The sequence below is a fragment of the Culex pipiens genome, chromosome 2 (genome assembly GCF_016801865.2).
Source record: "Culex pipiens pallens isolate TS chromosome 2, TS_CPP_V2, whole genome shotgun sequence".
NCBI lineage: Eukaryota > Metazoa > Arthropoda > Insecta > Diptera > Culicidae > Culex > Culex pipiens.
The window spans coordinates 183,084,373-183,349,653 of record NC_068938.1 but is presented as its reverse complement, the minus strand read 5'-3'; the positions used below and the strand labels follow the sequence as shown (position 1 = coordinate 183,349,653).

Genomic DNA, 265,281 nt, shown 5'->3' with positions numbered 1-265,281 from the left:
TAAATTCTTAAATTCTTAAATTCTTAAATTCTTAAATTCTTAAATTCTTAAATTCTTAAATTCTTAAATTCTTAAATTCTTAAATTCTTAAATTCTTAAATTCTTAAATTCTTAAATTCTTAAATTCTTAAATTCTTAAATTCTTAAATTCTTAAATTCTTAAATTCTTAAATTCTTAAATTCTTAAATTCTTAAATTCTTAAATTCTTAAATTCTTAAATTCTTAAATTCTTAAATTCTTAAATTCTTAAATTCTTAAATTCTTAAATTCTTAAATTCTTAAATTCTTAAATTCTTAAATTCTTAAATTCTTAAATTCTTAAATTCTTAAATTCTTAAATTCTTAAATTCTTAAATTCTTAAATTCTTAAATTCTTAAATTCTTAAATTCTTAAATTCTTAAATTCTTAAATTCTTAAATTCTTAAATTCTTAAATTCTTAAATTCTTAAATTCTTAAATTCTTAAATTCTTAAATTCTTAAATTCTTAAATTCTTAAATTCTTAAATTCTTAAATTCTTAAATTCTTAAATTCTTAAATTCTTAAATTCTTAAATTCTTAAATTCTTAAATTCTTAAATTCTTAAATTCTTAAATTCTTAAATTCTTAAATTCTTAAATTCTTAAATTCTTAAATTCTTAAATTCTTAAATTCTTAAATTCTTAAATTCTTAAATTCTTAAATTCTTAAATTCTTAAATTCTTAAATTCTTAAATTCTTAAATTCTTAAATTCTTAAATTCTTAAATTCTTAAATTCTTAAATTCTTAAATTCTTAAATTCTTAAATTCTTAAATTCTTAAATTCTTAAATTCTTAAATTCTTAAATTCTTAAATTCTTAAATTCTTAAATTCTTAAATTCTTAAATTCTTAAATTCTTAAATTCTTAAATTCTTAAATTCTTAAATTCTTAAATTCTTAAATTCTTAAATTCTTAAATTCTTAAATTCTTAAATTCTTAAATTCTTAAATTCTTAAATTCTTAAATTCTTAAATTCTTAAATTCTTAAATTCTTAAATTCTTAAATTCTTAAATTCTTAAATTCTTAAATTCTTAAATTCTTAAATTCTTAAATTCTTAAATTCTTAAATTCTTAAATTCTTAAATTCTTAAATTCTTAAATTCTTAAATTCTTAAATTCTTAAATTCTTAAATTCTTAAATTCTTAAATTCTTAAATTCTTAAATTCTTAAATTCTTAAATTCTTAAATTCTTAAATTCTTAAATTCTTAAATTCTTAAATTCTTAAATTCTTAAATTCTTAAATTCTTAAATTCTTAAATTCTTAAATTCTTAAATTCTTAAATTCTTAAATTCTTAAATTCTTAAATTCTTAAATTCTTAAATTCTTAAATTCTTAAATTCTTAAATTCTTAAATTCTTAAATTCTTAAATTCTTAAATTCTTAAATTCTTAAATTCTTAAATTCTTAAATTCTTAAATTCTTAAATTCTTAAATTCTTAAATTCTTAAATTCTTAAATTCTTAAATTCTTAAATTCTTAAATTCTTAAATTCTTAAATTCTTAAATTCTTAAATTCTTAAATTCTTAAATTCTTAAATTCTTAAATTCTTAAATTCTTAAATTCTTAAATTCTTAAATTCTTAAATTCTTAAATTCTTAAATTCTTAAATTCTTAAATTCTTAAATTCTTAAATTCTTAAATTCTTAAATTCTTAAATTCTTAAATTCTTAAATTCTTAAATTCTTAAATTCTTAAATTCTTAAATTCTTAAATTCTTAAATTCTTAAATTCTTAAATTCTTAAATTCTTAAATTCTTAAATTCTTAAATTCTTAAATTCTTAAATTCTTAAATTCTTAAATTCTTAAATTCTTAAATTCTTAAATTCTTAAATTCTTAAATTCTTAAATTCTTAAATTCTTAAATTCTTAAATTCTTAAATTCTTAAATTCTTAAATTCTTAAATTCTTAAATTCTTAAATTCTTAAATTCTTAAATTCTTAAATTCTTAAATTCTTAAATTCTTAAATTCTTAAATTCTTAAATTCTTAAATTCTTAAATTCTTAAATTCTTAAATTCTTAAATTCTTAAATTCTTAAATTCTTAAATTCTTAAATTCTTAAATTCTTAAATTCTTAAATTCTTAAATTCTTAAATTCTTAAATTCTTAAATTCTTAAATTCTTAAATTCTTAAATTCTTAAATTCTTAAATTCTTAAATTCTTAAATTCTTAAATTCTTAAATTCTTAAATTCTTAAATTCTTAAATTCTTAAATTCTTAAATTCTTAAATTCTTAAATTCTTAAATTCTTAAATTCTTAAATTCTTAAATTCTTAAATTCTTAAATTCTTAAATTCTTAAATTCTTAAATTCTTAAATTCTTAAATTCTTAAATTCTTAAATTCTTAAATTCTTAAATTCTTAAATTCTTAAATTCTTAAATTCTTAAATTCTTAAATTCTTAAATTCTTAAATTCTTAAATTCTTAAATTCTTAAATTCTTAAATTCTTAAATTCTTAAATTCTTTAATTCTTAAATTCTTAAATTCTTAAATTCTTAAATTCTTAAATTCTTTAATTCTTAAATTCTTAAATTCTTAAATTCTTAAATTCTTAAATTCTTAAATTCTTAAATTCTTAAATTCTTAAATTCTTAAATTCTTAAATTCTTAAATTCTTAAATTCTTAAATTCTTAAATTCTTAAATTCTTAAATTCTTAAATTCTTAAATTCTTAAATTCTTAAATTCTTAAATTCTTAAATTCTTAAATTCTTAAATTCTTAAATTCTTAAATTCTTAAATTCTTAAATTCTTAAATTCTTAAATTCTTAAATTCTTAAATTCTTAAATTCTTAAATTCTTAAATTCTTAAATTCTTAAATTCTTAAATTCTTAAATTCTTAAATTCTTAAATTCTTAAATTTTTAAATTCTTAAATTCTTAAATTCTTAAATTCTTAAATTCTTAAATTCTTAAATTCTTAAATTCTTAAATTCTTAAATTCTTAAATTCTTTAATTCTTAAATTCTTAAATTCTTAAATTCTTAAATTCTTAAATTCTTAAATTTTTAAATTCTTAAATTCTTAAATTCTTAAATTCTTAAATTCTTAAATTCTTAAATTCTTAAATTCTTAAATTCTTAAATTCTTAAATTCTTAAATTCTTAAATTCTTAAATTCTTAAATTCTTAAATTCTTAAATTCTTAAATTCTTAAATTCTTAAATTCTTAAATTCTTAAATTCTTAAATTCTTAAATTCTTAAATTCTTAAATTCTTAAATTCTTAAATTCTTAAATTCTTAAATTCTTAAATTCTTAAATTCTTAAATTCTTAAATTCTTAAATTCTTAAATTCTTAAATTCTTAAATTCTTAAATTCTTAAATTCTTAAATTCTTAAATTCTTAAATTCTTAAATTCTTAAATTCTTAAATTCTTAAATTCTTAAATTCTTAAATTCTTAAATTCTTAAATTCTTAAATTCTTAAATTCTTAAATTCTTAAATTCTTAAATTCTTAAATTCTTAAATTCTTAAATTCTTAAATTCTTAAATTCTTAAATTCTTAAATTCTTAAATTCTTAAATTCTTTAATTCTTTAATTCTTTAATTCTTTAATTCTTAAATTCTTAAATTCTTAAATTCTTAAATTCTTAAATTCTTAAATTCTTAAATTCTTAAATTCTTAAATTCTTAAATTCTTAAATTCTTTAATTCTTTAATTCTTTAATTCTTTAATTCTTAAATTCTTAAATTCTTAAATTCTTAAATTCTTAAATTCTTAAATTCTTAAATTCTTAAATTCTTAAATTCTTAAATTCTTAAATTCTTAAATTCTTAAATTCTTAAATTCTTAAATTCTTAAATTCTTAAATTCTTAAATTCTTAAATTCTTAAATTCTTAAATTCTTAAATTCTTAAATTCTTAAATTCTTCAATTCTTAAATTCTTAAATTCTTAAATTCTTAAATTCTTCAATTCTTAAATTCTTAAATTCTTAAATTCTTAAATTTAACCTGCGGCCTTTTCTATACAGATCATCAAATAGTATAAGAAAATTGATTTTTAGGGGAAAAACGGCAAAATAGACCTGTTCCCGTGGTCTCCGGTGGATGGGATCATCACCATTCGATTCATCAGGCTTTTTTACGTATAGAACACTATTTTTGAGGTCAAAAAACCCGCGGCCTTTTTCTGTACAGATCAAATAGTATAAGAAAATTGATTTTTAGGGGAAAAGGGGCAAAATAGACCTGTTCCCGTGGTCTCCGGTGGATGGGGTCATCACCATTCGATTCATCAGGCTTTTTTACGTATAGAACACTATTTTTGAGGATAAAAAACCTGCGGCCTTTTTTCGTACAAATCAAATAGTACAAGAAAATTGATTTTTAGGGGAAACGGGGCAAAATATACCTGTTCCCGTGGTCTCCGGTGGATGGGATCATCACTATTCGATTCATCAGGCTTTTTTACGTATAGAACACTATTTTTGAGGTCAAAAAACCTGCGGCCTTTTTCTGTACAGATCAAATAGTATAAGAAAATTGATTTTTAGGGGAAAAGGGGCAAAATAGACCTGTTCCCGTGGTCTCCGGTGGATGGGGTCATCACCATTCGATTCATCAGGCTTTTTTACGTATAGAACACTATTTTTGAGGTTAAAAAACCTGCGGCCTTTTTTCGTACAAATCAAATAGTACAAGAAAATTGATTTTCAGGGGAAAAGGGGCAAAATAGACCTGTTCCCGTGGTCTCCGGTGGATGGGGTCTTCACCATTCGATTCAACAGGCTTTTTTACGTATAGAACACTATTTTTGAGGTTAAAAAACCTGCGGCCTTTTTTCGTACAAATCAAATAGTACAAGAAAATTGATTTTTAGGGGAAACGGGGCAAAATATACCTGTTCCCGTGGTCTCCGGTGGATGGGATCATCACTATTCGATTCATCAGGCTTTTTTACGTATAGAACACTATTTTTGAGGTCAAAAAACCTGCGGCCTTTTTCTGTACAGATCAAATAGTATAAGAAAATTGATTTTTAGGGGAAAAGGGGCAAAATAGACCTGTTCCCGTGGTCTCCGGTGGATGGGGTCATCACCATTCGATTCATCAGGCTTTTTTACGTATAGAACACTATTTTTGAGGTTAAAAAACCTGCGGCCTTTTTTCGTACAAATCAAATAGTACAAGAAAATTGATTTTTAGGGGAAACGGGGCAAAATATACCTGTTCCCGTGGTCTCCGGTGGATGGGGTCATCACCATTCGATTCATCAGGCTTTTTTACGTATAGAACACTATTTTTGAGGTCAAAAAACCTGCGGCCTTTTTCTGTACAGATCAAATAGTATAAGAAAATTGATTTTTAGGGGGAAAAGGGGCAAAATGGACCTGTTCCCGTGGTCTCCGGTGGATGGGGTCATCACCATTCGATTTATCAGGTTTTTTTACATAAAGATCACTTTTTTTGGGATCTAAAAACCTGCGGCCTTTCTCGTAATCAATTTCATGGGATTAGCAGCGGGTTTGGCCCCACTGTGCAGCGGCTTAAAGAAAAAGAAACACGAAAATTGAAGTTTTCTAAGTCTCACCCAAACAGCCCACCATTTTCTAATGACGATATCTCAGCAATTAATGGTCCGATTTTCAATGTTAATACATGAAACATTCGTGAAATTTTCCGATCTTTTCGAAAAAAATATTTTGAAAAATAATAAATCAAGACTAACATTTTAAAAGGGTCAAACATTGAATATTATGCCCACTAAAAATGCTAGTATTGATTTAATTTTTTTCAAAACATTTTTTTCGAAAAGATCGAAAAATTTCACGAATGTTTCATGTATTAACATTGAAAATCGAACCATTAATTGCTGAGATATCGTCATTAGAAAATGGTGGGCTGTTTGGTTGAGACTTAAAAAACTTCAATTTTCGTGTTTCTTTTTCTTTAAGCCGCTGTATCTCAACAACCAGAGGTCCAATCTTCAATGTCTCTTAGACAATTTTATAGCAAATTTTCTGAACTTTTCAAAAAATATATTTTTAGAAATGGTCACTCATGGTCACTATTTTTAAAAATCGAAAAACTGCAAATATTTCGCTGAAATCAAACTTTCGGTGGCTATATCTTGAAAACGGGGCCCTTTATCAAAAAATCTGTAAAGTAATTTTCGATTGCAAATTCAATTTTGCATAAAAAAATGAGGTCAAAAAAAATTTATGTATGAAATTTCGATTTTTTCCAGAAATCACCAGTTTTTCAAAAAATCATAACTCGGCGGCAGATTTTTTGACCATATTTCTCTATAGCTCAAAAGTTGCGGATTTTTGTCCCCAAAAACATATCAAAAAATCTCAAAAATCAAAAAATACGTATTTTGGGAATTTGAGTTTTTGTGAAAAACAAGTTAATAAAAAAATCGGGAAATTTTTTTTCCGTGTACCTATTTTTTTCTAAATAGTCCTTAACAATACCTACAACTTTGCTTAAGACACCAAATTGATCAAAAAATTCCTTCAAAAGTTACACACAGCAAAAAATCCGATGGTAAAATCGCATGCAAAAGCATGCACATCACCTTCGTCAAAATAAACACTTAATATTACACGCTGCATGTACAATTTTTGTAAACACAAAAAAAAGTTGCAGCCGACGGGATCCAAACCCAGCACCAATAGTAAGGACTGGCGCCTTAGCCCACTCGGCCATCAGACCGATGCAAAGCTGTAAGGATAATCGCATATATAAGCTTGATATTTCGGTCAAGTAGGTTTCCCATATTGATGGGCTAAATATTTCAGGGTGTAAAATCACATAAAATTGCATAAAATAATGCAATATTTATTTTACACCCAGGCCTTTTACACGCAGCTGGATTGCTACTTTTTTAGCTGTGCAGATTTTCGAATATTTACGTACCATTTTTGTATGAACAGCTGCCAAATTTGTATGGAAATTTATATGGACAAACTAATGATGCAAAATGGCTTCTTTGGTCATAGGGAAGGCCCCCACAAAGTTTGAGCCAAATCAAAAAATACAAATAAAATCCATTTCCGGTTTTGGTAGAGAATTGCTCACATATAAAACAATCGAAAATTAAAGAAAAGTTGAAAAGTTAAGTCGAAAGGAATCCCATATCTCTATTTTGTATTTAAATACCACAATTTGTAGACCAATTAATACCAATACTAAACAAAATTGAATTGAAAAAAATACAAAGAAAAGACGGTTTGCAAAATCGTTGAGATCCACTCAGCTATACCCAGCATAGACAATAATATTTAGTAGTGTTGCCATAATCATCATAATTTTGTTAAACGTCAAAAACACATCATTTTTATATAATCCATAAAGTTCTTAAAAGGTGCATAGTTAAAAAAAACTACACAAAGTTTGATATTTCCAGAAAAGCCAAGTCTGATAATTTTTTTTAATCAATCTCTTTTTTTATTATAACCCAATTTTTATATGTCAATTTATCAGCAACTATTAATCACCAAATAGCATTGAATAACCACAACAAAATTTCAAGAAAATGCTCTTTTCGATTTGAACAAATTCAGTAATTAGAATGTTTGAATCCATCTACAAATTTGAAGCTTAAAAGAGTCTTAAAAACGATTTCCCTATTCAGGCTGAAGTCCTGCTTTCCTCCCAGTTTACGGCAACCAATTTTGACCTATAAAATTACTCTTCATTACTGATGCCCGTTGTCAAACCAGCGACTCTTCCCTGTACGACGCGTTACACGTTAATAAAGCGTGAATGATTTCAACGATGATAGAGCGATTATCCGGGTGCAGGAATAATTGTTCCTGTTGCGCAAAAAGAAAAAAAAAAGATAAAACAGAATAAAAAGTTCGGCGGGAAACAACAAAGCAGCGTTCGCAAGAGCGAACGTGGAATCGGATGCCACAATTTAGAGACACTCGAGGGCACTTTTGACAGAGGAGGGACGCTCCCGAGAGGATCGTTCAGCGTGTGGGAAAGCTAATTACCGACGAGTGCACTTGAGTTATGATAGCCGATTGTTGGCCGATGGAAGGGCATCAAACAGGAGTTGGCCGTTATCGGGATATGGTGCTTTGACAGTGTAACAGTTTTGGGAACAAAGCGGGGATCATTGAGAGTTATTCGAGGACTATCAACTGTTACATCTTCTACTGTTTAATTGGGTGAAGGACCGTTTGGATTTGAATCACTTTAGCAGGGACACTTGGTTGGAGAACTCCTGGCACAGCTGACCGAACTCTTTGACATCAGTTTCCGCATCACATTTGGTCTTCTCAGTACTATTCGGCAATTCCATCGAGCTCGGACGATTATACAGCCTCGTTTTCTCTGAAAACATAACCTCAAACTTACAATCTCTTAAGCTTTTTACCCCCAAAAATCTACCTTACCGACTCTCCTGTCCCGCGGGGGATTGATCCGTTCCAACTTCCGGTGCATCCGGTGCACGTCCAGCCCGCAAACCGGAGGCGAAGGAATTCGGTCGTAGCGGTTCTGCTCGACGACCCGCAGTGCCACCAGATCCGGGTTGGACTTGAAGCGACGCAACGGGAACGTTCCCTTGAAGTGGACCGTGTCCGGTTGGGTCTCGCGAAGCGGCTGGATGAGGTCCGTTGAGCGAAGGTGCGGCACCACGGGGACGCGATCGGTCATGGCAGTGGATGGTATTTTGACGTTTGAAACGGTTGATGAATCGATGTCATGGCATTCTTCGAAAATCGAAGTTTTTGCCAAGTTTGAGACAGAAATTTTAATTCAAAAATTAAACCTGAAATTCAGCTTTCATCCACATGTATCACTCTAAAATACTAAATTAATCATATCCACCGCAAAAGTAACAACAACAGGCAGAAATCTCACCACTATGGTTCAGTAACCGCAACAATCTATCTAGTTGCAACCAAAACCGAGAATAGTCCAAAGCATTATCTCTTCCCTTTCAAATTCAAGGGGTCTAATGATCACTCTTGTTCGCCTTGTGACCGCCGCCCGTCCCTCCCAACGTTGAACTATCATCCTCACTCACACGCAAACCTAGGTGCTGTGGCACCAAACAAGTATTTGTTTATCCATTCTTATGCAAATCATCATCCACCATGAGGAGACGAGCCTGGAGAGGTGAAGAAGAAAAAAAATCAAATAAAATTATTTAAATACACGCTCTAGGTTATGTTTAAAGGTTGCGCGCATCCTAACCCTATTTTTTACTTGCACGAAACTACGGATAACTGGACTGTTCCGAGGAGGAGTTCCACCGGTGATAAAAACAAATTACCATATGTTTGTAAAGTCTTTGGTTTCACAAAAGGGAAAACAGCTTGGAAGGCACCGCCGCACTGAAGAGATACACATAGAGGTGATGAGCACAGGATTATGATTATTAAATTGTGAATCGTTAAAAACGAAAGGATGTCAAGGATTAAGCGTTATGTATGCGCTCATCAAAAATCAATTAAAGGATGCTGCTGAGGGGTGACCTGAAACCAGTTGATTCTTTAACGATATAATGGATTGGGTTTTAATAAGCGTCTTTCAGCACTCGATTGGAAAAATACCACAAAAGTGTGTAAAGTGTGCAAAGAACGTTAAACAATCGTCCTGAATGGTACAATTCACGAGAAAAGCTAACCTGAAACAAGTGAGGTTCACACATAACCGTCTAGCGCAAAGTAATTAAAACGGATAAAAGCTGTTTGACGACGACACTTTTGTTTGGAGGCAGGTTGCCCCAACCGTCAGTCAAGTGCGACCAAGAACTGAACATCCGCAGCAGAGTCACAGAGAGGTAGCAGGTACTGTTTCATTAGGTCATCGATATGGATTCTGCGAAATCGTTGCCTTGGGAGACGCCAATGATATACGTTGAACCTCCGGTGGTTAGTCACTTTTTCGTTTGACACTTTTTAGATTGTACACCGTTGGTTTGACAAATTCAACTCCGTGTAGAGGCTTAAACTAAAAACGGACCCCGATGTTTTAAAAACAATCTAATCTAATCTAATCTAATCTAATCTAATCTAATCTAATCTAATCTAATCTAATCTAATCTAATCTAATCTAATCTAATCTAATCTAATCTAATCTAATCTAATCTAATCTAATCTAATCTAATCTAATCTAATCTAATCTAATCTAATCTAATCTAATCTAATCTAATCTAATCTAATCTAATCTAATCTAATCTAATCTAATCTAATCTAATCTAATCTAATCTAATCTAATCTAATCTAATCTAATCTAATCTAATCTAATCTAATCTAATCTAATCTAATCTAATCTAATCTAATCTAATCTAATCTAATCTAATCTAATCTAATCTAATCTAATCTAATCTAATCTAATCTAAATCTAATCTAATCTAATCTAATCTAATCTAATCTAATCTAATCTAAAGCGGCCAGGTCTACTGCGTTACATTAACCGCAGAGGCAGATTCTGAGAACGGATCACATTTAACAGAATCAACAGGGGAGGAACGATGCGTGGACATACCGTGGAATTTGCCAACGAGAGAAATAACTCTAAACCGAAGAAAAACGTCAAATTTCCAGCACCCGGACTCCGACCACGACTCCGACGGTTTGACAACAATCGATGTTAAACTATAGGGGTTTCAGTGTAGTTGCAGGCATAGCACAGATTAATTTGTAAAAACATCAAAGACCGTGGAAACTTTTCAATCAGGACTTTACAAGTTATACGGGATTTACACATTTTATTGATCATTTAATTCTTATGATTTTAACAAATTGGCTTCCATTATCCGAAGTTCGATTATCCGAAGGTTTGTATGGGATTCCGGATAATTGAATCACGAACAAACAATTTTTTTTCGTTATTTAAAATTTTCTTGCTTTAAGCATCAAATTCGAATTCTGCGACCCCGTTTTAGTAAAATTTGAATGTTTGATTGCCTTGAAAATTACAAAATGCATTTTTTCATTTTTTCATCACTGCCATTTTGGCCGCCATTTTGGATTTAATAATTCTAAATCACTTTAGAGTAGTTTAGAGGCTTAAGCTCAACAATCAAAAATAAGACAAAGAATAGAGAAATTTCGTGATTCGATTATCCGAATTGAAAATTTTCTGAGGCCTTCAAATAATCGAGTCTGGACTGTATATGAATTTCTTTGATAAAATTCAACATCAATTTTTAGCTTCTAAAATTTTATCTTTGCAAGTGTTTTTGACAAAAACTAAATTCAAATATGTTGATCGAAAAAAAAAAGAAATTCCAAGAAATTGAGCTGAATAATTTCATGAATTCAATTCAATTTATTTTATTAGTAAATAATCAATTAACAATTCCGTATTTCTTATAACCTAATAGAGTTTTGGAGTTCCTTTCAACTATGATTTGACTATAATTCATTTTGATGTAATTGGATATTCTAACAATGGGTTTGGCAAGAGAAGGAAAAATTAAAAAAAAACCTTCTAGATTTACTAAGGAAAAGGATAGAAATAGAAAAGCTTAAAACTAAATCACAGTATGTTTTGTCTATTGACGTCGAAAAACTTCGCTGCACAAGGCAGCTTATCCGTTGTAGATGTACTTTCATCATCAGCTCACTGAGAGCTTGGAATTGTTCTGCCTTGTTCCGGCAGGCACGGAAGCGCGTGAGCATCTCTCCAGCAAGAGCGAAAAACTCGGGAAGCGTGAAGAGGTCATCTCCGGTGACGTCTGCTTGTCCCGGTGAAGTACCGCTCCCAGAAGCGGCTACTCTAGCGTACGAACCTCCCCAACCGGGAGGGAACGCTGGGTTGGTCGATGGAACCGCTCCGTCGCCAGCTGCTGCAGCGTTCGAGCTCGAAGTCTTCGGAGGTTGGCGGGACGCTGGCGCTTTCTTCCTCTTGTCCTGCTCCTCGAGGTACTTTTTCCGCGCGGCACAGCCACGGAAATTCGCCGTGTGGTTACCACCACAGTTCGCACACTTGACGCGCGCTTTGTGCTGCTGGGGGTTTTCCCCCAGCTGGTCTTTCCGCGGAAGATTGCACCTTTCGGTGAAGTGGGTCTCACCGCACTTTACGCACCGGGGTGGAAGATTGCATTTTCTGGAACCGTGTCCGAATTTCTGACAGCGGTGGCATTGGGCTGCGTCGGCCGGATTCTTCGTATAGAATCGCCACGTCACAAAGAAGCCGTCCAGTGCTTTGATCTGCCGTAGGTCCTGCATTTTGACGGACCCGCGATCGAAGTACAGGAGGTACAAGGTGTACGTACCTGTCACCGTAGTCGATTTTGAGAGCACCTTTATCTCTCGAGGCTTTACCTTGACGCCCGTCAGGTGTTCTTCCAGGTCGGAGATCGGGCGGTCCAGATATCCCTGAAGGACGATCTTCACTGGGACCTTCTCTGCAGGGTCAAATGTAAAGAATTTGAAGTTTCGCAACTTCAACTTCTTCACCACCAAGTCGAAATGCAGCTTCTTGTGGGTAATCACCTGCACAGAAGTTTTGCTAATTTTGAGACAATATTGGAGTCCCTCAAGCAACTCGTCAACATCATCCGCCAACGTATCCAAAACAAAAATTGGAGGTGGTCGTCGTTCCTTCGGAGAGTTACCGTTTTTCTGCTTTCCTTGCTTGCGCGCAAGTTCATCATCATCATCGTCGTCGCCAGCATTGCTGCTGTCACTGTCGGTGTTGTTTTCATCTCCACTCAGCATCTCAAATTCGTTGCTGGTGGGAACGTTGGAAGTGGTGGTTGTCGTAGTGCTGGTGGACTGCTGCTGCTGCTGCTGCCCGGAAGTGCTTCCGGATGCCCTAGTCGATTGTCTCGTCCGTACTGGGGACTCACGTGGACGGTATGACACGTGTAAAAATGAAGGATCGGTGACGTCACCGGGCACGCTCCCGTGCGCGATGGCGGTCGATGCGGCGTTGGTATGTTTACCTTTCTGCACTCTGCCGGTAGATGAACTTCGCGGGTTTTTCGAGGCCGCACTCGAACTGCCTCGGCCACGGCCGGCCCTTGGCATGCTGGAGGAGCAAACTCGCGGGTAATCACAGTTAAATACGGCGTAAAAATCGAAAAGTTTGAAGAGCTCCGAACACTTGACTGTTGCTGGCTGGTGTTGCCAGTCCCGATCGAATTTCATGAATTAAAATAGCAGTAATTGTTGAATAATAATTAATTATTTTTTTAAGTTTATGCATTCTCTTATATATGAGCAGGTTGTGAAAAACGGGGTTTCTTGAATAAATTTCTGTGAATTTCCACATTATTTTACGTATGAGCAAAAGATCAATAATAATGACATGTAATTTTTTTTAATGTTCAAATGTTCATGTTCATGTTGATTCTTTTTAGGTTTGGGTATTTTTATGAAAATTACATTTTAATTCTTTGAAAAATTGTGCATCTTTTGAAAACATATTTTTGAGAACTTAAAAAAAATCTCAAATCTCATTTTTTTAATGCGTCTAATGAGGGAATGGATCAATAATGATTGAGAACCACTGGATCAGCAGAACGTACAATATGTTCTCTCACATACTTATTGAGGTTTAATTCTCAACCGCTGCTGTAGTAAATTTTAATTATTCTATGTAAGGAATGAGCAGGCTACCAATTAGATGAGATTTGAGCCGTGAATTTGCCATTTGAAACTTACAAAAAAATGTACTGAATACATTAAATATTACATTTCAATTACAGAAACTTTAACTAAAATTGATTAAAAAACGCACGTGTTGTTTCGGTTATAGCCAATTACATTCTCCAAAAAACCCATATCCCAATTATTCCTCAGTAGCACTTCATCCAGTCAGTACGCACAACAGTGCGAAGTGGCTGCAAACATCTGTCTAATTATAATGTGATTCCAGTCGCCGATAAGCTTCTGCATGGATCAGCAAATCTCACCTCAAATCTTGGCGTTATTACCTGATTTTGCTACTTGAAGCTGCCATTCCGGGGATTAATCGTTACTGCTGCTGCTGCTGGTGAATGAATCAACAACATCTCCCAGAGACAATCGGACCCCACTCACGTCCACTGAAGGAGCTGTTAAATCTTGACGTTCTTCAAAATGGGTGAAAATTATTGTTGCCAGCAAGACAATGAACGGCCACTCGACCTCCAGAAATACACAGTTCTCAAGTATTCCCCCCACCGTCAGACTTGTACGAAACGTTGAAAGGTAATAATTAGCTTTTGTTCTCGTGTGGAGGCTGCTGCTGCTGGAGATCTTCACGCCAGATGCTACTTGAAGCCAGCCTCCTCCCCCCAGTTAGAGGAACGTTGATGATCTTGATGTGAGAATTACTCCCGGGATGGGGCAGAGCTATAGATCCACCTGTCCGATAAAGTGGACAGTAGCATCCTCGGCGATCCGAGCTCTCACCACTATTATAATGAGAGGTTGATGCTCGCGAGGAGATTGTTGTTCACTTGATGGTTTTGAGAGATGTTGTTAACTACAGCAACTATAATGGGGGTGAGCTCAGAAGTGGTAGTTTGAAACTCTGAAGCAAAATGTGATGACCTTGGGTAAGGTACTTGTGGAATTGTTGCTCTTTCGCTAAAATTTTGAGACCAAAAATATCAAAAACGTCATCTTCATGACGAGATTCTCCTATCAACCCGTGTTATTCCATCACAGATTTAAGCCCTTCAATGTGGCTTTCCATCTTCATGTGTCACGTGTGTAACTGGCAGCAGCAAAAATTTCAAACAAAAAAAATCGTTGCAAACACACAGCCTCCTTTTTCACTCCTCCTCCAAAGAGAGGCACCCCGAGTTTATAAATAACGCCCCGGGGGGTTGATTACAAAAATTTGATTGTTCATTATGTGAAATGCCGCCGCCACGTCGTTCCTTTTGGGGTCGTCATCGAGGACGTGCGCGGTCTGTCCAGTGCTGCTACCAGCACCACCATGTCACGTGTGTTCAAACGACAGCCGGGCAGCCACCGTCAACGGACTGGCCGAGCCACGACAAAAGGGCCCAATACCGAGCGGCTTTTATTTAATTTTTCACTTTCATGGTAGTGTTTTGCAACTTTTTTGTTGTTGTTTTTTTTATCATTCTCTTGATGGGGGAGGGAGACTAGCAAAAAACAAGACTTTTATTAAAAGTTATGAAAAAGTAAGGAGAAATTTCTGTTTGAAAATTCAATTTTGAAGATCATGAAACTCTGAATGATCACTTTGTGACCCTTATTCTTAACACTTAGCCTAAGCCGATTATTTACACACTGTAAAACAAATCATGGTAATATTACATCTGGGAAGGAGAACATCTTTTTTGCCAGGAAAAATGTGTAATTTTACCTTGGGGACCGGCCCGTGGCTTAATGGCTACGGCTCCCACCTCATAAGCGGAAGGTTCTGGGTTCGATTTCCGACCGGTCTCCTTGAAATTATTCGACTATAATTGAACTTTGAATATGAACAAAAAACGCATCGAATTGGGTGGGATTCGAACTCACACCTTTGGATTGGTAATCAAATGCTCTACCCACTCGGCCACCGAGGGGTTGACACCTTTGAGTGAATTAATCCGTAGTGGTGAAATAATATCACAAGGTCATTTACTATATAATACAACAATACCTCTCCCGACGATTCCCCTACACACACCACACATCGAAAAAAAAAACGAAACTATTGGCACTACGCCCCCCGGGGCATGGCCTTCCTCTAACGTGGGATTTCTGCTCCAGCGCCTCTGACGAGACAGGAGAAACCACACCACACATCATATTCTATAAATAACTCGAAGTGGTTGGTACGGTATGTCCCCACTTCTTCTTCTTCCCCTGATGATTCCATGAAATGTGGGTTCCGTTCATAGAATCTGTCTCTTGCGGTTAATGCAACGCAGTAGGTCGGGCCGCTTTAGTGAGTGTAATACATTTCGGGGGTTCTCGAAAGTACTGCAATCATTAATAATGACAAGAAAGAACTTGAGGCGTAATCTAACCATAAGTTCTTCCCGGATGCTTTCTTCGGACTGGCTGCGCTTGTGTTCGATTAGATTAGATTAGATTAGGGAAAATGTGTAATTTTACCTTAAACAATGTGTATTTTTACCACTTTTCTGGTATAATGCCACTTTTTCAGTCTGAATTGAAGTAAAATTACATCATAAAAAAGGTAACCTTCAGAAATTTAATCTTCCAACAAATTTACACTTCTGGAGTTTGTTTTGAAAAGGTCCAATAAACCAAATTTTATTTTTTTGCTTTTTGGGTGTTTTTTAATACCCCTGACTCAAGGCGGTTTTCAAAACACCCAAAAAGAAAAAAAATGGAAATTTGGTTTATTGGACCTTTTAAAAAAAAACTCCAGACTTGTTTTACTGTGCACACCCAAACGGCGGTCGCATGATTGTGATGCATGGCAGCATGAAAGTATATCAGAATCTGCATGAAATCTGTCCTCATGCATTTTTTGCGATATAGGGGTATGGCATTTTTGCCCATTACCGACAATTATCGACATTACCGACTGCTGTTTACTGGTATTGCAAAAAAAAAACTTAACATAACGAGGATTGAACCATCAACTTCTAGGTTGCTGATCCGACACGCTAACACCGCGCCATGGACGCTTGCAGAATTTTGAGGAACAGAGAACCAACATATTCTTCTCTGAAGTGTTGCTCGGGGACGCACCAGCATTATATGTGTTGGTGAGAACCGCACACGGGCAAAAATGATCTACGGGCTTGCTGCAAAAAATGTTATAAAATGTAACATTTTCTGCAGCAAATTCACTATTCCAGATTATGATGTATATTTTTCCATTGGGTGCAAAGTAAGGAAAATATCGCTTATTTTCACTGATTTATCTTCTGAACTTCTGAAAAAAAAAATAGTAAACATAAAGGTAACAAGAACTAACTAAAATTCGACTGAGAATTAAAAAAAGTTCATTATACACTCAAAGGAAAAATATAGATCATAATCTGAGCAATTCTCTACCAAAACCGGAAATGGATTTTATTTGTATTTTTTTATTTGGCTCAAACTTTGTGGAGGCCTTCCCTGTGACCAAATATGCTATTTTGTGTCATTGGTTCACCCATACAAGTCTCCATACAATTTTGGCAGCTGTCCATACAAAAATGGTATGTAAATATTCAAACAGCTGTAACTTTTGAGTGAATTTTCTGATCAATTTGGTGTCTTCGGCAAAGTTGTAGGTATTATTGAGGACTTTTGAGAAAAAAATAGGTACACGGAAAAAAAATTTGCAGATTTTTTTATCAACTTTTTTTTCACTAAAACTCAATTTACCAAAATACGTTTTTTTTATTTTCGAGATTTTTTGATATGTTTTAGGGGACAAAAATCCGCAACTTTTGAGCCATAGAAAAACATGGTCAAAAAATCTGCCGCCGAGCTATGATTTTTTGAAAAAATAGTGATTTTTGGAAAAAAAAATAAGTTTCATGCAAAAACAAGTTTGACATTGCTTTTTAATGCAAAATTGAATTTGCAATCGAAAAGTACTTTACAGATTTTTTGATAAAGGGCTTTTCAAGATATAGCCACCGAAAGTTTGATTTTAGCGAAATATTTGCAGTTTTTCGATTTTTAAAAATAGTGACCATGAGTGACCATTTCTAAAAATATTTTTTTTGAAAAGTTCAGAAAATTTGCTATAAAATTGTCTAAGAGACATTGAAGATTGGACCTCTGGTTGCTGAAATACAGTGGCTTAAAGAAAAAGAAACACGAGAATTGAAGTTTTCGAAGTCTCACCCAATCAGCCCACCATTTTCTAATGACGATATCTCAGCAATTAATGGTCCGATTTTCAATGTTAATATATGAAACATTCGTGAAATTTTCCGATCTTTTCGAAAAAAATATTTTGAAAATTTTTAAATCAAGACTAGCATTTTAAATGGGCGTAATATCCAATATTTGGCCTTTTAAAATGTAAGTCTTGATTTAAAAATTTTTGAAATATTTTTTTCGAAAAGATCGAAAAATTTTACGAATGTTTCATATATTATTATTAAAAATCGGACCATTGATTGCTGAGATATCGTCATTAAAAAAAGGTGGGTTATTTTGGTGAGATTTAGAAAACTTCAATTTTCGTGTTTCTTTTTCTTAAAGCGGCTCTATCTCAGCAACCCGAGATTCAATCTTCAATGTCTCTTAGACAATTTCATAGCAAATTTTCTGAAAAAAATATTTTTAGAAATGGTCACTCATGGTCACTATTTTTAAAAATTGAAAAACTGCAAATATTTCGCTAAAATCAAACTTTCGGTGGCTATATCTTGAAAACGGAGCCCTTTATCAAAAAATCTGTAAAGTACTTTTCGATTGCAAATTCAATTTTGCATTAAAAAGCAATGTCAAACTTGTTTTTGCATGAAACTTAAATTTTTTCCAAAAATCACTATTTTTTCAAAAAATCATAACTCGGCGGCAGATTTTTTGACCATGTTTCTCTATGGTTCAAAAGTTGCGGATTTTTGTCCCCTAAGGCCGATGCAAATATTTAAAAAAGTTTTTGTCCCTCGGCCCTGGTCGAGGTCAAGGGGGGGGGGGGGGCAAAAAAATAAAAAAAATATAAAAATTTAAATAACAAGCCATAATCTTCACATTTAAATGAAAAAAGTGTTTTAAAGTGCATTTTACACTAGTTCAATTGTTTTGCAATCATTAGTTTTCAAAAAATCTAAGATCTGACAAAAACAAAAATTGTATCGAAAAAAAAGATTTTGCATCGAAAATTTTCAAAAAATCTTAAGATTTTTCCCAAACATGCTAAAAATGATTTTAAACGCAGGAGAATGTATTTTAATTTGATTTCAGCTGGTTGCCCTTGAATTTTCATTGAAATTTTGAAGTTTATTGCAAAATTTTTTTTTTGCCCCCTGATTTTTCGGGCCAATTTTGAAGGGGGGGTGACAAAAACTTTTAAAAATATTTGTACCAGCCTAAAACATATCAAAAAATCTCGAAAATCAAAAAATACGTATTTTGGGAAATTGAGTTTTAGTGGAAAAAAAGTTGATAAAAAAATCCTCAATTTTTTTTCCGTGTACCTATTTTTTCTCAAAAGTCCTCAACAATACCTACAACTTTGCCGAAGACACCAAATTGATCAGAAAATTCACTCAAAAGTTACAGCTGTTTGAATATTTACATACCATTTTTGTATGGACAGCTGCCAAAATTGTATGGAGACTTGTGTGGGTGAACCAATGACACAAAATAGCATATTTGGTCATAGGGAAGGCCCCCACAAAGTTTGAGTCAAATAAAAAAATACAAAAAATAAAAATTGTCGAAATCGGCCGATTTCGTAGAGAGTTGCTCATCTGCAACAGTGGATTTGCTGCAGAAAAAGTTACATTTTATAACATTGTTTTGCAGCAAGCCGATCATTTTTGCCCGTGTGTACATAAGAAAGATTTCCGTGTACATAGTGAATGGATGCTTTCCAAAATGTGAATGAATTAAAATTACACCGACCAACCAAATTTCTGCGCAGACTCAACTCGAGGGGAAGCATGAACTTTGAAGTCACCAGAATCACGTGCATTTTGAATTTTTCAAAATAGTTTGTCTGGACCGAATGGTTTTTCTCCAAAGTTTGTATAGAGAATTAGTGCGGTTCGGCTCCCCAACATATTGCATGCAATTTTTGGGTTGTATGCAAGAGCGACGAACCGCCCTAATTGGGTAGTAAAGCCCTATGGAAATTTTTATGTACAACGGTAAAAAACATGATTAAAAACTATTTCTGATCACTTTTTTTCATTTTATTGCAAAAGAAAAAAAAATGACCGTACAGCATTTTTTTTATGTATCAACTATGGTCCCCTTGGAACGAGCTGTCAAGTAGGAACTTTTCTGTCAAGAAGGACCGCGAGGTTAATTTTTTTAAATTGATTTAAAAATCCATTTTAAACTCTTTGTGGTCGTACAAAGGGTCATTGTACTCAGAAAAATAAGCTTTATCGCTGTAAACAATAATATCAGCAATCTAAGCTTCATTTTAGGACCCAATTCTCCATACAAACTTTGGAGCAAAACCATTCGGCCCAGACAAACTATTTTGAAAAATTCAAAATGCGCGTAATTCTGGGGACCCCAAACTTAATGCTTCCCCTCAAGTTGAGCCTGCGCAGTTATTTTTGTCACTTTTTGTAGGTCAGTGTTATTTTTCAAAGTCACGAGGTTGATTAATTATTTTGTGTTGTAAGCGGAATAGATAGACGATGTTTATGGTGTTAAAGTCAAAATAATTTAGGAGATACGAATTTCATAACTGATGTATTGAACATTCGAGTATGGACTTCAATTATTAAACTAAATCATATGATAAGTCTATCACTTCATTCACCCGCCCCGCTGTTTCCGAGGTCAATACACCGTGACCCGTGTCGCGACCCAAGAACAATGTAACCTCCTCTGGGATTGGCCACCAGCACCGGGAGTTTTAGCCGAGGTGCCACGAGCTCGCTAATTGATGGTGTCTCGATCTCTCGTCGTGTTTGCACATTTTTATCCCGCGTCATTTCATTGTGTCAACAACCAAGTTCTGTGCCTCGAGCCAACTTTACGCACATTCCGGTAGGGTGTCCCCTATGTGATGGTGGTGGTGCCGGCCGGTCGACGCAAGACAATAGTGATTTATGTGGTGCAAATATTTACGGTTCGGCTCTCCAGTTACGAGTGCGAATGTGTGTATGTCACCCCTGTCCGGCACAACGAACACACAATGCAATTGAGAATGCAACAAACGGAGAATGAGTTACAAATCGTGTATTTATCGCAAAATATTATAGACAACGAAACGTGCGCGTTTTGCCATACGATGCAACATATCGTTCGCTCTCTAGCTCGTAAGCTCTTTTTCTTTTGTTACAAATCGATTCACTGTGGGGTGCATTGTTCGGGGATGGATTATTGAATAGCTCGAAATGCATTGTGAAGTGATTGTTAGTGTCCCGTCATTGATTGGACGCACACATAAGCTGTCTATTGTTAATGTACTATGTTGCAAATTTTGCAGTGAAAAATGAAGAAATGAATCCAGTCCATTATAATACTAAAATTCACTGTTTAAAGCTAATCGATTTGTTGAGGTAACATGTAAATTATTGAGCTCATTAAATTTCCCTTCTAATTACACAGTATATTTACGAAAAATTGACAAAGGTTCTAAGATCATTTTTGTAATTATTTCATTAAAAATGAGTTTAATCGGCCATGGCTGTAATGCCCAATTTTTTTATTCAAAAATTTGTATTTTTCCTGTGTTGAATAGGTCATTCTGAGCAACATTTGTTCCACGCAAAACTTAAACTCTCTTGTTCTATGTTTTTATTATTTCGTTTAAGTACCTACATACATATATTAATTTGCATTTATCTTTTTATGTAAAAAAAATCGAAGAGGTACATGTCATTACTTTTGCCTTTTTTTGTTTTTTCATGTTCGGACAACAACTTTTGCAATTATTTCATTGTTTTTTTTTTTCACTATATAGAACGATACCATTATCGTTTGGATTGCAAAATGCGAAACTGCAACTGTAACTGCATACTTATTTTTGCTAAAAATGCATAATAATTCTGTCAAACTCAGCCAAATTTGAACCCTGAAAAATACATTTTTAAACATATAAGAGGTCAAAATTCCAACTCCTACATTTTCTAAGCATTTGAGAGATCTTCTTTCTAATGCTTTTTTGAGATCAAAAATTGTTTAATAATAGATTTCTTTGAGATTTTGATTAGTTTAGATTGTAAATTATGGACATAACAGTCCCTTTCACATCCAATTTCAAAAGATATCGAAAAATGGACCTTGGATTCGTAAACAACAACCAAAATAAGCCCTTAACAAAAAGTTTCACGCAAACCGAATTGATGCATGAATTGGCGGAGAATAACCCATATTTAACTATTTTGAAATAATTTAATCTAATCTTACAAAATGTACAAATCGATGCCTCTGTGCTCTTTTATTCAAACTAGATAGGAATCCATCAAACTTAGTACAAGAGAGCACAGAGGCATCGACATATTGTGTGATGACTATGAAAATCAGATAAGTTTAAATATTTAAATATTGGATGCTTTTCGGATCAGTCCTTTTTTATTTTGTGGCTTGATCTTAGTCATCAGAGATGCAATCTTCAAACATTTAAATACGTTTGTATAAGGAAAATTTTATAGAGTTTGAAAATTTTCCATCACAACTACAGTAATAAATTGTGGTTTGGCTGGGAGTTTAAGCAGGCCTGAGCAGACGGAAATAACGTGGTAATAAAATTATTTGATATTTGAAAATACTAGGCCACTTACATTTTATGTTACATAACATGTATTTATACATTACATTTCATGTATTTATAACAAGTTTTGTTATTAGCCGTTGGGATTTTTTTGTTTTTGGATTGTTATTGTAATAACATACTAATAAAATGTTTAGTTATTCTTCGAACAAATCTTTATTATTATTTTTTTGTTATTTTAACAACTAATCCGATCATCACAATAACAGTTGGAATTATTTTTCCATAACAAAAAATGTTATTCCCATGTTATTTTGGCTTTCAACCAATATCGTACCAATAAAAAAAAATATTATGATAACATAAACTGTTTTTAAACTCTTATGCAAAAATGGGTTTTGCAAAAATATTCCACAACACTTTTAGTTATTTTAACACGATTTGTTATTGAAATGACATGAATTTTGTTATTACTGTCTGCCCGGGGATGCATTACTTACTAATTAAATAATTTTGGTGAGATAAATCTCAAAAACGTTTCTCATAAACTAACATTTTGCAAACAATGATATTTGTTCAATAAAAAAATATAGACAGATAAAAATGGGACAGAACGTATTTTGCCTTCTCAAGCATATAAAAAATAAAATACCGTAAACTAGAGAGATATTGTTAGTATTTCAATTTATTTTCAAACATTGTTCAACCGGTGAGCCTTTATTATTATTTTTGATGTTTTAAACATATACTGGACTGGGTCATTCAATGTACATGTACGTTTTTACAAAAAAGTTTTTTTCAGTTTCGTTGCAAATTGATATTTTCAAAACAGAGTAACTGTGATTGTCACTGTGTTTCGTACCAATTACTGCTTAAAAGTGAAAAAAATTAATTATATTTCGTCAAATTGATCATAAGTAAGGTTTCTATTAATGATTCATTTAAATAAATCAATTGATTGTTTGTTTAATTAAGTTCATTAACTTTTTATTAAATTTATATTAATTTGATGTTAGGTTGAAAAATGATATAAGTTTTCATCAAAATTCATTAGAAATTGATATTTTCATATAAATATTGATTTTTGTTGCCATCAAAGCCAATTTTGTAGCATAACATTTTACAAAGAATTCGATAATGCATTCCGTTTTCTGAATCGAGCTCAATTTCATTGAGAAAAATATGCCACTTTGAGAATATTGAGTTAACTAACTTTCGAAACTTTTCAAAAGTTGTTTAAAACTGATTCTTGAGGTACTTTTTACTTACACTTCTCTTTTCATGTGGTTCCATACTAATCTGTTTGTATTTAATTCATATTTTTGTCACCCCAGATATCAAAGTTATTCCTGTTGAGAAGGGTTTTTAATGTACAAATTTTGTTATGTTAATAAAGGGTGATTCCGGGAAAAGTGTCCATTTGGTTTAAAGATGGTCTACAGTTTTTATTTTGTTGTTGAATAAATATCAAAAACAATTTTGTATTATTTAAGATATAGAAAAATCTTGTAATCTATAAAAATTCAAGTAATTTGTAATAAAAATATGAAAATTTTCTGAAGTTAAAAACATAATCATAACCATTTTTAATCGCTGGCAAATAAAAAAATCTTAAAAGAAACAAAGTTCACCTTTAACAGTGTGAAACGCTAACGTGAAATCCTTAAACCATTTTTGAAAATTCAAGAGCACAATTCAATTCTTAAACAAACGTCTCCATTCCAACAATCCATCATACATAAACCCCAACTTGAGAGTTCATTCTCCATACAAATCGACCATAATTGAAACATTTAATAAACTCGTATTAATTTCAACTTTGACTACTGAAAAACTCCTTTCAGCATCCCGACTCACCTCAAGCACCAATTGAAAACTTTGTATACATGTTTTTTTGGCATTTTTATTTTCCAAACGCACCCTCGAAAAACACAAAACTCGAGAACCACATTGAGTTTGCCCCCAAAAAAAAACCTCCCCGAATGCAAAGCGATTTATGATCCCTTTTGAGAAAAAAAGTGGATTTAGTCCCACCTCAAGTGGTCGCTGGCTGCTCTCGTGTGTGCGAGTACTTTTACCTAGTACATATATTATGGCACATTTTGTCGAGTGTTGAAAACGGTTCTCGTTCGCGTTTGGGTTTGGCCGGAAGAACGGTTGAATTGATTCTGTGAGTTGCATTTAATATCTGGCGGAATTTTCGACCTTTTTCGCACGGCTGAAAAAAAGGTTCAATATTTGAGAGTTTGGTTAGGTTTGTTTTGCACTGTAAAAGTTTAAACTTAGTGTTCAATATTAGATGGTTTTAAATTTTGTGGTGCTATAACTCTTCTTTTGAATTCAATTTACTGAATCAATGTGAATAAATGTAAAATCACATGTATGTGATGTAAATTTACATATTTTCAGAATAACATTACATTTTTATCTGAAACCAATTTTGTCAACAATACTCATTGATGTATTGTTATGATTGTCTACTGTGTATCGAAAGGTTAACTTCAACGTGGATAAAAATAGAGCGAAAAATAATCCAGACTCTACAGATCGCTAAACTGTGAATGAACTCAACTGGATGGAAATTTTTGAACCGCGTACGTGTAATTTTCCTTTTTTTTTGGCACCGGAGTTCAACTGTATTTACTCCACTTGTGTCCAACAGCAGCAAAAACTGTACGGTTGGGTAGGTTGATTTGAGCGAGCAGTTCAACTGGAAAAATCGCGAGTTTTTGTGTTTATAAATGCAGATTGAGGTTCAAATTGATGGACATTTTTACTGGACATGACTTAAATGTTGATTTCAATTTACAAATTTGTAGTTTTCTTGATCTAGTCTTTCATCAAGTATTAACCAAAAAATTAAATTTCGATAAGAAAAATCTTTAAAAAACTGAAATCAATAGAAACGTCTTATGATTTAAGCTTCCAAGTTTCTCATTGAAAAGAATATCTTATTAGTTGTAAATTAGCCTGCCTACGCTGTTCAAGGTTCACCCTATTGAATTACCCCCTATTGTCACCCAAGACACTCAAATATTGATAATTTATTATGTTTTTCCCCATTGTTGAACCACATTTTCCCTTTCATCGTTATCGTTTGAGCCCGTTCCGCACGGCCACAAACTTTGCAAAGATCAATTCCCGAATTTCGCTGATTTCCGGTCCGGTGTCTTTCCGATGGTTTGAATTGCCATCATCATGATTCAACAATAAATGCACTACCCTCTTGAGTGAGAGGGGGTGCAATTTTCCCAACGTCCTTTGGCACAGATTTGTTTGGTGTGTGTGTGTATAAATTACACGCTTATAAATTAATAGACGACGATGTCCTGCTGCGATTGAGTTGGCTGGCTGGTTGTTAGGGACGATAAATTTTTAAACGATTGTCGGATTACGCGCGCAGAAGAGGATTAGCGAACGAACGAACGACCCCCGCTGATGGGCTGTCCATGATGTGGGACGGGATCGAAGGATTAAAAGGAATTGAATTATGGCAATTATTCAAATTTGAGCACGGTGACGAGAAGTCGTTGTTTTGGCTGGTTGTTAGTGGAAAATGTTAACAGTGTTTGTTCACATGTTTTGGAGACTTTCCAGATGAGCGGGGATGATTTGGATTTTTAAACTACAGTTATACAAAATTAATAAATAAAAAATAATTGCGCTTTGATGAGGTCTTAAAAAAAGAATAATTGAACAAAACAATTCTCATGAACGAACAATGACTCAAATATATCAAAAACCAAAAAAAAATATTTTTGTGAGGAATTAAAAAATGATAACTAATCATGTTCTTCAAGTTTGTCATAAAAATCATGCAATGTCTCTCATTTAGAATTCCATGTACTTTTTATTACTTACGAGTAAATAGTGAATTTTTAAAGAAAAATTACGGCCATCGTCTTACACAACAATTTCAAGTAAACTTATTTTTTTATTTTGTGATCGATTTGTTAACTATTTTCGGAGACGTCGAATTTTTATTTATGTATTCAATCTGGATGAATCATTATGTTGTAAAGAAGTCATTTTGCATGAGTTTGTCCATTCAATTTTGGCAGTTGTCCATACAAGAAGGTTTGAGAAGAGATTTTCTGATGTTGTTGTTGTATTGCTTATAACTGCTCAGACAAAAATAATTACATTTAAAAAAAAAATTCAACTTTACACTCCAAAAAAAGCGAACAATAATTTTTGTTATTACATCTGGGAAGGGTACATCTTTTATGTCGAAAAGCTGTGTATGTTTACCCCTCAAAATGTGTAATTTCATCACATTTTCAGTCTAAATTGAGGTAAAATAACATCATAAAAGAAGTAATATTTAACTTTCCAAATAACACCTTCAAGTTTTAAACAATTTTTTACTGTGCATAGCACAAGTTTTACAAAATTACATGGTTTTAGAAAAACATGATAAAATCAAAGATTCAATCAAATTTTGTTTTCGAATTAAAAACACCAAAATTGTTTTTGTTTATAACGTGACTTTTTGTTTCCTTTAGATTTTATAACCTACACAATGTAAGGTTAGGTTGAAAATTAAAAAAAAAATATTCGAAAAAAATACGTGAAGTACGGCAAAAAAAGTCTACATTTTTAAAAATTTTCTCTATGTTGTATTCGAAAATTATGATCATTTAAAAAATGTATTTATAGGGCTATAGCGATTTTTCACGGCCAAAAAGTTTGAATTTTGCGGCATGCCAATCATAAAACATTGGAATTTTACGGCAATTTCACGGTACTCTAAAATTTGCCCAAAAAAATCGAAGGACTATATTATTTGAGCATAATTAAGAACAGAAAGGAGTCTAGAAACCCCCTGACACAAATTTTTATTTAAAAAAAAGTTTTATTGGTTTGATTTTGTAAAGTTTCATAGAATATTCAGCAGTTGAATTCATGATTTTGCTTTTTTGATTTTACTGAAATTATATATATTTAACTTGCTTGAATATCTCCAAAACTGTTCATCAAAAGTAGCATCAGTAAACTTAATATGATAAAATTTTGTTTGTTTTCATAAATTTTATTAATAAGAAAATTTTAGTACTCAAAAAAATTAGACAAAACTTCATCATTATAGCATTTTTTTTACATTTATTGATAATTTCAGAAAATTTTAAATCATTTTATAATGATTATTAAATTTGATTTCTACATTTATTATTTTTTAACAAATTTCAATAAAAAAAACTTTATTAATAAACAAAACATTTAATTTTATGATCTAAATTTCCAAACGTTATATATACCATAGTCAATATTCATCGATATTTCGATAAAATTTGCCAAGATTTAAAAATAAATAATCTTTCTTGAGATTTCATTTGATTGAAGTGATGAATAACGTTCTTTTACATTCACTGTTGGCATTTCGTCAGCTGTGTGCTATCTTGTGACAACGACCATTTAGTACTTTTCGAGAAAATCGATTTTTAAAGTTTGAAGATAAATATTTTCAAAACTATGAATGATAGAGCCAAACTTTTTGAAGCAATCGGTTCGTATACTATCGCTTAACAAACGCTCCAAGTTTCAACTAATTTGGTTACACCAGTTAAAAGATACAGTAAATTATGTAAACAAAAATCTGAAAAGCACGTGTCACAAGTGTGTTTCGAAAGTAAAATTGTACTACGTGTCACAAGTGTGCACAGAATTCCCATACAAACTAAAATAGGCTTAAATCAATAGTTTAACCGACTTAATCAGTATATTTTCAAAAACAAAAGATTGCATTGCCTTCAGAAAATGTGTATCAACATAAATTTGTGAAAAACAAGAAAATTTTTCCAAATTTTCCAACAACATGTATGACGTGTCACAAGTGTGCACGATCATTTTGATGATAAATTGGTCTATGTCACAAGTGTGTAATGCGATATCCGGGAAACGGAAGCGAGTTTCCAAAATCGGATGAAAGCATCTTGTAGTGTTTGTTAAGCATAGTAAAACGTCATCATTAACTCATTTTCGACCAAAATGGTCTATGTCACAAGATAGCACACAGCTGACGATTTGTTAAATAAAACAAATTCGTTTGAAATGCATAATCCATGATCTACTTTTCGTAAAATATTCTCATGAACAATATCTTCAAAAAATATTTCTAAACCTGTCATGATTTTTTTTTTTTTTTTTTGTTTGGAAACTGCCTCCAGAATCCTGAAACTTTTTTTTAAGATTAAAAATCTACTAAGCTAGCCTGTAATTTTCCTTCGATCATGATACTCATTTTTTCATCATCAGCTAAAAATATTATTATAAAAATTTAGGCCTGAAAGAGTTAATTCTCTACTGCCCAATTTTTTTTCGAAAATTTCTATTTTTCCCGTGATTAGAAAGTCATTTCTACGAAAAACTTTACTTCTCTTGTTTTATGTATTTCTTGTTTAATTTTTATTATTTTAATTTGCATTTATCTTGTTTAGTTTATGTTTGTTTTTGGTAGTATTTGGCCTATTCTACCACCTCCTGTCATTACATTTTGCCTATCTAATTTTTCTTGTTTTTTTTTTAAAGTCACTTTTTCAATTTTTTGCTTGCAATAAAATGGCACCATTATCATTTAAATTGTAAATAAATGCGTAGAGGAATAGTCTGGGACACTAGAAAAATTACTGCATACTTTTTTCCACTTACAGTATAGGAAATGTTAGTAAACACAGCCAATGTTGAAACCTAAAAAAAATACATTTTTCCAATGCTTTTTAGAGATCAAAAATTGGTTGGAAAATGATTTATTTGCGATTTTTTTTTAAATCGAAGCCTATCTAAAGGCGGGGTTGGGTAGTAAAGGGTTAAGCTGACAATTTGCTGAAAACGCCAAATCGATCAGAAAATCAGTTCCAAATAAAAGAAATAAAACAATTAACTTTCAATAAAAGTTTAATCATTGGAGAAAAAATGAGTAAAGAGTAAAGAGTAAAGAGTAAAGAGTAAAGAGTAAAGAGTAAAGAGTAAAGAGTAAAGAGTAAAGAGTAAAGAGTAAAGAGTAAAGAGTAAAGAGTAAAGTGTAAAGAGTAAAGAGTAAAGAGTAAAGAGTAAAGAGTAAAGAGTAAAGAGTAAAGAGTAAAGAGTAAAGAGTAAAGAGTAAAGAGTAAAGAGTAAAGAGTAAAGAGTAAAGAGTAAAGAGTAAAGAGTAAAGAGTAAAGAGTAAAGTGTAAAGAGTAAAGAGTAAAGAGTAAAGAGTAAAGAGTAAAGAGTAAAGAGTAAAGAGTAAAGAGTAAAGAGTAAAGAGTAAAGAGTAAAGAGTAAAGAGTAAAGAGTAAAGAGTAAAGAGTAAAGAGTAAAGAGTAAAGAGTAAAGAGTAAAGAGTAAAGAGTAAAGAGTAAAGAGTAAAGAGTAAAGAGTAAAGAGTAAAGAGTAAAGAGTAAAGAGTAAAGAGTAAAGAGTAAAGAGTAAAGAGTAAAGAGTAAAGAGTAAAGAGTAAAGAGTAAAGAGTAAAGAGTAAAGAGTAAAGAGTAAAGAGTAAAGAGTAAAGAGTAAAGAGTAAAGAGTAAAGAGTAAAGAGTAAAGAGTAAAGAGTAAAGAGTAAAGAGTAAAGAGTAAAGAGTAAAGAGTAAAGAGTAAAGAGTAAAGAGTAAAGAGTAAAGAGTAAAGAGTAAAGAGTAAAGAGTAAAGAGTAAAGAGTAAAGAGTAAAGAGTAAAGAGTAAAGAGTAAAGAGTAAAGAGTAAAGAGTAAAGAGTAAAGAGTAAAGAGTAAAGAGTAATGTGTTACAGTAAAAATTTGAACATCATAAATAAGGTTCACAATTTGTCATAAAATTTGCTGCTCTTTAATATTAATATTAAATATCCACCAAAAAACATTAATCACAACCCCGTTACAAGTACTACACGCTCAAATAATCCCTCACCCTGCCGAGAGCCGTTTCCAACCTCGCAACTCATTGCAAATCCATCAAAATTCCAACTCGCCAAATCGAATCGCGTGCGCTGAGCCGCGGAAAAACGGCCCAAAATTTGAAGAGGGTGCCGCTCAACGATCCGCGAAGCATATTGTTACCATCATCATCATCCTCAGTATCTCGTTTTGGGAAAAAGGGATATCAGCAGTGTATCCTTCCCCCAGATTATTCACCACAGATTTATAACTTACTTTTTTATGAGCATGAATCCCTTTTTCTTCTATTGTTGATATTTTTCTTCTCCCACCACACCACGACCACCCCCCTCAGGGCACGCAGCGCAGACGTTTGTCATTGTGTGACAAAAGTGCGGGAAAAATAACAGCATAATAACATTATTCCCACTTTTCCTACTCCGGCACTGGCACTCCCAGCTCAAAAGGGACAAGTGGGTGGTGAAATATGCTGCAACCCTTGCATTAAAACAAGCGTCGATGATGCGTTGAGGGCAAATGGCAAATGAGGAGCAAATTCGCATTATCGGTGTGGCCCCCCAGGGGGTGGAACGGTTTGAACAAATAAGGCATAATAAGGATAGGAAGTCCGGAAGCCGGAAGTCGGAATTCACCGCCTCAAGGTCCTCCGGCGTTCGTCGTAGAAGATTGAGAGGATTAGGGCGATACTTTGCCTAACGAAAAGAATCACTCTTTTTTTTATATATTTGGCAAATATTCACCCAATTAAAAAAAAAGTTGTTCAAAAAACATTGAGACCATTTCAAAATTCCTCTCAAATATTGGTGATGCAAACAAAATTGATTTATTTTAATTCAATCCTCACTTCCCACAGAGGGCGCACTTTTTTCCGACAAAAATCCCGCTGTGGGAACGGAACCAGCACCGAAGTGGAGGGTGGCCCTCCTGCAGTGCAGTGCTCCGTCCGGAAGTACTTTATTTGTGCTGCTGCGAAAAACGACTCATTACTGGCCATTTGCGGGGCTGCTGGGAAATGATGCTTTTCGCCAGGGTCAAAGTTATAAGTGCGTTATTTGTAGGAGACGGTTTCTTTTTGTGTTATTGCCTCCTTCTCAATGGTTTTATGAACCCGATATCGATACACTGGCTTGAGTGGGTTAGGGAGGGTGCCGATAAGGGTGGTTATTGGGAGTAATTTTTTGAAAGTGTTGATTCAGAAAGCGTGGGATTTTTCTTCTGAAAAAATTTTTGAACTTATTTTTTTGTTCAAATAATTCCTATTACTTTTTGTAACTGTAACTTTTGTGTAATTCTTATAGTCTTGTTTTATTGATTCAAGAACTTATGCATCAATATTTTAATTTCACACGCTAATTTTTAAAGTTTTGGAAAATAAACAACTTTCAGCTTATTTGTATTTTTAATGGATTTTATGAACTTCCCGGGCAGACGGTAATAACAAAATTCATGCCATTTCAATAACAAATACTGTTAAAATAACAGAAAATGTTATGGAATCTTCTTGGAAAATCCAGTTTTACATCCCGGGCAGACGGTAATAACATAATTCATGCCATTTCAATAACAAATACTGTTAAAATAACAAAAAGTGTTATGGAATCTTCTTGAAAAATCCATTTCTGCATAAGGGTTTAATAACACTTTATGTTATCATAACAAAATTTGTTATTGGTCCGACATTCGTTGAAAGGCAAAACAACTTTGGAGTAACATTTTTTGTTATGGAAGAATAACTCCAACTGTTATTGGAGTGATCGGATTAGTTGTTAAAATAACAAAAAATAATAACAAAGATTTGTACGAAGAATAACTAAAAATGTTATTAATCTGTTATTACAATAACAATTCAAAAACAAAAAAAAATCATAACGAAGAATAACAATTCATGTTATAAATAACATAAAATGTTATTGGCCTGGTATTTTCCAATATCAAAAAATGTTATTCCTAAGTTATTTCCGTCTGCTCGGGTTGTTATTATTTGTTTGAAACAACATTCCGTTTGTAATGTTGTATGAAATAAATGTTTTGAAACCAAACCCTTTCCTCAAATAATTATTCCAATGACATCTTCACAGACCGCCCGCTCCATCCATATGTCCTCGATACAGAAAACCCCTAAATTGTACCATCACCCATTCGCAGGAGGACCATAAAACGCACCCTGGCCCCTTCTCTCTCCCTCACTCTCGCTTGATTAATTACGTCCTAATGAATAAATTTACGTCACTTTGCTACAATGTTATTGCCATCATCACGATTACGGCCACAATGTTTTCTGCCACATTTTTTTTTTCGTTGGTCCTTCGTTCCTAATGCCCAATTCAGGGTCCTTTCTTTCTCTGTGTTTTCTATGTATTCGACAACGACTGCCACCACACTACTCACGTTTTGTTCTCCCCCACCCCTTTCGTTCGCCCAAAAGTGGTTGAGCTTGTGTATTTGTGATGTGCACCCTCGTACTTCCCGTTTCCTGAAGGTTGCTCCGCCGTCGTCGAAAGTTCCGCGCGCGTTGTGTTACAAATGTCATAAATATGCTTTTGAATAATTGTCATTCTTTTTTGCCTTGTGCCGAGCGCTCACTCCAACAATAACAACAAAAAAAGAGGACGAAAACCATAAAAGAAGAAGAAACACAAGGCACATGTCAGCACTAAAACCACCCTCTTCCGACGACGAGAGAGGCCATTATGGCTGCACTTAGTCCTGGGCCGCGTTGGTCGTCGTTTGTTGTTTAGCAAATTTTGCCTCAATAAAAGTATTACAATTTCCATTTTTATCCCTTTATCCTTTGCGGGGCCATGTTCGGCCGGGTTGTTCGTGGCGACGGCTCTGTCCAATAACTTACCGGGCTCGGGGTTGATAATTTGATATGGATCCTTGTTTCTTTATTCAGTTTTGTTATGTTAAAATGTTTAGTTCTTTATGTCTTTATCAGGTGATTTTATAATTTATATAAACTGGAAGTCTTAACAATTCTCAAGTTTAACTTTGGTTTAACTGCTATTTTTGACTGTTAAAAATATCAAAAGTTTTTTTAAAGGTCTTATGAGCTATTGTCTTTCATATGTTTATTGGACCTTTAAAAAAACTCTAGATATTTTGTTTATGGAAACATGCTCATGTTCTGAACAGATCAGATCAATGTTAAGTTAATTGTTGGCCATATAATCACAGATCAAAACCTATAACCTATCTTGAGAATGAACAAGATGAGAAAGTGCTACTTTGCATATTCAATTGCAAAAAAAATCCAATTCAAACTTCAAACCAACACTGAGCCCACTAAACCTAAAAAAATAAGCTAAAATTTTTAGGATAGATTCTAATGAAATTCCTATTGATGCTCTAAAAATAGCTCATTTTGTCATTTTCGTATATCTGTGAACCACGAGAAATGTGAAATAATACCTATCTCTGGTATCAATACCAAATTGTTGTATTCCTGAACCTTTTAAAATTTTATAAAATTTCTTGAAACTGTTGGAATTTTTTTACCAATTTTGACAAGGTAATTAATTTTGGGCAAAAATAACGTCTCAAAGCAAATGCTTTCACTGAATACTAAAAATTACAAACTTGATTTCAACATTTTTTGATATACCTTCTAACGAAATGACTTGAAATTGTGGAAAATTTTCATAGTAGGATACCACATTTAGATTTGTTTTTGGTATTACAATATTTCATCGATATCATCAGAAACTATGGGAAAATTTTGACTAATTTTGACCAACTTTGCACTAAAGTGACTTGAAACCCAAAAATGTTAAAGTTGATAGTTATAATTTTTTATACACCCGGGCAGACGGTAATAACAAAATTCATGCCATTTCAATAACAAATACTGTTAAAATAACAAAAAGCGTTGTGGAATATTCTTGCAAAATCCATTTTCGCAAAAGAGTTTAATAACAGTTTATGTTATTATAACAAAATTTGTTATTGGTCTGATATTGGTTGAAAGCCAAACCCGGGCAGAAAGTCGCATCATGGGACGAACAAAAAAATAACTTGAGTTGTTTTTGATATCATGGCATGTTTGATATTTGTTCCAAAAACTCTTAAAATGCGCGCCGAAATCTATGTTCCTTTCTATGTTTGTAGACCTTTTATCATCAGTTGTTAAATTTTCATTTTCTCATGATATTACCGGACTTAGAAAAAAATCGAAAACCGAATTATTTTGGGACTTAGAAAAAAAATTGACCTCTTTATCATGAGATGATGTTATTTTGTTTTATCATGCTTTCACTGGACTTAGCAAAATTTCGAAAGCCAAATTATTTTGGGACTTAGAAAAAATTTCGAAATCTTTATCATGAGATGATATTATTTTGTTTTATCTTGTTTTTGCTGGACTTAGCAGAATTTCGAAAGCCAATTTATTTTGGGACTTAGAAAAAATTTCGACCTCTTCATCATGAGATGATATTTTCTAGTTTTATCTTGTTTTTGTTGGACTTAGTAAAATTTTCACTCCTTGACAAAATTTCACTTTTCCTACACTTAGAACATTTTTTAAAACCCTGGATTATGAGATGATTTATTAAGTTAATTTTTTCAAGCGGGACTTAGCTAAAATGACAGTTTTGTTAGTGGATATTTTTATTGATTTTTTTTTTCACTTTAATTTACTTTAAATGCACTAGTTAAACTAGTCACATTAAAAAGTATTTTACCGCATATACAATTTCATCGCAAAGCGCAAAAATGAGCCCACGCGCTCGCTCACTCTCTCTTTTCTCTCTTCTTTCGTTCACTGCTCGCACGCAACGCGCGAGACATGTCGTGACAGGAATCGGCAATCGGCAGACAGACAGCTTTTGCGTTCGTGGCGGGTTGGTTTGTGTACGTTTTCGCGCAGTAGTTTTCCGCGGATAAATTGTAATCCGCGAATCGCCGCGGGTTGTGAGTACGTTCTATGGCCGAGGGAGTGTGTGTTGGTTCGTTCCGTGGCATTTGGGAGCCGTGATATGTTGTGGTTAAGTGATTGTTTGTGTTTTTGTGGCGGGGGGCTGCTGTGGATTAACGAGGAAAGGATTTTGGCGGATTCGCCAGGACAAGGGACAAGGGTTTGTTTACGTTTTTGGTGCATTAGTTTTTCACTGATTAACAACAGCCTGCGAATCGCCGCGGGTTGTAAGTACGTATTTTGGCCGTGGGAATGTGCGTTCGTTGGTGTCGTTTTATGTGAGAGTTGCGAAATGTTGTAATTTATGTGAAAGTTGATGTTTCTGTGGCTCTGTGGAGAAGTTATGTTAGCGAAATCCTCCTGCTTACATGCGGCAGGTCATCGTTCCTCCTCCTCCTCCTCCTGCCGGTGCTGTTAAGACGTGGATCAACGCCGGAATGATTTTGGCGAATTTGACAGTTTTCGGTGGAGGAAAACAGCAGTGTCGATTTGTTTTGGTTTTTGTCGTCGCGTCATCAGAATCGCGATTTGTGGGGAAACCGTATTTGATCCGTGTGTTTTCGCGAGTGTGCGTGTGATTGTTTACGTTTCTGCGTTCATGGTGGTGATTGGGGACTGGACGTGAAACTGTGACATTGTTTCTATCGTTTTGGAGTGTCAGCGATAGAAGGATGAACCTTCCTCTTGTGATTCCGGAGAAGGTGGCTCGAAAGCAGTTTCACGGAGGAAGATGAGTCCACCTGAAACCCGACAAATATTTTTCGACGATTTTTAAAACTCAGATGAGTTTGGACGATTTTTGATCACCGTTATTTTTATGATTACCGAAAAATATCAATCAAAACCCGTAATCAACTCAGATGAGTATTGCTTATTTTCTTTTTCTTTGTTTACTGTTGAATTTTTAATTATTCCATAAATTTTGTTTGAGAATTGATGCTTTGTGTTTTATTTTCGCTTACAGATCTACTAAAGGGCATTTTCTGGACATTCGGCTTCTAGTATTTTGTTTAGTTTGACCAATCAGCTGCAAAAATGGATTGTGCTGCAATCATATGCTCTCTGGCTGCATTTGAAGAGGATTAACAAGGTATGTACGAGAATTATTATTTCAAAGTGAACCTATCACTTCAGTTTAGAAATTCTTTCAAACATTTCAATGTTTGTTTAGCAAAGTTTAGTTTTTCATTCTGTTATTTATGCTGATTTTGAATACACATTATTGACTTTTGACAGATTGATATAAAATTCTTAAAATAAATTATTTATTGATAAGGATTGCATATATTTTTTAGTTTCTTTCCTCTAAAGACCATATTTTTGTTTATTTTTTGTTGTTTGGGAATTTTATAAATTTAAATGTTTGTATAAGACCGAGCCACGTAGCCCAGTTGTAACGCTTCCGCCTTGACAATATTTACAAATTTCTACACTTTCAAATAGGTTTGCTAGAATTTCAGGAAAATTTTCAGCGGCCAATGCAAATAAATTAGTGCATTATTGATTTGTTTAGTTCAATTGTACATATTTTCGAAGCTTTTTTTTTGACTTGGCTTTACAAAAAGTTTGATTTGTTTTAATATTGTTAGTAGTATGCAATTTTGGATGTAATTTCTTATTGCCCCCTGATATTTCGGGCCAACTTTGAAGGGGGAGTGACAAAAACTTTAAATGTAATTTGTACCAGCCTTACTTATTCACACTAAACTTTGAATTAATTCGAATTATACGGCAAATGATACAGTCATCCCACATATTCGGAACACCCACAAATTCGGAACACTTTTGTGATAATTTGTCAAAAGCATGCCAAATGCATCTTTTCTGTGTACCCTACTATTTTTAGGACCTTTATTTGGACATTCTTTTGCTATTTCATTAATATAAGTAGTACTTTTAAAACAAAAAACTGCATTTCGAGACTATTTTATTCAAAGCAGCAAATCGCTGCTTCCAAATTGCCTGTTCCATAATTGTGGGATGTTATTGTGCCTCCCACAATTGTGGAACACCTGAATTTAACTGATATATTCACAAAAAAAAGTTAGCAGACCATTCATAAAACATTACTAAGCATGAGTTTTACTGGTTTCAGAATGTGAAGTCATTATTTTTATAAAAATATGTACCCCTGGAGCGATAAAAAAGATTGTTTACATCGTTAGAAAAAAGTGTTCCGAATTTGTAGATTTCAAGGGTCGAAGTTTTTCTTCAAAAACTTGATATAAAACGATAAAATTTGCAGTTGTTCGATACAGCATTCGAAAGATCGCAAAAACAGCTTTCAAATGAAGGTTCAGTTATCGATTTTCTATGATTTTTTGAATATTGGCCGATCTGTGAACTGTTCCTAATATGAGGGATGACTGTATACAAATATTTTTAAAAATTTAGATTGTCATTATGTTAAGTCTTCCAGCAGATTGTTTGCTATAGTTTTTAATTTTAGGCTTATTCAATAAAAATAAATTTTACTAGAAAATCACATTATATCATTAAATTTATTTGTTTTATTAAAATACAATTGAAAAACAGTCTATATGAAACTTATATCTTCTTACTGTGTATTACGCTTTCTAAAGCAACCAAATTATTACAGAAAAAAAATATCTGGAAACATCACAACTTGTTATGATACGTTTATGTTTTTGTATGATATTTTTCGCCCCATATCTTTCCAGGAAAAAAATGAACTGGTCGGGATAATTTTATGTTTATGGATGATATTTTTCCGCACCATAGCATGATAATTTGAAGTTTCCAACACGAACTTAAGTTGATAATTTTTTGATATGCGTAGAGTAAATTATGTTCGCGTTTATGTTTGCCCGGGCAGAAAGTTACATCTTCCTGAAAACTTGTCATGTTCGCAAAAACACAAACATGTCAAGTACCTGTTAACTTCCAGTTAAGAGTTAATCAAACATAAACGCGAACATAATTTACTCTACGCATATCAAAAAATTATCAACTTAAGTTCGTGTTGGAAACTTCAAATTATCATGCTATGGTGCGGAAAAATATCATCCATAAACATAAAATTATCCCGACCAGTTCATTTTTTTCCTGGAAAAATATGGGGCGAAAAATATCATACAAAAACATAAAAGTTTCATAACAAGTTGTGATGTTTCCAGATATTTTTTTCTGTAATAATTTGGTGGCTTTAGAAAGCGTAATACACAGTAAGAAAATATAAGTTTCATATAGACTGTTTTTCAATTGTATTTTAATAAAACAAATTAATTTAATGATATAATGTGATTTTCAAGTAAAATTTATTTTTATTGAATAAGCCTAAAATTAAAAACTCTAGCAAACAAACTGCTGGAAGACTAAACATAATGACTATCTAAATTTTTTTTAAATATTTGTATACAGTCATCCCTCATATTCGGAACAGTTTACAGATCGGCCAATGTTCAAAAAATCATAGAAAATCGATAATTGAACATAATGATTCGCTTTTACCTTCATTTGAAAGCTGTTTTTGCGATCTTTCGAATGCTGTATTGAACAACTGCAAATTTTAACATTTTATATCAAGTTTTTGAAGAAAAACTTTGACCCTTGAAATCCAAAAATTCGGAACACTTTTTTCTTACGATGTAAACAATCTTTTTTATCGCTCCTGGGGTACATATTTTAAAAAAAAGTGACTTCACATTCTGAAACCAATAAAACTCATGCTTAGTAATGTTTTATGAATGGTCTGCTAACTTTTTTTGTGAAAATATCAGTTAAATTCAGGTGTTCCACAATTGTGGGAGGCACAATAACATCCCACAATTATGGAACAGGCAATTTGGAAGCAGCGTTTTGCTGCTCTGAATAAAATGGTCTCGAAATGCAGTTTTTTGTTTAAAAGTTCTACTTATATTAATGAAATAGCAAAGGAATGTCCAAATAAAGGTCCTAAAAATAGTAGGGTACACAGAAAAGATGCATTTGGCATGCTTTTGACAAATTATCACAAAAGTGTTCCGAATTTGTGGGTGTTCCGAATATGTGGGATGACTGTATCATTTGCCGTATAATTCGAATTAATTCAAAGTTTAGTGTGAATAAGTAAGGCTGGTACAAATTTTATTTAAAGTTTTTGTCACTTCTCCCTTCGAAATTTGCCCGAAAAATCAGGGGGCAGCAAAAAATTACATCCAAAATTGCATACAACTAACAATATTAAAACAAATCAAACTTTTTGTAAAGCCAAGTCAAAGAAAAAGCTTCGAAAATCTGTACAATTGAACTAAACAAATCAATAATGCACTAATTTATTTGCATTGGCCGCTGAAAATTTTCCTGAAATTCTAGCAAACCTATTTGAAAGTGTAGAAATTTGTAAATATTGTCAAAGCGGAAGCGTTACAATTGGGCAACGTGGCTCGGTCTTATACAAACATTTAAATTTATAAAATTCCCGAACAAAAAAAAAATAAACAAAAATATGGTCTCTAAAGGAAAGAATCAAAAAAATATATGCAATCCTTATCAATAAATAATTTATTTTAAGAATTTTATATCAATCTGTCAAAAGTCAATAATGTGTATTCAAAATCAGCATAAATAACAGAATGAAAAACTGAACTTTGCTAAACAAACATTGAAATGTTTGAAAGAATTTCTAAACTGAAGTGATAGGTTCACTTTGAAATAATAATTCTCGTACATACCTTGTTAATCCTCATCCAATCCATCCAGAGAGCATATGATTGCAGCACAATTCATTTTTGCAGCTGATTGGTCAAAGTAAACAAAACTCTAGAAGCCGAATGTCCAGAAAATGCCCGTTAGTAGATCTGTAAGAGAAAATAAAACACAAAGCATCAATTCTCAAACAAAATTTATGGAATAATTAAAAATTCAATAGTAAACAAAGAAAAAGAAAACAAGCAATACTTATCTGAGTTTTAAAAATCGTCGAAAAATATTTGTCGGCTTGACTAGTAGAAACAACATCTGTAGCCGCTTCAGGTGGACTCATCCTCCTCCGTGAAACTGCTTTCGAGCCACTCAATTGAATCACCTCCTCCGGAATCACAAGAGGAAGGTTCATCCTTCTGTCGCTGACACTCCAAAACGAAACTATGTCACAGTGTCACGTCCAGTCCCCAATCACCACCATGATGCAGAAACGTAAACAATCACACGCACACTCTCGAAAACACACGGATCAAATACGGTTTCCCCACAAATCGCGATTCTGATGACGCGACGACAAAAACCAAAAACAAATCGACACTGCTGTTTTCCTCCACCGAAAACTGTCAAAATCGACAAAATCATTCCGGCGTTGATCCACGTCTTAACATCACCGGCAGGAGGAGGAGGAGGAACGATGGAAAGCGGCATGTAGGCAGGAGGATTTCGCTAACGTAATTTTTTTTCCACAGAGCCGCAAAAACATCAACTTTCACATAAATAACAACATTTCGCAACTCTCACATAAAACGACACCAACGAACGCACATTCCCACGGCCAAAATACGCACTTACAACCCGCGGCGATTCGCAGGCTGTTGTTAATCAGTGGAAAACTACTGCACCAAAAACGTAAACAAACCCTTGTCCTTGTCCTGGCGAATCCGCCAAAATCCTTTCCTCGTTAATCCACAGCAGCATCTTGAGCAAGAGGATTACTTTTCTGGGGCAGCGGCTTGGCCGAAACTTTCCTTGCACCCGTCAACACGGAGCGGAACTTTTTCTTCGCCCCCCAGCCACAAAAACACAAACAATCACTTAACCACAACATATCACGGTCTCGAACACCACGGAACGAACGAACACACACTACCTCGGCCACAGAACGTACTCACAACCCGCGGCGATTCGCGGACTATAATTCATCCGCGGAAAACTACTGCGCGAAAACGTAAACAAACCAGCCCGCCACGAACGCAAAAGCTGTCTGTCTGCCGATTGCCGATTCCTGTCAAGACAGGTCGCGCGCGTTGCGTGCGAGCAGTGAACGAAAGAAGAGAGAAAAGAGACAGTGAGCGAGCGCGTGGGCTCATTTTTGCGCTTTGCGATGAAATTTTATATGCGGTAAAATACTTTTCAATGTGATTAGTTTAACTAGTGTATTTAAAGTAAATTAAAGTAAAAAAAACTCAATAAAAATGTCCATTAACAAAACTGCCATTTTAGGTAAGTCCCGCCTGAAAAAAAATTAATTTTATAAATCATCTCATAATCCAGGGTTTTCAAAAATATTCTAAGTGTCGGAAAAGTGAAATTTTGTCGAGGAGTGAAAATTTTGCTAAGTCCAACAAAAACAAGATAAAACTAGAAAATATCATCTCATGATAAAGAAGTCGAAATTTTTTCTAAGTCCCAAAATAATTTGGCTTTCGAAATTCTGCTAAGTCCAGCAAAATCAAGATAAAACAAAATAATATCATCCCATGATAAAGATTTCGAAATTTTTTCTAAGTCCCAAAATAATTTGGCTTTCGAAATTTTTCTAAGTCCAGCAAAAACATGATAAAACAAAATTATATCATCTCATGATAAAGAGGTAAATTTTTTTTCTAAGTCCCAAAATAATTCGGCTTTCGATTTTTTTCTAAGTCCGGTAATATCATGAGAAAATGAAAATTTATCAACTAATGATAAAAAGTCTACAAACATAGAAAGGAACTTAAATTTCGGCGCGCATTTTAAGAGTTTTTGGAACAAATATCAAACATGCCATGATATCAAAAACAACTCAAGTTATTTTTTTGTTCGTCCCATGATGCGACTTTCTGCCCGGGGGGCAGAAAGTTACATCTTCCTGAAAACTTGTCATGTTCGCAAAAACACAAACATGTCAAGTACCTGTTAACTTCCAGTTAAGAGTTAATCAAACATAAACGCGAACATAATTTACTCTACGCATATCAAAAAATTATCAACTTAAGTTCGTGTTGGAAACTTCAAATTATCATGCTATGGTGCGGAAAAATATCATCCATAAACATAAAATTATCCCGACCAGTTCATTTTTTTCCTGGAAAGATATGGGGCGAAAAATATCATACAAAAACATAAACGTATCATAACAAGTTGTGATGTTTCCAGATATTTTTTTTCTGTAATAATTTGGTTGCTTTAGAAAGCGTAATACACAGTAAGAAGATATAAGTTTCATATAGACTGTTTTTCAATTGTATTTTAATAAAACAAATAAATTTAATGATATAATGTGATTTTCTAGTAAAATTTATTTTTATTGAATAAGCCTAAAATTAAAAACTATAGCAAACAATCTGCTGGAAGACTTAACATAATGACAATCTAAATTTTTAAAAATATTTGTATACAGTCATCCCTCATATTAGGAACAGTTCACAGATCGGCCAATATTCAAAAAATCATAGAAAATCGATAACTGAACCTTCATTTGAAAGCTGTTTTTGCGATCTTTCGAATGCTGTATCGAACAACTGCAAATTTTATCGTTTTATATCAAGTTTTTGAAGAAAAACTTCGACCCTTGAAATCTACAAATTCGGAACACTTTTTTCTAACGATGTAAACAATCTTTTTTATCGCTCCAGGGGTACATATTTTTATAAAAATAATGACTTCACATTCTGAAACCAGTAAAACTCATGCTTAGTAATGTTTTATGAATGGTCTGCTAACTTTTTTGTGTGAAAATATCAGTTAAATTCAGGTGTTCCACAATTGTGGGAGGCACAATAACATCCCACAATTATGGAACAGGCAATTTAGAAGCAGCGATTTGCTGCTCTGAATAAAATAGTCTCGAAATGCAGTTTTTTGTTTTAAAAGTACTACTTATATTAATGAAATAGCAAAAGAATGTCCAAATAAAGCTCCTAAAAATAGTAGGGTACACAGAAAAGATGCATTTGGCATGCTTTTGACAAATTATCACAAAAGTGTTCCGAATTTGTGGGTGTTCCGAATATGTGGGATGACTGTATCATTTGCCGTATAATTCGAATTAATTCAAAGTTTAGTGTGAATAAGTAAGGCTGGTACAAATTACATTTAAAGTTTTTGTCACTCCCCCTTCAAAGTTGGCCCGAAATATCAGGGGGCAATAAGAAATTACATCCAAAATTGCATACTACTAACAATATTAAAACAAATCAAACTTTTTGTAAAGCCAAGTCAAAGAAAAAGCTTCGAAAATATGTACAATTGAACTAAACAAATCAATAATGCACTTATTTATTTGCATTGGCCGCTGAAAATTTTCCTGAAATTCTAGCAAACCTATTTGAAAGTGTAGAAATTTGTAAATATTGTCAAAGCGGAAGCGTTACAACTGGGCTACGTGGCTCGGTCTTATACAAACATTTAAATTTATAAAATTCCCAAACAACAAAAAATAAACAAAAATATGGTCTTTAGAGGAAAGAAACTAAAAAATATATGCAATCCTTATCAATAAATAATTTATTTTAAGAATTTTATATCAATCTGTCAAAAGTCAATAATGTGTATTCAAAATCAGCATAAATAACAGAATGAAAAACTAAACTTTGCTAAACAAACATTGAAATGTTTGAAAGAATTTCTAAACTGAAGTGATAGGTTCACTTTGAAATAATAATTCTCGTACATACCTTGTTAATCCTCTTCAAATGCATCCAGAGAGCATATGATTGCAGCACAATCCATTTTTGCAGCTGATTGGTCAAACTAAACAAAATACTAGAAGCCGAATGTCCAGAAAATGCCCTTTAGTAGATCTGTAAGAGAAAATAAAACACAAAGCATCAATTCTCAAACAAAATTTATGGAATAATTAAAAATTCAATAGTAAACGAAGAAAAAGAAAATAAGCAATACTCATCTGAGTTTTAAAAATCGTCGAAAAATATTTGTCGGGTTTCAGGTGGACTCATCTTCCTCCGTGAAACTGCTTTCGAGCCACCTCCTCCGGAATCACAAGAGGAAGGTTCATCCTTCTATCGCTGACACTCCAAAACGATAGAAACAATGTCACAGTTTCACGTCCAGTCCCCAATCACCACCATGAACGCAGAAACGTAAACAATCACACGCACACTCGCGAAAACACACGGATCAAATACGGTTTCCCCACAAATCGCGATTCTGATGACGCGACGACAAAAACCAAAACAAATCGACACTGCTGTTTTCCTCCACCGAAAACTGTCAAATTCGCCAAAATCATTCCGGCGTTGATCCACGTCTTAACAGCACCGGCAGGAGGAGGAGGAGGAGGAACGATGACCTGCCGCATGTAAGCAGGAGGATTTCGCTAACATAACTTCTCCACAGAGCCACAGAAACATCAACTTTCACATAAATTACAACATTTCGCAACTCTCACATAAAACGACACCAACGAACGCACATTCCCACGGCCAAAATACGTACTTACAACCCGCGGCGATTCGCGGGCTGTTGTTAATCAGTGAAAAACTAATGCACCAAAAACGTAAACAAACCCTTGTCCCTTGTCCTGGCGAATCCGCCAAAATCCTTTCCTCGTTAATCCACAGCAGCCCCCCGCCACAAAAACACAAACAATCACTTAACCACAACATATCACGGCTCCCAAATGCCACGGAACGAACCAACACACACTCCCTCGGCCATAGAACGTACTCACAACCCGCGGCGATTCGCGGATTACAATTTATCCGCGGAAAACTACTGCGCGAAAACGTACACAAACCAACCCGCCACGAACGCAAAAGCTGTCTGTCTGCCGATTGCCGATTCCTGTCACGACATGTCGCGCGCGTTGCGTGCGAGCAGTGAACGAAAGAAGAGAAAAAAGAGAGAGTGAGCGAGCGCGTGGGCTCATTTTTGCGCTTTGCGATGAAATTTTATATGCGGTAAAATACTTTTTAATGTGACTAGTTTAACTAGTGCATTTAAAGTAAATTAAAATGAAAAAAAAAATTAATAAAAATATCCACTAACAAAACTGTCATTTTAGCTAAGTCCCGCTTGAAAAAATTAACTTTATAAATCATCTCATAATCCAGGGTTTTAAAAAATATTCTAAGTGTAGGAAAAGTGAAATTTTGTCGAGGAGTGAAAATTTTGCTAAGTCCAACAAAAACAAGATAAAACTAGAAAATATCATCTCATGATAAAGAGGTCGAAAGTTTTTCTAAGTCCCAAAATAAATTGGCTTTCGAAATTCTGCTAAGTCCAGCAAAAACAAGATAAAACAAAATAATATCATCTCATGATAAAGATTTCGAAATTTTTTCTAAGTCCCAAAATAATTTGGCTTTCGAAATTTTGCTAAGTCCAGTGAAAGCATGATAAAACAAAATAACATCATCTCATGATAAAGAGGTCAATTTTTTTTCTAAGTCCCAAAATAATTCGGTTTTCGATTTTTTTCTAAGTCCGGTAATATCATGAGAAAATGAAAATTTAACAACTGATGATAAAAGGTCTACAAACATAGAAAGGAACATAGATTTCGGCGCGCATTTTAAGAGTTTTTGGAACAAATATCAAACATGCCATGATATCAAAAACAACTCAAGTTATTTTTTTGTTCGTCCCATGATGCGACTTTCTGCCCGGGTAACTCTTAACTGGAAGTTAACAGGTACTTGACATGTTTGTGTTTTTGCGAACATGACAAGTTTTCAGGAAGATGTAACTTTCTGCCCGGGAAACAACTTTGGAATAACATTTTTTGTTATGGAAAACTAACTCCAAATGTTATTGGGATGATCGGATTAGTTGTTAAAATAACAAAAAAGAATAACAAAGATTTGTTCGTAACGGCGAATAACAAATCATGTTATAAATAACAAAAAATGTTACTGACCTAGTATTTTCTAATATCGAAAAATGTTATTCCCAAGTTATTTCCGTCTGCTCGGGTACCCCCTAAAAAGATTTGTAAAATCGTTGAAATTTCTCTAAGCAAGAAAAAACTTGATTAACGAGTTGAAAGTCTTGCAGATTTTTGGGGTGAATTTCATTCCAGTTTAATTTTAACAACATTTATTTTTCTATCTTGTTATTTTTCAGAAGCTTCAAAAATGTCAAGTATAAGCCGTTCATCAATGACAAATTTATTCGACGTGCCGAAGAAGCATTGTGAAATAATTTGCAACTGCAACTGCTGCACTAACAAATGGCATGAGAATACCAAATTTTGGTGTTACTTTGGCAATTAACAGTGACCAAAGTGTGCCCTTGATTGCCTAGTAATAGATGAAATCATACCAAATTCATGTGTGTGGAAAAAAACACGAATACCTAAATCTGATATTTCAGGGGCTTGGGAATTCCAAAAATATAACTATGGCAATACCAAGTTTTGATATTCAAGCAATGTAGCAAAAATTCAGAATACCTAAAATTGGTGTTGAAGGTTTTTATTTTGTGGTATTATTTTACCCTTGGAATAACATGGTTTGGTATTGTTGTGGTCTCCCACATACAAGATTTTGATATGATTTCATAGTAGTTTACCATCTATTGCTATGCAACCAATGACACATTTTGGTCCCTTTTATTTGCCAAAATAATACCAAAATTTGGTATTCCTGTGTTATTATCCCTTCTCGGGAAGTGCATCTCTTGTGATACAGTAGAGTATAACAACAAAATAGTTTTATTGGATTTTTTTTTTTGCATTATGGCATATTTAAAAAAATCCAGTTTGAAAACTATATTAAATCGAATGCACAGTGGACGCGGCTGGTTCCCTGGTATGAAAAATAGTGTTTTTTCATGTAAAAAAAAAATCCGGGAAATCCACCGCACAAAACGGCAAAGGGTCCATTTTGCCACAATTCTCCATTTTATACATTTTTTATTGAAAATCGGTCTGTATTCAGAGTGGAGGCTTTATGCGGCCATCAAAAAGCACCTAACCTATATGAAAATGTTCCAGGAATCCAGTAAAAATAACCACTTGCACCGAAAAAGTCATCTAGGGTCCAATTAAACCTAATTCCACTATAAAAGCATTTTTGGCCGTTTTCAAATGTAAGGTCAGATTTTAAAAATCTGAAAATATTTTTATTGTAATGATCAGACAATTTTACATCAGAATGACGATTTGCACTTGATAGTTTGATAACTTATTATTTATTTTATTGTTTAAAATTTTTAATTAGTGTGAACACCTCTTTGAAAAAATCAGAAGGTTGTTAAAATGATCCTAATGCAGTCGACTTTCTTCTCGATATCAATATTCCTCCAGCTGTCAATTCATTTTTCTGTCCCTTCAAGAAAACATTTCTCGATGGTTCCTCCTATATTAACAATGAGAGAGTCCACTGTATTTCCCATTTTGAACATCGTTTATCTGACCTTTCGTTTTTAAAATATAAGTTTTGCAAAAAAAAAAAACATTCATGTTTTTTAAAGTTTTAATCATTTAACCCCATTTTTTTCTTTTGCGGTATCTAGGAAATATAGGATCTTATATTTAATGTTATTTAAAACAAAGACGTAGTGAAATTTTCTCATATTTTTGTATAAAACATTTAATCTTTTTAAAGCAAGTACAGTCGACTCTCTGGATGTCAATCTTCTCGATATCAATATTGCTCCAGCAGTCAATAAAATGTTCAGTCCCTTCAAAAAGCATGCTTTTATTTTTCGTGCTATAATTTGATACCTCCCGCTCTCGACGGTCCCTTCAATATTGACAACGAGAGAGTCCACTGTATTTAATTAAAAATTCTCAAAGAATACAATTTATGCTCTTTTGCTATACGTCGTTGCCTGTACTTCAGCAATGGAAGAATGGATCAAAACTGTTTAAAGAATGCTGCTTATCTCAATCATTCAATTGTTTTTTTCACGGTGAAAAACGTTGGACTTTTACTTAATAAAAAAAAATTAAACGGTGCAGTTTGTCAAAATATCACAAGAATGTATTGATTACCATTTTTTTAATCTGTACAGTTTGGAAATTTTTTAAAATGTATTTAAACAATTTGAAAAAAAAAATCGTCAGTCAAATACTATTGATCAAAAACTGCATTAAGTTCTGTTCAACAAATTTTAAAAAAAGTGGGTAAAGTTTGAAAAAATCAGTAAATCTATGCAGTGAGTTCATCTAAAAAATTGGTACAATTCCTCAAAAGTTTAGACGAAAAAAAACATTTTTGAATTATAAGGGGTACCAGCAGTTTGTTTTAAAAAAAGCAACGGTACTTGGCCAAGAAAAACTTGAGAACCGCCGTTCTACAGGTAAAACATTAAAACTTTGAACTATTCCAACTCATTTTACATGCAATTTCTCCTTAATTTCGACTCAAAATACCCAAACTGACCGTATTCGAAAATTCTGCCGGAAAATATTATGAAACTCGGCCCACAGGTGCAGAATGGTTCTAGAAACCCCTGTCCAATCATTGGTTATTGGGTGGAAGAAACCGTGGGAGAAACTATCACCAGAGAAGAAACGCCGTCGGGAGACCAATCCTGAAGAATGCCCTAAGTGTTAGATTTTCTCAAATTTCAAATTTTCCATATAAGATAAGAGTTGATTTTGTTTTGTTTTAAGAAATGTTTTATTTTGCATACAATTGAGTTTTTTCATTTATTTTTCGTTCTCTCCATTTTCTTCACATATCAATTAATAACAAATAAAATTACTTTTCCATATAAAAGTAAGCCTAACTTAAATATCGTTAAGATCAGCTGAGTAGATTTCCTCCTTGATTTCTTTGTATAATGGAATGTTATCCTTGCTCTAAAGAAAGAAAGAAAAAATATCAACTAAACTTAGGAATGAGTCGTTTGTTGTTCAATACCTCACAGAGTGTGTTTGTTTTTCATGTATTTTGTGTGTCTGTTACAATTAGCCTACGTTTTGTTTGTTTTCTCGCTCACACGTTTTTTTCTCATTCACTCGCTCACTCTCACTCATCGCGATAAATCTCTAGCTATTTACACAGGTAAAAACATTGGTTTACTTTCGTTTGTTTTAGCTCTTTGTTTTGTAGGATTCTGGGGGACAAATAATACGCGCTACCACAAATCTACAAAAACAAAAAAACCAAAAATGTTGAGTTTTCTTCCTACTATGAGAGGGGTATCGTTCCTTTTTTTCGTGAGTTTAATTTGTTTAATTGAATAAATTAAAAGTGATCGCGAGCCTAACCTCAATTTCGCCGATATATTTACACAACAAGTTAGGTTTGACAGTTCTCGCGGAGGTTAGGATGCGATCCGGCGCCGCCGGGTTTTTTAGGAGTAACAACTACTGGACACTCAGTACAGGACCTGCACGGGCCGTCGGATCGAGTTTTCGATGTCGGGCAGGGCGCTGGAATGTTGCGAGGCGCTCGGGCTGGAACCGGGCGAGGCGGATGAGGCTGATGAGTTGTACAGGGATCCGGAGTGGGCGGCGTAGAGGGGGGCGGCCGCGGCGGCGGCGGAGATTCCGCTGTAGATGTTGGAGTAGAACGAGCTGAGGGACGTCGGGGGCATCTGCTGGGTCTTTTGGGCTTCCATGCCGGTTGGGGAGGACGATTGGTGGGACTGCTGGGACTGGTGTAATTTGGACAGGGTAATCGGGTCAAAGCCGCCGAAGTATGGGACCGAGTAGTGCTGCTCGAGCTGCTGGAGATGATGGGACGGGGCAAAGTACGGCGGGAGTTGCGGGAATGGGTAGGAGGATCCGAGGCTGGCTTTGGCGGATTGCTGCATGCCGAGCGGAAGTCCGTTGGCGGCGTTGGCCAGAGGGTTCTTGGGCTTGCGACGTGGGCGGTACTTGTAGTCGGGGTGTTCCTTCATGTGGCTAGCCCGCAGGCGTTTGGCTTCGTCGATGAACGGGCGTTTCTGAGCCTCGGAAAGTAGCTTCCACTCTGATCCGAGTCGCTTGGAGATCTCTGAGTTGTGCATTTTCGGGTTGTCCTTGGCGATCTGACGGCGCTGAAGGCGAGACCAGACCATGAAGGCGTTCATCGGACGCTTAATGTGACCTTCCTGGCCGGGTGAGGTCTGCTGGGATCCGGGTTGGGTCGGGGAATGGTGAGTCTGTCCAAATCCGGCCATCGGTCCAAAGTTCAGCCGTGGCTTAACGTCCACACTTCCCGGACTGTGGTTCGGTTGAGGTGCGAAATCTGCTGCCGGCGGCATCTCCATCTGGTGACCGCCCAGCGGAAATCCGTAATGATGGTGGGTTAAACTGGCCATGCTGTGGTTGATCATCTTCACGCTGATTCTTCCCGAATAACTTTCTTCACTGAACACGAGCACTCACTCGTTGATAGTTTCTTGCTTGCTCACGAACACGCTCAGTTCATAAGGTCACTCGGCTTAATCTCACTTTGAATGAAACCTTTTATCTTGATTCACACTGATTGCAGTCTCTCTGTTGTACTGATTGTTCTTTGCACTTCCAAGTTCAGCGCACAATAACGAAACTTGTTTCTCTTCACAAATCCCAACGATACAAAAAAGGCTCGAGAAAGTTTATTCTTTGCTGATGATGGAAAAAAGTCCGACTCAAAACCAGGTCTTTACTGCACAAGAGCCAAACTCAAACTGAATGAATGTGGTTCTACCAGTGCTGCACCTTCTCTCATCCCCTGCCCGAACGCTCGCGCACACCTTCTCGTCTCTTTACCTTGCTTTGTCCGCGCCGCACCAACACTAGCGCATTCAACTCGAGAATAAAAGAATCCCCGAAAGAAGAGAAACAAAAACGCCGAACGAGCTAAAACACTCGCTGCAGCGCGCCTCGAAACAAGAAAAGAGGGCGTGTTTTTTCCCTTTCTCGCTCGCTCCCTCTCTCCGTTCTCCCATTCGCCCATTGTTTACGCCTTTATCTCGCGCGCTGTGTTTTAGCTCACACGCACACATTGAAACCGGTTGCGCGCGAGCGAGCGAACGAGACCGAGCTATTCGCTCGCGCTCACACCACCATTCCCTCCCTTTCCGAGCGCGGCTTTATTCCCTTTTTTATCGCTCCTTTTGAGCGCGCACAATCGAATCGATTCAGAAATCATTTTCCCGTTTTGCAATAATTCGCCCGATTTGTTGGCCGATTATTCTTATTTCTGTCTCCCCGTCTCGCTCGCTCTCGCGCTCACGCATCGCATCGTGTTTTCTCACTTCCTTCCCTTTTGCCCATTCTCACTCTCGCGCGCGCTCGCTCTTTTGTTACGCTGGCATTGTGCGGTCGTCGCCGTGAGCGCACTAGTAAATTGTTAATAATAATGTGACTTGTTCTCCCTCTTTCTCTCTACCCCCATTCGTGTGTGTGTGATTGTGTGGGGAAGGGCGGCTTGAATGGTTGGGGAAAAGGCACAAAAAAGAGCACACACATTTTTCGTGCGGCAAGGATAATAAATCGTTTCGATTGAAATGGGGCGAGGGAGCAACAAATATGGTGAAGAGGGAAGGGGGTGGGGGGAGGAGAGAACATTTTTGTTCGGTTTAATTTGCTTTATGGAGCAGTTTATTTTGTCGCGCACACTTTTGGGTGTACAACTAAAAAAGGCGAACTTTTTTGTTGTTGCGATCGATTCTTTTTTTGCGAGGGAAATGGATAGTAATGGAATGTTTGTTACTGAACCGGGGGAGGACAAAACAAGCTTGGGGTTTGTGACTTTTTGTGGTTTGAAATGTTACCACATGAATGGGCTAGAGGACAGAATGGATTTGTTTGCTGAAAAATAAGAATAATTTGCCCAGCGATTGTTTCACTAATCAACTTTGTTCATGGGACTAATCACGTGATAATGGTGGTTTTGTAGCTATTCAGGCGGAAATTAGGTTTGTTTGGCATGGAATGTAAATTTAATTATAATTTATTGTAGCTTGAACACAACTGAGCAGGCCAAATAAAAAAAGCTAGTATTCAATCATGCAAAAACAATCCAAGCTTTAAACTTACATACTTTTTACCTGCATTTATTCAATATTTCAAATACTAATAAAAAAGTATGAAAATAGAAATTAGGAGAAATGGTTTCAACATTTTAATGAAAAAAGTGTTTTAAAATGCCTAATACACCTGTCCACTTGTTTTGCCATCCTTAATTTTTCGAAATATCTAAGTATTGACAAAAAAATATTTTTTTGCGAGAAATAGAAGTTATGCGATGCTGTACATTGGAATTTCATAAAAAATCAAAACATTTTTAAACAAGTCCAAACATGCTAAATATGATTATCAATGCAGAAAAATGCATTTTAGATTGTTTTCAGTTCATTAAACTGCTATTTTCATTTTTGAAGTTTTCTGGAAAAAAAATTTTTTTGCCCCCTGATTTTCAGACCAATTTTGAAGGGGAGAGGGGGGGGGGGGGCAAATAAACTTTGAAAAATATTTGCAACGGCCTAAAATGGTCTCACAGAATTCGAATTTAGTGTTAAAAGCTGTGTGGTGCGAGGTCTGTCGCCGTTTTCACACCACCTCAAACTGTCAAAAAATGCACAAGCGTTTCAAGGCTTTGAAGGCTCATGGTATGCGTGATTTTCGAATAAAAATACAGTAGTTGTTCGGTAACTGGCCGTTGTTTAACTGGGCTGCTTTTTACCGTAGCCCAGTTAAAAAGCAGACAAACGTCAAAAAACCAAAACAAACCGAAATGATCGAGGGGTTAATGGATGCCAAAAGCATGTTCAATAAAGAAAAAAAAGTTTTTCAAACTGTTTTGTAATTTAAAGTTACAATTGAAGAAATATGAAAAGTATGCATTGTAAATAAATTTGAGTAATTTTTATTTTTATACTTCACCAGGAAAATGTTATGCATCGGTTGTCCCCTCGTTATTTTTCGTTCAGCCCAGTTAGCGAACAGTATTCGGTGATTGGGCTACGTTCTTAGCCCAGTTACCGAACAACTACTGTTTTATTATTTTTTAGGGGTGAGCAAATCCGCTCTTTTTGAGGATCCACTCATTTTTGCTCGCTCATTAAAATGAGTCGCTCTTTTAAACGACTCTTTGGCTCAATTTCATGGGGGAAAACCCAAACATTACTCATGAATTTTGGAGATTTTTTTAACGAAATTGCGTTTATTTCTACTAAAATAAAACAAATCAAAGCTGTCGTGCTAACTTTTCGTACGTCGATTTTGGGCTAGATTGAGTTAAGAACGCCATTTTGTGCAGATTACAATGCCTCACCTTTTAACCTTCACAGATCCCCAAAATTCACCTTAGATATTAATAAACATCGAAAAAAAACTCTGTGCATTTTTGTCACTTTTCATATGAAGGAAGTTTCAATCTTGTCGTGCTATCTTGACACAACTTGGATATTGATGTTAGTGCGACAAAGGGATTTCAGGTCAGAACGCGTTTGACACAGAAACGAGCTCGACTAGCGTAAACATTTTCAATTCTAACTCGAAACTCCAGCATCCAAATTGGAACGGTTCTTTCAAAAGACCGGAATTTCAAAAAGAACCCCGTGAGCCATGGATCTTTGAGCTCTTTACAAAAAGTTTGTTTTTATTTTCAGAGTTTTGTTATGCACAAACAATCAAAATCATGATTCGACTAACAAAAAAGTGTGGACTTCAGATTAAAAAAATCAACTTTAATGTTAGTTTTATGTTGCTGTAAAAACAGTTTTTTTAAACATTTTTTTAAAGAATTTAAGTTTAAACTTGACCTTGAAATGTTTGTTTAAAGAGATTAAAGAAATTTCACACGATTTTCACTTTTAACATTAAAAATTGGACCAAAAGTTTTAAAGATATAAACTATATGAACTAATTTTACAAAATTTTAAAAGGTCGGATCAACAAAGTCCAAAAAATGAAATTGAACAGTATTATTTCCTCAGCTCTTAGGCTGATGCAAATATTTTTCAAAGATTTTGTCCCTCGGCTCTAGCCGTAGTCGAGAGGGGTGGAAGGGGGGGGGGAGGGGCAAAAAATAAATATAGACATAACAAGACATAGTCTCATCGTTTGCATAAAAAAAAAGTTTAATAATGCTTTTTACACTAGTTCAGTTGTTTTGCAATGACCAGATTTCAAAAAATGTAAGATTTGACGAAAACAAAAATTTTAGCGAAAAAAACCTTTCGCGGCTCTAAACATCGAACTTTTTCAAAAATTCTATGGATTTTTTAACTAACCTAAACATAGTAAACATGATTCCAAACACACGGTATTGCATTCTAAATTGATTTCAGCTGATTGCACTTAAACTTCTATTGAAATTGTGAAGATTTCAGATAAAAGATGACCTCTAATTTTTCGGGCTGACTTTCAAAGAAGGGGGGGGGGGGGGTGATGAATAGTTTAAATAAAATTTGCTGAGAAAAAAGAGTTTCCAAAATCTCGAACAAGCGATCATGAAAATGGGATCCTCGAACAAAGTGTTCAAATCCCATGGTACGATTTTGAAAAACGTACCTTGATATTTGAACACTTTGTTCGTGGTTCCCATTTTCTTGAACGCTTGTTCGAGATTTTAGGAACTCTTTTTTCTCCGTGAAAATTTCAAAAATTACGTTCCTCATGATTTTTTAACATTTGAGTAATGAAATATGACAAACTTTGAACAATATTTTTAAACATGTTTAATTAAAACTAGCTTCAAATAGCTTTTGTATAAAGGTTTTTTTTTTCGAAATCCTATTTCAAACTCATAATTGGATCGTTCCTTTATTACGTAATGCAATTGAAAAAAAATGAGTTTTTAAAAAAATTGTAAAGGATTAAAATTTTAAACAAATTTACAATATCAAAATAATGACCTTGAAAAATTTGGTCCGACATTTCTCTTATAAAACGCATAGATTTTTTTTTTTGAAAAATGCGAACGTTTGACAAATTATTAGGAACCTTGAAAATAAGCAAAAAGTTTATACGTTTAACATTTTAATTATTACTGTGCTCATTTTAATATCCATCATTAAAAACTTTTACAAACTTGTAAAAAAAATAGTAAATCAAATACTTTTTTTTTGCTTCAAAAAGAATATTTGGATAAATTGTTCTGTAATGGTCGAAGATTAAACAGGATGAAAATACTGTAATGGTTGCAAAGATTCTAGATATATGATCACTAAATCATCTTTATTCGTCCGGGGGAGAATTTAATATGAACAATGTTATATATGTTTAAATATATTGATAAAAATATTAATGATTTCCATTTGTGTTTTAATCCGCCTGAAATCTGTTTTGAAAAAAGCATGCTTTCTTACCTGCTGCATTTTTTGTAAGCTTCCTCTAAACTCGAAATTCATTCCTCTACCGTAAAAACGCTTTATTTGTCAAAACGGAGGTAAAACACAGAAAACTCACCTCTAAAAAAAATGTCCCGTTAAAACAAAGGAAAAACAAACAAATTGTTATGCGTTTTATGGTTCGCTCAGCCCCTCCCGACGTTTGCATGATGGCTCTTTTTTTGTTGTAAGCTCAGCATAAAAAACAACAACAATGTGTCACGTGCAATTGGGACGACGCGTATCCCCCGGAGCTCGCAAGGCACAGGGACTTTCCGTTTCATTAGGTTTACGATGTTTGTTTTATTTTAATTGTTTTACGAGGGGAAAACTCTTTTCTTACGCTGTCGTGTGTTAAGGTTGGGTTTAAGGGATGAATAAATTACGCATTTTTGGGTTGAAATACCAACAACATTGATCATTTGTATGCCATTTTAATTTTATTGATATTGTTATGCTACGAATATTGATTTGTTATTTTGGCAATTGTTTTTTAAATTGTAATTTAATAACGTATCACTGGACTTGTATCGAACACAGTGAAAAACTTTATCTAAAAATTATATAATTGCTTTAAAGCGTCGTTTAGTTTGCAAGCAATAACATTAAAGAGCATTAATTGTGCTTAGGCGATTCAAAGAAATTTGAATATAGCAATTATGGAGTACCTATACAAATACTTTGTTGCAAAATAATGTTCACAAGACATGTTGCAATAAAACCTCCATAAAGCAATCTACCTTTATTCTGCACAATGCCTCATCAAAGTAATTTCCAATGTTTGTTTTTGGTTTCAGTCAGAACAAAGCGACACGGACTTTGAGGCCCGACCTGGCTCGAAAAGGGCGTACCAAATTCCGACCAGAGCGTGCATTTTATGACACTTTTGAGTCAAAATAATGCTAGTTTCAGACCTTTTTCCATAAATCCGATCGATTTATGAGACCTCCTTGGAGAAACTGTGCACATCTTAGTAGACCCTGGTTGTCAACGCGTTGCCATGGCCCTACCTGAGCCACCATAAAAGTTCTGTAAAGCGACCAAAATCCGACCCCGAAGAGCAAACACAGAGGTCGATTTTGTTTGTTTTAAGCTGAACCTTCGGCAATCCAGGCAGCGAGCGTCCGCAGGTCCGCAGAAACAGTAATGACCCCCGACTAGAGGTAGAGCTTTGTTTCTGACTTAACTTTTTAATTGGAGCGAAACGCCTCTCCGTCCCCCTCCTTGGGTCCTACCTTGCCCCGAAGGTCCAGAAGTTGACCGACCGACCGTCTACCTCCTCCGGCAAAAAGTGACCCGTAAAGTGAATCCGTCATAATCTTGAGAGGATAATGGTTTGTTCAAACAATGCTGGTCAAAGAAGGCTGCGTTGTCTGCACGAGAGCTGGGTTCGTCGCTTGTGGTCACGGCAGAAAGGAAGTTAATTTTAAACAGCCCGGCGGGGCACCCAAGGGGTGGGTGGACACCCCTGGCCGTCAACGTTTGGCGAACGGATTGTTGTGGTTCTGGGGAAAACCCCTAGTCCTAGGGATAATGTGTGGAATTTCCCAGATTATCGCGTTGGAGGAACGTGCTGCGCATTAGAGGAACTCGCTCAGAAGCTTAAGCAAATATTTGATGAACCCTTTCTGGGTGGAGATGTGCTCTGGATAAAGTCGGATCAAGAATTAGGACGAAAGATCGTTACAGCAATGATTAGGTAGTCTACGAAATGTGGCTGAACTTCTTAGAGATTCCAATAATTTTATACAACCACTTTGGTATAGCAGAAGGTTCGTTCTTTGCAATTACATTCTATTCGCATTCACAGGATTAATATTGAATGAAAGTCATTTTGCTTAAAACTTAAAGCTGAAAATGTGGATAGCATTCCAGCATCCACCATCCAATGGTATGTATGCCTCATTCGTGAACTCTTATTCAAAATCCGCGCGCCATCGCCGCCGCAGTTCAGCCCAAGGTTCCTCTAATTGGCTCATTGAGCTCCGAACTCCATAGAACATCGACTCGCTCTTGTACTCTCTGTTGCGCCGGCAACAATCCACGACAATTCCACGCATGACGTGTCTCGGGAAATATTAATAAGCCTCTGAATAGCCATTGATTGCCGTTGTTGTGATCCTGAAGCTCAAGGATTCAAACAGTGAAAGGTACTCCAAAGTGCAAACAGGATTTGCGGTTGATCGGCTTCGTTTTTTTATTTTTTTGCACCGATTTGGAATGAAAGTTCTGGGGATTCAGGCAGGTAGCAATTGAAGTTGTTTCCAAACAGATGTTCTCGGGCGATCGAAAAACCCAACCCAGACAAAAAACTTGCAATTATTAACTCCAAGATCGTTAGAAGATTACCGATATCCGGTGCCAGCGGAAGATCCACTTGAGCTGAGCGCGTCTCAACCGTCAAAACTTGGTGAAAGGGTTCTCCCGAAATTACAATCAATTATACGAGTATACACGAAGCTAAAGCGAAAACATCTTTCAACGCGCCGTTTTAGGAGTACGTCAACGCATTCCAACCCCCTTGCTTTGCTGGTGGCGAACATCAGGTCAAATTCCATGTTTTACCCGGTGGAAAAGGGTGACCAAACGCAACCATCAATTTGAGGCATGACTTGCGCGATGGCTATCTCACTTTCGTCAGGGTGTGATTATTTTCAATTTTCGAGGTGCAAAGTTGGTTTGGAAATGGTGTAATTTGATGAATCAGTCATCTTTACAAATGCACCAAAAATACTCTCGTAGAAGCAAAAAAAAACTACACAAAAAAACAAAAATACCAAAATACAAAATTACAAAAATACAAAAATACAAAAATACAAAAATACAAAAATACAAAAATACAAAAATACAAAAATACAAAAATACAAAAATACAAAAATACAAAAATACAAAAATACAAAAATACAAAAATACAAAAATACAAAAATACAAAAATACAAAAATACAAAAATACAAAAATACAAAAATACAAAAATACAAAAATACAAAAATACAAAAATACAAAAATACAAAAATAAAAAAATACAAAAATACAAAAATACAAAAATACAAAAATACAAAAATACAAAAATACAAAAATACAAAAATACAAAAATACAAAAATACAAAAATACAAAAATACAAAAATACAAAAATACAAAAATACAAAAATACAAAAATACAAAAATACAAAAATACAAAAATACAAAAATACAAAAATACAAAAATACAAAAATACAAAAATACAAAAATACAAAAATACAAAAATACAAAAATACAAAAATACAAAAATACAAAAATACAAAAATACAAAAATACAAAAATACAAAAATACAAAAATACAAAAATACAAAAATACAAAAATACAAAATTACAAAAATACAAAAATACAAAAATACAAAAATACAAAAAAAAAATACAAAAATACAAAAATACAAAAATACAAAAATACAAAAATACAAAAATACAAAAATACAAAAATACAAAAATACAAAAATACAAAAATACAAAAATACAAAAATACAAAAATACAAAAATACAAAAATACAAAAATACAAAAATACAAAAATACAAAAATACAAAAATACAAAAATACAAAAATACAAAAATACAAAAATACAAAAATACAAAAATACAAAAATACAAAAATACAAAAATACAAAAATACAAAAATACAAAAATACAAAAATACAAAAATACAAAAATACAAAAATACAAAATACAAAAATACAAAAATACAAAAATACAAAAATACAAAAATACAAAAATACAAAAATACAAAAATACAAAAATACAAAAATACAAAAATACAAAAATACAAAAATACAAAAATACAAAAATACAAAAATACAAAAATACAAAAATACAAAAATACAAAAATACAAAAATACAAAAATACAAAAATACAAAAATACAAAAATACAAAAATACAAAAATACAAAAATACAAAAATACAAAAATACAAAAATACAAAAATACAAAAATACAAAAATACAAAAATACAAAAATACAAAAATACAAAAATACAAAAATACAAAAATACAAAAATACAAAAATACAAAAATACAAAAATACAAAAATACAAAAATACAAAAATACAAAAATACAAAAATACAAAAATACAAAAATACAAAAATACAAAAATACAAAAATACAAAAATACAAAAATACAAAAATACAAAAATACAAAAAATACAAAAATACAAAATACAAAAATACAAAAATACAAAAATACAAAAATACAAAAATACAAAAATACAAAAATACAAAAATACAAAAATACAAAAATACAAAAATACAAAAATACAAAAATACAAAAATACAAAAATACAAAAATACAAAAATACAAAAATACAAAAATACAAAAATACAAAAATACAAAAATACAAAAATACAAAAATACAAAAATACAAAAATACAAAAATACAAAAATACAAAAATACAAAAATACAAAAATACAAAAATACAAAAATACAAAAATACAAAAATACAAAAATACAAAAATACAAAAATACAAAAATACAAAAATACAAAAATACAAAAATACAAAAATACAAAAATACAAAAATACAAAAATACAAAAATAAAAAAATACAAAAATACAAAAATACAAAAATACAAAAATACAAAAATACAAAAATACAAAAATACAAAAATACAAAAATACAAAAATACAAAAATACAAAAATACAAAAATACAAAAATACAAAAAAACATGGCCTATTTAAGCAATTGTTGTGCTTATGGAGCCAATTGTACTCGAAAATACCATTTGAGAAGGGTGTTAGTTATTTAAGGGGTTACATACATGTAAATCGACAAAAAAGTCAAAGGTTGGTGTGAGCACACACTTAATTTTATTTAAAATCTGTTTTCAGGGCGTTAAAAACTAAATTTTTATCTATCATCAATACAAATTTGAAAAGATTTGGCTGTATCAAAATTTTGTTGAAGACTCGTTAAACTGGTCCTGTATGCATGACGAAGGCTGATTTTCAAAAAAAATATATTAAAAGAAGAAAAAAATATTTTTGTGTTTTTCATATATAAAATCGTCAGTTTTTGATTTTTGAATTTAAAAAAAAAACAAAATTTTAAAATCGGGCTTCGTCATGCACACGGGATATCGAGATATCGTGGCACCCGTAAATAAACTCGGTGTTTCGAGAAACACGTTCAGAAAGTTTGACAGTACGCTTTACGCACGGCAAAATGTTGAGCTAAAAATAGTCCAATTTCCTATAAGTTTGCCTATGACAGCTTTTCCATTGGATGTATGGGCAAACAGATATAAGCTTAAATACATTGCTCATAACTGAAAATAGAATATTTTACGAAAACGAAAATATTGGAACGAGTCAAAAAAAAAGCTGTCAAGGGCAAACTTATGGGAAATTTTGAATTTCGATATTTAAAAAATAGTTGAGTAAAAAAAATATAAACAAAAATATATATCTTTCAAGGTAATTTCCGTGTATTAAATCAAATCAGAATACAGGAAACTATTTGCATGTTATAAAACCAGGAACCCAACTTCCATCCATCTGTCCTGCCAGTTTGACCTGGCCCAGAATCAACACAAGTGTCATAATCCTCTTTTCTTACCCTTGTTAGTGCTCAATCACCCCCACCTCGTTCCTCCAGGGGCCATCGCTATGAATAGAGTTGTCTGTTAAATAAGTCCGTCTTTCAATAGCCAATAGCCACAGGGTAAAAAAGCTGATTAAAAGCTTATTGTTCACAATCACTTCTCGGTGTCGCTGTTGAGCGCTGAACCACCATAACATGATAAAGGGGGTGCAAATTGCAAATTCCACCCTCAACATTACCATAAAGGTATTCTCAGGTGGACAAAATCACCAACGGCTCATCGATGACTATAAATTTAATAATTTTAATCAGAGATTAAACTTTTCATGAAAGAGCCAGATTTCCCAATTTTTTTGCTCCAAAATCTCAACCTTGTTCCGATTATTTCTCCCCTCTTCAAATCTCTTCCATCCGATCTCGGGATGCAAATCTCATTGACATTAAACGCCCGAACAATATGCTTCACGAAGCATAAATTTCAACCTTCTCACTCATTATGCCGCCTTTTCTTCCAGCTCTCCTCACTTGACAAATCCCCATCAATCAACGCATACGGAACAATTCGGGAAAAAGGCTTTGTGACCGTCGAAAAGAAAAAAGGTAAAATAAAGAACCCGATCCCGCAGAAGAAACGTATCGTGACCACTTGATCGGGTTGCCGTGCCTGCTCCTGAAGTGTCCTTCAGGAAAAACGGAACCGGGGAGTTTTGGAACAGAAGCCCCGATTTCGTCCACACTCTATAACAGCGCGCAGAGCATAATTGCTGGCGATAAGCGATCTGAGAGTGGAGAACAAAACGAATGGAACAGTGGGAAAGAAAAGTCTGAATGTTGGTCAAAAATCAGTTCTTTCGTCAATGGAAAGGTTTGTCTGATGATGTACGTAAAATAATAATATAATTGACATTGCAGAATATTCATTGAGATTCCAAAACAAAATTTTACAATATAAATTCATAGAAATACTGAAAAAACGCAAAAAAAATAAAGCTTAAGTCTAAAAAACGACATTTGATATTAATACGCAGTGTTGCAAATGAGTGGCCGGAACCGTGGTGTAGGCGTAAGCGTGGTTGCCTCTCACCCAGTCGGCCTGGGTTTGATCCCAGAAGGTCCCGGTGGCAAATTTTGAGACGAGATTTGTCTGATCACGCCTTCCGTCGGACTAACCTAAAAAAGGTTAGGTCGTTAGCTCAGTCCAGGTGTAGGAGTCGTCTCCCTGGGTCCTGCCTCGGTGGAGTCGCTGGTAGGCAGTTGGACTCACAATCCAAAGGTCGTCAGTTCGAATCCCGGGGTGGATGGAAGCTTAGGTGTAAAAAGAGGTTTGCAATTGCCTCAACAATAAAGCCTTCGGACACCTAGTTTCGAGTAGGAATCTCGTATTCGAGAACGCCAAGGCAATGCTGTAGAGCGAATAATTTGATTTTGATTTTTGCAAATGAGTGATTAAAAAAGTTATCATTTGATTATCTCTGCACCAAAAACATCAGAGAGTATGGCGATCGTCACTATAGCTTGTGAGATCTCTTCTTGTGTTGGGTGATTCTCATCGATGTCATTCTCTCTCTATCACTCCTCCCCTTTTTCCTCGACTAAGCGCTCTCTTCGCTGAGTCTCTCAAATTCTCCGAAAGCTGTAATTAAATAACGCGAAACGGCGATTAGGAGCCGATCACGCATAACGTTCCGTAAAATTGCGCTTTCGAAATAAGTTTTGTGACGTCGTTTGTGGTTGATCGTTATTGCGTTGGGATGGTCGTGAAAGCGGGAATGAGAGTCAAAAGGAAAATGTCAAACGCGAGTGTGTAAACACATAAACGTGTTCGGGCATGAATATCAATATGGAGAGAAGAACAGTTGTATTTGGGGCCAAAGTATTCAGGCTTTATAATTGTAGTTGCTGTGACCTGATAGTTTGTTATTTAAACAACACTGTTTATACGAAAAATACAGAATTATCAATAAAAAATTAAGTGTACTGATATTAATTTAAAATATAAGGAAGTTAGACAAAAACACGAAATAATTTGACATTTACAAAACAAATCCAAGTGAATTATTTTAAATTTAAACCTATCATGAGGCAGATTTTGGATAAAAAGGATTTTGAAAATTATTCAATCGTTTTTTTTTTCAATTTAATTTCTTTTTTTAAGGCAAATGTCAAAATAAAGGCTTTTTTTGCATAGCATGGTTTGATGCAAATGGAAAATGAAATATAACTAAACAATCATTTAAAAAAATATAATAGATTTTACAAAATTCTTATCAGAAGGTACTTTATTTTCTTCATAATTCAATTTTATATAGAATAAAGATTGACAACCATTAATTTAAACATTACGAAAAAAAAATAAGCAAAAATGCTTCTTGAAATCGGCACACTTTTGATTAAATAGATTTTAATTTTAATTGGTTCTGCTGTTAAAAATTAATAAAAAAAATTATATGAATTTTTTTATTTTTTTTAATAACTTGGGAATTGCAGAAATTAAAGGTACCGTAAACCGGGGAGACATTGATGGGAATTCAATTTATTTGTCAAATTAATTCAAAACTCAGACTTGTCTCATGATTTATATTTTTAAAACATATTTTAGGGTGAGCAACACAATGTCCATCTACGTTTTAACAAAAAAAAATGATTTTTTCATTAGTGCTTAAAAACTAGTTTTGTTTAAAATTGCTATTTTAAAAACTAAGTTGACTTTGACAGTCACTGTGTTTCTTTCAATTTATTCAATGGTAAGGTTAATTTGAAATTTTTATTTGTAGTTTACAAAATTTACTGAGATTAATATTTTTTTATAACGTGTACTTCAAATTAAGGTTAAGTAAATAAAAAGTTTCAAATTTGATCAAAATTATTTAGAAATTGATTTTTTCATGAGCAATTCCATGTCAAATAGGGAATCGGTTGTGACATTTCAGAAGGGCGTAAGTATATTTAAAAAAAAATGAATTTCGTAATTTAAATATTGCTGTATCCTAAAGCCGTTGCATCGTGTCAAAAAGTGGTCAAAGACAAACTTGTATAAAATTTGACGGCCTTTCGAAAAAAAAATACACTGAAAGATAAAAAAACTCCACTTTTATGAGATTTTTTTGATTTTTAAGTTTAAAACCCAAATTTGAAGGTGAGCCCGCGATTTTTTTTTCGTTCAATTTTTTTGTGAAAATAGCCTAAGATGTTACAAAAGGACTCACGAAAAATGCAGGATGGAGCAACTCATCTAAAAAATACAAAAATATTTTACTGAAATTGTTTTTTTTAAGTGCTCTAAACATCAAAATTTTCAAAAACCGAACACAAGACTCGATTCTCCAGACAATTTTACATAAAAGTTTCTATATTGACCATTATCCTAAGTCCAATCCTTGTGAAGTTACAGCGGCTTTAAAAATAAAAATTCCCATAAGATTGTCTTTGACTACTTTTCAAAATAACTCGTTTTTTGATAATTTAAGCTAATTTACTCTTCACGTTACTACACTGAAATAAAAAAATAGTACCAAATTCCTTTATTCTAGCAATTTTGCCTCTTTTCCTAATTTAGTAATCGGGTTTTTTGGATTACTTAATAAGGAAAGGAGCCAAAATTCCTAGAATTTAGGAATTTGGTACTTTTATTATTTTTCAGTGTACACTACACTGAAAAAAATATTATGTTTTCAGTTATGAGCAATGTAATTGGCTTATATCTGTAAGCCCATACATCCAATTAAAAAGTGGTCAAAGACAATATTATGGGAAATTGGACGAGCTTTCCGGTTAAAATATTCACGGGACTGAAAAATCAAGTCTGTCATATACAAATTGAGCAGTTCTCTAGGATTTCGGTCATTCGATTTTTTTTGTATTTTTTAATCCGACTGAAACTTTTTTGGTGCCTTCGGTATGCCCAAAGAAGCCATTTTGCATCATTAGTTTGTCCATATAATTTTCCATACAAATTTGGCAGCTGTCCATACAAAAATGATGTATGAAAATTCAAAAATCTGTATCTTTTGAAGGAATTTTTTGATCGATTTGGTGTCTTCGGCAAAGTTGTAGGTATGGATACGGACTACACTAGAAAAAAATAATACACGGTAAAAAAAATTTGGTGATTTTTTTATTTAACTTTTTGTCACTAAAACTTGATTTACAAAAAAACACTATTTTTAATTTTTTTTATTTTTTGATATGTTTTAGAGGACATAAAATGCCAACTTTTCAGAAATTTCCAGGTTGTGCAAAAAATCATTGACCGAGTTATGAATTTTTTAATCAATACTGATTTTTTCAAAAAATCGAAATTTTGGTCGTAAAAATTTTTCAACTTCATTTTTCGATGTAAAATTAAATTTGCAATCAAAAAGTACTTTACTAAAATTTTGATAAAGTGCACCGTTTTCAAGTTATAGCCATATTTAAGTGACTTTTTTGAAAATAGTCGCAGTTTTTCATTTTTTTAAATTAGTGCACATGTTTGCCCAGTTTTGAAAAAAATATTTTTGAAAAGCTGAGAAAATTCTCTATATTTTGCTTATTCGGACTTTGTTGATACGACCTTTAGTTGCTGAGATATTGCAATGCAAAGGTTTAAAAACAGGAAAATTGATGATTTCTAAGTCTCACCCAAACAACCCACCATTTTCTATCGTCAATATCTTAGCAACTAATGGTCCGATTTTCAATGTTAATATATGAAACATTTGTGAAATTTTCCGATCTTTTCGAAAAAAATATTTTCAAAATTTTCAAATCAAGACTAACATTTCAAAAAGGCCAAACATTCAATATTACGCCCTTTTAAAATGTTAGTCTTGATTTGAAAATTTTGAAAATATTTTTTTCGAAAAGATCGGAAAATTTCACAAATGTTTCATATATTAACATTGAAAATCGGACCATTAGTTGCTGAGATATTGACGATAGAAAATGGTGGGTTGTTTGGGTGAAACTTAGAAAACATCAATTTTCCTGTTTTTAAACCTTTGCATTGCAATATCTCAGCAACTAAAGGTCGTATCAACAAAGTCCGAATAAGCAAAATATAGAGAATTTTCTCAGCTTTTCAAAAATATTTTTTTCAAAACTGGGCAAACATGTGCACTAATTTAAAAAAATGAAAAACTGCGACTATTTTCAAAAAAGTCACTTAAATATGGCTATAACTTGAAAACGGTGCACTTTATCAAAATTTCAATAAAGTACTTTTTGATTGCAAATTTAATTTTACATCGAAAAATGAAGTTGAAAAATTTTTACGACCAAAATTTCGATTTTTTGAAAAAATCAGTATTGATTAAAAAATTCATAACTCGGTCAATGATTTTTTGCACAACCTGGAAATTTCTGAAAAGTTGGCATTTTATGTCCTCTAAAACATATCAAAAAATAAAAAAAATTAAAAATAGTGTTTTTTTGTAAATCAAGTTTTAGTGATAAAAAGTTAAATAAAAAAATCACCAAATTTTTTTTACCGTGTATTATTTTTTTCCAGTGTAGTCCGTATCCATACCTACAACTTTGCCGAAGACACCAAATCGATCAAAAAATTCCTTCAAAAGATACAGATTTTTGAATTTTCATACATCATTTTTGTATGGACAGCTGCCAAATTTGTATGGAAAATTATATGGACAAACTAATGATGCAAAATGGCTTCTTTGGGCATACCGAAGGCACCAAAAAAGTTTCAGTCGGATTAAAAAATACAAAAATTAAAATTGAAGAAAAAAGACCGATTTCGTAGAGATTTGCTCAATTGTCAAAAACCATCAAAACCCAATTTTTTCAACATTTTTATGTTTAAAGCCACAAGGATTGGACTTAGGACAATGGCCAATATGAAGATTTTTATGTAAATTTGTCTGGAGAATCGATACCTGCATTCGGTTTTTGAAAATTTTGACGTTAAGAGCACTTTAAAAAAAACAATTTCAGTAAGTGATTTTTGTATTTTTTTAGTTGAGTTGCGCCATCCCGCATTCTTTCACAAAAATTTTGAACGAAAATAAATCGTGAGCTGACCTTCAAATTTGATTTTTAAACTTAAAAATCAAAAAATCTCTTAAAACTAGAGTGTTTTTTCAGTGTATTTTTTTCGGAAAGCCCGTCCAATTTCCTACAAGTTTGTCTTTGACCACTTTTTGATACGATGCAACGGCTTCGAGATACAGCAATATTTAAATTACAAAATAGAAAAATATTTAAAACACTTACGCCCTTCTCAAATGTCATTATCGAGTGAAACTGGCTACATATACACAAAAATGGCTTATATAAGCGTGGCTTATAACATGTCTTCAAAGTTTCATGGAAATCGGAGAGAGTCGAGAATAAAGTGCCTAAAAAATTACTGTTTTGGGCTGGAATTGCTCTCATTTAAAATCAATTTTGTAGCATGATGCACTAGTTTTCCAAATTTACTATAAAATTTGTTCTACTAATAATGGCTTTTAATTATAATATTTTTTTGAATTCTGTTTCAATAACTTTTGAAATTTGTAACTTAAAAACTGATTTCAGCAGTTTAATTAGATTACGCTTATTACGTTTTTGGCCAAAACCTTACTAACTATTTTATAAAAAGTTGAAGATTGTATGTTCAAAAAACAGGTATCGCGGTATCTCATCACTGCTTTTACAAGCCGGCTATTTTTGCACCGTAAACTCGATCCCCAGAAAAATATGACGAATTCCTTAAACCTGGTATGAATTTTGATACTCATTCTCTATAAAATTTCCGTACAGAAATCATAACAATTTACCCAAATTAACTAAAATTTCCCACTATCCAACCAAGTGGACAAACCGAGCAAACCGCTACCGTGGCCTCAAGTGCCCCAAGAACCGGTGAGTGCGACGATTCCCGCCGGGTTCGCTGGTCGCTGGCTGTTTCTGTGGCCATACAAAAACCGTGGGACCACCGCGTGAGTTCCCTTCGGTGCGGCTTCCGGAACCGAGTGAATTCACTGTTGACTTCGAAACCCTTTTCGATTTTTTTTTCCTCAGCCACAATTTTCCACAATCGTTGACTGTGTGTGATGAAGGGTTGGTTGGTTTCGTCGTCGTCGTCTTCGTCGTCCTTCTGGAGGATGCTTGAGACTAATTGAGCCTTTGGCTTGGCGCAAAAAATAAAGGGAGAAAAAATCGAGACTCGAGAAAAGCGAACTGATTAAGAAAGTGTATTGTTTCTGGACGGCAAGATTGAAAAGTTCGATTGCTTTTTCCTGGGGTTTCTTGGGAACCACGGCTGAGGAGTTATGTGAAACCAAAAGTGCGCGACCAATTATGGAAATCGATCGGTTGGTTCAAGTGTTGTAATTGAGACACATTTTGAGAACACATTTCAAGAACACCTTGAGATTGGAAAATCAATAAAGACATTTTAAGAAAAAGTTGAATCATTTAAATTTTAATTTCAAAAAGTCTAGCATTTCAGTTTTATCAAAATCTACTTAAGAACCGCGAATCTCATTTCAATTTAAGAGGATTTCATCCTTTCACACCTTAATAGAATTTCACCAAAAGAATGAAAACAGGTGAGATTACCATCCACAATTCATCCTTTCAGTCCTCTGAGAAGACTTTTTTCTTGTTCATCACAAATCAACTTGAGCTTTTCTCCCCTTCTTTTTTATCAAGATATCTTAGTAATTGAAATGGTGAAGTGTAAATTAAACACCAATCCAGCGCTCGAAGCATTTCTTTGAATGGAACATTTTAATTTCCTTTCGCAAGTGTGGAGGAACTTTCCCTTGGCAAATCTTTTTTTCTTTTTTTAGAAAAAAAAACCACGGTACACACTGTTAAGTACCACGACGACGGTGAAAACGAGCTGATAATCCAGGTGATTAAGGGTCTGACTAAGTCACGGTCTTGTTAAGGTGATTCTGTTTGTTTTGGTCGTGTGACATCCCCTTAAGAGAGAGAAGAAGAAATCGGCTCTCGATAACGAGGAATGATTATTTGACTTCTTTAAAGTAAAATCAAGTATTGTGAGAAAATATTTGCATTCGAAATTTATTCATGCTTCGAAAGTTCGGCAGCCCCACCTCGGCAGAAGATCGCAAGTGCCAACGATCGGCAGTACTACTGGACGGCGGAGAGCACCGATAAATAACCGGATTAGGTGTGATTTATTAACTGGCAGTGCAAGTTACCAATATGGAGGCTCTGTTTGTTGTTGTTACTGGAACGGTTTATTTATTCACCATAAATTAATGACGAGTGATCGATTTTCTTGGGATAGAGTGTGTTTGTAAAGGATTGTTGTTCAAGCAAAAAACACAGAAATATAAAGATGCACATAATTTTTTCAAACACTGGGAAAAACATAAGAAACAATAAAACAATTCGCTACGTTTTAACAAATTTTATTTTCATGGGTTTTTATGATTTTTTTTTCATATTCCATCGGTTACAGGCCGTAATAAAAATTTTGGATTAAAAAGTGCTTCAAAATAATCGAAAACCTTTATCTTAAGAGTGGATTTTATGATCGACAGCAAAGTTGATCAGTACAATTCAGATAAAATCTATACATGGTATGTTTCAGTGCAACTATTTTAAAGATTTTCTATCAATTTCATTGGATATTGATTGGAAATTGTTAGAAACATTTTACATACAATAGTTTTCATAATAAATTTTCAAAGATGAAAACATCAAAATAAAGCCCTAATAACTTTGACATGTAAAGAGCTAAGCATGGAGTCCCATGATACCCTTGCATTTTGTATGATAAGTTCATTATCAGAATCAGAATTCAATATCCGCTTTTTAACAATGTAAGCCGAAAGATGAGAAATTTCGTGAAATAAATAGCGCCTTTTTAAAAACATTCAGGATTAAGTTTATGTTCTCATGAAGAGCTCCACCTACCTAAATAATTGAAATGGCTTCACTCAATGAAAACTTGAATATCATATCAAAGTTTGATGACACAATCGAATAAAAAACATTTGAAGGGATTACAACATCATGAAGAAAGACTCTACTTTTAACGAAATTACGTCAGTTGAAAACAATCAGGAATGCATTTCCTGCGTTCTACATTACTTTTTCAAAACAGTCAATGCACCATGCGCCATCAATGCGTTTCCTATGTTTAGAGGACCTTTTGAAAAAGTAAGCGAGCGTTGACCATATTTGCTTGGGCTTGTTTGAAAATAATTTTATTTCTTGTATCATTCCAATCGCAATTTTTTTTTTCGCTGCAATAAATATTTCGTGATTATATAAATATTTTTAAAAACTATTGATTGCCAAACAACTTGACTGGTAATAAATGCTTTTTAAAATATTGTTTTATAAAATATTCAAGCCTGTCATTGGCCTCCTCGACTCAGAGTTGAGGGACATAAACTTGAAAAAATATTTGCATTGGCCCAAAACTGAATAAATAGAACACTTCGATGCCTATGTGCTCTCTTATGCTAACTGAATAGGAATCCCAGAAATCACAGAGGCTTCGAATTGATTTTTTTATTTGAATGATTTTAAGATCCAACAAAAAACTGCATTGTACTGCTCATTGTGTAAGTGAACATATCTTATACTAAATCTTCTAAAATGATCAGCTTATGAATTCGAACCAACTCCCCCACCCCCCCCCCCCCTTGTCGTGGACAATTTCCATACAAATAAAATCTTTTTTGTATGGAGCGTGGACAATCGCACAAAACTACTTATTTTCGAAAAAATGCTCAAAATTTCAGTTTTTTGCAACATGAGTATCAAATGATCGGGACTTTTTCATTCATTTGAAATGTAATAACAAATTTTTTGAAAATACTCAATATTTTCACAAAACTACGTATTTTCGTTAAAATACTCAAAATTTCAGTTTTTCACAATATGGGCATCAAATCATCGGATTTTTTTCATGCATGTGGAATGTAATAACAACCTTTAATGAAAAAAAAAACTCAAAATATTCACAAAACTACGTTTTTCGAAGAGAAGCACTCAAAATTTCAGTTGGGTAACAAATGATCGGAATTTTTTCAAACAATTCGAAATTTTGAAAATACGTAGTTTAACAAAAAGTATTTAAAACAAGTTGTTAAAGCTTTTGAAATTTATTAAAATATCTCAATCCAACCCATATTGTGAAAATCTGAAATTTTGAGCATTTTTTTCGAAAATACGTAGTTTTGTGAAAAATTTGAGCATTTAGAAATATAGTGTTGCAACTTTCTAAATGTATGGAAAAATCCCGATCGTTTGATATCCATATTGTAAAAAAAAAACTGAAATTGTTTGTGTTTTTTTTTAAATGCGTGGTTTTGTGTATTTTTTAATATTTTGAAACATTGTTGTTATTATATTCGAAATGTTTTTAAAAAATTCGATTATTTGATACCCATAATATCAAAAAAATAAAATTTTAAGTATTTTTTTCAAAAATACGTAGTTTTATGAAAAGTTTGAGCATTTTAAAAAAATGTATGATATTAAAATGTATGATAAAATCCCGGTCGTTTGATACCCGTATTGTAAGAAATAAATAAATTTAGAGAATTACAAAAACACGTTATTTTGTGAAATTATTCAGGCCGTTGCAAATAATTTTCAAAGTATATGTCACCCCCCCCCCCCCCCCTTCAAAAATGGTTTGAAAAATCAGGGGGCAAACATTTTTTTTTTTTTCAAAAAACATCAAAATTTTCATGGAAATATAAGTCTAATCAACTGAAAACAATCTAAAATGCATTTTTCTGCAAAAAATGTTTTGAATTTTTATGAAATTCACCACAAAAATTTTATTTTTCGCAAAAAGTAAAATTTTCGTCAATACTTAGATATTTAGGAAACCAATGATGACTAACAACTGGACAGGTGTATAATGCATTTTAAAAAAAATTGGTCATTTAACTGTTGGCTCGTAATTTCAATTTTTATACTTTTTTTTTATTTTTTTGACCCCCGCCCCCCCCCTCGACTTTGGTCAGAGTCGAGGGACATAAACTTCAAAAAATATTTGCAACGGACTTAATATTTTCAAAAAACAACTAAAACATTCGAAATGCATGAAAAATTCCGATCATTTGATACCTATATTGCAATAACAATAATTTTGAGTATATTTTCGAGAAACATTGCATTTTCAAAATACAGGAAAAATACGTATTTTGTGAAAATTTTCATGTAATTATAAGTGCAATCGATAGCTGACATCATCCCGATTCCAAAACACTATATTTTTTTGATTTTATTATGATTTTTCATACGATTATAGCCAATGTCTCCCAAATAGTCAAAATCCCATAAACTCTGTGCTTCAACTAAGGGACCATCCATAAACCACGTGGACACCTTAAAGGGGGGAGGAGGGTATGGCGATTTTCCACACTCCATACAAAAAAGTTTTTTTTTTGTATGGACAATTGTCCACGAAGGGGGGGAGGGGTTGAGATTTCCATAAAGTGTCCACGTGGTTTGTGGATGGTCCCTAATCTCAACAAATCAAAACCGGGGCAGTGTAGAACTGAGGCGTGCAAAACCATGACTGTATATCCTGCTCTAAAATAAACGTTTCACAGAAAGCTCGTTCCGATTTAAGAACTGTGTAAAGTTATGACTACTTAAGTAATGTGGATAATGTCCAGATCCATCATCCGACCCATCAATACTAAGCTAATCCAAAGACTTTTCCAAAGAGTAAAAACAATTGATGATCTGGCAACCCAGTCTCAATGTATGAACCCCTAAGTTATATTTGTGCACATTTTTAAAGCCTGATCTCCCTATTCTGTGTGTACACTTTGTCAAGATCTAACATTCGACCTATCATTTGTGACGTAATTAAATAACCTTACTAAAAAGTTTTAAAAAATCGGACCTGGCAACACTGTCCCATAAGCGTGATTCGTTTTTGAAAAAGTTTTATGAATAGACTCGATGGTCGAAATTTGAACCAATTCCATGCAAGAAAACCGATCGTCTTAGGAGATTTTTTTTGTACCATGTATGAAAATCTTAACTCAAAAGTGATAAAAATGCATTTGGGACATTTATTCGAACAGGTTGAGTGTACTTAAACATACATAAGTTTGCAAATATGGTAGAAACATAAAGTGGAATATGAAATTTCTCACTTTCACCCAAAGCCATCTTTCTCTTCATTACAGCAAACTGTGTGAGATGTCCCGCAGAGATTTAGTGGTGGTATTGTTTGACCATGAATAGCAAACACTTCCACTTTATTTGACAACCTGTAATTTTCACCCAACGCACCCCAATCTGGAAACTCTTTCCCTATTGAGCCGCCTTCTTCGATGATCGTCTATGATGACGGTATTGGAACGTATAGAGTGAAGCTTTTTTTTAATTTTTAAGTTTTAAATAGATTTGATTTTTTCCAGATATTGTTGTTGATTTGATGTTTTTTTTAAATCTGCTATCCTTTTTTTGTGTTTAATCGCATAAACTGTTTTCTGATAATTAATAAGTTTTTTATTAACATTCATAATGTACCACCAGAACGGTTAAGGTCACCACATCAAACCTGAAAGAAGAAAAAAAACCCCTTTCATCACCACACACACATACACACACACACCACTGGCGGGGGCCAAAACAGTTAACGCTAATAATTGTTATTATAATTGTTATTGTGATCGCCATTATGTGGTCCTTCTCTGTTGGGTTTCACGCCAGGACGGGGGGTTGGGCCGTCGTTTTTGAGGTGTTGAATTCATGAAAATCATCACCAGCCCGAAACAGCAGTAGCAGCAACAGCAGAAGCCAGACTTGCCAAGAAGGGAACGTCAGTTTTATCGGGTGGAAAATAGAAATCTGGGAGGGCGAAAGAGTTAAAACATGTAATTACCAAACCTGGCAGGGCATCCCCGGGCCGAGGCTGATGAATCTTGAGGGCTGGCTGTTTGTTGAGGGGTCCATTGATGGGATCGATGATTTTTTTTTTTCTAGGCGCGAACGTTGATCTTGGATGTGCTGAGGAAAGGTGCTGAATTTTGGTATTATTTTGGCACATTAACCCTTTCAGATCACAGTACGAAAAAAAATCTACAGTTTTTGCTTTTTAAATCAAACTAGTTTTTTTTCTTTTTAATAATTCTGAGCATTTACAAAAATTTTAAAGCATTACTAATTAAAAAGGCAAAAGGTTTATAAGGGTTACCCTAACCGCACCCTGCCGGGCAAAGCTTTCGATCCTTTTTGGCCGATCATGGCGCGATGGCTACCGTTGATAGAGCCCCCTCTACTGTTGGTTGGATGAAGCCGCTGGAGAAAGAACGCCACTCATGTTGGCGTTGCCCAAAGTTCGACCCACTCCGTAGAATTACCAAACCCTTTCCCCATGACATGGGAGAAATTGACCAGCAGTAGAAAGAAAGAAGAAAAACCGCGCGAACAATCGAACAAAATTACACAAAAGTGCGTTCAAACGAGCCAAAGCTACAATTTGGTATTATTTGGTACTCTTTTCACAGCTTTTTTTTGTGGAAGTTGTTCCCATCCCCGAAAAGTGCCAGGATTAATCAGCGTTCCCGTAAACGATTAAACCCATCTTGTTGGGTCTGGCCTAGCAATCACTGTTATTAGAAATAAACGAAGAAAATAACAAGTTTTTTTGAAAGCTGGCCCCAAGAATGGGGGCCCCCACAATTAACACGCTCAGCTACTGTATGATTTACTCGTTCGATTCGGAAGGTTGTTATAACCATATGGGGAGGAAAAAGCTGTTAGAATTCGTGAATGAATTTCGTTTCAAGCTTCATTTTTGTGAATGGTGGGCCCAAAATGGCTGCCACGTGATTTATTCCCCCGGCTTGGTTACTTGCAAATCATTGCTTCCAATTTGGGACCATGGGTCCTTGTTTGGTCAATGAGCATCCATTTTTCTACGAATGAGCCTTGTAATTCCGAGAATGCAAGTTACAAAAAACTACCTGTGACCAGTGACCATAAAGTGTCATACAGCAACAAAACGCAACAAAAACGGTTCGAAATCCATGAATGAATTCGTAAAATAGTCGAATTTTCTTTGTTACGCAAACATAAATTACGATCCTCATTCATCGATTCGAGACTCGACGGGATTTCTCACCAAGTGTGGACAAAAAACAGGATACACCTCGGCTAGGGACACCTTCAAGTGAAGGAGAAAAAGAAACTCATAAAAGAGCCTATTGAATGGCATTTGGGAAAAAAAGTGTTACTTCTTTTGTGAATGGCAACAACAACCTAAAATGCACCGATTTCAGAGACTAAAAGGAGCACATTAAGAAAACACACTCAGCAGGTCGATATCCTGTAGCTGGTGGGAAGGAATCTTTTCGATCCTGTTCTAGCTTCACAAAATTTCTTCGCAAATTTTACTGGACCAACATTAGATATCAACAACTAATCTTCATAAAATGATCAGCAAATTTAGCATTTTTTACCAAATTCAACTAAAATTTCAGTTAGGGCGAAAATTAACCCATTGATTGTTGGATTTAAATAAATATTCAGCTGAAAAAATGTTTAAATATTTTGACAACATTTAAGTAGTTTCAATTGATTGTGTTTAAATTTTTCACAACCCTTCATTCCCTCCTCTCAAACCATAAATTGACGAACAATCGGCACCACACGACTTCCTGCCGCCTAACTTTGCGTGTGAAATTATCCAACAATCGAAATCGATTTAGACCACATTGTATCGAACGAACAAGAATCAACCAAATTTAACCCCATCATCGAAAACTATCAAGAAGGGTCCAGGACCGAAAATCCCCTCCAACCCCCGCCGTTTCCCACTGTGGCCTAAATAAATAGCTCGGGGCGATGCTGGTGTAAACAGTCAGTGTGGCTTTGATTCCGCCGGGTCAGGACTCCCGCGTGGCCGGTCCTGCAGGGAATAGGGATGAAATTGGAGTTAAAAAAATCTGGTGGTAAACGTCACACCCCTTTGCCCTGTGGGGGTTGACCCGCCCAGACAAGAAATCTTTTTCTTGGTGGTTAGTTGGTGAACTATTTAAAAGTTGACGTTTTCTCATCGACCTTTGAGTTTTCATCATCCCGGTACGAGAATCGAACTCACGACCTCTGGATTGGAAACCCAGCACGCCGCTAGTCGAAACCCATCCCCTACCGGTCAGTATTCCCAGTGAGCATATTTACTCTTTTGAGGGATCTGACTTGAGTTTTGATTATATTTAGAAAATTGGAAGGTAGGTAATTGGAGTTCCTTAAGGACTCTGTGGACTTCGATCAACTTCCCGTGCTCCTAATCCTTGTTCCTCTTCCGATGAATGGTGGAGATGGGAGCGGCCGGCAATGGATGGCTATCATGGTGCTACCCGCCTGTTCTGGTAGTATTGGTTTCCATTCCTTCTAAGCAACCTGAGCTGGACAATTATCACACATACATGACGAAATCCAGTCTGCATCCCACTAAGTTCACCATCTTCATGGGAATGCGAACGACTTTTTGATTTCAATGTTGCATCTTAAAGTAAAGTTGACATTTTTTTCGACTTATTTTTAAATAATAATACAGTCGACTCTCTGGTTGTCAATATCCAAGGGACCGTCGAGGAAGAGAAGCATCAGTTTACAGAACGATGCAAAATGAAGACTCGATTGAAATTTGTTTTTTCTTGCTGACCAGCTAACGTCATGATTCGAAATCCGGACACTTAGTACCATATTATTTTTGTTATAGCTGGCAAAAAATCATGTAATATGTTGGAAATGTAGAAATATCATCAGGAAACAGTCAGTTTTAAGAGAGTGCATGCAAAATATGTCTTTTCTAACAATTTTTCATCAGAATTTGAAAATTAAAATGACTTGTTGTGCTTCGAATCCCGGACACTGTTAAAAGCTGATTCGAAATCCGGACACTTTTGCTTCGAATTCCGGACACTTGGTTTTGCTTATGAATCGCACAAATTTGGACTGAAATGTTAGTGAATTGCATTGAATCATGGCAACGTTCAGCAAACAAAAACAAATAAATGTCAAACACCCTTCAAAGCTTCGTTTCTCAAAGAAAAATGTCTATGCAAGCCATGAGAAAGTAAAATTATTGACAACCGGAATAGATATTTAAAGCAAATAGAATCCAAGAGACCGTCGAGGAAGAGATCCTTCAACAAGAGAAAATATCGAGGAATAAAGACAATCGAAGTATGCAGTTTGAAGGGACTGAAGAATTCATCGGTACATGGAGCATTATTGATATCGAGAAGATCGACAGCCAAAGAGTCGACAGTAATACAATTTAAAAATAAAATGGCTTTTGCCAGTGTTGCCATTTTATTTTTAATTTTTATTATGACTGTACGAAAAAGTAAAAAAAATATAACTTCACTTTAAGATGCAACAATGAAATCAAAAAGTCATTTATAGAAATTCAGTGCACCATTTTCAAGTTAAATCCACCTAAAGTTTAATTTTTGCCAACAATTTGCAATGTTTCAGCAGCCTAGTTTTTCGAAAAGTTCAGATTATTTCTTATAAATTTGTCTAAGAAACATTGAACATTTGAAAGGACATTTTGAAATCAAATCCAGTGTTGCATTAAAAATAAAATGAATATTTTTTCAAACAATCTTTCAACTTTTCCAAAAATTATGTTTTTTTTTAATTAAAATTGGCAACTATGCTAAATAGGGATGCGGCTATCCGTATATCCGGATAATGATCCGTGCGGATATTCGTTATCCGGATATCCGGATATCCGGATAATTATCCACACTATCCGTACTATCCGGATATTTTCAACAAAATTTAATAGTTGTGGAAATTTTGAATGATTTTGGATATTAACGGCATATTTAGGGAACTCGAAACTGATGTTTTGATTAAATAACAACAAAAACATTTTAATTTCAGCGATTTTTGATACTTTTTTAAAATTTCAGCTTAAATATAATGAATAAAAACTTCAAATTTTTTACCGATAAAAGATTTTGAAAAACAGTATCTCTGACTCGGAACAATTCCCCCAACAAGCTCCAGTGTGAATTAGCGAGGTTTATTTAAGTTTTATAATAATAACCTTTAGAAAAGCTGTGCGTCAATGAATTTACATTTTTGTACATATTTGGAAAAATAAAATAAATTCAATCATCTTTTTAGGCGTGGTGCGAGGTATTTTATAAGACCCTTGCCTTAATATCAGTCTAAATCCAGCACCCCTTGGCCATTAGGGTGGGTCACAAAAGCAAAAAGTTGAGCTAGACCGCATAGGTGAGCAGAATATCAGAGCTTGATGTCCACAGAAGCTCTCCTGAAAATTTCAGCCAATTTGGTCAAGAATCCGAGGTGTCCACTCGATTTCAATTTTGTATTAGATATTGGACCCGTTAGTATGGGGAAATCGACACTTTTTGCATTTTATTGTCCTGAAAATTCAAAATTGAACCAAATAACTTTCTGGGCGATCAGTTTATAGATTTTTATATGGGGAACAACTTTGTAGAACGTCACGAAACGATCTGAGCAGATCTGGCTTAGTTATAAGTGGCTTAAGCCAAAAGTTTTTCCCAGGGTCGAACTTAGGATTAAGGTATAGCCTTTTTATCTATATGGTAACTGTGATCAGAAAAAATAGCCTGACAGGTGTTGGATTTTTGTTGACAACATTTCCATTGCAAATTCCATTTTTTTTTTTTGGATTCGGATATCCGGATATCCGAATAACGAATATATCCGGCCAAAACACGCATCCCTAATGCTAAACATGTTTTGCTCTTGCTAAGTAGTGGCTTGGAAATTGTATTTTTTGATACTCTGAAGCTGGTACAAATTGTATTCAAAGTTTTTGTCCCTCGGCTCTGACTTAGATTTCATTATTTGAATGAAAACGTGTTTTAAAATGCATTTTACACGCGATAGATTTCATTATTTGGATAAAAAAGTGTTTTAAAACGCATTTTACACGCGTCCAGTTGCTTTCCAATTTATCGCGAAATAAATAACTTTTCGTGAGACTGTACATTGGTATTTCATGAAAATTTCACGGAGAAAAAAGAGTTCCCAAAATCGTGAACAAGCGTTCATGAAAATGGGAACCTCGAACCAAGTGTTCAAATCCCATGATACGTTTTTGGAAATCGTACCATGGGATTTGAACACTTTGTTCGTGGTTTTCATTTTCATGAACGCTTGTTCACGATTTTGGGTACACTTTTTTCTCCGTGTCCAAATGTTTTCAAAGGAGTTCAAACATGCTAAATATGATTAGAAACGCAGGAAAGTGAATTTTAACTGGTTTTCGGTTGATTAAACTTTAATTTTCATTAAAATTATGGAGGTTTTCGAAAAAGATGCCTCCTGATTATTCAGGCCGACTTTGAAGGGAAGGGGAAGGGGGCGACAAAAACTTTGAAAAATATTTGCAACGGCCTTACTGGGAAGTGAATGCTGCGAATACTTAAATAACAAAAATCAGTCAAAGAAGAAACAACATTCTCGCAATTTATTTTTTATAAAATTTGTCTTTTTCAACCAAAACTTTTAAAGGTTGCACAGATTTTTTTTAGCTGCATTGATTTATTTTTAGAAATCAACTTAAGACAAACCCTCATGTAAAAAAATACTCTATGATAATAGTCGTCTTTCTCTTTTCCTCCGGTCAATGATATAACCGGAGGAGCAAAAAAATAGATTGAAAAATTTTATTCAGAGTAAAGAAAAATAATCGATTGTCATTTTTTTAACTAACTGAATTTAGCAATATTTTCATTCGCCGTTATAAAAATTTAACTATTATTTAATTTAAAATATAAAAGATATAATTTTAAAAGAAATTTAAAGATTCAAGCTTGGTTTATTCAAGATTAAATAAATAGCTTTTAGCTTGAAAGTCGCATTTTAAGAACATTTCCGATTTTTTCTGAGTCCTATTTAATTTTCACGATATCTGATAATTTGGGTGGTTCCCAAAAAATGGATGGTTCCGATGGAAGTTATTTTTTTTGTTTTCTGTTCTGATTATGAGTAAAATTTTGAAGATTAAAGTTTAAATTAAAGTTTCACTAATTTGTTGATTTCTCTGGAACGAGTCTTTTAAAATGCAATTTGTAGGTTTTGTACAGATCTACAAAACGTATTTAGGAGCTTGCATAAATATTGCATGGTTAAAAAGGAATTGCCGAAATAAAAAGAGTACCGCCCCCACGTAAAAAGAGGTTTCTCTGTATAATAGTTTACGATCAATTGTTCAAGATTTTTTCCAATGAAAATTAAAATTATCAGCAATAATACTTTTACTGCCCCTTAATTTTTAAAGAAATTTTTAAGTGGGTAGACAAAACTTTAATTATAATTTTTATTGGACTGAAACATGGGTCATTCTCTGCCAACTCACACAGCAGTTGCCCCATCGAATGCTGAAAAATGAAAGGGGTTCTACCCCACCGTCACGAGATATCAAAAAAGGACATCGAATTCTAGATCAGCGATCAAAATTAACCCTTAGGACAAATTTTCACGCAAATCGAAGAGGATTCGAGGATACTTTTTCAAATTATGTGTTAGTTGGCAAAGAATTACCCGAACTCAATATTTAATTTCAAAATGGTTTGAAACCAATCTTTCATCGATTATGTCGCAGACATACCAAGCTCAAAAACCACAAACGATCTGATTTCCTACAAATCGTTTTCAAATTGTCACTTTGATTGTTCGTGGGCCATGCTTTGTGCAAGCCCATTGTTGGCTCGATGTAGGTCGTTTGATGCTGCCACCACCAGACACACCATGGTTCACCCTGGGCTCTCAATTCCCAGGCGATTCCGTGGGTTCAGTTCCGGGTTCCCGCCTCCTCCACCCAATCACGGTTCCCATTCAGTGCAGAACTCCCGTCCGCGCCACATCCCACAAGATTTCCCACTCAATGGTGACATAATCGCTTTCAAACTACAACACACAGAAGGAAGGACATTGCACAAAACATTTAAAATAATTGCAACAAGAAAAACCCACGTCACATAATGACACCTTTCAGAATGCCTATTTTGAAAACCTTTTCTTGTGTGTGAAATTTCACCGAAATCAAATTCATTCACACCATTAACATAGAAATCATTCACAAACACACACACACTCTCACAGAAGCTTTTGTTCCCGCGCAGGACCTTCTGAATCAGGAGAAAAAAGTGTCAAACGCAAAAATCGTTCGACGCCCACTTCCGCCGACGCCGACGACGTGTCCTTGCCAGGGGTTAGGATCGGGAGCACAATCAGGAAGAAAAGAAGGACTCTATTTCTAATGGGTCTTGGTGGTGGGTGCTGTTTGGTGTGTTGTTGCCTGCTGGCTGGTTGGCTGGTATTGGCAGTTTTAAATGTAGAGGAGAGTGGGGATGACTATTTAATTTGCCTTGTTTCTCCATCAGTTTAGAGAAGACCAACAAATGAAAATAGATTTAAAATTTGATTTGAACTTTTTTTGGTTGCTTCACAAGGTAGTGGGTTTTGGTCAGAAGAATTCAGAAAAAATCGCTTTTTACTTTACGATTTATTGATAAAATCATGATTTGTGCAAAATGATTAAAATTCAAGTTTGACCTTGACCAATATTCCAGACACCGTAAGACCAATCTTTAATGTATTAATAGCAAATTTATAGAAAGATTCCGATCTCGTCCAAAAAGAAATATGTAGAAATATGAGCTTGGCCATGACTTCTACAGCTAAATAAATTACTACATAATTAATCGAAAAAGAATATTTAAAAACATTAAAAAAAATGCTTTATGGCTGCATACAATCAACAAAAAAAACCATCCACATTAACGACCCCCGGGTCTTTTGTGGTCTCTTTTGCAAGTTTCTGCTCGAACCTAGGAGTCCGAAGGCTTGAATGAGGAGAGCACCCAAACCTCTTTCTACTCCAAGGAACCTTCAACCCCAGTGTTTGAACTGACGAACTTCGGATTGCGAGTCCAACCGCCGCCAACGATTCCACCGGAGTAGGCTTGGTTTGGTGTTTTGTTTGTACTTATGGCATGGAGACGACTCCTACACCTGGAATGACTTAACGGCCTAACAACCAAGGCCGGGACCGACATTTTAAAATCCGATGGAAGGTTGCAGCAGATGGGAATCGAACCCAGAATCATCCGCTTACAAAGCGGACAGCGTAACCATTCGGCCACGCACTGCCACTGCATATTTGACTTGAATTCAAAAATTGAGCTAAAAATAGTTTTGACAGTCATTTAGACATTCTTTTAAAAAACACTGTGTTTTTAAAATCACATTTTTTATACATTTTTGTCCTGAACTCGCCTTACCTAAATAAAAGACTATTTAACAATGCAACATTTAAACTCAAATTTCAGGGAAAAAATAGGTTTAAGCATTTTTTTCAAATTTTTGTTTTGATTCATAAACAGTGTTCGTATTCTCGAACTCGCGAGGAAAATTCCCCTCTTTCTTTCTTTCTCTCTTTCTCTCTCTCTCTCTCTCTCTCTCTCTCTCTTTCTCTCTTTCTCTCTCTCCTTTTTCTTCTCACTAGAATTCCAACACTATTCATAAAAAAGCAAGGTGTAAAAAAGTTAGAAAAATACATACACTAATTTTATTTTAATTCTGTTTAAAATTTCAATTTTATTAATAATTATTTTATTGTCCCACATTTTTTTAATTTTACAGAAGGGGTAAACCATTTGTTAAAATGAACAACATTTCAACGATTTTCGAATGAACTTAATTACCGAATTTCAGAAAGTTTTTACCGAATTTGGTAATTTCAGTTTACTTTGGCAAAATTTCACTTCGGAAAATCAAAACTTCGGATAACCGAATCACGAAAAACACAATTTCTTTGTTTTATTTTTGAGCTTTAGTATGATCTACTCTACAATAATTTTGAATTTTTAAATTCAAGATGGTGGCCAAAACGACGGAGAAAAAATATTTAAAAAAAAAACATTTTTTTTAGTTTACTGGCAATCTACCATTCAAATTTTTATCGATTATCTGAAGTCCCATACAAACCTTCGGATAATCGAGGCTCCGGATAATCAAGTCTGGATTGTATATGACTTCCTGAATACGGGAAAAATAAAATATTTAAGAAATAAAAAAGTTTCAAAAATTGTCACATTTTTTCAAAATAAAAAAAAATACGCTATTATTTTTAATTTTGTTTTGATTCCTAAAAGAAGCATTGTGTAAAAATATAAAACAAAATGAAAATATATTTTTTATAAATTCTCGAAAAGAATTTTGTTTAAAAAAGTCAAAATATTGCAATTGAAGAAAATGATTTGTAAAAAGATTGGCGACAACTAATTTTAGTCTGAGATATAAAGATTTGAATCTAAGAAAAAAGGTATTTATTTTAACTTCATTTTTATCGGACGATATCGTGACATCTGAAGTGATCCCGTCCGAATTTATATGTTTTCTATTTTAAAATTTTCAAAAAGATCAATATGATTTTGTAAAAAATCTAAATAACAAATATAATCGATTAAAAAATCAACTTATTTGAGAAACTCAAAATCAATTATTAGGTATTTTTGATCATTTGATGATCTCTTGTGGCTACACTCCCTATAAAACGTGTTGTAACTTGATTTCAGTTAATGCTTTTTAAAAGCAATTATGCTGGTACAAATTTCATTTAAAGTTTTCATCGATGGAAAAAAATATTAAAAAAACTTTCAAGTTTAAGTTATACAACTTTGGTATTTTCGAACATTCAATTTTCTATAAGAATCTCACATTTCTTCGTTGTCGTGCTATCATGTTTCACGTGCATTTGGGCCAAATTGAGTTAACCCTCAAGTGCCCTTTTTCGATTTTTTTTTATTTTTTCCGTGTTTAGGAGGTCCTTTTGGACAAACTTTTATTCTACGAATTCTTGACTTCTCTTGTTTTATGTTTTGCCTTCCTCACTGAGGTAAGGCTATAATCCTGCTCTAAAAATGAACTTTTTATTAAAAGCTCGAAGACCCACCTTCATATATACATATCGACTCAGAATCGAAAACTGAACAAATGTCTGTGTGTGTGTATGTGTGTGTGTGTGTATGTATGTATGTGTTCAAAAATCTTGCCAAGTTTTCTCAGCACTGGCTGAACCGATTTTGATCGAACCAGTTTCATTCGACTTGGTTTAGGGTCCCATACATCGCTATTGAATTGTTTGAAGTTTCGATAAGTAGTTCAAAAGTTATGTATAAAAATGTGTTTTCACATATATCCGGATCTCAATTATATGCATGTAAACGATGTCCGAATCCATCATCCAACCCATCGTTGATTAGATAATCAAAAAACCTTTCCAACAAGTCCACAACATCGAAGATCTGGCAACCCTGTCTCGAGTTATGACCACTTAAGTGATATTTATGTACTTTTTTGAAGCCGGATCTCACTTAAATGCATGTAAACGATGTCCGGATCCATCATCCGACCCATCATTGGTTAGGTAATCAAAAGACCTTTCCAACGAGTCCACAACATCGAAGATCTGGCAACCCTGTCTCAAGTTATGACCACTTAAGTGATATGTATGTCCTTTTTTGAAGCCGGATCTCACTTGAATGTATGTAAACGATGTCCAGAACCATCATCCGACCCATCGTTGATTAGGTAATCAAAAGACCTTTCCAACAAGTCCACAACATCGAAGATCTGGGAACTCTGTCTCGAGTTATAACCACTTAAGTGATATTTATGTACTTTTTTGAAGCCGGATCTCACTTAAATGTATGTAAACGATGTCCGGATCCATCATCCGACTCATCATTGGTTAGGTAATCGAGAGACTTTTCCAACGAGTCCACATAATTGAAGATCTGGCAACCCTGTCTCGAGTTATGACCGCTAAAGTGATATTTATGTACTTTTTTGAAGCCGGATCTCACTTAACTGTATGTAAACGATGTCCGGAACCATCATCCGACCCATCGTTGGTTAAGTAATCAAAAGACCTTTCCGACAAGTCCACAACATCGAAGATCTGGCAACCCTGTCTCGAGTTAGGACCACTAAAGTGATATTTATGTACTTTTTTGAAGCCGGATCTCACTTAAATGCATGTAAACGATGTCCGGATCCATCATCCGACTCATCATTGGTTAGGTAATCGAGAGACCTTTCCAACGAGTCCACATAATTGAAGATCTGGCAACCCTGTCTCGAGTTATGACCGCTAAAGTGATATTTATGTACTTTTTTGAAGCCGGATCTCACTTAAATGCATGTAAACGATGTCCGGATCCATCATCCGACCCATCGTTGGTTAGGTAATCAAAAGACCTTTCCAACGAGTCCACATAATTGAAAATCTGGCAACCCTGTCTCGAGTTATGACAAATTAAGTTATATCTGTGTACTTATTTTTCTGGACCTAAAAAAAATAGCTGAAATATGTGTCCAAACCACTCATATTACTCATTGTTGGTAAAAAGTGAGGAAGGCATCAACCACATAGGTGGATTAAGTTAGTTTTTTCTTTTTTTATCGTCTTTCAGGAACAAGTTAGCACCGTACTCTCTTGGGGAAAGTTGTAGAGCACATTCCACAGCAACCGAATATGAATACAGTTTTAATATAGCGTGAAACGTGGATTTTGAAAATATCAAAATCCAAAATTGAAAATTGAATTGCTTTGCGCAAAGTGAGGCCTTAACCAATCGTTCTCAAACTTTGGGGAGTTGTTTAGGACCCCAAAAAGAACTGAAAGATTGCTGTGCTCACTAACTTTGAACAACTTTTTTTTCCATACAACCATATGTAACAAGGCAAGAATGATGGCTTAGCTCAGTTGATTCAAAAGATCTTAATGCAAAGGGTCGGCATTCGCAACGTCGTCATAGATCAGGGAGGAAATTAAACACAATTTAATCATTATCGACACAGGTTTATTTGACCCACAACTACTTAAAAATCAACTTTGGGGAATCAGAACTTACCCGTCTTCACAACTGTCTTACCCGGTAAACACCGACTCGAGATCTCGATTCTCGTGCACGTGCAGCTTGACGACACGTGGCACAGGAACACCGCGTCCGCGCGGTTGATGAAAGATTGTGGTGGCTGGTGCATGCAGGACACGAGGAGTATCCACGTGGGGTTCTTCACCGTCTTGTGAAGCTGGAGAACACACAACCGCGACGCCGCGCGGCCGAGTGGGTTGCAGGGTGGTAATCTAACTTGTACAGGAACGCGCGCCGCTGTCCAGCAGCGTCGGCTGAGCCGTCCAGGCCGGGATGCCCCAATATAGGTACTCAAGATGGCGGCTTTCAGCAAGCGGTTCGGATGTGGCAAACACACCCTGGGCGCCTTCTTCTGATTGTCGAACCGGCCGTACCCAAGGTACTTCCGGCAGAAGGGAACACTCCTTGGCGAGTTAGGATACAACGATCCGAGTGTAGCTTCCTTAGCGTTGATCACCGCGCACGGTGAGAAGCTTGGGCCCTCGATTAGCTAGGAACCCGGAAGTGCGACCTCGTGACACCGCGATGCCACGGAATCGGTGCTTGCGGGAAACTCCGGCTATCGGTCCGAAATTCCACCTATTCGACACTTAAAGGTCCTAGAATTGATCGTGTAGAGAAAGACTAGTAAGTGAAAGCACACTAAGCTTCAGGTGACCACAACCCACGTGGAACGACTTCCAAGGGTAGTCATTTCCACTAATTACGCATCCGACCATTACAATTCTTGGCGTACCCCACTTTACCTGAAGCGTACGATTCGTTCGAACTCGATTTAGAATCGTTTCACAAGTCTACACTGTAGTTTTCGAACACTTGTAATATCTACAAACTGATCGTCCTATAGGATCGATCTTCGCACTTCAACGCCCAAAATGGAAAGAGACCGAGTTGGGGAGATCGTTATCCACGAAACCTGTCTCTCTTGGGAAGTCATCCTCTCTCGATATCCAGCCTCGGTTATCAGTGGTGGTTGTATTGGTTTAATTATCGCGACCTTATCGTCCGTCTGCATTCTCTTCAAGCTGGATGGGATGTGATGTTCGTTGGGGTTTAGCGTACACCCAAAAGTGGTGGTGTTATACCAGTTCAACAAATTGATCAAATTTATAAGCCATCATCCTTCGAGTTGACTACTTTGTTTTTGAATTAAGGTATTATTACATAATGATAATAAATATAAATAAACCATGCGAAGATAAGATAATAAATAACAGATATTAAACATTAATGCAAAAACACTTTAAAAACTAAAGTGCACAAAAAAACAACATTTAATTTAGTAACCTGAAAGGTTACACATATTACACCCTAATGCCTCACCTTTTGACCTTCACAGATCCCCAAAATTTGATTTTAATCCTGAGATGTTCAATAAAACCCAAAAAAACTCCATGCATTTTTGTCACCTTGACACAGCCTGAAAATTGCTGTAAAAGCGACAACTGGCCGAAGGGATTTCAGGTCAAAACGTGCTTGACACACGTACATGCCTGGCTACTGTAAAAAATGATTTATTATAACTCGGGTTTAATGCAACCAAATTCAACCAAACTTCGGGACAATGCACAGAATGGTCAACCAAACAAAACGTTCTTGTTTTTGTTTATTCAAAGTCAAACATCAAAACGCGTTTTTTTAAGGAATCGATTTGAGAATCTTCCGACAAAATCCAATCCAAATATTCGGGGCACCGTACTGTTATTTATGATTTATAAATTTCAGGCTTGTTAAACTCTACACTTTATACACAATTCACCACCCCACTCTCCCCTATAACCACGCTGGAATGGACTCTCCCGAAAAATCCCCACTATAGCTGGTGTTGACGACGACAGTTTCCGATACCTCGTCGTCCTTTATTGCTCTGGCCTGAGGTGCGTTATGTCCTGATTCTTGAAAATTCAAAACACCGACATCGTCCCAGTGTGCTGTGCCACACAAGGACTCCGCTTTCGACCGAGAAGAAAGGAGCCAAGAAAAGGAAAATATGTCGAAACTATTGTCGAGGCCATTGAGAACACACCGCCGAGAGTGTGAGGGTGCACCTTTTGTTCCACACCACGACCCGAAACGATTTCCTCGTTTTTTGAATGAAATTTTCATAAAAGTGCCATTTATTCAAGGGTGACAAAAGGATAAAACGTGTTATTTTGTTTGCACGCTAATTAGGATTTTACGCCGAGAGAATTGCTACGGGGTCCTGGGAATCGATTCCGGTTGGGTTCTGAGAAGAAGTTCGTTCATGGGTTTTCGGGAAAGGAATAAGTCATGTAAAGTTTGATATCTCGTTACTTTTTATCTCTAAAATCGTGGTCATAAAATTTTCTAAAAATGTTCCAATTAAAGTTTATTTCCGGGATTTCTTCTTTTCGTCGCTGCAAACGGAGAATTCTTCGTAAAAGTTTGAGCCAATGCGTTGTTCCTGGTTGATGTGAAGGTACGGTCCAGCGTAATCTACAATTGTATGGAAAAATGAGTCCAATTTCTTTATGAAAATCCGCAAACCTACCCTTCATCGGCTTCCACTGCACTCCAGCGAGGTCACTCGAGGGAACTCCGGTCGCGGCAAAACTGGTCCACAGATCTACCATCAGCTTGGCCACCTTGGTATCGGCTTCATTCAGCTTAGGCTCCCCAGGAGGATAAGGAAACACGTACAGCAGGTCATTCGAGTGATGAACACCTCCTTCAAAGGGATAGTGCGCAGTGTCCGCCCCATATCCGAATCGGGTCTTCTCGCCTTCGTAATCGAACGAGTACAGGAAGGTTCCTTCCGGGTTGACCCGGGAAGACGCTTGAGCTTCTCGGAGGAGAGGTGCCTTGATGAGGATGGTTCCAGCGAGCTGAAATGAGGTTACTGTAAAAAATTACTTTGGAAAGTTCAAGAGATGTTCTTACATCGTTCAGTCCATCAACCAACTCTTCAAACTTTCCACTGGCCAATTGCTCCGGAGTGAACAACGATCTAATCTGGAATCCCTCCATGGCTCCGGTAGGATCTCCAGCTCCCAAAAACTTGTTGATCATCTCGACCAGTTGATACTTCAAGTAATTCTCGTTCTCGAGTAACCCCTTCCGACTAAGAACATCATAAATCGTAGTCAACAGGAACGTTCCCTCGTGCTTAACCACTCCAGCCATCATGGGCAGGTTCCGCCGGATCTTCCCAGCCTTAATCCGGTCCCAAGGCGTTTCCGGCAAGAATCCATGATAGTCCCCAACGGTCAACCGATTACCACCAACTTCAGAATTCCCCTTCATAACCGTCGTCTCATTCTTGTGATCCAAAAAGCTTCTCAGCAGCTGCCAAACGTCCAACTCCCTCAAACATCGCTCCGCCTCCCCCAAAGGCATTATCGACCTCTCCCCAACCTTACCATGCGGATCACACCCTGCCCTCACAGCAATGTCCAACGTATGCTCCACCGGATCCTTGTCCCAAACCCACGGCGCGCTCGATCCACCCGACTGCAGAATAACCTTGTGGAAGTACCCGTCCGGAATCAACGGACTGTACATCAGTGCCGATACCGCCGCAGCCCCGGCAGATTGACCAAACACGGTCACGTTTCCCGAATCGCCTCCAAAGTGGCCAATGTTGTCCCGAACCCACTCCAAAGCTAGCTTGATGTCCAGCATTCCGGCGTTGCCGGGCATGCCCTCGGATTTGAGCGAGAGGAAGCCCAGCGGACCCAGCCGGTACTGGATCACCACCAGAACGATGTCCTTTTCCAGCAGGAACTCGGGCGTTTGGTTAGCGCCGGAGCCCTCGTAGAAGCCGCCGCCGTGGATGAAGAACATGACGGGTTTCTTGCCGGTGAGCTGGAAATGGGGAAAAAATGTTCGTAAAATTTGTTTTGTATTATGGAAATATATAAAAAAAAATTGAGAATAGCGGCATTAAAAACACAACATTATTAATTTTACATAAAGATTTGGTCCCTCGAGAATGTATGGCGGAATGATTAAAAACAATAGTGAGGAAAAGCTTTAAAATCACTCGAAAAACGAAATTCTTAATTTAACCTCCTAGACCTACCTTCATGTGTAGGAGCAGGGGGGGGGGGGGCAGAATGGCCCATGGGGGCAGAATGGGCCACCCTTGGTTTTGAGCTTTAGCATGGATTTGGACCAACTGTATGGCAAGGGTCTTATAAAGGACGTCAAATAACATCACCATACCGAAAACGACGTTTGAATTCATTTTTTTTTTCGAATTATGAGCAAAAATGTAAATTTATTGACAAAACCACACAAATGTTGTTAATTTCGAGGTTTTTAAATAAGCTTTCTGAAAAGTTGGATTGTTTGAAAAAGTTTGTTCAATAATTATAATGTTACTAGATGTTACTATGAAAGTAAACAAACAACAACGAAACCTTCAAATCATTTAGAGGCTTGATGGCAGAAGTGTTAAATTAAAATCCAGTTGGGGGCAGAATGGACCACCCTTTTCCTGCCTTATAAAATCATTAAAAAGTTACAAAATTTGAGCTAAATAGATTATTTCACTTCTGGTAGCTCCTCATATCACGTTTAATGCAACATTAGTTGATTTTTTACTGGTTTTTATGCTTATTTGTAAAAAATAGTGTCTTATTGAGTAGTGCGGTGCCTATGTGGACGCGCAGTCCTGTTTTTCGTGTTATTTTCCGTCTCTTTTGTGTCGCTGTTCGAGTGCATGGGGTGATTGGCTATTATAATTAAATAATGGCATCAGTAGCGCGGTGCCTGTGTGGACGCGCAGTCCTGTTTTTTTTTTCGTGTTATTTTCCGTCTCTTTTGTGTCGCTATTTGTGTACATGGGGTGATTGGATTTCTTCTTCTTCTTTTTTCATTTATTTTTTGTTCGCGCGTTCGTTGGCCGATGAATTTTATTTTTGTTCTCTTTACATAGTTTTCGATAGAAACGATCCGATTTTTGTTTTTGAGACAAGCAAGTCGTATTGCTGGATCAAGTCCTTTACATATCATCGAGGATCGGAAGGCACGTCGACGGATATGTTTTAAGGCTTATGATATAAAATAATGTTAATAAATGAAGCCCTTCCTACATCACCGTTGATCGGAAGGCACGCCGACGGAGAATTTCTGGAGAATCGCGGTCGAATTAATACTATATTTAAATCACTAGATAGGTATCTTTCCGCAGCCGGCTGCCTAAGATTTTTAAAATTTCAACCGATAAACAAATTGCTCATGGTCGCATCACCTACCACAGTGAATCCTGACCTCATACCCATCTTACTAAACCCTCAAAACTCATGTGATACTTTGTCGGAGACGCAGTCGATTTGGCGGTCCCATCACTCAAGTATCGGACTAACATTCCCATCCACTTCCCCGTGTCTTACCACTGGTCGTGGCCGGCATCGGTATTGATCAGCACGATAGGGACCTTTGAAAATTGCGAAGGGGTGATGATTGGTTCCTACTTTTCATCTGTGGTCCACGGAGCAATGCTTGGGGGTCCTGGTCAATAACGAAGTAGCAGCTACGGGTAGACACCAATGCTATGCTATGCTATTTGTAAAAAATAGTGTCTTATTACAACATATTAACACTTTTTTCCAAAATGTTTGTTTTGGTATGTGACGATTTTTTAAAAGTGGTCTAACTTCATGGAAACTATGTTAGAAAGGTCGCTCAAGTCACTTCTTATTTCCTTTTAACGTTGTATTAAACGAAATGGGTTGTTTTCTACAGTGGCCCATTTTGCCCCGCAGGGTGGTCTATTTTGCCCCGCACCATGGAAAAGTAGTCAAAAAACACATTTTTTTTTTAAATTACATCAAAAATAGGTTTAAGCTAAACATTTCCATCAACCAACATTGAAAGGAACATCCCAAAGCATAAGCCTACTACACTGAATTCATAAATTTGTATGTTTTTATATGGTTTTTGGCGCATTTCACTAAGGTGGGCCATTCTGCCCCCCTGCCCCTATGTGTTTATGTGTATTGCACTACAGTCATCCCACATATTCGGAACACCCACAAATTTGGAACACTTTTGTGATAGTTTGTCAATAACATGCCAAATGCATTTTTTCTGTCGACCCTTCTATTTTAAGAACCTTTATTTGGGCATTCTCTTGCTATTTCAATAGTAAAAGTAGTACTTTTAAAACAAAAAAACTGCATTTCAAGACTATTTCATTCAGTCCAGCAAAACACTGCCTCCAAATTGCATGTTTCATAATTGTGGGATGCTATTGTGTCTCCCACAATTGTGGAACACCTGATTTTTACTAATATTTTCCCAAAAAAATATCAGACCATTCATAAAACATATCTAAGCTTGAGTTTCATTGGTTGCAGAGTGTGTAGTCATTATTTTGTAAAAAATAAGTACTCCTGGAGAGAACCAAAGTTTGTTTACAACCGTAAGAAAAAAGTGTTCCGAATTTGTGGATTTGAAATCTTAATTTTTTCACATTTTTGATATTAATTTACAAGAAAAGATTTGAAAGCACTTCACAAATGAAAAAAAATACTTGGAATTAAGAAAGAAAAAGACAGTAAAGAGACAAAAGTCTTAAAAACCAATATAGATCTACAAAAATAAAAAAGAAAGCCAGGTAGAGAAAATAAACATCCTCAATAATGTATAATCTAATTCCCCTATTACGTTTTCAATCACTTTATTTGATCATCCATAGAAAACATTCGAGTGACTGAAAAAACATGCTGTTACTTGTGCTGTTACGCAGTTAATGTTAAAAGATAAATGTATAAACCTTGAACGACAAGCTGTACAGAAAACTACTAGAATTAATTTTTGATTAAAATTTTGCAGGATTAAATATTGTTTGATCATTTTCAAACTTCAAACTTTTTTTTTTTTTTGTTGAGCCTTGATACCACTGCGACCAATTAGAGGAATATTGTGGTGTGACCCTTTTTTTTATAGCAAATCAGGTTAACCCAACATCATGGAACGATGAGAGGCAGCTCCTGTTTACTGCGTGTTGTCCCAGTTAGGTACGACTTGTTTTATAAAGTCTATCACCCTACTAGGACGGAATATATTGATATTGGAGGGCTGTAAGACCCCTTTTCCGAAAAATGAAATTCTACTTTGGGTCAGGGCACCGCAATTGCAAAGCAGGTGCTCTGATGTTTCATTTTCAATATTACAAAATCTACAAATTGCGTTTGGGATTTTCCTCATATTGAATAAGTGATATTTACATGGACAGTGACCAGTTAATAAACCAGCGATCACCCTTAAATTCTTTTTGTCTAGTTTTAGTAGTTCTCGAGAAAGTTTCTCTTTTGGAAAGATAAATCTTTTTGCCTGTCTAGAAGAATCGGTAGAATTCCAAATAGATTGTATTGTTGATATTTCCCACCGTTTGAGCTCCATTTTTAGAGAACAGTCTGGAACACCAAAGAAAGGTTCTGGGCCAATGAAGTCGGCATCAGATCCTTTCCTTGCCAGGCTGTCCGCTATTTCGTTTCCTAGAATTCCACAATGCCCAGGAACCCAGTAAAGATTAACCGCGTTATTTTGGGATAATTGCCTTAGTAAATAGATTCCTTCCCATACTAGTCTTGACTGGCAGGTATACCCTTTCAGAGCATTCAGTGCTGCCAAGCTGTCAGAAAAGATACAAATATTAGCAAATCTATAATTCCTTTTAAAGCAAATGTGCAAACATTCAATTATTGCATAAACTTCGGCTTGGAAAACTGTTGGATATTGTCCCATTGAAACAAATGTTTCAATTCCTGGGCCAAAAACTCCTGCTCCCGTCTTGTTGTTCATTTTGGAACCGTCCGTGTAGAACACAACAGAGCCTGGACGAAGATTAGGCCCACCATTATCCCACTCGTAGCGACTTTTAGCGTCCACTGTGAATGGAATGTCATAGTTTGCCTTGGTCGGCATCCAGTCTACTATTGAGTTTAACGCCGGATTCAGAGTAAAGTTTTTAAGGACCTCTAAGTGCCCAGTCAATTCTTTATCCTGAATTCTTGTGGATCGATTCATTAATAAAGCACTTTTAAATGCTTCTAATTCTACAAATTTGTGAAGAGGAAGTAAATTTAACAAGGAATTTAATGCGGCAGATGAAGTGCTTTGCATAGCTCCTGTTATTGAAATGGTGGCTAATCTTTGCAGTTTAGCTAGTTTATCTTGTGATTTTTTTTCCTTAACTTTTGGCCACCAGACAAGTGAGGCGTACGTAATTCTTGGTCTTACTATACATGTATATATCCAATATATCATTTTAGGGCGAAGGCCCCATTTTTTCCCAAAAGTTTTTTTACACACCCATAGAGCATTAATTCCTTTGTTTAATACATTATTCAAATGAGTATTCCAGTTAAGTTTCCTATCCAAAGTAATACCAAGATATTTCACTTCAGTAGAAAACTCAATGGTTACTCCACGAATAAAAAGATCAGGTAATACTAATATTCTTCGTCTAGTGAACGGTATAATGACTGTTTTGGAGGGATTAATTCCAAGACCCTCGTTTTTGCACCATTTCGAAATAAAATTCAATGCCGATTGCATTCGATTGCAAAGATCACTTTCTATTTTTCCACGCACTATAATGCAGATATCATCTGCATAGCCAATCAATTCAAATCCGAGACTCGCCAACTTTTTCAAGAGGTCGTCGACTACTAATGACCAGAGCAAAGGTGATAGAACTCCACCTTGTGGACATCCCCTCCGTGGTCTGATTACTAGTCGATCTCCTCCAAGGTCAGCAGAAATCTCCCTTTCAATAAGCATTGCTTCAATCCATTTGATAATACATGATCCAAAGCCCCTCGCTTCCATTGCAGAGCACATAGAGCTGTGAGATGCATTATCAAAAGCTCCCTCAATGTCTAGAAAAGCAGCCAGAGCTACTTCCTTAGCTTTAAGGGACTTCTCAATTTTAGAAACTAAGCAATTCAAAGCAGTTATGGTTGATTTACCACTTTGGTATGCAAATTGAGCTTTATTAAGAGGAAATTTTGTCAAAAACGTCCTTTTTACAAAGTCATCAAGTATTTTTTCCATTGTTTTCAATAAAATTGAAGAAAGACTAATCGGACGAAAGGATTTGGGACTTGTTTTGTCCTTTTTCCCCGCCTTTGGGATAAATATGACCCGTACCTCTCTCCAAGCTTTTGGGATATAGCTAAGAGCGATACTGGCTCGAAATATGTTGGTTAATTTAGTATTGATAATATCTTTACCCTGCTGGAGAAGAGCAGGAAAAATTCCATCTGTCCCGGCAGACTTGAATGGTTTGAAAGAGCTCACCGCCCAGTCAACCTTGGAACGAGTAAATATTTCACAGGCTTTATTATGGGCGAGTACAGACCAATCTTTTGCCAGTCTTTCGCCCTCGGCTTGATTCATACCACTTGTTACCTTAGTTGAACCAGGAAAGTGAGATTTCATCATTAAGTCCAGTGTTTCAGAAGAATTTTTAGTAAAACTGCCGTCCGTCTTTTTAAGATTTCCTAGACCATTTGAATGATCTTTGGAAAGAGCTTTTTGTAACCTAGCGACTATTGGAGTTTCCTCGATTTTTTCACAAGAACGTCTCCAGTCACTGCGTTTTGATCGTTTTATTTCTTTATTATATTTAGTCAGGGCACTTTTATATGAGACCCAGTCTCCAGTTTTTTTTTGCTCTGTTGAACAATCTTCTAGAACCTTTCCGTAGCACAGCTAGTTTCTCATTCCACCACGATACCTCACGACTAGAGGACCTTTGTTGGACTGGGCAACTAGCCCTGTAAGAATCGGTTATAGCCAGAATTAGTTCAGACGAGGCTTTTTCTAACTGTGTAACAGTACGGATTTCATCCTCAGAATTAAAGTCGTAGTCATTTAATTGAATTTTATATGCATCCCAATTGGTTTTCTTTGGATTCCTATATTTTTCAACTATCATTTCTCCAGCGTTGTATTCGAACTCAATTTGTTTGTGATCTGAAAGAGATATTTCATCAGATACTTGCCAATTTATAACCCTTTCAGAAATAACATCACTGCAAAACGTGAGGTCCAGGACCTCTTGTCTTGTCGTTGTAACAAACGTGGGACAATTGCCGTTGTTACAAATATCAATATTATTAGTTGTTATGAAGTTAAGCAAGTTTTCGCCTCTACTGTTAATGTCAGTGCTACCCCATACTGTGTGATGAGCATTGGCGTCGCAACCAACAATAAATTGTTTATTCATTTTTTTACAGTAAGAAATAAACATTGTTACGTCAGCTGGAGGAGCTTCATCGGTATCACCGGGAAAGTACGCAGAAGCTATACACACCCAGGTACTACCTCTGACCGTAGGGACCTCCATCTGAATCGCAACAATATCTCTGGAAATAAATTCAGTGATTGGTATGAACTTTGTATTATTTTTGACCAAAATAGCTGCTCTTGGATTAGGCGAACTGTCATCATATAACAATTTCCCCATTAGAGCAGAAATTCCTTTAATTTTACCATTATTTATCCAGGGCTCTTGAATGAGACCAACGTCGATGTTATTTTTCATGAACCTTCTGCAAAGAATGGCTGACGCACCCTTCGCATGATGGAGGTTAACTTGAATAAATCTTTTCATTGCTGAGTTTTCCCACCTTTTATTTTGGGTTGGTGGCCTCCCCTATTTCTTCATTTTTTGTATCAGGTCTGGAAGAACCGCTCTCGGAACCCTGTGCGTTCAACGCCCTGGGGTCCGTCGAGCAGTCCTTACCAGATAAATCGGTTTGTGTGTTGTTTGTTTTACTAGTGGATCTACCAGCAGAACCCTGTGCGATCAACGCCCTGGGGTCCTGCTTGATGTCCCCACCAGATAACTCGGTTTGTGTATTGTTTGTTTCACTAGTGGATCCACCAGCAGAACCCTGTGCGATCAACGCCCTGGGGTCCTGCTTGATGTCCTCACCAGTAAGATTTTGTGTTAGATTGTTTAGCTTACCATCAGTAGTACCATTACCAGAAGGGCGTGACGACACACTCCCATGAGCCAGGACATCTGACGACAATCCTTCGTCGAAGATGTCCTTATCCATATCCTCATCTGAATCGTCGTCCGCCGGATGGATTTCGTTGTCCGACTGCTTCCTCCGGAACATGGTTTGACCGAATTTGTAATTCACCACAAAATTTCGTTCCTCCAGCAGCTGCATTGATGCTAAGTCGACAGTGAATAACCAAGCAACATGATCGTTCACCTTCACCGAGCGACGCAGGATCTTCCAGGCTGAAGTGTCGAGGTTGTCGTTTTGACTCTCGAGGTATCCTAGGATGGTATCGTTCTCATCGTTTTTACTCCTATAGAAAAACGCCCGAAGCACATCCCTGCGGGGGATGTCTGCCTCATTCAAGGCACTGAGCTGTGCGTTTTCCCATGGGATCATCGTGGGTACTGTCAGTTTTACCCAATCTGCAGTGCCCTTTTCTTGGCACAGCAGCATCACCAGGCCGGCCTTAGCCTTGCAGTACACAAACTTTGGTTTAAACTGCTCCCTGCGTTGTTCAAGCACTTTCTTGAGCAGCTCGTCTTTAACAACCTCTTGCTGCTCGGGTGTCAACTCAGCATCGGGATACCCCGCTGGCATAATGCCAAGCTTGATCCGGCTGACAATCTGCTCGTAAGTTGGAGCTGGGAAGTTGTCTCTCCGAATTTTTTTGTTTGAGCTTCCTCCTTCAGCCTCTCCAGTTTTCTTCTTACCTCCGCGTCCCGCTACTTCTCCAGCACCAGTACTAGCAGCACCAGCACCAGCAACTGCTCCAGCACCAGTCCCCGTACCAGTTCCCGTACCTGCACCAGCACCAGTATTAGCAGCGCCAGCATCCGCATCAGCACTAGAACCAGCCGCACCGGCACCTGTACTAGTACCGCCAGCACCAGCACCAGCACCATCATTCTTCTTTGCGTCGTCACCCTTCTTCTTCTTATTCTTCTTTTTCTTCTTTTCCGGCTTGTTTTCATCGACGGTCGAGCCGGGCAAGCCACCTTCTCCCTGAACGCCCACTTCTTTCTTTGCACTTGTAACTTGATCAGCAACCACATTCTCTTCCTTTTTCTGCGGCACCGATCCAGAACCATGCTGACCACTACCACCTTTGTCAGCGACTTCAGTTGGTGCTACTTCTGAAGACGTGGCTGAATCACACACTTTCTTGGGGACTGGCTTAATTTCGACACTGCCGTTGGGCGATTCCAACGCAGCATCCCGATTTCTCTTGGGTGTTGACGACACCACCTGAGCATGAGCAACTTCGGCGTCAATTCCGTCAACAACCATTTTTTTGATTTTTCTTCGCGCAGCTCCGGCTAGCTTTTGGCTAGCTGAGCCACCAGGAACTACTTCCTTAATCGTAACGTTAATTCCGTCGTCTTCCTCGTCCGATTCCAAAATCGACGACGAGCACGAATCAACTTGTTCGAGGGACTGGCTCTGCAGCCCGTCCTCGATACTTTCTTCGAAATCCATTTTCTCCATTGGTTAATACCCTCCTTAATATTGTTTTGGATATTCTCTTCCTTCTCACAATTCTTGCAGTACTAGAATGAACTGTCACTTTTCTTATTTCCACAGCCGACGCACACCAAACGCGAGCGATGAACGGCACTCACTACCACTAATTGCTTGTGCTCTCACTAACACACACAGCCGGGTGGAGCGGGCACCAATACCAACGGACGGCGAGCGTGATGCCGGCTCAGATTAATATTCTTCGCCTTTGCGGAAAATTTTTTCCTTCGATATTTTCCTCTAGGCAATAACTTCCGGGCCCAACTCCACTTTTCGCGGATAGACCACCGCTTAATCTTCAAATTGGTCGCAAATCTAGCACGAAATCACCACCACTTAACTAGGAAAAACTGATTGAAATTCCAGCCACGCGAAAACGCGAGAGTAGCGACGCCTGCTGCTATATGTGTTCAAACTTTAATCAGTGTAAAAAAATTAAATTTAAATAAATATTTAAAAATTCTCACTCAAAATGTTCCCACATTAAATATAACCAAGATCTTGTTTTTAGCTGTGTACATTTTATCTTAAAATTCTGAAAATGTCTATAGAGTTATCTAAGGCTGCTCTCACGCACACTAGCACACCATTTGTTTAGCTGGCGGGTACAAAATTTTACCTCAATCTTTTTCGTGTACGCACACGCAATACATGCCCACTTAGGTAACTCTATTGCTTGTCGGGCACACATAATTCGGATATAAAAAAAAATTACGCAGTAAAAAAAGATTATTAAGAAAGATTGAATTTTGATGGTAAAATATTGAAACTTTTGCGTTGCGTTGGAAAGACTTCAAAAACTAATTAAAAAAAAACACTGAACAAAATATGCAGCGAACTACTGAACAGTTAAAGTTGAATTATAAAACAACTTCCTCTCTCTTACACCAAACATATTAGAAAAAAAAGTATGAGAGGCCATGCATAAACCACGTGGATACTTTATGGCGTTTATGGAAAATGGATGGTCCATAAATGGCAATTCCTTAACCACAGGAACAATAAACCATTCACCGTTATTAATTGATTACAGTTCATTTGGTAATACTACAAAGTCTATTTTTTTTTTTTGAATTTTTAAAATGTATGATAAGGTTCTACCTTATTTTTAGGTTACTTTACCTATATTCATGTAAAAAATTTGCTATCACACATAAAAAGATGTTCATTTTTAATTTTTAATTCATTTTTGACATGAAATCTGTCCACTTTCCCAGATTTTGTATAACAATGATTATTTGTTTCTGTGTAGAAATCTACAGTGAAATAAGATAAATTTACGTAACAACCTTAAAAAGTAGCTCATAAAATAATTTGACTATAATTCGTGTGAAGAATCAAAACAACTGATCCAGTAGTTCCAATAAGAAATACTCCAGCCGAAATCATAAATCTTACAAGAACACCATTCCCATAAAGAAAACAGCAAAATATAAGTCCAATTGGATTTTACAAGCATCATTTTGATCTTGCATAAAAGTTTGCATGCAACTTTCCGGGTGAATAATATTTCATGTCTCATTTTTTCAAAGCTGCAAATTTAGATGTTGATCCTTTTATATGTTTCCTAATTCAATAACAAATGTATTTTAAATTTTATGTATTATCTGTGAGCATCTTTCAAGATTTGGAAAAAAAACATTTTAATGGTTCAATGGTGATTTTACAATTCTACTTGACATTGTTACTTGAACAACATAAAAAAAACACAATTATTTGATTTATTAGGCCGATGCAAATATTTTTAAAAGTTTTTGTACCTCGGCTCTGGCCGGAGTCGAGGGGGGGGGGGCAAAAAATTAAAAAAATATAAATATTAAAATAACATGCCATAGTTTCAACATTTGCATGGAAAAAGTGTTTTAAAATGTATTTTACACTAGTTCAGTTGTTTTGCAATAAATGTTTTCAAAAAATGTAAAATTTGACGAAAACAAAAATTTTAGCGAAAAAAATACTTTAGCGATAGTAGACATCGAAAATTTTCAAAAATTCAAAAGATTTTTAAATCAACCCAAACATGCTTAAAAATGATTCTAAACGCAGGGGAATTCATTTTAAATTGATTTTATTTAATTGCACTTAAATTTTCATAAAAATATTGAAGTTTTTTGAAAAAATATTTTTTCCCCCTGATTTTTCGGGCCAACATTGAAGGGGGGGGGACAAAAACTTTAAATAAAATTTGTACCAGCCTTACCAAAAACATAATTTTAAAAATGCTAAATATTTTAAAGATGCTTCTTTTACAAATCCATTAAAAGTCGACTTTAAGAAAAAAAATCATTAATTTTGTCGGAAATAATAACTCTTGAAAATTTTTGAATACTGGCTTGAGGATAATGGAGTACTATTTGAAAAGATCCTACAAACATAGAGAATCTCGTAGCTTATAGGACCCGTTCAAAAAACACTAGAATTGCTGTTTGATAGCCACCATGCGTCTCCACTGCACCTTATTCTAACACGTGTGCAGCTTCAGAACAGTTATCAAGGATTATATACAATTAAATTAGATCCAATGTTGTTTTTTTGGCCATACCAGTCTATATTGGGTATTCCAATAAAGATTCTTCAATGATAAAAATAAATCGTCAAACAGTTGCCAAGGGAGACAAAGAACAAACTCAATCTACTAAAATAGCTAAATCAATTGTATCACAGTCCATCGGTCATCAACTCACCTCATTTGTATACACCGACAATGTCAGACAGTCCTCAATATCGGGCGCAAACTGCTTGGCGGAGAACTCCGCAATCCGTTTCAACTGGGGACAGGGCAGTCCATACCGGGACACATCCCGTACTCCCTCCCAGGGCAGCGCCTTCCTGGGTGCCTAAAACAAAAGATTTTCATCCATCATCCAACTAGACTAACTCTCGAGTCACTTACCTTAAACCGATGCTCGCCGGCCGTCGTTTCGCCATACTTGACGCTGAGAAACTGCAAGATCTTCCGTCCACTGAACGCCGAGACCGTGGTCGTGCCTTGCAGGGTGCCCAAGTTGGGAATCGTCACCAGAGGGGAGTCTTCGTTCTCCGGAAGAGGCATTGCGTGGCCTGGATTTGGCACCGTCCAAAGAGCTAGTAATGCTAGCAAATATAGATAAGCTACCGTCATTTTGCGGCTTGTCTAGGCGCGCGCACACACACACGATCACACAAAATCACACCACTTCTTTTGGAAAATGGAAAGTCATCGGATTAAAAATTGAACCACTTCTTTACCGTTTTGATGCGAGCGTTGAACTGATCCAACGATGGGTGTGCTGCTTGAGCCGGCTCCTAGAACGAACTCACGAGATTCTAGCTGAGAGAGAGTTCTTTAGAGCTGTTTTGTTCTGCTAAAAAAGATTCAGCAAAGAAATAAACTTGTAAACTCGACGAGAATACAAATCCAAATGTTGCTTTTCTCTCTCAAGTCGGTTGAGCATGAGTCGCGAGTTCTCTCTGTTATCAACCCAAACAAACCGGTTCAGCTGACCGGCCGGCCGGCCGGTTTAACTCGCGATTAGATGAACCTCAAAGAGAGAGGTACCGCTGGTTGTACGGTATCTTTGTTCAATGTTTGAAAAAAAAAAACAAAAATAGAAGGAGTTTATGAAAAACGACCCATATACAATTAATTGAAAGAAATTTAAATAGCATGTATGTTTTAAAAAAACAGGAAACTTTCCAAACAAATATCATAAAATATATGTAACATTTCAAACTTGGGCGAAAACAACTGGCTCAAAATCATTGTTGTCAAAGTCAATTTTATTCAACGATCGGAAAATTTCACATGTGTTAATTTTTTATACATTTAAAATCGCACCTTTAGTTGCTGAAATATTGGCAGTTGAAATAAAGTGTTATTTGGGTGAGACTTTAAAAACTTTAATTTTTCTGTTTTTTTTTTCTAGAGGCTGCTTTATCTCAGAAACCAAAGGTCCAATCCGCAATGTCTCTTAGACATTTAAAAAAGAAAAAAAATCAAACTGAACTATTCAAAAATAAAAGTTTTAGAAATGGTCACTCATGGTCACTATTTTTAAAAATCTAAAAACTGCAAATATTTCGCTAAATTCAAACTTGCGGTGGCAATATCTTAAAAACTATCTTAATCCACCTATGTGGTTGATACCTTCCTCACTTTTTACCAAAAATGGGTATATGAGTGGTTTCATCATTTTTTTAGATCCAGAAAAAAGAACACAATGTATAACTTATGTGGTCATAACTCGAGACAGGGTTGCCAGATCTTCAATGTCTTGTACTCATTGGAAAGGCCTTTCAATTACCTTACCAACGATGGGTCGGATGATGGATCCGGACATAGTTTACATACATTTAAGTGAGATCCACACACACAGACATTTGTTCAGTTTTCGATTCTGAGTAGATATGTATACATGAAGGTGGGTCTAGGAGCTTTTAATAGAAAGTTCATTTTTAGAGCAGGATTATAGCCTTACCTCAGTGAGGAAGGCAAAACGGGGCCCTTTATCAGACAATCTGTTCTTTTTGATTGCAAATTCAATTTTACATAAAAAATAGGTCGAACAACTTTTATGTACACGCAGAAAAATAAGGCATATTTGAATCAACAAAACGTTTTGTTGATTCGAAAATCAAGATTTTTGTTGAATCAACGCTAACTTTATCAAAACAACAAAAGATGTTTTGTGGAATTAATAAAATCAAGGTTTGTTTCAACGCAAAATTGGCGTTGATTATATTCAACAAAATTTTTGTTGAATCAAACCTCGTGCAGGCTGATTCTACAAAATATTTTTCTGCGTGTATGAAACTTGGATTTTTGCCAAAAAATCACTATTTTGCGGAAATTCGTAACTCGGTGGCAGAATTTTTGACCATACTTCTCTATGGCTCAAAATTTTTTGTGTCCTAAAACATACCAAAAAAAATCGAAAATCAAAAAATACGGACTTTGGGAAACATAGATTTTGTAAAAAAAAATAAATAAAAAATCTGCATTTTTTTTGTGTACCTATTTTTTCTGGATATTCCTCAACAATACCTACAACTTTGCCCAAGACACAAAATTGTTCAGAAAATTATTTCAAAAGTTACAGATTTTCAAAAATTGACTTACCATTTTTTGTATGAACAGCAGCCAAAATTGTACAGAGACTTGTATGGATGAACCACACAGTGGGCGAAATGGAACCCAAAATCGGACTTAATTGAACACAACTAGTCCCCTGGTAGTAAAAAAAATTTCTTATGGAAAAAATCCGGGAAATCGATTGGTGATGGTTTCATCCACTGCACGACACGGCAAAGGGTCCATTTTGCCCCCCAATTCCTCATTTTTTACATTTTTTCATGATAAGGCTGGTACAAATATTTTCAAAAGTTTTTGTCACCCCCCCCCTTCAAAATTGGCCCGAAAAATCAGGGGGCAAAAAAAATATTTTTACGATAAACTTCAAAATTTCAATGAAAATTCAAGTGCAACCAGCTGAAATCAAATTAAAATACATTCTCCTGCGTTTAAAATCATTTTTAGCATGTTTGGGTTTATTAAAAAATCTTAAGATTTTTTGAAAATTTTCGATGCAAAATCTTTTTTTTCGATACAATTTTTGTTTTTGTCAGATCTTAGATTTTTTGAAAACTAATGATTGCAAAACAACTGAACTAGTGTAAAATGCATTTTAAAACACTTTTGCCTTCCTCACTGAGGTAAGGCTATAATCCTGCTCTAAAAATGAACTTTTTATTAAAAGCTCGAAGACCCACCTTCATATATACATATCGACTCAGAATCGAAAACTGAACAAATGTCTGTGTGTGTGTATGTGTGTGTGTGTGTATGTATGTATGTGTTCAAAAATCTTGCCAAGTTTTCTCAGCACTGGCTGAACCGATTTTGATCGAACCAGTTTCATTCGACTTGGTTTAGGGTCCCATACATCGCTATTGAATTGTTTGAAGTTTCGATAAGTAGTTCAAAAGTTATGTATAAAAATGTGTTTTCACATATATCCGGATCTCAATTATATGCATGTAAACGATGTCCGAATCCATCATCCAACCCATCGTTGATTAGATAATCAAAAAACCTTTCCAACAAGTCCACAACATCGAAGATCTGGCAACCCTGTCTCGAGTTATGACCACTTAAGTGATATTTATGTACTTTTTTGAAGCCGGATCTCACTTAAATGCATGTAAACGATGTCCGGATCCATCATCCGACCCATCATTGGTTAGGTAATCAAAAGACCTTTCCAACGAGTCCACAACATCGAAGATCTGGCAACCCTGTCTCAAGTTATGACCACTTAAGTGATATGTATGTCCTTTTTTGAAGCCGGATCTCACTTGAATGTATGTAAACGATGTCCAGAACCATCATCCGACCCATCGTTGATTAGGTAATCAAAAGACCTTTCCAACAAGTCCACAACATCGAAGATCTGGGAACTCTGTCTCGAGTTATAACCACTTAAGTGATATTTATGTACTTTTTTGAAGCCGGATCTCACTTAAATGTATGTAAACGATGTCCGGATCCATCATCCGACTCATCATTGGTTAGGTAATCGAGAGACTTTTCCAACGAGTCCACATAATTGAAGATCTGGCAACCCTGTCTCGAGTTATGACCGCTAAAGTGATATTTATGTACTTTTTTGAAGCCGGATCTCACTTAACTGTATGTAAACGATGTCCGGAACCATCATCCGACCCATCGTTGGTTAAGTAATCAAAAGACCTTTCCGACAAGTCCACAACATCGAAGATCTGGCAACCCTGTCTCGAGTTAGGACCACTAAAGTGATATTTATGTACTTTTTTGAAGCCGGATCTCACTTAAATGCATGTAAACGATGTCCGGATCCATCATCCGACTCATCATTGGTTAGGTAATCGAGAGACCTTTCCAACGAGTCCACATAATTGAAGATCTGGCAACCCTGTCTCGAGTTATGACCGCTAAAGTGATATTTATGTACTTTTTTGAAGCCGGATCTCACTTAAATGCATGTAAACGATGTCCGGATCCATCATCCGACCCATCGTTGGTTAGGTAATCAAAAGACCTTTCCAACGAGTCCACATAATTGAAAATCTGGCAACCCTGTCTCGAGTTATGACAAATTAAGTTATATCTGTGTACTTATTTTTCTGGACCTAAAAAAAATAGCTGAAATATGTGTCCAAACCACTCATATTACTCATTGTTGGTAAAAAGTGAGGAAGGCATCAACCACATAGGTGGATTAAGTTAGTTTTTTCATTTAAATGTGAAGACTATGGCTTGTTATTTAATTTTTTTATTTTTTTTTATTTTTTGCCCCCCCCCTTGACCTCGGCCTGGGCCGAGGGACAAAAACTTATTTAAATATTTGCATCGGCCTAATCAGTCTGTAATTAGAGCAGAGGCTTTATGCGGCCATCTAAAATGCACTTAACTTATATGAAAATGTTCCAGGAATCCAGTAAAAATAACAACTTGCACCGCAAAAATCATCTAGGGTCCATTTAACCGCAATTCCGGTATAAAAGCATTTTTGGCCGTTTTCAAATGTTAGGTCCGATTTTAAAAATCTGAAAATATTTTTATCGTAAAGATTAGATTAGGCAGTTGATTCTGCGTTTGGGAAAATTGGTACAAAACTGATTCTTCAATCTTTTTATTTGGTTTTAACATAAATGTTTATTTGGTTTCAACATAAATGTGACAAACTATCAAGTGCAACTCGTAATTGTTATGTAAAATTTACTGATCTTTACGATGAAAATATTTTCAGATTTTTAATATCTGACCTAACAATTGAAAACGGCCAAAAATGCTTTTGTAACGGAATTGGGGTTAAATGGACCTTGTAAAAAAAATCACCAATCGATTCCCTGGATTTTTTTACACAAGAAACGCTATTTTTCATACCAGAGAACCAGCCGCGTTCAATTAAGTCCGATTTTGGGTTCCATTTCGCCTACTGTGCAATGACAAAAAATAGCTTCTTTGGTTATAGAGAAGGCCAACACAAAGTTTGAGCCAAATACAAAAATACAAATAAAATCTATTTCCGTTTTTGCAACAGAATTGAAATATTTCGAAAGTGTCTAAATTTTTCTGAGAATAAAAAAATATTAAAAGAAAATTTCTTTAATGAACATAAATAAACACAATTCAATATAATAGAAAAATGCTTATTTTTAAATAAAAACTTTCATTGCAAATTTAACTTCAGTTTCGAAGAATTATTTCTGTTAAAAATATTCAGTACATTTCGCATAAATTTCGAAAACATCAAAAATGATGCCAAATAAAAAATTTCACGGGGACCATAAGTCCAAAACACCAAATTTCACTAAATTTCCAGGGAACGTAAAAAGGTGAAAATAACCTTGAGAATCCAACGTTAAAATTACATCATGTACTATTTATACTTTAATTTATACTATTTTTTAATGAGCTAAAAAATTTCTTCACCAATCTTTTCGAGCTTTCTTTGATCTTTTTAGTAAGGTAAATATGAATGTTCTTAACAAGAAATTATTTACCAACAAGAACAAAAGCAAAGATTTGGAGTAAAAATTATAGTAGGAGGCTTTGCAAAACAAGTTTTCTACCTTCACTAAAAAAAATCATTAAGCAAAAATATAATCTATAACAAAATCATTAATTTAAAAAAAGTTAATGGATTTCCAAATTCAAAATAAATCTAACTTAGTGAAATTTTTTACGGTACCCAGGAAAAATCAAATGAATTATAAAAGTGCATGATTATGCAAAAAATATACTTTAAAAATACATTTTCTTATTATTTTTTTGTAATTCTGCTTCCAAAATAAAATGAAAGAAACATTTTTATTATTGGGAATTAAAATATGATTTAATCAAGCAATGCTCCAAACAGCGATCTCTGATTAATTTATTCAGGGTAAATTTTGTAACAATTTTGTTTAAGATTATGTTTCCCTTTTTTCAATTCACGGATTTCAGATAATATAATAAAAGTTATAAAGGCATTTTGGATGTAATGTCTGTTAAATTTATTAAAGAAAAATTGTTAAACTTCACGAAATTTTACGGAAATTAAAAAGATTTCAGTAATTTTTAGTTTACCGAACTGTTCAGTAGTTTAAAATTTAGTAAACTTTAACAAATTCGGTAAAAAAAACTAAGTGTGTAGTTATAATACATCTGGAAATTGGTAAATTTCTCTTTTGGGAAAAGGTGTAATTTTTCGTGATATTTTTAGAATAACTTGCACTTTTTTCAACATAAAATATGATAACATAAGGTACAACCATCAAAATTACATTTTTTTGCAGTTTATCATTTTTATTTATTACGAGCAAATATCTCTCACAATAATTTTTTTTGAAGATTTTTTGAAGGAAAACTAATTGAAAAAAATGGCATTAATCTTTCCTGATTACAAATCGATCTCCTCGCGATCAAACAGCTTCGCCGCTCCACCATCGCTCCGCTTGCACTCATTTGACCGGAGAAACTTCTCCGAAGTCGCCCGAAACTCGGCCAGATAGCAGTTGCGCTGCTCGCTGACTTCGCCGATTCGAAGGTACGGCCCGTAAAGTTCTGATATTCATTAAAAAAGAAACTTATTTTTCAATTTTTAAACATGTTGAAGGGAGCCTTACTATTAACGGGTCGCCAGTAAGGGATGCTATCCGCACGTGGCACTCCTGAACGGGTGAACGAGCCCCACAGCTGGACCATCGTTTTCGCCATCTTGGTTTCCCGCTCGTTCATCTGCCTCCACGGAAACAGGTAGGGAAGAATTTCGATGTGATCAACTGCGCCCGTGTACGGGAACGGAAAGCTGAGGTTCTCCTGGGGCCGTCCGTTGTAAAAGTCAAAGCTGTACAGGTAGACTGGGTTGTCCGGATTGGCGGCAAATACGGCGTGGGCATCGAGGAGTGCTGGTCCTTTTAAGCCGTAGTTGCCGCAGATCTTGAAGGTATGATTACGGTTTGAGTAAGTCGATGGAATATGGTTTGGCTTGTTACATCTATGAATCCTGGAACAACGTCTTTCCACTGGGGCTGGTCGATATCGGAGCGGATGTAGTTTTCTAAGATTTGGTATCCTTCCAGAGCGCCATCCAGCTTTGTGTGACCGAACTTTTCTTGTAGAAGTCTAAGAAACTGGAGCAATCCATGGGGGGTCAAATCGCTAGGATACGCTTCCGGCTGTAGCCTGAACAACAAATCCAGAAGGAACATTCCATCCTGTGATACTGTTCCGACCATGACGGATGCATCTCTAGGAGCGTTGTCCAGGTAGTTTCGCGGATGCTTTGGAAGCAATCCGGACGGTCCACCGACAACAATACATGCCCCTGCAACACTAGGGAATCCCTCGCTTCTAATTACATGTCTAAAATGAACAAGAAATCCCTGAAAAAGTTTATCCAACGAGACCTGCTGGAGACACTGCTCAACAGTTGCTTCGTCGGTGCAGCCCGCATTTCTGGCAATATCCATGCTGCCCTGAACCGGCGTTTCGCACACTGCAAACGTAGAGAAGATCGATCCGGACTGAAGAATCATTCGCTTGAATAGTGGCACTGCCCGGTTCTTCACCAACGGACTGTGCAGCATTGCCGATGTGATTGCCGCTCCGGCAGATGCTCCATTCACGGTCACGTCCATGGGATTACCGCCAAAGTGTCCGATGTACTGCTGCACCCACTCCAAAGCCATGATCGCATCCAAGACCCCGGCGTTTCCGGGCACTGCATCGTTCAGCAGCGACAGGAATCCCAGCGGTCCCAACCGGTACTGGATCACCACCAGGACAATGTCGGCTTCGAGGAGGTAGCTCGGTTGGTACAGGCTGGCACCCCCAAAGAAGAAATATCCCCCGTGGATCCAAACCAACACCGGACGATCCGCGTTGAGCTGCGTAAAGTTCAGTGATCAATGCGACGATTTGCGGATATTCTAAAGGCAACTCACATCACTGGAGTAAACTGACACCGTCAGACAATCCTCGTTCGCTACGTTGACATATTCGTCCGAGATTTGAGGGCAACGAGTGCCTGGCTGGGAAGCGTCCAAGGTTCCACCCCACCCGGCGCGTTTCACTGGAGGCTGCAAGAGGGAGATCTTCAGTAGTTACAAAACCAACAACAAGACATGCCGAATTCACCTGAAACCTCAAGGCACCGGTCGGAGCTTCGGCGAACGGGATCCCCTGGAACTGGTAGATGGTCCGGTTTGTCCACGCGGTGTACCCGATAGAACCCTGAACGGAACCCAATCCGGTGATTTTGACGATCGGTGGAAAGGGTTGTGACACGGTTGAGTGCAGTAGATTGCAGCAGATTGTTATGGCGGCGAACAGCCACATTGTTCTGTTCACTGAACAACTGGTTTTTGAAGAAGACCTCTCACTAGACTTTTATTATCCCACGCTGTTAGCCGTTGAGCATACTCCATCAGATTGGCACGTTTTGTCTCGGTTTGGGGTTGTAGAGGTGTTGGATAATAGAGCTATCTAAGCCCGATCTCACACACACTAGCACACCATTTGTTTTGCTGGCGGGTACAAAATTTAACCTCACTTTTTTTCGTGTACGTACACGCAATACATGCGCACGTAGATAACTCTATAAACGAGACCGTTGATCGCAAAATGTGGTGATGACGTTGAACTACGTTTCTTGGAAACTTTTTTTTGTAAACAACCCAATTTACCTTTAGCTATGTTTTCAATATTGCTTCCGAACAACTCTAGTGCCATCATTCATTCAATATTACTGATAAGATAAAATGATAAGAAAGTGTTCGCAAAGATAGCAATATCGCTGACTAACTTACATTCATTCAGTAAGCTTGGTACGGTTAAGACCGCTAACTTGATAACTCGCCACAATGTGGCTCCTCATCGTAGCTTCAATCTGTTGGAATCTTCCGCTTCCCAGCAACGCGCAACATTCCACACCGATCGTCAATATCCAAGGATTGGGATCCGTTCAAGGCTCAATAGGCCACACTACGTGGACAAGTCGGACCATCTACCAGTTTCAAGGGATTCCTTACGCTCAGTCACCGGTTGGAACTCTGCGGTTTCAGGTAATTTTAGTTCGAATTTTGGTAGCTAGTGTACTAAAGATCTTCTCTGAAGCCTCCAGTGAAACGTCCCGGATGGACCGGAACCCTAGACGTATCCCAACCAAGCGTACACTGTCCACAAATTACGGACCAGTACACCAACGTTGAGAACGAAGACTGTCTGACGTTATCAGTTTACTCAAACAACGTGAGTTATCTACAAGCGTTAGTGCTGTCTCATCAATAACTGTCCTAAACTCCCCAAACAGCTCGACGAGGTCCGTCCGGTGATGGTTTGGATCCACGGAGGATGGTTCTTCGCAGGAGGTGCCAACGAGTACCACCCAAACTACCTCCTCGAGGCCGACATAGTCCTGGTGGTCATCCAATACCGGTTGGGACCGCTGGGATTTCTGTCACTGCTGAACGATCGAATCCCCGGTAACGTTGGTATTCTGGATGCGATCATGGCTTTGGAGTGGGTGCAGCAACATATCGGACATTTTGGCGGCAACGCCAAGCAGGTGACCGTGTTTGGAGAATCCGCCGGATCGGCTGCGGTATCCGCGCTGCTGCACAGTCCACTGGTTCAGAATCGACCAGAGCCGCTGTTCCAGCGGGCGATCCTACAATCCGGATCGGTTTTCTCACCGTGGGCCATGTGCGATTCCCCGGTTCAGGGAAGCATGGACATAGCTAGGAGAACCGGCTGCACCGACGAAACCACCGTTGAACAGTGTCTTCAGCAAGCTCCGTTGATCAACCTGCTTCAAGCATTCGAAAATCACCGAACGGACACCATCAAGAGCGATGGCTACCCAAGCGTCGCTGGAACGTGTGTAATTGTCGGTGGACCGTCCGGACTCTTCCCACAGCATCCGAAACACTACCTCGGAAGTGCTCCAAAAAACATTACGATCATGGCTGGAACTACCTCCCAGGACGGAATGTTCCTTCTGGATGAAATTTCCAAACTACAGCCGGAATCACTTCACACGGCAAAGACTTCATACGGGTTGATGCAATTCATTAGATTGCTCCAGGAAAAATTCGGCCAAACCAAGTTGGACGGAACCCTCGAGACTTATCAGATCATGGGAAGCTTCCTCAAGTCCGAGGTTGATCAAGCTCAGTGGAAGGATGTCGTCCCCGGTTTGATCGATGTAAGTAACTCCACCCAATCCTTCAACCCACACCAACTAACCAAAAGCTAACATCCCACCCCAAAGATCTGCGGCAACCACGGCATCAAGGGCCCGGTGCTGACGGACGTCCACGCCGTATCGGCCGTCAACCCGGAGAATGTGTACCTGTATAGCTTTGACTTTTACAGCGAGCGACCCAGGGCGGACCCGAGCTTCCCCTTTCCGCACGAGGGAGTGGTTGAGCATGCCGAGGATCTGTACTACCTGTTTCCGCGGACGGAGCTGAACGAGCGGGAAACCAAGATGGCCAAAACTATGGTGCGGCTGTGGAGTTCGTTCGCCACGGTGGGCATTCCCGCCGCGAGGGACGTGCCGTACTGGCCGACGGCGGATCGTGAGTTGTTTGGGGAAGTTGTGGGAATTTTCTAATAATGCAGCGGTTTTATCTTGCAGGACTTTATGGGCCATATTTGAAGATCAATGAAGTTTGTGAGCAGCGCAATTATTATTTGAACGAATTTTTCGCCACTTCGGAAAAATTTCGAGTGTACGGAAGAGGCAGCAGTCAATGCGGGATTTCAGTTATTACTGTTGTACTGTTGATTTTGATCAGTAGATTGCTCTAATAAAATAAAATTTCAATAAACTAGCTGATTAAAAATCGTTTCAAAACAAAAACTGTTTTTTCAAGATAGATTTGGATTCTTGATTAAATTTGAGAAAAATATTGGTTTGTGTTTTCATATCCCAATATCAATTAGGCCATTTAAAATTACATTCAAACAATTTTCCAAGCCCAATTCGAGATGTTCTCCATAAACCGAGGGGCAATTTTTTTTTGCAATTCACCCTCCACAACCTAACCCCGCCTTTAGGCGGCCTTCGATCTAAAAATTCTCCAAAAAAATATTTTTAACAAAACATGCTCTAAAAGTATTTGAAAGAAGAACTCTTTAAATTTAAAAAAAATTGGAGTTGGAAGTTTGATTTGTTTAATGTGACTTTGACAATATTAATAAAAATGACATTTTTAAGGGGTCATTTTTTTCTGTATTTTACTAACATTTTCTATGTTAGGCAAAAAGAAGTATGCAGTATTTTTAGTAGTGTCCCAGACTACGCCTCTACGCATTTTTTACAATTTAAATACAGTCATCCCTCATATTCAGTTTACAGATCAGCCAATGTTCAAAAAATCATAGAAAATCGATATTTGAACTTAATGATTTGCATTTACCTTCATTTGAAAGCTTTTCTTGCGATCTATCGGATGCTGCATCGCACAACTGCAAATTTTAACTTTTATAACAAGTTTTTGAAGGAAAACTTTAACCCTTGAAATCCACAAATTCGGGACACTTTTTTCTTACGGATGTAAACAAACTTTGATTCTCTCCATGAGTACATATTTTTTACAACATAATGACTTCACGCACTGAAACCAACGAAACTCAAGCTTAGTTATGATTTATGAATGGTCTGATAACATTTTTTGTGAAAATATCAGTTAAATTAAGGTGTTCCACAATTGTAGGAGGCACAATAACATCCAACAATTATGAAACAAGCAATTTGGAGGCAGTGTTTTGCTGCTCTGAATGAAATAGTCTTGAGATGCAGTTTTTTGTTTTAATAGTACACAGTAAAAAATAATGTATATTTGGGAGCTGTAATTTTGGAAAGTTGAATATTACCTCTGTAATGTTGTAATTTTACCTCAATTTGGACTGAAAAAGTTGCATTACACCAGAGAAGTGGTAAAATTACACATTTCCAGAGGTAAAATTACACATTTTTTCTGACATAAAAGATGTACCCCTTCCAAGACGTAATATTACCTTGATTTTTTTTGCTGTGTACTACTTTTACTGGTGAAATAGCAAGAGAATGTCCAAATAAAGGTCCTAAAAATAGTAGGGTCGACACAGAAGATGCATTTGGCATGTTATTGACAAATTACCACAAAAGTGTTACGAATTTGTGGGTGTTCCGAATATGTGGGATGACTGTAATAATGGTGCCATTCTATAGCAGAAAATGTGAAAAACGAACTAAAAATTAAAAAGACTATCAAAACATTAAAATACTAAAAATAAAACAAGAAAAACATAAAATAAGAGAAGTAAAGTTTTTCGTAGAACAAAATTTGCTTAAAATGACCTACTGAACACGGGAAAAATAAAATAAAATCGAAAAAATTAATAAACACGAAACATAATATTTCAGTTTACCAAATTTTTTAAACATTACTAAAATGTTATGCAAAATATCAAAATTTCGCATTTTTTTCGGATTCATGATCCGAAAATTCAAAATTTGTAAAAAAGCCGATTTAAAAAAGTTGTAGATGGCTTACTGCAGTTTGAACCATTTTTGAAATATTTTGTAAACAAAATCTACCAGCTTTTGTAAACATGCTCAATTTTGGTCTAAAAAAAAATATATATATTTTTTTTAATAACTACTCACTCAACTTGTTGTATTTTGAGCACAAAGTTCAGGCTTTATGCCAAATTGCTATAACTGATAGAAAATCATTTTTTTTATGAAATAAACAACATTTTGCTTACGATTTCTTCAAAATGATAAAAGGGAGGGATTTTTTCTGAATTGAATATACTTTATTGAATCTTTCTTATAATAATAACATTTGATTTACATAATAAGTGGTCAGCTGTGGCTCATCAGCTTTAGTTTGCTTTTCGTGATTTAAACACTTTAAAAGTATATGATTTATCATTCTTGTAACACAAGGTACAATAAGGAAAAAAATGTTAGGAATACATAACCTAACCTAAAACTAACTTAAACTTACAATATCTAATCTAATCTAACTAACTTAAACTTACAATAAACTAAAAACTGATAAAAGAGGGATCAAGTTACCCCTAACATTAAAAAAAAAAAACGGCTAAAACATATTTTTTGGCATTTCCGTCGTGAAACTACTTACTTTTACTTTTATTCTTGAACGACAAAAAGGCCCCAAAAATAACAGAATCGGATAGTAACACTTTTCACAATAAATGCTGAAAATTTCATACTTTTCAGCACTGAGATAGATGCTGAAAAGTTGAACTTTTCAGCACTTGTTTCGAAATGTAACACTTTTCTACATTTTTTTATTTAAACGGTTAATGGACAAAATACATGAACGAAATTGAAAAAAATGCATGGAACTCGTTGCAAAACTTCACCTTTTCAGCACTCGTCGAATTTATCAACTCGGTGAACCTCGTTGGAAAAATGTATAGTCATAATAATAGTTTATAGACCATGTATTTTTGCAACATGTTCTATAAACTATTATTATGACTTTAATTTTTCAATTTTTGATTCCAAAACACCTAATTGTTTTGACAACATAAATGTCTTAATAAAATAAATACATATAGTTTTTATATATTTAATATTTATATTTATATTATATTTAGTGATAATTTTCATTGAAAAAACTTGGAAAGTTGTTGTAAGGGAGACGTTGTAGGAAAAACCAAACCAATTAATTAATCTTGAAGCAGATTCCAGTGACTGTTTAAATGCAGGGATCAAGTTTTGTTTGAAAAACAGTATGACGATAAATTTAACGTCAAATGTGTGAAGGTTTTGTAGTTGATAATTTATCGAACAATTCATATATACAAAATGTTTTGAATAAATTTTAAGTGTTTTCAATACATATCAAAACAGAGAAAAAAGATCTCTTTACAACACTTAGCTTAGAATAGTTAAGTAAAGTAAAACTTAGAAAATGTACACAACTTACGGACGTCATCCACAATCAACTTAGAATATCGAGAAATTAAAAGTGCAACATGGAGTTAAACTTTCTGTCAAGCTGCTGTGAAGTTTTCTATGAGAGCTGCGAAAGTTTCACTCCATGTTACCGGCTCACATCTCTCTTTTTAATTTCTCGATATGCTGGGCTGATATATGTACGTTGCTATGCAGTTGTTTGTTTACCTTTGATATGGAAACGTCAACTTACCGTAGATTTTGAAATTTTCCAAACCATACGTCAAGTTTCTAATTTTATTCCTTTTCATTGTAGAAGATCAGATTCATTTCCATTGATTCAAACTCCTAAGCTAAGTGAAATTTTCTAAGTTGAGTGATTGTAGATAGGCCATTAGAAAAATGTGTGTAACTCAATCCGAACATTTCTTAAAGTTTTTGCTTTGTTTTCCATATTGAGTTTGAATCAATTTTGCACAACTTTCTAGAACAAAGCCAGTTTTTTCATGAACAAAAATATACTCATCAATTCTATAATAATCAAATACATTTTAAATTACCACTTTAACTTTTATGATTATGATTGATTACTTTAAAGCAATAATTTTTTGTCACAACACTATTTTTCTTTTAAATTTTAAGAACGAAGGGAGTTTTTATTACCTGAAACTCTTTTTTCTTGAAATTAAAAAAAAATGCAATTATTAAATAAAAATAAAACAAACATTACAGAATGAAAGACAAAAATTCAAAAACAACGAGTTTATTTAATTATTTTAGCATAGAAGTAAATTCCTGGAGCTTGCACACAACTCGCTCATTCCTTCAAAACAGACGCACTGTTTCCGAATCACCCCTCACGATGAAAGCAAAACACACAGCCAACTTTGACAGTTCTCGCTGTCAGCCAGCGAAACCCTGTACCAAAACAAAACCTCCCCAAACAAACCCCGGGCTCAATCGATATTTTCATTTCCCACTTGGAGCGGAGCAGATTTTGTTGGGACGTTTTCTGATTCAAAAATGCACCCAACAATGCACAGTAAATCAATTAAAGCCAAAGATTCGTCGCTGGTGTCCTACTACATCATGTGCTTCGTACGGATAGCGATGGTGTTCATCCCCCAGGTCGGTTACATCCATCCGGACGAGTTCTTCCAGACGGTGGAGGTCGTCGCCGGTGAGTGCGGAACTTAAAACTAATGTTTTAAATAAGTTTCAACTGATTTATTACTGTGTTTTAGGGGATGAATACGGTCTAGACGTTCGGAGAACGTGGGAGTTTGATAAATCGTTCCCAATACGTTCCATGGTGATTCCTTTCTTGGGACTGAAGATTCCTTTTGGAGTGCTTCGATTCGTTTCGATGTACACGAGGTACTTCTTGGGAATCAACCTCCGGGGAAGCTACGTAATGCTTGTGTTCCCACGACTTATCATGGTGGCCCTGTCGTTCGTGAACGACTGGAGTCTGGCACAAATCTGCAAAGCCTACGGACTTCAAAGTCAGTTCCGACTGCTCACCCTAGCTAGTTCCTACGTAATGCTGGTCTACTCAATTCGAACGTTCACCAACTCGATCGAAATGGCCCTCTGCTCGTTGCTCCTGTACATCGTCAGCGATTGCATGATCCACTCCAACACCGTCATCTACCAGCAAGAGTTCCTCGATGAAAAGTACCAGAAAGAAAAGAAGCTCGTCGAAAAGGTCAAGCTGTACAAACTACGCCAATCACTGCCGTCCCACTCGCTCAACCGATGCGTCCTCATGTCCACCCTGTGCGTCGCCGGCGTTTTCAACCGGCCAACGTTCCTCCTCTTCGGACTCCCGCTGGTATTTCACTGGCTACTCCGCGGACTCGGAACCAAAAAAGCATCCCTGAAAGACTTCAACATCCGAATCTTCACCTTTGTCCTGTCCGGAATCCCCGCCCTCCTGCTCTTCATCCTAGGAGACTCATTCTACTACGGATACCTGACCATGCCGGAAATTGAGCATCTGGATGTGACCATCAACAACTTTGTGGTGACGCCGCTGAACTTTGTCCGGTACAACATCAATCCGAACAATACGGGAGCGCATGGGACGCATCCGTTCTATCTGCACCTGGCGATCAACGTTCCGCTGCTGTACAACGTGCTCGGCGTGATTGCGCTGGCGTCGTTTGGGGTGATGATGTACAGGTGAGATTTTGTTTGTGTTTCTGGAATCTAATAATTTCCAAACAAATGGGGGGCTTGGAAAAAGTTGCCCCGTCTTCCCTGCGATTTGCGTGAAACTTTGTCCTCAAGGGTAATTTTGATCACTGATTACAAATCTGAGAACCTTTTTTCGATATCTCGCGACGGAGGTTCGGTACGACCCCTTTCATTTTGGAACAATCGAGAAATACTTTTTTTCGAATAATTTGAAACCCGAAATAATTATGATTTGAAAATTTGGAGTCGAAGGAACTTTTATGATTTGATGGCGTGATAAAAATTCTTTAGAAAAAAAACCTTTTTCATCGGTAAATATTTTTTTTAATTCTCTGCCATTTATCGTTATTTAACTAAAAAAATTGATAAAATTTAATTTACTTTTTGAATCAGCATTAACTTAGAAGAATATTTCATTTTAAAATTTCACGGGCGTAATTTTTTTTGCTTGATTTTTTTGGAAATTATGGTTTTTGAAAAGATTGGAAAATTTCACGAATGTTTTAAATTTTATCTTTGTAAATCGCACCATGAGTAGCTGAGACATTAGAAAATGGTGGGTTCTTTGGGTGAGACTTGGAAAACATCAATTTTCATGTTTTTAAACACTTGCAAGGCATTATCTCAGCAACTAAAACAAAGTTCAAAAATGCAAAATATAGAGAACTTTCTCAGCTATTCAAAATATTTTTTCAGGTGTGGACTAACATGTGCACTAATTTAACAAAATGAAAAACTGCGACTATTTTCAAAACCTACAAATGGCTTTGACTTGAAAACGGTTTACTTTATCAAAATTTCACTGAAGTACTTTTTGATTACTAATTTAATATTACATCGAAAAATGAAGTTAAAAAAAAATTTGTGACCGATATTTCGATTTTTTGAAAAAATCAGTATTGATTCATAACTCGGTCAAAGATTTTTTGCACAACCTGGAAATTTCTGAAAAATTGGCATTTGATGTCCTCGAAAAAAATATCAAAAAAATAAAATAAAATAGGGTTTTTTTTGCAAATCAAGTTTTAGAGACATTTTTTTTCCAGTGTAGTCCGTATTTATACCTACAACTTTGCCGAAGACACCAAATCGATCAAAAAAATCCTTCAAAAGATACAGATTATTGAATTTTCATACATCATTTTTGTATGGACAGCTGCCAAATTTGTATGGAAATCTATATGGAAAAAACTAATGATGCAAAATGGCTTCTTTGGGCACACCAAATTCACCAAAAAAGTTTCAGTCGGATTGAAAAATACAAAAAAAAACGAATGACCAAATTTGAGCTCTGCGACCCCAATTTAGTTTAATTTGAATATTTGATTGCCTTTTGAAAAAAAAATCATTTTTTTTCATGTTTTTACACTTCACCATTTTGGCCGCTATCGTGGATAAAAAAAAATCTAGATCATTTAAGAATAGTTTATGGGTCATATTTATGCTCAGCAATCAAAAGCAATCAACTTTTTTTCTCGTGATTCAATTATCCGAAGATTCGATTATACGATTATACGAAGGTCTTCGGATAATCGAATCTGAACTGTATTCAATTTTAGAAATTCATGACGTTTGTTACCTGCAGCGAATTTTTTAATAGTGTAAAGTGATAATTGCAAATATTTTGATGCAAACAAGAATCGGGTTTTTTTTTGTAAGAGTTATGACAATCTAACTTTTGTTGTTGTTGAAAAAATGTCTTTAAATGACAGCTCTAATTTATATAATCAAAAATTTGTTTCTCGAGAAAGAATTTTCTTATCGCTTGTTGTGCAAAGTTGCAATTATAAATAAGGCGAATATTTGGTAGAAAAAGTTTTACTCCGTCAAAAATACCCAGCTCTTTTTTTTCAAAGAGCTAAGAAAATTTCCTACGAATTCGTCTAAGTTTTATCGAAAATTGGTAATTATGTCTCTGGGCCACTTACTAATAAAGAAACAATACAATTGATGATTGTTTAAGACAAACTCATACACTTCATTTTCAAAAACCTCATATCTCAGAAACTGATAGACTTTTCAATTTGAAAAAAATCAAACATTCGTGAAATTTTCTGATCTTTTCGAAAACACTATTTCGAATTTATGAATTTCATGGACACGACTGATATTGCAAAAATGCTATATAGCTTTGCTTTTGTTACCATTTTAAATGTTAAGTGTTGTGTGGTTAACACTTTAAAAATTTAAATTTGTTCAGCCAGAGGCTGACTTCGAATTCCCTACGTTGTGTTGTTGTTGTTGTCCAGGCGCGTAGAATCTCCAATTGAATAGAAATAAAACAATCGTTTGAGTTGACTGCAGAGCCAACTGTCTCGGACGGTGGTCAGCGCGCGACGAGGCAGAATATAAGTTTATTGTTCTCGAAAAGGTACAGAAGTAAACACATGGAACGGACACAAATACCGTCTTGCACGAACATACTCCCGGACCAAAACGAACGTTTTTAATAAATAGACTAAACACTGACTAAATTCTTAATGCTAATATCACAGTACAGGTTCAGCTACGTCGCTTATGGTTGTCCCCTTCGCGGTGCTCTTCGCTGGTCGTCGTGGTGGTTGAAGAATGGAACATCGGAGAACCTTCTGCATTGCACAAGCTCTTCGGTTGACGTCCGGCCCGTCGGCTACGATTGCGGCGGGTACCATCCGGGACGCCGAGAAGTGTTGAAGAAGGGGTCCTCAGCCACGGCACTCGCTCTTCCGTTGACGATCGGGTTGCTGGCGATGGGTGCAGCTGAGACTACCCGTAACGCCGAGAAGTGCTGCTAAGGGCACCATTTTGTCGATGTCCACTGATTCCACGGCTCACCTGGGTTGTGGATTCCTCAGAATCGTTTCCGTCACGGCACCAATGTTCAGCCAGAGGCTGACTTCGAATTCCCTACGTTGTGTTTTTGTTGTTGTCCAGGCGCGTAGAATCTCCAATTGAATAGAAATAAAACAATCGTTTGAGTTGACTGCAGAGCCAACTGTCTCGGACGGTGGTCAGCGCGCGACGAGGCAGAATATAAGTTTATTGTTCTCGAAAAGGTACAGAAGTAAACACATGGAACGGACACAAATACCGTCTTGCACGAACAAAATTTTATTGTCTTCATTTTTTTATTTAAGTGGATATAACTCAGAAACTATATACCAATCTTCGACAATTTTTTAACAAATTTGTAAAAAAAAAATGCAGCCATGGACACTTATTTCGCATATAAAAATAAATTTGATTAATCTTCAAAATACAAATTTTAAACGATTTTATCCCTAAAAACATTTAACATTTTCAAAATTCGATTGAAAATTAATTCTCTCATTTTAATACGGTATTGATATTTTTAAGGTTTTTTTTTAGAAAATTATTTTAGAAAAATGAGACGATTTTGCTATTGCCAAAATGTACCCAAAAAACTTTTTTTTTTTGTTTCAAGGATAATTTATTTTCACAAAACGTTATGTTATGTTGAATGGCTGCTTTGACAAAAAATCTTAGCGATTTGAGAAAGGCTGGTACAAATTGTATTTAAAATTTTCGGTAGAGTTGATGGTGAAGAGATAAAAAAGCTTATTTCTCGCTTACTTTTTAAAAGGTTCTATGAACATAGGAAACCCATGGCGCATTGGTTGTTTTGAAAAAGTAATCTAGATTTCAAGCCTGATTTAAGAAACTTTGGATTAAAATGATTCGCAAAATACTTCACACATCATAAATAGATATGCTTCCATCAAACATTTTAGAAGTATCAATAAAATTAAAAAATAAATAATTTTCCTTCGCCTTTACTTTTTTTATTGTAATAAGGCTGGTACAAATATTTTTAAAAGTTTTTGTCACCCCCCCCCCCCCCCCCCTTCAAAATTGGCCCAAAAATACAGGGGGCAAAAAAAAAATTTTACAATAAACTTCAAAATTTCAATGAAAATTCAAGTGCAACCAGCTGAAATCAAATTAAAATACATTCTCCTGCGTTTAAAATCATTTTTAGCATGTTTGGGTTTATTAAAAAATCTTAAGATTTTTTGAAAATTTTCGATGCAAAATCTTTTTTTTCGATACAATTTTTGTTTTTGTCAGATCTTAGATTTTTTGAAAACTAATGATTGCAAAACAACTGAACTAGTGTAAAATGCATTTTAAAACACTTTTTTCATTTAAATGTGAAGATTATGGCTTGTTATTTAAATTTTTATATTTTTTTATTTTTTTGCCCCCCCTTGACCTCGGCCAGGGCCGAGGGACAAAAACTTTTTTAAATATTTGCATCGGCCTAAGTTTGAAAAGTTTTCATTTGTTTAAAAATGTACAAATAAGCATTTTACAATGTATTCTGAAAAGTTTACAATCAATTTTAGTTACATGTTTTTGCAATGAAAATTTCAATTAAAGTAAATTTTTTGCCCCCTGAAATTGTTGGGCAAACCTTGAAAAGAAGGTGGGGGACAAATACCTACTTGAAATAAAATTCGCAATGGCCTAATTTTGCTGAAAATTTGAAAAATCCTAAAAAATGAAGAGTTTTTTTTTCCAAAAATCGGAAGAAAATTTCACAGTTTAAATAGGGTATATGGCCCTATTTTGGAACTACTATGCAAAGTGTCAACATATTTCGCATAGTTCTCAGGAACGGTCTAACTAATTTGGCTCGTTTCAGGATTGTTTTGTGCCTTAATTTATGTTGAACAAAGTGTACTACTGAAAATTTAAAATAATTTAACCATTCCATTGTAATAAGCATTTCAAGTAAATGATCAAATATAATCAAATATAAATCAATGATCAAATATAAAATATTTGAAAACTTTTTTTTTTATTTTTCATTCAAAATATTTGAAGTATGATATTTTCCGTCCAAATTCCAATAAAAAAATGTCAATAATGTTTCGTTTGTAAAATAATGATTTAAATTAATTTTTTCTATGGGACCTTAAAACATTAGCTGGAAAACAAAAAAAAAAGTGAAATGGTGTTTTTTTTAGGAATCATTAGTATGAGACCATCCACAAACCACGTGGACACTTTTTTGAAAATCTTACTAACTTCTGCTGACTGGCAACTGGCTAAAAGAGGATCCATATTTTTCGTTTCTCCAGCATAATTCCACTTTCAAACTATAAAATTCAACCCTCTTCCCCCTCAGGTTTGCCTCCAACGAGTACACCAACCTGCCGCGGGCGCAATCCTTCGTAGGCCTCATGATCTGCGCCATCTTCTTCCCGATCGTGATGCTGTCCTTCATCAACCACCAGGAACCACGCTTCCTCATCCCGATCACACTTCCGCTGATTCTGCTGCACGCCCCAAAGCTCAAAACCGGACTGTGTTCCAGCTATCCGTTCAAGGAGCGATCTCGACTAAAAGAGCTGTTGTACAACTATGTGTTGTGCGCTCAAGCAAGTGCACGACCGTTGCTCCGTCTGTGGTACACGTTCAACATTATTCTGACGATTTTCTACGGGTTCGTCCACCAAGCTGGCGTGTATCAACTGGCCGCCCACATGAGCCAACAACTGGCGGCCACTCCGTCCACGACGCAAACCTACCTAATTACGAGCCACATCTACGACATGCCGTACTGCTTCCTGGACTTGCCTAGCACGAACATCCTCGTGACGAACCCCCAAACGGGTCAGCGGTATCGACGGAAGCGGACCTTCTTCCTCAGTGAATACGGGAGTTTGCCGATTGGTCAACTTTACACCAAAGTCAAGCTCACCATGGACATGTGCCGACTGCAGACGTACAACCACAAAACGTGCCACGTGTATTTGGCGATTCCTTCCAGTTTGTCCGAGGACCTGAACAACGAGTTCCAAGAGCACGTCCAACCGCAGCTCATGAGCCACAATCTAATTAAGGTATTTTACGCCCATCTCTCTATGGAGGCACCGCCAAAGCTGCTGGGGCAGCACCTCTGCGGGATCAACACCGATTTGGAGGACGCCGAGGACACATGCTCGATCTACGCCGAGGAGGACTCGCAGGATTGGTTGACGCCGAGTCGGATGCTGAAGCAGTTTTCGTCTCTAGCCCACCAATTTGGACTGGCTTTGTACGAGATCAAGGCCAAGGGAAGCAAACCAGTTTCGTAACAAGCAAGGAATTCAGTGATATCGTGAAAAAAATCTAGTCAAACAAATTTTTTTAATTGTCGTATTTTCCTTTCGTGTATTTGCTTGCTTAGTGTGAGTACCTTAAAAAAGCGCATTCCTGAATAAAACCTACTGACTTTTTGTAAATATTTATAGCTAACTAAGGCATTATTTTTCATAATAAAAGCACAACTTATTTTTAACTGCAAATCGTACCTACCCATCGTTTTAGTGTGGTACTTGTTCAGTTGGGATAAAAAGAAACTCCACGTGTGTCTCCGCAGCCTACTGTTGTTGCTGTTGCTGATGGGCCGCCGCACCGCCCTGGGGGGAGGTGAACGGTCGCCAAGCGCCGGGCGTTTCCGACTTGAGCCACCCGTTTGGGGCGCGATGCATCGGGTGCTGGAATGAGGGGGAAAAGAAACGAAAGACTCGGTTTGAGGATTGCGGGTTTCCGTTCGTTCTTTTTTTGTTCTAGCTCAATTGCTCTTTGTATCTTTTCTAGAATATTTTTTTCGAAAAGATCGGAAAATTTCAAGAATGTTTCAAAGTTTAACATTGAAAATCGGACCATTAGTTGTTGAGATATCGACATTGAAAAATGGTGGGCTGTTTGTGTGAGACTTAGAAAACATCAATTTTCCTGTTTTAAACCTTTGCATGGCAATATCTCAGCAAATAAGGGTCGTATCAACAAAATTCAAAAACGCAAAATATAGAGAATTTTCTCAGCTTTTCAAAAATATTTTTTTCAAAAGTGGGCAAACATGTGCACTTATTTAAAAAAATTAAAAACTGCGACTTTTTTCAAAAAAGTCACCTAAAAATGGATTTAACTTGAAAACGGTGCACTTTATCAAAATTTTACTAAAGTACTTTTTGATTGCAAATTTGATTTTACATCGAAAAATGAAATTGAAAAATTTTTGCGACCAATTTTTCGATTTTTTTTTTTAAATCAGTTTTGATTCAAAAATTTATAACTCGCTCATAGACTTTTTGCACAACCTGGAAATTTTTGAAGAGTTGGCATTTGATGTCCTCTAAATCATATCAAAAAATAAAAAAAAAATTATAAATAGTGTTTTTTTGCAAATCAAGTTTTAGTGACAAAAAGTTAAATAAAAAATCACCAAAAAATTTTTTACCGTGCATCATTTTTTTCAGTGTAGTCCATATCCATACCTACAACTTTGCCGAAGACACCAAATCGATCAAAAAAATCCTTCAAAAGATACAGATTTTTGAATTTTCATACATAATTTTTGTATGGCCAGCTGCCAAATTTGTATGGAAAATTATATGGACAAACTAATGATGCAAAATGGCTTCTTTAGGCATACCGAAGGCACCAAAAAAATTTCAGTCGGATTAAAAAATACAAAAATTAAAATTTAAGAAAAAATACCGATTTCGTAGAGAATTACTCAATTGTATTTGACGACACTGTGCTAGCTAACAAGAGATTCAACGAAAAGGGGGGCGTGGTTTACGGCTGTGCTGTCAAATCAAAGCGCACACTGAAAAGGAAAGTTAGACTGAAAACAGCTATCTAACCGTTGAGTAACTTACATGTAAATAAACATTTCTTATTAGAATTTCAATCAACGACGAAGCTAATCAAAAAGTCGCTTGTTTCTGCCAGTTTTTTTTTTAATTATTCGAAAATGAATTTATAAAAAAAACATCTCTACCTGTGATTAGTATGAAATTTCCTGCATGGCGAACTTTTAGATTTTCCTTTTTTGAACTTAATCTTTCCCAAGATTCGATCCGATGACTTCGACGATTTGTTGTTATCTCCACGGCAGGTTCAGGCGCGCTTCCACATCTCTCCACGGGGCTTCATGGTAAACAAGCTGGCCCAGCGTCAATAAGAAGGCTGCTGTCTATTTTGTTATACAGCAGTGAGCTAAAGAACTTTACTCCACTAAAGGCAGCCATTGGAATTGAAGTTATACACACGGAGAAAAAAGAGTTCCCAAAATCGTGAACAAGCGTTCATGAAAATGGGAACCACGAACAAAGTGTTCAAATTTCATGGTACGTTTTCTAAATCGTACCATGGGATTTGAACACATCGTTCGAGGTTCCCATTTTCATGAACGCTTGTTCACAATTTTGGGAACTCTTTTTTCTTCATGTAAGTTTGTTTCAAGTCAGTTTTTATAACTCCACTATATAACTTTGTTATAACAAACCGTTTCAACCTCGGTTTCAACTGTCATTTCGATTACCGTGCCACGGAGTAATATTGAAAATCGATATGATTCTGATTTGTTTTTTTCTCTATAAAAAACTCTATAAGCTGATAATTTTTGTAGCTTTTACCAGCGATATGTCCACAAATTAATCGGTCAACAATCAATACTATTGCAATCTTCAATAAATAAACATTATTGAAATTCTAAATTTCTCATGTGCAAATTTACACCACCTAACAACACACATTGTCAAGTTGAATATGTATGTTGAGCATCAGTTATATAATCTATTCTCCGATAACATTTGTGTAACAAAGCGAGAAATCCTAATGTTATTTATAGAATGGTTGGCCACCCGGGCAGACGGTAATAACAAAATTCATGCCATTTCAATAACAAATATTGTTAAAATAACAGAAAGTGTTATGGAATCTTCTTGAAAAATCCATTTTTGCATAAGGGTTTCATAACAGTTTATGTTATCATAACCAAATTTGTTATTGGTCTGATATTGGTTGTAAGCCAAAACAACTTTGGAATAACATTTTTTGTTATGGGAGAATACCTGAAACTGTTGTTGGGATGATCGGATTAGTTGTTAAAATAACAAAAAATAATAACAAAGATTTGTTCGAAGAATAACTAACAATGTTATTAGTCTGTTATTACAATAACAATCCAATAACAAAAAAATCATAACGTCGAATAACAAATCTTGTTATAAATAACGTATAATGTTATTGGCCTAGTATTTTCAAATATCAAAAAATGTTATTCCCAAGTTATTTCCGTCTGCTCGGGCACGCCCATTTTTTAAAGGATGCCGTCACATGACAATGTTAGATAAGCAGTGAAACAAACAGTGCCATAGTGTTCTTATGCAAGAAGTTTCACAATGCAGGATTTTTAGCTCGGTCATTTTTGGTGATGATACGTAGGCCATTTCGTCGTTTAAGAACGACTAGAAAAGTTAGTGGTTCCACACCGGAATTGAAATAAAATATCATTGCAAGAAATTTTCTCAGCTTTTCCTTAAAAAAAATCAGTTGAGGAAAACATGAAATATTTTGAAAATTGCAACAAATCTAATAATTTTGGAAATTTGCGCAATTTATAAGACAAATAAAGGTTCATTTTGATTGCAAATGTTGATTTGCATCTTAAAAATTAAACTTGTTTTTTTTTCAAAACATTACATATCTTCTTCCCTTTAAAATTTGTTTAAAAATTAAAAAAACTCAAATTGAAATAGAAAATGTTTCAATAATTTTTTATGTGGTTGAATTTTTGTGAGTACTTTTTGGTTTTTAGATTTGATGTTATGAGAGAAGTTTTTAAAAATATTTTGTATTAAAAAAATGGCTCCTCAATATGTTGAAAATTGAATGATTTTCTTGTTTTTTCATATTTTTTTCTGTTTTTTAACATATCAAAATAGAGCTGGGCAAAGAAATAATCAAGGATTTTTTACGATGTTATTTGACAGTGTGTGCATGTGCATGAATATTACCCGTTGTTTGTTCATTCTATGAAATTGAAAAGTTTTGGCAACATTTTTTTTTAGAAAACTCATTGACTATAGAAAGTTGTGTTGACCTTAAAACGGGTAGAACAAGTATTAAAACAATTTTTTGACCTAATAAATGAGTAGAATCAAATCAGTAATAAAATATAAAAAAAAATATAGAAGTAATTAATAAGTTGTTAGAACCTACAGTATGTAAAAAAAGTATTTACACCTCTCGGGCACTATGCACATTTTGTGATTAAACATGTAAACAATTTATTGTTGACATAAACCTAGTACTACGTTTTGTTCAGAAACTCATGCCGAACATTTTGCTGCAAAAAGCTCATGAAAAGATGTTTTCTATAAAAAGTTATATAACAAATACTAATACAAAAATAAATAAGGTGCAAAAAAAGTTTGTACACCTTTCGAAAAATTAACATAAATAAAGTTATTTGTTGACAACTCCACTATATAATATAGGTAGGTGTTTAAAAACGTGGGTTTTATAGAAAACCTAGATGTCTGGGTATCAAAAGATCGGAAATTTTATGCCCTTTCCGATGCCATATAGGTTGACTTGTTAATTGTGGACCGGTTCGGATGCCGGCGGATTTTCCGACGACGTAATTCCGGGTTGGTACGAAATTCCAACGAAAAATCTATTCTAGCGATACAAAGACCCCCAGAACGGTGTTATACCCACTCCAGAATGTTTATTTATCAATTCTATGGTAATATATTGACATTTAGTTAAATTTAAAGTTTGCAAAATTAAGTTTAGATAAGTTTTATATAGAATTTCAAGAGTTATGTAAACTTTTATACTAAGTAATTAGTAAACTTTATATTCAATCCAAATTATATTTTTAATCAGCCAAGGATGCCTATTTGGAGTTGGGAGACTGGATTTATGGTGATTTGTCAACAAATAACTTTATTTATGTTAATTTTTCGAAAGGTGTACAAACTTTTTTTGCACCTTATTTATTTTTGTATTAGTATTTGTTATATAACTTTTTATAGAAAACATCTTTTCATGAGCTTTTTGCAGCAAAATGTTCAGCATGAGTTTCTGAACAGAACTTAGTACTAGGTTTATGTCAACATTAAATTGTTTACATGTTTCATCACAAAATGTGCATAGTGCCCGAGAGGTGTAAATACTTTTTTACATACTGTATATTCGTGTTACTTTTAATTACCTAATCTGGAAATCTGTCATCAAACATTTCAATGTCAGGGACTTTCGGATGAAATAACTGCGCTCTACAAGCCGCCAGAGCCGCACGGGTTGTGTTTCACAAAAAGATTATTTTCCACTATTTTTTTTTTCCATGGTTTTGTTTCACTTTTTTTGTTTTTCTTTTGTTTTGCACGTCTTGCTCGAGAAAAAAATAATAATAAATTCTAACACAGATGTATCTTTTCCTCAGTTTGTTTTAGTCCTTGGTTCTGTCGTTCCAACGTTCACGTTTAAAGTGTGTGTGTTTTTTTTTTGCGTGTGTATGTAAGTGTGTGATTCTCAAGTTCTCAAAGTTCAAAATTCTGCTCCGATTTTCTCTTCCATTCTCTCATTCTCTGGTTCTTTAATGGTATTGGTAAAATTATCCTACAAGGTGTGTGTGTGTTTGTTTTTTTTTATCCTCATTTTGTTTGCATCAATGTTCACATTATATCATTTGTTCTGTGTTTTCTCTCACGCGTTTGGGTGTAGAGAAAAAACAAATCTAAACCGAGATGACGCCATCTCGTGATTGCGAGGGGAATTAAAATTAACGAAAAAAGAGAATAGAGTAGGAAGTGGGATTGAGGGGGGAGGTCTTTTGCTTTTTTTGGTTGCAATTGATACTGTTTATTTTCAGAGAAAAATGATTATCATTTCAAATTTGACGTTTCTTGGAAACGCTCTGTAACTTTATTTTCTTCAAAAAAAGTGGGATTTTGGGAGAGGGGCACTCAATGTTGAGAGGTGAGAAACTGCGCATGTGTGTGCGTGTGTGTAGAAAGGGAGTTTAAGTGGGGTGTTTGTGATTCCTTTAATTCGTGTAGTTGTGTTTAGGTGTGTGTTTGTGTGTTTGTTTGTTTGTTTTTTGGTAAACAATAGCGATTAGGAAAATTCAGTAGCTGCTGCTGTTTTTGGTAGAAGTACTAATAGAGGCTGAATTAACGCTATCGGTTGCTGTTGTTGTTGTTGCGGTTGTTGTTGTTGTTGCAGTTGTAGTAGTAGTACTAGTCATAGCAGTGGTAGAAACGCTAGGAGGAGGATGTTATTGCATGTAGTAGTCGGGCTGGTCGGAATCTTTCTCGAAGCGTTTCGCCTCTTCCTGCATGCTTTCCTTGATCTTGAGTATAGCGGCCGACTCGGTCTGATCCTGCAAGTGGAATTCCGGGATTTTGGTTGGTTTTCTTTTTTTTTAAAGGAATTTAATAATTTACCAGACTTGCTTCGCGCGAAATTTGCCGAAAAAATAATTAAAAAACTAAAAAAACGAACAGAAAAATCTCGCAAAAACTGACCAACAACTGCGGCACATCTGGACGAAACTTTTTAACAGCCCGGGGTTTGACGCACACCGTTCACAGCTCAACAAGGCACGATCGTGCCCGCACACACACCGACAACAAGATCGAGAGAGAAACATGAGAGAGTTGCGCACTCAACTGTCACACGGCAGGGACGGTTCGCAAGCGTTTGTTTTGAAAACAGATTTCTTCTTTATTTTTGTTATGTTTTTCAGTGTTCAAAAATAACCTTCTTTATTCAATAATCTCTTGCGTTCTTGCGATTCACTTGTAGTTTCTAAACGTAATTGGTTTGCTTGCTTGAGGCAAATGGACGACACTGTCTGTTTCTTAAAACGATTGTAATATTCCTTCCAGTCGATGGGGTTAAGCTTGCATGTTTAAAATTAGCATTTAGTTTACATAAGTAGCTTAACTTTTTGTTTCACGCTAGAATAGAACCTTAAGTAACCTACTTAAGCGGACTTACAGCACCTGCTGTGACATTTTTTTTTGTTTCTTTCAGTTTTCTTAAACTTCTAGCTACTGTAAGTTGATGTGTTTAATAGAAAAAAATATGGTGATAAACAGTAGTGGGTTAAAGGTGGAAAAATCCGATCTCTTTCTCTTTATTTTTAACTGGTTTTAGAAATTTTGCGCTCTTTTGTGTGTGGTAGTGAATGTGTTGCAACATTTTTTCTCGCTCTCTCGATCCCGCTCAATTCGGGGTTAAGCGCGTGCACGGCGCACGGTTGAGCAGTACATTCTCTCTCTTTCTTTCTCTTTTTTCTCTCTCACCATCTCTCTCGCTCTCTTGTTTTTTGGCTTGTTGTATGTTTCGTAGTTGTGGGTCAATTTTGGCGTTTTGTGAGAACAGAAAAATAAAACATACTACAGACAGAGGGGTGTTGAATAATTTGTGAAATGGCACAATCTTCAATCATCAAATACTTCTCTTCCTTGATTTTACTGTAACTTTACACAAACCTACTAGTATTTTGGGAGAAAGCACAAAACACATATACATTGGACGGAATAACGTTTACGTAAAATAACTTTTTTACACAAAATATGAACACATAAAAATCTATTGTGAAGAGATTATTTTTTCAACCGTCGGAATTTTATATACAAAAGAATAAAAATGTGATGTTTCAGTGTGCGTTTAAATTTGAACAGTTACACGAAAATGAAGATAAATATTTCGAGTGGGTGCAGAGTTAATTACGACTTATACAAACATAGAACACAAATGAACATAACCTAACCTTAAAAAATACCAAATATTTCCAGAAAAAAAATATTGTGTGTGTAAAAATGACTGTAATTTTACATGGTTATTCCAAACAATGTGTATGTTCGTGTTTGTGTGTGTTGGTGTAAAATATTTTCCTTCTAAATCACCGTTAGAACAGATAAACAACGCGTGTAAACCATATCGAATTAAAACAAAACGGTAGAGTTAACAAAAAAAGGAAAAAACTCAAGAGAGTGTGTACTCACATCCATGTAAACTTCACGTGCACGCGAACGTAAAATTACAACATAAAAACAACACGCACGTGAGTGTGATTGTGTGTGTGTGCGTGGGAACACAAATGAAAAGTTTTTTTTATGTAAAAATAAAGAGAAGAGAAGGAGATTTTTCTTACAAACTCATTCGGAGAATAACAGAATAATTAAATAAACCTTTGCTTTTTGCTACTCAAAAACTCAACTTTCACTTCTTCTTCTTTCTCGCCTCAGCACTAGTGTGTTTGTTTGCTGATTTTTTCTCAGCTTTTTTTCAGAAATATTTACACAGAAGAACTTGTTTGCATTTTTTTGCTTTGTTTTGCGATGAAAATAATGCCGTTTTCAATTTGACAACAAAGGCGAAACAAATTTGTTGTGCTTCTACTTTTAACTTTTAAGATTAGCAACTTCTACTAAAGCGAAATGTCAGCAAATGAACGAAAATGTTATTTTTCAGCGGTTAATTGCTACTATTTACAACTCAGAAAGTTGAGGGAAAATTATGCAGACTTGTTAGTAGGAAATTCTATGGATACACCGAAAGAAACAATTTTGATAATTTAACATTGAACCTCCTTGACAAACAAGTAATCTCAAGTCATTTTTCTAAATACTCGAAACACTTCCAATTCTGTTACAAATCGAACAATTTTCCAACTTGAAAACTAAATGACACTAATTTAATGAATACCAAAAAAGTTCATGACACCTACGGAGGCATTTCTTTCCGTGTGCAGGAGCTGTCATTGCAATATTAGGGTGGTCCAAATGGAAGTGCAAAATTATCATCACGGAAAAACAAATGGATTTGAGTCAACTGCTAACATTTAAAGAAAAAATAGACAGCAAATTTTCAAAACCAGAGACAAAAAGAGTATATTGACATCTGCACGTCATAACCATTTGTCAAATTGACAAACGTCTTTGACTCACAGGGGCAAATACAATGCCAACTTTTGTCGCCGCCATCTTTGAACAACATGGTGAACAGTAGAAGTTTAGTGTTTAGTAGCAACGGTTTATCTTTTTTCATTAGAATTAGTCACACCCATCACCGTGTAAATAAACTTAAAAATTACAGAAATAATAAAGTAAAAAAAATAATAAAAATTAAATTAAAAACCAACTAATAAAAAATGCGGTAAAAAATACGAACTTAAAAGCTACAGAAAAAAAACTCAGGAGAATCACTTTGTCAGCGAAATTTCGGTTTTGCAGGCTTGCTTGTCTGATGCTTATTCTTCGTTACAATACGAGCGAGAGAAGATAAAAATCACCAACGATTTTTCCTCTCCCCTCCACTCTCTCCCTCTCATTAATTCACCCGCGTTAAAACGAGTCGAAACTTACGTTCTCGCCGGGTCCGCCGAAGCCGCCGAGGTTGTAGTCGCCCATGCCGCTGCCCGAGTCCTCCCGGGGCGTGCCGGGTCCGTTCGCCGGGCTGTTCTTCATGCCGTCGAGGCCGTCGTTGTTAAGTACCGGTCCACCCATCGAGTTGGGGCCCATGGGGCCACCCATCGGGCCACCGCCGTCCGAGCCGCCCACCATCGGGAATTCCTGCGGGAGAAACAGTTGAAGTATTGTAGGTTGAGGTTGTTGTTTTGATTTTTTAAAGTAATTTTGTACATTTTTATTAAATTTTAAGCCTTTTTTGATAAAATTTTAAGATTTTCTCTTTCTTTTATTTAGAGACTCGCCGATTTTATTTTCAAGTTTCTGCAACTATAAAGTTCTAAAACTTATAACTCCAACTCCAAAAATCCAACACTCCAAAACAATTCCGATGTTCGGAAATTCCTAAACTAGCTTCAAAGATTTTAAAATTCAAAATCTTCGAAAATAAACACATTTATTTAACATTTAAAAAACCTAGTAAAATCTCAGGATCAAAAATCACAAAAAAATGTTTGAAATTTCAAAACGGTATAATAAACTCAAATAAAAAAAAAATAATTAGTAGGCTCAAAAAATCCAAAATTCTCAAACCCCAAAATTCCTGGAATTTCAAAAAATTTAAAATTCAATGATTCCGAAACTCTCAGAAGTCAATAATTCAAAATCCGTTAGGATTGCAAAATCATTGACCGGAAAAACACTAAACATCTAAACTCAAGAAACCCACAGTAAAAAATTAAAAAGCCCTCGAAATTCTCGAATTAAAAACTTACAAAATTTAAAACTAAAAAAAAATTTGAAACCAAAAACAACAAAACTCTAGAATTCAAAAAATCTAAAAAAAGAAAATGGTTCCAAAAGCCAAGAACTTTAAGCGTCTTAAATTCTCAGGCACAAACATTTTAAAAAATATGAAAAAAATTCAGAAATTTACAGAATTTCAAACTTAAAAAATATTTTAGTTCAAAAACTTAAAAAATCCAAAAAAATAAACATATTTTGAGAAGCCAAAAATTTTAAGCACAAAAATTTTAAAAAAAATGCAAAGCTCCACATAAATAAATAAAAAAAGCAAAATTACTTAACTAAATAACATCCCAAATTTATCAATTCTAAAATTCATGATTCCAAAATTTCTTAACTCTAAACTGCCGTTTTTTTTACCCCAGCTTATTTTTGATATGTAGCTTGAAATGGTTTGGATGATTTGGAAATTTGTTGTCAATGGAACTTTTGTATAAAACTGAATTTCGATGACACACTCAAAATTCCCAATCTATTTATCATCTAAAATAATACACATTTTTTTAAATCTCTGCAATTTTTCATAACTCAATTGTTAATAATTGTGAAACTTTTTTTCTAGAAAATCTTCTTTAATGCCTAGTTTTTTTTTAAATTTAGAAACATAAAAAAATGTACTTTTGTACTTTTTTACTACTATTGAAAATTTGCAAACTATCAATAAATTTATGAAAATATTTTTTTCCTTTGCTTTAACCTTTTGTACTTATCTGAGTATCTAAAATTCAAAATGTTTAAAAAGTTATCTATTATGTATATAGAGTTAGTCTGTATTTAATATATTCTAAGTAATTTACGTTCGATTCAACAGGTTTTATCAATGAAAATTTCAATTCAGCCAACAATTCAAATTGGGAAAAATTTAAGGAGAAAGGACTTAAAATTTGAAATAGGTTAAAAAATTCTAAGGTTCAAACCATTAGAAATAACAATTAAATTTTTAGAGAGCCCAGAGATTCAAAAAATCAATCCTTCAAAAAACCTAGATTCCAAAATTTTTAATTGACGATATTTCAAACTTGTTTTGACTCCAAAATTACAAATTCTAAAAATCTAAATCTAAAATTGCATTATTCCAAAATTCTGGAACTGCAACCTCTTGAATTCCAACATTACATTTTTTTTTTTCAACACTAAAACTCGTAAACGCTGGAATTTTAAAATTCCAAAATTCAAATTCTAAAATACTAACCCTTTAAAGATTATTAAATTCTAATTTTCAATGGAATACTTAATTCGAAATTTTCAGGATTCAAAAAATTTTGAGTGAGAAAACCTCAAAAATAAAAAAAAACAAAATTCTTAAACTCCAAAAATCAAATCAAATTCCAATACTACATATTTTTTTTAATTCTGAGACTTATTTTTTTTCAAATCTCTAAACTCAACTATTCTTAATTCAAAAACGGAGAAAAATAAATCATCAAAAAAAATTAAAGCAAACCTCCAGATTCTTAAATACTCAATCAGTAAGATTTAAAAAAATCCAAAATTTTAAAAATTTCAAAACTGTTTGGTATTTCAAAATTCTATAACTCCAAAAATAAAAAAAATGAAATTTGACAATTCTAAACTTCAAACTTTAAATCCAAAACTCCAAATTCCAAAATTTAAATCTCCTCGTTATTCTAGAATTCGAAATTAAACACTAAAAATAAATTATTCAAAAAAATTTAAGATCTATAATTCCCGAAACGAAACTATTGGCACTACGCCCCCCGGGGCATGGCCTTCCTCTAACGTGGGATTTCTGCTCCAGCGCCTCTGACGAGACAGGAGAAAACGGGACCGACGTTTTACTTCACCATCCGATAGAAGCTCAGTGGATAAGGCGGGAATCGAACCCGCGTCTCATAGCATCATCGGGATCGGCAGCCGAAGCCGCTACCCCTGCGCCACGAGACCCACCCGATCTATAATTCCCAAACCATTTGAATTCAAAATTTTAAAAATTTCCAAAGCATTTAAATTTTAAAATTACAAAGCGATAGTTACTAAATTTTTTAATATCTAAAATTCCAATCCGCAAAGAATGCAATCTAAAAATTTAAAAAAATCTCGTTTTTTTCGTTTTTTTTATTTGGCTAGGATTGTCTTCATTTTGTCATCTGAAAAATAATGTCGATTTTACCAAATATCGGCAAAATGTTGCAAACCAGGTAATTGAGCTGTGAATTTGACAAAACATTTTTTTTTTCATCGTTCACTTAAAGTTGAAGATGGGAAAGTGACTTGGATTTCTACTGGAAAATAAAAAAAGAAACATTTCAAATTCTATTAAATGCCAGCTTTTGACAAATTTAATAGGAGTACTATTGTTAATTTGATTTGGTTAACCGCGGTGGATTTTCTTGAAATAATTCGAACTGTCAAAAATCCACCAAAGCATCTACCACATTGATCGCACAAAAAAACTGTGGTAGAAAAGTATCCAACGGTAGATGCTTTGGTGTCCCAAACCCCGCGCTTCAGCTATACTCACGGGCTTCATTGGTGTGTACATGTTCTCGCCGCCGGAGTTGGATGAATCTTGAGGTGATGGCATGATGGGCGTTCCGGGGCCGGGTGGTCCGCTCGGTCCCGGCGGGCCGCCGTAGTTTCCGGGTGACGAGGATGAATAGTTCATGGGCTGGAAATTAGTCAAGAATTAAAATGTTGAATGCAAAATAGAGCAATTTCGACTCACCGATGACGTGTTCGGTTGCCACTGGGGCCGTCCGCCGCCCATGCCCATCGGGGGCATTCCGCCGGGGCCAAGGTTGCTGTTGGGCGGGGGGCCACGCATTCCGGGGCCGTACGTGCCGGCGCCCATGGGGCCCATGCCGGGGCCGCGAGGTGGATTCATTCTAGGATTCATCGGACCCATACCTGGAGGGCCTGAACGGTTGTAGATTATTCCGGCGACAAAGGTGTTGCACGTGTGCGTGTGTGTGGGTGGGTTGGTTTTATTTTTTTTGGCGTGTGAGGTTAGGTTTCCAAAAAGCGCGCGGCGCACACCACAATGAGATTACGCAGCAACACACAGATGCAGAAGCGTGAATGTAAACGGTATGAATAACAAGCCGGTGATGATGGTGATGGGATTTTGTTTGATGATGGCGATGACACGGTGACCGATGATGATGGTTTTATGTGAAAATGAATTGATATTAGTTAGTACACAGACACACATAAATATTGTTTTTATTAAATTTAGGGTAGTTTGGGTCGGTTTATTTATACGGGATAACAACTGTATTTTCTTCGATTTGAAATTTAATTGATTAAGAAACATACAAAAAAGACATTGCCTAATTTTATCTAGGCAATTTAAGAAACAAGTAAATACAATATGAAAAATATGTTTTGGAGCGATACAAACGTCGATGATTTACCATTTTTTGTAGCTGATTGATTCCTACAAAATAATTTTTGTTTTTTTCAATGATTGTACACCCAAAGTTAAAGAACGAGGGGATAGTCCTCCCGAAAAGAAACGTGAGGAAAGTACTATTTTGCGTGAGTAAAGACCTCTCGCGTGTTCATTCGTTCATTGAAACAGTTCATCCTATTGAGTGGCTTATATGGACAAATGACCACCACTTAGTCACCGAACCATGGTGGCCCATACGGCAAAGGGACGGTTTAATATGCCAAAGGTCTCGGGTTCGAGTCTCGGTACCGGTACTTTTTTTTTTGTAGATGAACTTTTTTGGAAAATGAACCATGAGTAAAGTACTCTCGGTAATTTCGGGATTTATCCTCTCCGTCCGCACAAATTATACTTTTATGATATTATTTATATTTTTTATGATTTCTCAACTTCACAAGGTTAATGTGAGAATCTTGTCCAACTAAAAACTTGACTTGTGTGTTAATCTTTCATATTTTCAGTTTTTCATTCACATTTATTGGTTTTAAAGGCGATTTCTTCAACCTCAAATAGCTGTCAATTGCCAATTTCGAGTGTGTTTAAAAAAAAACTTTTCCAATATTAAATGTGTAGATTTTTTGTATTTTTATTTAAAAAATTAAATCATTTGCTTTTGGATGGTTAAAAAAGAGGTTAACACAACACGGAGAAAAAAGAGTTCCCAAAATCGTGAACAAGCGTTCATGAAAATGGGAACCACGAACAAAGTGTTCAAATTTCATGGTACGTTTTTCAACTTGGAACTCTTTTTTCTCCGTGAAAAGTAAGAGGCACGCTCGCATTTTTTTAGAAATTATCAATTTTGTATTTTTTTGATTTGAAATTTTTCTGTTTGATTTGGCGTCTTCGGCAAAATTGAAGGTAAAATCGTTACACGGAAAAAACAGTTACCGTTTTTTTATTTTACGCGCAAAAAATGTATATTTTTTTAATTTTGAAATATTTTGGGGTGTTTGGGGAAAAGCCAACTTTTGCGCTAGAGTTTAGGTTGCTTAAAAAACTACACAGCTAAAAAAGTAGTAATCCAGCTGCGTGTAAAAGGCCTGGGTGTAATATAAATATTGCATTATTTTATGCAATTTTATGTGATTTTACATCTTGATATATGTAGCCCATCAGTATGGGAAACCTACTTGACCGAAATGTCAAGCTCATATATGCGTTTATCCTTTCAGCTTATCATCGGTCTGATGGCCGAGTGGGCAAAGGCGCCAGTCCTTACTGTTGGTGCTGGGTTTGAATCCCGTCGGTTACAACTTTTTTTTGTGTTTGAAAAAATGTACATGCAGTGTGTAAAATTAAGTGTTTATTTTGACGAAGGTGATGTGCATGCTTTTGCATGCGATTTTACCATCGGATTTTTTGCTGTGTACACATACATACACATTTTTTAAAAGAAAAACATATTTATGGAAAAATCGAAAATATATTCAAACACAATTTTAGAACTCATGTTTGTATGAATATTTTGTAACCCATATTTATTTACTTGCACAGTAAAAGAAAACATGGTGATATTACACACATAAAAAAAAAGTTGAGTTATGGAATGTTGAAAATTTGGTAGGTAGAATATTACCTCTTTTTTTGAGTAATATTACATAAAAAATGTGTAAAAATGTGAACCTGATGAATATTCATCAAACTCTGATGAAAATTAATCATTTTCTGAGGTAAAATTAATCATTTTTTTTTTTGCCACAAAATCTGTCACCATTCCCTGATGAATATTACCATCATTTTTTTTCTGTACATCTGAAAAGTAGTACATCTTTTATGACAGAAAAAATGTGTAATTTTACCTCTGAAAATGTTTAATTTTACCACTATTCTGGTGTAATATATCTTTTTCAGTCAAAATTGGGTTAAAATTACAACATAAATGAGGAAATCTTCAACCCACCAAAATTACACATTTCAAATTTACGCAATTTTCAAGTAAGAGGCATTTTATATGGATTTGTTTTCGAATTTTCTTTTTGCAAATTTTTTTTGCAATACTTCAGCCGAGAAAATATCCTGCAATTTTCATTTTTTGACTTTGTTGATCAGACTACTGGTTGCAGAAATACAGCCTCTTATTAAATTCGTGATACCTCAGAAACTTTAAGTTTGATTTTCAATTATAAAAAAATTATTGATAGATTAAATTTTTTAATCTTTTTAATAAAATAATTCGAACATTTATAAATGTCCATTAAGTCATTTTTAAAAACTGCGTGCTTTAGTGAACAAGAAAAATGCGTTTTTTTTTTAAATCGTTTTAAGTAGTTTGTTCCCTGAGAAAGTCATACACAGAAAAAAAATGATGGTAATATTCATCAGGAAATGGTGACAGATTTTGTGGCAAAATAAATGATAAATTTTACCCCAGAAAATGATGAATTTTCATCAGTTTTTGATGAATATTCATCAGGTTCAAACTTTTACACATTTTTTATGTAATATTACACAAATAAAGAGGTAATATTCAACCTACCAAATTTTCAACATTCCAAAATTCAACTTTTTTTCTGTGTATGAAACAAGTGAAACAAGTCAAATTTACAAGAGTTTTGAAACTTTTCGACTAAATGGCTATTGAATAAAATTGTTTGAATGGAAGGATCGGCAAATTTTCAGATTCAGGGTTGCTTATAGAAAATTATGCTATTACCTCTTTTTCAATGTAATTTTACTTATTTTTTGTGTAATATATAAATTAAACATAAAACGATGTAAATTCACATATTTCGTAAGTAATAATACACATTTCTGCAGACATCAAATCAGTCAGCATTCCCAAAAGTAATATTACCCTGTTTTTTTTTACTTTGTAGCAAATTTCCCGGTAGTATTAAATGAATTCAATTTTTAAACTAAAATTAAAGTAATATAACCGCTGCATATGAGTAAATCAACCTTCCACATTTACACAATTTTTTAACGGGGTAGGCAAATTCACACCTTCAAATTTCACACTTTCTAGATTTACAAATTTTCACTGTGCAGTTTGTAAAAACATGGAGTTCACAGTAAAAATAGTTTCAAATTTAATAGTTGGAAATGATGATGGTTTTTCAATGAAATTTTACCACATTTTTTATGAGATATGTAAAATTACCCTTGCAAGGATGTAAACTTACACTTCTTTTTAAACATTATCATCATTTTTTTACGGTTCAGTAAATCATCGAACGATAGTATCTGGCTCTCAATTCCACGAAAAATAAACATATAAATCAACAATTAATGATAAATTAAATCATTTCAGTGACTCTCAACTCATTCAATCATCCACAGACAACAATGATAAACAAAATATGTATTGAACTTTGTATGTACACAGAAAAATATTTTAATTCGAAATCAAAGCAAAATAAAAAAAATGATTTAAAACATTCAGCAAAAATCGATTGATGGTGGTCAGAACCTGGTCAAAAGGCGATATTCGAAAGGGACGAAAAAAACTAATGAATGTTGAGGATTTTCCCAACTTCAAATCTATATCATGCGTGCATGTGTGTGAGAGTGTAAGTGTGCACTCGATACAGGACTAATGAGTTTGGTATTGAATGGATGAACGCAAAAAAAAAAAACAAGCATTCCAACATCAAAGGATTGAATTAATCAGCACACACACTCATATACACACATACACGCATGATAAAAGTCAACATCAAACTAAAAGGGAGTCGGGAGAGTGGGGGGGTTGGGGGAAGAGACGGTATGTTACACGCGCGGGATCCTGGTGGTGAATAGTGAGACTTTTGATCGAATTGATGGCCAAAATTTTGAGGTTTGATTTTTTTCTCTCTGTCTTTTTTAATTTGGGGGTGAGCGACGGTCTTTTTTTTATTCGCTGAGTGCAACCAATTTGGAAGATTTCGGTTCTCCTATTCATTCATGGCGGTCCCAGCGGAACGAAAAATTACACGATACGAGGTAATTTTGGGGGTGGGGGGGAGAAAGAGCAGGCAAAATCAATACGAATGAAAACACGGCAACCAACGAGACTGACAAAATAAGGGTCACAGTTTGAGAGGGGAGGACTTATTAGTGGTACTTTGCAAAATGAAATGAAAACATAAAGCGTAATAAGAAGCAAATTAAGGTAAAGAAAACAAAAATAAAAGCCTTTTTTCGACATTTTAAGGTTATGCTGTAAAACATAACCTAAAAGTAGGAAAAACTGAAAGATGAAAAATGAAACAAAAACATAAAATAAACAGAGACTTTAAAGTTAGATAAAAACAAAACAAAAAAGAAGTGGGGTTTTCGGTTAGAGGACAGACAGTGAATAGAATCGAAAAAAGAAAGTAGCAGACAAGCGCGACATTAAACTGCCTACCTTGCCATGCTACAAAGTCTCCGGCTTCACCTGAACAGAGAACAAAGAACGAAAAAAGAAAAAAATATTGGTTGGTTTTGATTAGTTTTTTCTTCTTCTTCTTCTTCTTCTCTACAACAGAACTCGCTCTTTTTTCTTGACTCTCTATCATGTTTAAGGTTCAGACTCGGGAGTTTAAAGGGAGTTTTTTTCGACAGGGACCTCGCGAAAAGTTTTCATCGAAAAATGTGTGTTTGTGTATTTATTTATTTTTTCGGGGGAAAAGAATGGAACTAAAGTAAATTTGATGAAATTAGGAAAAGCACACAGAACCAAAGTGAGGAATTTGCTAACTAAGGGATTTTTGTTTTCGTTAATTTGTTGGATTTCTAGAGTACGGTTAAATCAAACTAATCTGGGTGATGTCGATGAAGGAAGTTAGCAAACTAGCTTAAATTTTGAAATTAACCTAAAAGTAATCAGATTAATATCAATCCCAAGTTTAGTAATCCAACAAATGGAGGAGAACTGAAACTCTCAAATCAAAACCTCAAAAGCACTCGAGAGATTTACTTAAAAGTTGGTCATTGGTCAAAAATCTCTTTCTACTGTTTATAGTTTTTTTTTTCAACTGGGTTAATTCGGTTACTGGAAACTGCAAAAATTGGGAAAGGTTTTAAGGATCGAGAGAAAAGGTGGACGGGGGATTCAAAGTTAAAAGAATGCTTCCAATTAAGGAAAAGAAAACAAAATCACTAGAATACTTTTTCGATACTCTTTCTACAAGGCAGATTATGTGTCTCAATACGAGAGAAAAAGGGGGAAAGAAGAGGGGGTGGAGGTGAAATAGCCGCGGGAGCTGCTAAGTAACTTGGGCTCTCTAACTTGAAAGACTCGCAAGCGAATCAAACTGTGAACACTCACCTTGCCGCGTGGGATCCATACTATTTGGCATCATTGGTTGTCCGGGGGGCTAAAATTGGAAGAGTTGAGTTTTAAAATTGTTGTATTTTGAAGGGTTGATAAAGTGATCGTAACTTACACCATTGAAATCGTTTCCAATTCCTTGCGGCATTCGGACTCCGGGCCGGGGACCGGGTGGATACCGGGGACCTCCCATGAATGGCTGGAATGAAAGGAATTTGAGAGTTGAATATATTTTATTGAAACAAACTTTATGAAAATATCATTAAAACGTTGGTAGAACTTTTGCATTTTCTTTTAATAAACAAAAAAAATGTTAGTGGTGTTTGAATGTTTAAAAGAATTGTTAGGCTAACAAGAGTTTTAGTAGGATTTTAGCAATCATTACAACTGTTAATTTTTTTTTTCTTAATACATATAAAATCATTAAAAACAAGTTAGGAGGGTCAACCAGTCTTAAATGCTTCATAAACTAAATTTCAAATTTAAGTAAAGGAATTATACAAAAAACCCTACAGAAAACTATACAATTTTGATTCAAAAATATTTAAATCTGACAAATGCAAAAAAAAAAAGATGTCAAAGATGCATTCTTGTTAGACCCTTGGAAATATTTTTCACAGGTATTCAAAGGCTTTTAAAAATGTTACACACTCAGTTTATTTAACCGAATTCGGTAAAGTTAAACGTATTTTCAACTGCTGAACAGTTCGGTAAACTGAAAATTACCGAATTCGGCAAAAAACTTACCGAAATTCGGTAATGAAGTTCATTATTGTTCATCGTACAACCAAAATTCAGTAAAATTTTGTTCATTTTGAAAAATAGTTTACCGATTTTTCAACCTCCGAATTCGGTAAAAAAAATCTAAGTGTGAGTCATCATTTTAAAATATAAAAGTGAATCAAATTAATTATCTGAAAATTTCACAAACGTTTCGTTTTTTAAATTATATTATATTTTTATATTTTTATAATCTTATTTTTAATATTGCAAAAAACAACTAAGATGTTAAAGACATATTTCAACATCTCTTGTTAGACGGTTGCAAACATTTTTCAAAGGTATGTCTGCAATAAGTCTTATAATGTTTTTTTTTTAATAAGTTCTCATTCTAATTTCGAAGTTAATTTATTTGAAAAGAGCAGCAAACATTCGCAATGATTTCCATTTTATAAAATATCAGCCTTTTAAAAAAAAAAATTTTTTTAATTTTTCTTTTGTTTTTTTCATTATTTTAACTCGGGACCATCCAAAAACCACGTGGACACTTTTTTGGAAATCTCAACCCCCCCCCCCCCCCCTTCGTGGACAATTGACATACAAAAAAAATCTTTTTTGTATGGACCCTAAAGTGTCCACGTGGTTTATGGATGGTCCCCTCACAAAATTGGACAAATTTAATTATCATGCATAAACCACGCGGACATTTTTTTTTTAAATCTCAATTCCAAATTACAATTTGGTATTTTGAACATTTGTAAAATAAAGAGCAATTCTCTGAGACTTCGACTACGTTTACCGCTGCAAATATTTTTCAAAGGTATGACCAAAACAAGTAGGGGAAATATACCTATTTTAATCACGCTAAGCCGTTCTACCTATTCTCATCACTTTTACCGTTTTCCGCTATTAAATCGACATTTTCAGCTGTATCAACAATGGAGAGTTGCTTGATCACTTTTATTTGAGCTTTTTATTACTTTGTAACAGTCAAAAACACTTTATCAAAGCTGTAATTCTATTTTAAGGCATTTTTAGTCTTCATTTTAATTTTTTTTTGCGATTTTAGCATATTTTTGTAATTGAGTTTTTCTGCTTTCGTTAAATCTCACCAAGTATAACGAATTAATTTAATCCCATGATTACTGATAATGCTGTAGCTGCAAGGATCTCCAAAACTCTACACTAGTTTATAAGTTAAAACAAAATGTATTATGCTAAGTACAAGAAATAAACATGAATTGAATTGAAATTTTAAAGTTAATTTTATTGAAATTATTTTTTTTATTCATTTTTTTCTAAATTTTTAAACTAAATACCTGTTACTTCACAAATGTGCACCATATCAAAAAAATGGGCAAATTTAATTACAATCCATTAACCAGATAGGGGTAATTCTCCTCCAACTCACACAGCAGTTGCCCCGACCCCTCTTCGATTTGCGTGAAACTTTGTCCTAAGGGGTAACTTTTGTCCCTGATCACGAATCCGAGGTCCGTTTTTTGATATCTCGTGACGGAGGGGCGGTACGACCCCTTCCATTTTTGAACATGCGAAAAAAGAGGTGTTTTTCAATAATTTGCAGCCTGAAACGGTGATGAGATAGCAATTTGGTGTCAAAGGGACTTTTATGTAAAATTAGACGCCCGATTTGATGGCGTACTCAGAATTCCGAAAAAACGTATTTTTCATCGAAAAAAACACTAAAAAGTTTTAAAAATTCTCCCATTTTCCGTTACTCAACTGTAAAAATTTTTGGAACATGTCATTTTATGGGAAATTTAATGTACTTTTCGAATCTACATTGACCCAGAAGGGTCATTTTTCCATTTAAAACAAAATTTTTCATTTTAAAATTTCGTGTTTTTTCTAACTTTGCAGGGTTATTTTTTAGAGTGTAACAATGATCTACAAAGTTGTAGAGCAGACAATTACAAAAAATTTAATATATAAACATAAGGGGTTTGCATATAAACATCACGAGTAATCGTGATTTTACGAAAAAAAGTTTTGAAAAAGTTGGTCGTCATCGATCATGGCCGTTCATGGTCACCTCCGACAGACACGGACGACGAAACAAAAAGAAACGCAAAAAGTACCTTTTTCAAAACATTTTTTCGTAAAATCGCGATAGCTCGTGATGTTTATAAGCAAACCCCTTATGTCTATAGACTATATATGTCTATATATATATATATTAAATTTTTTGTAATTGTCTGTTCTACAACTTTGTAGAACATTGTTACATTCTAAAAAACAACCCTGCAATTTAGAAAAAACACGAAATTTTAAAATGAAAAATTTTGTTCTAAATAAAAAAATTACCCTTCTGGGTCAATATAGATTCGAAAAGTACATTAAATTTCCCATAAAATGATATGTTCTAAAAAATTTTACAGTCGAGTAACGGAAAATTGGAGAATTTTTAAAACTTTTTTAGTGTTTTTTTCGATGAAAAATACGTTTTTTCGGAATTTTGACTACGCCATCAAATCGGGCGTACAATTTTACATAAAAGTCTCTTTGACACCAAATTTCTATCTCATCACCGTTTCAGGCTGCAAATTATTGAAAAACACCTCTTTTTTCGCATGTTCAAAAATGGAAGGGGTCGTACCGCCCCTCCGTCACGAGATATAAAAAAACGGACCTCGGATTCGTGATCAGGGACAAAAGTAACCCCTTAGGACAAAGTTTCACGCAAATCGAAGAGGGGTCGGGGCAACTTTTCCCGATTTCGTGTGAGTTGGTAGAGAATTACCCATAGCCATTTTTAGAAAATCTCCATTCCAAATTTTACAAAGTCACTGAACCTCAACTCAAACTAAACATTGCTTACCCACTTTGATAAGTATTTTAAGTATTAAGAAAATAACGAGCAATTCTCTGAGACTTCGGACAACGTTTTTTCTTGTATTTGTTTTATTTAAATGACACTTTGAATGTAGTTTTTCTATGACCACGGAAGTAATTTTGCATCACTAGTTCGCCCATACAAGTTTTCATACAATATCGGTAGTTCAAATCAAAAATTTGTATTGTGAACGGATTTGTTTTACTTCTCGGAAATAATAGTTACACGCTAAAATAAAATTAACCATTTTAACATTGAAAAGTTTCATCCAGTTTAAAAAAATACAAACAATGAATTTCTCATTGAAATTGTCATTGATCTAAAAAACTTTTTTCAAAATTTTAAAATAAAGTCAACATTGAAAATTCAAATCCCTAATAATTTAAATTCATTAAGTAAAATATTTTGATTTGTTAAAGAATTTTAACTTAGTTTAATCATTTGCATCCAGTGACATTAAGAATTTAAAATTAGAACAAGTACCATCCTGAATTTAAGTAAAACTTAATTGTAAAAAAATCACTCAATTCTCACAAACATCATTGCAACTAATCAGTTAAATATTTACTCCTAGTCACAGCATGCCCATCCAATTAATATTGACACGTTCCCATATTACAATCAGAGTCTATTGATTTAGCAAATTTGCAACAAAAAAAATGCTCCCTTCACTCTCCTCAAACTAGTTCCGATTGCGTTTTGATAAACAGGCAATTCAATTTCGGACCTCATTACAGGATTGGCCCGATTATATTTGCAAATCCCCCTTCTCCCCCCCTCGTTCTGTAATGAAGCAATCAACCATGATGGAATATTCGCCTCGCTCATCAATCGAATCACATTATCGCCTGATCGGACATCCCGCCCCCGCACCCCCACGCATTGTGTAAACACGGGGAATATATGTGGTATATGTGCTTCTGGGGTGCATTTGATGCAAAGGCAAATATATTCCCAATCAATAGAATAGATAATTATGTGCTGCGAATAAATGAAAAGGGTTAATTCTATTGGAATTCTAATGTAGCTACAACGATACTGACCACTTTATGTGCAATTTTAGAAAATGCACCTAATAGGAAAAACATTTCAAAAGCTGGCATTTTTTAAGTTTTATAATAATTAAAGTGCCTCACTTGAGCCATTCCAGTATTGCATCCTTTGAGTTAACTCCAAAGGTTGTTTAAAACCAAATTTCACATTATTTTGAGCAAATTTATAAAGTTGAAGGCAATGACTAGCCCTGATAAGATAAATATGTTAACAATCTTTCTAAAGAAACTCTTTTTTAAATTTCAGTTGAATTCCTCATTTATGACTCATTTATATAACTTTGCACAAAAAAGAACAAATGCGAAATCAATTTTCTCTGATTCATCTAAAGTTTTGCGAGGTTGGGTTAAACAAAGAAACTGTTCGCCCAACTTTTTATGTTTAAAATTACACTATTCATATTTCTTGGCCGGGAACCGTGGTGTAGGGGTAAGCGTGATTGCCTTTCACCCAGTCGGCCTGGGTTCGATCCCAGACGGTCCCGGTGGCATTTTTCGAGACGAGATTTGTCTGATCACGCCTTCCGTCGGACGGGGAAGTAAATGTTGGCCCCGGCCTAACCTAAAGGTTAGGTCGTTAGCTCAGTCCAGGTGTAGGAGTCGTCTCCCTGGGTCCTGCTTCGGTGGAGTCGCTGGTAGGCAGTTGGACTAACAATCCAAAGGTCGTCAGTTCGAATCCCGGGGTGGATGGAAGCTAAGGTGTAAAAAGAGGTTTGCAATTGCCTCAACAATCAAGCCTTCGAACACCTAGTTTCGAGTAGGAATCTCGCAATCGAGAACGCCAAGGCAATGCTGTAGAGCGAATAATTTGATTTTTTTTTATTTTTGATTTGACATATTTCTTTCCCTTGAACACTATATAAAAAAAAACTGAATATTAGAAAGAAAATAATTTAGGAATGCAACTTTCCAAGAAAAAGATAGTTGTTCGATCTGGATTTTTCGATTTTTTGCAAAAATAGAGTCATGTTCTTTATTTTAACTTTTTGTTGTCGAAATACAAGTTTGAGGAATTTCTTGCCCAATTTTTTGTATATGAATAAAAATAATATAAATAATAACAATAAAATTTAACGGGCTTGCTAAATAAAATACACTGCGAGAAAAATACACACCGTTTCTATGATATTTTTTGATATTTAGGTTTAGAAGTCAAATTTAAACATTTTTTAATGTCTTTTAGATGTAAAAATCGAGTATCGATTTTCCAAACAATTTTGCATAAGATTAATTCTTTACAATTTCGCATTTTTTCCGCGATTTTTTGATTTGGATGAATCTTTGTCAAAAGAAGCAATTTTGCATCATTCGTTTTTCAATAGAAATCACCATACAATTTTGGGGGCTGGTCATTCAAAATGGGTATGTAGGTAAATGTATGAAATTCTGTCTCTTGAGAAGGGATTTTCTGATCGATTTGGTGTCTTCGACAAAGTTGTTGGTTATGATTAGGACTTTTCGGAAGAAAAGGTACACGGTAAATAAATCCGATTTTTTATTTTACTTTTCATCATTAAAGTTAAAATCACAAAATAGATATTTTGAAATTTTCGATTTTGTTTTGAAGGACTGAAAAAGACATCTCCTGAGCAATAGTGCGTAATGGTGCTGAATCTGATTTTTTGAAAAATAATGTAAACCTGGAGGTACTCATTATTAAGAATCAATTTATTATAGAAAATTTGAAATTGCAATCGCAAACTTTACAATTTTTTGATAGAATCTCCCGTTTTTAGCTACAGCTACTTTTAGGTAAAAGTTGAGATATTTCTTGAAAGAAAAGCACCAGTTTTTTAATGCTGAGAAAATTTCCAAAAAATTTCTCTTTGGAGCTTTATTGTTAAGTTAGTTTCTTTGCTACAGCCTCACAAAGAATTATCGTTTCAAAGATACAGAATTTTGTTGTTTAGACCACTTTTCAAAAAACAGTTTTAATACATGATTTTTGTATTTTTTTTTAAACGACATACCATCCTGCATTTTTTGTGAGGCTTTTGAAACATTGGACTCATAAAACCTTCTTCGTGTGAGCGATAAAAAAATTCGTGGCTCATCTTTAAATTTTACCTTTAATTTTTAAAATCAAACAATCTCATAGAAAAGACGTGTATTTTTCTTTCAGTGTTTTTTTAGCTTACGCCCAGTCAAATCAATCTGAATTCTGAAACGGAATCTAATTAGAATCGTACACAAATTCAGTTTCAAACGCAACAACCGGTTCGAACACGGAACCGGTTGTTGCGTTTGAAACGGAATTTGTATACGATTCTAATTAGATTCCGTTTCAGAATTCGGATTGAGGTAACTGGGCGCCCTTGTCAAATATCATTCTCGAGAGAACTTGCTTCATGTACTCAAAAATGGCTTGTGGAGCCTAAGATAAAAATGTCTACAATAGTTTCATTGATAACGGAAAAGATCGAATACAATAATGACTGAAATTTCCAGTTTAAATATTTTTTAATGTCAAAAATGCTGATTCCTTTTATAACATCAAAAACTCAGTAAATTTATAACAGGAATTAGGGGGAGAGGGGGTAATATGCACCCCCTAAGGGAAAACTGTGATTTCTCAACCATTGCAGCATTACTGTGGAAGAATTTTGTTCGATGTTCTAAAACAACTATTGTTCTTCGTCATCCATGAGAAAAAAGTCTTAAAAAACTTCAAAATTGTTCGAAAATATCAAATTTCTAAAAACAGTTTTCATTCATTTCAAACAACCATGCGGGGCAATATGCACCGTAACATTGGGGCAAAATGCACTGCATTTTGCCCCGACCACGCTTTTTGCAATTTAATTTAATTAAAAATGCATTTTTTGATGTTTTTGGACTCATCTATCTACAGAATAGTGAAGATTATGGCAAAAACTATATACCTCAATACTTACAATAACAATAAATGCTTTTTATATTGTCCAAAAATCATAATGAAAGTTCAATGAAAATTAGATGAAAACACAACATTTTAAAGTTTTGCAAATAACTTAAGCTGTTTTTATACTACGATGCTCAAATTTTTCCAGCATGGTTTAGCAATGTTAAGCTTTCAATTTCTATGATTTTTTCCCCGGAAAATTCTTTCAAATACCGAGAAAAGCCGGGGGTGCATATTACCCCGGGGGTGCATATTACCCCCTCTCCCCCTATCAGGTACTTAGCTTCTGAAATATAAATTAGTGCATCACCAACAACACAAAACACAATTTAAAACCGACAAGCATCCTTCTATTTATAAGATTTATGTAACTGGTGGGGGGTGGTGAATGATGATTTACATAATATTTGGTCGCGCAGCATTACCAGAAAGCGATAGAAACACACAGCATGATCACATGAAACGAGTTTAAATACACACAAATACACATCGATAGTTGCTACTAAATGGGTTGCACATAATTTTAGAAACTGATGGGCAATCGGGATGAAAGCGAATGAGCTGCAGTTTTGATTGGTCGATTGATTGTGGCAATTGGATGCGGGATAGAACATGATTTTTGTAATTTTTTCGCTGTAAGAGCTTGCTCAATTCGAGGACCATTGATAAAACTTAACAAAACCAATAATTTCGAATGATTTAGTTTAATTTTAAAACAAACTTAAAATTAAAGTGAGAAAGAATTATAGAAAATGGTGAAATGTGAAAGAGAGAGGTGGGAGGGGGGGAAATACTAACCTGTCCGCTCATCATCTGTCCATGCGAGTTTGGTGGTTGTGGGTGTGGGGACTGCCCACTGCTAGGGTGTGAGGGTTGTGATGGCCTAATGGAGGAGTTCTGCAACAAACAATCGAAGGTAAAGAACAAAAATGGACCGTGGTGGTGGTTGCTTAGGGTGGGTTGTGTTCCAAAATAAGGGTTTGGAAGTTTGAAAAAGTGAAAATTAAAGAAATAAAAAAATATTTTAAACTTGAATTTAGCAGCCAATCTTGAAGAATTTGATCGTGACCACTCATCTCCAACTTTGATACAGATTTTTTTCTTGATATTTGTTGCCTTTCTCGTCCTCTTGATCGATTCTGTGTTTCGATGATGAAATGACTTTAATGGTGAATGATGATTCAAAACTAAACATTTATACCACAAACACTAATTTGTAGGAAACGAAACTCTAAACACTTTGTGGAAAAACATTGAAACAATTAGGAAAGAGGTTTACAGATTACATTCAAAAACACAAAACATCAAAAATGGTAAATATTTATTCGGTTTACAAATTTTGTAACATTATTGGACTGAGAAAGACACAAAACAGACAGGGTTAGGAAAATGAGAACATCTAAGTTTGATGCAGGCCGCCCTAGATGGAACACGTGGTGAGTCTAATGATTCGAGATGAGTGAGAAACTAGTTGATTTGAATTTAAAAACAGATAGTGATTGAGTTAGGAAAGGAACAGAGAACAATCCAATTTTTGATGATTTTTTAGAAAACATTTTTCTGTACAGATAACAAACATTAACCAAACAAATATGATGGAAAACTGACCACAGAAAAAAAGAAGTAGTTTACACATTTATAGCAAAATAAAAAAAAAGAAGTGAAGTCGTAACTTACCGGGAAGAAGCCGGAGGGTGCCATCGGGCCGCCGGGCATGCCCTCGTTTGGTGGTAACTGTCCGAGCGGGCTGGGCGCCGGGCCGGCATTGTGTGCTATTCCGTTCACTCCGTAGCCTGAACTCACGAAACCCTGCGGAATAGTAGCGGAGTTGGGCTGTTAAAGCGTTATTCAAGTGGGAAATTGGAGGGTGATGGTGATGGTTGGAGGGTTCAAGTTCTTAGCTTACGAGAATTTTTAGCCGAAAGGTTGGTACCAATCAGTTTATTTTTTCAACTTTGTTATTTGATTTGGTTAGTTTATTCAATCCTAATGATATTTTTTTATCCTCTGTTTGAAGATTTTTTAAATATGTATTTTAATTATGCGTGTATTTCCTGTGAAATGATATTCAATATGGGTAATTGTTCATAAACATCACGAGTTATCGCGATTTTAAGAAAAAAAAAGAATTTTGGCAGAGTTTTAAAAACTTTTTTAGAGTTTTTTTTTAATTGATGAAAAACATGTTTTTTCGGAATTCTGAGAATGCCATTAAATCGGGCGACTAATCTTACATTAAAGTCCCTTTGACACCGAATTTCTATCTCACCACCGATTCAGGCTGCAAATTATTGAAAAATTCCTGTTTTTTTGCATGTTCAAAAATTGAAGGGGTCGTACCGCCCCTCCGTCACGAGGTATCAAAAAACGGACCTCGGATTCGTGATCACGGACAAAAGTTACCACTTAGAAAAAATTGCCACGCAAATCGAAGAGGGATCGGGGCAACTTTTCCCGATTTCGTGTGAGTTGGTAGAGAATTACCCTTCTATCAATTCCACTAAATTCGTTTAGTTTCGTTTTGTAGTTTTATCAATATAAATTATATAGTATTTCCTCGGTTATAGACAGGCAGTTCGATTTTCCAAATATTCAGTGGTTTTCCGAGCTGATCAAATAAATTTACATTTTTCAAAATGCCAAAAACTTTCCTAGTTAAACTGAAATGAGGGAAAAACATTGCAATTTATATTTCAATCAGTTTTCAAGCATTCTTTGAAGATTTGTCAATCAAATTTTCTAGCTTTTATTTAGGTAATTTTATTGCTTTTGTGTGATAATTTTGGGGATTTTTTTTTCAAAAATATTTGTTTTGCCCTTAAGAGTAGACAACATAATGATGTTGAATAAAAACATCTAGTATTTATTTTGAATTCTTTAGAATCCAAAATTAAAATTTCAATGTCAAATGTTTAAAAAAATCGCTTTATAAAGTCAATATTTTAAATCAAATGCAAAAAATGAGCTTGCCTTTTTTCATTCATTTCAAAATCTTTTTCGTAAAATCGCGATAACTCGTAATGTTTATAAGCAAACCCCTTATGTCTATACATCAAAATTTTTTTAATTGTCTGCTCTACAACTTTGTAGAACATTGTTACACTCTAAAAAATAACCCTGCAATGTTAGAAAAAAACACAAAATTTTAAAATGAAAAATTTTGTTCTAAATGAAAAAAATGACCCTTCTGGGTCAATGTAGATTCGAAAAGCACATTAAATTTCCCATGAAATGAGATGTTCCAAAAAATTTTACAGTCGAGTAACGGAAAATGGGAGAATTTTTAAAACTTTTTTAGTGTTTTTTTCGATGAAAAATACGTTTTTTCGGAATTCTGAGTACGCCATCAAATCGGGCGTCTAATTTTACATAAAAGTCCCTTTGACACCAAATTTCTATCTCATCACCGTTTCAGGCTGCAAATTATTGAAAAACACCTCTTTTTTCGCATGTTCAAAAATGGAAGGGGTCGTACCGCCCCTCCGTCACGAGATATCGAAAATTGGACCTCGGATTCGTGATCAGGGACAAAAGTTACCCCTTAGGACAAAGTTTCACGCAAATCGAAAAGGGGTCGGGACAACTGCTGTGTGAGTTGGCGGAGAATTACCCGATTGTTTTACAGAACCAGATTGACTAACTTACAAGCTATATAAATGCTTTGTATATGCAAACAGAGGTAGTAAAAAGTACTTGAAAAAAACAAATTTCTTTAAAAAAATGATTATCTTTCAATTTTAAAACAATAAGGCAACACAATGATAAATAAATACTTAGAAGAAAACATAAAAAAAAACTTGGTTGAAAAAAATTATCTATAAATGTCTATAGATCAGTGGAAAAATATTTTTCCAATTTTTTATTGATTAAGTGTAGTTAAAATTGAAGATAATTTTTCAATTTCTGTTGTACACACCAAAAGTTAGTTTTTTATAACATAATTTTAGTTTGAAAAATTTGTAAAACATACTTCTCTCGATTTATTTGATTTTATTTGACAGCCATTTTAAAATTTCAAGGTGCAACTTAAATCATGCTTAGTACTCTTTTCATTATTAATCTTAAAGATATTCAGATGATATAATTAGATTGGTTTGAGTAATATAATGTCACTGAAATTCATATGAAATAAATTTTCTAGCACTCATAAAAAAATTGTTATTGCGTAAAAATCAATCAAATTGAGATCAAACTGGTTCAATATCCTCTTGATAGTATTTTAATTTTTTTGTTTGCAAATCAAATAAAATTTCCAACCTTTTTGAAAGTATTAAGATCTTGTTAAGACCGATGCCAATATTTTTCAAAGTTTGTCCAGCGGCTTTAGTCGGTGTCGAGGGAGGGGGAGGAGGGTAAAAAAAATTTAAAAAAACTTAAATAAAAGTTTCACTAGCCTTAGTTAATTTTCATGTTCAAAGCTTTTTTTTATTTTTTTGTCTTCCATTTGATTTTTTCCTTTATTAGGTATTTGCTTTTTGAGTGAAAACAACAATTCGCAGACATTTCAATATTTAAAATTTATCAAACCGAGATTACTACTCAAAATGTATTATTTTTAATTGATTTAATTTTTTTTAAACCTCGATAAAACTTAAAATCAAATATAATCATACAATTATTAAAAAAGCGATTTAAAATTGAAATAAGCCAGCAATTTCATCGTTTTGTTTGAACTTTGGTGCAATGATTGTTAAATAATGACCTAAGAATTATTATGAACTATATCATAGTTATTGAGAATTCTTACAATTAATGTAATATGAATTTTATAAATTTATATGACAACGAAAAAGAAGAAGTTAACTTTATAGCTGTCGGTCACCATTTCTAGTACCAACCACTAGTGTCTTCCTTTTATCTACAAGGACTTCGCCGCCCTGGGCTCCTAAGTGTTTGAGTATGGCACGAAGCGACGGCGCCGAATACCCATATTTACACAAATAATTTTAGAGCGCCCGCCGCGGGATTCGAACCGGCGACCTCTGGATTGTGAGTCCAGTGCGCGGTCCGATTGATCCACACGGGCGGGACGCAAGATGAGTACAACTCAAGTAATATTTGTCTGACCAATAAAGTCATTTCTAAGGATTTTGTGGAAAAAATGTTTTTATAGAGTTCTTTTAAGAACAAAGGATTTTTTTTGATTTTCTGATAGTTTGCATGTTTTAGAACCAGATTAACTAACTTACAAGATATAAAAATGCAAATGAAACATTTATGCAAACAGAGGTAGTACAAAGTACTTGAAAAAACAAAAAAAAAAAAATCTTCAGAAAAAATAAATGATTATCTTTTAATTTTAATTTTCAAACAATTATGCAAAACGATGACAAATAAATAATATAAAAGAAAACATTATTTTAAAAAACTTATTTGAAAAAAATGTCATTTCAGTGGAAAAAAATATTACAATATTTGTTGATTAGGTGTAGTTAAAATTAAAGATTTTTTAAAAATATCTGTTGTAAACCACAAAAGTAAGTTTTTATAAAATAATTTAAATTGAAGAATTTGTCTCGATTTACTTTATTATTTGATGGCAATTTTAAAATTTCTAAGTGCAACCATGTTATCATGCTAAGTACATTTGTCAATAATAATTTTAAAGATATTCAAAGTGATATAATTAGAACAGTATGAGTAATATAATATCACTGAAATTGTTATGAAATAAATTTTCTAGCATTCATAAATAATGTGTTATTGTGTTAAAATCGATCAAATTGAGATCAAACCGGTTTAATATCCTCACGATAGTATTTTCATTTATGTGTTTGCAAATCAAATAACATTTTGAACAAAAATTTATTGCTGATTTATTTGTTTCCCAACTTAAAAAAAATTGTTAATTTTTTTTTAATTGTTTGTCTTCCATTTGATAATTTCCTTTATTATTAGCTTTTTGATTGAAAATTAAAATTCGCAAATATTTCATAATTTAAAATTTATCAAACAAAGATTACCTACTTTTCAAAATGTCAATTTTTTTATTGATTTTATTTTTTAAATAACCTTAATAAAACTTGAAATCAAATATAATCAATACAATTATTGAAAAAAAGCGATTTAAATTTAAAACAAGCCATCATTTTATCGTTTTTTATCTACACAGCAAAAAAAAAAAGTTTAATTTTGGAATGTTGAAAATTTGACCACTTTATTTGAGTAATATTACATAAAAAATGTGTAAAAATGTGAAACTGATGAATATTCATCAAAAACTGATGAAAATTGATTAATTTTCTGGGGTAAAATCAATCATTTTTTTTTTGACACAAAATCTGTCACCATTCCTGATGAATATTACCATCATTTTTTTCTGTGTACTTTGGTGCAATGATTGTTAAAAGATGAAATAAGAATTATTATGAACTATGTCATAGGTATAGAAAATTCTTACAATTAATGTAATATGAGTTTTAAAAATTGATATGACACTTTACAAAAAAAAATTAAATTATTCTTATAAGAAAAAAAAACATATAAAAAATCCAATGGTTAAACTCAAAACTAAACGAATCCGCTTGTTTTAAGCTATGTCCATAGCAATATTGGCTGATTTCCAGCGAACTGCACTTTTCCATTAATCTGCCAATTTTTCTGTAGGTATTCTCTCTTTCTCTCTCTTAAAAAAAAGAGATACAAATCGCCATCCGCATATGTACCGGTAAGCTTTGCTACCTTTTTTGTGTACACACATACTAACACACAGACGCAAACCATGGACCAACCACCGTTTGCTTAGCGCAAAAAAACACCGTAAATCGGCTTACTTTCTACAAATCCAGGTGTTTTTTTTTGTGTATGTGCATCTGTATCGGCGTTTTCCCTCCCAGCTGGATCTGGCCCATCTCGTAACGATGCGATGCATCACTGAGGTGGGACTCAATTTTGGGGGAAGCTTTTGGTTTTCATTCAAACTTGAAGTAAGTTCAATAACTTTAATTCGAAAATTTCTGTAGTTGGGTTAGTCTTGATGACTGAGTTGTTATTAATTTGGACAATCCTTAAATGTAAGACAAAAAAGGGAACAATACTCACGTAATCATGAAATGCTTTGGCCTCGGATGAATGCTCGCAGGTGTCCCGTCGTTCCGGTGCCGCGCAGTAGAGATCCCAGAATACGCACCACCACGAGTGCAGGAAGCCCGGTGGTTCGCCTAGTGTGATATTCTTCTCCCACCGTATCTAAAGGGAAGAAGGTGGACGAAAATGGGAAATGTTAGAAAAATGTTACAAAAATGTAAATAAAACGCGAATTTAAGAAAACTTACCTCCGATAAGAATGTTTGTGCTGCTTTTGATGCCCCTACGTGTAATAAATATTCATATACATAAAGTGCAATTCTGGAAAGAAAAGAGAGAAGGAAAATTTTTCGTTAAAAATATTATTCGTGTGCATGAATATTAACTCTGAGGGATACAACTAAAACTATTAACTAAAAAAACAAAAATGTAGAAATCAAATTTCCCTCTGCAAGTCGTTACCACAACCAGAGCTTAAACTGCTCGAAATAAATTAAGTGAAAACATCCCAACAAATAATGACGAACAACTCTGCAGCAGCAGAAAGAGCAACAAATCACCGCAAAATCAACGATCCGCGCGAAAAAGGTGGTTGCCTCCTTGGCCGGCCATAAATTTGGCACACACATTCCGACCAAGCCGCGTCTAATACCGGTCTTTTGCGGTTGGTCGGTCGGTGGTTTATGCTCTCTTGAGCAGCTGGCTGTCAAAGCATTGCGAGCTTACGAGCCGATACGTGTGTGGTAACGCCACCACCACCAACTTCCCTGGACGGAGGACCATATGCTGGACATAAACAGACCAACGCTGGAAGATACCGGTTTTGAACTGACTTTTACAAGACTGACTCGTTCAGGCGTGCAATTTTTGAGCACTCAATTTACCCTTTTTCAAAAGTTAGACTGACAACACAACACCCAAATCTAGTCAAGTGTGTTATTATTGTTTGACTTTTTGGCTGTTTTTGTTGACAGTTTTCTCTGGTGAACAAATATTTTGACTTCAACGTAAATAAAGTCATAGATGACCGCCACAACTTCAAACGAATACTTCAGCAAACTTGGCCAACGTTCTACCTCAAGCAAAAAAAAATCGCTAACTTAAACTGCAAATAATCAATCTCCAAGAAGACAGTCCAGCGCAGCCGCAAAAAAAAAACTTGTCCAAGAGTTGGTTCGCAACCGAAAAAACCTTGAGCTGCTGCTGGATGGTGTCGAGATTGATTGCGCAAAAAAAAAACAACACTCGCGAATCGATTTAAGTTTTGCGCACAAGTCTCAAGTTAGTCTGTCGGTGATCAGTGGCCTTGGCTACCTCATGGTTGATCAGCAGTAGCTAGCCCCTCTGGTTGGTCAAGGAGGTCGAACGAGTCGCATTGGAAAGATCAGCAGACGAGGTCAGAGTCTATGATGAAGGGGTGTGTAACGGCTGGGTTGCCTTTTGACTTTTGAGTTTTTTCAAACTACAAATTTATACCCATACTAGATTATCCGAAGTCCTCGGAAAAAGTTCACTTAAGTTAATCGCATCAGGATTTTTTTTGGTTACCTTACCTTAGTATCTTTTTTTTGGGGTAGTTGAGCTCAAACATTACTCCAAAAAACCTCTTCAAAAGAACACCATAAAAAAATCATTGCAATATTGCATCTGGGAATGGGCACATCTTTCATGTAAAAAAAAGTGTAATTTTACCTTTAAAATTTATAAATTCATCACAATCCCAGTGTTTTGCCATTTTTTCAGAATAAATAACGGTAGTATAAAATCATAAATGAGATTATAAATAATCTTCAAATTTTAGACCTTCAAAATTCACTCTTTTTTTTACTGTGTGATTAAAAAAAAATGAATCTAAATTAACAGCCAAAAAACGATTTTTTTGTTTAAAAAACGTTACTTAATCCACCTTCAAATTGTTTGAAGTTAATTAATTTACATTTTTAAACAAAATTGCATTCAACCTAATGCTTTCACTTTATTCCTCATTATTTTTGAGATGCCAAAAAATAGAATAAATGAATGAATATTTTTAGAATAATTAATCAAAACATGTAATCAAAACATTAGACCGATAGATAAATTTAATTCAAATATGTGAGTTTTATGCCGTTTTGGTACGAAAATGTTCTTGTCATCAACCTATCATAAAACTACAATAAAAGATTTCCAAATTGGCCTAAAATATTAATTTTCATTAACTTTCATAAAAATCAATCGAACACCCAAAATTACCCTCACCAAAAACATTAAGGTGGAACAGGACGCCAGTTCTCTGCTTGCTTGCTATCTTTATATTTTTCGTCTGCAACAGACAGAACTTGTTTCGGCATTTTTCTTAAGGGCACTCCCAAAAACTTGAGTCGTGGTGTAAATATGGCGCTGCCTTTCCGTTTCACCTAAAAAAAATCAGAAAAGTATTTCCCATTTTCTTCTGTTTTCATACTTTTTTTGTATGAAACCATATTTTATTTCACAAAAAATAAGTTTGATTTTGGATAATGAATGTTTAATAATACCTCCCTCACGGATATGTTTTAAAATCGTTAAGGCCGTTGCAAATATTTTTTGAAGTTTATGTCCCTCGGCTCTGACCAAAGTCGAGGAGGGGGGAACAAAAAATAAATAAAAAAATATAAAAATTGAAATTACAAGCCTAGGTTTCAACACTTGGATGAAAAAAGTGATTTTTTTTTTCAGCTGATTATAATTCTATTTCTATTGCAATTTGGTAGATTTATGAGTAGGGCTAGTGATTTTTCAAGGTAAAAAAAAATTACATGGCATGCCAGGGAAAAGTGTCTCGTTCTTGTGAATCTAGTTTTTTTTTCGATTTTTTAGGATATCCCATTAAGGTTATCAAATTCGTTCTTATTTTTAAGTTATCAGCAAATCAACAAACAAATGACAATTTCAAAAAGTTGCAATTTTACAGCAATTTTACGGTATTCTGAAATCTGCCTAAAATAAACTGAAAAAAAAGTTATTTGAGAATAATTGGGTTCAAGAAAGATACTGAAAACGTAAGCATACAAAATATAATCCCCTGACACAAAATATTCTAACAATAAAAAATATATGCTCATTTTGTAGAATATCATAAGCAGAATTTACGATTCAGCCATACTATTTTTACTGAAGTTTTATAATTGTATTTCCTTTTTTTATTTGCTAATATATCTCTTAAACAAAGCCCATCCTTAAACATCTTGAAATCTAATCACACCCTAAGCAATAAATTCACCAAAAGCAGAATCAGTAAAATAAGAGAACTAATGTTTTGGTTGTACTATGGTTTAAAACTAAAAAAAAAGTTGAGTATTTAAAAAAAAAGTGTGGACTAAATTTTGATTAAAACAGTTTATTTTAAACATTTTATACAACAATTTTAGAAAATCAGAAATCAAGTGGCCAATAATATTTCTAATAACATGTATTGTTTTTCAAATCTAATTAAATGAAAAAAACTTCATTTATAACCAAAAAATTTTTTATAACTTTCCTTCCCTTTTGAAAAAAATGTCAATCCCCCCCCCCCCCCTAAAGTGTCCACGTGGTTTATGGATGGTCCCTAGGGTGCCCAGAATATGGGATTTTTTCTCAAAACCTCGCTCCACAAGCTGAACATTGTTTCTTGAGCTATTTTAGGACTCTGTGCCAAACATGAGCAAAATCGGTCAACATTTACCCATTGATACTCGAAGGTGAAGTTTGTATGGGAAAAATCGAAAAAATGTATGGAAACCCCAATTTTCTTACGGTTTGCTCTGCAGGGTACGCTACTTCCATCAAAATGTTCCCAAAAGTGAGATTCCCATTGGAAATTTAATACTCTACAACTTTGTAGAACATACCAAAGCCGCAAAACTCGATCCTGAAAAGTTATTAGCGATTTAAAAAAGTCATTTTTGTATGGGAAACAATTTTTTCTTAAACTTTAGGTTCGAGTATCAATGGGTTAATCTCAACCAATTTTGCTCAAAATTTGCACAGGTGCTTTAAATAACCCAAAAAACCGTTTTCTGCTTGTGGAGAAGGGGGTCATTTTTTCTGGGCACCCTAATGGTCCCGCAATCAAAAATTTCACGGCTTCTGCGAAATCGCGAAAAATAACTAGCTCTTTTTATGAGGGAGTGACATGAACTTAGAAAAAATAGCAATTGCCTAATTTTACCTAAAATAATGTATACAAAATTTTCAACAGGAACTGATAAAAATTTCACCAGTTTTTTCACGCCAAATCTGTCACCATTCCCAGATGTAAAATTACCGTCGTTTTTTTACTGTGTACAAACTGGTTTCCCGAAACAAGAAAAGTAAGAACTATGTTTCATTGATGTAAAAAAGACAAAGAAAATCCTGATTGTAAAAATGCACAAATTTTGTCATGATAAGCAAAAATATTTTCACTTATTCGAAATAAACACAAACAACAGTGAATCATTTTTAATAAAATATGAGCAAAACGGAACTTATCGAAAAAACATCGCCGCCTCTATTTAATAAAAATAAGCAGCAGTTCCCCAGTTTGATGAGATATATAAATTTTATAAGGTTATATCAATGACAGTCATGACTGAATTTTCCGAAGTCCACGCACAGATTTGACTCCGGATTTCCTCGAAATTACACTTGCATCATTTGATGCGCAATTTCACTTTTTAAACAATTTAGAGGTAAATTTACATCGAAGAAGATGTTTTATTTCAAACATTTTAGAATAATATTTTTTTTATTACGGTGTTTTTGAATTGGACTAATTTGGGATCGCTGAACATGATTTTTGACAATAAATAATCACAATTTCTTTTAAAAATGTTGTAATCGAACTTTGAATAATCGAAGCTTCGTATAATCGAGCAAGGACTGTGTTTAGAATCGATAACTGAACAAAATCAAATTGTGAACCACCTGTTATTTAAAAAAAATATAAAAATAGTCATATTCTTTAAATAAATTCATTCAGTGAAATTAAAAAAAGTCCCAGATAGATCGGAATCAAAAAAGAGAGCCTTAAAAACATACCTTCTGCAAATGTGCTAGATAACAGAAAAACAAAGGCAACATCTATTCACATAAGTCTTCCAGGATGCATCTTATCTCTTCCGAGAGTGCAGCGCACTTGCCCTCATTCACCAACGTTGCTTTCAAACCATAACTAATCCCAGGTGTAAGCCCTTCCGGATTCCAGAAGGGCCAAACATGTTTCCTTTGTGTTTTTGCATATCCTGTGTGTTATTCCAGGTTCTACAGTAGTGGCGTTTTGCTGATTGCCTTTAAAGTTTTCATTAAATTTTATTTATTTTTTTTTATATTGAAATTACTAAATAATTATCAATAACAAGCTCTTCCCGACAAACTTCGTTCTGTCCCTTTTTTTCTTTTGTTGACGTTTTTTTGATTTTTTGCTTATTCAGCCTCCTGTGATCAAAATATGATTTTACGTAACTTTCTCCATACAATTTGCCGATGCTCCAGAATCGGTTCCAGAGTGGCCAAAGTGTCAATTAATTAGCGTAAGAACCTTCCTTGGGCTTATACGAACCCAATGCAACAAAGAGCACCTCGATCCGACGTTCCGTGTTGAATTGATTCGCGTTCGAACAAAACCGTCGAAATTTTTTATATATATTGCGCAATTCACACTAACTTGGACTTTGCACTAAATTATTGCTATCGATCGCACTATTGCGTTTTGCCAAACTGCCGGGGGAAATTTAAATTTTCTAAAAAATGATCAAAGTGCTCGCTTGTTTTTCAGCTGTCAATCGCACTTTTAAAGTGCGAATGTCCAGTTTGGTGGAAACTGCGACTGGCAGTGTAAACAAACAACAACAACCAGTTACTGGATGCCTAGTTTTTGGAATTCTAGTTGTCAAAAGTGCGAGAGAAAATTGCGGGCAAAATCCAAGTTACAGTGCAAGGATTAATATAGAATAAGATAGATAATGGAGTTAAAAAAAAATATTTTTTGAAATTCTCAAATTCTTTACTTTTCCAACAAACGACCATAAGAACCGTCACAGGGTCCTTTTTGCCATGTTGACCCGAGAATATATGTAAATTAAATGCTCGGCGATAGTTTTGCCCATAATTTATGTATGTCACACACCGACACACACACGTAACCTGTGCTCGAGGAAGCGACCAGGCAGCAAGGGGCGCGTGAAGGGGTCACAAGTGTGAGTGGTCTCGTGCCAGAGTTGTTTTATTTTACAAAACAGTATTTTTTTTCTTCTTTCGTTCCTTCCTGGCCAGAGATTGTTGATAGACGACGATGGCACACACAAACATTGATAGTTAGCACTTAGTGCTGGTGGTTTTTGTGGTGTGTCTAACTATATGTGCATGTGGGGTAACGCTACATAAATTATGTAACGTTTGGTGGTGTTGGGGTGGTGAGCATAAATGCAGTACATACATCGAGCTCGAAAACCAAACCACCACCAGCAAAGCTAAAAGCGGCTAACAAATCGTTGTGGTAGTGGTTAGAAAATACAAACTTTTACACTAACGAACACTCACACACTACCGCAACTATAGTCATTGCTGCTAATGACGACGGGCTGCTGATCATCATTGGCGAAACGGGAAGATTAGGGTTGTTCAGCTGTGTGGATTTTGTACGTCAATCTCAGGCCAGCTACCTGTAAGCTGTTAGCCGAAGAAGATGATCGAAATTTGTAACGGACCATCTTCGGAGAATGAGATGCTGTGGTTGTTGTTGTTTTCCCAGTTGGCTGGAACGAATCGACTGCCGGATGTTTGAACTCAGATTGGAGGTGCGCGTCACACGCACCTGTTTCTGATATCAGGTGTTTTGGTGGACGTCATTGAAAAAAGATTTTTGTTCCAATTGGGGTAACTATTTTTTTTTTTCAATTTCATTGACACAACATTTGTTTTAAAATTAAGTGTCGTTATTTTATTTTATTAGGGAATTTTCAACTGAACAGTAAAATATAATATAAGTTCAGATGTTTTTAAATTTGCGAGGTAATATTCTGTTTTGAATCATTTGGTTAGATTAAAATTTTGATATTTGTATGAATATTAGATATTTGTTTTAATTTTATTTTCTAATGTCGATATCTCAGCAACTAATGATCCGATTTACAATGTTAAAATATGGAACATTCGTGAAATTATCCGATCTTTTCGAAAACAATATTGTCATTTTTTAAATCAAGAGAAACATTTCAAAAGGGCGTAATATTGAACGTTTGGCCCTTTTGAAATGTTAGTCTTGATTTATTTTTTTGAAAATATTATTTTCGAAACGATCGGAAAATTTCACGAATGCTTCCAATTTTAAAATTTTATTTATTCGTTTTTTAAATCAAGACAAACGTTTGATTTAGAATCATACTGACCGTGGTAGAGAAGTGTTCAAAGTACCTCAAAAAGAACTTTTCATAAAATATTTAAAAGTTTAAAAAGTTAGTTAACTATAGTTAAGAAAATGTCGATAAAAGTCATTATTTCAAACTTCTCAAAGTGTCATGATTTTCTCAATGAACATGATTTTGAATCGGAAAACGGAATGCATTTTCGGATTCTTTGGACAATTTTCCACTAGGAGAAGGTTAAATAAGTTTGTAAATAATAAATAATATGTGTTTTTGAAACACAATTTAAAAAAATCTCAAAATTTATAGGCAAATTCCGTTGAACAAATTTCATGTCAAATGTGTAAACTTGTGATTCGTGCTTCGAGATCAGTATTAAATGCAATATAAATCGATAATTATATAAACAAAACCAGTTTTAACGAATTTCAGGCAAAATTCCGACTTTTTAACAATTTTACCAAAAATTTATATGTATTTTGTTGAAAAGCTTATAAACTTAGTTAACTAAATATAAACATTGATTTTTTTTTTCTTAAAAACTATATCAGCTACTTTAGTGATGGTACATTTAACGTACAAATAAAGTTTGAACATCTTAAATATGATTTTAACAAGAAAAACTATGACTATCAAAGTCACCCCGGAATTTAAACACTATTGAAAAAACTTTTTTTTCAGAATAGTGCATGGACTTTGTGTGGCCTACCCCAGTACATGTTTTAAAAATAATAATCTTGAGAAAAACCTTACTTGTTGAAAAATATTCCAAAAACAAATTGAAATCCTATCAAAGTCACCCCGGTTTACGGTACTAAATTATAAAACTTGAATTTTATTGAGGTTTTTCAGGAAACCTATAACTGTTTCTAAAGCGTTTATTTTATATGAAATTTAAGTTTAAATATAAAAAATGTCAAATAAAAACAAGGGTTTTTGAACGCAAGTTAATTTTTTTTAAAAAAAATACCAGTATTTACCGATTGTGCTAAAAAATTAGTTGTAATACAATAGATCAAAAAAATAAAATATACTTACTAAATGATTAACAATTTGAAATTAATTTATATCACAACAATAACATATCATTAAAATATGTTCTGTTTCCAGAAAAATTGAAAACAATGCGAAAATCGCCCTAAATAAAGGAAAACCCTCTTACCGAACTATGCGGTCAATCAGCTAGCCAGCCAACCAACACCGTTTCGCAACCGGTCTAGTTCGTATTGGGCACACAATCGGCAGGGTGTTTTGTACACAAACTCATACGTGGACGGGTAAATTTGTGTATGTACTGTATACAGAAGAGGTACTCACTTAGGAATAACAATTTAAATTTAAAAAAATATATATTCAAAAATCTGTCAATTTTTTCAATACCCTTCTTTAAGGAAATCTAGTTGAAACGATTTGATGAAATAGTGAGTACACAAATATTTTTTTTTTAAATCAAGTAATTGATTGGGTAGTCTTCGATCGAAACTCTATGATAAATTCAATTTTAATTCTTGTTATTAGGAAATTCGTAACAAATAATTTTCAAATTAATTTCAAACATATTTTCAGTCCCCTCTTATCTCTTCTTAGAGTGAGTGAGAAGGAAACCCAAGCAGAAGAAGTGAGACAGAATGCAAATAAACACAACTCGCACACTCACTCACTCATAGCAAGGCAAGAAGAACAACAGTTTGCAAGGAAGCAAAGCTCCTATCGCGGTGTAGACGCGAAAAAAGCGCAGCACCACCAAACCAAAAGTAAATCGCGATAAAACAAGAACACATGAAAGAGCGCAAAGAAAGCAAACAAGTGTGAGTGAGTGTGGCGACGACGACGACGACAATGACGACAATCGAGCGCAACCAGCAAAAAAGCGAAAAGCGAATCGCCAAGAATGGAAAAAGATTTTTGACGTGAATGTATAAATAAAATTTTATTAAAACGAATATCGGAACATCATTCGTGGTAAGTACACGCGGAGGAAGGTGAAGGAGGACCGCAAGAAAAAACGACGACGACGACGAATTGACGTACGCTGGCCGGCCTAATGATTCGGGTGTTCGATATTTTTTATTTGCTTCGATTTTGTCTGTTAGTGTGTTGCTGAGAGTGATTGGGCTCTTTGTATGGAAATCTAAATTTAGAACATAGATTTGTGATGGGCGCGAGTCGATGGACAAATTTGAAGTAGGAAATAATTTGAAGTTATGAAAATGATGAATTTAAAATTGATTTGGTTGCTAATTAACACTGGAACGCCCAACGCATGCCCAACTTACACGGACGCCCAAGCCTCCCAAAAAAGTTGAAACGGTAACTTCAACACGCCGGTTCTCGGGCATAACTCAACCAATCGGGACGATTCTTGTTTCCAGTGATTTGTAAGAATGTTTAGATGATTCTAAAATTTTGCAGAACTTGATTTGAACAAATCTGTAATTTCTGCGACCGAAAACATCGTTCCACCTTTTTTCAAAACGACTGCCCCCGCGGAATTTTTGGAAATTTTTTTTTACACGCGGAAAAAAAAGTTGGAACGATGTTTTTGATCGCAAAAATTGCAGATTTGAGCAATTTGAGTTCTGCAAAGTTCTAGGATCATCTAGACATTCTAACAAATCACAGGAAAAAAGAATCATCTTGATTGGTTGAGTTATGCCCGAGAACCAGCGAGTTGAAATTACAGTTCCAACTTTTTTGGAGCCTTGGGCGTTGGAATGTTAACTAAAATAAATCACAGGGTAGCAGTACTGACTAAAATCCAACTTTCATATTAAAATCAACAATGCATTTTTAATGGTTTACAATCGTTATAAAAAATATTTGCATTATGATGAAAAAACATTTCAAAAACAATACTCAAGCCTAATTTTCAAAATTTGTAACTTTTCTAAAAAATACAATCAGTAGAAGATTTTTTGTGAAATTCGTTGTTATCACCACTTGCATTAATTAATTTTGTTCTGTTTACAAACATGGTTTATCTTCCCAGAGAGACAGGCTATTTTTGATGATGATGATGATTATTTTTTGGGTTTTCTTTTGTCGATTTTTCATGCGCGAGGTAGGAAAGCCATGTTCTCTTCCGATTTTTTTCTCTTAATGAGCGTCAAAAGATTTTCTTTTGGTAAAGAAATTTCCATCGCTGGCTACAGTAAAAAAAATGCAAAATGACAATTAATGTATCGAATATTGTTTTCCTAAAGTTGCACCTCTTTTTCGAAATTTGTGGTTTCAAAATGCAAAATTTGTGAAATTTTGAAAAAGCGCTTATTCAATTTTAAATGCACGTAAAAAAATGTATTCCAATAGTTAACACACAATTTTCTATGTTTTGTCAGTGAAAATATTTTTTTTGCCCTCTGAATTTCTGAACATGTTAACATTAGTTGAGTAATAAATCTGCCACTGAATCCGCTTTGTAAATGTCGGCCCCGATACTCTTCAAGGGTGTTCCCCTAAGGAACTGAAAAAGATTTACTTTTTCTGAATTTTTGGGCAAAATCCTTGAATTAAATTTTCATTGGCCTAATAACTTTAAAAAAATCAAAAATTATACCTTACATTTTTTATATTCAATTTAACTGTTCAAAACATATTTTTAGGGCAATGTTATTATTTCAAAGTAAGCTATTTTTATCATTTAACGAAAAAGAAAAGTTTTGGAGTTCATAATCCTAGTTTTTTTAAACACATTTTGCAATTCAATACCAATTATAACTAAAGTTATTTAAAAATAATTCGATGTACTTTGATAGAGATTAATTCAGAATCATTTATTCAAATAAACAAAATAATTAAAGAATTATATTTTTTTAAATTTAAGCTCAACGAAAAATAAAATTAGGATAATTTTTTGAGAAAGGTATCACAAAGAGACATACACTATTAAAACTATAGAAAAAAAAATGGCAAATAAGATTTAATTCATGAAAAAAATATTTTTCTTCAAAATTCATATCTTTTTCTGGCATGTGGTCCAAAAATGCCCAAATTATGAATAATCATATTTTTGCTTTATTTTTAAAAGGAATGAGAAAAAAAGTTGAATTATAGTTTATATTGACCTAAGTTTTTTTTTTCAATTTAAAATTTTCAATTACCGTTTGTAAATTTTTAAGCTTAGAATATTTTTAAAGGTGTATCAAATTACATTAATTCACAGACGAGAGCATAAGCAATCGTAGTTGAACTTATTTGGATTTTAAATGTAGAGAAGTTATTTGAGATACGGCAGCGATTTTATTACATTTTCAACTACAGTTCTTTTTCAATTGCAAATTTGAGAGAAAATATTTGACATTTTTTCAAATTTTATCCCTGAGACTGAGTTTTTAAAACACGAATTACCAAGTTGGCAATAAAAAATGCTTCAAAGTATACAGTTCAATCTTGTAACTTGGTTTTATTTTGTAAGCATTTACGAAAAATGTTTAATTTAATAATTTTACAATTAAATTACAAAAAACATTCCATCTCTAACTCACTCTTTCACTAAATTCCCCATTCCTCTGAGGAATGAGTAGTGAGATGATGAGATACTGAAAAGCAACATTGGCCAAGCCAGAGATCACAGGAGAGGAGTCTTCTCCACCTAATCTTCTGAGGAGTAGGGGAGCAGAAGGGGAGCAAGTGAGCATTGTGTTCTTTTGTTCTTTTGACACATGCTCAGCTTTTTCTCTTCACCTCTCTCTTTCTCACAAGTCTCTTATGATGTAGCTTTGACAGGACGAACCAACACATGGACGCGAGACGACAGACTTGAGTGTGGGGGGAGGTAAATAAGCTCCATTACATAAACGGTGGTGGCGATTAGAGGTTATGTTTTTTTGCTGTTGTTGTGTTGCTCCTTTGAAGCTATCTTTTGCAGTTCTTCTTCGAGTAGGTTTTTAAAGGTGGGAGGAGGTGGATTATGTACACTCTCAAGAAGTGGTGGGAGAGGGGTGGCTTTATTTGCCTGTTCGTTGTGGAGATTTTTTTGCTGGTGTTATTTTTGCACGCAGATTCTGATTTTGCGAATGATTTCATATGCTGGCTGACGAACCCGACGACCAAGTCATGGAAGCCACTTCTTTGACGTCGTCGACGACGACGTGTGCCAAGGTGAACCACTTTGGTTTTTGCTCTCCTTTGGACACTTTTGCTGTGCAGACTCTTGATATTTAGTCAGATATCGTACCTTAAAGTTGGGTTAAAGCAGCGGTTGGACAAAGCGAACTGAGAGTCACCAGCTATGAAACCGTCGGACAAATCTCATAATTAACGTCAATTTGCTGAACCAATTGAAAGACATTCCTCAGCTCATTGAGTTCGTTGAAAGTTTTTATTCGGTCAGTCGTGAAAAAAAATCCCCAACTCAAACTCATTCATTCGAAAGAGAGCACAAAAAAAGAGTCGCTGGAAAAATTCCATTGCGAGGAACTCTACATTGTCGAACCATCGTTAGTTGCTCCAATTAGCATGGAACTCCCACGCGTACATAATCCAGGGTACATTTTTTTGCTTTGCTTTCGCACTTTTACAAAAAAATGTGAACAAATGACGAATTAGTTACTTTTTTTGAACATGTTTAAAATTAAAGTTCAAAAAATCTAAAATTGAAAAATAAAAATTTTAAGACCTCCCTATCAAATTGTTATCAATTCCATCGCCAGGCCGATATCGGGTAGTCGTCGATCTTAGTTTTTTTTTTTTTTTTTGCATGTCGTAGTCATCTGAGCGATCTTCAACTTCGGACCGAGAGTGGAAGTGTTCGTGCGTGAATTAATGCGCGAACGCGTGCGTGTCTGGCGTTCTAGACAGAAGCAGCAACAGCAAGCGCGTTAAATGCACTATTTTCATGTGTTGGTGGCGTTTGATGTCACATAGAATGGGAGGAGGAGGACTTAAGAATGTTCTACAAATAGCTCGTTTTGTTCGTACAACAGGGAAGTGAAAGTGAACGTTGGAAGAATTTGTTTTTGTATCGATACAATGTTGACGGGCGAAAATAGTTAGTTTTTATGATTATCCAGTTATTTTTACACATATTATGCTTTTATTGTAAAATTCGATTGAAATTGAAATTGTATAAAGTGGTGCAAAATTCAGAATAATATTTTATTACTTTAATACATGAAAACTTATAATAAAGACATAAAAATTAACAAAGCACAAAAACTCGATAAAAGTTTTAAGGAAAATGATTTAAAATTTGATGCAACCAGAAAAAAAGCTTTTTTATGGACAAATGCAAATTTGTAAATGAACCTTAAAAAAAAATTAAATTATTCTGAACTTAGGCCGTTGCAAATATTTTTCAAAGTTTATGTCACCCCCCCCCCCTTCAAAATTGGTCTGAAAATCAGGGGGCAAACAAAATATTTTTCCAAAAAACTTCAAAATTTCTATGAAAATAGAGGTCTCATCAACTGAAAACAATCTTAAATGCATTATTCTGCAATGATAATCATATTTAGCATGTTGGGGCTTGTTTAAAATAGTTTTGAATTTTTATGAAATTGCAATCTACAGCACCGCAAAATTTTTATTTTTCGCAAAAAATTAAATTTTTGTCAATACATAGATTTTACATAAAAACTGTCGTCCAAAAACGTTTTCTATTTTTTTTTAATTATTTTTTTCAAATTATTATAACTTGGGCGTCATCCATAAAGTATGTCACGCTAAAATTGGCCAAAATTAACCCCCCCTCCCCCCTACGCTGGCTCCAACCCCCCTTCGAAAAGTACGTCACATTCTGTTGACCCCCCCCCCCTATCCATATAGATTTTTTGAATAATTATTACATGATTTATAAAGAGGATTATTTATAAATTCGGAGTCAATCGAGAAAGTTTTTAATTTTACAGGTTGTGTTTAGATTTTTATTTTTATTTTGTTGAATGTTGTAGTGATATAAATCACTATCAACAGTTTTTTTAATCTAATGATTTAAACATATTAAATCTATCATCAAAAATTCTGTTTGTCAAAGCCTTGCGTAATGTTTGATATATTTTATAAAAAAAAACTTTTTTTAGATAAATTCTTTTACTGAATTTTCAGTATTCAGGAAATAGTCTAGCGTGACGTCACGGTCTCACGGACCCCCCTCTCCCCCTTGTCACACTTTGTCACGCTTGCGACCACCCCCCCCCCCCTCCCCCCCTAGAGCGTGACGTACTTTATGGATGACGCCTTGGTGGCAAATATATTTTTTTTTCTATAGCTCATATTATCCCCAAAACCTGTTAAAAAAACAGAGGTTAAAAAATCCGGATTTTAGGAAATTTATTTTTTGTAAAAAGAGTTAGGCCATTGAAAATATTTTTTTTAAGTTTATGTCCCTCGACTTTGGCCAAAGTCAAGGGGAGAAGGGGGGGGGGGGGGCAAAACAAATAAAATTATAAAAATTTAAATAGCAAGCCATGGTATTCACATTTTAATGAAAAAAGAGTTTTAAAATGCATTTTACACCTGCCCAGTTGTATTGCAATCATTAGATTTCATATGTATTGATGAACTTTTTTTTCATCAAAAAAAACTTTTTGCAATACTGTGCAACAAACTTTCACAAAAATTCAAAATATTTTTGGTCGATCCCAAACATGCTAAATATAATTTAAAAGCAGGAAAATGCATTTTAATTTGTTTTCAGTTAATAAGACTTCTATTTCCATTTAAATTTGGATTTCTTTTTTTAAAAAAGTGGTTTTTTGCCCCCTGATTTTATGGACCGATTTTGAAAGGAAGAGGGGGGCGACAAAAAAATCAAAAATATTTGCAACGGCCTTAATTAAATTGGGCAAAAAAAATTCCGTGTACCATTTGTTTAAGTACAGTCCAGACTCGATTATCCGAAGGCCTTGGCAAAATTTCACTTCGGATAATCGAATCACGAAAAAAATGTTTTTTTCGTTGTCTTATTTTTGATTGTTGAGCTTAAGTATGACCCCTAAACTACTCTTAAATAATTAAGTTTTTTTTATCCAAGATGGCGACAAAAATGGCGGTGATGAAATATTGATAAAATGCAGTTTTTACTTTAATAGGCAATCAACCATTCAAATTTCACCAAAATTGGATCGCAGAACTCGAGTTTGATGTTGAAAGTAAGAAGATTAAAAGAATACGAATTATCCGAAGTCCCATACAAACCTTCGGATAATCGAATTTCGGATAATCGAAATTTCGGATAAATGAGGCTTCGGATAATCGAGTCTGGACTGTAGTCCCCATAAATATCAAAACTTTGCCAAAGACACTAAATCGATTACAAAATTTCTTTAGAAGATACAGATTTGCGAATATTTACGTACCATTTTTGAAAGGACAATACTATAATTTTTTTTTAAATTGGGGTTTTAAAAGATTTAAAAAAAATGGCTTTTGAAAAAAATGGTTTTTGAAAAAAATTGAAAAATGTGGTTTTTAAAACGATTTCAAAAACGTGTCAATTTTTTTTCCAAAAAAAAAATGTAAGGATGTTAAATTGAATTTTGGTATCGTTTTTGGTAAAATTTTTCGAAAAAATTGTCTTTTATCAAAGCTTATAAATAGTGTTCATTAGTGATCTGAACGCAGAAATGATTTTCAATAAAATGAAAACTAGGAATGATACATATTTCGAAGTGATATCAGATATGCCCTCATTTTTTCAATCGACGTTATCTTGGCAACTATGGATTCGATTTCATGTTAATTTTTTTCATTTCTTTGAATATTTTCAGATTTTCTAAATCACGTCTGGTTTTTAATAAAGCCTTAAAACTTAATATTGAACCTTTGCAAATCATTTTGACAGAAAAAATATTAAAATTATGCCGGAAATGAACTGTAATCCCACAAAACTACATTATTTGTAAATAAAAAAAAGAATTTTAAATCACCAGATTACATACAGTGTGAACTTTGTTTTAAAAATAAATCTCTCGAATCTCAAGCAATCTTCACAGTCAAAACGACATATTTTGCCTATATTTTTCAGGGCAAACTAGTTATGTTTCAATTTAAGTTAAGATTAATTGAAAGAAATGTACATAACTCTATAAAAATGTATTTTTTCTAAATTATTCTTAAAATGATTCAAGAAATTATTAGTGATATGCTTTTTAAAAATACTCAATTAGTAATAAACGCACCAATAAAAATGATAATGTAACTAAAATTTCTCTATGAAAAATGCAAAGAGTATAAAAGGATAAAACAATAATATTTTTGGATGTACCTTGAACAAATATACTTCATATTTAATATGTTTTCATTAATACATTTCAATCAACGCTTTCAGTTTATAAGTCAATCAATTTAATTCAATGCTCAAAATATATCCAATTATGCAAGGTATATGTTGTGTTTATAACAATAAATTTTAAATCGATTGAGTATTATATAAAACATTTTGCCTAATTCTAACAAAATCTTGTTTGATCTGTGAAATTTGATTCAGATTTTTTTCTAATTTAAATTGGTAATCTTTCTCATGATTGTTGTATTCTTTCAATTTTTATTTATAAAAAATGCCAGTAAAATAAAAATAATCTACAAATAAGCAAATAAACCTTTAATTGTTTGTTGAAGCGACCAGATAAGGTAAATATCTAACTGAAGGAAAAACTCTCTACACGTGTCACCTAGTGCCAACGCCAATCTCCAGTGAAGCACGATAAACTCAAATAAGAAGCACAAAACTTCCCACTCCTCTCAAGCGCGTAAAGATTTATGCGTTTCCCCCTCTCTAACGCTAACGAAACTTTTCCAAGCTCCCTTCTTCTTCGGGGTCATGGTCAACGCCGACGACGACGTCAACTCGAGCCTCGTTATGCTCTTTAGCCTTAACGATCTGTTGATTTTTACTGCCCCTTAACGAGCCACAGCCTGTTTCCCAGACTGTCCGAGGGAAGGGACCTACTGATTAGCGCGAATGGCGATTTTTTTTGTCGGTTTTTACGACAGGTAGATAAGAAGTCGAAAAACCTGCCGTCAAGGTCGACAACCGGTTGCCTACCTGTAGGAGGCACGTGTGCGTGTTTGGGAGTATAACTTAAGGAGTTGAGTTGTGACATTAAAAAAGAAGTACTTACTTTTCTCTAGCTTGTGCATCCGATGGCACCGCTGCCCCCTTTCCTTTAGCGTACATTTTGATAGCACTTAATTTTTAAATATCTTCCTCTTAAACGTTACACTCTAGTATCAACTTGTTTACACCCGCGTTTTAAGGTGAAGTGCGCGCACCTGCCTTTCTGCACTGGTACAAATACGCACACCAATTTTACGCACTTGCTCCCACGCTCTCACACACACAAGCGCTCACAGTGGAGCTGATTTTCTTCGACAATTTGTTGGTTTTTCCTTTTAGTGTGTGTTTTTTCTGCTCTTGTTGACGTTTCAATTTGACAGCCCGGATCCGGACTGCGTGTGACCTGTGGGTACAGGTGTTTGTCACTGTGCACTGTTGGTTTTTTGTTTACTTCAAGTCCGGCGACCGGTTCTGGGGAAAAGAAAAGATAAAGAAAGTAACACAATTATTCCATCATGTAGTACAGAGCGAGCCGGTCTTATCACTGATTGCGCAAATTGGTGAGGAGAGTTTCTACACACCAGAGCTCCGTATTCGACAAGTTAGGTTAGAATTTGAAACAATTTGAAAACAACTTTCAAAACGATTGACGAATCTCTTCATTAGCCGGTCTTTGGTATGCTAAAAGAGAAGGATCCTCTTTCCAGCATATCCTTTTACAAATACCTTCTCGAGCATAAAAAAAAACACTAATACCATCAAAATCTCCGAGGAAAGGACGAGAAAACGCTCTCACCAATACACGTGCATCGAAAAAAAGGAAACTTTTTTTTCGCTACACTGAAACAACCAGCTACGCTTTCTTCAGGCAAAAGATTGTAGGAGTTTAGGGACCTCCCCCACCTTCCACAAAGTGATGATGAGCTACTAAACGGTTTCGTGAGCCACGTTTTATGACGACACTCTGGACACGTGTCAGCCGCCAATGTGTGTGTGTGAGTGGTGACTCCGATGTCAAGGGTCGATATGTGTGCATCATTCAGGCAAGCCAATGGAAAAGTTCGAACATTGAGGTTAACATGGGTGGTAAAGTAGAAAAACGGAATGCTCGGAAGGGAAAATGTGAAGTGATGTTGAGAGGTTGAGTGGAAACCAGGGCGACCCGACTGGACCGATCGGAGCGCAGAAACTAGTGCAAACTAAATCGATGATGGAAATGAGCCTGGGAAGAGCAAATATTTGATTGGATTTAGTTGGCCTCAAATACCAAGCTACCATTTTTAACAATGAAATATTACAAATCCAACTACAGATAATTTAACAAAATAACATTTATAATAATCATATTAAATAAACAACAATATTATAACATACACAAAAAAAAAAAACAATATTATATATTTTTAAGTTGATTCCAGAAATGTACTAAAATTTAGTTTGTTTCATTATTTTCAAAATTTGTTAACAAATAATTCTCAAATTCATAAAATTCTAAATGTATCTGAACTTTATTGGAAAATGCGATAATTTCCAGAATTTTGAAACAAAAGGAAGTGCTTTAAACATTGTTCCAGTTGTGATGATGCTAAAAACTGCCAAAATATCAAGAATTTATTTTTATTTTGCAAAGATCTTATGTTTTTTTATATGTGGTCAAAAATTCTAAATTTTTAAAAATGCTTAAAGTGCCCTTTTTGAGGTGAAATACATGAACAATATACAATGTATTATTATTATTTAAAAAAAAAACTTTAAATACAATTTGCATAGAACTTATTCAATTCAAACAAAAATTAAAAAAAACTCTGAATATATTTAAAGTACGTTTGCAAGAAAATAATATTTCGAATTTTTGTCTTCCTCCTCCTCCAAAATTTCCCTGAAAATCAGGAAGCAAAAAAACTAGAATAAAATTTACATTATAAATGAAAAAACTTGTAAAATTGATTGTAAACTATTCAGAATACAATGCATAATAGGATGTAACAAAAATGACTTTTTGGCGGGCATTCAAGGGTTTGTTCCGGTGGGCATACTAAGCTCAAATCCAAAATATGAGCTTGATTGGACGTAACAGGAGCTGGCGCTCCGCCCTTCAATTTTAAATGGGATTTAACCCGTAAAAAAAGATTTTTTCAAAAATGTCACTTTTTGAGGCATTTTGGCCACCAATGCGTTTACCAAAAACATCACTGGCGTGTAGGCCAGATCCTTGCGCATCTTTTGGTATATATAACATTGACATTTGGAGCACCCTGAAGCTCAGTACAGGCCTTCAAAGTTTGGCATTTTTTCGAAAAATCGGCCCCGGCAAAATCAAATGGCGTCTAGGGCGTCGCGAAGCGCGACGCATATCTTTTTTGCCGGGACCGATTTTTCGAAAAAAATGCCAAACTTTGAAGGCTTGTACTGAGCTTCAGGGTGCTCCAAATGTCAATGTTATATATACCAAAAGATGCGCATTGGTGGCCAAAATGCCTCAAAAAGTGACATTTTTGAAAAAATCTTTTTTTACGGGTTAAATCCCATTTAAAATTGAAGGGCGGAGCGCCAGCTCCTGTTACGTCCAATCAAGCTCATATTTTGGATTTGGGCTAAGTATGCCCACCGGAACAAACCCTTGAATGCCCGCCAAAATGTCATTTTTGTTACACTCTAATGCATAATGCATGTATTTTTTTTATCTATTTTTCATTCAATTAAGGTGAAACGGGAAGGCAGCGCCATATAGACACCACGACTCTAGTTTTTGGAAGCACCTTTAATGTAAATTCCATAATCCAAGAAGCTCAGCTTTTTTTGACGACGCTAAATATGACAATAGCAAGCAATCTGTCGAGCTCAGATATAGATTTAAGTCGAACAGAAGATGTCCAAGAACTAGTTTCCCGTTTCACCTTAAGACTTTTAAATCTTTTGCATATTTAGAATATTGGGACCACCGACAAACAAGCTTTAGAATTTTATTTTCATAAATTCATTGATATTATGCAAATCTTTAATAGTTATACACCTGTTTAGGGCAAAAACATTGAATAAGTCTAACAAATTAAATGCATATCATATGATTTGAAACAGGCAAATGCATTAATTCAATTTATTTACTCCCAAACTACAAAGAATTCACAAATATCAGGTGCAATATTTTTTTTATTAACATATATAAAAATACATAAATACATAAATTTCATTTTCCATTTGATAGTTCAAAATCAAAATTTTTAAATTACTTAAAATTTTAAAAAACGGTTTCCTGGCCAAATAAACACTTTTTTATAAAACCTATTTTAGTTTAATTAAGGTATTTAGTCCACTTAAAATGGATCCAAAAACTAAAATTTTCGAAAAAATGACAAAAAGACATTTTATAATAATTATATCTTATTATATGATCTAGCCAAACATTTGAAAAAGTCATATGAAACTTTAAAATGCCGTTTTGACAGTATCTGGAACAAAGTGCCTAAGAGACAAAAAACATATTTTTAATAACCGAAAATTAATCGTGCAATTAGCAAAGTTGATGTTCACATTTTTAAAAAAATCTATGAACCACTGACGACAATTAAATTTTATCCTAATTTCAATTGAATAACATATTGTTCTGTAAAAAAAATGAAAAATTTGCTTCCAACATTTTTTTTCTTCAGTATTGAGATGTTCGCAAATGATCTAGCTATTTCGGAAACAAATAAAACTGTCTTGCTGAAGTCAACCTCTGAAAAGACGTTTTTTTAATACCTACTCAATTTGCACCAATAGTCAATTATTCATTTTGGCAAAAACAATAAAAATTTCAATAGTTTTGACAAATGATTTAATTATCAGTAGAAAATAATATATATTTCACAAAATACCGTCATCAGGGGTGACTTTGTTTCTTAGGGGGTGAGATTGGATCATACATATTCTAGCATTTGGTTTTTTTTATATTTATATTTATTCAGATTTTCTTTTCCATGTTCATTAAGTAAAAAATAATATTGGTGACTTTTCACCTAAATTTTGAATACAAGCAACTTTCATTTATTCATGAAATATTTCAGCATTTGTGTATGACCCAATCTCACCCCAACCCAATGTCACCTTTAATGACGGTATTAAGCTACTTGAACTTTCGCTAAACAAATATGGAAAAGCTACAAATTAGTCAAATAAATTAAGTTGTAAAGCTGTCATAACTAAAATGAAAATAAATTGAATATAACATTACAAATAACTATTGTATAAAAACAAGCAAAAACAAACTCTACCCAACGCTCGATGATTGATTGCGCTGGGACAGTGCCGGGGCCAATTCGTTCGCTAGTTCGTTCATTTCTCCTCGCACTCGACTCAACAAATCTAGTTCATCTTCCGGAAGTAAAACCTCCTCTTTCGTTGGAGAGTACAATACCTTCTTGGAAAGTGTGCGGTTTGCCCCCGAAAAAAAAAACAACCAACTATAAACTGTGTACCTACATCGAGCTCAGTCACAGCCACACAGACGAAGCAGAAGAGCAGCAAAAGCAGAAGCGAAGAAGTCGAGCGCTCGCGACCTGCAAAACGAAGCAACTCATGAAAACTTTAACTGTACTCATTTTTTTTCTTCTTTTCTCGCTTCTTCTCACTTCTTCCGAGCTCGAACCCATCAATGCCGCCACCTCACGGGGTGTTGTTGTTATTTTTATTAGTGTGTTTTTTTTTCTGACACACAGAAATGTGTCTCCCCGAAAGCACAAAGACAACGAGACAAGCAACCGAGCAAACTATTGTGCCTGTATTGTGGGTCTGTCCTCTGGTGGGGTGAGTGAGTGGGAAAGCAAGAGGAAGAAAAATGCAACCCGCGAGCAGAGCGGCAATAAACCATCATCGATACACGGGTAAAGGGTACAGTGCAAGGGAGTGGATTGTAATTTTGTCAATAACTTCCATTCAAATAAAATCTGAACATCTAATTCATAACAAAACATGTTTCCATTAAATTTAAAAATGGATGAGATGGCTTCACACAACAATTTAAAATTCACCAAATTTGTGCTTGATCAGAAAATGATGATTTAAATTTTGCACATATTTGTGGACGATTAAAGTGGAATGACCGTAATACCTACTTTTGTTTCGATGATAAGAAATTCAAAAAAAAATATTCCAGATTGCAGCGATGTTTAGACATGCGTGCAACTTGTGGAAAGCTCTATACAAAAGTGCACACCTCAAACTACATCAGAAAAAAAAAACTTTCTAAGACACATACACCAAGACTCTGCTTCAAACCGACGATAGCTTTTATCTTGGACACTCACCATAGTAGGCAAGCGGGGTGGAGAGGTGGTGTGCATTCTGATGTGTGCATAATTGAGGAGTGAATATTTTCTGGCTGTGCGTCGAATTAGGTGCAAAATTGACAATATGGTTGCAAGTAATATCTACTAATTAATAAATTTGATTTTATTTATTTATTGAATATAGGAGCAAAACTAACTGTGTAAGTGTAATAAGTAAATTTTAGTTTTACTTCAAAGCGAATATTATTCAATGTTTTTTAGTCCCTATTTCCTGACCGAAATAATAAAATAATTAAAATAATTTCAAATGAAGTTCCAAAATTTGATAACGAATATTCAACTTGTGTTCAATAACCCACACAATATTTAAAATAGGAAAAAAACATTTTTAAATCAATGTCATAGCTTTTTCGTGAAAGAATCAAAAAAACCATTTTGATTTGAAATGAATTTATAAATTAATCTTACTTTCTTTCAAATTTGATACATTGCATCAAATAATCAAAATTTAAATTTGAGATTATGGTGAACTTGAAGTTATGAGGTTTTTATTAATTTATTTTTTCTTGCAGTTATATATTATAATTTAAATTTATGTCTCTAGACGTTGGTCGAGGTTGAAAAAGCAAGTTTTGAAGTTTAATTTATTGAATTAAAATAACACTAAATTTCGAAATATTTGCTTGATTTTTTTATGCCGTTATTATTTCTTTTTAAATAGCAACAATAGTTATCATAATAAAATAAGGTAAAAAAGCGATACAATTCTCGCAATTTCCAAAAAGCAAAACGTCAACATATTTTTGAACAATTAACAAACTTTTTCCCAAAATTGGCAATGTTTGATAAAACCTACCCAAAATTGGCAATCGTTTACAATTCCAAATGAAACTAAAACGATGCTCAAATACACAGAATAAAAAATCAAAACAAGTCATCCACCTGTGTAATTAGTTCGAGGGATTCCCATTGACATGATACAATGTTGGAAGTGATTTTTCTTCTTTCAAACATTTAAATAAGAAAACAGTAAAAATATAATTTTACAACGGAGAATGTTTACAGATTTTGTGTCCGAAAAATATGTGTAATCTTATATTATATCTTTAAAAATGTGTAAATTTAATACTTTTAATGTAAAATTTCGCACAAACCACAAAAATTCAGGTTTAATTACTGAAAAAGAAAGTTTTTTTTTTTCCAAAAACATAATTATTTTTTAAATTTCTTTAAATGTCTTTAACGCCTTAACTAGTATTCAATCTGATACGGCAGCGATTCTCAACCTTCTTCTAGGCCGGTACCCCCTGCCATGTAAATCAAGTAGGCCTGGTACCCCCTTTAATTTATTGAATTAAAATAACACTAAATTTCGAAATATTTGCTTGATTTTTTTATGCCGTTATTATTTCTTTTTAAATAGCAACAATAGTTATCATAATAAAATAAGGTAAAAAAGCGATACAATTCTCGCAATTTCCAAAAAGCAAAACGTCAACATATTTTTGAACAATTAACAAACTTTTTCCCAAAATTGGCAATGTTTGATAAAACCTACCCAAAATTGGCAATCGTTTACAATTCCAAATGAAACTAAAACGATGCTCAAATACACAGAATAAAAAATCAAAACAAGTCATCCACCTGTGTAATTAGTTCGAGGGATTCCCATTGACATGATACAATGTTGGAAGTGATTTTTCTTCTTTCAAACATTTAAATAAGAAAACAGTAAAAATATAATTTTACAACGGAGAATGTTTACAGATTTTGTGTCCGAAAAATATGTGTAATCTTATATTATATCTTTAAAAATGTGTAAATTTAATACTTTTAATGTAAAATTTCGCACAAACCACAAAAATTCAGATTTAATTACTGAAAAAGAAAGTTTTTTTTTTTCAAAAAACATAATTATTTTTTAAATTTCTTTAAATGTCTTTAACGCCTTAACTAGTATTCAATCTGATACGGCAGCGATTCTCAACCTTCTTCTAGGCCGGTACCCCCTGCCATGTAAATCAAGTAGGCCTGGTACCCCCTTTGAGAATCGCTGTGATACGGGACTATTTTTATTCAACATTATTTTTCAAATTTCAAAAATTCAAATTTTGTGGATGGCTTTAAATTCAGAGTTTTACATTTGATAATTGTGGAAGGAACTGTCATTATTTCATAATTTAAATATTATATTTTCAGGTAGAATACTCGAATGTTTTTTATTTACAAAGTATTATAAAAGTTTTACAATTATTGGCTGTTACAAATTAAATAGATTAATGATTTCATAATTCGTTCTGATTTTTTGAGAAAATTTTAAAAGAGTCGGCATTGAAACTTGAAAAAAAATCACAAGTTGTGTATTTTTCCCGTTAAATATTTTTAGTATTTTTTAAGAGATATAAAAATAATTTTAAAAAACTTACGCCTTTCTCAAATGCCATTCTTGAATGGCTGGCTCCATAGATATACAAATCTATTAGGTCGATGCAAATATTTTTCACAGTTTTTGTCCGTCGGCTCTGACCGAGGTCGAGGGGGGGGGGGACAAAAAAAAATAAAAAATACAGAAAATTAAATAACAAGCCATAATCTCAACATTGGGAAAAAAGTGTTTTTTTTTTTGCAAAACAACTGATCTAGTGTAAAATGCATGTACTAGATCAGTTGTTTTGCAATCATTATTTTTCAAAAAATGTTAGATTTGAGGAAAACAAAAAAACAAACATGTTGAAAATTATTCTAAACGCAGGGGAATCCTTTTTAAATTGATTTCATTTGATTGCACTTAAATTTCCTTTAAATTTCTAAGCTCTTTGAATTTTTTTTTGCCCCTGATTTTTCGTGCCGATTTTGAATGGGGGGGGGGGAACAAAAACTTTTAAAAATATGTGTACTAGCCTTATATAAGCCTAGAATGACATGTCCACAAAGCTTCATTGAAATCGGAGAGGGTCAACCGAATCCCTATTTGGAATAGAATTGCTCAAAAACAAAATTTGACTAATATTTTCAGCCTACTTTTTAGAAATAAGAAATACTAAATTAAAAAAAAATATTTCTACAATCCGAAATAGTCTTGCACAATATTTTCATTTCAAGAATCTATCCCGCTCCACTCTACGGTCGGCATCATGTCCATCCAATACACTCTATTGATGATGATATATCCCAACGAAAATACCCTACAAAAATACATACAAACGCACACAAACACACTCCCATCGACATCGTTCAATATGTATCTCCCGTGAAGTGATTGTTGATTTTCGCTTCCCTCCACAATATTCACAGTGCAAAACTCACACACACACACAGCCAGGTCTTCATCACTCGTGTCACGCGCGCAACAGAGACAACCAGACAGAGCACAGACGACGATCTGCCGTAGTACAAACTCACACCACCAGGTGGTGCGCTGCTGTCACACACGCACACAGATTTGCTACGTCTCGTTTCGTTTTTTTTTACTTCGATTGAGTGGAGATTGGAGAATTTTACATTACTCCCTCGCCGAACGCTGAAGAAGCTTGTACTTGTCGAGAATACGGAGTTGGTCCAAGATTTATTGCATGCACGTGAATCATCTGATTTGGACGAGAGAGAGAGAGAGGCGGAGATACTCACACATATTTGCCCACTTATCAGCTCACTTTTTAGTAATCATTACTAAAACTAGTATTATTTGTTTGTTTTACTAATGTGGTGCTGCTCACACACCGTGCAGATTGGATCTTCTCGGTCGCGGTCACTTGCTGCTCATGTCATCCGCGATACGCGATTGCTATCCCGAAACCGTAGATTGTATTCCGGTCCACCACGGATTCACACCACGGAACTCCGGCTCCGACCGAAGAACCTGGACACCAATTCCCAAATTCTTCTCTCCGAGGAGGTTCAATACGTTCCGTACGCGCGTTGCGATGCGTTAAGCTCTGCTACTGCTTATCCACTAAATGAAGCCTCACTTCATCAAAAACCAGCTTCACCACATAACGAATGCTCACGCACACACCCTTCTGTATCACAGCGCTGCCACCAACACAAACAAACACGCGAGCGCGTCGGTGAATGTCGTTCTTCCCTTCTTTCCACCCAGGGGGCTTCTCTAACACCCGCCTTGTCACAACGCGCAATGATTTGCTAACTACTACACCGGCAAACTAGTGGCCCCGATTGCACCAATACCACCTTGAAAAAAAAAACGCACGCGAGTGGACGGCACTCACACCGGCGACGGTAACGTTCCGGTAATAGCGGCCGCACTGTACTCTTCTTCACGGCTCATACCGCGTAGACCCACTCGCGCGTTGAAGAACCTCCAGCCCGTGTGTATTTGTACCGCCAAGGGGATGATGACGGTGGTCGTCGTCGTCGTCGTGATGATGATGGTTTCTTCCTACTCCGCCGACTCGTTCTCTACCTAGGGAAGCGGAAAAAATACGGCAAACGGCCAAGAGGGAGAAATAATAAGTTGAAACAGCATGAATACATACATGAAAGATCATTAAATGATATATACGGAGAGGGACAGAGAGGAAGAAGAGACCCGAAGAACAAAAAATAACCTTTGGCAGGGGCGTCCGGAAGTGGGACCCGGTACGGTGATTCCCAAAATGTTCGATTGAATCGAAAACATAAACCGTGCGTCTCCATGATCATATGAAGTAACATCATAGCAAAATCATGGAGACGCATAGTCACTAGCCCGGGTCAAAAAAATTAAAGTTGCTCAAATCAAAAATTATATGAGATTGCCCGAAAGAGTACTCAAAATGGAGGTTTAGGCCAAAATTTCAGCTCATTTGGTTGAAAACTGGCTTGCCTTGAGCAGGAACAAGTTTAAATGGGAATTAACCCGTAAAACTGGAGCATTTAGGTAAATTGCTCTGTACAAGTCAGCCGTTAACAAATGACGACTTTTGCATACCATGGGGTCCTATGGGATGGTCTGGGGAACAATTCCTCCGAAGGGTGCAAGACGATCCGAGGTCCCTGTTCTTGCCTTGAACCGGATTCATTCCAGCGTCGCAGAAATTCTCATGGTCCCAGCTAAATGTATAGGGAAAAATCAAAGCACACTAAGAAGGCTGCCTCGATCAGAGGACGCCATATGGCAATCAGCCACCACGTGGCAGGGAAATAACTTCAAATTCGGCTTCAAAATTACATTTCGCGTTGTTAAGGTGTTTTTGATCAAATATCTGGTTGAATAAAGTGTCCTAGAAATAACAAAACCACTTTAAAAGCAAAAATTGATGATACCCTCCTGCCACGTGGTGGCTGATTGCCATGTGGCGTCCTCTGATCGAGGCAGCCTTCTTAGTGTGCTTTGATTTTTCCCTATACATTTAGCTGGGACCATGAGAATTTCTGCGACGCTGGAATGAATCCGGTTCAAGGCAAGAACAGGGACCTCGGATCGTCTTGCACCCTTTGGAGGAATTGTTCCCCAGACCATCCCATAGGACCCCATGGTATGCAAAAGTCGTCATTTGTTAACGGCTGACTTGTACAGAGCAATTTACCTAAATGCTCCAGTTTTACGGGTTAATTCCCATTTAAACTTGTTCCTGCTCAAGGCAAGCCAGTTTTCAACCAAATGGGCTGAAATTTTGGCCTGAGCCTCCATTTTGAGTACTCTTTCAGGAAATCTCATATAATTTTTGATTTGAGCAACTTTAATTTTTTGGACCCAGGCTAATAGTCACTTTGTAAAGATGAAATGTACCATGCGTTTCCACAATGTATGTCAACGATTTCGGGAACTAAAATTAGTGAAAATCACTCGAAATACTTATCAAAGGCGATAAAAGACTCTCCATGGAAAGAGTTTCACTAAACACTCACTGAGAGAGAAACCCGAAAGAGACCAAGACTCTCTTCATTTGCGTGAAATTTTGGTAAGTATAAAGCTCAGCGAATGAACTTCAAAATTCTAAAAACGGGAGCAATTTCGTTCCCAGTCGTTGCAGGTGAAACGTCAAAATATGCTTGAACTTTTGGTAGATGGCTAAATTTAAAAAGTTTTATTTATAATTGTACGACCAAAATTATCGCCAAATGTTGCTGAACGATTACTTTTTTATTTTCAAATCTGTGTTGTCGAAAAGCAAGTTTATTAAAAAGCTTTAAAGAGTTAAGTTAATAATACGAAACACAAAATATGGCATACACACTTCGAAAAAATCGTGTAATTTTCTGTTTTTTCAATGCACATAACTGGAGCGTCAAATAAGACGCAAAATTATGTCTCATTTGAAAATTACACGAACCACACAACCAACCGAGGTCGTGTAATATTACGCTTTACGCTATTCTTGTGGGAAAATATTCTTATTGGAATCGACTATTTCTTACTAATGAAAAGAAACATGTTTATACTCGATTTCATCGATATTTTTTATTGAAAAATCACCATAATTATATTTCACTCATCACAATTTTTCACGTTTAGTCGCAACACTTCAGTTTGTTTTTCCTTCTAGTTTGATCATAGAATTCCTCCGAAGGTCAGATGTTGTTCCGTCGCCAAATTCCTGACGGGTCTCAGAAGGTCGCTCGCACTCAGTTCTCTCATGCCATTTATTGTCCTCACCGGGCTGAGTTCGTCCTAACAGGTCGTGACCACCCGGCTGATTCGATCCGATCCCCATGGTTCACGTCCGTAGTAGCTTTTGGTTCCTACGGCCAGATCACTTTTCTTCGGAAACTTGGAAGTTTGGTAGAAGTTGCCGTCTGTTACGGCCTGGTCAAAGTGGAAATTCCTGGACGAATTCCGACGGAGAACATCTGTGAAATCATCAACAAATTAATTATCAATCTGAAAAACACAAAAACCAGTTATATTTACCATTACGGACGAATTTAGGTCGAATTTTGAAGAAAGACTGCGCCTCAACCGCAGCCGCTGCAATGTTTTGATTTACAACAACATGGCTGACGTTTGTTACACTGCCAAGCAGAATGAAGCAAACCGTCGCGAAATTAAGTTTCGTTTCACTTAAAATTACATCAAAGTACACGCTCCAGTCATGTGCATTGAACGAAACGTAAAATTCAATCAAAAGTGTTTTGTTGATCATTTCATTAGATGTAATATTCTAGTTTTGTTTGCGTGGCTAAAATTTTAACTGTTGTGTGATAATTAACATTATTTTACATCGCGTTTCGGATTACATGCTTTGTTTTTAAGTGAAGTTTGTGATTACGTCATGTGTAAAATTTATATTTTTTTAGTGTGTATGAAAAATTCTCTGTTTTTTTTATTTTTGTATTTTTTTTAACTACATGAAACTATGATTAGTGATTTACAATCATGTAAATAGAGGATTTGATGAATTTTCCGCGCTATATAATTATGAGATTTTCTACATGTAACCTCTTAAACGAAAGATTTTTGAAGTGAAGATAAAAACATTAAACACAATTTGGAATTTTATTGATTGCGCTTCTGACCTTCAATTCTTTAGCAATTTCTAAAAAATGTTTTTTTTTTTAACATTTAAAAAATCGATAAATATTTGAAATTTCTGGAAAGTTATCCTTGTTATTTCTAATAAATTTGAAACTCAATCCTGAAAACTACCATATTTACAGAAGAAAATGAAAAAAACATCGAATTGTAAATTGTAATATGTAAATTTACCTCTTTTCATGTAGTTCATAAGCTTTATCAATTTGTTGAATAAAAAATAATTATAAAGGAAAAGATTAAAGGTACGTCTTGCTCACACCTTTTCTGAGATAATATTAAAAATTCAGTGCTGTTTTTAGATTTCATAAATCTTAAATGTTTTGCATCCTGACTTTTTTTTTAAAGCATTTAGTACAAAACTTCAAAAAAAACATTTTTGCTGGCTTATTATAGTTTTTAAAGAGTTTAACATTCTATCAATTTGACTAAAAATTAAAAGACAAGCGGTTGCAACAGTTTTTGAGAATATTAATTTTAACATACGTAGATAAGAAAATATTTTCTAAATTAAAATACATCGTATTTTTATTCTTTGTTAGGCCGTTGCAAATATTTTTCTATGTTTAATATTTTAAAAACAGTTTCATTGCAACAGTTTTTGAGAATATTAATTTTAACATACGTAGAAAAGAAAATATTTTCTAAATTAAAATACATCGTCTTCTTTTTCTTTGTTAGGCCGTTGCAAATATTTTTCTATGTTTATCCTTTCCTTTAAAATCGCCCCAAAAAAAAGGAGGCAAATGTTTGTTTCATAAAACTTTAAAAACTTATGGAAAAAATCGAATCAAATACAGTCCAGACTCGATTATCCAAAGCCTCGATTATGGGACTTCGAATAATCGAATCATGAAGAAAAAAAATCGTATGTTTTTTATTTTCTTGCTTTAAACATCAAAATTGAGTTCTGTGACCGCATTTTCGACAAATTTGACTGGTTGATTGCCGATTAAATTAAAAAATGCATTTTTTCAATATTTCATCACCGCTTCTTTGGCCGCCATTTTGGATTTAAAAAATTCTAAATCATTTTAGAGCAGTTTAGGGGTCATACTTAATCTCAACAATCAAAAATAAGACAACAGAAAAAAATTTTTTTGGTGGTTCGATTATTCGAAGTTTTGATTATCCGGAGTGAAATTTCGCCAAGGCCCTCGGATAATCGAGTCTGGACTGTAAAAACAATTTTAAATGCATTTTTGATTGAATTTTTGTTTAATTCCAATGTGTAATTCCGCAAAAAGTTTTATTAGCAATATTTTTTTTATCAAAACCTAAATATTTTGAAAACTTGATAACAAAACAACTGGGCTAGTGTAAAATGCATTTTAACCCTTTCAGGCCTGAATTAAAAAAAAAATGGAAAAATAATTCTTATGAACATACGAAAGTTATAGGCTAGTTTTGGAAATTTTGATATTTTGGTCATAATTGAACCATCAGGCTCGAAAGGGTTAAAACACATTTTAATTTTTTTAGAAATTATGTTTTTGTATGATGTAAATAATAAAACCAGAACATATTTACAGTGGCCTAAAAATCATCACAAATTAAAAATAATTTTAAAAAATAAAAGAAAGACATAATGAATTATTTCGAAATATTTAAAATGCATTCGGCTCTTGAAAAGCATGAAAAGATTCTCTTTTATTGAACAAATTTTGACGATTTTTGTTCCAAATTGACTTTCCATTCTCAGACGCCAATGTGGGTCGCCCCTGGGGGTGGATGGAGGAAGCGACAGAGAGCACGACATAACGAAGCAAAATATACTGCCACATACACACACACACCATTCAGACAACAACACCAGGAACAGTGAAAATAAGAGGAAGAGTCCAAATGCCCTCGCAGGGCGTGCAAGCTCGAGCATGACTCGTTGCGGTTTGTTTTTTTCTACCTTTGAGTCAATTTGATTGACAACCTAGTCTGAAGTTTTGTTAATGGTGAATGGGTGAATGATTTTCTTAATTTTAATCAAGAGTATCACAAATATATCTTTGTATCATCAGAATACATTTTGAGTTCATTTTTGAAAATCATCATTTTTTCTGGTTTGAATTCCAAGAAACGAGAAATACTTTCCACATTTTCTGCTAATTCATGATATTTATAGCATCGGCGAGAAGCAGCTCTCCAGTGGCAGCCACGGTGCCAAACAAATGGAACAACGCCGCAGATAAGAAGATAATCAATGTGTACGATTTTTCTTTTCCCTCCTCAGCTCCCTCTCCACCCAGTAGCTTTCCAACCGGGAAGGTAAGGAGGCCTTCTCCCCCCCCCCCCCCCCCTAAGTCACGCCCCAGACCCTCGCCATCGCGGCTAATTTTGCCAAAGTCTACACTTAATATTTTCTTGGTCAGTCGGAACGATTTCGAGGCAAAAAATTGAAAACCTTTAAAAATATGCAAAATAAATAAATACTAAAACAGTAAAACTTAAAAAAAAGTCACAATGCAATAAATTTAACTTGAACATTTTAAATACTAACACTGAAACAGACTTAACATCACAATTACCAAATTAACAACTGCTTTTCTTTTGTGAAATGTTAACCTCAATGACCTGAGTTAATTTTAAAACCATATTTTTACCTGAAAAAGAGCACACGACTCTCATTAAACCCTACCAGCAGCTGGTTAGAAACCTCATTCAAAAAGAAACCAAAAAACAAGTGCGAAAGGATAGGACAAATATTTGGCAGGTACCTTGAACCAAGGACTTATTTAAACGTAAACACCGAAGCGTATTTCTTGAGAGTTTGAGTAGGACCTAATATTTTATTTTTTGGATAAATTTTGTTCATTTGATCATATTGATTGAATTTATGATTTAAAATAAAATTATACAAGATTACTTGATTTACCAACACTATTATTCAATGTTTTTGAATTAGTAATTTTTTTTAACCAGTTTTGGTAAATTTTCTGTGATACAAATTTTGTTGATTTTTTAACGATATTTCAAATTCGTCCTATAAAAAAATGTGCGTTGAATAAAATGAATATTAATTAAAATATAAAAAAAACCTATTTTGAATAAAATTCAACTTCAAACATAGATTATATTAAACAAAAAAATTGGTCGTTTCAAAATATTGGATTTTGACTAGAACGGAAAAAATCATAAACGGTAGTTCATGCCACAAATTACAAGAAGATTGTTTCAGGTCGAGTCGTTCATTTACCGAGTTGGATAAATACGACGAATACTGAAAAATCTAGATTTGCAATGAGCTGCAAATATTTTTTTTTTGTAATTCCTTAAATAACCCTTTAAATGTGATCGGTCAAACGTCTATGTGTTTAAAAATTATTATTTTTCAATACAATTGCTGAAAAGTCCAACTTTAAAGCACATATTTCAGTGCTATAAAGTAAAAATTTTCAGCCCTTGCATCGGTAAGTTTTTATTTTTTTTTTGTTTTGATCTATTATTATTGACGAAGAAAATTAGGCTGTTTTGACATTCGAGAATGCAAATCGTGCTGAAAAAAATATCTTTTTGAAACTTGTGGCATAAACTTCTTTCAAATTTGTACATAGTCTTAGTACAAGGCAGCAAAAATATGTGTTCAATAAACTTAATCTTATTGAATTGATTTTCATGTTTGAGGAAAATTGAAATAATTCTGAAATTATAATGTACAGATCCATTATAAATAAGGTGTGAAATTAGAGAAAAAAAACATAGAGTGAAATTCGAAAATTAGACAATGAACAGGGACGACAGAAAGCTTGAAACTAAATTTTTAACTGCCTTTTTGAATCCGTTTTATGAAATTTTATGTTAAAACAAGTCTTACCCGGCAAACTTCGTCCTGCCCTTTTTTGGTTTCCTGACGTTTCTTGCTTGTTTGCTTATTCAGCCTCCTGTGATCAAAATTTGATTTTACGCAACTTTTCCCATACAATCTGCAGATTTTCCGGAATCGGTTACAGAGTGGCCAAAGTTGTCACTTTTTGGCGTAAGAACCTTCCTTGGACTTATACGAACCCAACGCAGCAAAGAGCGCTCCAATCCGACTTTCCGTTATCAACTGATGCGCGTTCGAACAAAACCGTCGAAATTTTTTATTTTATGTTAAAATCATCTTATCAAAACTTATAAAATATTCCATGAAAATCCTGTCCTTTTCCCGATTGAACCCGAATTTGTTTTGATTTCAAACCATTAAATTTTCAACCTACTCTTCAAAAAAGGCAAAGTAGTTATGTCACAGGCATAACCAGAATAGCGTATTACTAAGTAATGTACGTCTCTGTGCCAATTACCAGGGTGCTGATTGATGGATTAATTTTCACACAAAAATAATTTTGAAAAAATTATGCCCCTCGTCAAAAAACGGGATCAGTATTTTTGGATAAACGATCTTTTGAATTGAATTCAGAGTTAATAATTAAAATATTCGACACATTAAAAGTGATTTTTTTACAATTTTCAATATAGTTTCTTCAGTCTTGTAAAGCAATGTTATAAAGTATGCCATTTCAATTTAATGAATACTATTCTTATTATAATTGGAATTTTTACAATTTAAAGTTTATACTATAAATGCCCAGTACACCAAGTTTAAAAGAAAAAAAACACAACAACAAAAAAACAACACACAAATACCACACCGTGTCATCGTCGTCGCGCGCGGAAAAATAAAGTAAAAAAAAATTAAATACATAACAATAATCATAAACGAGCGCACGGGCACACCGACCGTGGCCGCGCTCGTTATATGTGCCGGAGGAGGCAACACTGAAACAAAAAAAAACACACATTCGGTATGTACCCATCTTACCGGGTGCCACTGCAAACACACACACACATACATGGAGTTACAGTAAAAGTGAGGACAAACTGGAAAATATTTACGATAGACTGAAAAAAAGTGCACCGATGAAGTTCCACTAGCAGGATTTTTTTTTTTAATTTTATAGTGAAAGATTTACTAACATGTTTTTAGTTGATTCTTAGCAACTGATGAATTCAACACATAATTTTAAAATAAAATTGTAATTTTTCAATATTTTTTTTTAAACATGTTTAACAATGAACCCAAAAAACAACATGAACATCTATCAAGTACCACCCTAGTTTCATTCAACCATTCTTCCAAAGCCTCTATTTCCATGCAAAAGTGGGCGACAGCCCCCCCATTTATATCCAGAAATACATAACGGTGTATGTACTACCACATACCGAATGGAGAACGGGGCGCTCGGTTTGCTATTTACTCAGTCTGTTCATCACCACCCTAACCCTCAACACACCACCCCACTCCAACTCCATCAACTCACCCACCAGTCAATCATCGTCAACTCGCAGTCGTCATGACTGTCGTCAGTCAATCAGTCATTTGAGCGCATTTATCGTGATCCAAGTAGGGGGATTCGATGACTGTCATCGTTGTCACAGTCATTAGTTTATGAAACGCATTTTTCTCACCCCTCACTAATCACTAAACTAGGTGAGTTGGGTGAGTTTTTCTCCCCAAACACAATCAATCGTTGTTGCCAGTGCGAGGTGTCTTTCCCCTGGCTAGCTTGTTATGTTTATTACATTACTGTGCAATGGCCAGTTATTGTAGGAATCGGGCACATAGACATGGCTGATGACCGAAAAAAAATGTGTGTGTGCTACATAAAAGTGATCAAATCATCTTGAAGATTTTATAATTGTATAAGTAAAGAAATCAATTTTCAAACCATATTGGAATAAATATAAAAGTAAAATTTATGTTTATAACCTTTTAAAAATGTTAGACTTGGTTTTTTTGAAATTTTGAAAAAGCAAATCTTTAGATTCGAGATTTTTTCTAGCGAATCCACGAGCAGGGCATACTTCTTTGTTATGAACGTCATTTGAAAATAAAAATCTAACATCTGGGCTAACTATGAACACTCTAGGTCAATCAGAAGTAGGGCAAATCGGGACAAAAAAACGTAAAATAATGTGTGTAACAAAGGCAAAATTCAATAAAAAATTAAAGCACAAAAAATACAATTAAAATTGGCTTTGTTTTTTTTACAAACCTTTTTTGTATGGACAGCAAAAACAATTGTATGTACAGTCCAGACTCGATTATCCAAAGGCTTCGGAAAAAAAATGTTTCGTTGTCCAATTTTGATTGTCGAGCTTAACAACTCTAAAGTTATTTAGAATTTTTAAATCCAAGATGCCTTTTATTTTTTAATAGGCAATAAACTTTTCAAATTTGACTAAAATGAGGTCGCAAATCTCGAATTTGATGTTGAAAAAAATAAACAAAATAAACGAAAATAAAATTCCCTTACAAACCTTCGGATAATCGAACTTCGGATAATCGAGTATGGACTGTATGCCCCAATAAATGCCTTCTTTGGGTTCGCCAAAAAGTTTAGTCAAATTAATTAATGAATTAACGATTTTATAGACAGTTGCTCATGTTTAAAATTAAATGACCTGAAAATATAGGGGGACAAAACAAAAAAAAAACAAATCTAATTTTTGAAATTTGTAAGCAAAAAGTATCATCAAATCGACGCTGTTGTGATATCTTGTCGCACGTCGCTTTTTGACTTTCCGTGAAAAACGCGTTTTAATATTTAACCGTTCTGTACATTGTCCTAAAGTTTGGTTGAATTTGGTTGCTGGTGTCCCGAGTAATAATAACAAATGTTTAGGGTAGTCGGGCATGTACGTATGTCAAACGTGTTCTGAACTGAAATCCCTCTGGCCATTTGTGTCACTTATATCAATTCTCAGGGTGTGTCAAGTAGTACGACAAGATTGAAACTTCTTTTATATGATAAGTGACAACAATACACGGAGTTTTTGCGGTTTTTATTGAATATCTCGGAATTGAAATTTAATTGTGTGGATCTGCTAAGGTCAAACAAAATGCTGTAAAAACATGACAGTTACTTAAAAAAGATGGTAAATATAATAATGATTTTTTCAGATTTTTTACGTTTGTTTTTGATTTTAGGATAATTTGTTGATTAAATTAAAAAGACTTCATTAGATCAGAAATGACTTTTAATGAAATATTTACAATCGATTTAATAAGTTTTATCAATAAAAATTATAACTTTTAGCATTAATTGTTTTCTGCACACAGATTTTTTGCTAAATATAACTAGAATTTGGGAAGCAAAATCAAAAAAAAAACAATTTAGTAAAAGGCTGATCAAATTCATGGGAATCAAAATTCCCAGAACAATCAAAAATCAAAACAGATTTGAAAAAAGAGGAAACGAGTTTTTAAGGATCTTCTATAAACATGCTAAAGCTCTCAAGAACTCCTAATGGAAACCGTCCATTCAACTGTCTCACTAATCTTATGCGATTTGATATAAAGATCTCAATAAAGTTTAAGTATATACAGTAAATACATTTTATATACTGTTCAATCTTCAATTTTTAATCCTTAATTTTCTGAAAAAACATTTGCCATACCTTTCAGTTCAACACAAGTAAAACTATCAGAGACACACCACCCAGTGAAAACTAAGTCATTTATAGACAGTAATCTAGGTACAAGACAGTGAGTAAAAGAGCAACTCTCTAATTTTGCTCTGGAGCAAGAGAAGGAGGCTAAGCTGAGGAATCGATCAATTTTGAAGGAGAGAGAGAGATAGAGAGAGAGAGAGAGAGAGAGAGAGAGAGAGAGAGAGAGAGAGAGAGAGAGTTGCATTGTTGCTTACTGTCTATCCCAGAGGGCTCATACATAATTAAATTTGTTATTGAAAATTATAGTGTACTGTGTTGGTTAGAAAGTCAGTTTGATCTTTTTACTTCAGCAAAAAGTGAAAAATTAGTGGAAATTGCCTATTGACTCACTTGATTACCAATTTCAGCAAATGAAAATTAAACGAAATTATTTTGTCAATTTGGTCTTCCTGTTTAAACCATTCCATACACCTTAAAGCTGATACACTCGAATCAAAGGCAAAATTTAAAGTGTTTTTCATTCCCTCCGAATGGCCATTTGGGTATGAACTGACACCATAAGAAAAGTAACAAACCACCACCACCTTCTTCACACTTCTTCCCTCATTCCCATCCCACCCAGAGTTCGTTTTGGAGATCGAGCAAAAAAAACGGCACCCCTACATAGAGAGCACATAAGACACGAGGTAAATATTCACTCGGGCGCACACCACCAAATCGGCAATGTTTTATGTCGCTGTGTTGTATGCTGCAGCGCACATAATAAAAATATCGGCCTGGGTTATGGACACACACACACAAACACACACCAAGTGTCAGAGCGGGAAAGAGAATGAGAGAAAGGGGATGATAAGGGAGTGAAAGAGCAGTGAACGAGGAAAAAAAAGGTAGCAAAAAGAGCAGAAAAAATCATTCGAAGAAGACAAAAAGGTTCTTCTATCTCCCACTGTACTTCTGGTCTGGTTGTGATTGTGGGTGTATGTGTGTGTAAGTGTGTGTGTTTGAACCAATGTCACTTTTGTACCCAGTCTTTACATAAATGTAGTCTAGAAATTCTTTAAAATAACTTGAAATAACTTTTAATAATACAAAAACATTATTTTTATTACAAATTTGCATAATTTATTTTTACAGTGCATATCTACTAAAAAATCTGGCAACACCAATCCTCTCTTTCTCTACCCCTCTTGGGACCGGTTTTGAGGTCCAATCATTTGGTCATCCCTCGGCCGCCTCTTTCACTTCTTCCACCCATTCCCATCTGCTGGGCTCATCTCTCTTCTCACGTTGCCAAGTGGCACTTGGCCACCGGCCATCCACAGAGCGCAGAAGATGACCACAAAACAACAAGAATTCGAGTGATTCTACATGCACACAGAGCAGCAGAGGCAGCAGCACCTTCCCACACGACGATGAAACAGTAACTAATGCTACCGTTATATGGGGCGAGTTAGTGGATTTAGGATATTTCTAGAGCTTTTTAAAAAAAAGAAACAAAAAGGTCCTATAAGCTATTGTGTTTTATATGTTTAGAGTACCTTTTCAAAAAAAAACTCTAGATTTGGTCCTCATATTTTAGATAAAGAACTGTCCAAAAATTATGAAATAGCTTAACCTACCAAGAGATTCGTTTTTTTGTCCTTCGGTCGAGGTAAAGGGGTTGACATTTTGTTTTTCTATGTTCAAAACATTTGAACAAAAAGTATCACAAAATGCTTTATACATTACTCCAATTATTTATCGTTAAAAAATTTTAAAGCAAAAAAAATATCAGAATATTTTTTTTCCTTATGCAAGTTTAAATTGTTTGTCATCATTTGATTGAAGTGTGATGTGATTGAAAATGCAAAAAATTGTACCATCACCAGGGGTGACATTGGGTCATACAAATTTCTGCATTTATGTATGACCAATCTCACCCCCAGACCCAATGTCACCCCTGATGACGGTATGCTAGATAACTAAGAATCGACTGTACATTTTTTTGTGATTTTTTATACTTTTATCAATAATATTTTTCTCCTGATTTCTTAAAAAATTTAAATTATTTTTTTGATATTTTTTTCAATAAAAAAAATTGCTAACAAAGTTACCACAATTTTTATTTTGCATTGATAACTAAAAATCGTAAGCAGATTTCAATTCATTTTTTAAAGCTTATTTTTCTATTTTTATTTAGTTAGGATCATAACCTGCCTTTTTTTGGTTTAAAAAAAAGAAAATTATTTCGTTTTAAATTATAATATTATCATCAATGCTTTTGTATATGTTGTAGTAACTATAAGCAATAGAAAAAACTATATCCATTTCTTAATTTTTATGTGATACTTTTGGCTAATTTATTTAATGATTGGGATACATTTTTTGAAATGATTTGATTTCACAAAATTAAAAAATACAATTACATGCATGTAAACATAATAAAATCAAAAGTTGCTGCTTCTTAAAAAATATTCAAAATAGCGAACTAAATTGTACGACAAAATGCACTGCATAAAATGTATATAATTTTTTTTGTTTAAAAATATGAACAATTATTGTTATTTTGGAAACAATTATTGTTATTTTGGAAACTTTTTTTCAATAGTTTAACAGCCAAAATTTTAAATTGAAAATGCCATACCAAATTATTATTTCCTTAAAAAAATAAATTGTTAAAAAAATAAATTTTATTCAATATAAACACATTTCTTTTAAAATATTTCTTTTGCTTATTTTTTAACTGTAACAGTCAATTAAAAGAATGTATGATGAAAAAAAGTTGAATATAAATTTTTAATGTACAGGGTTGAAAAATTTCTGACCATAGCACTTATAAAAGGGGAGCATTTTATTGCTGGACCAAAAACTTATGGGTTAACGGTGCACATCAACCCGAGCTTTTGGACCCAGATTTTTGTTACAGACATTTTAGTATCTTCAAAACTACGGGTACTATCGAAATATTTGTTTATTCATCCACTAAAGTACAGTCCACAAAGTAATTTACAACAAAGTTTTATTAATTTTACAATCCTTTTATTGCAGGATTGGGTCCGTAAGTTTGACAATTTTGGTATAAGAAGACAACAACTTCCTTCGTTGCTGTGCACCCTTAAATATATAATTATATTAGACAACAGAGGACACATACAAACATTACACACGCAATTCAGATAATATTAATGTAAAAAAAACTGTGATAACTTAAATTAACCTCTGGGTTTTTTGTAATAATCCTTGCTTAGAAATGTTGAAAAAGGTCATGAAACAAAAAATATCCCAATTATTTTGCAGTTTAAGGCAAATTTTAATTGCTTCTACGGTTTTTATACGCATAACATGACTAATGGGAATCTTTTTTTTTTGGTGGTTATGTTTGATTTTTAATATTTTTGAACTGTTGAAAATTTACTGCTCTGCATTGTATTTTGATAGATTATATTATATATATTTGAATAAAAGTCTCCACACAATTTATGAAAAATTGAGAGTCATTATCTTGAAAATATAGTATATTTAGTATAATAAAGAATATTTGATCGATTTGACGTCAAGAAAAAAGTTATAGGTTATGACCAGGACTGTTATAAAACAAGGGTACCAGCAAACAAATTGTCCTTTTTACCGCTTTTAATCACAATCACTGTCAAAATACGCTTTTTTGAAAAACAAGAATGCATCTTTTGCAAGCTAAATACAATTATTATTTTGTGCTAAAAAAAAGCGTAAAAACATATAAAAATTTCGAAAGTAAAATAAAATGGGTATTTTAGGAATTCAACTTTATATTTGTATGGAAAAACTAGATGTGCAAAATGGCTTCTTTTGACCTACGGAAATTGAACAAACTATCATCCAAATAAAAAAATACGAAGAAAAGTCGATTTGCGAAAACGTTGAAAATGACTCAACAGTAAAACAGGAAAATAATAACAATAAATATAAAAATCTCTAAATTTTTACTTCGAAAAACATAAAATATATGTAATGATTTTTTTTTTAATTAATAATACATTTAAATTGAACAGTGAGAATCTTGAATGTGCAAGGAAATTATTTTAAAGAACGATTGTTGTTGTCAATTTATTTATTTCTGGCAGATTTAACCTCGAAAGAAAGGTTTCTGTTTAAACAAGCAATTTTAATTTATAAAATCAGTTAGTTATAAATTTCAAAAAAAATAATGTTTTTGAGGAATTGAAAAAAAATCCAAAGAATTGGAAAAAATTACTCAAGCTCACGCACCAGCCCCGCGCTCGATGATCGGCAAACAATTCCAAACACGAAACCAATAATTTGCGTCGCTGTTTGCATTCCCCAGATGTGTGTTAATTACTCAATGAAAGAGCGCCGAACAGCTTCATTTAATCGTTTCTCACCTGATGCGGATTCGATTTGTTATTTGTTTTACTCGTTTTCCAAGAATGCCACCTTTAAACATTTTCAAAGGGGAAACAACGCGTTGGTTGGAAACTTTTTTCGAATGTCTCACGGTCGTCGTCTTGTGGGGAAGTCAACTTTTGGTGTATTATTTTAAGAACGAAATCTTCTTCTTAATTTCGCTGACTCTCCAGAAAGGCAAGAGAATCATATCGACTTGGAAGCAAAAACAGGTTTCCCAAACTTGTGGAAGCTGGAAGAACTTTAAGAGAGTTCTCCTGCTCAGTCTCTGCAGCAGCCGGAAAGCTTTGGACGAGGTGGTTTGCCAACGACGACGACGACGGCCAAAGGGGAGGATGGGACCTTTATGTACAACAAAAAACAGCAAAAGAAGGGCATTCCAAACAAACTGCTTGCTGGCTGCTGGTTTTGGTCCAGTGGTGGCTGCTGCTGCTGCTGTCTCTATGTTGCTTATTTACCTCCAAACAACCTTCTCTGGCTTTGGTTTGGGGTCTTTGGGATCAACGCGAACGATGATCCCCATTAGGAGGGGAGTGCGGGCAAAGGGAGGGAAGGTTTTTCTTGATGGCACCGTAAAAGGGTGCTAGGTTGTTCTAATATTTTCTTTATAGCAGTCTTTCTCTATTTGTGGTACTCTATATTCTTTAATATTCAAAACACGTACGGTAACTATTCTGTTATTAAAAAAAATTAAGCCAATCCAAACATATTAAATACTTTTATAAACGCAACAATTGACTTTTCAATTGTTTTCAGTTGATTTCACTGCTATTTCCATTCAAAAGTTTGAACATAAATTCAAATATTAAAATCAATTCATATCCTGCATAAAAATACTAAAATTGAAATTACTGGCCATGGTTTCCACATTTCCGTAGTAACATTTCAATAGGGCGAATCTGCGTTTGTAAACAAGCAGTCTATCCCCTTTGCTCAAGTGACAGTTCACGTCAAGTAAGACAGGGATAGACTGCTTGTTTACAAACGCAGATACGCCCTATTGAACTGTTACTGCGGATTTCAATGATTGGTGTTGTGAATTGTAATTTACAACAGTACAGTGGTTTTGCATTCAACAGCTAATTATTTTTTCCAAATTTCCCATTTTTTATCGATATTTTTCTATTTGGATGAAAATTTATCCATGTCATATGTCAAAAGAAGCCATTTTGTATGATTCGTTTATTCATCTAATTCTCCATATTTTGCTGGCTGGTCGTGGTCAAATGGTCATGTGATTATTCTGAAATCTGCACTTTGAGAAGGGATTTTCTGATTGATTTGGTGTCTTTGGTAAAACTTTTGGTTATGATTAGAACTTCTCAGGAAAGTTAATCGGATTTGTTTTTATTGTATTTGATAAGTTTTAGGGGACTTTAATGGGCATCTTTTGCGCTAGAGTTAAGATGGTGTAAAATCTGCTACCAAAGATATAAACTTTTGAAAAAATAGTGATCTTTGAAAAAAATCTCAATTTCAAATAGTTAACATTTCAAAAATTATTTTAAGAAGCAACATCAAATTTGCAATCATCTTGACCTGACCCTTTTTTGATTTTTTTTTTTTTCGAAAAATGTTGATTTTGCAATTTAAAAATACTTCATGAAAAAAAAGCACACCTAAGAATTTTACCTCATAAGCCCTCATTTGAGTTTGTTTTTTTATTAAATAAAGAATTAATTGAAAATATTTCAATCGAAAAGTGCAGAAAATTACACAAAAGTTTTTTTAAAATATTTTAATCGAAAAGTGCAGAAAATTACACATTGAAAACCGGGCCAATAGTTTCCGTGATATCGCGAGCTGCACAATTTGGCCTTATTAGGAGACACTGAGAAAAAGCTAATTTTTTACAAAAAAATATTTGAAAGAGGCTGTATCTCATAAACAAAACAATGCATTTTTTTTCATGTAACATTTTTAAATTGCAAAAAAATTAACATTTCTGGAAAAAAAAATTGTCTAGGAATGCATATAACAACATTTTCGATGCCAAATCTGATTTGCATTTTAACTTTTTTTAAAAAACAAGTTTTAGAAACTTAGTTTGACTTTATTTTCGATTATTTCCGCAAATATTTTTTAACTCAAAAAAATAAAGCTCTTGTACCAATTTTTTTTATTAATCTATACATTCCATTAAAATAAAAAAAAAGTAATTTGGGAATTCTACTTTTAGTTATGAAAAGGCAAACAAAACAAACCGGAATATTTTTCCATGCCCCATTTTTTCCTGGAAACTCCTAATTATATCCTATAACTTTTACGAAGACACCAAATCGATCAGTAAACTCATTCTCAAGAAACAGATTTTCGAATATTCAAATCTGGAGTTTTTTTTTTTTTTTTTTTGAAAAGGTCCAATAAACGAAATTTCCAGTTTTTGCTTTTTGGGTGTCTTGAAGCCGCCTTAGGTAAGGGGTATTAAAAAACACCCAAAAAGCAATAACTGAAAATTTGGTTTATTGGACCTTTAAAAGAAAAAAAACTCCAGAAATGGATTATGAGATGACCGACCCGCAAAATTGTATGGAGCCTTGAATGGATCGACAAATCATGTAAAATTCTGATAACTCGTGAAGAATACATGCAAATTCTTTATGTGTATACACAAAAAAAATGTTTTTTTCCCGTTTTACAACTTTGTAGAACATTGGTGCATTCTTCAAAAGTAAGCTTGCAGAACTACGAAAATCACAAAATTTTAAAAGCGAAGTGTAAAAAAAACAGTTTGTCCTGCTCACGTCAGTTGATGTTTACAGACTCTTTGTTTACACTTTGACATTGGCGCATTTACATTGTTTTGCTTGAAATAACCTCTCTGTATTGCAGATCAAACAGTACATTAAATTTACCTTAAAATGACAAGTCTCCTAATTGTGGACAGTTGAGTAACGAGAAAAAGCAACGAATTTAAAACCTTTTTTTAACTATGGTTGATAAAAAAACGTTTTCCGGAATTTTGAGTACGCCATCAGATCGGGCGTCCGATTTTGCCCACAAAAGTCTGACACAAAATTTCTATCTTTTCACGGTTTGAACTACAAATCACTAAACAAATGTGTCTTAATTAATTTTTAAAAGGGGTTGTACAGCCCCACCGTCACGAAATATCGAAAAATGGAACTCAAATCAAGGATCCAACATTACCCCTTAGAGCCATTTTGCACGAAAATCGAAGAGAGCGGGGCAACTTTGCCGATTTCGTGTGAGTTGGCGAAGAATGGCCCAAATAAAAGTCAGTTTTACGAAAACGTATTTAACCCTCTACAACCTAACCCCGCCTTTAGACGGGCTTCGATCTAAAAAATCGCCAAAAATCAATTTTCCAACCGATTTTTGATCTTTAAAAAGCATTGGAAAGAAGAACTCTTAAAATTTTAGAAAATTTCAGGGCTGGAAGCTTAACTTTTTTTTATGTGACTTTGCCAATGTTTTTAAAAATGTCATTTTTTTAGGGGTCAACTTTGGCTGTGTTTTTTACTAGCATTTCCTATATTTTCAGTGAAAAGAAGTATGCAGTAATTTTTGTAGTGTCCCAGACTATGCCTCTACGCATTTTTGGCAATTTAAATGATGATGGTGCGATTCTATAGCAGAAAATGTGAAAAACATGCAAAAAATTGAAAAAGTGACTGTAAAAACATGAAAAAATTAGATAGGCGAAATGTAATTATATTAGGTGGTAGAGTAGGCCAAATACTACCAAAAACAATCATAAACTAAACAAGATAAAAGCAAATTAAAATACTAAAAATGAAACAAGAAAAACATAAAACAAGAGAAGTAAAGTTTTTCGTAGAACAAAAGTTGCTCAAAAAAATTTGGGCAGTAGAGGGTTAATTGCTCGTAGGGAATGTAAGGACAAAGTTTTGTTCAAATCAAATACAGTACAAAATCAAAAGTCACGGCATTCGGATACTTTTGAGGACTTAGACAGCAATTGCGAAATTGATTAAAATTGATTGCTCTGCTAAGTGTGACAAAAATTGGAATATTTCATCAAGTTTAGCTCTACGAGGATTTCAAGTGTAACTTAGGAGTTATTTGCAGGTTTCAAATTCTATAGAATAACAAACGCATATAAATTAGCAAACGAACATTTCCTCTATGAAGCACTCATGCACTCGAAGGGTGCAATATCTCTTTGCAAACTTCGATCTAACAACCCCCAGCTCATCTACCCTACACCTCGCCCGTCAACCGAAAGAAAACTTGATTCTTTTCACCCACTTTCCCTATCGTCCTCAAGCCATCCTAACCATATTGGCTGAACTTCCTCACGAAGCTGTATCCTTGCATATGTACGGCAAGAACATTCTACTCAGGGCAGCGTTTCAAAACAATATGGCGACGTCATCGCGCCATCAGCACGCGATGTGTCCAAATGTCGCCCTTCTTGTTTACACACCAGTTTCGCTCGCCAAATCTTATCAATCGACCTTCAGGTGTTGCACCGCGGACCATGTAATTGCCTATAGTTGACTTAGTTCTAGTCGCACTCTACTACACCACAACAAACTGCTGTTGCTACATTGCACAACACACAACATTCTGACGGGCGGGCTATTTCTGTGATATTTTATTACTACCAGTCGACGACGAGCAGTCGGTCTATGGGCAAAATATGGCAAAACCTTTGGGTAAGTTGTCTCCGTGTACCAGGAGGCCAAATACCAATTGGAATAACTACTCACAGACGGAGAGAGGTAGAAAGACAGTTTCGCGCCCTGTCTCACTTGCACACCCCTGTGTCAGCCGCGTCTGGGACAACCCTCACGCACACCCCTGCACAAATTGCATTTTTCGATCGGCCATCGGGATCCCGAAATTGCCGCACGGACCCCGTCCAAAGAAAAAGACCCCCCGGAACACCCAGTACGCCCGCTGGCGGGTTCATTTTGTTACCTTTCTAAGGACGGCCCAGGGGGGAACCGATTTCGAGCACTTTGCACCGTTTTTAAGCACTTTTGACACACCAAATACACATTTTGCACGGATACACTCGGGACGAGACAAGACCGCGGACACAGAGCGACATCAAATCGACAAACGGGAAGAAATGGGAGCTTCTCTGGCTTGGACGGAGACCAATAAGAACGCGGTCGATGGGTGTGTGAGTGTGTTCGAGCTGGGTTTAATGAAATTAGCTGTCAAAGTGCGATACAAATACATGAATTGAAGCGTTTCAAGCGTTGCTTTGGTAGGAAGTTGGTTACTGGTATAAATAGGACGCAAATAGGTTTGAATTGCAAGTTACCCTAACTTTTTCTACAAAGCCTACAGGACCCAATTATTTTTCTACAGAGCCTACAGGACGTCGGGGAGTCGTGAGTTTGAAGTTAATTGAGATAAAAATGCAATTTTAACCTCACCTTTTGACCTTCACAGATTCCCAAATTTCAATTTTAATCCTGTGATATTCTACAAAAAACGTTGCTTAATCCACCCTTAGGTGGTTGTTACCTTCCTCACATTTAGAGGGTAATGCTATCCAAAATAGATACAAAAGGGCGGACCTTTCAGTGTTCTATCAACTTGATTCATTATTCATACCATCAGATTGGGTAGTCAGATCTTCATAATTCAGGGCACTTATGTGCTTATAACTTTTGATAGGGTTGTCAGATCTTCAATCTTTTGAACTCGTTGAAAAGGTCTTTTAATTCCAATGACAGGTCGCATGATAGATCCGGACAACGTTTTTGTCAAAATAACTGAGATCCGGCCTCTAAAAAGTTCATAAATAACGCTTAATTGTTTATAACATTTGATAGGGTTGTCAGATCTTCAATCTTTTGAACTCGTTGGAAAGGTATTTCTAATACCTTTCTAAAAAAATAGAACATGACGGGGTTTCTTACAAAAACCACCCTTTTTACAATCTTCCGGACTTTTGTTAAAATCGTTTTTTAGCATAAATTTTGAAGTACTTAACTAAACTTTATAATTTTCAATAGCGACATATAGGACCCCAAGACGGATCGAATGAGACCAAAACGGTCCTAATCGGTTCAGCCAGTGCCGAGATAATCCAGTGCAAATTTTTATTGATCAACATCCCACCACACACACAGACATTTGCTCAGAATTTGATTCTGAGTCGGTATGTATACATGAAGGTGGGTCTAGGAGGTCAAATCAAGAATTTCGTTTTTCGAGTGATTTTATAGCCTTTCCTCAGTAAGGTGAGGAAGGCAAAAACGTGCAATGTTGTCACTCTTCAATGAAATCAAGTTCCAACCAGATCGTGCTATCTCGACACACCCTGCAAGTTGCCAAATGGAATTCAAGTCAGAGGTCGTTTTGTCTTCAAATAATTTCTTGATTTTTATTCGCTGTATTTCATCAACCAGAGGTCCAATCTTAAATGTCTAAAATGGACTTTTTATCAACTTTTCGGAAAAAATATTTTCAGTAGTATGCAGCAATTGAAACTATTATATACATCTGTAAAATACTTTTCGATTGCAAATTTCATTTTACATTAAAAACTGAAGTCAAAAAGTAAAAAAGTTAAATTTCACAAAAAACTTTTTTTTCTCTTAGATATTTTTTTATTTAATGAAATGCCGGAATTTAAATCAAAATGATGTAAGAAAAACAGCATTAAGCAGTTCTCTACGAAATTGGCCGATTTTGGGACTTTTTTTTATGCTGTATTTTGTGAGTTGGCTCAATAAGTAAGTATTCAAGAACCTGTATCTTTTGAAGGAATTTTATGATCGGTTTGGTGTAATCAGCAAAGATTTAGTAATTTGTGAGGACTATTCAGAATAAAAAATACTACAATGAACATTTTTATGGGCGATTTTTTAATTAACCATTTTTCACAAGAAATAAATATCCCAAATCCGAATTTTTGTTATATGTTTTTAAGGGAAAAATACGTAAATTCAAAAATTAGTCGATTAAATCAGAATTCATTATTCAAATCTGGAGTTTTTTTTAAAGGTCCAATAAACCTAATTTCCAGTATTTGCTTTTTGGGTGTTTTTGAAACCGTCTTGAGTCAGGGGTATTAACAAACACCCAAAAAGCAAAAACTGAAAATTTGGGTTATTGGACCTCTCCAAAAAAAAACTCTAGTTTGTTTTTATGTTTTGTAGTAATCGTTAGCTTTCAATAGAATCATTTCAACAGAGAATTATACATTATTCTCAGAGATAGGATTAAGAAAAAAAAATAAAAAATTGTTAGAAATCTTCAACATAAAATAAAAATTTTGGCTGGTTAGGCCCATGCATTTTTTTTTCAAATTCATTTCACTTGAATCTTGCCGGAGCCGAAGTGAGGACAAAAAATTTAAAAAAAAATAGAAAATGAAAAAAGTTGGTTTGATTTTTTTATACAAAACAACTGCGGTAAGTTTGAAAACCAGTCCATTTGCGAATGATTAAACGTATGGACTGTATTATTTGTTATGCAATGGAATAGCTTATTAAAAACAGATACAGAGCGAATTCGCTAACTGGAATGGAACTGCATTCGAATTGACAGCTGTCGAAACTTGAAACCACATGCTCGGAAATCGTCGAACAACGGGGTTTAAATGACGTTTGAGTGCTTTTTAGTTCGAATAAGTTGGAATTAGCGAGCAATCGAAATTTGAATTGACGAACTCGCTCTGTAATGGCTTAATATTCCGAAAGATCATTGAAACCTCTTTGTACTTTCACAATTATGAATCATCGGAATGCATCTACTATTTCTGCTTAAATCATATTAGTTCTGATTTTTAACTAAAATCTATCGTTGCGTTATCCAAATGTTAAGCAAAATTTGTTAACACCAATAAGAAAAAGTGATTGAATTTGTTGGTTCCTGGTCGATGCTCTATTAAAAAATTTCATAGAAAACTTAAATAAGCAGCAAAAACTGAAAAAATGGCCGGTTATATCCGTTCTTAAATCCTCAGTGAAGTCTCAATAGTCGATATGAGTTATAACCTTGTATACATTTTAAAACCATCAATAAGGGGGCAGCGAATGACCGAAAGGTTAAAACTGCCGGAAATAAATCAACTAACAACAACAACATCAATAAGGGTTGCGAATGGGGTGATTAGTTTAGACCAGCCAACTAATTATTGAAGTTAAATTTGTACTTTTTTACAACTTTTTATTAAAATTAAAATGATTTTTTAAGATGAAGGCTACGAATAACTCAAATCATGTCAGCCTTGCTTACCGAAACAGTGAAATCATAATAAATATGAAAAATGCTTCAAAAACTAGCCTTATCAAACGCATTAAAACTGGTATAAAATAAAGCAAAACAAGACCTGCTCCGGCACAACAGCTGATTTGTTTTCGTATTAGATTCGTGGCAATACTAGCTTGTCATGTAGAATTCTGCTTATATTTGCGGAAAATTTTGATAATTAGAACTGATAGATTCATTATTTGCTGGAAAAAGTAGTACTAGTAAGTAATAAAGGGTACAGAATTTTTTTAAATATCTATTTTTTCAGAACGCATTTTTAAATCCCGATTGGATTCCGGTATTCACAAATTATAAGTAAGATGTCAAAATAATATTCATGGAAAACTTTTGAGTAAACTAAATAAAATAATTATCACGCTTACTCACACTTTATTTCAACATTCATAGTAGGAAACACTGAATATTAACATTGTCTTCCGTTTCAGTTCCCCAAAAAATGGACCTCAGCCTGTTCTCGGACGATTCGTTCGACGCGCTCAAATGGATCAACACACATTCCAACATCGAGGGTGACATCGCGACCAAAAAGGCGACCGTGTCCGCCCAGGTGTCCAAGCTGCAGGTCTACGTCGAGCAGATTAACTTTGCGCTGGAAAAGTCGAGCATTCAGGGGACGAACACGATGTTGGTAGCGCTGAACGATATGAACTCGATTCAGCGGGAGATTAACTCGTTGATGGGAACGATCAAGCAGGTTCAGCAGGAGATTGGACACGTTCATCGGGACTCGGGGACGTATTTGTCGAATTTGGAGCGGCTGGAGTCGGTGTTTCAGAAGCTTCAAGCAGCGAAGCACGGCATGCAGGAGTCGGATGGTTGGAGGAAGCTGACCGGGGAGTTGGACGAGCTGCTGGAGCAGAACGAGATTCATCAGCTGTCGGGCAAGTTTGGGACGTTGAAGACTTCGATGTTGGCGCAGACTGGATTGCCGGGACAGGCGGATCGGGAGGTTCAGTTGGAGTATTTTACGAATCGGATTGAGGCCGCTGTTAGTCCGTTGATTATTCAGTTTATTCAGCAAGCGGATGCTGAGAATTACTCCAAGCATGTCTACATCTTTGAGAGCATTGGAAGGTTGGCTCAGTTGGCGCAGTATTATAGGAAGGTCCATCGAAACATCCTGGTTGACAAGTGGGTCAAGAGCGTGGAGTCTGACTCGATTTGTGAAATTCTCTCAAACTTTTACGACTGTTTGCTGAACTTTGTCCACCAACAGCTAAAGTGGTGCTCCCAAGTTGGTATGGATTCGACGCAACCGATTGAAGTTGTCATCGAGACGCTGATCTACCCGCAAAGTTCGCGGGAAACGATCGTCGAGAAGGGTGTCCGGAAGTTCGCGGAAAAATTTGAACTGCTGTCAGATATTTCTAACATCAACAAGAAGTTTGAAGTTGCGGTAGAGAAGATCATCAAGGATCAACGGATCAACAGTTTGAAACAAGAAGAACTAGCTGGAGCTATTTACGGATACTTTGCCACTTCTGTCGTGCAATATCTCCCGATTGAGAGTGACGACTCCAAGAAGCTACTGAAAGAGTTGCAGGTCAGCAACGCAGAGATCGCCGAAATTGTGCGCAGTCTGGCCAACGGCAACGTCAAGCTCGCCAAGTGGGCGGAGAAGGCTCTTTCGCGCTGTGCTCACGTCACCCAGAACTACAGCTTGCCTCAGCTGGTTAAGGTGTTCCAGGATATGATCGTTTCGTGGGTTGAAAACTTTGTGCTGGCTCAAAAGAAGCTGATCACCTGTAGAACCGAACAGCTGGATTGGAATCTGATTCAGTTGAACATCAACCTGCTGCAACATCTTGGCGACTTCATGGGGAACATCCAGCTGCTATCGGAGAACATCGCCAAAAGTGCAAAAGATTGTGATCCAGCCAAGAGCGTCTACTGCAGTCAACTATCGTCTAAGCAAGACAAACGAAGCAAGTTCTTGCTCTCCGCCGAAGAGGACATCTTCAACGAACTCTTCTCCGAGGAGAACAAGATCGTCCGCGATGCGGCCGTCAGGACGCACGACTCGATCATGAAGTTCATCCTGTACGCCATCGAGAAGCATTTCAACGGGATGAGATTCTCCGCCAACAAGGAAGGCGAAGGCTTCAACCTGCCCGACTACAGCTACGCTCCCCAGGAGTACATAACCCAGATCGGACAGTATCTGCTAACCCTTCCACAGCACTTGGAACCGCTGCTCCTCTCACCTTCACCGTCCCTCAAATTTGCCCTGGAAAGCTGCGACGACGCGTACTCCAAGGACAAGTTCTGTGCCGACGTCCTGCTGGCGCTGATCGTGGAGGAAACAACGGCCTTCTACCAGGAAAGTATCGACAACATCCAGAGTTTGACGGCCGCCGGGTCCAAACAGCTTGCAGTGGATATTGAGTACTTTGGGAACGTGCTGGAGGAGATGAGCTTGCCGTTTAACGCCACGCTGCAGCAAACGGTGGTGCTGTTGAGGACTCCGCTGGAGCAGTACAACACCGTCGGGACCGGTTACAACGCGCGGTTGGTGGCGAAGATTCGCCAGAAGAGGAACATTGTGTCGTCGTGAGGGGGAGAGGCAGTGGGAGATTTATTTGTTACTTGTGATTGAAATGAATAAACGAAATCGACGAGAATAAATTGCCTAATGCAAGCAAACCTTTTAAAAGTTTAATAAATTATGTGATAGAAAAAACGTTACTTAATCCACCTTTAGGTGGTTGGTGCCTTCCTCATATTCATAAAGTCAATACATTCAGTAAAAATAGCAAAATAGCAAGCAAGGGGGAATTTAACATGTTTAACAAATCAACTTTATTACTCATTTCTTTTGATAGGGTTCGCAGACCATCAATATTTCTGGCTCATCGGCAAGGTCTGATAAAAAAACCTATCCAACGATAGTTCGCATGGAAGATTCAGACAATATTTTTATCACAATATCTGAAATCCGACCTCTAAAAAGTGTATAAATAACACTTAAGTGCCAATAACTTTTGATAGGGTTGTCAGATCCTCGATGTTTTAGGCTCATTTGAAAGGTCTTTCGATTATCTAACTAACGATGGGTAGCATGATGGACCCGGACATCATTTTCATTGAAATATCTGAGATCCGGCCTCCAAAAAGTGTATAAATAACACTTAAGTGCCAATAACTTTTGACAGGGTTGTCAGATCCTTGATGTTTTAGGCTCATTTAAAAGGTCTTTCGATTATCTAACTAACGATGGGTCGCATGATGGACCCGGACTTCATTTTTACTGAAATATCTGAGATCCGGCCTCCAAAAATTGTATAAATAACACTGAAGTGCCAATAACTTTTGATAGGGTTGTCAGATCATTGATGTTTTAGGCTCATTTGAAAGGTCTTTCGATTATCTAACTAACGATGGGTAGCATGATGGACCCGGACATCATTTTCATTGAAATATCTGAGATCCGGCCTCCAAAAAGTGTATAAATAACACTTAAGTGCTAATAACTTTTGATAGGGTTGTCAGATCTTCAATGTTTTGGGCTCATTGGAAAGGTCTTTTTAATACCTTTCTGAAAATGTATAACATGACAGGGTTTCTTACAAAAACCACCCTTTTTACAATTTTCCGGACATACGCCAAAATCGTTTTTTTAGCATAACTTTTGAAGTTCTTAACTAAACTTGCTGATTTTAAATAGAGACCTATGGAACCCCAAGACGGATCGAATGAGACTAATATGGTCAAAATCCGTTCATCCAGTCCGGAGATAATCGAGTGACAATTTTTTTGTTCACCCACCTACACACATCCACACAGACATTTGCTCAGAACATGATTCTGAGTAGATAGGTATACGTGAAGGTGGGTCTACGAAATCAAATTAAGAAGTTCATTTTTCGAGTGATTTTATAGCCTTTCCTCAGTAAGGTGAGGAAGGCAAAAAGCAAATTTTGTCAAATATCACTCATCAACAACCTTCAATGATTGAACGCCATTTGATACCTACAGTGCACACAACTCTCTACTCTTGCTTTTCAATTAATTCAAAAGCAACGATCCTACAATAAATGGGTTGTGCAAACATTGCCGGTCAAAAAGTGTCGTCTTCTTGATGTCAACTTTTCGATGTTTGATTCACTATAAAAATTGCGTTCAAAATCGAAAATGGTATCATTGTTTCAACTGCAGCTTTGCTATCAAGTCCTCATTCAACTAACAACTTGTGTTTTAGAAAAATGGCTTTCAAAGTAAGTACCACCTTCCCAAGGTTTTATAATTCAGTAGAACTCTAACTAAATCAAATCCTTCAGATCGCCCTCCTTTTCGCCACCCTGGCCTACGTCAGCGCCGGTGCCGTCGATTCCGGTATCCACCACTCCACCCTCCCGGTGGCCATCGGTTACAACCAGCACCCACAACTGCACCACGGTCACCAGGCCATCTCGTACGCTGACCACACCCAGGGACACCTCAACGCGTACGCCCCTCACTCGTACGCCGGAGTTCCAGCCCAGGTCTACTCGGCCCCGATCACCAAGGCCTATGCCGTCCCAGCCGCCACCGCCGGTCATGGTTATGCCCACACCGTGTCCCACGGACGTAACTACGGATATTCCGGACATGGATACAACTTCGCCGCTGCTCTGCCCCATGGTCAGAACTACGGATATGCCGGATACGGTCATGCCGCCACCCCGCTGACCACCTACGGTCACCATGGAGTCGTGGCTCCGGTTGTGGCTGACCATACTGCCTACGCCCATGGAGGTCATGTGGCCTACAACAAGCATGCTGGTCACTACGTTCACTAATTGTTGAGTAATTTTTAGTGTATTTTTGTTGATTTGATCTGTGCTGAATTGTGATATAAAAATAAAGTTTTTCTCAAAAAAATATATAAATTCAAATGTTTTTTCTCAACTTTAGAAATAAATCACCAAATGATGCAATGATGTTGGCTTATTTGGGCATAAGAAATCGATGAACACAATATAAAACAAATAAAAATATACAATTACTACGAAATTTTCGATGGACAAAATTCAACACAAATAAAACACGACTATTTGATACATTTTCTTTCACATAAATTGTCTGACTAATTTTTCTTACATAAATGTTGCTTGAAAATCAGGCTAAAATTTTACACACACAAAAAACACAATTAAATAATTGCACAGCAAAAAATCCGATGGTAAAATCGCTAGAGATAAATCTTAAAACTTGATCACATTATGTTTATCCTTTGTAGATGTACTTAGTCGCCAGCTCCCCGGGGGCCAGAAATTGTTCCACCTTGTTACGGCAGGTCCGAAACTGCGCTATGATAAATTGCATTACAGTGCCGCTATGTATATTGTTGGATCTTCACCGATGTAGCTGTAGATTCCCCATACATAGATAGCCGAGTGAGTTGGGGCGCGGGCTTGGTAATCTAAATATGACTCTCGCCGGATTGAAGTTATTTTTGGGGTGAGCAGACCTAATTTTTTTCTTCGATACATGCTTTTTGTGTACACGTTTTCTCATACAATATTACATGCTTTTTCTCACAAAGGTGATGTGCATGCTTTTGCATGCGATTTTACACAGAAATTTTTTGCTGTGGATGTTGCTTTTGTGCAAGCAAAAATGTTTGAAAAAGTCGTGTTGCGAAAAACGGGACGGCACTGTAATGCAATTTAACATAGCGCAGTTTCGGACCTGCCGTAACAAGGTGGAACAATTTCTGGCCCCGGGGAGCTGGCGACTAAGTACATCTACAAAGGATAAACAAAATGTGATCAAGTTTTAAGATTTATCTCTTTCTATCCTTTTTCTCTTACAATTTTAGTAGTTCCTTAGTTAAGGCTAATATGCAGATCGGAAGGAACGCAAAACTCCATATGAAAAAAACGCCCAAGAAACGGTCAAGGAATGGGTCACGAAAAGATTTTTCTTAAGGTGAAGCCGTTGATCATTTTCGAAGAAAATTGATCATCACTATAAAATATTCTGTATTTAATTCAATTTAACGAATTTCAGCACCAAAAGGAATCAGCATGTGCCGGTTGCTGCCTTCTTGAAGCCACTGAAGGAATTTTTGATCTAAATCAATTGTGCTTCAAAATTTATATAATTTTGTGGCACAGTCATTGACGTCCTAGTTGGCAATCATTGATTAATGACGATTTCCATAACTTTACAAGGAATGGGATAAACGTTACCAAAAGGAATCAGCATGTGTAGGCCACTATTCTAAACAACTTGTTGAAGGAATTTTGTCAAAATATTGAAATTTACGCAAAATTTATATCTTTGAACGAAAAATTATGACAATGATGGAAGTCTTCACGTTAAGCAGTTCACAGCTGAAAAGGAACAGAAACGGAAAATGGCGTTTGACGTTTCGCGGCGCGGTGCTTGTTTGTAATATGTTTTGATGAAAAAATCAAAGAATTTGAATTTTACTTTTTGAATGCGACTGAAAGTGACAAACGTTTTAATAATTTTATATTCGTTAGAATATTAAAAAAAACCCGGCGAATCTCAAAATGCAAAATCATGAAATTAAAAGGGCAAATTTAGTTTTTTGGTCGAAACGGAGTAAAAAATAGAAGTTGTTTTTATTGCTGTTGGCCCTCGTCTCGCCAACTATTGCTAGCACCAACCAGCAACCTTTGGATTGTGAGTTCACTGAAATGAAATAAACCGGAGTGAAAATAAACTTAACAATAATCATACAAATATCTATTTTCTTACTGAAAAATTCGAAAATATGGAAAAACAAACAATTCAGAAATGTCAAATAACAAAAAGAATATGAAGAAAATTCTTTATTTTGAAGATTCAAAATAAAAACTATGCAGAATTGAAAAGAATAATATTAAAGTCGAGATTAAAGAATGTATAAATTCAATAGCTCAAAAAATAAAAATTCGAAACCTGAAAAATTTCAGAAATTACAAGTCAAAATTTCAAAAGTTTAAAAAATCTAAAATATAGAAATTCAAAAACACATATATACGAAAAACCCAAAATTCTAACATTCTAACATTCCAAATTTCCTAATTTCTTAATTTCTTTATTTCCTTATTTCCTAATTACCAAATTTTCTTGCAAATTTCCTAACATCCTAATTTCCTAATTTCTTAATTTCCTTATTTCCTTATTACCAAATTTCCTAACTTCCTAATTTTCTGATTGCCTTATTTCCTAATATCCTAATGTCCTAATTTTCTAATTTCCTAAATTTCTCAATTTCCTAACATCCTAATTTCCAATATTTCTAAATTCCTCATTTCTTAATTTCCTGATTACCAAATTTTCTAACTTCCTGATTTCCTAATTGTCTGATTTCCTTATTTCCTTATATTCTAATTTCCTAAAGTTCTCAATTTCCTAACATCCAAATTTCCTTATTTTCTAATTACCTAATTTCCTTATTCCTTTGTTTCATTATTTAATTATTACATAATTTCATAATTTCCTTATTTCCTTATTTCATTATTACATAATTCATAATTTCATAATTTTATAATTTTAGTTTGTCTAGTTTTAGAATTTATATGTTTCTTATTTTCTGATTTTTCGAAAAAAAATAATTATGATATCTTGTTGTTTAAAGTTTTTAATAAACATTTTTAATCTATTTTATTGTAACTATTGAATATTTTTGATCTTTTATTTTTTTCCCCCAAAGAACCTCAAGCGCACACACTGTCAAACGCGCTCATACCGAACTGTCAACTTTTCTTGGGGGGGTCACAAAAAGAATACGCAAAATTTCTTGACCGCGTTCCTTCCGATCTGCATTCCGTACTTTAACAGCAATAATTGCTCCAAAATTGATTATGATGTAAGAGTAAGTACTTATTGTAACTTGATAATTCACCAATAATACCGAAAAAAAATGAAAAAACATTTGACGTACAAAATGAAGTCGATTACGATCAGAGAAAAAATATCTCACTACAAAAAAAAAACAAAAACAAAAAAATTCTATCAAATGTTTTTAATAAGTGTACCAAATATACTTGAACGTAAACAACATCATTCAATATGCAAATTACAGCTAGATTAAGCGCCCTTTGAGCTTCAATATTTTTTATAGTCGCGAGCTTTAGATTTTTCAAAATACTCAACATTTCTAGAAAAGTCATAGCATTTCGAAGATTCAGACAAAACAGTTAATTTGTATTTTTAATGAAAATAACTTTATTCCATATCCCAATTCAGCACATATCAAATCAACAAAACACACTAAAAATTACTCAACAATCAGTGAACGTAGTGACCAGCATGCTTGTTGTAGGCCACATGACCTGCATGGGCGTAGGCGGTATGATCAGCCACAACCGGAGCCACAACTCCATGGTGGTGACCGTAGGTGGTCAGCGGGGCGGCGGCATGACCGTATCCGGCATATCCGTAGTTCTGACCATGAGGCAGAGCAGCGGCATAGTTGTAGCCATGGCCGGAATATCCATAGTTCTGGCCGTGGAACACGGTGTGGGCATAACCATGACCGGCAGTGGAGGCTGGGACGGCATAGGCCTTGGTGATCGGGGCCGAGTAGACCTGGGCTGGAACTCCGGCGTACGAGTGAGGGGCGTACGCGTTGAGGTGTCCCTGGGTGTGGTCAGCGTACGAGATGGCCTGATGACCGTGGTGCAGCTGTGGGTGCTGGTTGTAGCCAACGGCAACCGGGAGGGTGGAGTGGTGGATACCGGAATCGACGGCACCGGCGCTGACGTAGGCCAGGGTGGCGAAAAGGAGGGCGATCTGAAGGATTTGATTTAGTTAGAGTTCTACTGAATTATAAAACCTTGGGAAGGTGGTACTTACTTTGAAAGCCATTTTTCTAATACAAAAGTTGTTGGTTGAATAAGGACTTGATAGCTAAGCTGCAGTTGAAACAATGGTACCGTTTTCGATTTTGAACGCAATTTTTATAGAAAATCAATTGACGAAAAGTTGATATCAAGAAGACGACACTGTTTGACCGGCAACGTTTGCACAACCTATTTATTGCAGGATCGTTGCTTCTGAATTCGTTCAGAAGCAAAAACAAAGAGTGATGTTATATGTTTGCTTTATGTGTATCAAATTGTTTTTAGTTTTAAGTCATTAGTAACCAAGTATCAAATTGGTGCAGATACAAAATGAAACGTTATGTTGAAAATCTTTATTCTAAGAATACTTTATAAACCAAACCACTAGTTCCTCATTATGTACGAAAAACATCACCATCATAAAGTCGCAACCTTGGCATCGGCTCAAGTTCCGCAAATTCCTCAGTTCACAAGTGCGAAGGTCACGCTACAATTACCCTATTCGAAAGAACTCCACAGCGATACAAACAACTGACATCTCTTCAGGGTCTGACCCACAGTACATCGGCACTTCTTCCAAGTGCACCACAGTCACACACACTTGAGCCTACTTAAATGGATTCCTGCAGTCAATACGCGTTTATCATCTCATTAAATCAGGCCTCTTCAGGTGAGCCTGAAACATCTGAAAAGGGCCTTTCTTTCGGAGTCTCGCGAGGCACCAAAGAACAGCCCCCCTCAGGGGATAATTCCCACAATTGGTCACGCTAGACCACAAGCCATCAGTTTCTGCTCTAAAGTGAGTAAATTACCAGAAACTGTCTCGTTGGCGAGACTAAGATATTGCGTTGCACAGTAAAAAATAATTTAAATTTGGAAGCTTTTATTTTGGAAGGTTGAATATTACTTCTTTTATGATGTAATTTTACCTCAATTTAGACTGAAAAAGTGACATTACACCAGAAAAGTGGTAAAATTACACATTTCCAGAGGTAAATTTACACCTTTTTTCTGACATAAAAGATGTACCCCTTCCCAGATGTAATATTACCATGATTTTTTTTTCTGTGAGGATACGGAGCGGTTAAAAAATTCGCCACGTTGTATAAATTTGCACAATAAAGTGAATCATGACTTATAGCTTTTATGCTGAGTTGAAGAATGACATCATATTGGTACTACACCATTAAGAGGCTGGAGCAGAGTGGCCGGCCACTCGATTCTGATTGACATCGGAAGCACTCGGAGTTCAGGGGGGTCCTTGCCGGGTTGAACCCGGCACCATTGCAGCAGTGGCCTGATGTTGGCAGAATTCGCACATCATTTCGAGAACGTGATACGAAACTTCGTATGATGAAGGCTGCCAGAGGGCTTTGAATGAAAGCAGCTCACTAAAGAAGCTTGCATAAAATATGATGGAAGGTCTGCTCTCAGTTATATCCGACTGTTGAGGTTTTGAGGAGGGTTAATTGATGGCATGTTGTGAGATGGAACATTTTTTCTTGGACAATTCTTCTTTTTAATCTTCCAAAACAGATTAAACTGTAAGTGTATCTTCCTTACAAATGCTTAACAAGCCTAACAATTAAATTTAAGCCAAATCTGACCAGATTTTAAGTTATAATAAAAATTGCACTTTTTCCACATGAATTGAGGTAAAATTTCATTGCATAACAGTAAAGTTAAACTTTGTTACTGATTTCTAATGCAATTGAATATCAAACTCACAGCGCATACAACTCTCAACTTTTGTTGTTCAATGAATTCAGAAGCAACGATCCTGCAATAAATGGGTTGTGCAAAGCTGACGGTCAAAAAGTGTCGTCGTGTTGTTTTCGCTTTTTCGATTTTTGAGTCACTATAAAAATTGTGTTCAAAATCGAAAACGGTATCATTGTTTCAACTGCAGCTCAGCTATCAAGTCCTAGTTCAACTAACAGCTTGTGTTTTAGAAAAATGGCTTTCAAAGTAAGTGCTCTTCACAACCTAAAAAATTGAGTAGAATTCTAACTAAATCTAATTCTACAGATCGCGCTCATTTTCGCCACCCTGGCTTACGTTAGCGCCGGTGCCATCGATTCCGGCATCCACCACTCCACCCTCCCAGTGGCCGTTGGCTACAACCAGCACCCTCAACTGCACCACGGTCACCAGGCCATCTCGTACGCTGACCACACCCAGGGACACCTCAACGCGTACGCCCCTCACTCGTACGCCGGAGTTCCAGCCCAGGTCTACTCGGCCCCGATCACCAAGGCCTATGCCGTCCCAGCCGCCACCGCCGGTCATGGTTATGCCCACACCGTGTCCCACGGTCAGAACTATGGATATTCCGGCCATGGATACAACTTCGCCGCTGCTCTGCCCCATGGTCAGAACTACGGATATGCCGGAGTTGGACATGCCGCCACCCCGCTGACCACCTACGGACACCATGGAGTCTTGGCTCCGGTTGTGGCTGATCATACTGCCTACGCCCATGGAGGTCATGTGGCCTACAACAAGCATGCTGCTGGTCACTACGTTCACTAATTGTTGAGTCAAGTGTTTAGTGTGTTCTTTGTTGATTTGAATTGTGATATAAAACAAAGTTTTTTTTTTAATATTACAAACCTAAATGTTTTATTCCAACTTTCAGATACCCACCACCTCGAATGAGAATTCTTTCAGAAGTTAACTTTGAATCCTAATTTTCTACTAACTTCTCGCTCAACACCTCCTGAATCGCCTAATTCGATGTTTCTGATTAGACAATGAGCGTTTATATTCCAAAACCAGCAATTGTGTTCATGGAATCGCGAATCGGAAGTTCAAATTTCATGAACGCTGGTTCACGATTTTGGGAAATGATTTTTGTCCGTGTATACAGAACCTGAATCCACAGACGTTATATTGAATGTTTGGCCCTTTTGAAATGTTAGTATTGATTTAAAAAAATAAAATATTTTTTTCGAAAAGATCAGAAAATTTCACGAAAGTTGAAAATCGGACCATTAGTTGCTGAGATATCGACATGAGAAAATTGTGGGTTTATTGGGTGAGACTTAGACATCAATTTTCCTGTTTTTAAATCTTTACATGGAAGTATCTCAACAACTAAAGGTCGTATCATCAAAGTTCAAAAAAGCAAAATATAGAGAATTTTCTCAGCTTTTCAAAATAGTAGTTTATGCAACAAGTTGCAAAAAGAGGATTTTTTCAGCACGAGTCGTACATTTATCAGACGAGGTTCACCGAGTTGGATAAATACGACGAGTGCTGAAAAAATCAAGTTTTGCAACGAGTTCCATACAACATTTTTTGCAATTCCGAAAAACACCCGTTGAATGAAATTTTAAGTAAAATTTTCATGTATTTTGTCAATAAATCGTTCAAATCAAAAAAATGTTGAAAAGTGATACTTTTCGAAACAAGTGCTGAAAAGTTCAACTTTTCAGCACCCATGTAGTGCTGAAAAGTAAAACTTTTCAGCATTTATTCTGAAAAGTGTTACTATTCGATTCTGTTATTTTTGGTATAGAAAAGTAGGCTGTTTCGTCATTCAAGAATGACAGGCAAAGGAAGTATTTTCACGACGGAATTGCAAAAATATTTTTTTCGGAAGTGGGCACACATGTGCATTAATTTAAAAAAATGAAAAACTGCGACTATTTTCAAAAAAGTTACCTAAAAATGGCTATAACTTTAAAACGGGGCACTTTATCAAAATTTCTCTGAAGTATTTTTTTATTGCAAATTTGATTTTACATCGAAAAATGAAGTTGAAAAATTTTTGCGACCAATATTTCGTTTTTTTTAAATCAGTATTGATTCAATAATTCATAACTCGGTCAAATTTTTTTTAAATGTCCCCTAAAACATATCAGAAAATAAAAAAAATAGTGTTTTTTGCAAATCAAGTTTTAGTGACAAAAAGTTAAATAAAAATGCCTTTTTTTTACCTGGCATCATTTTTTTTAGTACTATCCTTATTCATACCTACAACTTTGGCGAAGACACCAAATCGATCAAAAAATTCCTTCAAATGATACAGATTTTTGAAATTTCAAAATTAATTTTTGGACAAACTAATGATGCAAAATGGCTTCTTTAGGCATACCGAAGGCACCAAAAAAGTTTCAGCCGGATAAAAAAATACAAACATAAAAATTAAAGAAAAAAGACCGATTTCGTAGAGAATTGCTCCACTATTAAACACTTTTTAATTTTATTTGTATTACTCTTACTATTAAAACTCTTTGGAACTTCTTAACCTAAAACGTAAAATGTCCATCAAATTGGCTCTCCAAATTTCTCAAGCCACGAGACTTGACCAAATTATAAGCCAACCCGGCGTCCGCTTCTTGACCGTGGTTCTGATAGGTCACCACGGGTTGCACCACCCCGTGCCGCTGCACTGGATATCGCCGGCTGAAGGTACTGTAGCTGAACGAGGGGTTGGCCGGTATTTGCTCCAGAACTGACCCCGCACGAGTCTGCACGGCGAAAAACGCCATCATCCAGCAGAAGGTAGCAATCACCACTGCGATGAGCTGTAAAACCGAACAGTTGGTGGTTCAAGAAATTGTCGCTGATCTTGGGGCTCGACTTCATGGTTTGCACTTACCTTCAAGGACATTCTGAACGTTTCTGCGCAAGAATTCAGTGCAGTTTCCGAAGGGTAATTGATGGTAGTAGCGTTACACGGTGGTGGTTCTGCGATGAGAGCTGCAATTCGAACAATGATGCAGTTCGGGATCGTCTGGGCCATATTTATATTGGAACTGGAGCAAGTTCATACTGACCTTTAAATCAGATGATTTTCTCCGTGATGAAAACATTCTATTTTTCGAAGATGTTGTTGTATTTTGAGTGTGACACTTTACTTATAAAAATCTAAGTAATCCATGCTTCTGCAACTTCTTTGGTTGAAAAACTTCAAAGTATTTGGCAGCAAAATCTAAAAAAACTCTTCATTTTCCATCCCGCCATGAACTGTTTCTTCTTCTATTCGTACCTTATCTATTTCATTGGATTCCTGATTTCGCTAAGCTACTACATAAAGGACATCCTTCAGTACCGCAGGCTGGGAAATCTAATAACATCAAGAAGAGCAATAGTTCAACCAGCAGCACCCGTTGAGAGGTCGGTACCAAATCTCACCATTGAGCAAATAACTCAACTAATATTATCAATCAATTTCCCAGAAGACAACCCGCCCGGAAGTACGTCAGCAGTCATCGGCACAAAATGCTCCGCCGGAGGTGGATCAACGTGGTCAACCGGCTTAGCGGGAAACTACGGATTAAGCCACCCCGCGAGCGGTACGAGCTGTACTTTGACTCGGATGGGGAAATTGGCATCAGGACCATCTCGGCTTAGGGGGATGTGCTGTTGGTGTTGTGATGGAGTGAAAACCGTGTGAAACAAAAACTCAAAATTTGAAGTGAATGATTGGATTTTTCATGAAAAAATTTATAAATAAAATGAAATGTTCTTGAAAATTGCATTTCTTAATTTTGAGTGATTTCAGTATCGTTTGAAAATGGTTTTCTTCAGTATCACTTAACTAGCCTTTATTTTTGAACAAATAATTGTTGACAATCATCGGTTCAATTTCGATGTTGAAGGAAATTTCACGAGTATTGTAGTACTTTTATGCTATTTTCAATAAAATAAATGTTATTATCAAGCCTAACATCTGATAACGATTAAAATAAGTGTAGCTGTTTTAAAATGTTACGGCTAATTCAAAACAATATATTTTGCATTGGTAAAAGAGGAACAAAATGAAAAAAGGTTCATTTTTAACATTGAAAATCGAACCAATAGTTTTCGAAAAATTGTCAGTTGATAAATAAATAAATACTAATAATGTGTTGAAATAAAATCATTTTGAACAATTTTGAAATGACAGGTTTATATCTTAGTAACCACCATATCCGATCATGCAAGTTTCAAAATAATCATTGGAACTGTTTTCAGCTTTACGAAAGATTTGTTTCGGGGGAACTTTTCCCTCAATTTTTATTTAAATTGCAAATTCCAGATTAAAAAAAGTCCTGATGCCAATAAATTAAACACAGCCTATAAATTTAAAAAAGTAATTTTTGATTATGCATAGAAATTAATAATTTTAAAATTAAAAAATCGATATTTTCCCTAATCATCATTTTTTCAAAAATTTACAACCCCGGTCCCAGATTATGCACCATCCTAAACTCAAGGGCAAAGATGCTTTTTCGGTTTTTTAACATTTATTTAAAAAAAATCAAGAAATTAATGATTACGGAACTAAAATAAAAAAGTGTTTAATCCAGATATGAACTCGATTCGACCTGGAGTTTGTAGGGGACACTTTTTCTTTTACCGAATTTATTGGGTGTAAATTTTTGCTCGAGAGACCCCGTAGATCCCGTTTTTTGGTGATAATTTTATCAAATCTTTGTTCCTGACTGTTTACAATAAAAACATGAACAATTTTTTTTATTTTTATCCATTTCTATTCTTTAAAACTTGGAAGTAAAAATAAATGAAAATCAGGTTCGTTTCCAAGGATACTCGATGTCACCCGAAAAAAAATCTTCTGCTATTTGTAAGTTTAACTTTGTAAAGGTTAAACTCGGATGAAAATAAACATTTTTAATAAATACATGTTTAAAAAATACAAAATATGCAAAAAAAAAAAGCAACAAAATGAGTTTTTCGTAGAACAAAAGCTGCTAAGAATGATCGCGTGAATACGAGAAAAACAAAAAAAAATCTAAAAAGGTGCAGGTGGCTATGTTTTACATGACCAATATAACAAAGATCTTTCTTTACCTTCAAGTTGACGAAAATAATTTTCATGCTTGATTGTTTTACGCTGCTACACATCGTAATTTAAAAAAACTGACCAGTGTTTTTGTCCAACCAACTTTAAATCTTATGGAAATTTGCTGATCTCTCCGACACTTTTGTTTCAAGGGCATGTTATTTCATGGGCATGTTATATAGTGGAAAACATCAAAGAACCTAAATCATCATTACTCAAAATAACCTTTTTCTTATTTTTTAATAAAATACAATGAATTGGTGTGCAAATATTTGAAAATCTCAAGTAAATCTCAAGTAAGTAAAAATAAATAAAATTGTTCACTCTACAGCATTGCCTTGGCGTTCTCGATTGCGAGATTCCTACTCGAAACTAGGTGCCCGAAGGCTTGATTTTTGAGACATTTGTAAACCTTTTTTTACACCTAAGCTTCCATCCACCCCGGGATTCAAACAGACGCCCTTTGGATTGTGAGTCCAACTGCCGACCAGTGACTCTACCGAGGGAGACAACATGGACTGAGGTAACAAACTAACCTCTAGGGAATTAGGACAACTGAAAGATGAAAAGTTTAGGCTATTTAAACATGTCTGCAAAGTTTGTACCAAATACAAATATTCAGCTTTTGTCATAGAATTGCTCTTTGATGGGTTTTGAAACACTTTTTTCAGGTTTTTTTGCTATTAAATTGAGTTCAATATTAACTGTTGGTATGACGGCAAAGTTGCATAGCATTTCTGAATCTTTCAAGTTCAACCCGCGAAAGAATGTCATAATGCGTCTTAAAAAATCTTCTGCTCACCACGACCTTTCCACGCGTGATTTTCGGATTAATGCAGCCAAAAAGGTGACTCGTTTGCCAGGTAAGAACGCATACCCAAAACCTCCGCTCCGATTTTTGGCTTCCTCCGTCAACAGCTGTTTGCGCGTATGATGAACTGCATCAAGCCGAGACTCAATCGGTGAAGGTCGCGTCACAATCGCGCAAAATTGTAGCAAATTTTTGGGAGGTGCAAGTGCGAGTGATGATTTTGGCACGTTGTTTTAAGTTTAAGTTTTATATGCCAAAAGAAGGTCTCCGCAGTGATGGGTGACGACGTTGGATGGGTTGTTGTATAAAATCGGTAACGGTTCTCCGAAACTGTATCATTTGCTCAAGTGTCGTCCCCAAGGAACAATCGTCAATCTCAGCCTCAGCTGCCAAAATGTTCAAGGTAAGTTTAGTTCTATGGCAGGTTCTTAAGAATTTTGAGTAATTCCTAGCACTTTCAATTCTAGTTCACAGTCTTCTTCGCCACCCTGGCCTACGCCAGCGCCGGACTCATCGAAGCCAACCACCACGGATTGGCCTATGCCGCTGCACCGGTTGCCCACTACGCCGCCGCTCCGGCCACCAGCTACAGCTCGTTCACCAAGACCCACTCCCCAGCGATCTCCTACGGAGCTGCTCCCGTTGCCTACGGATATGGCCACCATGCTGCTGCCCCGGTTCTGGCCGCCCCAGCTCTGTCCTACGCCGCCCCAATTGCCAAGGCATCCCTGGCTTACGGCCATAGCTACGCCCCAGCCGTTGCTGCCCCTCTGTCCTACGGCCACGCCTACGGTGGATACTCCGGATATGCCCGGGCTGCTCCCCTGGCCACATACGGACACCACGCCGCCAGCCCGATCCTGGCCGCCCGCTCGTACGGATATGCCCCGGCTGCTGTTGCTCCGCTGAGCTACTCCAACTACGGCCATTACGCTTACTAAGTGTAGTTCTACCCAAAAAATCCTCAAAAAAGTTAAAGTAGACACCTGTTGATATGACCTGTTGTAGCGAATAAATTGTTTGTTTGATAGCTCGCCAAGCCAACCCAACCTTGACATGCCTCAGCTATTTTTTTTTATTAGATTTCGTAACGCGCAGCACGTGTTTTTGGGGGAATCGAACAGAATCGTGACCTGGCCATCAAGATGAAGAACCTCGGTAAAGTTACGGCAGGACCGATCGGTTGTGTTTACACGCGAAAGCTCATTCATCACTTTGCTCGCAGCGATCAGACCTCTAAATGGCTCAAATATTTCATCTGAATATTCGATTCTCTGCAAAATTGGTGTTCTCGATCAAATTTTGAAATGTTTTGTTTCCAAGCCCGTTGCAAATATTTTGCATGAGCGCAATTCGAGAAATGAAATGAGCATTGAAATTTCAAACCAGCGTCAAAATATCAAATAAAAAAGAGTCGATAGCGAATGTTTCGCATTAACTTGTTTAAAAAAAATCTTCCTTTGAGCGAAAAAAATGCGGTACTAGCGACACAAGATATGTGTTTTAAAAGGCATTTCACACTTGCCCAATTGTTTAGCAATAAGTGAATTTCAATATATCTAAGTACAGTCCAGACTCGAGTATCCGAAGCCTCGATTATCCGAAGATTATTCGAAGTTCGATTAGACGAAGGTTTGTATAAAACTTTGGATAATCTAATCAGGAACAAAAAAAATAGTTTCGTATTTTTATTATTTTCTTTCTTTTAACATCAAATTAGAGTTCTGCGACCCTATTTTAGTCAAATTTGGATGGTTGATTGCATTCTATCACCGGCATTTTGGCCGCCATCTTGGATTAAACAAATTTTAAATCACTTTAGAGTAGCTTAGGGCTCGACAATCAAAAATACTTAAGCTTAAGCTCGACAATCAAAAATAAGACAATGAAAAAAATGTGTTTGTCTTTCGATTATCCGTAGTGCAATTTTGCCAAGGCCTTCGGATAATCGAGTCTGGGCTGTACTGACGATTGTTTTTTGCAGAAAAAAATCTTTTTGCGGTATTGTACTTTGGAATTTATTTTTTTAATAAATCCCAAGTTTAAAATGACTATAAGCGCAGAAAAGTTAATTCCAAATTATTATGAGTTGATTAGATTCCTAAGTCCATTAAAAATAAAAAATAAATGTTTTGCCCAATTGATTTTTCGGGCACATTTTGAAGGGGAAGGGGGATGACATAGACAAATATTGGCAACGGCCTTAGCATAACATTGCAAGAATTATCGCAAAAAAAAATCTCAAATTAATTTTAATTAAAAATGTGCTGGTAAATATGACACTGTATTAAAATCATTAAGGGTACACAGCAACCAAGGAAGTTGTTGTCTTCTTATTCTAAAATTGTTGAACTCACGGACCAATCCATGTAATTTTTTTTTTTATAAAAAAAGGACAAATTTGGTTGTAAATTTTTATGGAAATAGTAGCTTAGGGGATGAATAAAAAATTGTACTGATAATAACCGTAGTTTTGAAGATGCTAAAATGTATGTAACAAAAATCTGGGTGCAAAAGCTCTGGTTGATGTGTACTTTTAAAAAATCCAAGAATTAATGATTCTGTTTTCGTTTTTTTTTGTTGCTATAAATTGAAATTTTACAAAAATCCAAATATTTTTTATCTATTTTATTCAAGATAAATATCGCAGGAAAATGCAATTGAAATTGTTTTCAGCTAATTGATTGCAAGTTTGGTTTTAATTGAAATTTCGCAGATCAAATTAAATCATCAAATTTTATTTTTTGATGGAACTATTCAAATAATTGACGCCGAGTCATTATTTTTTGAAAAAGAATTGTTTGGAAAACTATTACTCAAAAAAAGTTTTTTGCCTTCTGTTTTAAATGAAAAATTTCTAGTAAAATTGCCTTAGAGACTACGAAGATTTAACCTCTGGTTGCTGAAATGCAGCAAATAATAGAAAAAGATACAAGAAAATTCAAGTTTTTAAGTCTTATCCAAACATCATTTTATTTTCCAATTTCCAATATTCCAATATTTACCAATATCTCAGAAACTTACTGTGTTTCAATGTTAAAAAATTTAACATTTGTAAAATTTTGTGATCTTTTCGATTTTTTTTTTGAAGATATTAAAAATCAACCCTACCATTTCAAAAGAACGTATTATTAAATATTTATCCAATTTTAAATGTTAGAAATGATTCCATAATTATAAAAATATTTGTTTGCTTGGACCATAGAAGTTTCATAGAAATTGGTACTAGAAAATAAAAAAGCTCTTCGAACGAGAATTAAAAAAACATAAATTTCCTCGTTTCTTTTTCCTTTATTCGCTGTATTTTAGCAGCCAGAGGTGCAATCTTCAATGTCTCCCAGACAATTTCACTGGAAATTTTCTCAACTATTTTTAAAAATCGACAACCGGAATTTTCAATTAAAATTTAACATTAAAGGGCTATATCATATTAAAATCTGTTAAGTACTTTTCGATTGTAAATTTGGTTTTTCATTAAAAACTGAAAGCCAATTTTTTTTTTCGAGAAAACTTCATTGAAAAAACACACTTTTTCCAAAAAATCATAACCCGACGTTCAAATTTTTGTCCATACTTTTCCATGACTCAAAAGTTGCGGTTTTCTGTCTCCTACCATTTTACCATTTTTTCTGAATAGTTCTCATTTAATACCTACAACTTTGCCGGAGACAACAAACCGATCAGAAAATTTCTATAAAAACATTTTTTTGAATATTTGCGTAACATATTAGTGAGACAGCTGCCAATATTGTATGGAGATGTGTATGGGTGGCTTCTTTGGTCATAGAAAAGGCCCATAAAAAGGTTTATTCAATTAAAAAAAAGATCAATTTCTGGTTTGGGTGGAGAATTGTTATTATCTTGATCCACAATGCTTTATCAACAACGTTACATGTAGAAGTATTCTACACATCATTGTTATGTTCTATTTAACACAAAAGAGCACAGAGCACCATTTCAGAATCATCATCATTTCTGATTGAATCATCCTGATTAAAATTAAAAGCACTTAAATTTTTCATTTGCAGGTAATTTTTAAACTCAAGAAGCTGGAGAAGAAGAATTATTCAACCGCAAAATACCTGCATGATTCGAGATAATACAGTAGCTCTTATAATCTCGCAAATAAAAACACTAACTAGGCAGTAAAGGGTTAAAATTGGTGGCGAACCATTTTTCAAATATTTGTTTACTTTGGTAAAAAAAACATCAAAAAACTGTATCTTGAAAATGAAAATTTTGATAATTTACACAAAAAAATGCTTCTTGAGATTTTTTAAAGATGAAAGTTATGCTCCCAGAGAACTCCTCTGCAATCTCATATAAATCCATCAGCTGCTGCAGCAGCACCGAAATGCGATGAGGAGTTTGTTTTTCTCCCCGGCTGGTGATGGACATGCGGAGGTCCTCGGCGGCGGCGGCGTGACTTTCGGTGGCTTGATGGTTTTATTACGGGTTTGAAAAAGGGTTTCGCTGTGCTAGTTGGCTGATGAGTGATGGTTTTTTTTCTTCTCGGAGTGAGCTTTACCGGGTAATGAATTGAGATGTTCTTTTTCTTCTTCGACTTTTGTTGATTTGTTTGCGTGTTTTTCGCCTCAGTTGTCGTGTTTTTCGATCATATTTGTCTCAATTAGGTGAACATGAGGGGGAAGTGATAAATTGAACTTGAAATTGGTGGCGAAGCCTTGTTAACATGCCAAGGGTTTTCAATAATTTATGCAATAGACTTTGAAAAACTTAAATTTCGGCTCAAAATATTAAAATTAATGATAAATAATTCTCTTTATATTTATTGTAACAAGAATTCAACACAAACAAACAAATTAGTAAGCATGATGGCCATATTTGTCATAGCCCAGATGACCTGCCGAGGTGTATCCGTAGGCACCGGTTGCCAGCACAGGTCCAGCAGCGTAGTGGCCATAGTTCACCACGGGAGCCGCTCCGTATCCAGCATATCCGTAGTTGTTACCATAAGCCAGAGCAGGGACGTATCCGTGACCATATCCGGAATAACCGTAGTTGTTACCATAAGCTACAGCAGGACCATAGTTCAGACCATGAGCAACTGTCGGAACAGCTGGGACGGCAAAGGTCTTGGTGATGGGGGCTGGGACAGCGGTTACCTGGTTGGTCAGGACGGCATGACCTTGGGAGTGACCGGTGGCGTACGGGACGGACGGGTTGACGACCTGCGAGCGGTATTGGTAGCTGACGGCTGCTGGAACTCCAGCTTGGTGATGAACTCCGGTGTCAACGGCTCCAGCGCTGGCGTAGGCCAGGGTGGCGAAAATGACGGCGAGCTGTGGGAAAAATACGGGTTTTTTAGGGACGTTCTTTGGTTTAGGTTATGTCAAAACTTACCTTGAATGCCATTTTTAAGCAATCTTTGTGCTGTATTGAACGATGAACTAGCTTTAAAACTGTTGAAGAAGTATTGATACAGTTTGAAGCTCATCCTCAATATTTATAGTCAAAATGTTACCATTTTTGCAAACCTCTTTCATTAGAAAAGGAGAGAAGCGAAATTTTGCTCAACCTTGATTCAATTGTTTAGTATGTACTGAAGGTAATTTAACCTGGGTAACGTCAATTAAATAACTGTATCGATTTCAAAAATCAACTCAATAACGAACTTTATTGAGTGCTTGTGCGCAAGCGAAAAGAGAAAAACTTGTTTAACCGCCCAAAAATGTCACCTTTTGGTGGCTCCTGTGCAAACTTTGAGCCAAATTTTCTGAAACGATCGTCGTGTGCGACGAACCAAAACGAGACTGTCGAAGCATTAAGTTTAATGTTATGTGCTCAACTGCAATTTAAACTAGTTATTGTTCAAGTATAAATAATTGGGTCAAAGTTGAAGACGACACCATTCTACTATAGAAGCTCATTCAAAGATCTGCAACTTGACAATTCTTAGAAAGATGTCCATCAAGGTTCGTCAAAGTCTGAATCTCCGCTGCAGGTGCCACTCTACACCACGACATCCGTGACCTACGGCGCCTACGGAACCTCCGCCCCAGCCATATCCTACGCTGGCCATCCGGCTCTGACGTACGGCCACAACAACTACGTCCCAACTCTTCCCTACAGCCACAGTTACGGATACTCCCCGATTGCCCAACTAACCACCTACCCAGCCCTGGCGGCACCACGAGGTGGCTACGGCTATGCCAACCACGTGAGTCACGGCAGCGCTTACGGCCATTACGCTTACTAACTTGCTAGAAATATAAACATTGAACTCTTGATCTGTGACACATGTAAAACAAGGTGTTTCTCTAACTGAATTACAACCGGAAGTGACCGGCTTCATAACCCCAATCCAACCTGACCGGGGGTGATAACTGTCAAATAAACCAAAGTTACAAACCCGTTCTCCTCGCCCATACCTGCAAACCCTCAAAAGTGGACTCGCTAATCGGAAGTGATCTCAAATCGAGCAATATTTTTACGACTTCAAGTCCACTCGCGTGAACAGATGTGCACAAATCCAAGGTCGTCAACCGGCTGGTTCAGATCTAATTTAGCACGCACTCGCTGGGCAGGATGGCCGGTTGACTAAGTCTACCGAGCCGCGTTGACCTTCACCAGCTGGTTGAGTTAATCGAAATGTGATTAATATTATGCTTACTGTGAGAAACACCGCCCCGCGGGCCATCGCGCACTGGTCATCATAATCATTTGGGCAGGGTGGCTAATTAAAGTTAATTTTAAGGAAAAAACAAACACTAAACTAGTTTTAAAGTTTGCTGCTAAAAAAAAACCCTAAATTTATTTATGCAATCAAGTCTCATTTCAATTAAAAATCTTTGGTTCAAACTTAATAAAAAACTAAAAACTAAAAACTAAAAACTAAAAACTAAAAACTAAAAACTAAAAACTAAAAACTAAAAACTAAAAACTAAAAACTAAAAACTAAAAACTAAAAACTAAAAACTAAAAACTAAAAACTAAAAACTAAAAACTAAAAACTAAAAACTAAAAACTAAAAACTAAAAACTAAAAACTAAAAACTAAAAACTAAAAACTAAAAACTAAAAAAAACTAAAAACTAAAAACTAAAAACTAAAAACTAAAAACTAAAAACTAAAAACTAAAAACTAAAAACTAAAAACTAAAAACTAAAAACTAAAAACTAAAAACTAAAAACACAAAACTAAAAACTAAAAACTAAAAACTAAAAACTAAAAACTAAAAACTAAAAACTAAAAACTAAAAACTAAAAACTAAAAACTAAAAACTAAAAACTAAAAACTAAAAACTAAAAACTAAAAACTAAAAACTAAAAACTAAAAACTAAAAACTAAAAACTAAAAACTAAAAACTAAAAACTAAAAACTAAAAACTAAAAACTAAAAACTAAAAACTAAAAACTAAAAACTAAAAACTAAAAACTAAAAACTAAAAACTAAAAACTAAAAACTAAAAACTAAAAACTAAAAACTAAAAACTAAAAACTAAAAACTAAAAACTAAAAATTAAAAACTAAAAACTAAAAACTAAAAACTAAAAACTAAAAACTAAAAACTAAAAACTAAAAACTAAAAACTAAAAACTAAAAACTAAAAACTAAAAACTAAAAACTAAAAACTAAAAACTAAAATCTAAAAACTAAAAACTAAAAACTAAAAACTAAAAACTAAAAACTAAAAACTAAAAACTAAAAACTAAAAACTAAAAACTAAAACTGCGAAAAGAGTTAATTCGAAGTAGAAATAACACCAATTGCAGAGTAAAAAAAAAAACAAGATGCCACCCTGTACGAATTCCCACCATCATCTGGCCTAGGGTGTCTCTCTAGTAGCTCTAATTTGTGTGTGCAAAATCACCAGCTAATGAGTCGACTTTTGCGCGTTGACCTTCGGCTACGTCAAAGAAGAACATTCCGCTGTTCGGGGTTTGTTGTCAACCATCTATAACGGCCTGAACAGAAACTAATCAGCGGGTGATTTGTTGCGAGTTTTGCTTTTTAAGGTGATATTGCGGGTATCAGGATTAATTATCATTCCGCTGCGATCGTATCCCGCCGTTGCGGAAATCGCAGAGGTCCCTTAGTAGGCTCAATTGTTGGCAAGTCCGATCAACATGCTTGATTTCATATCTTAAAAAGACACGTGGTCGTGAAATGCGTTGCGCTAATCAAAGTGCGCTTTATAGTCGCAGCCAACCTACAGTTCAGAACAGACCGCCGCACTTTGCGCAGTAGCCAGATTGACGCTCTCTAGAACCGCAGAATGTTAAAATATCTTGCCAAGGATAATACTTTGTCGGTGGGAAATGGGACAAGTTCTAGTTCTTGGCGTGCGGGAGGTGTTATTTGCCGCTTTGATTGATGGTTGAATTTCCTTTTCAACTCATCTTGAAGTCATAAATCAGACTTCTGAGCTGATGATTGAGTAATGTTGGCTTTATGTGAAACGATGTGTAACAAAGTTGAAACGATGTTGTTGGTATTTTATGAATATTTGTTCGAAAACTAAATTTCAAAAACGATAACGGTTCCGCAGCTTACCGATCTAACATCCTTCCGACACTACACGTGCCGTTCCACCGGACGATTCCAACATTTCCGCAACCAAAATAAAAAAAAAAATCCTTCACTGATGTGTAAACTAACGTAAATCAACGCTAAAACATCGATACATCACCCCAGCGACGACGACGATGTCAATCGGGCGGCTCAAAAATCTAAAATTCCATTGAAAGCCGCTCTCCACATTGACATTTATTCGGACCAAACGATCCGTTACCAACCGAATACGCCTTTGACCTTCCATGGAGGGGCAGTAGCCACAAGCGATTTGCGGATTATCCGGAAGAGCTAGGCTTAGCTGTCGCGGCTAGAAATAAGTCGCGAGCGTTTTAGTGCCTCGTAAACAGGAAGCTATTGGGCTGCGAAACTAATTCTATGGATGGAGTTGAACTCCAGTTGGACGTAAACTAAAATTTGAACAAGACTTTAAGTGATAAATGCTACGAAATTATAGTTATGGAAATTGAAGGATAAATTATAATATTTTGGATGATCAGGGAAGATGGAAAATTAAAATAATATGATTTTTGACTTTAACAAAGCAACATTTAACAATTTCAAAAGAAAATACTTTTAGTTTTGTTTTAAGCGAAAATTTTATTCAAATAATCAACATTTCAACAATCATGGCCGATCTGGAGTTCGCCGTGACTAGTTCTGGCGTCCTGTTTGCTCCCGGGAGATCTTAGTAGGCATAGGCGATCAGCGGGCTGTTGTACTTCATGTACGAGCTGGTGTAGCTGGTGGCGTGAGCAGGGGCGTAGCTCAGGGCGGCAGCTGGGGCGGCGATCGCAGCCGGCTGGGCAATGGCGACGGTCTTGGTGGCCAGAGGTGCGGCGTACGACGAGTATCCGTAGTTGTTTCCGTAGGACAGAGCTGGAGCGTAGCTACGGGCATAGGACAGGGCCGGGGCGTAGCTGCGGGTGTACGAAAGGGCAGGGGCGGCGTACGATTGAGCAATCGGGGCAGCGGCGTAGGACAGGGCAGGGGCGGCGTAGGAGGCAGCGATCGGGGCAGCGGCGTAGGACAGGGCCGGGGCGGCGTAGGTGCGGGCAATCGGGGCGCTGTAGGCCAGGGAGTGTCCAGCGTTCTGGTATCCGTAGCTGTAGGCTGGGCTCGAGTAGGCCAGAGCCGGAGCAGAGTACGAGCTGTAGGCTGGTTCCAGGTATCCAGCGCTGGCGCAGGCCACGGTGGCGAGGAGGGCGACGAACTGTGGAGAGGTTAGAATATTGTTAGGTTAGGATTTGAGAATATGGTTTGCAAGTTGTCGAAGTACCTTGAACATTTTGGATAAAGTTGGTTGTTTTTGCTTGGTTTGAAAGCTGAACTGCAAGTGATATCCTACTGATGCTCACCGCCAATATTTATATCCAAATAGAGTTTCCATTTTCCAAGCAACCCACTCACCGACGGAAGTTACCAACGTTTTCCATGCAACATGAGCGTCCTTGTGATCCAGTAAATAGTCGTCCAATTGATCAACAGCACCAGATTGAAAGTACACTCATTCATTTGGTGAGTAAGTGCGATTTTTCGTTGCCATCCACTATCCCGGGTTTCTGCTTTTTTCTACTTCTTCGCCGAAAACTGGAATCCATTAAAGCTACCGCAAATTAATCCAATTATTACATCACTAAAAGCCCAAATTAAGATTTTTGAACACATATTGACCCCATGGAGGGTCAATCAACACATTTGATTTGAAATTCCTAAAATTAATCAAATTACCCCACGCAGACAAATTCAAAACTCAGCACCTCATAAAAATATTAACCACATTCCTCACCCTATGAATTGATCAGATTGGATAAGGCAGCTTAGGGCTACCGAAGCCCTAATATCAAAACAACAAGTTTGCTTGGATCTCTACATCAGGTCGAAACAACAACAACTCCACCAGATTGCTACCTCAAAGCAAACTTGTGATACCCAAGTCTCAACGACGACGACTCTCTAAAGTTCAAGGTGACGGTGGGTCTTGTCGTTTTCTTTTAACCAGCCAGAGTGCCCGACTTCCACCACCTCCGAGACCACCTTGATATCGCTGCAGACGATCTACTTTACACGTGGGCGCAAACGATGCAGAAAGCTCGTCGCTTACTCCCGTTGGAATCGCTCTGGTGGCGCCAAGGTGGAGACGCGTGGCATTTGCTTAAGCAACTAGTCCCGCTAATGGGGTAGGTCTTGGACGCAAACGATCCAGAATGCATTGATGCGGATTAATTTTGTGCAAAAGCCGAAAAAGTTGTTGCCAGATAGCGTCGTGTGAACTACATGCCTGGGAAAAGGAACCAAATGGTGAACCATAAATAACGACGAGTTAAGCTCTGCAAGGACATCAGAAAAGCTTTGCGGTAAATCGGGATACGCGTCGTTGATTTCGGCACTGAAAAACTAGATGGATTAAATAAGTTTGGGTACTTTTGATATAAATATTGGCGTTGAGCATCGGTAGGACATCACTTGCAGTTCAGCGTTCAAACCAAGCAAAAACAACCAACTTTACCCAAAATGTTCAAGGTACTTCGACGACCAGATAACCCTATTCTCAAACCCTAACCTAACAATTTTCTAACCTCTCCACAGTTCGTCGCCCTCCTCGCCACCGTGGCCTGCGCCAGCGCTGGATACCTGGAACCAGCCTACAGCTCGTACTCTGCTCCGGCTCTGGCCTACTCGAGCCCAGCCTACAGCTACGGATACCAGAACGCTGGACACTCCCTGGCCTACAGCGCCCCGATTGCCCGCACCTACTCCGCTCCAGCCCTGTCCTACACCGCTGCCCCAATCGCTACCTCCTACGCCGCCCCTGCTCTGTCCTACTCCGCTGCCCCGATTGCTCACTCGTACGCCGCCCCTGCCCTTTCGTACGCCCGCAGCTACGCCCCTGCCCTGTCCTATGCCCGTAGCTACGCTCCAGCTCTGTCCTACGGAAACAACTACGGATACTCGTCGTACGCCGCCCCTCTGGCCACCAAGACCGTCGCCATTGCCCAGCCGGCTGCCATCGCTCATGCCGCCCCAGCTGCTGCCCTGAGCTACGCCCCTGCCCACGCCACCAGCTACACCAGCTCGTACATGAAGTACAACAGCCCGCTAATCACCTATGCCTACTAAGATCTCCCGGGAGCAAACAGGACGCCAGCACTAGTCACGGCGAACTCAAGATCGGCCATGATTGTTGAAATGTTGATTATTTGAATAAAATTTTCGCTGAAAACAAGTTGTGCCTGTCTCGATCCGATAATCATTGTCCTATGAATTGATTCTGGTCCCTGTTCGCCCTAATTGAGGCCTATTTTTCAATTATTTTTATTCGTACTCGATGCTCGAAAACTATAATTACAAAATTTGTAACAGTTATAAATCCTTAACTGTTTTCGTTTACACATCTGTTTTAATTGTCATGTTATTCAAGGGAAATTATAATTTAAATCTGCAAATACCCAGGTAGGCAGTTTTATTCTTTAGATCAAAATTATTAATTTTAAAATTGTAGTTTTTAATTTTGTGGATATATCTAAAACCTATCAAAGTCAAACCGCGGCTGTCAATGTAACCTTGGTTTACGGAACTCGCAAAAAATTTATATTCGGATAAAACTAATTCAAATATTCTTTTTAAAAAAATTCGAATGGTTTTATCAGTTATTGTACCGTCAAAAATTAAAAAATATAAAACTAATTATGAAAATATTGTGTTCATAATGCTTAACGACTTAACCGATCTATGGTTCCAAAAATCAAAATTTAGGAAAAGCTTAGCAGTGCCCAACTTCAACACAATGCAAAAATAAATTATATACATTGTATGCTAAAAAGTTTACAAACGATTGCACAAGTTTTAGGAAAATTGATATTTTCAGCAAAAAAATATTTAGACCCTTTATGGAAAAAAATAAGGGGTAGACAAAAACATCAATAAAAAATTGCACTGAACTAGTTAAACCATGAGAATTTTTTTGTTTATTCTAGGTTGTTATTTTCAAATATGACCCCGAGAACGCTCCAAAGTGAAATAAGAATATATTAGAAATATAGGTTAAAGACTATTGCTAGGATTCTGAGATATGATCAGTTAAAAAATAATATCAGATTTCGTTACATTAATTGAACATAGAGCACCATGCGTCTCCAGAAAGAAAGAACATGGAACTTATTTCGATGGAGAAGCATGGTAGATGGTACATTGCGTTTGATTAATTTACCGAAATCCGTTATTTTTTCAATAATCATATCCTAGAATCCTGTAAAATTTACAGTGTAAATGAATATTTACCATTTTCGGATATGTTACGTAAAATGTCCTGAAAATCATAAAAAAGAAACATATGTTCAGTAGTGATCACTTTGGTCCCGAGATATTCAAATCATCAAACAAAGTTTTCATTAGATCTGTAAGTGTGTTCAGCTATGTTTATGAGATGTCTTAGTATTTTTCATTAAAATCCCAACTAATAACCTTTCTTTTCAAGCATGGCGAGCTAAAATTGGTTAAGTCGTTCCGTACATTGTTTGAATCGTAAAATACTATTTCGAATAAGACCACCCTAAACACAAAATTTGCCAAATTTGAGCCAAATCGGAGCACTTTTTCTATGAATCCTGCTGGCTTGACGTTGGATCGCTGTGTACCTTTTATCTACCCTTTTCTATTAAAAATTATCAAGAAATTCATTCGCAAACAAACATTTATTGCTTGGAATTTATACTATCAATGAAAAAATGGTACAGTCCATTGTCAATTCTTCAAAATTCACTGTATAACTTTTTTGCATTTTGATTAAGATGAGGCACTTTTGGGCAATTGATGACCAATAAATGAAACATTTCCTAACTACTTCATTTCTGATTTACTTGAAGAAAATGAGACATTGAAAAGAAATAAAAAACAAAAAAGTTGTTATTCGCAAAAGAATTTATTCAACAAAATAAACTTTGCCAGCATGCATGAGGTCTCGTTCTGCAATAGGGCTGATCAACAACAAGGAAAAAAGAAAGAGCAGGTTCAGGAGGAAAGTTGGACGTTTAGGAACTTAGTAGGCATAGGTGATCAGCGGGCTGTTGTACTTCATGTACGAGCTGGTGTAGCTGGTGGCGTGGGCAGGGGCGTAGCTGAGGGCAGCAGCTGGGGCGGCATGAGCGATGGCAGCCGGCTGGGCAATGGCGACGGTCTTGGTGGCCAGAGGAGCGGCGTACGACGAGTATCCGTAGTTGTTTCCGTAGGACAGGGCAGGGGCGTAGCTACGGGCATAGGACAGGGCAGGGGCGGAGTAGGAGTGCGCGATCGGGGCGGCAGCATAGGTGCGGGCAATCGGGGCCGAGTAGGACAGAGCTGGAGCAGAGTAGGAGTGAGCGATCGGGGCAGCGGCGTAGGACAGGGCTGGGGCGGCGTAGGAGCGGGCAATCGGGGCGCTGTAGGCCAGGGAGTGTCCAGCGTTCTGGTATCCGTAGGTGTACGAGGGGCTCGAGTAGGACAGAGCCGGTGCGGAGTAGGAAGAGTAAGCTGGTTCCAGGTATCCAGCGCTGGCGCAGGCCAGGGTGGCGAAGAGGGCGATGAGCTGCAACGGGAAGATGGCATCAGAAAAACAATGTCTTTGAATAACCAAGAAATTCACAACTTACCTTGAAGGCCATTTTAAGGGATGTTGCTGGATGTTTTCACTGGAACGAGGAACTGCACACTGATACCCTGCTGAGCCTCTGCCTCAATATTTATATAAAACCGATTTCATTGCAACAAATTCGCCAAGAAAAACGCAGCCCAAGAAGATTTGCAATGACCTTCCTCAATTTCGAGTCCAGTCACAATTTTGGTTTTCCACCAGTTTTCGCCAAAACGCGACGGTAGAGACGGTGGTGACAAAAAAGGGAGCACTCGAGCGTGACCCGTTCTGTGCCGTACGTACACGCAGAACTTGCACTTTCAAACATATCCAATTTCTGCTGGCCAAAATACTGGTCCACCGAGGACGCCCACTTGGGCCCCCCAAACAAGAACTTTTTATTTTTCTTCGCGAAGAACCCAAGAAAGAACAGCGACTAAGTGTGTTGGTCTCTTTTGCATCCAGGAGTAAGCGACCCGACGCGCGTTGACATTTCCTTTCTCCAGACTTCTTGAGACCTCTTGAGGTCCAGTACAGACATACAGGAAAACGAACAAGAACTGGAATACGAAAGTGATATTGAAGCAGAATCGAAGCCGGTTCTTACAGTACTTTGGTGAAATGAAAAAGAGTTTTCTCTGGATTGGGGCATCACAGTTAAATGAGAATCATCGTCTTCTCTGAGACGATTATGAATACGATAATTAAAGTGAAAGCAGTCGAAAAAAGCAAAATTTGGGGTATGGGAAAAACCAAATTGTGCTGGTTGATAGTTTCTTCATGATTCAGAACAGCTAAGAATTCGCCCACATAGGGGCAAAACGAGCTACTCTTGGTTCTGGACTTTAAAATGGATTTAGATCAGGGTTTCACAACTGGTGAGGAATTCCCCTATTCTTATTCCCCAGGAATTTTCCCATTTTTAGGGGGGATGGTAAAACAAGACAATTGGGTAGTATAAAGCTACAATTATTTTTAATTTGTTTCAAGTTTGACATCATAAAATATATGAATGCAAGTTTTTTGTAATGTTATGCCTACTTCCAAAAGGCATTAAAAAACGATGGCACATTGAAAAAAGTATATTTTTTCAACAATAACAATTAAACCCAAATTTTCCTAGATTTTTTCAAATATTTTTACATTACCTTGGTTAAACGCAAAAAAAAGTTAAATATTGCCAAAAAATGGTAGAAAACATTCAAGGTTAACTTGCAAACTCTTTAAAATAAATTTTAACTTCAAATTTAGAATAATTTAAATTGAATTAGGATTTGAGTACAAAAGTTCCTAATGAAATTGAGAGGGGTGAATGGACATCTTTGAAATTTGCCAAGGGAGAGAATTGAACAAAAATGGTCGAAAACCATTTATTAAGATCAATTATAACACAAAAGTATTAATTTCAAAGTCCTTATATTTCCTTAACCCTCTAACGCCCATGGTTGCACCAGAGCACCACTTATTTTTTACTTCAAATTGACATTTCTCGAAAACTATTGATCGAAATGGACTCATTCTTCCTTACATTGTTAATTAGGATGTTGTTTTTCTAGTTTTTATTTTTCCACAAATTTGGTCAAGTCTGTGAAAAATGGCAAGAAAAAACGTAAAAAATTTCGATTTTGCTCTGGGCGGGAAGGGGTTAAAATCAATATTAAATTAATTTTTGTAAACAAAGATCTGAAAAAAGTTAATTGACATTTTGTTGATAGGATAATTGAACAACCAAGCACATTCTTTGTAAGACAAAAGTATCAAAAACAACTTTAACAGCAACAAATTTAACAATGCAATAATGTTTTGAAGTTTTTGAATGTCGAGCAAAAAAACCTTTTTTAAATGCTCTTAACACCGGTCCAGATGATATATTATAATAATATAATATTGTACTGTACTTTCATCACGGGTAACATCGGGTCATACAAATTTCAGCATCTATGTATGACATAATCTCTCCCAGACCAAATCCCACCCCTGATGATGGTACTGTACATCGGAATTTTACAAAAAATCAAATGATTTTTAAACCTTAAAATTATCGCTGTCGTGCTAACTTGTCGCACGTACATTTTAGACCAAATTGAGTTTAGAACGCAATTTTGTGCAGCTCACAATGCCTCACCTTTTGACCGTCACAGATCCAAAAACAACGATTTTAATCCTAAGATATTCAATAAAAACCGAAAAAACTCCGTGCATTTTTGTCACTTTTCATATGAAAGAAGTTTCAATCTTGTTATGCTATCTTGACACACCCTGAAAAATAATGTATGTGCGACAATTGGCCGAAAAGATTTCAGGTCAGCACGCGTTTGACACTACCGACTACCGTAAACATTTGTGATTATAACTCGGCACTCCGACAACTAACTTCAACCAAACTTCAGGACAATGCACAGAATGTTCAACCAAACAAAACGTGTTTGTTATTGTTTACATTGCGTGCTCTCGTTTTTGTTTATTCAAGGACAAACATTAAAACGCGTTTTTCTCGGAACGTCAAAAAGTGACGTACGACATGTTAGCACGACAGCGTCGACATGCTAAATATGATTATTATCAATGCAGAAAATGCAAATCCAGAGTTTTTTTTATTAGGTCCTATAAACATATGAAAGACAATACTTTATTGATCCTTTCCAAAAAAAACTCTGGATAGGGGAAATATACCCTTTCTAATCAAACACCTATCTTCGTCATATGGAGTGTTTGATGCTCGATTAAAGCTCCAAAAATACAATTTAGGCTATGAACTTACCAGCAACAGCACCGCCTCGAGTAAGCACGCAAATGTATGCTACTTACTGGCCAAAAAGATCAAATTTAATGCACTTTTGATCATAATTTCTATTTTGCGAGAACATTTCTCATCATTTTGGTGGCACACACATCCACACGCAAGATGAGAAGTTAACTGCTTAACGAAAGTCGCCATTAATATCTTTTCACTTGCGCTAACGTTTTCAAAGCGCTTAAGATATAAAATTGCTTCCAACTACCGGCAATATGTTCTTTTGCACATTAGTTAGTCACTCACTTGAAAAATAATCCCGAAACATGTAAATAATTAGCAAGCGCAATCAAAAAAACAAACGCGCTTCTTTTGACGTTTCAATTTTGACCACCCATTCCAATTGAAGGCTGAAGAAAACCGAGCGAGAAACGAAGGCAAATAAAGAACAAAGGGTGGCCACCAGTGCACAGTGGGGCGAGGTGGCAATCTAGCGGGACAAAATTAATAGCACTCTGGGGTTACGTCCTAGAGCTTCGGTGTCTTGAGCAAAGTTGCTCAGAAAAATCAGGGCTACATTTTGGTACTAAAATGTAGTTCCAATTTTGGCCGCATAGGTGGCGCTGAAATCTAACTTTTTCCAGTGACCTCCTAGCGAGTTGGTGTCTTCGACAAAGTTGTAGATCTCGCCAAATTACGTATAGTCACGGAACATGTCAAAATTCTCAAAAATAACTGTGCAAAGTTACAGTTAGTTTAAAAAATAGTTATAATTAAGCTGTGAATATTCAGTCAATCTAGCAGGACAAAATTATTAGCGCTCTGGGGTTACGTCATAGAGATTCGATGTCTTCAGCAAAGTTGCTCAGAAAAATCAGGGCTACATTTTGGTACTAAAATGTAGTTCCAATTTTGGCCGCATAGGTGGCACTGAAATCTAACTTTTTCCAGTGACTTCCTAGCGAGTTGATGTCTTCGACAAAGTTGTAGATCTCGCCAAATTACGTATAGTCACGGAACATGTCAAAATTCTCAAAAATAACTGTGCAAAGTTACAGTTAGTTTAAAAAATAGTTATAATTAAGCTGTGAATATTCAGTCAATCTAGCAGGACAAAATTATTAGCGCTCTGGGGTTACGTCATAGAGATTCGGTGTCTTCAGCAAAGTTGCTCAGAAAAATCAGGGCTACATTTTAGTACTAAAATGTAGTTCCAATTTTGTAGTTAAATTAAAAGTATGCAAAATAAAGTTTAGATAAGTTTTATATAGAATTTCCAGAGTTATATAAACATTTATACTAAGTAGTTAGTAAACTTTATATTCAATCCAAAATATTTTTTAACCAGTCAAAGATGCCTATTTGGAGTTGGGAGACTGGATTTATGGTGATATGTCAACAAATAACTTTATGTATGTTAATTTTTCGAAAAGTGTACACATTTTTTTCGCACCTTTTTTGATTTTTGTAATAGTAATTGTTATATAACTTTTTATTGAAATCATCTTTTCATGAGCTTTTTGAAGCAAAATATTCGGCATGAGTTTCTGAACAAAAGGTACTAGGTTTCTGTCAAACTTTAAATTTTTTACATGTTTCATCACAATTTGTGCATAGTGCCCAAAGGGTGTAAACATACTTTTTTTACATACTGTATGTTTCAATGCTTTTGTCACCACCCCCAAATCAGAGGTAGAGCATATTTTTTCAAAAAAAAAATAAAAAATCAAACTTTCAATGGAAACTTATGTGCAGTCAGCTGAAATCCATTTAAAATGAATTGCTCTGCGTTAAGAATAATTTTGTGCATGTTCGGGTTTATTCAAAAACAATTTTAATTTAATTAAATTTTAGATGAACAGTATCGCTAAAATGTTTTTTTATTGCCGAATCTTATATTTTTTTGAAAATAATGATTGCAAATCAAGAGTACTTTTGTATAATACATTTTATAACCATTTTTTTATTGAAATGTTTAAATTCTGGCTTGTAATCTCACTTTTTATATTTCTTTTAATTTTTTTATTTCTCCACTCGACCATGGCCAAAGTCTAATTGTTGCAAAACAACGTCCAAAACGTTACAATTGATTGAAAGATAAAATTACGCCACTACATAAATTGTTCAGATTTTATGTCACCTAAAAGTGGTCTCAAATTTCAATGAAAACACAAGAACATTAAACTAAATACCTTTTCAAAAACCTAAAACAATAAAATCAACAAAACTGATAGACAGATGTTATTTTCTGTTTTCTATTATTTTTAAATACCAAAAATTTCCAAAAAATAACAGAAATTAAAAAAACTTCAAGTGATAGATAATTTTAAAGTCTTTTAAATGAAAATAACGTAATTTCATTTTTTAAATAACCAATTTTGTACATTTGGCCCGCAAGCTAATTTGTTTATTTTTTAAACTAACTGTTACTTTGCACAGTTATTTTTAAGAATTTTGACATGTTCGGTAACTTTACGTAATTTGGCGAGATCTACAACTTTGTCGAAGACACCAACTCGCTAGGAAGTTACTGGAAAAAGTTAGATTTCAGCGCCACCTATGCGGCCAAAATTGGAACTACATTTTAGTACCAAAATGTTGCCCTGATTTTTCTGAGCAACTTTGCTGAAGACACCGAATCTCTATGACGTAACCCCAGAGCGCTATTAATTTTTTCCTGCTAGATTGACTGAATATTCATAGCTTAATTATGACTATTTTTTAAACTAACTGTAACTTTACGCAGTTATTTTTGAGAATTTTGACATGTTCCGTGACTATACGTAATTTGGCGAGATCTACAACTTTGTCGAAGATACCAACTCGCTAGGAGGTCACTGGAAAAAGTTAGATTTCAGAGCCACCTATGCGGCCAAAATTGGAACTACATTTTAGTACCAAAATGTAGCCCTGATTTTTCTGAGCAACTTTGCTGAAGACACCGAAGCTCTAGGACGTAACCCCAGAGTGCTATTAATTTTGTCCCGGTAGATTGCTACCTAGCCCCACTGTGCAGTGGCGCTTGTGGTGTTGCCAGGAAACTTTCTCTATAAATGCTACTTTTCGTGAGTGTTCGCTTAAAATTTCATCAATTTTGGCAGCACTAAGCAGACCCAAAAGAGCGCTGAAGAAAAAAAATAAACTGAAAATAGAAAAATGGGCGTGGCCCAATGCACTCTACTGATTACAATGCATTTGGGAAATATTTTTTTAAATGCTTGTAAAAGGAATAGCATAACTTTAAATAAAAGTGAAAATAAACAGAAATGTTCACAAAAAGTTGCTCTACTCGTTGGTGTACTTGGTTTTAGTGAATTTCAAGGAACACTCCAGATTATCCAGCATAATTCAAACACGACCGCTTATTAGGCTTAAAATGGGCATATTTCCCCTATCTAAATGTTTCAAGTTGACTTCTATTTCGATAAAAATCTTTTTGCCTCTCGATTTTTCGGCCCGACAAAAACTTTGAAAAACATTTGCAACAGCCTCTCTTGAAAATGGTCACATTTTGACAACAATCTGAAATTTGTACTTGCAAACATGAAAAGGAAGTCATTAATTTGAAATCCGTCTAGTTCCGCAATGTCTTCAAAGCAAGTTAAGTTTCTAGCTCAACGTGTTGTAAACAACTCAATAAATAATGCTTTAATTAGTGCACGGTGCTCAAAATACCGTTATTATGAAAAAAAATATGCACTCCGAGATTTTGGGGTCTATCGATTCCTTACACCATAGCGCATCTCTGTGCAAAAAATAAAAACATTCGCTGATGTAGTTTTCGAGATACAGCCCTTTTAAGATGTTACATCCGATTTTCAATAAGAAAACCAAAACAATCAATACAATTTCAGCACTTTAAAGAATATGCATTTCGAGATAATGATGTTTTTTGCTTCATATGACTGTCAAGTATCTTTGGGCCAAGTTTCAGAAGGTTTGCTGATGTAGTTCTCGAGATACAGCCATTTTAAAATGTTATTTCCGATTTTTTCAAAGGAAATCCAAGAAATCAATTTAATTTCAGCATTTTAAAGAATATGCATTTCGAGATAATGATGTTTTTCGCTTCATATGACTGTCAAGTATCTCTGGGCCAAGTTTCAGAAGGTTTGCTGATGTAGTTCTCGAGATACAGCCATTTTAAAATGTTATTTCCGATTTTTTCAAAGAAAATCCATAAAATCAATACAATTTCAGCACTTTAAAGAATATGCATTTCGAGATAAAGGTGTTTTTTGCTTCATATGACTGTCAAGTATCTCTGGGCCAAGTTTCAGAAGGTTTGCTGATGTAGTTCTCGAGATACAGCCATTTTAAAATGTTATTTCCGTTTTTTCAAAGAAAATCCATAAAATCAATACAATTTCAGCACTTTAAAGAATATGCATTTCGAGATAAAGGTGTTTTTTGCTTCATATGACTGTCAAGTATCTCTGGGCCAAGTTTCAGAAGGTTTGCTGATGTAGTTCTCGAGATACAGCCATTTTAAAATGTTATTTCCGATTTTTTCAAAGAAAATCCAAGAAATCAATTTAATTTCAGCATTTTAAAGAATATGCATTTCGAGATAATGATGTTTTTTGCTTCATATGACTGTCAAGTATCTCTGGGCCAAGTTTCAGAAGGTTTGCTGATGTAGTTCTCGAGATACAGCCATTTTAAAATGTTATTTCCGATTTTTTCAAAGAAAATCCAAGAAATCAATTTAATTTCAGCATTTTAAAGAATATGCATTTCGAGATAATGATGTTTTTTGCTCCATATGACTGTCAAGTATCTCTGGGCCAAGTTTCAGAAGGTTTGCTGATGTAGTTCTCGAGATACAGCCATTTTAAAATGTTATTTCCGATTTTTTCAAAGAAAATCCATAAAATCAATACAATTTCAGCACTTTAAAGAATATGCATTTCGAGATAAAGGTGTTTTTTGCTTCATATGACTGTCAAGTATCTCTGGGCCAAGTTTCAGAAGGTTTGCTAATGTAGTTCTCGAGATACAGCCATTTTAAAATGTTATTTCCGATTTTTTCAAAGAAAATCTATAAAATCAATACAATTTCAGCATTTGTAAGAATATGCAATCCGAGATAATGATGAATTTTGCTTCATATGACTGTCAAGCATGTCTGGGCTAAGTTTCAGAAGGTTTGCTGATGTTGTTTTCGAGGAACAGCCGAATTAATTTGCTAGTTCCGACTTTTAACGCCGATTAAATAGATTTTCTTTAAAAAAGTCGGAAATAACATTTTAAAATGGCTGTATCTCGAGAACTACATCAGCAAACCTTCTGAAACTTGGCCCAGAGATACTTGACAGTCATATGAAGCGAAAAACATCATTATCTCGAAATGCATATTCTTTAAAATGCTGAAATTGTATTGATTTTATGGATTTTCTTTGAAAAAATCGGAAATAACATTTTAAAATGGCTGTATCTCGAGAACTACATCAGCAAACCTTCTGAAACTTGGCCCAGAGATACTTGACAGTCATATGAAGCGAAAAACATCATTATCTCGAAATGCATATTCTTTAAAATGCTGAAATTAAATTGATTTCTTGGATTTTCTTTGAAAAAATCGGAAATAACATTTTAAAATGGCTGTATCTCGAGAACTACATCAGCAAACCTTCTGAAACTTGGCCCAGAGATACTTGACAGTCATATGAAGCAAAAAACACCTTTATCTCGAAATGCATATTCTTTAAAGTGCTGAAATTGTATTGATTTTATGGATTTTCTTTGAAAAAATCGGAAATAACATTTTAAAATGGCTGTATCTCGAGAACTACATCAGCAAACCTTCTGAAACTTGGCCCAGAGATACTTGACAGTCATATGGAGCAAAAAACATCATTATCTCGAAATGCATATTCTTTAAAATGCTGAAATTAAATTGATTTCTTGGATTTTCTTTGAAAAAATCGGAAATAACATTTTAAAATGGCTGTATCTCGAGAACTACATCAGCAAACCTTCTGAAACTTGGCCCAGAGATACTTGACAGTCATATGAAGCAAAAAACATCATTATCTCGAAATGCATATTCTTTAAAATGCTGAAATTAAATTGATTTCTTGGATTTTCTTTGAAAAAATCGGAAATAACATTTTAAAATGGCTGTATCTCGAGAACTACATCAGCAAACCTTCTGAAACTTGGCCCAGAGATACTTGACAGTCATATGAAGCAAAAAACACCTTTATCTCGAAATGCATATTCTTTAAAGTGCTGAAATTGTATTGATTTTATGGATTTTCTTTGAAAAAATCGGAAATAACATTTTAAAATGGCTCTATCTCGAGAACTACATCAGCAAACCTTCTGAAACTTGGCCCAGAGATACTTGACAGTCATATGAAGCAAAAAACATCATTATCTCGAAATGCATATTCTTTAAAATGCTGAAATTAAATTGATTTCTTGGATTTTCTTTGAAAAAATCGGAAATAACATTTTAAAATGGCTGTATCTCGAGAACTACATCAGCAAACCTTCTGAAACTTGGCCCAAAGATACTTGACAGTCATATGAAGCAAAAAACATCATTATCTCGAAATGCATATTCTTTAAAGTGCTGAAATTGTATTGATTGTTTTGGTTTTCTTATTAAAAATCGGATGTAACATCTTAAAAGGGCTGTATCTCGAAAACTACATCAGCGAATGTTTTTATTTTTTGCATAGAGATGCGCTATGGTGTAAGGAATCGATAGACCCCAAAATCTCGGAGTGCATATTTTTTTTCATAATAACGGTATTTTGAGCACCGTGTAGTGTGCTCACAGCTTTGACAAGGGTTCAATTGTTAAGGTCCAAGTTGAATCACGACTGAATTTCCAAAAACTGAATGAATAAACAAGGTTGTTTACTAAATTTCAATGTTTCCACGCACCAAACAATACCGTTTCCATACAACAATTAAATAACTCATCACCACTCCCCTTCAGCAGCAATTTAAGGTATCGAGCAGCTCAAGATGATCGCTTATAATTGCTAGTTTAACCCCTAACACAACTTTTTTTTTCAGCCAACCTAAGCCCTCCAGATTGTTCAAGACCGAGGTCAAGAGACCTCTCTGAATTGCGAGTGGCGCGTGACATTGGTGCGTGTCTCATTTTTTCGAATTCCAATTCAATAGCCAATTTAGTGAGCCACAGTTCAGGGAAATTATTCCAAGAGGTCACACGCCCCACACCTCACCGTTCCAAATTTGGCTTAGGATTTTCGGATTTTTTCACGCCGATACGACTCAAAATACAACACGGCGTGACATGGTGTAAGATTTGGCACGCTCGTTTAGGTTGATGTTTTTTTCTTCTACCATTCTGTTGAACTAGCCTAAAGGATTCGATGGCATTTGATTCGCCATAAAATTGTTATATATGCATTACAAAGTGGCTAACAAGATCACGAAAATCTTTGACAGCAAGGCGCACGCGAGCTCGAGAGAGCCTCAAATTGGGGGGTTTCGGTTGGTCAGCATCGAAAGATGGCCGCCAGCGATAAACGGGGTGGACGTTGTTGGTTTTGGAGGTGTAAAATACTCAGTTTCAGACTTGTAACACAAATTTTGCAAGTGTTCCACTTAAAATATACATAAAATCAAGTTAAAATTATAAGCTATCAAAATATTAATAAAATTTGGAAAAAAACGATAAGAAACAACAAAATTAAAAACAAAATGCAGGGTTAACACTATTTTTAAAAGGTGAGATAAGTTCAGTAATTACTATGAGACCTTACGCAATCCCCATGATAGAAACCGGACATCATAAAATTAGTCGATCGTCCACCCGTTTTGTTCTTCCTCTTCGACGACGACGACGCCATACGAACTCCCCTTGGGGCCGAAGCCTAACCCTCTCTTCTTCGTTGATGATGACGATGACGCGACGACGTTGACGAACGGAAGGCGAAGATGAAGCGATCGGTATCTCACCTTAGTGTTTAGATTTTTCCGTATAAATATTGACCGACGCCGGTCCAACTGTATCATTGCTTCAGTTAACTTTAATTCGACTAAATCGGTCCTCCGCAACAAGTTTTCAACATAATGGCGTTTAAGGTAAGGACGCATCGGGGATTCAGAAGGGGACTTAGTGGATTACCCTAGAACCTAGTGATCAAGTGATTTTGTGGAAGAATTTGAACAATTCGTAACAAATGGACTGTCTTGATTAAAGTGACCGTGTTCAGTGATCTAATCTTGTGATGTTTTCTTTCTCGGTTCCGTGCAGATGGTGGTTCTGTTTGCCGCTCTGGCCACGGCCAGCGCCGGATACATCGAAGCCGATCACCATCAGCACTACTCGCCGGCTTCGGCCGTGAGCTATAGCTCGATCACCCGTGAGCATCACGCCCCGAAGCTGGCGGTGGCGAAGACCCTGTCCTATGCCGAGCCTCAGGTTCACTACGCTGCCCCAGCTATCCAGTACGCCGCTCCGGTCCACAAGGAATACGCCGTCCATGAGCACCAGCCTCTGCTGAAGACTGTTGTGGCCCAGCCAGCTTACACCAAGACCATCGTCCAGCAGCCAACCTATGCCAAGACCCTGATCTCGGAGCCCACCTACGCCCATGCCGCCCCAGTGTACGCTCATGCTGCTCCAGTCTATGCCCATTCCGCTCCAGTCTACGCCCATGCTGCCAAGACTGTCTCGTACTCGGCCCCGATCGTGAAGAACGTTGAGTACTCCAAGCTGGCCTACACCGCCCCAGTTGCCAAGACCATCGTTTCCTCGCACCCGTCCTACACCAAGGCCATCTACGCCGAACCGACCTACTCCAAGACCATCGTGGCCGCTGAGCCCACTTACACCAAGACCATTGTCCAGCAACCGACTTACGCCAAGACCTTGATCTCGGAGCCCACCTACGCCCATGCTTCCTCGCTGTACTCCCACGCCGCCGCTCCAGTGTACGCCCATGCTGCACCCGTTGTTGCGGCCAAGACCGTGAGCTACTCCCCAGCGGCGGCCGTGTCCCATGTCAGCTACGACGACTCCAGCGCTCATTACGGCTGGTAAATGCAGTGAACCTGTGTGCAGAAAGTGCCAAAACGAAACGGGTATCGATGGGAGACCATCGTCTCTATGAGGACCAGGACATCGTGACGTGACGAGTGATTGACGAGGACCGCAACAGCAACCCCAACAATGCCGAATATGTTGAACGATTTTTGTTGAATATATTTATAATTTGAAATGAAAGTACCTACTTTCCTTGTTGTGGTGTGTTTGAAGAATGATCCCTATATTCGTTTGATCTCCATCTCCAAACAAGTCTTAGAAGCACTGCATTTCTTTTAGGTCCTCCTTTGGAAATTCGGTTTTAGTCCCAAATCAAGAATTCGTTGAAGTCATCTTGATTAAATAAACATTGCATGCGTATCGCAAAACACTTAAGTAAAATTCATGTTTCCGAACTTCCCTAGTAACATTTTAGGTTTTAAGTAGGCCATAAAAGCCTATTTAGGCCGTATCAGGGTTTCCAGAACCCTGATAAAACCTGTAAGTTTAAAAATGTTACTAGGGTTGCTTTGTACCTGGATGGTGAAAAGCGGCACCATTTCTGCAAGTATTGTTATCGATCATTCCAAAAATAAAAATAAAAATAATTTATTTTTTGGTGGGTTCATTCAGGGATATAAAAAGTCGATGTTTCTAAGAACTTTTGCGAGACCCCTTTTCAGCAATCTCTACACTGCTCTTGATCGCATAAATGTCCCATATGCATTTTCATCGATTTCGATTTATTGATGCAATTTGGCTCAAAATTGTCTGCTCTTTCGAAATAGCCTATAACATCCAGTATATAGCCTTATGTATGGGACAAACTTTAAATGCGTTTTCCTCAGCTTGCTGTTTTTGCATATGGGATATTTAAGCGAACATGGGCAGTATAACAATTATCTTTCGTTTAATTGGTATTGCTCATAAATTTCCACCCACATTATTTATATATCAACTTATCCAGCTATTCTCAAAAAGATTCTGGGCCTACTAGATTTAAAACAAAACTTCTTGTTTCCAAACATTGCAAAGCGAGTTGCAAAGTCACATGAAACAAAATCCAAAATCCCATAAGCCCTGTATCTCGCATATGCGTGCTTCGCATAAGAAACCCCCATATGAGTTGCATATGCGAGGTTTAACTGTACAACTCATAAGACATTGTTAACTAAGACTAGGGGGACAGCATGCAATTCCATCGTGCACCTAATGTTGGCATATCAGCACTTTTAAATTCAATTACAGCCCCCCCCTTTTCTTCTTTATTTTGGAGAGTTATTGGAGAATAGAAAATTGCTGTTCTAACAAAAACAATAATTATAAAAAATTAAATGAAAAAAATAAAATAAAATAAAACTCATGAATTAATTTGTAAATACAACCTAAAATACAACATGAATGTGAGGAAGGCACCAACCACCTTAAGGTGGATTAAGCAACGTTTTTAAAATTTTAAATAACTTTAGAGCAAGCGTCCTGATTGTTCCAAAAAGACTTATAAACTCGCGATCACAAATCGAACGTGACGAAAAACTGCTCTGACCATTTCGTACCGTTTGTTTGTCATGTCCACACCAATCGCTATTGAATACTCTCTCTCTTTGCTCTCCCTCTCACTCCAATCGACCAGTACAGCGCATGGCTCACTGAGACCGATTGTGTTCTATCGCTCGAAGCTGACTCGAAATAGTCGGCGATCGGTTTTATTTTGATAATTTATTATACTGCTTAAAAACAATGTTATCACAAATGTTTTGCAATCTTGTTGATAACACAACATCAAATACATGTGACTCGGGTCGACGGACGGAGTAGGCCAATAAATTCACGAAGTATTTGTTTCGCTGTGTGAAGCGATTGGCCATGGCACTGGCAGCCATTGAAATTTTGTTACGAGGGTGGAGGGGATGGAACTAAAAATCCGTTTTTTGCGTACGTAATAAAAGAACGCTTCCGATTCATTCGGCGTTGAGTGAGTGATTTCTGATTTTTGAACCGAAAACCCTTCAATAAATAAACCAAAATAAGCTAACAATAAATATTTTTTTCGAGGTTCGATTATCTGGAGTGAAATTTTTCCGAGACCTTCGGATTATCGAGTCTTGACTGTATTACCTCTATTGGCTGCGACAGGATCTAGTGTTTCGGCTTTATTTCTATAATGGATTTGATCCGTTAAATCGACGTTTGCCATTTGTGGGTCAATTTACAGTGTTTGATTTTTTTTTTTTTTTTTTGAAAACCTTGGGTTTGATGATTTTACTTGTTTTATGTGACTTTGCAACTCGCTTTGCAATGTTTGGAAACAAGAAGTTTTGTTTTAATCTAGTAGGCCCAGAATCTTTTTGAGAATAGCTGGATAAGTTGATATATAAATAATGTGGGTGGAAATTTATGAACAATACCAATTAAACGAAAGATAATTGTTACACCCAAACGGCGGTCGCATGATTGTGATGCATGGCGGCATGAAAGTATATCAGAATCTGCATGAAAACTGTCCTAATGCATTTTTTGCGATATAGGGGTATGACATTTTTGCCCGTTACCGACAATTATCGACATTACCGACGGCTTTTTGGTTGTATTTCACAAAAAAAAAACCCTTGGTAGAACGAGGATTGAACCCCCAACTTCTTGATAATTGATCCTACACGCTACCACGGGCCAGCATTATATGTGTTGGTGAGAACTGCAGATCGCTGAAATGTTTACACGCAGGCAAAAATGATCCATGGGCCTGCTGCAAAAAAAAAGTTATAAAATGTTACATTTTCTGCAGCAAATCCACTGTTGCAGATTTTGAGATATAATTTTCCTTTGGGTGTACTGCCCATGTTCGCATAAATGTCCCATATGCAAAAACAGCAAGCTGAGGAAAACGCATTTTAAGTTTGTCCCATACATAAGGCTACACAGCTAAAAAAGTAGTAATCCAGCTGCGTGTAAAAGACCTGGGTGTAAAATAAATATTGCATTATTTTGTGCAATTTTATTTGATTTTACACCTTGAAATTTGTAGCCCATCAGTATAGGAAACCTACTTGACCGAAATGTCAAGCTCATACATGCGTTTATCGTTACAGCTTTTCATCGGTCTGATGGCCGAGTGGGCTAAGGCGCCAGTCCTTACTGTTGGTGCTGGGTTTGAATCCCGTCGGTTGCAACTTTTTTTGTGTTTGCAAAAATGTACATGCAGTGTGTAATATTAAATGTTTATTTTGACGAAGGTGATGTGCATGCTTTTGCATGCGATTTTACCATCGGATTTTTTGCTGTGATACTGGATGTTATAGGCTCTTTCGAAAGAGCACACAATTTTGAACCAAACTGCATCAATAACTCGAAATCGATGAAAATGCATATGGGACATCTATGCGATCAAGGGCAGTGTAGAGATTGCTGAAAAGGGGTCTCGCAAAAGTTCTTAGAAACATCGACTTTTTATATCCCTGAATGAACCCACCAAAAAATAAATTATTTTGACAAAGAACTTTGTCCTAAGGTTTCTATACGTGGTGTCAATCCAAAATTTTCGCGAAGCGAAAACGTTACGTGACGAATTCCCCTCTCGGCAAATTTCCCCTCTTTTTGGTGCACGCTGGTTGGATGAGCGAACGTTTCCCAATCAGTCAATCGAGAGACGTGAGATTGATGTATCTAAAATCACCCCCACTCCACCTCATAATTTTCGGATCGTCGACGAGTCGACAAAACTCGGCTCGGTCAGTCCCGAAAATTCATTCTGTTGCTGGACGTCGACGAGAACACATCAGAAGCAGATGGCCTGGTGGCCCGGTACCAGACGGCCTGGAGGTCCGGGAGCAGATGGCTTGGAGGCAAGGACCAACTAAGACATGCCAGTCGCGGGAGTCGATCATTGGAACTGGCCATCACCTGAACTGGAGTGGCCGGAGGCCCCGAGGATGTTCCGATGGAGGGACATTTGCCGGACCGAAAGAAGTTGGGGTAATATGGGTATCAAACTTTATGGTTTTTGATACTGGACATGAAATTTGACATTTCGGCAATAGTGGCCACAATCTGGAGTGGCCGGAGGCCCCGCGGATGTTCCGTTGAGGGGACATATGGGTATCAAACTTTATGGTTTTTGATACTGGACATGAAATTTGACATTTCGGCAATAGTGGCCACAATCTGGAGTGGCCGGAGGCCCCGCGGATGTTCCGTTGAGGGGACATATGGGTATCAAACTTTATGGTTTTTGATACTGGACATGAAATTTGACATTTCGGCAATAGTGGCCACAATCTGGAGTGGCCGGAGGCCCCGCGGATGTTCCGTTGAGGGGACATATGGGTATCAAACTTTATGGTTTTTGATACTGGACATGAAATTTGACATTTCGGCAATAGTGGCCACAATCTGGAGTGGCCGGAGGCCACGCGGATTTTCCGATGGGGGGACATTTGCCGGACCGTAAGAGTTGGGGCAATATGGGTATCAAACTTTATGGTTTTTGATACTGGACATGAAATTTGACATTTCGGCAATAGTGGCCACAATCTGGAGTGGCCGGAGGCCGCGCGGATGTTCCGATGGGGGGACATTTGCCGGACCGTAAGAACTGGGGCAATATGGGTATCAAACTTTATGGTTTTTGATACTGGACATGAAATTTGACATTTCGGCAATAGTGGCCACAATCTGGAGTGGCCGGAGACCCCGCGGATGTTCCGTTGAGGGGACATTTGCCGGACCGTAAGAATTGGGGCAATATGGGTATCAAACTTTATGGTTTTTTTGTGCCGCTGCGAAAATCTGTTTCTGGAAATTTAGAATAACTATCTCGTAATTAATTAGAGCCCTGTAAAGGGCAGTTCTAATGTCTGCTGTTCAAATTTCCTTTACTGCCGCCGATTGCTTGCAACAGCCTTGCAAAAACATTCCCGCATCTTGGTAACTTTCGAGTGGTGAAGGAAAGTCAATTGATTTCACCTCGATTTCTATTTCAGCTCCACTTGCAATTTCCGTCCCGTTAGTTCGATAGGACGTTTATTATTAGGGAATCATGGGAAATTTAGAGCGGACATTCTAATCGAAAATTTCAACAATCATCTTGCAAAGTTTTTTGACATACTGGTCATGTGTAACATAACCACCTGTACCTTTTTATTTCCATTTTTGGAATGATCGATAACAATAGGGGAAGGTGAGGCAAAACGACTATATGGGGCAAGAGGAACAATCGCTCGTACGGCCGTAATTTTTGCAATTTTGATTTTTTCCAGTATGAGGAATTGTTGCTAGCAATGCAATTGGCTGATTCTTCTACCACATAACCGCCAAAACGACGTAAACGCCAAGGGGCATAAGATTGAATGAAGTTTTTTTCAAAACCTTTGTTTTCTTATAATATTTGGATGGTATAAAATAAGGCTTAGGGTTCGTTTTAAGACTCATTTTATCAAAATGCTATTTTTCCTAGATCAGTAGTGTCCCTACCAATTACTTGCACCTGTTATAAAGTATGATTTAACCTTTAGTTATTTTTGTTGAGATCTTTTAAGAAATCTTGTTCAGGTGGGGCAAGTGTAACATATGGATTTTTAGTATGGAAAAAAAATACGAATTGCTGCAACAACATATTTTATTGGGGGAAAAATACATACAAGTACTTAAAAACTGATAAACAATTGTTAAAAAAATAGTCCATGCAATATATGATGATATTATGAAAATTTCATTTTTTTTTTCATCTAAGTAATATTTTTTTTCGTAAAAACGATCAATTTTTTAGTAAAATACTATTATTTAATCTAAAAATGAAAGAAACGTTTCAAATACATTCTAATCTGATGTATCTAAGTGATAACAGTTCAATTGTTAGCAAATTAACATGTTGTTTCATGTATTGTTCCTCTTGCCCCAACGGGTTGTTCGTCTTGCCCCACTAGTTGAGAAGAAAGTACGGAAAATCAAAATTTTTAAAATCTGTTTTTTACATTAAAAAAACAGGATTTTTTAAAAACTTGTTCTATCAAAGTCTTAGTCAAGACCTGGAATAAGATGATTATAAAAAATCCGACAGATTTTTTAACGTTTTTGATGGGTTATAACGAGCATTTCCTTAGCTTGTTACACTTGCCCCAATTCCCCTACTTGCAGAAATGATGCCGCTTTTCACCATCCAGGTTCAAAGCAAGTCCGGAAACATGAATTTTACTTAAGTGTTTTGCGATACGCATGCAATGTTTATTTAATCAAGATGACTTCAACGAATTCTTGATTTGAGACTAAAACCGAATTTCCAAAGGAGGACCTAAAAGAAATGCAGTACTTCTAAGCCTTGTATGGAGATGGAGATCAAACGAATATAGGGATCATTCTTCAAACACACAACAACAAATAAAGTAGGTATTTTCATTTGAAATTATAAATATATTCAACAAAATCGTTCAACATATTCGGCATTGTTGGGGTTGCTGTTGCAGTCCTCGTCAATCACTCGTCACGTCACGATGTCCTGGTCCTAATAGAGACGATGGTCGTCCATCGATACCCGTTTCGTTTTGGCACTTGTTGCACGCAGGTTCACTGCATTTACCAGCCGTAGTGAGCGCTGGAGTCGTCGTAGCTGACATGGGACACGGCGGCAGCTGGGGAGTAGCTCACGGTCTTGGCCGCAACCACGGGGGCAGCATGGGCGTACACTGGAGCGGCGGCGTGGGCGTACAGCGGGGAAGCATGGGCGTAGGTGGGCTCCGAGATCAAGGTCTTGGCGTAAGTCGGCTGCTGGACAATGGTCTTGGTGTAAGTGGGCTCAGCGGCCACGATGGTCTTGGAGTAGGTCGGTTCGGCGTAGATGGCCTTGGTGTAGGACGGGTGCGAGGAAACGATGGTCTTGGCAACTGGGGCGGTGTAGGCCAGCTTGGAGTACTCAACGTTCTTCACGATCGGGGCCGAGTAGGAGATGGTCTTGGCAGCATGGGCATACACTGGAGCGGATGGAGCAGCATGGGCGTACACTGGGGCGGCATGGGCGTAGGTGGGCTCCGAGATCAGGGTCTTGGCATAGGTTGGCTGCTGGACGATGGTCTTGGTGTAAGCTGGCTGGGCCACAACAGTCTTCAGCAGAGGCTGGTGCTCATGGACGGCGTATTCCTTGTGGACCGGAGCGGCGTACTGGATAGCTGGGGCAGCGTAGTGAACCTGAGGCTCGGCATAGGACAGGGTCTTCGCCACCGCCAGCTTCGGGGCGTGATGCTCACGGGTGATCGAGCTGTAGCTGACGGCCGAAGCCGGCGAGTAGTGCTGATGGTGATCGGCTTCGATGTATCCGGCGCTGGCCGTGGCCAGAGCGGCAAACAGAACAACCATCTGCTCGGAACCGAGAAAGAAAACATCACAGGATTAGATCACTAAACACAGTCACTTCATTCTAGACAGTCCATTTGTTACGAATTGTTCAAATTCTTCCACAAAATCACTTGATCACTAGGTTCTAGGGTAATCCACTAAGTCCCCTTCTGAATCCCCGATGCGTCCTTACCTTAAACGCCATTATGTTGAAAACTTGTTGCGGAGGACCGATTTAGTCGAATTAAAGTTAGCAGAAGCAATGATACAGTTGGACCGGCGTCGGTCAATATTTATACGGAAAAATCTAAACACTAAGGTGAGATACCGATCGCTTCATCTTCGCCTTCCGTTCGTCAACCGACGTAGCGACGTCGTAATCATCAACGAAGAAGAGAGGGTTAGGCTTCGGCCCCAAGGGGAGTTCGTATGGCGTCGTCGTCGTCGAAGAGGAAGAACGAAACGGGTGGACGAACGACTAATTTTATGATGTCCAGTTTCAAATCTATGTTGTTTATCACTAATAAAAGGACTAAACATAAGTTCCAGGGGCAATAGTAAAACAGTGTTGACTGACTTATTTTTTTAAAAATTTTCTTAAATTTTCATTCGAGCAGTATGAAAAGCGAGAATGTATTATTTACAAAAATGTTTTTCATTTCGGAAACCTTTAATTAGTCATTCATTAAATTCCAACCATTTCATGACAGTTAATCAGACCCCTCACGCGGCGGCATCTCCTTGGAGGTCACCAGATTGATTCCAAGTTACATGCCACCTAGCGCGTGCCTATCTAACTCGATGAAGCTTTGACTAATTTTACGGGGGCATTTTCCAGCGGTTAGTCAGCAAACAGTCATCTGGTCTGCGGTTAAGGTTTTTGACGAAGGTGGACACTAAAGTTGGCATTGCATTGCGGATCGGATCAGCAGGGGGGCTACTCCAAAAGGCTGTACTTTGACTGCTGTTCCGACGCCGCTGTCCCTCCCCCCCAGGCTAAGCAATGTCAGAGGCTGCCTTAGATTGACTTGTTTCGAATTAATCACGTTGAGTTGCATAAATTAAATTTATTGGAGCGGACTTTTACGAGTGCAGTTTTAGCTGTTGATTTGATGGTTATCGGAGGAATGTTATGTTTTGCTTCTTTTAGGGGTGAGAAAAAAATGCGCGACATCAAATATGTTGCCTTGAACATGATCGTGAAAAAAGACTAGAGGGCTGTTGAGTGAACAAAAATAGTTAACGATGGTCTTAAAGTTAATTGGATTGTCGATAGCAATAGTTTAAAAAATAAGCAGATTTTCTTATTTAGCATGCAGCAATAAATTGTAATCAAGCTTTTATTCATAATTCGTTATTTTCATAGCAAAGAGCCAACTCAAACTCAAAATATTCTTTCTGAATCACTTATTCATACAGTTGAAAAACATCATAATATTGACAACTCAAACTTCACAATAAATCGACGTCGATGTCCAAATTATCTGCGTTGCCCAAAACAAATAATAATAAATTTCGATTATAAAATTCATAAATCTGTCTCATTTCAGCTCATCAACTGCTGATAATATTGCACACTTAAGGAGAATTATTACCCAACCACGCGACACTGTGCCATCTTCACCGGACTCCAACTCTTCATGCCACGGGTGAGGCGCTTAATTTTTACGCCAAGATGCCAAGTCAATTAGGAGTGGGTCTCTTGCATGCTTAATAAGTGGCTTCTCATTCTGAAATTCATCCATGAACCATCATCTTGATAGCGGAGTGGGGGGTCAAGCAAAAATTCCGTAACGCAATACGATTTTGTCTCAATTTATAAACATTCAGTAACTTATGGAAGCTCCCCCCGCAGATGATCGCTCTTTCGATCAGATAGCTTACTAAAATGGTACCGCCCGAATGGAAGATGATACCTGTTTAATAGCCCGGTATCATCCTTTACGGTGGTAAATAAACGACACCATCTGACATGGCTGTTGACACACGCCGCCGCGGCTACTGTCCGTGGAGCATCTGCTCGGAGGTGAAACCGGTTTTTGGCGGCATCGTTGGACACGATTCGGCTATCAAGTTTATCATTAACGAGATTTTCTCACGCATCCTGCTGACCGTTGAGCGTTGGCAGGTGTGAGTCACCTTCCTCTGCTTCGCAGGAGGTATTAATTTTTATCGATAAATTATGCTGTTAAATTGCGCCTTAAATTGAATGTTTTTGTGTCAGAAATTACGGCTTAGTTAATTGGGCATAATTGTTTAAATTTGATTGGGACAAGATGGAATGGCAAAAAGCTATAATTTAGAAGCCTTTCTGAAACAAAGGATCGCTGATTAGTATTTAAGAAAACAATAATCCTTTTGATTTTCGACTAGCAAAAAAAAATCCGAAGATCAGAGTTGCAAATCCCCTTCTTCAAGCTGCGCCGGGGGCCAAGGCCGAAACCCGGTGCGAAACCAATTTCCAGGCCCAATATTTAATCAAAGCTGGCCCCGAAGATACGAATCTCGAAATGGGTTCTGCATCGATCATAAACCATTGCGAAACCAAGATCGAAATCCAAGCAAATTCGTCGCAGAGACAGCACGCAGTGACGGTGCAACGGTGCCCAAAAGTGCAGGACGGGCGGACTTTTACTTTCGTCATCGGGCCAAGCCTATGGCGCAGAGCAACCGATGCAGAACTGCAGCCTGAAGAAGGCGAAATTTACTTCGGAAACCGATTTCAAGGCTAGCCAAGCGCAAAAGGTGGAGTTATTTCGTTTTAGCTGACTTAAAAAGAATGGTATTGAAATTGTCCAATGTATTGTAATGTCTAAAAATTATTTTCAGTTCAATTTTCTAAATTTCTCTGCAATTTCTTGAATAGAATTTTCACAGCATATCGTCATTCGCAGAAACATTATCCATTCATTATTCATTCACCTCTAAAGAATTAATTTTGGATGGCTGCTCTCACATTTTTTATTTTTTAATACCAGCATTAAAAAAAAAACAATTTTGGCAAACCTTATGTACATTTTTATATATTTTTTTATCAACAATAATTGAAACTTCTCAGGTATGACCGTTTACAAAGTTTCTCTGATTTTTGTGTTGATTTAGGCCGTTGCAAATATTTTTCAATGTTTATGTCGCCCCCCTTCAAAATTGGTCTGAAAAATCATGGGGCAAAAAAAATTATGTTTCCAAAAAACCAAAATTTCCATGAAAATATCTAAAATGCATTTTTCTGCATTGATAATCATATTTAGCATGCTTGGGCTTGTTTGAAAATGTTTTGAATTTTTTTAAAATTCAAATGTACAGCACAGTAAAAAATATATTTTTCGCAAAAAAAAATTTGTCAATTTTTAGATATTTTGGAAACTAAAGATGGACAGGTAAATACATTTTTCATTAAATTGTTGACACCATTACTATTTCAATTTTTATATTTTTTTTATTCTTTTTACTAAAGTTTTACATCTTTTGCAATCTGTACTCCCAAAATTCAAAAATATGTTTTTGCATGCCGATTTTTGAGGCAATTTTGGAGAAAAGGAAGACAATAACTTGAAATAAATTTTGTATTGGCAATCACCAAGAAGTAATTGAAAAAAATGCTATCGAAAGAATTTCAAAAATTACAATTGACATGTGAAAACTCAATATTTTAATCCATTTCATTTAATGAATTTTAATTTCATCACTCAGTTTCGTTACACAGTAAAAAATGTGTAAATTTCAAAGGTGTAATTTTTAAAGGTTGAATTTTACCTCTTTTATCATGTAATTTTACCTCAATTTAGCCTGAAATGGTGTCATTACATCAGAAAAGTGGTAAAAAAGATGTACCCCTTCCCAGATGTAATATTGCTATGATTTTTTTACTGTGTAACAAGATGGCATTTTTGCACTCTTAAACATAAAAAATTGAAAAAATGAAAGGTTTGTATGCAACGAATTTCTTTAAAATATCAATACCAATACTCGCTTACTAATTCAAAAGATCTTATCAGCATTGGAAACCCATGGCGCGTAGGACCTTTTGAAAAAGTATTTTATGCGAAGATTGGTCGACAAAACTATATATTGTATACTGCCCATAATCGCATAAATGTCCCATATGCATTTTCATCACTTTTGAGTTATTGATGTAGTTTGGTTCAAAATCGTGTGCTCTTTCAGAAAAGCCTATAACATCCAGTACTTTGGTCTACACAGTAAAAAATAATGTAAATTTGGAAACTGTAATTTTGGAAGGTTGAATATTACCTCTTTTATGATGTAATTTTACCTCAATTTAGACTGAAAATGTGGCATTACACCAGAAAAGTGGTAAAATTACACATTTCCAGAGGTAAAATTACACCTTTTTTTCTGACATTAAAGATGTATCCCTTTCCAGATGTAATATTACCATGATTTTTTTTTCTGTGTAGAAATCAGGAAGAAATCCAGTTTTTTCGTGAAAACTTAACACGTAGCCTTATGTGTGGGACAAACTGTCCTTGCGTTTTTCTCAGCTTGCTGTTTTTGCATATGGGACATTTATGGGAACATGGGCAGTATACACAGTAAAAAATCATGGTAATAGTAAATCTTTCATGTCAGAAAAAATGTGTAATTTTACCTCTATTTACTCTCTTCACCACACCTTCAAAATATACAAAAAAATTACTGTGTTGAGAAACTTTAATAGTTAAAATTCATTTTCAACGATTGGAATTCGTTGTGAGGCTGTATCTCAGAAACTAATTTCCCGATTTTCTATGTTCCAGACAGAAAATTGTAGGAAATATTCTTAGCTCTACAAAAATATTTTTTCTGATTGTTTTTCTTCCTAGAATTATATTTTAAATTAAAAAAACTAACAAGAAAATAAAATTTAAACCTAAAAGTAGCAACAACTTGAAAACGGTACAATTTATCAAAAAAAATGGGATCTACTTTCCGGTAGCAAATTCGATTTTGCTGAAGAAAAGGATTTTTAATTTTTTTGTCTAGATTAGATAAATATTGTTGAAACAAATTTAAAATTACAATAAGGCCATTGCATTATATTTCAAGTTTTCAGGCTTGAAATTTAGGAATAGTTTTTCGTAAAAGGATTTCTTACCAAAATTGTTGATAACTAACTGCAGTTTGAACCAAGTTTATATTACCACAAAATACCAGCTCTACATTTCTACAGATTAAGTTTTCATTGTATTATTTTATTTGAAGGAGATTATTTTTATTGAAGAGAGCAGAATTTTTTCAAATGCTTATTTTTTAACATTGAAAATTGAAAAAGAATAGTTTTCGAGATATCGCAAGTTGAAAAATAGGTGGATTGCCAAAGGACTCCAACAAAACTCATTTTTTTACAAAATATCAACTTTACGCGAGATGCAACGCGCAACAAGCAGTCCAAAAAACAACGCAAAAAAAAGAAAATTGCAGAGAATCTGATTTTCAAAATAAGTTTGGCAGGGGTGCTTTTCTTTCATGAAGTATTCTAAATTTCAAGAAACTGAACATCTTTCGAAAAAAATACCTCAAAATATCAATAACTTAAAATCAGCGCACTTAAACAAAAAATGTGTAAAGTCATATTAAATTAAATATTTCTAAGATACCTATGTTGCACCCTCCTGAATTAGAAAAGGAAGCATTTTTAGTCCCCTTAGAATTGTCAAAAACATGTTTTTTTGCATTTATTTAAAAAAAATCCTGAAAAAACTTACATTTTTACCAAACATTAGAAATCAGAAAATCTCTTCTCAAAAAACAGATTATCGAATATTCACATGGTCATTTTGATTTAATCACAAGTTGTTGTACCTACCAATACTTTAAAAGTTTTTACTCATATTCGACAAAATTAATATTGATACTCAATATTTGCCCCAATTTATTTTTGGAGAGTTTTAAAATAGTGGTATTTAAGAAAATATTTGCAATGGCCTAACCTGAATAACCAAACAATCAGCTGCTAGAAGGATTAATCCCCATTTTTATGGGAAAAGCCACCTGTTGTCTTTTTGGCAATTTAGCAAACCGTGTTGGCAACACACCAACTCTTCAAATCCAACCGGGCTAATCACAGCTGAGTTACCGCCAAACAAAGGCATCAGGTTACGACTGCTTCGACGAATGCATTCCTTCACCACGCTGTTACTGCCTCAAATTGGCCAATTGAATTGGGATCACTTGCTCGCAAATAAAAAAATGTATCTATATTCATTTGTCAATTTCCTCCAGCCGCAGAGTTCGAAGCGGATTTTGGCCAAACACCACGCCAGGTCGTGAAATTTCACAAATGAATTGAACGCGGACAGTGTCGACAGTCGTTGGCGGACTAACACCTTTTTTTAAGTTCACTGAAGTTTGACATTTTAATGAGTTCAAAGTGGCACCACAAAGTGATCACGTGTTGACTTGCCGTTTATTGTGCCCATTTGACAATTGCGCCTCAGTTGCACAACGCGCTAATCGCGCGAGATCATGTGCATTAGGTCGCGTGTGCAGAGTTGCCACCCTGGAGCAGCCCTCGTGACGGAGAGTTGTTTGCAATTATCAATCAGACAAATTTCTTCGAGTTGCATTCACGCGTCGAAAAGTGCACGATCGACGAAGGGCGGCCGAAAAAAATGCACTTTTAAAGAGCAGATTAAAGAATGGCGAGGACATGGAAGGGAATGACGTAGAATTTCGTAGAACTTCGTAGAACTTTGTAAAAAGAAGTTTAAACAAAGACCAATCATGCCGAACGTCTACCCGTCGACGTGCCCTTCAAGCTGCGATGCTACAGAAAGTGTTAAAAATACAACGTAATTTCTAACCAACCCCAAAAAAATCTGTTTAATTCGCAACGTCAAGCAAATTGACTCATTTGAGTGGCAACATAATCCATGCCCTTTCTCCACCCAAGTCCAAAACCCTGATATCCAAATGCTGCGCTATTTGCCGCCACCGACAACACTTGTGTCTTTACATTAAAAACATTTGATCAACGCCACTCCGCCAACGGACAGACACATGACGGGAGAGAACATGATTGAACAGAACTGTGTGAGACAGACTCAGCCCCGTCTGGCTGTCTGTCGTAGGTCTGGCAAGACTCTGGCCACAGCGGCCTTTTTCGAGCTGGTGAGAACTAATGGGACGCTGAAGGTACAAATTATGTCACACACGTGGCCTTTGCAGCGATGACCCGCGGCGGCACAGCGCAAGAAATGGCTCAGAACTCTTGAGGGGGGCGTTTGGCGTTGAAACTGAACAGAAAATTACAATGTCGTTAAGCCGCAGTTGCGATGAACACTGGTGGCCAGGGCAGGCCAGGCCGTTCTCAATCGGGACAATGGATCTCTCGTGAGGGTCTCCGGGGCAAAAGGACAGCAACAATAAGGACCTGCAGCTGACGAGAGGGGCCCGCAACGACTTCTGGCCTTTTGCGGGGCGACGTTGGAGATATGTGTCTGCGATTGTTGATCCAAACGCTACCACCCCCAAAGTCTTGGAGCACTTTGAACTATAAACCTAATCGAAGTTGTTTTTTGAGGCTTCTGGTAGGGGTAGTTTGCAAGTATTTCAACACTGCAGTTTCTAAAGTTCTGCTAAGTTAAGAAATTATTTCAATCTGAGCTTTACAGAAAATCGTTTTTTGCTTTTTTGCTTTTTTGCTTTTTTGCTTTTTTGCTTTTTTTGCTTTTTTGCTTTTTTGCTTTTTTGCTTTTTGCTTTTTTGCTTTTTTGCTTTTTTGCTTTTTTGCTTTTTTGCTTTTTTGCTTTTTGCTTTTTTGCTTTTTTGCTTTTTTGCTTTTTTGCTTTTTTGCTTTTTTGCTTTTTTGCTTTTTTGCTTTTTTGCTTTTTTGCTTTTTTGCTTTTTTTGCTTTTTTGCTTTTTTGCTTTTTTGCTTTTTTGCTTTTTTGCTTTTTTGCTTTTTTGCTTTTTTGCTTTTTAGTTTTTAGTTTTTAGTTTTTAGTTTTTAGTTTTTAGTTTTTAGTTTTTTTTTTTTTTTTTTGGGGTGCGGCCGTGGCTGACAGGTTACGGTGTTCGCTTTGTAAGCGAATGGTTCTGGGTTCGATTCCCATCTGCTCCCAACGAGAAAGTTAAGAACACAGAAATTTGAAATGATGAATAGGAACGAAAAATCAAAGTCGCTCGAGGCGGGGTTCGATCCCCCGTCCTTTGGATTGGTAAGCAAAAATGCTAACCACTAGGCCATGACGACTTGGTGAGCGTGGACTGGAATTAGGACTACTGTTACAGAGAGCGAGTTGTGGCGCTATAACCACGGCAAATAGTGTCCAGGGCATTCGTGGAAATACAATGTCCCATCCCAGAGGGTCCCGGAGTACCAAACCTTCTTAGCATGGAGCTCCCAACGAATACAACCAAATCTCGGAGCGTATGGTGGTGTGTCCCCACGCTTCTTCCTCCCCTGTCGATTCAGAATTGTGTTGTTGTTCGAACACTCAGTGCTCAAACTCAACCCAATTACGAGTCATCTCTGCGATACGGCTTTACGCAGTAGGCCTGGCCGCTTTAACGCTTGTGATGTTTCAATGCATTCCGATGCAATGGCGCACTACAAATGTTAATAAATGACAAGAAGAGTGCTAGGCGTCATCTAACCTAAGGCACTCTCCAGGATCCCTTCGAAAGATTGGCTGCGCTAGGGTCTGAATAGATTAGATTAGATTAGATTTAGTTTTTAGTTTTTAGTTTTTAGTTTTTAGTTTTTAGTTTTTAGTTTTTAGTTTTTAGTTTTTAGTTTTTAGTTTTTAGTTTTTAGTTTTTAGTTTTTAGTTTTTAGTTTTTAGTTTTTAGTTTTTAGTTTTTAGTTTTTAGTTTTTAGTTTTTAGTTTTTAGTTTTTAGTTTTTAGTTTTTAGTTTTTAGTTTTTAGTTTTTAGTTTTTAGTTTTTAGTTTTTAGTTTTTAGTTTTTAGTTTTTAGTTTTTAGTTTTTAGTTTTTAGTTTTTAGTTTTTAGTTTTTAGTTTTTAGTTTTTAGTTTTTAGTTTTTAGTTTTTAGTTTTTAGTTTTTAGTTTTTAGTTTTTAGTTTTTAGTTTTTAGTTTTTAGTTTTTAGTTTTTAGTTTTTAGTGTTTAGTTTTTAAGTTTTTAGTTTTAAGACCATTTATAACTCGTTTACTTTAAGTCAAATCACCCAACTCCAC

The 265,281-nt window shown here is 35.4% G+C and overlaps 19 protein-coding genes across 37 annotated transcripts; 8 read left to right on the top strand and 11 right to left on the bottom strand.

Moving 5' to 3' along the window:
- Positions 1–7,662: 7,662 nt before the first annotated feature.
- LOC120429608 (uncharacterized) lies at positions 7,663–8,732 on the bottom strand. 3 transcript variants are annotated; one of them, XR_008212148.1, is made up of 3 exons: positions 8,379–8,732; positions 7,979–8,321; positions 7,663–7,795 (listed from the first exon to the last, which is right to left on the bottom strand). XR_008212148.1 is itself a non-coding variant. In XM_039594641.2 (2 exons), the coding sequence occupies exons 1-2, from the start codon at positions 8,643–8,645 to the stop codon at positions 8,179–8,181; spliced, it is 405 nt and encodes a 134-aa protein (XP_039450575.1). In that variant the 5' UTR covers positions 8,646–8,711; the 3' UTR covers positions 7,946–8,178. The 3 variants fall into 3 exon arrangements, 1 of the variants encoding a protein (XP_039450575.1); XR_008212147.1 differs by having other exon boundaries at positions 7,666–7,795; positions 8,384–8,711; XM_039594641.2 differs by lacking the exon at positions 7,663–7,795 and having other exon boundaries at positions 7,946–8,321; positions 8,384–8,711.
- Positions 8,733–48,453: 39,721 nt separating this feature from the next.
- LOC120429667 (SOX domain-containing protein dichaete) lies at positions 48,454–50,479 on the bottom strand. Its single transcript, XM_039594699.2, has one exon. The coding sequence runs from the start codon at positions 50,123–50,125 to the stop codon at positions 49,184–49,186; it is 942 nt and encodes a 313-aa protein (XP_039450633.1). The 5' UTR covers positions 50,126–50,479; the 3' UTR covers positions 48,454–49,183.
- A 37,390-nt stretch (positions 50,480–87,869) lies between these two features.
- On the bottom strand, positions 87,870–101,571 carry LOC120428867 (glutactin-like). Of its 3 annotated transcripts, none has more exons than XM_039594001.2 (6): positions 101,331–101,570; positions 100,996–101,195; positions 100,787–100,939; positions 88,492–89,415; positions 88,103–88,436; positions 87,870–88,047 (listed from the first exon to the last, which is right to left on the bottom strand). In XM_039594001.2, the coding sequence occupies exons 2-6, from the start codon at positions 101,152–101,154 to the stop codon at positions 87,941–87,943; spliced, it is 1,677 nt and encodes a 558-aa protein (XP_039449935.1). In that variant the 5' UTR covers positions 101,155–101,195; positions 101,331–101,570; the 3' UTR covers positions 87,870–87,940. The 3 variants fall into 3 exon arrangements, with proteins under 3 accessions (XP_039449935.1, XP_039449943.1, XP_039449928.1); XM_039594009.2 differs by lacking the exon at positions 101,331–101,570 and adding an exon at positions 101,258–101,274; XM_039593994.2 differs by having other exon boundaries at positions 100,996–101,571.
- Positions 101,572–107,407: 5,836 nt separating this feature from the next.
- On the bottom strand, positions 107,408–109,580 carry LOC120428892 (glutactin-like). The gene is made up of 5 exons (XM_039594034.2): positions 109,243–109,580; positions 109,050–109,184; positions 108,099–108,992; positions 107,730–108,042; positions 107,408–107,667 (listed from the first exon to the last, which is right to left on the bottom strand). Exons 1-5 carry the CDS (start codon positions 109,441–109,443, stop codon positions 107,504–107,506), a joined length of 1,707 nt encoding a protein of 568 aa, XP_039449968.1. The 5' UTR covers positions 109,444–109,580; the 3' UTR covers positions 107,408–107,503.
- A 325-nt stretch (positions 109,581–109,905) lies between these two features.
- On the top strand, positions 109,906–114,238 carry LOC120428884 (glutactin-like). The gene is made up of 5 exons (XM_039594023.2): positions 109,906–110,168; positions 110,221–110,355; positions 110,417–111,310; positions 111,377–111,686; positions 111,746–114,238. The coding sequence occupies exons 1-5, from the start codon at positions 109,968–109,970 to the stop codon at positions 111,916–111,918; spliced, it is 1,713 nt and encodes a 570-aa protein (XP_039449957.1). The 5' UTR covers positions 109,906–109,967; the 3' UTR covers positions 111,919–114,238.
- Positions 114,239–115,194: 956 nt separating this feature from the next.
- LOC120428784 (GPI mannosyltransferase 4) lies at positions 115,195–123,524 on the top strand. The gene is made up of 3 exons (XM_039593875.2): positions 115,195–116,207; positions 116,272–117,211; positions 122,358–123,524. Exons 1-3 carry the CDS (start codon positions 116,051–116,053, stop codon positions 123,307–123,309), a joined length of 2,049 nt encoding a protein of 682 aa, XP_039449809.1. The 5' UTR covers positions 115,195–116,050; the 3' UTR covers positions 123,310–123,524.
- On the bottom strand, positions 123,434–203,385 carry LOC120428789 (single-stranded DNA-binding protein 3). 13 transcript variants are annotated; one of them, XM_052708839.1, is made up of 14 exons: positions 203,227–203,385; positions 182,663–183,456; positions 173,831–174,237; positions 156,672–156,744; positions 156,439–156,585; positions 151,075–151,230; positions 150,196–150,294; positions 142,006–142,089; positions 141,888–141,936; positions 140,985–141,014; positions 135,929–136,119; positions 135,725–135,871; positions 132,394–132,600; positions 123,434–123,711 (listed from the first exon to the last, which is right to left on the bottom strand). In XM_052708839.1, exons 3-14 carry the CDS (start codon positions 173,884–173,886, stop codon positions 123,595–123,597), a joined length of 1,356 nt encoding a protein of 451 aa, XP_052564799.1. In that variant the 5' UTR covers positions 173,887–174,237; positions 182,663–183,456; positions 203,227–203,385; the 3' UTR covers positions 123,434–123,594. The 13 variants fall into 13 exon arrangements, with proteins under 13 accessions (XP_052564799.1, XP_039449830.1, XP_039449861.1 ...); XM_039593903.2 differs by having other exon boundaries at positions 123,440–123,711; positions 135,929–136,110; positions 182,661–183,456; XM_039593918.2 differs by having other exon boundaries at positions 123,443–123,711; positions 151,075–151,206; positions 182,661–183,456.
- On the bottom strand, positions 185,223–186,188 carry LOC120428853 (uncharacterized). Its single transcript, XM_039593979.2, has 2 exons — positions 185,887–186,188; positions 185,223–185,825 (listed from the first exon to the last, which is right to left on the bottom strand). Exons 1-2 carry the CDS (start codon positions 186,116–186,118, stop codon positions 185,647–185,649), a joined length of 411 nt encoding a protein of 136 aa, XP_039449913.1. The 5' UTR covers positions 186,119–186,188; the 3' UTR covers positions 185,223–185,646.
- Positions 203,386–206,642: 3,257 nt separating the features above from the next.
- Positions 206,643–209,208, top strand: LOC120429515 (conserved oligomeric Golgi complex subunit 7). 2 transcript variants are annotated; one of them, XM_039594587.2, is made up of 2 exons: positions 206,643–206,744; positions 206,970–209,208. In XM_039594587.2, the coding sequence occupies exon 2, from the start codon at positions 206,981–206,983 to the stop codon at positions 209,096–209,098; it is 2,118 nt and encodes a 705-aa protein (XP_039450521.1). In that variant the 5' UTR covers positions 206,643–206,744; positions 206,970–206,980; the 3' UTR covers positions 209,099–209,208. The 2 variants fall into 2 exon arrangements, with proteins under 2 accessions (XP_039450521.1, XP_052563285.1); XM_052707325.1 differs by lacking the exon at positions 206,643–206,744 and adding an exon at positions 206,820–206,838.
- Positions 209,209–214,770: 5,562 nt separating this feature from the next.
- Positions 214,771–215,349, bottom strand: LOC120428903 (uncharacterized). Its single transcript, XM_039594041.1, has 2 exons — positions 215,338–215,349; positions 214,771–215,274 (listed from the first exon to the last, which is right to left on the bottom strand). The coding sequence occupies exons 1-2, from the start codon at positions 215,347–215,349 to the stop codon at positions 214,771–214,773; spliced, it is 516 nt and encodes a 171-aa protein (XP_039449975.1).
- Positions 215,350–217,280: 1,931 nt separating this feature from the next.
- On the top strand, positions 217,281–217,856 carry LOC120428909 (uncharacterized). The gene is made up of 2 exons (XM_039594054.1): positions 217,281–217,292; positions 217,353–217,856. Exons 1-2 carry the CDS (start codon positions 217,281–217,283, stop codon positions 217,854–217,856), a joined length of 516 nt encoding a protein of 171 aa, XP_039449988.1.
- A 1,658-nt stretch (positions 217,857–219,514) lies between these two features.
- On the bottom strand, positions 219,515–220,112 carry LOC120429483 (uncharacterized). Its single transcript, XM_039594558.2, has 2 exons — positions 219,931–220,112; positions 219,515–219,856 (listed from the first exon to the last, which is right to left on the bottom strand). Exons 1-2 carry the CDS (start codon positions 220,072–220,074, stop codon positions 219,578–219,580), a joined length of 423 nt encoding a protein of 140 aa, XP_039450492.1. The 5' UTR covers positions 220,075–220,112; the 3' UTR covers positions 219,515–219,577.
- Positions 220,113–220,244: 132 nt separating this feature from the next.
- Positions 220,245–220,720, top strand: LOC120429494 (uncharacterized). Of its 2 annotated transcripts, none has more exons than XM_039594573.2 (2): positions 220,245–220,448; positions 220,514–220,720. In XM_039594573.2, exons 1-2 carry the CDS (start codon positions 220,294–220,296, stop codon positions 220,683–220,685), a joined length of 327 nt encoding a protein of 108 aa, XP_039450507.1. In that variant the 5' UTR covers positions 220,245–220,293; the 3' UTR covers positions 220,686–220,720. The 2 variants fall into 2 exon arrangements, with proteins under 2 accessions (XP_039450507.1, XP_039450502.1); XM_039594568.2 differs by having other exon boundaries at positions 220,259–220,448; positions 220,511–220,720.
- A 2,602-nt stretch (positions 220,721–223,322) lies between these two features.
- On the top strand, positions 223,323–223,983 carry LOC120428918 (cuticle protein 16.5-like). Its single transcript, XM_039594062.1, has 2 exons — positions 223,323–223,331; positions 223,396–223,983. The coding sequence occupies exons 1-2, from the start codon at positions 223,323–223,325 to the stop codon at positions 223,867–223,869; spliced, it is 483 nt and encodes a 160-aa protein (XP_039449996.1). The 3' UTR covers positions 223,870–223,983.
- Positions 223,984–232,041: 8,058 nt separating this feature from the next.
- Positions 232,042–232,884, bottom strand: LOC120428769 (cuticle protein 16.5-like). The gene is made up of 2 exons (XM_039593855.2): positions 232,741–232,884; positions 232,042–232,674 (listed from the first exon to the last, which is right to left on the bottom strand). The coding sequence occupies exons 1-2, from the start codon at positions 232,747–232,749 to the stop codon at positions 232,150–232,152; spliced, it is 534 nt and encodes a 177-aa protein (XP_039449789.1). The 5' UTR covers positions 232,750–232,884; the 3' UTR covers positions 232,042–232,149.
- Positions 232,885–233,841: 957 nt separating this feature from the next.
- On the top strand, positions 233,842–234,649 carry LOC120428759 (cuticle protein 16.5-like). Its single transcript, XM_039593845.2, has 2 exons — positions 233,842–233,984; positions 234,051–234,649. Exons 1-2 carry the CDS (start codon positions 233,976–233,978, stop codon positions 234,579–234,581), a joined length of 540 nt encoding a protein of 179 aa, XP_039449779.1. The 5' UTR covers positions 233,842–233,975; the 3' UTR covers positions 234,582–234,649.
- Positions 234,650–236,363: 1,714 nt separating this feature from the next.
- On the bottom strand, positions 236,364–237,239 carry LOC128092292 (cuticle protein 16.5-like). The gene is made up of 2 exons (XM_052708325.1): positions 237,089–237,239; positions 236,364–237,024 (listed from the first exon to the last, which is right to left on the bottom strand). The coding sequence occupies exons 1-2, from the start codon at positions 237,098–237,100 to the stop codon at positions 236,500–236,502; spliced, it is 537 nt and encodes a 178-aa protein (XP_052564285.1). The 5' UTR covers positions 237,101–237,239; the 3' UTR covers positions 236,364–236,499.
- Positions 237,240–247,716: 10,477 nt separating this feature from the next.
- On the top strand, positions 247,717–249,017 carry LOC120429507 (larval/pupal cuticle protein H1C-like). The gene is made up of 2 exons (XM_039594580.2): positions 247,717–247,873; positions 248,046–249,017. The coding sequence occupies exons 1-2, from the start codon at positions 247,862–247,864 to the stop codon at positions 248,832–248,834; spliced, it is 801 nt and encodes a 266-aa protein (XP_039450514.1). The 5' UTR covers positions 247,717–247,861; the 3' UTR covers positions 248,835–249,017.
- Positions 249,018–255,206: 6,189 nt separating this feature from the next.
- Positions 255,207–256,459, bottom strand: LOC120429320 (larval/pupal cuticle protein H1C-like). Its single transcript, XM_039594542.2, has 2 exons — positions 256,333–256,459; positions 255,207–256,160 (listed from the first exon to the last, which is right to left on the bottom strand). The coding sequence occupies exons 1-2, from the start codon at positions 256,342–256,344 to the stop codon at positions 255,384–255,386; spliced, it is 789 nt and encodes a 262-aa protein (XP_039450476.1). The 5' UTR covers positions 256,345–256,459; the 3' UTR covers positions 255,207–255,383.
- Between the last annotated feature and the right edge of the window lie 8,822 nt (positions 256,460–265,281).

Bases quoted from the DNA above. Each gene is read 5' to 3' on its own strand.
- LOC120428784 (XM_039593875.2), top strand. From the start codon at position 116,051: ATGCACCCAACAATGCACAGTAAATCAATTAAAGCCAAAGATTCGTCG. The intron at 116,208-116,271 runs GTGAGTGCGGAA...ACTGTGTTTTAG, and splicing joins GACGGTGGAGGTCGTCGCCG to GGGATGAATACGGTCTAGAC. The intron at 117,212-122,357 runs GTGAGATTTTGT...CTTCCCCCTCAG, and splicing joins TTTGGGGTGATGATGTACAG to GTTTGCCTCCAACGAGTACA.
- LOC120429483 (XM_039594558.2), bottom strand. From the start codon at position 220,074: ATGGCCCAGACGATCCCGAACTGCATCATTGTTCGAATTGCAGCTCTC. The intron at 219,857-219,930 runs GTAAGTGCAAAC...TCGGTTTTACAG, and splicing joins CGTTCAGAATGTCCTTGAAG to CTCATCGCAGTGGTGATTGC.
- LOC120429494 (XM_039594568.2), top strand. From the start codon at position 220,294: ATGAACTGTTTCTTCTTCTATTCGTACCTTATCTATTTCATTGGATTC. The intron at 220,449-220,510 runs GTCGGTACCAAA...TCAATTTCCCAG, and splicing joins CCAGCAGCACCCGTTGAGAG to AAGACAACCCGCCCGGAAGT.
- LOC120428867 (XM_039593994.2), bottom strand. From the start codon at position 101,223: ATGACGGTAGCTTATCTATATTTGCTAGCATTACTAGCTCTTTGGACG. The intron at 88,437-88,491 runs GTAAGAACATCT...ACCTCATTTCAG, and splicing joins TGGTTGATGGACTGAACGAT to CTCGCTGGAACCATCCTCAT. The intron at 88,048-88,102 runs GTAGGTTTGCGG...ATACAATTGTAG, and splicing joins GCAGTGGAAGCCGATGAAGG to ATTACGCTGGACCGTACCTT.
- LOC120428892 (XM_039594034.2), bottom strand. From the start codon at position 109,443: ATGTGGCTGTTCGCCGCCATAACAATCTGCTGCAATCTACTGCACTCA. The intron at 108,043-108,098 runs GTAACAAGCCAA...CATACCTTCAAG, and splicing joins TTGTTCCAGGATTCATAGAT to ATCTGCGGCAACTACGGCTT. The intron at 107,668-107,729 runs GTAAGGCTCCCT...AATGAATATCAG, and splicing joins TTACTGGCGACCCGTTAATA to AACTTTACGGGCCGTACCTT.
- LOC120429515 (XM_039594587.2), top strand. From the start codon at position 206,981: ATGGACCTCAGCCTGTTCTCGGACGATTCGTTCGACGCGCTCAAATGG.
- LOC120428789 (XM_052708839.1), bottom strand. From the start codon at position 173,886: ATGTACGCTAAAGGAAAGGGGGCAGCGGTGCCATCGGATGCACAAGCT. The intron at 150,295-151,074 runs GTAAGTTACGAC...TGTTTGTTGCAG, and splicing joins CACCCTCCGGCTTCTTCCCG to AACTCCTCCATTAGGCCATC. The intron at 141,937-142,005 runs GTAAGTTACGAT...TTCCAATTTTAG, and splicing joins TTGGAAACGATTTCAATGGT to CCCCCCGGACAACCAATGAT.
- LOC120428884 (XM_039594023.2), top strand. From the start codon at position 109,968: ATGTGGCTCCTCATCGTAGCTTCAATCTGTTGGAATCTTCCGCTTCCC. The intron at 110,356-110,416 runs GTGAGTTATCTA...CTCCCCAAACAG, and splicing joins TATCAGTTTACTCAAACAAC to CTCGACGAGGTCCGTCCGGT. The intron at 111,311-111,376 runs GTAAGTAACTCC...CCCACCCCAAAG, and splicing joins TCGTCCCCGGTTTGATCGAT to ATCTGCGGCAACCACGGCAT.
- LOC120429608 (XM_039594641.2), bottom strand. From the start codon at position 8,645: ATGACCGATCGCGTCCCCGTGGTGCCGCACCTTCGCTCAACGGACCTC. The intron at 8,322-8,383 runs GTAAGGTAGATT...TTATGTTTTCAG, and splicing joins CCCGCGGGACAGGAGAGTCG to AGAAAACGAGGCTGTATAAT.
- LOC120429667 (XM_039594699.2), bottom strand. From the start codon at position 50,125: ATGATCAACCACAGCATGGCCAGTTTAACCCACCATCATTACGGATTT.
- LOC120428853 (XM_039593979.2), bottom strand. From the start codon at position 186,118: ATGATCAACAAAACACTTTTGATTGAATTTTACGTTTCGTTCAATGCA. The intron at 185,826-185,886 runs GTAAATATAACT...ATGATTTCACAG, and splicing joins ACCTAAATTCGTCCGTAATG to ATGTTCTCCGTCGGAATTCG.